The sequence below is a fragment of the Eschscholzia californica genome, unplaced genomic scaffold (assembly GCF_041429995.1).
Source record: "Eschscholzia californica isolate CP2 unplaced genomic scaffold, dmEscCali1.0.p SCAF_3, whole genome shotgun sequence".
Taxonomy (NCBI): Eukaryota; Viridiplantae; Streptophyta; class Magnoliopsida; order Ranunculales; family Papaveraceae; genus Eschscholzia; species Eschscholzia californica.
Window position 1 is genome coordinate 61,925,405 of NW_028238420.1, and position 253,863 is coordinate 62,179,267.

A 253,863-nucleotide genomic window follows, 5' to 3' on the forward strand; every position below is an offset into this window, starting at 1 on the left:
GACAAGTATTGTAAGCATTTTAGAATATGTTGTTAGCACAATGTTAATACAACGAGCAAACTGAAAAATGTTTTCAGTATTGTTATAGTTGTTACCATCAAAATCCAGATTTTGTGTCTTACAAAAATTGTTGGTGTTTTAAGCATTTTAAATTTGTTGTAGAAACAATGTTGATTCAGGGGCCAAACTCGAAAATGTTTGCTCCAAATATTCACTTAGTGATTGTGTTTTTTAACTTAATAATATTTTCGGCAATGATGATTTTTCGGTTGCAGTTCCTTGGTTGATGTTTGCAATTCCTAACTTGCTATCAACATCTTCTTAGATGTTTATGTTTTTGCAATAATGCTTTGAGCACGAAACTATTATTAGCAATAAAGATTTAATTACTTCATTTGTCATCCTTCTCTCTGCAAGTACATTAATGTTCCAAACAATTTCAAATATGTTTTAGTTATACCAAGGGTTTGGTTTCTTTTATTAAGTTGCTCTCTGATAGTTTTTATTTGTTTGAGACATATTTTAAAATGTTACTGTACATTTTCAGAATAATAATCAAATTGTGAAATGTTGACAACATTTATGTTTGTGTCCAAGTTTGCATGCTATATGTTTTTGGAAAATTTCTGAAGCTGATAACAATGTTATAATTGTCCTATGCAAGGAACCATTTGCTGCCGTAAAGCGGAAAGAAAAGGGAGAAATGAGAAGGAAACAGAGGTGGTTGAAGGAGAGAGGAAAAACATCCTTGGGATAAAAAAGTTGTCCAGATTAAATGTACCTTAAAGTCGGGCTAGAAGAAACTTGCACAAAGAAAACGGGCAGAATTGACAACTTTAACGAAGATTGGAAAATTAATGAAAATAATTGTTTTCGTGTCAACAAAACTCAAAATGTTTTGGATTCTTAGAGTGGGATTTCCGCTGTAACTACATGTTTATATAGGTTGGATTTTGTTGTGAGGAAATTTGCAGATGCTTTTGCAATAAGCTTCTTTTGTTTATTGCAAAACCGAAAAAACAAGAGCAAATTTGTTTTCGCTTTGAACAAACTAAGATGTGTCAGAAGTATTTTGATGTGTTGTATTTGTCAATATGATTTGTTCGCTAATAGTGTTCTGTTTTATTTTCTTTTTTTTGTTTGCAAAAAATGGATGTTATCTTCGAACAAAATCGGGAATGTAGATAAAACTGACTAAATAAATCAAACATTTTCGAGTTTGCTCGTTGCATGAACATTGTTTCTAAAACAAATTTAAAATGTTTAAAACATCAATTAATTTTTTTTAAGGCACAAAATCTGGATTTTGGTGGTAACATCAATCAAGTTATGTTGAAGACATTTGGGGTTCTTTTTCAAACATTTATGGTTTTGTTGACGACATTTTGTGTTCAGTTTCAGACATTCAGGCAAATGTTGATGATTTTTAAGTGCTTTACTTGGTAAAAAAAACTTTTGTCTTCGTTTAGCATTTTGGGTGGTTTTGAAAACATTTATAGTTATGTTAAAGACATTTTGGGTTCTGTTTCAAATATTTACTGGTTTGTTGTAGTTATTTTGGGTTTTGTCCCAGACATTCATTGATTTGTTGATGAATTTTGGGTGTTTTAAAGTCTTTGTTCTTAGTTTAGCATTTTGGAGAGTTTTTGAAAACATTTAAAAATATGTTGAAGACATTTTTGGTTTTGTTTCAGACATTCAGGGGAATGTTGATGATTGTTTAGGGTTTTACTTGGTAAAAAAACTTTTGTCATTCGTTTAACATTTTGGGGTTTTTTTTGAAACATTTAAAGTTATGTTGAAAACATATTGGGTTATGATTTAAACATTTGCGGTTTTATTCTTGACATTTTCAAGAATGTCACCTACAATGTTGGACATGTTCATAACATTTTATGATTAAGTTAACAAAAAATTTGTTCTTCAAAATATATGAGATGCAGAGACAATAAACAGTTTGTCTCAAGAACTAAACAAAATATGAAGAAACAATCAATAATGTTATGGACATTCTTCAGGTGCGTTTTTTACATTGTTTGACACTCTTTTGGATGAATAAGAAATTTACAAAATAAGAGTTAGCCATGTAAGGATCCATTCACTATACAACATGAGTTAGAATGTTTGGAACAATATATAAAATTCATAGACAAAAAGAAGAGTTTCTAAGACAAATAAGCAACATATTTGCAAATATCTAATTCATGTTGGAGACATACGGAAGAATGACAATTACAATTGGGTTCGACATGATTCACAAACTAGCTTTTCTTATCATTATTTGAGAAGTAACAGGTACTCTATCCGGTTTCATAGATGAAAATTCTGCAAGCGGAATGAACAAATGATTATATGCAGTAGGAATATTGGAAAATGCTCGAGACATTAAAACGAACGTTATCAACATTTCTAAAAATGTTTAGCATTAGCGAAAAATGTCAAAGACATTCTCATTCAGAATGAATCCCGAATATGAAGAGCAAAAATATAGATTAAACAATTGATAAGTATGCTTTTAACAAAAGAGAAAGTGTTCTCATTATTGAAGAAGTGTCGGTATTTTGAACAACAAAAAATGCTTAACGAAGAACAATCACTTTTGTACCAAGTAAAAAAAAAATATCATCAACAAACCCCTAAATGTTTGAAACATAACCCAAAATGTCTTCAGCTTAACTTTAAATTTTTCCCAAAACCCCTAAAATGCTTAACGAAGAACAAAAGCTTTTTTACCAAGTAAAACACCCAAAAATCAACAACAAAACCCTAAATGTTTGAAACAGAATCCCAAATGTCTTCAACATAACTGTAAATGTCTCCAAAAAAACTCCTAAAATGCTTAGCGAAGAACAATAGCTTTTTACCAAGTAAAACCCCAAAAAATCATCAACAAACTCCTAAATGTTTGAAACAAAACCCCTTAACGAACATCATATTCTAAAATGCTTAAAACACCTGAAAATAGATCTAACTTTGTACTTTTTGGGTTTTGTCCCAGACATTCATGGGTTTGTTGATGAATTTCGAGTGTTTTACTGAGTAAATAAGTATTTGTTCTTGGTTTAGCATTTTGGGGGGTTTTTGGAAACATTTTCAAATATGTTGAAGACATTTTGGGTTATGTTTCAGCCATTCACGGGAATGTTGATGATTGTTTAGGGTTTTACTTGGTAAAAAAACCTTTTTTTATTCGTTTAACATTTTGGGGGTTTTTTGAAACATTTAAAGTTATGTTGCAAACATGTTGGGTTCTAATCTAAACATTTGCGATTTTGTTCCGGACATTTTGAAGAATGTCAACTACAATGTTGGAAACAGACCCCCTTAACGAACAACATATTTTAACATGCTTAAAACACCTGACAATTTGTCTGTTAAACATCAACATCTGCTTAAACGTAATTTCTAGAGAGAGAAACCGAAAAATAGATCTAACTTTGTACTTTTTAGTTTCTTAGAACAAAAATCTGTATAATGGATTTTACCTTGTTAAAGAAATTAGAGAATGTAGAAGTAAAACTCAAAAATCTTATAAGAAGATTGAACATCATTAAATAAAACTTATGATTGTATGATGATGAAGATTAAAGAAGAAGAAGAAGATGAAACATTAAAGAAGATGAAACATTAAAGAAGATGAAGATGAAATCATACCGGTAGTTCAATGGTCGGACTTCGTTTCCGAAGAAACTAATTTCATGTCCGATCACCCAATTCCGGTGAAGGTAGAGAGAGAAAACGATTATGGTCTTTAGCTTCTGGGAAAGTAAAAAAGAATGAAAAAATAAAAAGTAAAAAATCTTGGTTTTTGTAATAAGAAGACTGACCAAATTAATTTGGATGGGAAAGTGGGTGGGATTTTATGGGCATGATTTTGTGTAATAAAGGGTATAGTGGTACTTGTACATAGTGGGTTTTTTTCTCATTAATATTTAAGATTGGGCCTCTTTCTTGTTATTCCTCATATTTTGGGCCTTAGAATAACGGGCCCTTGTTGCTCCAAGTCCAAAATTGGACCCCAACCTACTTGAAGGTTTCTGCTTTAGAATTCTTTAGACCTGTGCGGTTTCAATAAATAGAACTAAAACTAGTCAACTAGAATATTAACAAGGTTCGTGATAAACTGAGTGGGTAAGAATTTTTTTTGTTGAAAATTAGTATACGCAATAAAGGCCAAAAGTTCCAATACATAATTCACAAGGTAAACACTAGAATTCTCATCAAAAAAAAAAAGGTAAACAGTAGAAAGTAATATTTTACATAAAAAAAAATGAGTGAAAAACCCAAAAATCTAGACCCTAATAAGAAAAAAAACCATTCCAAAATAATAATGTCAAAAAAACCCATTTTTTGAACATTTTTCAAAATGTTCACAACATGGCCGCGGCTTTGGGGAATAAACAAAAGTCTCTGGGGAATAAAGATTATGGTAAAAAAAGAATTGACTTCGTGGACATCTTTATTTTTTGTCCGAAAATTTGATTTTTTGTTTTGTGGTCCCTAATCTTCATCTCCACATCTTTCTCTCTCTCATACTCTATCTCTCTCTCTCTTCCTGCTGCTCACTCTTTCTCTCTCTAATTTTTTTTTCCTGAGAAACCCTAATCTGCCATTGTTCTCTCTCTCATAGAAATCGTAATTTATCTCTCTTAAAGCTAATTTAATCAATACCCAAAGACTAAAAACACTCAAGATCTTCAGATTTGCAATAATGTTGTTTTCGATGATGAAGATACAGAAGAACCCGCCTCCATTAATGTTCATTCTAAGAGCTCTGTGAAACCCACATTACTAAATCAAACCAAAACCCTAAATTTAGATTCTTGCAAAGAAAACAAATCAAGAAAAGACCAATCATTCAGTAAAACTTCATATCAAGCATAAATGAATCAACCCATGGACTCAATAATAAGAAATTCCAAACCCCAAAAAACGCAGTAGTAAACAGAGCAGAAGAAGAAAGATAGAGAGAGATGGGTATTGGGTAATAGAAAAGAAGAGAGAACTAGAATAGGTGAAGAACAACAAACATGCCATGGTGAACAGTGGAGTAAGAGCATTTGCCAATGATGGAGCTATGGAGACATGGTTTAGGTTTATCAGCAAGCTTTGATCCATCATCTTTGTAATTGATTCTTTCCCATTTATGTTTTCACCGCCTTCTTCTTCTTCGTTAGGATTGATACAATTAGAAGATTCTTTATAAACAGATATTTTCTCCGCCGTTCTTAAATCTTGATGCTTTATTGCAATAACCAGAAGGAGCAACAAAAGTAGCGTCTTAAAGAGAGAGAGAATGGGAGTAGCGGGTTTTTGCAGGCATTTAAATTTAAATGAAAGAGAGAGAGAGAGGGTGGATTAGGGTTTCTCTGGTGCAGATTGTGTTGCCCTAGATACCCAGATGACTGACAATGATAATAAGGTAGAATGTCTTTTGTCATGATAGCTAACCAGGTAATTTATGTGGCTTGATTTCTTGAAGAACAATTCATAGGTCAAAAATAAATCTATTACTAAACTCATTCTATTTGATACTATAAAGATGATTTCTTTTATTCTAATTATGGAGAATTTGTATATTAGATTTAACATAACCAGTTTTGTGTTGGCCGGAATGGTGTTGGTGGGAAGTTGTGGTGGTGAAGATGATAAGGAAGATGAAGATTAGGGGGCAATGTTTGATCAAGTGAGATTTTGGACTAAAATAAAATATTCCCCCGAGAATAAACAAAAAAACATACACTCCCTAGAGAATTTATTCCCCGGAGATTATTTTTTATTCCCCAAAGCCGCGGCCTCACAACATATGTAATTATGTTGTTAACAAGACAACATATTTTTTTTCATAATTTCATTTTTACCCTTATATGTTGACAACATATATCATTGTGTTGTTATAAAATGTTGACAATATCTATAATAATGTTGTTATAAAATGTTGGCGTCATATATAATTATGTTCTTAACAACATATATAATGTATTAGTCAAAATATTATTTGTTCGTTAACGGATTTGTTAAATACAAAGGATAATATGCATAACATTTTAATTTTTGTAAAGGACAAATAAAAAAATGCTTTAGTCTTTATATTTATGTCGAAAGCAAAACAAAAAATGTCGAAACCATTTATTTTTTCACAAGACAAATCGAAAAATGTTGTAGCAAAAATGTTTGTGTTAGTTTGTCTATGTAAAATGCAAAAGAAAAAAATGCGAAATATTTTGGCAAAACAATGTCTAAGCAAGAACGAATTTGTTCAAAAATTTACAAGTTGTTGAGACAAACTAAGATTTGTTCAGAAATTTACAAAATTGTCGAGAGCAAACCAAGAATTGTTCAGAAATGTTCAAAATTGTTTTTTGACGTTGATTTGGGCGGAAAATTTCATTTTGGAGGGTAAAATTGTATTTTTACCTACTAGGTTTTTTCCTCATTATTATTTAGTATTGGGTCTGATTCTCTTTAATTTCCCCATTTTGGGCGGAAATGGAACATATCATACTTGTAATTGTACTAGATTGATTAGAAATGTTGATGGATGATTTTGTTTTTAAGCATGTAATTGTTTAAGCTTGAGTCTTTTTTGGTAGGGTTATTGAGATGGGTGAAGGACGAGAAATAACCAAATAGAATCTCATCTAGATGGATCTCTTGCCTGATGTCAATCCAAATTGAATAGAATCTTCTTTGTCTGGGATGTATTTTCAACTCTTACATAAGGTCATAAGGAAGATCAACTTTTTAAGATTGCCCAAGGGAGATATTTGCAAAATACTGTCAAGGAGAGGGTGTTTTCGTCTTTAAGATCTACAAGTAGCTTCAAATGCCAAAACGAATGAAACAAGTGAGAAGCTTTTGAAAGATATTAACCATAAGTTTCTCAAAAGGAGAATGTGAGACGTCGTGAGAACTAATCAAACGGCAGATTATTTGTTATTTTATATAAATCCTATCTAGTTGTGGATAGAATTGTAAAAACAGATATTTGTCGATCATGATAATTATTTTAGTTAAATTTGTATGCAAAAAGTAAAATTAAATAGTGTCAACCGAAAACTAATTTATCTTACGAAAGAACATATTCACATATATAATCTTGGTTAAGAGCTTGTGTAGTGAATTGCCCAAAATATGAGGAATAACAAGAAAGAGGCCCAATCTTAAATATTAATGAGAAAAAAACCCACTATGTACAAGTACCACTATACCCTTTATTACACAAAATCATGCCCATAAAATCCCACCCACTTTCCCATCCAAATTAATTTGGTCAGTCTTCTTATTACAAAAACCAAGATTTTTTACTTTTTATTTTTTCATTCTTTTTTACTTTCCCAGAAGCTAAAGACCATAATCGTTTTCTCTCTCTACCTTCACCGGAATTGGGTGATCGGACATGAAATTAGTTTCTTCGGAAACGAAGTCCGACCATTGAACTACCGGTATGATTTCATCTTCATCTTCTTTAATGTTTCATCTTCTTTAATGTTTCATCTTCTTCTTCTTCTTTAATCTTCATCATCATACAATCATAAGTTTTATTTAATGATGTTCAATCTTCTTATAAGATTTTTGAGTTTTACTTCTACATTCTCTAATTTCTTTAACAAGGTAAAATCCATTATACAGATTTTTGTTCTAAGAAACTAAAAAGTACAAAGTTAGATCTATTTTTCGGTTTCTCTCTCTAGAAATTACGTTTAAGCAGATGTTGATGTTTAACAGACAAATTGTCAGGTGTTTTAAGCATGTTAAAATATGTTGTTCGTTAAGGGGGTCTGTTTCCAACATTGTAGTTGACATTCTTCAAAATGTCCGGAACAAAATCGCAAATGTTTAGATTAGAACCCAACATGTTTGCAACATAACTTTAAATGTTTCAAAAAACCCCCAAAATGTTAAACGAATAAAAAAAGGTTTTTTTACCAAGTAAAACCCTAAACAATCATCAACATTCCCGTGAATGGCTGAAACATAACCCAAAATGTCTTCAACATATTTGAAAATGTTTCCAAAAACCCCCCAAAATGCTAAACCAAGAACAAATACTTATTTACTCAGTAAAACACTCGAAATTCATCAACAAACCCATGAATGTCTGGGACAAAACCCAAAAAGTACAAAGTTAGATCTATTTTCAGGTGTTTTAAGCATTTTAGAATATGATGTTCGTTAAGGGGTTTTGTTTCAAACATTTAGGAGTTTGTTGATGATTTTTTGGGGTTTTACTTGGTAAAAAGCTATTGTTCTTCGCTAAGCATTTTAGGAGTTTTTTTGGAGACATTTACAGTTATGTTGAAGACATTTGGGATTCTGTTTCAAACATTTAGGGTTTTGTTGTTGATTTTTGGGTGTTTTACTTGGTAAAAAAGCTTTTGTTCTTCGTTAAGCATTTTAGGGGTTTTGGGAAAAATTTAAAGTTAAGCTGAAGACATTTTGGGTTATGTTTCAAACATTTAGGGGTTTGTTGATGATATTTTTTTTTTACTTGGTACAAAAGTGATTGTTCTTCGTTAAGCATTTTTTGTTGTTCAAAATACCGACACTTCTTCAATAATGAGAACACTTTCTCTTTTGTTAAAAGCATACTTATCAATTGTTTAATCTATATTTTTGCTCTTCATATTCGGGATTCATTCTGAATGAGAATGTCTTTGACATTTTTCGCTAATGCTAAACATTTTTAGAAATGTTGATAACGTTCGTTTTAATGTCTCGAGCATTTTCCAATATTCCTACTGCATATAATCATTTGTTCATTCCGCTTGCAGAATTTTCATCTATGAAACCGGATAGAGTACCTGTTACTTCTCAAATAATGATAAGAAAAGCTAGTTTGTGAATCATGTCGAACCCAATTGTAATTGTCATTCTTCCGTATGTCTCCAACATGAATTAGATATTTGCAAATATGTTGCTTATTTGTCTTAGAAACTCTTCTTTTTGTCTATGAATTTTATATATTGTTCCAAACATTCTAACTCATGTTGTATAGTGAATGGATCCTTACATGGCTAACTCTTATTTTGTAAATTTCTTATTCATCCAAAAGAGTGTCAAACAATGTAAAAAACGCACCTGAAGAATGTCCATAACATTATTGATTGTTTCTTCATATTTTGTTTAGTTCTTGAGACAAACTGTTTATTGTCTCTGCATCTCATATATTTTGAAGAACAAATTTTTTGTTAACTTAATCATAAAATGTTATGAACATGTCCAACATTGTAGGTGACATTCTTGAAAATGTCAAGAATAAAACCGCAAATGTTTAAATCATAACCCAATATGTTTTCAACATAACTTTAAATGTTTCAAAAAAAACCCCAAAATGTTAAACGAATGACAAAAGTTTTTTTACCAAGTAAAACCCTAAACAATCATCAACATTCCCCTGAATGTCTGAAACAAAACCAAAAATGTCTTCAACATATTTTTAAATGTTTTCAAAAACTCTCCAAAATGCTAAACTAAGAACAAAGACTTTAAAACACCCAAAATTCATCAACAAATCAATGAATGTCTGGGACAAAACCCAAAATAACTACAACAAACCAGTAAATATTTGAAACAGAACCCAAAATGTCTTTAACATAACTATAAATGTTTTCAAAACCACCCAAAATGCTAAACGAAGACAAAAGTTTTTTTTACCAAGTAAAGCACTTAAAAATCATCAACATTTGCCTGAATGTCTGAAACTGAACACAAAATGTCGTCAACAAAACCATAAATGTTTGAAAAAGAACCCCAAATGTCTTCAACATAACTTGATTGATGTTACCACCAAAATCCAGATTTTGTGCCTTAAAAAAAATTAATTGATGTTTTAAACATTTTAAATTTGTTTTAGAAACAATGTTCATGCAACGAGCAAACTCGAAAATGTTTGATTTATTTAGTCAGTTTTATCTACATTCCCGATTTTGTTCGAAGATAACATCCATTTTTTGCAAACAAAAAAAAGAAAATAAAACAGAACACTATTAGCGAACAAATCATATTGACAAATACAACACATCAAAATACTTCTGACACATCTTAGTTTGTTCAAAGCGAAAACAAATTTGCTCTTGTTTTTTCGGTTTTGCAATAAACAAAAGAAGCTTATTGCAAAAGCATCTGCAAATTTCCTCACAACAAAATCCAACCTATATAAACATGTAGTTACAGCGGAAATCCCACTCTAAGAATCCAAAACATTTTGAGTTTTGTTGACACGAAAACAATTATTTTCATTAATTTTCCAATCTTCGTTAAAGTTGTCAATTCTGCCCGTTTTCTTTGTGCAAGTTTCTTCTAGCCCGACTTTAAGGTACATTTAATCTGGACAACTTTTTTATCCCAAGGATGTTTTTCCTCTCTCCTTCAACCACCTCTGTTTCCTTCTCATTTCTCCCTTTTCTTTCCGCTTTACGGCAGCAAATGGTTCCTTGCATAGGACAATTATAACATTGTTATCAGCTTCAGAAATTTTCCAAAAACATATAGCATGCAAACTTGGACACAAACATAAATGTTGTCAACATTTCACAATTTGATTATTATTCTGAAAATGTACAGTAACATTTTAAAATATGTCTCAAACAAATAAAAACTATCAGAGAGCAACTTAATAAAAGAAACCAAACCCTTGGTATAACTAAAACATATTTGAAATTGTTTGGAACATTAATGTACTTGCAGAGAGAAGGATGACAAATGAAGTAATTAAATCTTTATTGCTAATAATAGTTTCGTGCTCAAAGCATTATTGCAAAAACATAAACATCTAAGAAGATGTTGATAGCAAGTTAGGAATTGCAAACATCAACCAAGGAACTGCAACCGAAAAATCATCATTGCCGAAAATATTATTAAGTTAAAAAACACAATCACTAAGTGAATATTTGGAGCAAACATTTTCGAGTTTGGCCCCTGAATCAACATTGTTTCTACAACAAATTTAAAATGCTTAAAACACCAACAATTTTTGTAAGACACAAAATCTGGATTTTGATGGTAACAACTATAACAATACTGAAAACATTTTTCAGTTTGCTCGTTGTATTAACATTGTGCTAACAACATATTCTAAAATGCTTACAATACTTGTCAATTTGTCTGTTAAACATCAATATCTACTAAAACGTAATTTCTAGAGAGAGAAACCGAAAAATAGATCTAAGTTTGTACTTTTTCAGTTCTTAAAAATGACGAAATATATAAAATATTTTCTAGTTTGCTAGTTGCATCAACATTGTTTCTACAACAAATTTAAATTGCTTAAAACACCAATCAATTTGTGGAAGGGACAAATCTGAGTTCTGGTGGTAACATCTATAAAAATGAATAAAACATTTGTAAATTTGCTCGATGTATTAAAATCGAACTAAAAACATATTTTAAAATGCTTAAAACAACAACCAATTTGGTTGTTAAAAATCAAAATATGTTAAAAACGTAATATCTAGAGAGAGAAACTTAAAAACAGATCTAAAATTGTACTTTTGTTTTCTTAGAACAAAAATATCATATTAAAGTTAAAAGAATAGATCTAAAAAGATATCAAACATTGAAGAACAAATCATATGCTTAAGTTTGAAGAACAAATCATATGCTTAAATGAAGATGAACAAAACATGGTGTTGATGATAAAGATGAACAAAAATAGATAGAGATTGTTAGCATGAAATGAAGGTGCAATGAAGATGCTTAAATGAAGATGAACAAAACATGGTGTTGGTGATAAAGATGAAAAGAAATAGATAAAAATGGTTAGTATGAAAATAAAGTGAAATGAAGATGAATCTAGAGATAGAAAAGATGGAAGAAAGATGAAGATCAAGAAATACTTTTCTGTGAAGATAAAGTACCTGTAGATGGAAGGGGAGAGATTTAAGGAGAGAGATTGCCGGCGAAATGATCGGGATGCTCAGTCCGGTTATGATTTGTGTGTGATATTTCGCTGCCAAATATGAGAGAGAGAGAGAAGATGGAAGGAAAATAGTTTTGTAGAGAGGGAAACTAAATATATACAGGAAGTTTGAGAGGGAAAAAAAATCCTTAATATATAAAGGGCAAAAGAGGTATTATCTGAAAATATGACTACTTAGAGATGAGTAAATGAGCATTGGGATCAGGAAAAGGGTTTGATCTTTGTTTATTTTAAAAAAATGGGTTTTTCAACTAATATTAATACATAGTGGGCCTGGTTTTGTATTTGAGCCCATTTTTTGGGTTTTTCAATAAAAAATTCATCTAGATATTTACACTGGCCTTTTCATGATTCATACAAGTTTGCCACCTTAACAGTAAACAATCGGTGATGTTCCCAACCGAGTCCAAAATGACATTTTAGAAATATACAGGGGTATCTATGTCAGATCGAAGTTTCGTGTTTCTCAAGGCCCAAGAAATTGAGGCAAGTAGCCAAGTATTGGGTGCTCAAGAAATCGTAAAACGTACCGATTCGTTGATACCGGTTTCTTAATATCCACCTCATCATCCAATACTTTATTTCCACGTCTTATCCAAATTAGTCAACCACCGTTCAAACATAAAAATGAATGTTAATTTACACGGTCAAGATCTGACCGTTAAATCTAATCAAACGGTTAATATCGAATTCTGGAGTATTCTTCTGATCTAGAGAGAGAAAGTTTCCTTAACTATGGTTAGTTTCTTATAAACTCTTTCCTTTCAGTGTCATTTTTCTTTCACTTGAAGAAGATTTTAGAGAGAGAAAAGAGAGGAGAGTAAACATTTGGCTTGATGAACAAAGATGGTTGGATATTACTACGAATTTCAATCGAATCTTAGCCGTTAAATCGGTTTGTTAGGATTGAAATCGTAGATCTCCGATCATATTGCTTGCTTTCTTCAAATATATCAGATAATGGTGTTCTTTTCCTCTTCAATCTCAGTTTTTTGTTTCAACATCTTCATAATTTGGTGAGTTTTTTTTTTCTTATATCTGTCATCAGTTGTGGAATTGATCTTAACCGCTTGATTTGATTCGGTTTTGAAAGAGCTGTGGATTTGAAACTTTCGGATGATTAGTTTAGTTGATGATCAGTTGTGTTTAATTCTTAGTGTTAAATTTGTAAAGATCTTATAATTGTTTCTTGTTCCGTTAGAAATTAGTAAAGGTTTAATATCGTAAAGCAAATTGTTGAACAAAACTAAAGCATTTTAATTGATTTGCACCAGCGACTTTTTTGTTGTTGAAATCACTGAAATCAGTAGATATAAAAACAATTCATGGATGAATGTTTTCTTTCTCTCTCTAAAATTTTGAAGCCATTCATGTAGTGGACTGATGGATGAATGAAATTTGTTCGTTAATGTTTATGCAAGTAATAGATCTTACTTTTATAGATTTGAATTTTCAGATTCATTTGTGGTTATCTTCTTCGTTTTTGTGTTTGATTTATTGGGGTAATACAAGAAAACCTCGTTTTCCCCTTCTCTCTCTAATAAGTTTAATGTTTGTGTTTCGTTTCATCAGGAATTAGATTGCTTTGTCAATGTAATCATCATTCCTCTGGATATTTTTTCCTGTCTTGTTCATCTTGTGCTGTTCTTTTGAATCTCTGATGTGAAGATATGGAACTCAAATTCTAACAAGTTGATGTTAATGATTGTTCAGAAAACTAAAATCATTTTCTTATACATTTTGTGGGCATTTGAGCTCGGTGCCGTCTACTTGAGAGAGAAGGGGAAGCTCTCCTGTGTCGCCATCTTCGCTGATAGCTTCGAAAACCACTGGTTTCCCCCTTCCTTCCATGTCTCCTAATTTGGATAGTCCTGTTCAGACACAGATTGCAGTTGGCCTCTTGAATGGACATGGTGAGTACTATGGGAAAAAGGCTGAGGGGAGACCACCTGCGAAAAGGAGAATCTTTGTGCAAACTGACACGGGTTGTGTCTTGGGGATAGATTTGGATCGACGAGATAATGCCCACACTGTGAAGAGGAGGTTGCAATTGGCTCTCAATGTTCCGACCGATGAGAGTTCATTGACGTTCGGTGATCTAGTTCTGAAGAATGATCTTAGTGCTGTTCGAAATGATTCCCCACTTCTCCTCACTAGAAACCTAATGCATAGAAGTTCATCAACACCTTGCCTATCTCCTACTGGAAAGGATCTTCAACAGAGAGACAGAAGTGGGTTGATCGAGATATTAGGGCGTTCCGGTCGATTTCTTCCAATGAAACAACTAGTTAAGGACATTGTGAAAGCCATTAAGATTGGTGTCGATCCAACTCCCGTTTGTAGTGGGCTTGGTGGTGCATACTACTTCAGGAACAACGTAGGTGAGAATGTTGCGATTGTGAAACCCACGGATGAGGAACCCTTTGCACCAAACAACCCTAAAGGATTTATTGGGAAAGCTCTTGGTCAGCCAGGTCTAAAACCATCTGTAAGGGTCGGTGAGACAGGGTTTAGAGAAGTTGCAGCTTATCTTCTTGACTATGATCACTTCGCTAATGTGCCCCCAACTGCTCTTGTGAAAATCACTCACCCAATATTCAACATCAACAAAGGGGTAAATTGCACCAAGTCTCAAGATAGAACACCCGTTAGCAAGATTGCTTCGTGCCAGCAGTTCATTCGTCATGACTTTGATGCTAGTGATCATGGGACCTCAAGCTTTCCGGTTTCATCTGTTCATAGGATAGGTATATTAGATGTTAGGATCTTCAACACAGACCGGCACGCCGGAAATCTTCTAGTTCGGAAGCTGGATGGATTAGGCCAGTTTGGTCAAGTCGAACTCATTCCAATTGACCATGGCCTTTGTCTGCCGGAGAACTTAGAAGACCCGTACTTCGAGTGGATCCATTGGCCACAAGCATCGATTCCTTTCTTTGAGGATGAGCTTGAGTATATTGCTAATCTTGATCCAGTGAAGGATTCTGAAATGCTCAAAATGGAGCTGCCCATGATTCGAGAAGCATGTATCCGGATTTTGTTTGTCTGCACAATTTTTCTCAAGGAGGCAGCAGCATTTGGTCTATGCCTTGGTGAGATTGGCGAGATGATGAGTAGAGAATATAGGAGTCGAGATGAGGAACCAAGCGAGCTCGAGCTTATATGCATAGAGGCTAAAAGACTTGTCAAAGAGCGGGAGTTACTGGCCCTAGATTTTGAAGCTGTTGATGAAGACGAGTTTCAGTTTGACATAGACGAAGATGAAACAGAGTCTCCACCTACACTGGTGGAAGATTTCATGGCGAAAGATTCATTGCATTATGGTTTTAGAGGCTGGAACCCACTCTCCAAACTAGACGAAGCAATTGAGGAGGAAGAAAGTGAAGGCGAAGAACAAGCAACACCCACATTATCTTCTGCCACTTCAACCAAATCCTTAGCTCCAACTATATCGAATCTTTCAATGTCTTTGAAGAATACTAGTCTGAACAAGAAGCACCCATGGTTCCAAGGAGTGAAACTTGAAAGCTCATTATCTGGTCCAACATCAGGAAACAGAAGTGCAAATGAACAGCTTAATGGCGGTGCAAGTTTCGTAAAGCTAGCCGACATGAACGAGGAAGAATGGGGATTATTCCTCGAGAAATTCCAGGAACTACTTTACCCTGCATTTTGTAGCCGTAAGACTGATGGTATCGGACAGAGGCAGAGGCTCGGCACTTCATGCCAGTTTTGAAAGACTACTACTACTACTACTACTACTACTACTACTACTACGAGAGATAAAACTGTGCTCGTCTGTTAGGTTGTAAAAAGCAAGAAAAGAATAAAGGTTGTTGGTTATGAATGTGGGGAAAGTGATGGGTACTTCATGGTTTTGGTTTTAGGGTTTATCTGTTTGGAGAAAGTACTTGTTAGTTATAGTAGTGTTAGTAAAGGAGGAGGAAGACTGGAGAGGTTGAGTTGGTGTAAATATTTGTTTAGAGTTTGGGTGGTGATTTTGTGTAGAAATCATCAATCTAATGGAGTTAATCTCTTATATGGTTTGATATCTTTTTTTAGCTTCCCTTTGCTTGAACACTTCCCAAGTAATGTAAGTACAATAAGATTGTTATATCACTAATCTTTTAAATCTAAATTTACTAATGCTATATGTCATATTAGAAATAATAGTGTTTGATTTATTTGACATAGGATGTTTAAATGACTTTCTCTGTCGAAATTAAGCTAGTGTTTTTCCTGACGATGATAATTGATTTTAGAGTATCTGAATTGTCTGAATATCGGAGTACTATTTATTTGAAAACGAACTATAAATCTCGACTTGAGAACATATTTATTCTTCAATATAGATGAAATTTGTAGAGTACTATTGAGTTAGGATGCTTTACGATGTCTTCTTCTTTGAAGGACAAAATATTAGTTAATAAAGATGTGATTAACAAACTTTCGGCCCTTAACTTCGATCAAGTCCAGTGAGGGTCGGGTGGCCTCAGCCCCACCCTCCAACCACAGTCGGCTGGGGCGGAGTCCCAACCGACTGCTTCAGTCGCCCCTAACATTAGGGGCGACTGTTGGGGACTTCCAACGGTCTTGTTGGGGATGATCTTCGCCGTTGGAAAAATCTAACGGTCAAGATCTTCTCCTATTTATTTTTTTTCGTTTTTTTAATGTAATTAGTTTAAATTTTTTTTCAACTCAAAAAAACTTCACATTAATAATTAAAATACATTGAACGAAAGTGTCGGTCCCCGAATAATTTTTCAATTTTGGAAAAAAAATATTATTTCGAAAATAGTTCAAACACGTGTTTTGTATATACACAAAACCACACACGTTTCTCGCACACCAACAAAAACGCCACACACGCATTTCCCACATAAACAAATTTTCGGCCTCAAGAGAGCTAGGGTTGGAGCTGAATTTTTGAGGCTCAGTAAAAAATTTTGGGTGAAAAATGATTTTTTCGACTTAAAACAGACTGTCATTGGACTTGCTCTTACTAATTCACCTGTACCAAAGATATTTTTAGTAAGGTCTGAAAAGAAAAAATATTTTGGAGCTGAGGAGGAACAAGAAGACATGACATGTTAAGACAAAGAAAGGAGGTTTTAAGAAACCTTCCAAATAGAAGATAGGGTTTAGTCAGTAAGAGTCATTTTCAATGACTGGGTTACCCCTCATCTTTGTTATAAGCAAACAACAAGATTGCCTATTTTATCCTGTAATAAGCAAGCATGAGTTTTTCTTTTGTAGGAAATTAGTCTATTCTGTCAACCTCAATTGTGTGTGATTTGTGATAGGGATTAAGAATAATGGTACCACATCATGAGGTGGCACCCCTATCAAAACATAATCCACTTGTTTGTTATTTTTATTCACCTACTTATCTTCAAAATAGGGTCAATTAGCACAGTGGACTAACACACATGCAAGATGTACAACCAAAGAACAATAATGTATACTATACTTCTTGTGTCAAGTCTTTAAATTCGCTCCATTGATTTAGCCTATTAATCGTTAATGATCATTTTCTTTTTGGGAGCAACCATGACATTATATTTTGTTTGAATGTCCATAAAGATATGTATACTAACAAGGCTGAGAGGGAAAATAACGTTTCTTTGTTTCTTTGAATCGTATCCATCGACATACCTCTACCAAAATTATTTTGCCATATCTATCGCGCATATTCTCATTTTTCTAATTGTGAGTTATTCTCATTTTAAACTTCTGTCCATGCTCTGAATGCCTACCTATAAGGTTTCTCCCACTGACTAAATCTCCATAGGAGAGAAAAGAATATAAATGTCTCTCTTTTTTTATGAAGTTCTATTTCCTTGCTTTGTTGGGTAGAAAACAATTTGGTGACGGGAACCTAATCCATTATAAAAGGCTGCAAAAAGTTGAAAGAGAGATGAGGGATGGAAGCAAAGGGACCTTGTAACATGACAAAGGGTGAAAATAATACAAAGGTTGGGCCGGGGTATGGGGGGCAGTGTTAGTCTCTCACTATCTCTGACATGCACTACTAACAGGAGTCCACCACTTTATCTCCACTTGGGGTGCAGATTTTAAACCATTGAACACGAGAAATTTTAAGTGCACATCTTATCACTAATCATAACTAAGATAATATTCTTAACTTCATGGTGCAGAAGGGTAGTCTAGTAACTAAGAACAATGACGTGCTTGATGTTTTGCGAGTACAGTGCAAATTTATGGTTGGGGGCCCAAAGTGTGAAAATTTAAAAGCTAATATTCGAACTAAACTAGTTGTTGATGTTATTTGAAGTACATCCATTATTTACCGAACTAATTTGATTAAAAAATATTTGATTAATAAAACATGTCCGGCAACCTGCTAGATGTGATGTGAGGGATTTCCTAGTAGGCATGTTAACTTGAGCACCAGCAGACCAATTGTTGTTTCATTTATTAGTTTACAATTCGTTCTAATCAATTAGATTTGAAGGGACCCTTAAGAGAGGAGGGACTATTGTGGTGGCATTGTATACATCCTTCTGATTAGGAATATATTATCTTGGTTTTCTCTCCACATTATCGATTGATTTTGAATATGCAATTGAAAAAATCAAATTCATACCAATGTTGTTTAAACACCATTAATTCATTTTCATATTTGGTGGACTTACATTTTTAAGGAGGTCTTTAGTTTTTTCTTTTTTTTCGAAAGAGGAGGTCTTTAGCTGTACACGTTGTACAAAATTTTTGTAATCTTTAATTACTTTCCCAACAGAGTGATGGTATATTTTTCACAATGTAGCAGTAAATTCAGCCAGTTCTTTTGTTCAAAAAGCAGAGGTCAAAAGGAAGTACAAAGCATCCTTCCTCGGCTTTACACAATATTTGCTTTGACCAACCGTGTTCATGCCCTTTCTAGTTTTTTCTTGCTTTAAAGATACAATGATGATAGGGGGACTTCCTTGGCATACATCCCTTTACAGTGACAAGGCCATTTTGATCTTTTGATAGTTTCTGTCAGACTGAAAAGACCAAAATAGTCTTGTCTTGTGAGGGGGAGTAAACTTGCGAGTATGCCCCAAGGAATCCCCATTTCATTTTCCTTAAAGATACTAAGAGCCTTAATAGAGTCACTTGGTTGTCAAGTGGTTGGTAGTGTTGGTCAGAGACAGATTCAAGGGGGTGTGAAAGTGTACAATTGCATATCCTCCTGAAAAAAAAAAGAAAAATATCATTATTATTTATATTTTATATCTATATATATATATAATATAGTCAATCATGTGACATATTTTTTTCGTGAAAATTGCGTTTTGACCTGTTTATTCATTTGATAAAATATTCAACACCAAATGATTATTTTTTTTGGATAACATCCTTAATACAAATAGGTGCAGTAGGTCTCATTTATAATTTGCTTTCTTTGTTCTCAAAAGCTTACTTTGTTCTCAAAAGCATGTTTAGCCAAAGAATGAGTTGCACTGTTACTCTCTCGAGGTACTAATTTGAGAACAACGGCGAGTTCTAAGTTCTTCTTCATGATCTCTTCGTATCATGAATCTCGACGAATATTGCCATGACTTTCCAGGGGGAGTGGTTCTAGTTAGGGGTGGGGATCGGGCGGGTTCGGACGGGCTCGGACATAATATAACCGGGCTCGGGCGGATCGGGCACTACATTGTCTAGCCCGCGACTAATTGGCGGGCGGATCGGGCCGGACAGAAACAACAAATTGAAGGCCCGTAGCCCGTCCGAGCCCGAGCGGGCTCCATCGGGCTCGGGCCGGACGGGCTCGGGTGTTTTATAAGAAAAAAATATTTAACTTGTATCTTTAAGAAGCCTCCCATCCTTACATAAAAACTATCAACCCTCTCTGATTCTAACTAACAGATGTGGGGCTAACAATTTTAGTTAACAAACCTTTCTTCCCTTTGGTTAAGTAAAAGACTCCAAACCCTTTGTAATTATAAATACACAATGTGGGACTAATACTTTTTAAATTTTAGATTACTTTGCATCTTTTCCTTCCTTTAAATATAAGTCTCCAATCACCTTTAAGTCTAAATAGACAATGTGGGACTAATGGTGTTTCCCTCTTTTCTTAACTGATACTTTCAAATGCCTTATAAAGCAAACCGAATTGTGGGTTATTGGATCGAAAATGAACAGGCTTTGTACCTTGTGAAATATTCTTCACATCGTCAAATCCTTCCGAATGATCAGTATCATCTCTACTCTTTGCATCCGCATGAATCAACTGTGCCCTATTATTGGCATCACTTGTACCTGAGAACTCGTCCCAACTATAAGCACCGTAGTTTTCTACTAATATATGGACTGACTGTGGCGGAAATCTTCTTCTATGAGACTAAGACATTGTTTCTTGGTAAATCACTTTTGCGGGTTCGGTTTAAGAAATCATGAAGTTCCTGAATGCAGATTCCACAACATTATAAGATAGACCAAATGAATTTTCTGTGTCACTTCGATTATTTTTGACGAAATATTAGTATGCATTCAATACCCATTTCAAAGATTGTAATTAGCTTTCAGATAGTTCACATGAAAGTGTTGTGAACATCATTCTTAATGCTCAACATGTCATTCCACCGTTCCTACCTAAATCTCATGAGTTATTCTTGATTAGACGATCAAAATCTTACACGATGGATATTTAGATTATTTGTATTACCTTATCATATATGATGTAACTTGTCCATATCTTTCACGGATGTGGTCATAAAAAAGATCGACTTTTTTAGTGATATTTAGGGAGTGGAGCATCTGGTGCTTATGTCCAATATATGTAAGTGTGTTGTCGGAAGGTTATTATTCATGGAATCGTGGTCAGATATCATTGAAGTTTCTTTCATCAAAATGCAAGATCAAATTAGTTTCCTCACCTTCGGATTTATCATTTCAGTGACGTCCGAAATATGGGTCCTACATCAAACAAACGCGTATTGAAGATCTATATACTTTTTGTCTTCCATTAAAACATTTAATCTTTTATACCTCATCTTCTTTAGAGGTGCAACAGATTCAGATGATCCATCTTTAATGGATCCATTCTGAAATATAACTCTCTTATTGTTTTGATTGATGCGGAAACTTTTGTTCTCTTTTAATATTGTATCCTGATGCTTAGCTCTTTTCTTGCAAAGGGTAATAAACCGATTCTTCCCTGCATTATCCGTCCATCTATTACCAAATATGTTTTGAGTCTGCACACAAGATTTTCACTATTAGACCCAAACCACAACTTCATCAACAAAAGTGGGTACTTTCTATTTAATCAATCAAGATGACAAGAACAGTATTAGATGATCAAGGAAAGGAATGATCCATCAAAACAAACCCTCTTATTGGGATCAAATCATCACAATTAACAAGTAGTCAAGTTTCATCTAAAGTGCTTAGAGAAAAAAAAATCTTAATAAATTGCAAAAGTGTTAATAGAAGAACACTAGTTAGTACCTCACATAAGAGCATGTCTCCAGAGGAAGATAGTTCTTCCGTCCGTCATGTAATTAGAACATGGGCTTGTGTTTCATGTGTATGATTCATTGTATTTCAAAAGAAAAAGATTGGGATGACCACTTGACTTAGGTCCCCTACAATAAGTATAGTTACTTCTGTTCTATGTATCTCTTTATTGCACTTCCAAAGAAAAAGGTTAGAATGACTGCTTAGACTTAGGTCCTCCCAAATAAGCATGGTTTATGATTTGAATGATGGAGTATGCACATTAAAATACGGAGTAGGCACGTTGATCATGCCTATTAAAATGTATTAAGTATTTATAATGTCTTACAAAATTTTGTTTAGAAAAATCTATCCAAATATTTTTTGTGTTTGAAAAATAAAACACATCAAAGTTAAGAGGAAAAAAACACATGGTCATAGAGACCATTTGATATAGTCAATTACCATTGACCATGTCCCATAGTTAGTGAAGGTCACAAGAAGGCCAAAATCACACAACAAACTTCAAGGAAGCTTCAAATTTTAATCTCACACCTTTGAGTTAGAGATAAAAGAACCAAAGGAAAGGTTATATATAACCTCTTCCTTTGGATTTGAAGATATGCTTTGTTTAGGCACAAACTTTAAGTAAGCTCCATCTATTAAACCCACATTGTTGGGATAAAGGTAAAGAAGCAAGAAGAGAAGTTATATCAACCTCTTCCTTTGCTTCACAAAACAAGGTTTGACAAAAGCCAAAATTTTTAGTAGCTCCAATTCTTTAGTCCCACACCTTTGAATCATATAAATTTCATTAGGTGATATGGGGATGAAAGGGGTGCTTGCTCGGGTAGTATTAGTCGGGCAGCTAGCAGGCGGATCCTCGCGGACGGGTACCGGGCGGATATTTCGGGCCGGGACTCGGATACGAGTGCTTGTCCGAGGCCCGCCCCCTATAGCCCGAGCCATCGGGCTGGGTAAGCCCGGCTCAGGTTGCAATCGGTTTTCGGATGCAAACGGTCCGGGCGGATCGGGCCGGATCTCGGGTTCCCGGACCGTTTTCCCACCCCTAGTTCTAGTGTGTCGAACGTGCTTGTAACGCCGTTCCGCCTCACCTTCAATTTCATAACATGTTAAGCTTAATTGAATTGCTACCTCTAGCCTAGTTGTATACTTGTATTGATGTACATTCTGACTCCACGATGTGTTTGCTAAAAACGTTTCTTTCACAGGCCAATACTTCTCGGTGATTTCTTGCTATACACTTTGTTGCTCCCTAATTTGTCGAGAAAGTGCCATCAAAGTTGATTTTTGTTACATTAATTCACTTTTGGTGGTTTCCATAATTCTGAGGTGCGGGTTGGTTCTCTAGGATTTATTGAGCAAAAAAGAATTTGTTTAAAAATTTACAAAACTATTGAGAACAACCTAAAATTTATTTAGAAACTTTTAAATATATTTTTCATGTTGATTTCCAGGGTATAGTTGTACTTTAAAGAAATGTTGTTTTTTTTTCAAATATTTATTCTAAATTGAATCTGATTTTCTGTTGTCCTCAAATTTTGGATTCTGAAGTTATTCTCACCTTTCAACAATTTGTTTTAGTTGAATGGATTACCAAAGTGAATAAGTAAAAGTCCCATTAACAAGTGTAATTGTCTCTCTCATTTGATTAGTCTGTTTTCAAATTTTTTGTGTTGACATTGAAATCATAAATAATTTTCAAAGGATGTGGAGTTTTTTTTGTTGAAATAAAAGATGCGGAGTTCCATTTTGGTATCCTATTAAATGGAAAGGAATGAAAGAGTAGCCATTTCACATCATTTTGGCTGTCTCTACAAAGTTGGGACATGTTATTTTCTTAATTCATAACATCTTATAGTTTAAGAGTGACAACAACCTAGAGCTATTCATGGAGGATATATCTGTTCGGTCTGAAAGAGATGTCTTTTCAAAAGAGTGTCCTTCGATCAAGGTGATAATGCGCTCAATTTGTCAGTTAGGATAACGATTTTGTGTTGACATTGAAATCATAAATAATTTTCAAAGGATGTGGAGTTTTTTTTTTGTTGAAATAAAAGATGCGGAGTTCCATTTTGGTATCCTATTAAATGGAAAGGAATGAAAGAGTAGCCATTTCACATCATTTTGGCTGTCTCTACAAAGTTGGGACATGTTATTTTCTTAATTCATAACATCTTATAGTTTAAGAGTGACAACAACCTAGAGCTATTCATGGAGGATATATCTGTTCGGTCTGAAAGAGATGTCTTTTCAAAAGAGTGTCCTTCGATCAAGGTGATAATGCGCTCAATTTGTCAGTTAGGATAACGATGACTTTATCCGGAAGATCATCTAGTCCGGTCGAATTAGGGATTGTAATGCTTAGCTAGAAGCCGCTTACGATCGTCGGGTTACTTCGGTGATTTGCAACTAACATAGACCGGATCCTACAACGGGTACACCAAAGAGTGGTGGCTTGATCGGAGAGAGTTGACTAGTGGGAGTTTGCCTATAGATGGATATAATCCAGTTTGATAGGTGCAAAAAGATAGAAAGAACCAGACTCAAAAGGAAAGTCTGGGATGACTAAAAAGGAAGTTATGGGCCGAACAGATCAAGCCCATTAATGGTTTGATCTGGCCGACCACATAAAGGGGATGTTCTGGCCATGGAAAACCCATCAATGGGCTAAGGTGTCCGACCACACTATTAGGGAAAATCTTAACGGGGATCCCTTCCCTTTTGAGATTCCCAGTCAGAAAGGGTTTCTGACAAATTTTATGTTTCTAAGGCTCTTATTGAAACCTAATAGGAATGAGATTCCTATTGGGACTTCTCTATATAAGGGCATTAGAGAACATAAAATGTGTGGATTTTTCTCAAGAGAAAACTGCCTCTTTCTTCTCTTAGACAGCTAAGTGGAGAGAGAGGGTTTTATAGAAAAAGTTCCCAATCTATCTATCTAGTCAAAAGAATGGTTCTTCTTCTCAACCTTCAATTAAGTCCTAGCTTACATTAAAAAGGGAGATCAAGTCACTTATTCGGATGTCTCAAGTGGAGGAGTGAGAATTGGAGCTCTCATCTTCGAGATAAAGGCATTGAAATCTAGTTCGTGGGAAAGCGAATAAGGTATTCTACTTTCAGTTTCTAGTTCATTGTTAGTTCTTGCATGCGATCCTGGTAGCTAGTGTTAAACATATGATGTTTGAGATTCCGCTTACAACACTAGTTAGATGGTTAAGTCAGTCTTAGAGACATACAAATCCCTACAATTCAACCTCCCCAAAAAATGGTCACACTTTCGACTATAGTGGTAGACAATACCCAGTGGATACTTTGTCTAAGTTGAATTCGGCAATTATCGTGTTTATCACATTTTTGATGTATCAATGTCATTACTATAACTATCGTAGGTCGTAATCAATTTTATAACAATAAGAAATTAAATAAAGAACAATGATTGAAATTTTACTATCCAAATTTAAATACCAGAAACAACGGTTAGGGAAGAGACAGGGTCATTTAACATCTCTTACTCCTACGTATTAATGTAATTTCCTTGGAAGTTTAAAATATTACTCCATAAAACTTTTACTAAATCAAAATTATTTAAACAAAATAAGAAAATCCATAAAAGATCATTTGAGAACAAAAGGTGATTTTGTAATCAGTATTAATAGGAGATTTTCTTCCAATTATTTACAATTTAAAAAGCTTCCACAAAAAATACTCCAGTCCATAGATGTCATTCTCAAAATTTTGTTGATCTATTATTTATCAAACATTTTCTTATTTTTACCTTTTTTTTGTTGAAGGGAATACATTAACATAAAAGAGTCTTTTACAGTAAACTAAGAGGAAAAACATAAATACAGTAAGTAACGTAATACATCAAAATATCAGAACTGAAGAGGTGCGTTGTATAACTTCTGTTTGTAGAGCAGTCTTCATTTTGTAGCTTGCAAGGCTGACAGCTCTTCTTGAGTAGGATACCATATTTAATCTTGAGAGTCCGTCTGGTAGCTATAAAGATGAAGCTCGTATCTAACTTCTTGTAACACTTAAGATGGATTAAACATACACCCAAAATTTCCGGAAGAAACGAGGGTGTCTGCAAGATGGAATAATAGGATGATTCCGGGATATCCCGCCAGTATTCTCCATATACAGAGACCATATCCGATCGAATTCTACAATGTAGAAACAGTTCAGACACCTGGTAAATGGGATCGCCGTCATAGCCCGAGTATGAAAACCCTGCTAATCCGACAAAAGGTCGCAATAAAATTGCGTAAAGAGGTGGAAGTGAACATGTTACAGAACTTCGAATCAGAGTTAAATCTATAATATCACCATAGACACATGAACTCAACAAAAATTGAGCTGAAAGATAAGTAACATAACCTGCGCGACTAAGATGGAGATAAAAATACAAGGAAGAGTGCAGACCGGGATCGAAAGAACAGTTTAGATATATGCTTATTATTACTGGTCCGATTGAAAGGCGTAGGTGGCTAGCAAATGAACGATACATGTACCTAAACTGATATCGGTTAAAGATTGGTGAAACTAGCAAGGATGGTCGATCAAATTGATCGTAAGTAGTTCGACCGAAAGTAGAACACATGACTATTTGATTAAGCATATATCTGATAGACAGCTGAAGTGGATTGGCATGTGTCGAAAGAATTAGGCGAGTAAAGAGATTAAGCCTAGGTTTGTTTAATAATGATGAGAGTGAAGTATAATATGACGTCAACTTCAACATATTGATTATAGGTGAAAGCGGGAATACTCTAAGATGGGTATACTTTAAGATGGGAATAGATAGCTAACGATTAATAACATGCAAGATGATATTAAGTGAAAATATCTAAAGGAAAATTAGTACCAAGATTAGGGTTAATATAAACGTCCCTCCTATCTTCGATCTAGTACTTGTTATGATCGAGAGTCAAAGCAAAGTGGTATACTTCCCTGGGTTGATTGCGCTAAATACCTTCGCCTATCCCGAGATCCCTGTCTTTTGCTTGTTGTCCGATTTTTTAGATAGTTAATGTACTAGAGAGAGAGATTTGATAGTGTTTACTTTTGAATGAAAAACTCCAGTTTTTGAGCGTTTGAGATTAGCTGATCATTAAATTTCCTGGGTTGATCTTTATGTGTAGTGGTTGGCGGTTTAGATCTGGAATTGCATGTGAAAATGGATGGTGGGATGGTTGTGGATTTGCAGGGAAGAGTGGTGGTTTAGGTTTTTGGTTTTGGGGGAAAAAGGAGGGGGAGAGTCTCTCTCTCCTAAAAAACACCCCAGCACCACCTAAGGATAAGTTGATAAGTGTTTCTTATTTTTACCTCGCCCTTCAATATTAGTTACACGTTTAAAATCAATTTTTCATAATGCTTCATACAATGGCTACAGGCTTACACGGCTACACCTAGTATTATGCAATAGAAAGTGTTAATTCAAACGTAAAACCTGTGGAGTTAATTTGTGTTAGGAATAAGAGGCGGAGCTGCTAACTAGTATTATGTAAATTAGAAATTTGTAGATAGGTCAAACTGTCTGTAGCTGCACAATCTTATTGATATTTAGAAATTACTTTGTAAGATAAAATTAGCAGTGGTGGATCAATTACTCCATTACCCTATCTTTGTATCACATGATAGGGGACAATTGATAGTTTGATATATTGTGTCTGATTAGTGTGAAAAGAGTTGTAAGTCCAAGAGGAAAAGAAGAACCAAACAGTGCCCTCATGTTGTTGGTTTGTGAAAAATAAATAAATACAAAAGCAACTAGTGGGACTTGAACTTATGCCAAATTGCCAATGAGGTGAATGGTTGACCATTTTACCAATTAACGCATGCGTTCCATGAGATGGTTACTGTTATTCTTTAAGTTGGTTGGGGTCCCGCCTACTAATAGTTCCGCCACTACTTATCTTTCGTGCGCATATTCTTTCATAGTTGAAGCTTGTAGTATCTTAGGAACTCAATTTTTCTATAAATTCACCTTAGATCAATTGTTAGTTCACATAATTTACAAGTATCCGGTTGGATTATGAACTCCATGTCTTCCCCATTCATATCTCTTTTCTCCTTCTGCATTCTTTTCCTCCATTATGAATATCTCTTCTTCGCATCGGCTGCCGTCCCGTATCAAGCTGCACCAGCATTATACGTGTTTGGTGACTCTCTGGTCGACAGTGGCAACAACAATTTTCTACAGACAGAAGCCAAAGCAAATTATACGCCATATGGGGTAGATTTTTTTCCTACCGGAACCGCCAGTGGAAGATTCACCAATGGCTACACCGTCGTAGATTTCATTGGTATGTATAATATAATCTTGAGTTCTTGACTTCAATTGGTGAAGGTAGAAGAAAGGTGTTAATACTTTGTTTGGGTTCTTTTGTTTACAGCTAAATGGCTCGGACTACCATATGCACCAGCATATTTGAGGCTATCGAATGAAGACAAGGGCAGAATAACAACAGGAGTGAATTATGCATCAGGAGCAGGCGGCATTCTTTCTGAAACAGGATCTGCATTAGTAAGAAACTACGTACCAATCAACTAAACATATAAACTATATATACATGGGATCTCGTAGTTTGTTTGTTTCTTTTCTTTTTGTTTGATTGATAACACGAAGTTGTTTGTACAGGGAGAGGTATTAAGCATGGAAGAACAGATAAACTACTTCAACAAAACAGTGAAAGAGGATTTACCAAGATTGTTCAAGAACTCAGACGAGCTTTCCGGTTACTTGGCTAAATCCATTTTTGTGATTTCGATCAGTAGCAATGACTATATAAACAACTATCTTCAACCTGCATATTACAACAGTAGCAAAACAAGCACTCCTCAGCAATTTGGTGATCTTTTATTACTTACTCTAAAACAACATTTGACGGTACGTGTTAAGTTTGTCGTCATCCAACTCAAAATCAATTGACCTATACATTATATTCTTGGTTGCTAGTTACCCCTTTTCCCAGGTGGGACTATACTGAGAGTATGTAATATCTATAACTGCGAAGAGGTGTTAACTTCTTGACTGAACACCGAGAGAGAGAGAGAGAGAGAGAGAGAGAGAGAGAGAGAGAGAGAGAGAGAGAGAGAGAGAGAGAGAGAGAGAGAGAGAGAGAGAGAGAGAGAGAGAGAGAGAGAGAGAGAGAGAGAGAGAGAGAGAGAGAGAGAGAGAGAGAGAGAGAGAGAGAGAGAGAGAGAGAGAGAGAGAGAGAGAGAGAGAGAGAGAGAGAGAGAGAGAGAGAGAGAGAGAGAGAGAGAGAGAGAGAGAGAGAGAGAGAGAGAGAGAGAGAGAGAGAGAGAGAGAGAGAGAGAGAGAGAGAGGAGAGAGAGAGAGAGAGAGAGAGGAGAGAGAGAGAGAGAGAGAGAGAGAGAGAGAGAGAGAGAGAGAGAGAGAGAGAGAGAGAGAGAGAGAGAGAGAGAGAGAGAGAGAGAGAGAGAGAGAGACTAATGGAGAGAGAGGCACGAGTAGAAGCGAGAGATAGTTTAATTTCTCTTGATATTTCATGTAAAAGTGAGTACATGTATTTATAAGTAATACATAAAATCAAACGTATAGTTATCAGAGATAAATGCACATTTCTTTTCCTTGATCTTAATTTGTTTCGTAATTGTTTTTATTGTTTGCAGAATTTGTATAACTTAGGTGCGAGAAAATTTGTAGTGTTCAATATCGGCCCACTCGGGTGTTTGCCTGCTGTAGTTAACAGTGTGATTCCAAAAGTAAACACTACATGTGTAGAAGATGTCAATGCTTTGGTTAGCATTTACAATATGGGATTTCCCAGTATGATACAAGAGCTTAGCTCCAACTTACAAGGCTCAACCTTTGTGCGGGGAGAAATCTACAATGATAGCTATAACGAGAACCAAAACCCTCCTAAATATGGTAAATATACCGACTAGTAAACGCTAGTTCAAGATTTTTTCTTACTTTTCCCATAATACTAATGTACTTACGAATTTTTCTCTCAATATAGGATATATTGGAGGAAATACACCATGCTGTCCCGTTGGAGGCAATGGAACGACGCAATGCCTTCCAAACCAAGCACCATGCATCGACAGAAATGACCGTCTTTATTACGATGCATTTCATCCAATGCAACGGGTAAACTATGAAGTAGCAAATGGATGTTTCATAAGCTCTTCGCCTTGTGTTCCTATTAATATCCAACAACTAGCACAGAAGTAGCAATAGCAATATATTGCAATCTTCCTAAATAAGTACAATTCAAATCTTATTTGAGTGCACCAACTTATCAATAATAACCAATGGAATAATTCTACTATTCATATTATGAATATTTGATTTATGGTGGATGACCACCCCACTTTGTAACTCCCACTACCATAAGTTCTCCACCGTTGTTTGTATTCAACACGTTATCAGCACGAATTGCTCTATAATCGAACGGAAGAAGAAGTTATCCACCTCCTTTATTCAAATATAAAAAATTAAACGATTGGTAAGTTTGTTCAATTGTAATTGGTAAGTTACAAGGTATTTGGATTTTTCTTTATTGTTATTCGAACTTTCTTACTATTCTTATTTATCTCTAACCATTGATTTTATGTTTGTTGAGATACAATAAACTATATCAAAAATATATGAGAATTACATAGATGATAATGTCTAAAGGGTTAATATTGCAAACTCATATGTATGTAAATCCAATTCATTATATGGTAAGGTCAAGGTAAATTATTCCTCCAAAGTAAATTAATATTATTCTCATAACTCATTTTTAGTTTTATATGCAAGTGTATATTTAATAAATGTTAAGAATGATGGATTATCTCATATTTAACCACCAGATTTTGGTGACAATCAAATTGAAACATCTATATGTATATGAGATTATCAAACCTGAAGTTTGGTATATATATTTCTTCAAATCTAGAAAATTCAAAAAAAATTACCAGAGTAAATAACTCTAAGGATGAAAAGGTATATCCCCTATGAGTTGGTTAATTATCACCAAAAAGAGAAAAATAAATTTATCTATGCATTCCTGAAGAATGACAAAGATTGATAATTTCAGTATCGAAATTATTTTCCATCGATTGTTAAGAGATTACAATTGAAGTTGTTGTAAGGAAAACATGAACTAGGTTCATATTTCTAAATGGAGTTGCAAAATTTGAAATATCACTTTACTATATCAAGATATAGTCTGATCAAATTTGAAAGAGTTCTTCATCGTGTAAGGCGACCAATTTTTGTGAAAAAACGGAAAAAAATATCACAATCTTGGTTGCACTTATATTGCAAAATTTTCTCATCACATATTAAGCGAAAACCCGGAATATCTATTCAAGTGATGGTGATATTTGTTTTTCGCCTCTTTGGACGGTGATGATTCCACTTGCAAATTACACTTGAAGTTGTAACCCAAAAAGAAAGTGATGAATTTTAATAGAAAAAAAATCACATGAAGATGATATATCTCACATGTAATCAATCACACCTGAAGTTGTGATATTAGAACAAATTGCTCGCACCTGAAGTTGTGATTAGATAACAATTTTAGTTCTACAGATCATAGGATATGAAAATAGAAATCAAAATTTGTCTGATAAAATTGATTATTCTTTCGTCTTTGTGACATCTTCGAAGTATGTGCTCACAATGAAGGATATATGTCCTTATAGTTTGAAGGTATATCCTTCTGAAGGAATGTTCTTCGACCAAGATGGCAATGCGTATGATTTGGCTCATAGGATATTGATGACTTTATTGGAAGATCAATCAATCCGGTTCAATTAGGAGTCGAATGCTTAGCTAGAAGCCGCTTACGATTGTCGGATCACTTCGGTCATCCGCGGCTAACATAGACCGGATCCTACGACGGATTACACATAAGAATTGATAACTTGAACAGTGAGAATAGACTGATGGGAATTTGTAAATAGATGGATATGATCCAGTCTAAAAGATAGAAAGAATCGGGCTCGAAAGAGAAGTCCGAAAAGGTAAAAACGCACTTTTAAGGGGCAACCAGGGATTCCCTTAAGGGGAGATCCCTGACCAGCCTAATTAAAGGGGTAGGCCGGACAGAGCAAGCCCATTAATGGCTGCTCTGGCCGACCATACCATAGGGAAACCCTAATTAGGGTTTTCTCATACTAAAGATTCCCGGTTAGTTTAAACACTAACATGTGCTTATCTTTTCTGAAGGGACTTTTAGGATTCCTTGTTTGAGTAGGACTCTACTAAGATAATGCCTATATAAAGCCCCATTATGAGTTCAGAAAAGGTGTGGAATTTTCTCAGAAGAAAATCATCTCTCTCACACATCTTAGAGAGAAGAAGATTTTAGAGAAAAAGTTCCAATTCTTTCTATCAAGTCTAGAAGAAGCAGTTCTTCATTTCAACCTTCAAGAAGGTCCTAGCTGACTTAGAGAAAAAGTTCTAATTCTTTATATAATGTAATATGTTTGGGTTGAATCGATGCACGAACTTGAAATTTATGTTACTATCAATCAGTATGAGTTGTTTCGTTTTATTTGTGTGGTTTGCTCGATATGTCTCTTTTGTTTTGGTTTTCTGAATTATAAACAGGTACATCAGTAAAAGCTGCAATATTTTGCAGCTGGATTCCACAGCTTTTGAATTTTTTTTTCAAAACAGACATTTATAACGGCCTTTCTCATCAAAGCCGTTACAAAAAAACACATTTCTAACGGCTACTTTCAAATGGAGCTGTTACAAGGGGAAGCATGTATAACGGTTTTAGTCAAAACAGCCGTTACAAATGAGTCTTCTCATTTGGCGCCATCAGATTCCCGCCACTTTTGTGAGCTCTTTTATAACGGCTGAAACACAACAAGCCGTTATAAAAAAAGTTATTGTAACGGCCTTTAGCCGTTGCAACTGTATTTGCAACGGGACTTTTTATAACGGCTTTTTTTTATATGACGGCTTTGGCCGTTATAATTGGGACGTGTTTTTGTAGTGTTTAAATTAACCAAATAATGAATTGCAGTAATACTCTCTCTGTACAAATTTCGAGATGGTGGTTTCTAAGTTCTTCATACCATGGATCTCGGCAATTAACGCTCTGACTTTTCGAGGGAGTGGTGCAAGTGTGTCGAACATGCTGGTAACACCGTTTTTACATCACCTTCAATTTCACATCATGTTAATCTTAATTGAATTGCTAGCTCTAGCCCGAGATGTATTGATCTACATTCTGAGTCCATGGATGTGTCAACTGAAAATGTTTTTGCTTCACATGCCAATACTTTTCCTCGGTGATTTCTTACTATACATGTTGTTGCTCTCTGATTTGCCAAGAAGGCGGCATCAACATTGATTTTTATTACATTCAGTTTTAGTGGTTTCCATGATTTTGAGATGCTGGTTGGGTCTCTGGGATTTATTGAGCAAAAACGAATTTGCTTAAAAATTTGCAAAATTGTCAAGAGCAAATTAAGAATTGTTCAGAAATTTTCAAAAATATTTTTCATATTGATTTCAGGAGTAAAGTTGTACTTTTACGAATTGGATTCGTTTTCCGATATTATTCCAAATGGGAAGGCGAAGGAGTAACAATTTCACATCATTTTGGCTGCCTCTTCAAAGTTGGGACTGTTAGAATAATACATATAATAGTTAGGGGTTGTTTAGTAATTTGCCCTTTAAGGGCCTTTTAGTCTTTTATCATTAGTATATGTATCTTAAGTTGTAAACCTAATTCAATGAATGAGATTCATAGCCTCCACAATGTTTCTCCTCTTCCTTCTTCTCTATGATTATTGTTATTGATTTTAACAGAGACATGTTATTTTCCTACATTCATAACATCTTTTAGTTTAAGAGTCGCAGTAACTAAGAACTATTCAACCTCCCTTGAAAAGGGTTCCACTCTCGGCTCTAGTCTAGTGGTACCAATTGGTACTTAGATTATCAAAGTTGAACTTTTTATCTATATAACGTTAAAGACTAGTATCGTTACACGTTTCTCGACTAATCGCTCAAATTTTACTATCCAATTTTGAATAAGAAAGAACGGTTATTGAAGAGACAGGGTCATTTAGGCTTTAGCATCTCCTACTTCTACATGTTTATTGTAATTTCTTTAGAAGTTTAAAAATATTAAATATTATAAAATTTCGACTAAATCAAAATTATTTAAACAAAATAAGAAATCCATAAAAGATAATTTGAGAATAAATGGTGATTTTCCTAATCAGTTTTAATAGGAGATTCTCTTCCCATTCAAATACAATTTCAAAGACTTCCAAGAAAAAAAGGTACTCCACTAAACTTCCATAGGTTTCATTGTCAAAATTTTGTTGATCTATCATTAAATCAAACATACTCTTTTAAACCATAATGAAAAAAGTCTAAAGCCCGACACATATGAAACTATGAAAGAGGGTTAAAGTCGGACATATGTAATTTAAGCAACGTATAAAGTAAGTAATATAATAAATTTGTCAGACCCTTATGTTGTTGGTTAGTAAAAAAAAAGATAAAATAAATACAAAAGCAACTAGTGGGACTTGAACCTATGCAGATGAGGTGAATGGTTGACCATCTTAAGGACGCATGCATTTGATGAGATGGTTACTTTAGTCGGTTGGGGTCCGCCTAGTAATAGCTCGTCGCTCAATTTGTGTATAAATTCACCTAGATCAACTGTTAGTTCACGCAATAATACAATATACAAGTGATGGCTTGGATTATGAATTCCATCTCATCCCCATTCATGTCTCTTCTCTCTTTCTGCATTCTTTGCCTCCAGTATGAACATCTCTTCTTCGCATCGGCTGCCGCCCCATATCAAGCTGCACCAGCATCATACGTGTTTGGTGACTCTCTCTCGTCGACAGTGGCGACAACAATTTTCTACAGACAGAAGCCAAAGCAAATTATCCGCCATATGGGGTAGATTTTTCCCCGGCGGAACCGCCAGTGGAAGATTCACCAATGGCTACACCATCGTAGATTTCATTGGTATATATAATATAAGCTTGACTTCAATTCGTAAAGATATGTTGAAGAAAGAAGGTGTTAATACTTTGTTTGGGTTCTTTTGTTTGCAACTAAATGGCTAGGAATACCATATGTACCAGCATATTTGAGTTTATCGAATGAAGACAAGGGCAGAACCTTCTTTAGTAGGCCACCAACAATAACATCAGCCTAGTATTTAGGCCTTCTAAGTTAGTGCCAAGATAAGAAGGGAAGAAGTAAGTCGCCTGCAGTCTTTTGTGAGGAACATACTTATAGTTTTGCTATCTTTTTGTTGGAAAGTTGGTTACATTTAGAAAGTTGATCATTTTGTGAAGAGCATCAGGTTTTATCAAGACTTGTTAAATAACGTGATCATTTTGTGAAGAACAGTAGGTTTGAAAAGTTGATAACTTTTGAAAGTTGTGTTAGGTAGGTCCATCTAAAAGGTACTATGTTAAGGCTTGTTAGGTTTGTATAACATGCACCTTTGGAAATATAAAAGTTGGTTATGTTTTGAATGTCTAGTTTTTTTGTTGTTGAAACATTTTGAATGTTAGTTGCTACAAATATCTACTCTTTAACTTCTAACTTTATTGAATATTGACTTGCTACATACTTCAAAGTTTCACATTGTTAAACTTGTTACACAACTCTTCAAGAGTAGTGGTGATCACAATTTGAGTTTGGGAATGGTTACTTTACTTCTCGCGTATTTTCTTATTCATTGGACAATCTTTCTTCCAGTGATTTGGATCTCCACAACCATAGCAATCCAATACTCGATGTTGTTTCACACGTTGAGTTTGATATTCAAGCATGACTTCATCTAGCCACTGAAAACATTCACATTTGAGGTATTGGCATTTCAAATATTTTCTGTCGGGGTTTCTTGAAGTATTTGCCACCATCACTTTTCGAATGCCATCATAATTTCTCTTCGTACATGCCGAGTAAAGAAAGGGGCAATTTAAAGCTACACGAGTCTTCATCTCACAAACTTGACACAAGACTTCTTGTAAACGAACATAACTTATAACTTTTGAGATAACACCCCACTGTAAATATATTAATTAGAGAAGGACAGGGACGGAACTAAAAGTAGTAGTCAAGGGGGGCCGAACCAAAAGCTTTATAAAAATTGAAAAATCTAAGACTACCAGTGCTTGAACCTAGGTATCCCACGTCCACAACTCCCACCTCTACCATCTCACCCACACTACATATGTGTTATGACTATGACTTGAACTTTATTTATGTGATAAACCAAAGAGCAATCAGCATTTATAAATCAAGTTACAACAAGTCAAGGGGGGCCATGGTCCCCTTTGGCCTGCATGTAGATCCGTCCCTGGAGAAGGACCCCTAACTGAAAATAGAAGAGAACAAAGTGTACCCAGTTGATGAACTAGACTTAGCTCCTCCTCCCATCGTTTTGGCAAAAATGCACTCACTTCCTTGGTTCAACCATCACAAAACCTTAGCATCACTTGGTTGAATCTCTTGCTTTTTATGGAGCTTTAGGGTTCCAACCGTTGGTGCTTCGAGGGTTTTTTTGGGGATGAAATTTCAACAGCTATTTTGAATGGTCATTTCACAACCGCTGATCACGAGAGAGAGTGTTCACCGTTAGCTAAGATGGGGGAGGGGGTATTATTGTCATGAATCACGCATGTGTTTCACACGCCAACCATTTAATGAGAAAATGACGGAAAAATGCCAATTAAAGGTTAAGACATGAACACTTTTGATTTTGGGGGTGAAGTCCTAATATCACTAAATAAATGTGGGTCCATGTCAAATTAACCATTTTTATTTTCTTCTTAAATACTAGTATAATATTTTGTCCATAGAACACAAAAAGTCTTCTTAAAATTTTATTTATTGGAACATGATACGTCAATAATATAGGAACGCCCTGAACTTTCATTCTAAAATAATACTTTGTACATAAAAATGAAAGCCTACTTAAATTTTTATTTTCTTTATCGTTTTGTATTTAAATAAGTTTGAGATAAAGAGAGAGACAAAGAGAAGAGAAGAGAAAGAGTGAGTGTGTGAAAGAGAATGGTGGTGTTTGGTGAAGCTAAAGAGAAAGTGAAGAAGAAAAATAAACAATTAACATTTAAAGTTTAGCTCTTAAAATAATATAATGTTCGTTGTAATCTCAATCATTAGTTTGGACGGATTAGATTTAAAATAATATAACTTTTATTCTAACAAAAGTTCCGAATTTTCAAAGTTTTAATAAAATAGTTTTTGAACTTAATGATCAACGACTTTAATGTTTCTGACCATTACAAGTTTCAAGACTTTCAAGTTTCTGAACCTTTAAAGTTTTGAACAGTTATGTGCCAGAACACTTAAAAGTTCTGATATCTTTGAAAGTCCGGAACAAAAAAGATCTAGTGAAAAAGTCTTAGCGAAAAACAGGCCCTTAGAGCTATTCAACCTCCCTAAAAAAGCGTTATACTTTCGGCTCTACTGGTGGACAATACCCAGTGGACACTTGTTTAAGTTGAATTTACTAATTTATGAATAAATTTATCTCCAAAAGTTCCTGGCCCAGATCTTTGATTAAAAGTTCATAATTTTTCATAAAAATGAATAACATGTTCTTTTCTTAAAATAAGATCTGAACCAATAACACAAATCTTTAAAGTTTTTAAATAAAAGTCTAAACCAATAACACGGAACTTCGAAGCTCTTAAAGAAAAATCGAAACCAATAACATTAAACTTCAAAGGTCTTATGAACTTTGAAGATTTGATAAAAGTTCTGAAAAAATAACCCCCACTAAAAGATCATTTGAGAACAAATTAAAAGTGATTTTGTAATTAGTATTAATAGGAGATTCTCTTCACATTCTTTTATAATTTCAAAAACTTCCACAAAAAATACTCCACTAAACGTTCATAGTTTTCTTTCTCAAAATTTTGTTGATCTATCATTAATCAAACATTTTCTTTTACCTCGCCCTTCAATATTAGTTACATGTTTAAAATCAATTTTTGATAATGCCTCATACAATGGCGGCTACACGCCTATACATAGTATTATGCAAAAGAAAGTGTTATTTTAAATGTAAAAACTGTGGTGTTAATTTGTTTTAAGAATAAGAGGCGGAACTTGAAATTGGTGCAGGCCCAGACTAAATAATTAAAGTCGATAAAAAGCTATTTTTATGTTAAGAGCGCACGATAAAGGTCTTCAATCCTCATGTACTATCATGTTTAACTCATTTTATATAAATTCATCGGCTAACTAGTATTATGTGAATTAGAAATTTGTAGATAGGTCAAACTGTGTGTAATTGCAGAATCCTGTTTATATTTAGAAATTACTTTGTTAGATAAAATTAGCAGTGGTGGATCAATTACTCCATTACCCTATCTTTGATGGGACAACTGATAGTTTGATATATTGTGCACAAGAGAAAAAAATATATATATAGTTTGAAGGACTGTGATTCTTGTTCAACAAAAAAAAGGACTGTGATTCTCTTTTGGAAACAGAACCAAACAGGCCCGTATGTTGTTGGCTAGTAAAAAGGGAAATAAAATAGGGTCAAGTCCATTTTGGCCCCCTAAAGATGAACATCTCATCAAAATGGTCCCCCAAAGATGACCAGCTTTCAATTTAGCCCTCTTTTTCATTTTTCCGTCATCTTGACTTGTCTTTTTCTACCAAAATCGCCACTAAACCATATATTGTCAGCCGATATTTTTTCTTATCCCATTAATGCTAATTATTACTTTTTCTCCCTTCACTTGCAACCACTCTCCATTAGAACACCAAAACTTCGTCGAAACTCTAAACCACTATTTAAATCAAAAACCTCCATTAAACCGATATTACAGAATTCTTATAATCAATCCTAATCATGTTTGATTTAGTGGAGAGAAGTGAAAGAATCCATTATCGAAAAATATGAAAGAAAATAACGATGATATCAGTATGGAGTGTAGAGAGATAAAAGGAAGAGAGAGGGAGATAGAAAGATAATTTCATAACATAACTTCTATTCATAATCATGTAATTTTCACTGATTTCTTCAATTAATCTAACATGAAAGCTCAAAAACTATTTAACTTCAAGCTAATTGAATACAAAAAACCAATAAAACTTCTAAAGAACAACAAAATCATGACTAACAGTCCAACCAATCCAAAAACAACATCATAACTAAGAGGGCATTCTTTAACTCTCCGATGAGCAAGAGCAGAAGCTCGATAAGAAGGTTTAACTGCGAAATTTGTTGTTTTTTCTCGACCTTGTTCTTCACTATTTCCAATCTTCTCGGTAGAATTCTCTTCATTACTCAACGGATTGTGATTTAATTTCTCATCGGAGTTTGTATAGTTAGTAGAACTAATAGATGATGAATCCTCTTTGCTCTCGTCAGTCGTTTAATATCTTCGTCGTAGTTTAGAGTTTTGGCGTTTTGTCTTCTTCCAAGAGAGAGAAGATTGTTCAGAACTAACATATTCTAAAAGGAGCTTCATTAGATGATCAAAATTTTCAGTAGAAATTGAGCCCGTCAATAAAACTAGAGAGAAACAGTAGAAATTGAGACCTCTTGGTCTTTGAAGCATCATTTGGCGGAATCAACCACCAAGAACTTATTAGAAGCCAAAGCCTATTTGTTACCCTAATCATTGTTAGTAGGTTTATTATAAAATTTTTATAATATTGGTTTAATTGAGGTTGGGTTTAATGGAGGTTTTGGAGTTTTAATTTAAAGTTGTTGTATGTGAAGAGAAAGAAAGTAACTATTAGCCTTGGGATTACAAAAAGTCGGCTGACAAGATATGGTTTAGGGGCAATTTAGGTTGAAAAAGACAGCTCAGTAACTTCTAACAGAATAGATGATGGAAAAATGAAAAAGTGGGCCAAATTTGAAGCTGGTCATCTTTAGGGGGTCATTTTGATGATTTGGTCATCTGTATAGGGTCCAAATACAAAAGCAACTAGTGGGACTTGAACTTATGCCAATGAGGTGAATGGTTGACCATCTTACCCAAGCAGGCGTTCCATGAGACGGTTACTGTAGTTTATTTGTTAGTTGGTTGGGGTCCAGCCTACTGTTTTTCTTTTGGGCGCATACTATTTCATGGTCGAGGCTTGTACTAGTATTTTAGGAACTCAATTTTTCTATAAATTCACCATAGATCAATTGTTAGTTCACACAATTTACAAATAATGGCTTGGATTATGAATTCCATCTCTTCCCCATTCATATCTCTTCTCTCCTTCTGCATTCTTTCCCTCCATTATGAATATCTCTTCTTCGCATCGGCTGCCGTCCCATATCAAGCTGCACCAGCATTATACGTGTTTGGTGACTCTCTCGTCGACAGTGGCAACAACAATTTTCTACAGACATCAGCCAAAGCAAATTATACGCCATATGGGGTAGATTTTTTCCCTAGCGGAACCGCCAGTGGAAGATTTACCAATGTCTACACCATCGTAGATTTCATTGGTATATATAATATAAGCTCGACTTCAATTCGTAAAGATATATAGAAGAAAGAAGGTGTAAATACTTTGTTTGGGTTCTTTTGTTTGCAGCTAAATGGCTCGGCCTACCATATGCACCAGCATATTTGAGTCTACTGAATGAAGACAAGGGCAGAATAACTACGCCATATGGGGTAGATATTTTCCCTAGCGGAACCGCCAGTGGAAGATTCACCAATGGCTACACCATCGTAGATTTCATTGGTATATATGTATAATCTAATCTTGACTTCAATCGGTAAAGGTAGAAGAAAGAAGGTGTAAATACTTTGTTTGGGTTCTTTTGTTTGCAGCTAAATGGCTCGGACTACCATATGCACCAGCATATTTGAGTCTATCGAATGAAGACAAGGGCAGAATAACAACAGGAGTGAATTATGCATCAGGAGCAGGCGGCATTCTTTCTGAAACAGGATCTGCATTAGTAAGAAACTACGTACCAATCAACTAAACATATAAACTATATACATGGGCTCTCGTAGTTTGTTTGTTTCTTTTCTTTTTGTTTGATTGATAACACGAAGTTGTGTGTACAGGGAGAGGTATTAAGCATGGGAGAACAGACAAACTACTTCAACAAAACAGTGAAAGAGGATTTACCAAGATTGTTCAAGAACTCAGACGAGCTTTCCGCTTACTTGGCTAAATCCATTTTTGTGATTTCGATCGGTAGCAATGACTATATAAACAACTATCTTCAACCTGCATATTACAACAGTAGCAAAACAAGCACTCCTCAGCAGTTTGGTGATCTTTTATTACTTACTCTAAGACAACATTTGACGGTACGTGTTATAAGTAATACATTAAATCAACGTAGTTATCAGAGATACAGTATCTGTAACAATATTTATCTAACTAGATCGATATTGGGCGAGCATGTGGGCAACGAAGATGGATCCGTTGGTCCGTGGATCCGGGTGGATCCTAATAATAACGGGGGTATATAAACATTGATAAATGCACATTTCTTTTCCTTGATCTTAATTCGTTTCCTGATTGTTTTTATTGTTTGCAGAATTTGTTTAACTTAGGTGCGAGAAAATTTGTAGTGTTCAATATCGGCCCACTCGGGTGTTTGCCTGCTGTAGTTAACAGTGTGATTCCAAAAGTAAACACTACATGTGTAGAAGACGTCAACGCTTTGGTTAGCATTTACAATATGGGATTTCCCAGTATGATACAAGAGCTCAGCTCCAACTTACAAGGCTCAACCTTTGTGCGGGGAGAAATCTACAATGATAGCTATAACAAGAACCAAAACCCTCCTAAATATGGTAAATATACCGTTTCTCATCACCTTACTTGACAAGTAAATGCTAGTTCAAGATATCTTCTTAATTTTCCCATAATACTAATGTACTTACGAATTTTTCTCTCAATATAGGATATATTGGAGGAAATACACCATGCTGTCCCGTTGGAGGGAATGGAACGACGCAGTGCATTCCAAACCAAGCACCATGCATCGACAGAAATGACCGTCTTTATTACGATGCATTTCATCCAATGCAGCGGGTAAACTATGAAGTAGCAAATGGATGTTTCATAAGCTCCTCACCTTGTGTTCCTTTTAATATCCAACAACTAGCACAGCAATAGCAATAGCAATATATTGCAATCTTACTAAATAAGTACAATTCAAATCTTATTTGGGTGTACCAACTTTTCAATATTAATCAATGGAATGATTCTACTATTCATAGCATATTTGATCCTAACTTTATAAAAGCTATTGATATTCAGACTAAAGGACATGATTCAACGTATCGACAACTAGTTGTAACCCAAGCGCACGTACATCCGGTAGAAATTGTATGAATTTCATTTCGAATATCAAAACTATTCCTGGAGTAAATTTATGTTTACGAAAATGTTGTTCCTCTAGTCTACCGGTGAAACAACGTATTGGTAAATATATTGATAACTCCCTGGATTGTCACTCATGTAATAATGTGGAAATGGTGGAACACGCCCTCACTGCAAAGAAGTGAGCAATTAGCGACGTCTCTTTGGAAACTGTCGCCATCCCTTGTTTGTCGACGACTTTGGAGAAAAGTAGAAAACCGTCGTTGATGTCTTTATTAGCCGACATTTTTTGTTTAAGCGTAAGTGGTACGGGGATAACCATTGTTATTATAAATTTTTCTCCCATCTAGCTAGGGCAAAAAAGACCTCTCTCTCTCTCTCTCTCCTCCACACTCTTCACGGTCTATCATTAGTCAAACATTTTCTTCTTTTACCTAGCCCTTCAATATCAGTTACATGTTTAAAATCAATTTTTCATCATGCCGTGGCTACGCCTAGTATTATGCAATAGAAAGTCCTATTTCAAACATCAAAGTAGTGGCATTAATTTGAGTTAGGATGGATTTTCCTTTCCTTTTGGGCGCGTGGTCTTTCATGGTTGAATGGGCCTAGGTAGAGATCATTTAACCAGATCTCTTGTGAAATATCCTTCCAAAGTTCACTCTAAATTCTCTATGTTACCTAAGAACAATTTTAGAAAATTTCCCCATTTCTTCTCCATTTACTTGTTAAAAATCTTTTGTTTCTATTAAAGACAAGAATTACAATGAAATTTATGATTTGAGGCTAGTAATATTTAAGAACTCAATTTTTGCATAAATTCACCTAAATCAACATTTAATTCACACAATTTACAAGTAATGGCTTGGATTCTGAACTCCATCTCTTCTCCATTCAAATCTCTTCTCTCTTTCTGCATTCTTTTCCTCCATTATGAATATCTCTTCTTCGCAACGGCTGCCGCCCCAAATCAAGCTGCCCCAGCACTATATGTGTTTGGTGACTCTCTTGTCGACAGTGGCAACAACAATTTTCTACAAACAAAAGCAAAAGCAAATTATAAGCCATATGGAATAGATTTTCCTGGCGGAACCGCCAGTGGAAGATTCACCAATGGCTACACCATCGTTGATTTCATTGGTATGTATAATCTACTCTTGACTTCAATTGATAAAGGTAGAAGAAAGATGGTGTTAATACCTTGTTTGGGTTCTTTTGTTTGCAGCTAAATGGCTTGGAATACCATATGCACCAGCATATTTGAGTCTATCGAATGAAGACAAGGGCAGAATAACAACAGGAGTGAATTATGCTTCCGGAGCAGGCGGCATTCTTTCTGAAACAGGATCTGCAGTAGTAAGAAACTACCAATCAACTAAACATATATACTACACGGCTCTGATGGTTTGTTTGTTTCTTTTCTTTTAGTTTGATTGATAACACGAAGTTGTTTGTGCAGGGAGACATATTAAGTATGGAAGAACAGATAAACTACTTCGACAAAACAGTGAAAGAGGATTTACCGAGATTGTTCAAGAACTCAGATGAGCTTTCCCGTTACTTGGCTAAATCCATTTTTGTGATTTCGATCGGTAGCAATGACTATATAAACAACTATCTTCAACCTGCATATTACAACAGTAGCAAAACAAGCACTCCTAAGCAATTTGGTGATCATTTATTACTCACTCTAAAACAACATTTAACGGTACGTAATATCTATAACGAGACTAAGTTTTATCATATATAAGCATTGATCACTGCACATTTCTTTTCGTTGATCTTTGTTTCCTAATTGGTTTTATTGTTTGCAGAATTTGTATAACTTAGGTGCGAGAAAATTTTTAGTCTTCAATATCGGACCAATCGGGTGTTTGCCTGCTATAGTTAACAGTGTGATTCCAAAAGTAGAAACTCCATGTGTAGAAAACATCAATGCTTTGATTAACATTTACAATATGGGATTTCCGAGTATGATACAAGAGCTTAGCTCCAGCTTACAAGGCTCAACCTTTGTACGGGGAGAAATCTACAAAGATAGCTATGACAAGAACCAAAACCCTCCTAAATTTGGTAAATTATACCATTTCTCATTACCTTAATTAGCTAGTAAATGCTAGTTCAAGATTTCTTCTTAATTTTCCCATAATACTGATGTACTTATGAAGTTTTCTCCCAATTTAGGGTATACTGGAGGAAATACACCATGCTGTGTCGTTGGAGGCAATGGAACAACGCAGTGCCTTCCAAACCAGGCACCATGCATCGACAGAAATAAGCGTCTTTATTACGATGCATTTCATCCAATGCAGCGGGTAAACTACGAAGTAGCAAGTGGTTGTTTCAAAGGCTCCTCGCCTTGTGTTCCTATTAATATCCAACAACTAGCACAGAAATAGCAATAACAATATATTCCAATCCAAAACCAACTCGTTTTTTGTTTTGCACGCCTAACATATGCTTTATTTTTGTTTAATGAGTACTTCTTTGTAACCATTCTTAATATTTATCATAATCTATCAGCAGTGAATTTTCTCATTTGAGTTGTAATTGATCCATAATACCTGGTTCCCATTTCGTAGAGAATCCCTTGAGTCCTTGACCAACTGACCATGTAGTCGAAAAATGAGGCTGCCGCGAATTCTGCGAAAGACTTAGTGAGACAGAGAGAGCGAGACACAATGAGCGAGAGAGCGAGACACAATGAGCGAGAGAGCGACAGAGAAGCAGTGATAGCGAGAGACATGAAGTGGTAGAGAGAGCGCGATAGAGAGAGGGAGAAACAATGAGGGAAACAGAGGGAGAAAACGAGAGATAGGTAAATGATGATGGTGGTGGCCAGATTTGGTGTCAAAGGAGAGATGATCGAGAAAGATTTGAAAAAAAATAATTTAAAGTTGTCGGCAATGACAGTTTACTGGCGATCCTTTCACGAGTGGAGAAGAAATTGTCAACAATTTTCTTATTTCCCCGAAGCGTCGGCCAAAAATTATAATGATAAGTTGATAACAAGAAAAAATATCCTGTAAATTTAAGATATGCAAACACTTACCCTGAATTAGATGCTGAGCCAGTGCTGATGTCATGTTGTAAAAAACACCGATATAAGAGTTCATCAAAAAGCAAATCAACTTCTTTGAGTAATATCTTGGGATAGTGAACTCACATCCCCACGGAACCCTCTGTTAAAAATGAATGATTAGAAAGCATTGGCAGAAGTAACTTTTTCGAAGTGGTAAGAATATGCTCTGCAATAGAATATGAAGTGAAGCAGATGCAGAAAAGTTGAATGACGTTAATTAAACAGGATTTACACCATTAGATGAAACTATATAAGAGAACTCTTCAGTGCTCACGGAACATCTTCCACTTCTATCTTTCAATATTGTTGAACCCAACTATCTCAGAGGGTATCCTTATACTGACAACTGGATCTCGTTAAGAATCAGCTTCCAAGCATGTTGGGTCTTTTGAATCCTTGAAGTAAAAATACACGCCTGGGAGAGAATTCTTAAGATCTGTGAATTGTGATCCACTTAGAAAAGAGCTAACTAGAACTCAGAGTGATGGAATTTGAATGACCACAAGTCAGCTTCTCAGTCAAAATGGAGCTAACCACATCTTTTACGAAGGCATAAAAACATTCTCTGCAAGAAGTGGGCATTAATTTTGACATTCGAAGCTGCTGTTGTGTTTGATCAACATGCCTGCATATAGACTTGGAGAAGGAACGGACATTGGACTTTGTGTGTTCCAACCCACATGCAGCCAAGATGGTATGAGTGGAAAGCCTGGCAATTTCCTTGAATCCATCCACACCTGCAGAAGCGACGACATTAATGATACTCAGTTCATGGTCTTGATAATCAAGTATGAAACCTAAATGACATTAACAGTCCTTTTAATAATTTTTGCTGGGTTTAATACGGATACAGGATACTTGTATAAAATACCCAAATACTTGTAAGATGGCCGCAATCACTCATGGGTATAATTTCAGATTGAGTTGTGGGGTTTATGCCACACATACAAGAGAACACAATTTAATATATTGAGTAAGAAAAGACTTGCGTTTCCAACAAGATTTGGTGTACATCTTTTATAAAACGACTTGTCCATCGATACTTGCTCAAATCTTTGGCACTTCTGTTTTTAGATTTGGTGTACATCTTTTATGTAATTGCACAAAATCATGTTAGTTCAATAAGAACCCCACTCTTCAATCAAGTGATTTGTGTATAATTTGACAATGGTTGATCTAATGGTAAAAAATTGGAAACAAAAAAAAATGACCGAACACTAAGACACAAATATATATATATATATATATGCACACCTGTTCCTTCATTATATCTTTTTTGGGATTTTTAGTGGCACGACCTCGTACCAGATTCAGATAACGTACTCGAAACAGTGTCCATGTTACATTTTTCTTAGATACGAAAAGGTAGACTAATGCAGTCAAAATGGGTAAAATTAAGAGAAGTTTCCTCAAGTACTTCGTCTTCATCAACACAGTCTAAACTCTAAAACAGATCTCAAACTCTGCTCATTGATATATAGTTATATCCGGAAAACACTATTTCTTCGAGGAAAGAACCAACCAGCCCATTGTTTAGTCACAATTGGCTCTAACAAAATGATAGGAACCACAAGTCACTAGCTCATTATTTATCAAAATAACTTACTTAACTTGTGACTTCCTACTCGACATTTCGAAAATGCTGCCATAGGGTAGTGATAAAAAGCAGAAAGTTGGAAACAATGAGAGCTCAATACAACTGAACAAAATCACAGTTCTACTTCGCTCATTTCTATTAGTTAAATCTTAACACTATCAATTTACAAGACAAAGACAAAACACAAGCCATAGCACAAACTAGGCAGTGAACATTTTAAATGTATTATAAAACTGAGGTAGCAACACAGGAAGTAATCATTTTCACTTCAGTCCAGCATTAACAAAAGTTCTAGCTTAAGGAGAAACAGTCTTCCTTCTATTTATGCTTTATTTTCAAAGATAATATACAAGATCCCCGCTTGTTATGTAGAACAAGGTGATGCAGAGAAATTTTTTAGGCAACAAGTTCAAAGATGTTCATAAATGAACATGGGAGTTGGCCTATTCCATTTGGTAAATAAGTTTTAGCATGTAGAGGCAGATATAACATATAAAAATCACAATTGGTAGTTAGAACTGGTTGAAGTTATTCATCTGCGACTTATGAGAAAAGAAATGAGATCTAAAATTAGGAAAATGAGACATACCTAACTGTTTCTTTCTGCTTAGTAGTTTTAGATTTAACTTAACCAACGATTGAACTTCACTCTTGGCACCACCATCATTTTTAGTGACAATATTAGCAGAACTTTTGCCCAGTCTACTTTTTTCCTTTGAACTCTCTGACTTGCAATCATAATTATTATCTAGCCCATCTTTTCCTTTTGAAGACTCTGACTTGCAACCAGATCTTCTCACGAGTGGCGCACTGCAAGGAACTGAAGCATCTAACCTATCTCGTTCATTAATTACACTTCCATGGTTGAACTGCAATGTTATATTTTTGACATTTTCATGACAAACATTTATTGGAAGTGATGTGTGAACCTGCCTAGGAGAAAAGTCACAGAACCCTGACGAATGAGCAGTGGTCAGGTCCCTCTTCTTCCCCTTGAAACTCTTTCCTATTGCATCTCTCGAACTAGAAAGGTTCTCTGTCTCAGTAATCTGAGATGAATGCTTTCCATGTGCTATCCCGATAAACTGAGATCCGTTATTTTCTGATGTGAACCCCCAATTATTCTTATGTGGAAGCGATTTATTTTTTGATGCAGGAGAGTTTGTGAAACTAACATTTGTTTCTATTGGAGCATTCTTCTTTATTCTCAAGTGATTAGAGGCCTGATGCGTACTGCTTTTGCTATCACGAGCATGTTTGACTGATTTCGCAATATCCAACATCTTCCATGCTCTATCAGTATCATATCTTTTCTCTTTTGATGACTCTCCAGTAGGAGTGCCATCGGTGGTATTCCGTGGTTCACTTTTCTTGTCATGAATCACTTCTCCACTGCTAGACTTCTTATTTTTGCTACCAGAATCGGCCACATCAGAGGAGAAGCACATTGATCCACTCCGCAAAGCATTCCAGTTTTCACGTAAAGATCGTATATGGGCTTGCACATCACGACATCGACGTAAGGTCCTCCCAGTCGGGTTATTCACTCTGGTTCCAGTTGTTCTATCGTCGACAATAGTAGAAGGAGGTGGCAATGGGCAACGACGCAAAGATGTTCTTCCAAGTGGTCTGTTAAACTGCATAGGATTTGATTCCTGTACAATTTCCACAATTGAAACACTTGAGCCGATCATCTGAGTTGTATCAGAGACTGGGGGATCTTGATCTTGACAATCGTTATCAAGATGGCTGTTGCTATGATCATCTTTTGAAACGGTACAATCATGGCAGAACCAATCTCCTTCAGGGATTGACTCCAAGCCTACACAATAAGTATGAGCAGCAGAATCACAAAGATCACAAAGTAGTAGGAGACTCTCATCCAAGGAACTATGGCATTCAATACAACTCACTTTGGCGTAAGGATCGGAAGGCCCAGAGGTCACATTACCGAAAGGATGCCAAACCTGCAAATACGTCCAACCAACTAAATAGCAAGCTTGAAAAGTAAAAACTAAGTAAAAGAAAGCCAGTATTTGGAGCTATTTATACAGGTACTTATATTACCTAGAGCAAGCCATTGTTCGAATAAAATACCCTAAAGAGCTGCAACGATAGCTATAATGGTATTTTCTTTATAAGTAATTGTTAGAAGTTACTTAACATAGATACCGTATTAGCTATGTAACACAGGCACCAGTTTGTAGCTATTCCTAAACCGGCAAAAGGTATAGAATACTGCAAACTACAATCCAGGTGCCAACACTCACATATACAATTTTAAACAAAAGCTTGTATACAACATGCATACATTATTAATATTTTTTTCCCTCCAAGCCTAGAGATTTCAGGAATAGAGAGCACTAGACTCATGAGCTTTATGTGGTCAAGTTAGACAGCTTAGAGTTTGCTGAGTCGCAAATAAGTTTTCATGCAATTGGACCTATAAGCTTAAATTACGCAATGCCGACAAACCAACATCAACAATAGCAAGTTTGCTTGCACAACAGTATAGGATCATAAAAATGCCAATATTCTAAATTCTACCCTTTGTGCTGATTTTACCTATACAGTTTTTGCCCTAATTTTGTATTTATCAAGTACTAAACATATGTATAGAACAACAAACTTAATCTAATAATATAAGTAAAGAAATTTCAGAGAAAGAGAAGTCGAACCTGATCACGAATAGGAACATTAACAAGGCGTTCATTAATAAAAACTCCATCTTTAGGTGGTCTACGAATAGTACTAAACCTCTGTTTACACATAGGGCAACGAGATTCAACTTTAGCCCATTCCATTATACAAACGAAACAGAAATAATGATCACAGCTATCAATTAAACCCCTAATTGCTTTCCCTTCTTCATTGATACAAATCCCACAAATTTTATCCATTATTACTTCTTCCTCGTTTTCATCTACAATTTTCTCTTTCCCTTTTGTGGAAACAATTTCTGATTCAATTTGCAATTTTAGTCGTTTGTTTGGAGATGATGAAGAAAAATCGATGAAATCTCTGTTTTCTGAATCGTTCATCTCCATGTGTTCTCGTTTCGTTTATTTGGATTTGGGAATTTTGTTATTCTGATACTATGGGAACTGACGAGATCCATGACTACACGAGTGGTTCATAACCGGCCGTACCGTCTACAAATTGGGCCTTTTCGTATCACCCGCAGCATGGGCCCGTTAAAGGTCCGCAGCATGTCAGACGCGCCACAAGGCACAAATCTGCTCGGCATGGGCATAAAACGGGCGACGCGGTGACGTGGCCAGACGACGAAATCTCGCCACACCCTGCGCTATCGCAACAACACTTACGCGTATGTGGTGTCGCTGGGTTGGACCGTGGCGGACATTGCACCCATCCAATTTTTTGCAAGTTTACAGACGGGGTTAATAAATGGGTTGTGTTGCTTTCGTGTCAACGGCCCGGTCCTGAACCACCACAGATCAATGAATATCGTCATTGAGTTTGCAGATGGTCTCACAGTGTATATACCCAAAGGCTATCCTTGAAACCCCTTAAAGAACTATTGACTCTGACTAAAGTGATCCCCTAGTTTATGATCGTATTCTTTCTTGTACTCTTATATTCTGGTTCTCAACGAAGGAGTTCTCACCACCACCTTCATCTCCCTTTTCTTTATTAAAGAGTATCCTCTACCGACCACAATGGGGAAACCCCCTATCGATACATTGATTTGTCATATAATAAAAGGTGAAAATTTATTTCAGAATCCAGATTCAAGAATTACTGATGTTACTTCCATCTTGACATAAACCCTATTATTATAGGGTTTTGATCCTAATCATGATACAACTCATAAAAAAATCTTTAAGTGTTAGTGAGCTTGAACTTACATATACAACTCAGACTCCGTAACCTCATGATAGTGATCTAAGACTAATACATATTGAGCTTGAAAAAAAGGTCACTTTTGCATTACAAAATAGACTTAGTTAATTAACTACTATTTTTATTTTTAAACTTTTCGTTTTTTTGTTGAAATATTTTTTATTTTTCTTTAGTTTGGTAATAAATTTGTTATTTTCTTTAAAGTTAAAACCCATTATTTCATATCTTAAATGAGGATTTTTTTTTGTTGAACTTTAAATGAGGATGACTCATTACTACATGTTTTACAATTTATAAGAATAGAAATGGAATCAAAATAAAAGAAGGATGTTGACTTATAAACACATGCACATAGATCCAAGATCTAGTCTCTTATTATATAAACCTAATTGTTAAAACAACCTCATTGTAATTTCTAGGGTACCCATTTCTCTTAAGATCCATCTTCTTATTTAAAAAGGCACCTACCACCATCTCTCATTCACCAATCACAAATCTCATTTTATTTTCTTCAAGCCATGTCAACTCTTAACTCATCTAGTGAAATTAGGACCTCCCATATCTTAGTTTTCCCTTTTCCCGCTCAAGGTCACATATTACCCCTCTTAGATCTCACTCATCAACTCGCAATTCGAGGATTAACAATCACAATACTCATTACACCTAAAAATCTTCCCATTCTTCATCATCTTCTTTCCTTACACCCCTCAATTCAAACCCTAATTCTTCCTTTCCCAACCAATACTTCTTCCCTTATACCCACAGGTATAGAGAATATGAAAGATCTCCCACCCACTTATTTCAAGGCTATGATGCGGGCTTTGAGTGAACTTTATTATCCTATCCTTAATTGGTTCAAATCTAATCCTTCTCCTCCAATGGCTATAATTTCCGATTTTCTTCTTGGGTGGACTCAGAAACTCAGCTGTCAACTCGGTATTAAGCGGATCGTTTTTAGTCCAGATGGGGCTCTTACTTTATCTATCCTTAGTTCTTTGTGGCAAGCTTTATCCAATAAATCAGATGCCGTTGATCTCTATATTGATAATCCCCACAAACTTATTTCGTTTCCGCGTGTTCCCAATTGTCCGATTTGCCCCTGGTGGCATCTCCCTGCTGCTTACCGACTCTATAGAAAAGGAGACCCAATTTCGGAATTTGTCAAAGACGATATGCTTGCTAACCTAGCGAGCTGGGGAATGGTATTTAACTCGTTTAACAATTTAGAAAGAGTATATTTAGAACACATGAAAAATGTCATGGGTCATAAGCGGGTCTGGGGTGTGGGCCCGTTGCTTCCTCCTCCTCGTTCATTTGGCCCCATAGAGAATGGTGGGTCTAACTCGTCTGAATCTCGTGATACCTTATCATGGCTCGACACGTGCGAGGATCATTCAGTGGTGTATGTTTGTTTTGGCAGTCAAGCTGTACTGAATAATAAACAAATGGAAGAGTTGGCTTCCGGGTTGGAACTGAGTCGTGCCCGATTCATTTGGGTCGTTAAGGAAGCACCTATAGGACAGGTGTCCGAAGATTACGGGGTGGTTCCTCCTGGTTTTGAAGATCGTGTGAAGGGAAAAGGTTTAATAATTAGGGGTTGGGCTCCGCAAAAGGAGATCCTAAAGCACCGATCCATTGGCCTGTTCTTGACTCACTGTGGGTGGAACTCGGTAATGGAATCCCTAGTTGCTGGAGTTCCGATGCTGACATGGCCAATGGGGTCTGACCAATTTTTTAATGCGACTCTCTTAGTTGACTATATGGGTGTTGCAATTAGAGCTTGTGAAGGTGAGAATTCTGTACCAAATCCAGCTGAGTTAGCCCGAGTTGTAACAAACTCACTGAGTGAGAGCAACTCAGAGAGAGTTAGAGCGATTCAACTCAGTAAGGCCGCCTTAGTTGCTGTACAAGAAGGTGGAAGCTCGTTCGAGGATTTGGATGGTCTGGCAGACTCTTTGTTTGGCTTGACGATATGAATAGAGAAAGTGTATCTGTATAACTAAATTGTGTACAACAAAATTTATAACAGACTATTGCCAGTTATTCTGAAGAAAAAAAATACCTATTCCAACAAATTTATATAAGCATATAAATCTAGATACAACATTAGATAAATAAACCCAAAATGTCAAACTAAGTGTGCCACTATACCCTTACCTTCGTAGATTTGAAGATGGTAAGGATACGTGAAAAATGAGAATCGTGAATGGATATGCTGGGAGTTAGAGCGATTCAACTCAGTAAGGCCGCCTTAGTTGCTGTACAAGAAGGTGGAAGCTCGTTCGAGGATTTGGATGGTCTGGCAGACTCTTTGTTTGGCTTGACGATATGAATAGAGAAAGTGTATCTGTATAACTAAATTGTGTACAACAAAATTTATAACAGACTATTGCCAGTTATTCTGAAGAAAAAAAATACCTATTCCAACAAATTTATATAAGCATATAAATCTAGATACAACATTAGATAAATAAACCCAAAATGTCAAACTAAGTGTGCCACTATACCCTTACCTTCGTAGATTTGAAGATGGTAAGGATACGTGAAAAATGAGAATCGTGAATGGATATGCTACTACTTCTCCAAACGACAACGATCCAGGAATATATCAGTTGAAGTCACTCGGTTTGCCAATCTTTATATTCTGTTCATTTAAGAAGCCTATAATGGCGTTCTTTTGCCAGCTCTTGAAGCTTCTGCATTTCAACAATCAGAATCAAACGTGGGTCAATAATCAGATATAATCACGACCAACTCAACTCAACTGATCGATAATCAAGAACTAACAAGGCCTCCCATAATCTAGAAAAAAACTTCAGTATAAAAGTATTTTATAGGACGAAAGACGGGTTAGTTTTTTATTGTGCAACTTACTTCTGATCTAGATGAGCCAGAACTTCACCACCAGGGAAAGCTGATGTAGTAGTTTCATATGAAACCTTGATTGCTTGTTTCCACATTCCACCGACACCACCTACCTCCTTTCGCTCTTTGTTTTGGTTTGGATCTTCCATCGGCAAGGAATATCCAGATAGCAAATGTCCCACCCAAATACCATCTTTCCTGCAAAAATTGAGGAAGGAGTTGGGCATATAAGCGAGAAGAAATAATTCTAAAATATCTAAGCTTATCGAGTTCTGCGACCTTGAAAACAATCAATTATGTGTATAACATTTCAATTGAACCCATCAAATTTATGATCGACCTTTATCTAAATGTGATTCGTTCAACGACTTACAGAACAATATCCATGTGTCTAGGTACATAATGTCCCCCTCCTATCCCAAGAAGCACCTTCTTTTTGTCATTATTCCTGCATCATTAAACAAAATTAAGATGCACAAACGGAAGAAATCAGCTAATTGAATAGTAACATTTACATACATGAAGCCGGCTTAGGGGCTCAGACCATTAACCAACTACATTAACCTTATACTTTATGGTGCTATCTTAATTACAGTAGCAAATTTTGAAGTACCCTAACAATAAGCCAGGTTCACATGAAGTTTACTCTTGTCGGTGAGGTACAGATTTCGACAATGACAATTACGAAAGCCCACTGATTGTACAAGGATATAAGTATATGAGCACGGAGTAGTATTAGTATGAACCACAGACATGATGTGAAGAATTTAACAATACCTGCTCCAGTTGCCAATGTCACCACCACCTCCAAGCCCAAGTCCTTCCCAAACTAACTTCAAGTATCAAACACAACTCGTTAGTTTAGGGCTAGAATACAAAGCAGAAAACAGTACTTAATCACCAATTTACAAGGCCAGGGAAAGTTCAATACCTACATGCGCATGTGATTAATATCGCTACTCAATATCAACCACTGTTTTATTTGGACTATCTAATATAATATATATATATATATATATATATATATATATATATCAATTCCTATTTAGGATAAACTATATATATATATATATATATATATATATATATATATATATATATCAATTCCTATTTAGGATAAACTTAATTTAGAGGAGCATTACTCTCTTTTCAATCTTTCTTCAATATGTGGAAGTTCCAGAAATCGGACACTCTGAAGGGCGTTCTTCAACAAGTTACTCCGTACGCAGTTTGGTGGAGTATTTGGTTAGAAAAAAAATATACGCCCTTTTTGCAATGTTGAATACTTGAATGTAGTCCTGAGTCCTTATGTTCATTAAGGCGTTGATTTACTCATGGGGAATGCCCACAAGATATTTGAAATTTTTATTGTCTTTTTGTTGAACTCTGGGAGAATAGGGTTGCTAATACGTAGTTCTCCCACGAATTTGGTGGATGCTTATCTTTCCTTTTGTGCTTTCATAAGCACTTTTTTTTTTGTTGAAATACTTTCATTAGCACTTGGTTAATATGTTACTTTTCTACTTTAAAAAAATCTTTTTGAACATGTCTTTGAACACGGGTTCCGAAAATGAATGGGTATCCAGTGCTAATAAGTTAGCCTGGTAGAATGGAACATGCACATGCACGACGAGGAGCAAGTGTCTCACCCGTAAGTAGTGCTACGAATCAAGTTGAAGGCTGACAAGGGAGAGGACAAACAAATATGTACTGAGGAATTATTTGCATATGATAAGGTTTAATTATATGTTATACAAATGACGCTGATAGGACATGAGGCGTGATGAAAATGACTTTTTATGTTTAAAATTTTATGTAAAGCCTTCACATAGCCCACAAAACAATTATAATAGCTACTCACTTGAGCAATGGCCTGAGCAGCATCCTGCCTCTTCCAATACTCTTCTGTACTACCTGGCAACAAAATGAAAAAGAAAATAAATATATCAAGCAAACCTTGTTTCTCTATATCAGTTCCTCATAGTGCACTCAATGCACGGGATACAAAATGCCAACAAGTCTAAGTATTGCAATGGTATTGAAGACATGGAAACTCAATCTAATTTGCTATCCTTGCCAAATGAAGGAAAATAATGACTAAAACTAGCTAAAACAGCACAATAAGAACAATATGACTAGCCAAATGATAAGGCAAAAAATTGTGTGCATGACATGCACTTATTAAGCTTAATGCATAATTAAGCTATGGCAATGAACTGTTCGATAGCATTTCCAATTACCACAAATTTTCGATCACTCTGCACTATGAAGTATGAAGGCAATAGTAGAATAAAGCTACCCAAATAAAACAACGTAGTCCTGCGAACATGGTTGGTGAGAGTGAGGAATAACTTACCGATCTCTACAAACATGGTTGGTGAGTTGATCTCGGGTCCATGATGGGTAGCCTCCAGAGTAATCTATAGAGAAGCAAATGACATCAAAGAGTACATACATATATAACCAAAAACACATAGATATACACATGCTGTTGTTTAAATAAACAATGGCACCATTAAGTAATTGGTTCATATGATACGAAGAGAATTTAATACAGGACGGAAGATTATGTTGGTGCAGCCCAACCCCTTCTAGGAGTAGGCCGGACTCCTTGCTAACCTTGATTCACTTAGAAATTTTGTAACGTGCAACGACACTTCCTGTGGGGTTGATAATTACCTGTTCTTTGTTTCATTCCTAGTCTCTTATTCGAGTTACCTCATTTTTAACTAATAGTGCCAAGTCTAATCAACTAATCGATTATAAACAAGTTTATTGAATACATGGGTAAACCACGAACTACAAATGATACCTCAAATTCAGGAACAAGATTATGATCTTGAGCTATTTTCTTCAAAAGCCTCAACCATGCTGCAATTCGAGGATTAGGTGGTGCTGCCCATCCAGGTTTTCCACCTGCAGTAGAGACCTCATCTTCGCGCAAATGTGGTATACCTTGCAAGATAAAAAAAAATTTATCAGTATATCGAGAAACCCACTTTGGTTGGATGATAACATCTGTATCCTTTCCATTTCGGAAGCCAAAGTTTGAAACACTGTCCCAAATGAACTGTACCTTCGGGCATGTGATAAAATTGGAACGGTACCTAGAAGACTAACATGGCCCATGCGCCCAATGATGAAACACAAATGAACCAATTCAGATGAGTCAGACATCACAGACTAAAAAGCAAACAATCTGGAATCTGACTCGAGTCAATTCAGACCCGGAGTCAGATTTCAGACCTGAGTTCGAAAAAAAAAAAATCTAATATCTCTTTAAAATTGGGAATTGAATAGTAGAGGTGAAATAGAAATACCAATGGGATGAACAGTTAGGGCAGGACGATTAGAAACGGCAGTATGCTTGCTAAGGAAAATGACATCGTCAACTACTTCTCCGGTCACTTGTTCCCACCTTTTATCCAAATGATCTTCCGCTACAATGCTGTTATCATGTTTCAATAATCTCACTTCCCCATTTACATAACTCGGAATTTCCTCCTATTAACCCCAACCCACCCCAAAAATTCATCAATTAGATCATATTATTAGAGAATTTTGTGGAAGAGAATGAAAAAAAAGAGGAGGGGAATGATTCTGTTATTAGTGCAAACCTGTAAAGGGGGGCCAGGGTGCCAACCGGGCATGGCTAAAAGAGCAGAGGCAGGGCCTATGGATGCTGGATCGATCGTCGTTGCTACAATCAGTGTCACCATCTCTCTACTACTACTTTCTCTCTCTAGACTCTGTAGGCGTGGTGGTAGGGGAGGGGATAGTAGTTGTTTTAAGGAAGAACATAAATTGGTTATGCGGGTAAAGCCAGAGAAAACCGCGAGCCAACAATCTCACTGGATGGATACTGTGGGCGACCCCTAGCTCCTAGGTAGACTATTCTCTCCCCCTAAATGTCTCGACATTTATCACGTCGTTTTGGGTACGCGTCCGAATAGAATTTAGATGGAGCTCACTAAATCTTAACGAAACATGTACTCCGGACCCCTTTAACAAAAAAAAATATGTACTCCGGACAAAATCCAGCCGAGATAAATGCCGACATGGCATCACGGTTGTTCTCCAAAGTACAACATGAGGTGTGTCAAATGCACCCCCATTTTTTGTTAACGAAGTTTCTGTATTTCACTTTTCTCATAAACTTTCTTTTTGTAGGAGACGTTTTTAACACTTCCGGAGTGCTCTAACCCAATTTTGTGGGAACTAAATTGATTTATAAGCTAAAAGTCTTGCTCAATGACAACCCAAAATTAGTCATCAACCTATAGGATCTTCGACCATCTTAAAATGAAATGTTGAGATGAAGATCTCCGCCATTGATTATGATTTTAGTGATTGTTGGTTTTGATTTTTCGCCTTGTAAATCATCGTTGTTGTTACAAACCCGAGCATGTTTCACTTTGATCTAAAATGTGTCGTGGATATCAGATTGCTTTGCCGAAAGTATCTAAAAAGTTCGATTTGGCCGACCGAACACCAAAATTTCGAAATCCTCACAACATAAACTTGTAACATCAAAATTTATTACAAAATCGACATACAAACATTCCAAAAGCACGAGGAATACCAAATTAAGAAAATAAAGAGGTAACAATTTTGGGTTTCACTAGATAGACTTGTTCTTTCTTTCGACTTCGCCTTGTACCAGTAGTTCTTCCTCACTTCAATGTCAATATCGGTCACTCGAACATTCAGTTGAATAATTATTAGAAGGTTTTATGTGTCTTTAACATTAGAAAAATTATAAAGAGACTTCAAAATCATACTTACTTCAGACTTCAATACAAATCAACCATTCATCCAAAGTAAATTAATCGTAAAGAAAAACAGAAAAGATAAAAGAGAATTGACTCCAAAATATCAATAAAAAAAGATTATTGATTGGTTTTTAACCTTTTCTAACATTGCTCTTCACAATAAATGCTGAATGATCCCTATAAGACCTCCCCTTTCTAAAGTATAGCTTAAACATTTATAAATTGTGATCCTGTTTATGTGCAAACCATATGACCACATGTATGTTCATTGACTTTGACGTATCCTAGTATATAATTATATCTACTACTGTGTGGACTGTTCCATTTTCTAACACATTACTATAGTCTAGATTAATTATGCACCTAAATAAGCAACCAAGGCAATAAAAACAATCACAATTTCATCTAATTTTCAATTTAATAGGTCGCTTGCTACACTTAAAATATCCACCAATTAAAATGTCAATGAAATTTTATATGAATTGCACGTACAACCCAACCCATGGGTGAGCGTGAAATGGGTGTTTCGTCCGGTTACATGTGTGAAGAATGCATAGAAAATGCCTAAACACGGGTTCATGGAACAAAATCACAAACTAGTCATCGCCCACTTGGTTAATCCTATACTATAATTAATGTATAATCATATATTATTATAATTCGAGTAGTTTCTTAGAATGCTAATTAAACAAGATTCTTGGCTAAAAACAAATGTTGTGTGAAGGCTATTTTAGTTTATACACGTATGCTAGCATATATTTTAATGGATGGACAAATTCATATAACTCAAGTTAATTAGGTGTGCCAAACTGCAAATTGAGAAAAACAAATAAGAAATAGTCCAAGAAGATCAAAACAAAATAATTATAATTTTCAACTTTTTCATTTTTTTGTCCTTCTTTTCTTTTTAAATATAGAAATTGCTTCAACAAGTTGGCATATAAAAAGACATCTTACAAAGACTTTCATGGTCTCCTAATAACTTTCAAAGTCTTCCAAACATGTACAAACTATCTACTATCTAGACAGAGAGAGAGAGAGAGAACATTGATAATAATGCTATGCTATGAAGCAACTTCTATAACGCGTTGTTTCTTACAACAATATGATAATGACCCTACTACTTCATTTTCTATCATTCTTTTACTACTCTTACAGCTACTAATATTACTACCACTTTCCATCACATTATTACTACTCTTAAAAATGTTGACCCCGAATAACCTAACCATTTGACACGGTTCGGCCCGTTTAACAAGTCGTTCTACACCCAAACTTAGATTTGGTCCGGTAGTTGCGTTTCTCTGCTTCCAATCGATGTAAAGTTGGTTATCTGACCCTGTCGATCTTTGAAAATTTACAACATCTCCTGCTTTTAGATTTTTCTCCTTTACAAACCGACTCCACCCTTTAGTAAGTACATAACTTTGACTACTATTCCAGTAAGAATATCTAAATCTCCAAACTTTACCTTCATTATCTTCGAAATTCAATAAAACACCCTTCGAAACTGACCCGATTCCCAGAGGAAAATGTTTTTCTGCATGTTGTTTCGGTATAACTAACCGATTTAATTTACCAACATCACTAGGTGTTACAGCCTTTTCGAACAAATATCCGCGGGCTTTCATTAGTAAAACGGGTTCTAACCCGGAACCGCTTAAGCCCAAATATCTACCTTCCATAGCTTTTGAACTATTTTGATTTCTCCTACTATGATCTAACTCATCACTATATGTATGCTTTCTAAGCATATCAACAATTTCAGCTTTGGATCTAGAATTCAAGAAAATGTTTTCGACTTGATAATCGTCTTGTCCAACAGATAACTTAAAATTTGTAACAGCATCACTACCACGAAATCTTCGAACGGCGATATCGTAAGCTTTAGCAGCTTCTTCTTCTTCATTGAAAGTACCAAGCCAAACTCTTTGATGTTTTTCATAAATTTGAGCACCCCAACGACCATTTGGTTGAGGAACAACTCCTTTGTATTGAGATGAAGGAAGTTTTCTAGATTCTGTTTCTATGCCATTTTCTAAATCAATAACAACACTACTTGTTCCACTACCCATTCTCCATAACTTTGTCACAGGCTTAGAATTATTCTTGGTTTCTATTGAAATGGAATCAGTAGTACTTATTGTACCTTCATCTATGCAACAACTATCCATGTTTTGTGATGGTTTAGGGAGATGAGAAAGATGTAGTTAGAGAAAGAAGAGAGAAAGAGAGATATAGAGGAATAAGAAATGGATACTGGATTGAAGTGTTTATTGATTTGAGAATAATATATAGGGAGGAAAGCAAGTTGAGTTGAGTAAGAACAAGCTATGATTAAATAATTTTTGTAGGGAGATATGGGTATGATATTTGGTGTGGGTGTACTGGTATAAGAATGGCCAGTGGGTCAAGTTGATGTTGTGGGAGTACTGGTATAGGTGTGGGTCAAGAGTAGATATAGAAATCTAAAGAGAGGATGGTGGGAAGAAGATTCATGGAAAATGAATGGGAAGTGGGTCATGCAATAGAAGTATACATATGTCATATTTAACCCGAAACAACTGGTCGATTCCAACCCGAATGCTGATGTGGGCGGCTAAAATAGGCCAAATGTCGTAGAAAAATATATCCTCTTCATCTAAGAAGATGTTTGGCCAATCCTGACGGACACGTCAACTTTTTGGCCTGAGATCTATCACTTTGTCCGTCCAAATAACATTTTATGCAATACTTGTACTATTGTATATTGTACATATTGCTATTTTTTTGTGGAAAAAGCCCACACCAAAAAGCAAGTTGATAGAAGATTCACATGAGTTTTAATGGCATTTTCTTTACTGTTTGTTTTCTATTCATTGTCCTTGGGGATAGTACTAGTAGGTTCATCCCCCCCTTGAGCTTTGGAGTCTGACTAATTCAACATCAGCATGGTCTCTTATCCTCTTTCTCTGTCCGACTAGACTTCTCCAAATAAGGTAATTCATTTTGGCCCCCTAAAGATAACCAACTCATCAAAATGACCCCATCAAGATGACTAACTTCTAGAATGGTTTTTCTTTTCGATTTTTTCATTAGTCAAATTAAACAGTTGACCGTTCCTTTCACTTTTTTATAGTTCCTTTCCAAATGAATCCCCAACTCTTTTCTAGTAAGATAAGGTGTCACAAGCAACCGACACACCACGTCACGACAACCTTTCATCAGAAATACTAATTGAAAAAAACTTATTTTTCTTTTTTCTTTTGCCGTCACCACTACCACCACCACCTTTCCGATCTGCAATCTCCATACTTTTTCCTTCTTCTATCTCTTTCTATAGACTAGGTCAATGAACTTTCCCCTTCCTTTTCGCCTTCATTGCAGTAGAAAATTTGTTGTAATGGAGATCCAGCCGTTTTCATAAAAGTAGCGGATATGTTGCGTGAAGAAGACGAAGAGGTCGTAGCAACAACATGTTTTTTGCGATGAATATGAAGAAGACCAAGAGGGTCTCTTCGTCTTTACAATGACGTCGAATCTTTTGCTACAGAGAAGACAACAACAAATTTGTTGCGATGAAGATGAAGGAGGAACCTCACCTTCATCTTTAACGCCTAGTTTAGAGAGGGAACAAGAAAAGGAGGGGGGGGGGAGTAAAGAATTGTTGGTAACCATCCGAAAATGGTGATAGTGGTGGTGGGAAGAGAAGAGAGAGAGAAAAGAAAGAAGATATATGTTTTCCTAATAAAGGGTCGCCGACGAGTGGCTCACCTATGCCTTCTCCAACTAGAAAAGAGTTTGAAATTAATTTTGAAAAGAAAGAGAAAACAGGAAAGAAAAGGTCAATCGTTGAACTAGACTAACAAAAACAAAAAATTAGATCATTTTTGAAGCTTGACATTTTACGAGGTTATTTTTGTGATATAGTCATTGGTAGTGAGGCAAAATGTAATTAACCCTAGTATGAATTGTGGGCATTATTATTTTTTTTTCTTTTTGAATATTCAACGTAGATACATTGATAAGATGTGATAAGAACGATAACTGCTGAATTACTACTGATTTAAAGTCCGACAAAATTAAGTGGTCTAAAGCCGACCAAAACGAAATGGCCTAAAGCCCACAGAAACTACTTTAGTTATACCCAAGTTGAATATTCCTGAATTTGCATTTGTATGACATCGGACATGAGACTTCCGCATGGCAGAGCAGATGCACTGACTAACGGGACTACCATTTTGATCCTTCTCCCTTCATAGTAACTCACACACTCGCACCGTGAATTATTTGGAAAGAGAAAATGAAGCATAACTAGCTTTTTGTGTTGCCCACAGTATATGAAACAAGAAACCAGTCCATGAACACTTATCCACATCATACAAGTTGTCTTAAAATTACTGGCCCCAAGTTTATTGTTATTTAAGAAATTAGGGTTTTCTATATAATAGATTCTAAGAAGTATTAAGAAAAATACGAAGTCAATGGGAGTGAGGCCATAATTAGAATTATATTTAACAACTAATATTTTCTCTTATAATTTTTTTGCTTTTAAGTATTTAGAATCTAGAAGAATTTGGTGCAAGGCCATAATTTGGGACCTTTTAGGTTTTGTTGTTATGTCATACTTTCCTCTACTGGCATATTTTGATTCGATCCTGAGCATGAAATTCCAACAATTTAATTTGGAGATCAAGTTTTACACAAAAACATATATATTATCATAAATATTGATTGCATTATAAAATTATAGTACAATAATATTTTTTTTATGTTTGCATAACCAATTTTAGTTCACTTATCAATTATTTTCTTAGAAGTAAAATAAATCTAAATTACGAAATTTCATCAACTAATATTTTCTTCTCTAGTCTATAATTGCATATGTATGAAACCAAAACAGATTTTTAGACTATAATATGTAACAACAATATTAAATACTAATAACAATACATTGAGGTGTTTGGTCGACCACAAATTAAAAAGAAAAATAACTATTTTAAACCAAATGTGCATGTTAAGAATGAACATGTTTAAAGAAAAGGTAAGAATAACCATATATAACGTACTAGACTACTAGTAAGCAAATTGATTTTTAATATCACGTTGCCAACCTGATAAACTATGGGATTCATTTATCAATTCTTTGTCTGGGTCACTATTATTTTGGTTGTTCTCGAATTATCGAGTAATTACACGTTATAAAGCACACATACAAATTTGCAATGGATGACCTAAATGCAACTTTTTCGAGTATACCCACTTCCTATGGAGAATAGAAGTAAAAGTGTGGGTACATGGCGATTCAAACTTGGGTTGCAAGAGCTTAGGGCACCAGCTAGTTAGACTAGTCACACCAACTTCACTTAATGTTTTTTATACTTAACCAACTAAAAAGATTTGATTTGTCCATACTCAACATAAATTGGGTGGTTGATTGGTTCCAACATAAAATATAATAGTATTAAAAATGAAGGATTGAACCCACTTGAATTGTTGCAAAGGTGGCATCCACATAAAGTGAGTCATGTCTTTTGGACGGGTCTAGGGCAACTTGCATGCAACAACCCCATGTCATCTTTACCCTTATATATTAGTAGTATATATTCCTCCTATCTGTATATATTTGTATACATCATTTATTCCTTTTGAGGTAGGGTTTTGATTATTTTAACTCACTTCTTCCGCCACAAGTCACATCTTTCTCTTTTTTGTTTCACATATCTTATAATTACTCAAATAGATAGATCATTTCAACAAAAAAATAAATAGATAGAGTCCATCTTAACCGAAAGTGTAACTAGTCTTCTAGACGGTTTATTATTAATCTAGATTCTAAGTTGGCACGCAGATACACTACAACTCATATTTTTGATTTGATTAATCGAATTTTTATAAATGTTTACTACTGAAAGATTTAAAATCATGTGGTTTACATAAACGAATATGAGACTAAAACAATCTTTTTTGAAGCGACAAATGGAAGAAGCTTCAACTCAACTTTTGGTATTTTGAGAGTTTTCTCGAAATATTCGAACTACTCCACCGTTCCAACATTAGTAATTCAATTCGGAAGACATAACCATAAAACCTCTATAGGAGTATGTGACGGAAGATTAGTTGTGCTAGTGCTTACATACTCTATCTTCCTTGGTCCTTACTCGAACAATCAACATCTTGATATATTACCTAGGAAGGTGGGTTGTGGATTGGTGCATTTTTGTTCGATTTTTGAAATTATAGATTATTTCCATTTTTGAAAGTAAACTCTCTGAACTCCCCCATTAATTACACGACTAATGCCCTTCAAACACGCTTTTGTGAGCCCGAAGTAGACATGCGCGCTAGGAAACAAATTTACCTACAAGTTAAAGAAGCATATATTCATGTAAAAGTCTATTTGGGTCCTATCAAAATCACAAGTTGTTGATGATGAAAGGAAATAATTGAGTTCCCCAGTCAACTTTGTTAAAGTTTTGAGCTATATATATAAAGACTGACATTGAACTCTTTGTCCAGAGCTATATGACTTAATTGACTACCGACTGACAAATGGTCACACGAGATACATTAGAACACAAAATAAATTACTAATCTAAACAATCATAGTTAATTATATTGATCTTCTACAGAGTAATTTGAGGTGTAAAGTAAACTCCCACTCTACAAATAAGTGCATTAAGACGCTTAAAACATAAGAAATTATTAACATGAACAAAAAAAAAATTTGTGCAATTGTGTATTCAAAGAACTCTATACGAGCTTCTAGTCTATACATCTCAAGATTTAGTTTAAATTAAAGTCCCTAAAAAATATAGCGAACAAGAAGAGTTCCTATAAAATACATTCTGAGGAAAAATTATAAAACTGACAGGTTATAGCCCTGTTTAGTCTTCAGATGGATCTGGCCGTGAATTGAGTGACAATAATTTGAGAATACTTATTAGTCACATTTATACTAATCCAACCAACTAAAAAGATTTGACTTGTCCATACTCAACATAAATTAAATTGGGTGGTTGATTGGTTGCAACATAAAATATACTAAATATAGTATTAAAAATGAAGCATTGAACCCCACTTGAACTGTTGCAGATGTGGTATCCACATAAAGTGAGTCCTGTCCTTTTGGACGGGTCTAGGGCAACTTGAGGGAGGCGTTGGAGACACTATCAATATAACCACCTGTGAGATTTAGGGTTTCTCCTCTTGAACTCAACAGCAATCGATTAAACATCTCGCACAAAATCAAACACAATACTTATATTCGTCTGAGTTATAAGAAATATCAATTATAATTGAAGCATGTGCACACCAATTCTTTAATACAAACTAATATAGAGTAATAAACCTTAGTAATGTTATTTGTCTATGTTGCCTAGTGGAGATTTCTTATAACAATATTGCAAATGCAAGTGGAACTTTTAATTGTTTCCATAAAAAAGCTCAAATCCTTCCTGATCTTCACCAATTATTTGGTAAGTGGACAATTATCTATGGTTCATTCAAATATACTAGTCAACGGAGTTAGCTATTTGGAAAAATATATTTTCATTTGAGCCATCCGTTAAATGTAATCCAACGACCCATTTTTTAAAAAAAATTAGTGACATTGTAATATAATTGGACTAGTATGCAGCAAGTTTCTCAGAACTCAGCATTTTATCAATTTTGTTTTTTCGAGGTTTTTTTCATTTCTTTCTGAACTTATATAAACTAACTCTTCTAATCTTTTCTCTATTCTATTACTGTATGACAATTCTCTAGTTTAACATCATGGGAGATTAATTTTCATATAAGACAGGTGGAGTTTGAAGTTTTGACAAGGTCCCGAAACCTCAAGACTGAATTTGCAAAAACTGAGATGGTCGACACGACCACGCCATGACCCAGCAACAATACGCACATATATATGCCTTTGTTATGGGGGCGGGGCGTTGTTTGACTCTTGCAATCAGGTCACGACATGACACGTTTCATCGCCGTGCCAAACAAGTTTATGGCTGTCTGATCTGGCCATGAATCTTTGACGGGTCAATACAACACGACCCGTTGTGTACCACTAAATAGGCAACTGTGGGCTGTCGTCTACCTATAGGCAATATGGGAGTGTTTTTAGCATATATGAAAATGTGCAGTTTGGCCCAATATGGACGGGCTTTGAGCTTTCACGGTGTATAAGTCCTCTTGGTCATGCAAAATCACCTGGGAGATTTTATAGGCAAAATTTGTTAAAGACAAGTTTGCGAAAGACAATTTCTAAAATGGTTGAAGCCAATGTCTGTATGGAGGCATGCTTTCGTTAATGTTTGACTTAACGGTACAATTGACACCGTTAGGTCGTCGCCGGCCGGAAATCTCCGGCCCTCGACCTCCATAAGAAAAAAATTTCTTCTTCCTTTTCTTCTGGCAAAAGTCGTCGGTCGCTTCTTCTTCTTCCTTTTTCTCCTCTTCTTTTCTCTTCTCTCTCTACTATCTCTCTAAGCTCTCGGCGAAAGAGTTCCCTTTCGCCGAAGGTTTCGGAAACCAGACCTTTAAAGAAGACAGGAAATAACGCAAATCAATGATGAAGAAGGATAAGGAAGATCGGTAACCCTACCTGACTCGACAACCAAGATCTCGTGTTCATAAGTTCCCAGAAATTTAATTGGCATTAGAAAGGGACCACCACAAATGAAAAAAACGAAAGCTTCTGTTATGAGTAATGAGAACCTTCCCTACTCCATCAATCTTCATTAATATTTATTTAGAATTAAACCTTTTTGGGCATTGCCTGTAAAACTCCCCAAATCACTCTAAATCGTGATGATTTGAATTAAACTATTTTCATGAGGCCATGAATATACGAAACTTCACATTAATCACGACAGAAACTAATGATTTCATCTCAAAAAAAAAAACTTGAAGCAGTCTACGTTACCCAAAACGAAAACCTACTAGCTCTTTGTATTTCAAAGAGATGCACGACCAACTGAGTCAGGAAAATTTTAAAGACGCCGCGCTATTGTATTATTGGTGTCTCTCCATATTGGCGCCCCTCATATTACAGAAAATTAAAAGCATCCCTCTCGAAACAGTCACTCCCACATTTTCTCAACTTAAAATCAGTGGACTTTTGACTGATTTGGTTTCAAACTCAGCTCAAGTCCACTTATTGCAAAGAGGCCAAATACTGCTTAATGTAACTCAAATTGATGGATTCAGAGAAAATTTTGTAACAAATTTCGACTCTAAGTCCCCTGAATTCAACTCCAATTTTACTATAGAACATTGGTGTTGAATTCAACGTACCTTGAACTGAATTTTGTAACAAATTTGACCCATATCCATCTATTTCGACTTTGGAGTTGAATTTGGTGCTTTTAGAGCCGAATTTTGTAATAAAATTCGACAAGTAGTCCACCGATTTGGGAGTCACCTTGTCAAATCAAAGTGGCGTGGGCGCGCTAACAACCCTAATACACGATCCGGAGCCACTTTTAAAACTTCCAATTTCTATACTACTATCCTTTTATCTTATCTATTGGTGTATATGCAAACCTCCCACCTCCACATAAATTAGAAAACACTTCCAAAATACTCCCCAACTCATCATTGTCACATCTTACCTCCTTACCAAACAAAGCACGTCACTCAAAATGTGTGCATGAAATCTCAAAGATTTAGCAGTTTCAAAAAAAAAAAAGATATCATTAATCAATGAATGGTTTCTAAACAAATATTTGTGAAGTTATTACCAAAGAAATAATCAGTGGACGGAGAAATAACAAACAAGAATGGCAACAGTTGCTGCAGTTGGAGGAGGAACATCTTATTATGGGTTTCATTTGAAATCCAAGAAATCAACTTTATCATCTCCATTTTTAGGAAGAAAGCTTGAAATCAAATACCCATTTCAATCAAATCAAGGGAAATTGAATTCAAAATCAAAATCAAAGTTGTTGATTTTATCTTTAGGAACTGAAGTTGTTGTAGATTTTGTTAATAATCTATTTCTTGGTGTGGGTGTTGGACTTCCTTGTACAGTAATGGAGTGTGGTGATATTATCTATAGAAGTACTCTTCCAAGATCTAATGAACTTACTATTACTGCTCCTGGTGTTGTTTTAGCTTTAGGTGCCCTTTCTTATCTTTGGGCTACTCCTGGTGTTGCTCCTGGTTTTTGGGATATGTTTGTTCTTGCTTTTGTTGAGAGACTCTTTAGAACTACTTTTAAGAAGGTATATTTTTCTGTTTTAGATTTTCAAATTGTTGAATTCTGTATTAGTTTGGGCCTTATATAAATTGGGGTTTGTGTTTGTTTGATTTTTGCAGGATGATTTCACATTGGGTAAAAAGTTGGGTGAAGGTGCTTTTGGAGTGGTTTATAAAGTATCTTTGGCTAATAAATCTAATCCTAAGGTATTAACATTTTATGAGATTTTATTTACTATACATTTTAGGTGTTGTATTTCGTTTGGGGTTCTTTGAGTGATGTTATGAACTTATGTAGTAATATAATATTCTTTTTATATAATATTCTTTTTATGGATGACTTCTTCTTATGAGCTAAATGAATAGGAAGTTTGAATAAGGAGGCTTAATTTTTTTTTCGAAGTGTGATATAGTATTTATGGGTTTTTTGCGGGTATTTGAAGGAAGGTGATTTAGTCTTAAAAAAGGCTACTGAATATGGAGCAGTGGAGATATGGATGAACGAGCGAGTACGCCGGGCTTGTTCAAACAGCTGTGCAGATTTCTTGTACGGATTTCTTGAGGTGTTACTCTTTTATGGCTTCTAATTAGGATGAGGATATTGTTATCTTGATAATTCGATGAAAAGTTTTTGTAATAAAGTTTGAGGCCGAAGCTCTGATATATGTTGTTTGTTCTGTTTTTGTGCATTTGAAATCAGAGCTCGTCAAAGAAAGGAGGTGAATATTGGCTTGTATGGCGATTTGAAGGAGAGTCGACTTTGCAAGATCTCATGTTGAGCAAAGAATTTCCTTACAATGTTGGTAATTCTTACTTGTTACAGTTGTAGAATTAGTAGTGCTTCGAAAGTATTCTTGTAACTCGATGAATTCGTTCGTCTTGTCTAGCTTCTTCTTTTGCAACTTAAAACATCACTCCCATTATGCTTCCCGACATATTCTGCGCTTTATATCTAACAAATGTGTAAGCCATCGTTTGTCAAAGGTTGCTAATGGCTTTGAAAGTGCCGCGCTAATCGAACTCTCAGAGCAATCTACATTTAGAGGTTTAAACATGATTGTGTTTTGCCTTCTTGTAACATTTTAAAGATACCATTTGCCAACAAGTAGCATTAGAAAATTAGGTGTGAATAACTAGGTGAATTTGAAGGCAATCTACATTTAGAGGTTTAAACATGATTGTGTTTTAGACGTATTTGTCTTTCTGCAAGCGCTTGCAGGTAATTCGTGTACTAGGAAAATACCGAACCTTTTCAGAACCAAATAGAACAGCAACCACGATTTTTATCTTATCTGCCAAATTTCATGTGTTTAGGCAGATTCTTAGGTTCTTGTACATAATGAACAAGATGAACTTTTCAATAGCTTCAAACTAGACAATATCTTCTTAAATAAACATGCAAGGATCTGAATCAATTTTATGTCAGAAACTCCGACGATTCATAGAGTGAAAGACAACTTGGTTGACGAGTCGAGGGTTCGAGGCACACGCTGAACAATTAAAAAAAACTTGGTCGAGGAGAATGCTTACTATATTGCTTTATGGAAAAAACCTACGAAATAGTGTTAACCCGAATCTCTGCATGTTTTGCTCAGGTAGAAACAATGATTCTTGGCGAGGTTCAAGACTTGCCAAAGGGATTGGGAAGGGAAAATAGAATTATTCAAACTATCATGAGACAGCTTTTGTTTGCTCTTGATGGGCTTCATTCGACAGGAATTGTTCATAGAGATATCAAGCCACAGAATATTATTTTTTCTGAAGGTGAGAGTCGTGATATCATATTCATGACATGATTGCAGTGATGTATCATGAGTCTTGCAGTACAATGTTGTTCATCGAGTTCCTTAGTAGTTTGACTCCCAACTCAAATGTGAACAGGGTCTCGTACATTCAAGATCATTGACCTCGGAGCTGCAGCTGATTTGCGTGTTGGAATCAATTATATTCCAAAGGAGTTCCTTTTAGACCCAAGGTACTGAAATCTCTTTTACTTGATCATCTTGACTATTTCTTTAGTTATGGATTGTTCAAGCCTATGTTCTGCTCACTTTGACACAATATTGAAGGAACATAAAGTGCTATCTCGCATTTTTCAACTCGGGCATAGAACTTAGCCTAAATTTATTCAAAATTTACGCAGTTTTTATATATTATTTCCCATTTCTATTTTCTGATAAGTCTTCTAGACGCCATTTCTTATGAGAGGTGCAGTATCTCTTATTTGGTATAAAGACCGATGATTCTTTTGTTGGTAAGGTATGCTGCACCGGAGCAGTACATTATGAGCACACAAACACCATCCGCACCATCGGCTCCAGTCGCAGCTGCACTCTCACCAGTCCTGTGGCAGGTTTGATATATATCAAGAATTAGCTTTCTTCATCTATTTTTGTGGCTCTCTTCAATTTCTTCTGTTTGTTTACTTTTGTTGTCAACAGCTGAATCTACCCGACCGGTTTGACATCTACAGCACGGGACTCATATTCCTACAAATGGTAAGAAGCTCGGGAACATATTGCTCCTCGGGTTAATTGTGTAGTTGTGATTTTGAGTAGTTAGCTACTCGGCTCAGTCGTAGGCTGATGGTGTAGGCCGAGCCCCTAAGTATTCCTAAATCACTAGTTGACTAAGTTATTCGGTTAGTCATAAAGCCAGTGGACTAGCTGAGTAAGTCGATTTATATTGTTGTTGAAAAGAAAATATTTAGGGTGAGAGAAAAGCGAAAGCAATTTCCATATGACACCTTTTTTTCTCCTTATTTACTTGAAAGTAACTCTGACCTAGTCGGCCCTAGCTTCAATGATATCTAGAGTCCCTTTTCAAGAAACACAACAAGGTTAATCGAGATGAGTTCTTATTTTAATGATAATTTGAATTTTTCCTTTCTAGGCATTTCCATCATTACGAACCGATAGTAGCTTGATACAATTCAACCGTCAACTGAAAAGGTGCGAGTACGACTTGGTTGCATGGAGGAAGACCGTAGAACCTCGTGCGAGCCCAGAACTCCGTAAAGGATTTGAGTTATTGGACTTAGATGGTGGAATAGGATGGGAGCTTTTGACATCGATGGTCCGCTATAAAGCCCGGAAAAGAATAAGTGCCAAAGGAGCTTTAGCTAACCCATATTTTGATAGAGAAGGTCTACTTGCTCTATCTTTCATGCAGAAATTGAGACTTCAACTTTTTCGAACTACTCAACAAGATTATAGTGAAGCTGCAACATGGGTCATTGGGCTTATGGCGAAATCCGGAACAGAGAAAGACGGTGGCTTCACTGAAGCCCAGCTTCAAGAGCTAAGAGTTCGTGTCTAAACCCTTTTTAGAACCCATGTTCATTTAGTCTTCTTACTATAATTTAGACCAACATTTATTGTGAAATTGGATTGTGAGTAATGATTTGTTCACTTGCTTCGATGGTTCTACTCTAATGCAGGAAATAAAGCCGACAAAGAAGGGAAACCCACAAAGGAATGCTCTAGCATCTGCACTTCGGCTCCAGAGAAAGATCGGTAGGACTTTGAACCAAAGCATGGACGAACTCAACCAACAACGGAAGAGCCTGTGGTGGAGCAGGTGGATCCCTAGAGAGGAATGAGCAAGACATCCTTGGTAGGACTTTGAACCAAAGCATGGACGAACTCAACCAACGACGGAATAGCAGGGTAGAGCAGGTGGATCCCTAGAGAGGAATGAGCAAGACATCCTTTATGTAAATTTTTGTGTAGAATTATAATAAGTAACCAAATTCAGTAAAAGTAAAGGTTTATAAAATGTAACTTTGTATATACAACTATGCTCTTTACGGTAAGAAATAACACACCGTTTTACTTTTTGCATTCTAAACTTCAAGTTTTATTTGAATGTTGCAAACCAAGCAACCCAGTGAGAGTCCATTGTGGTTGCCACTATCTGAAGCCAAGTTTTTTACTTTATACTGTATGATCTCTCCTTGATAATTCGAGGGAAACATATCAAAAAAGTGTCACGCCAAGATGAGACATGTATATAGGTGGAAGTTGAATTTTTGCCGAAACAATGTAGATATGATTAAGGACAGGTTGTTCCAGATATGTGTTATTAGATTGATTGAGATGTATTTTGGGGCCATAAGTTTTAGGGAGTCTGTGGGCGTCTATCCTTTTTACTCTTGGTCCGCCTCACTCTTAGCGCCCCTACAGATTGAGACATTACAAGAGCACTCGGACTGGGCCTAATCCGTGCTGGGTTTGGTCAGCACGGACTCAGTCTAGTCCGAGTGCCCTCCAACTGATTCCAAAACCCACGGGAGTGCTAAGAAGAGGAGCGGCCCAAGAGCAAAAAGACAGGGCACCGGAGGCACCCTAAAGCTGTAAAATAGACTTAAAATAGCCATGAAAGAAATTGTAACCACTTTTTGTCTCAAAATCATGCTTCGAAGTCCATACGATAAGTTGTTCTAAATCTAACTATGACATACAGGCCTTCTAAATTAGAATAAAGCTTTTGAGAGTGCAGCGAAGGGCAGCGCTATGATGAGAGTAGAAAGCTTATTGAAAGAAAATCGTTATACACTCCAAGAGAATGCCTTCGGTACCACTAAACTTAAGAATTTGACAGCAACTGTGAACGAGTATTTGGGTAACCTGATTTTAGTGCTATTACATAGAAAAAATTACAAAAATTCGATAATTAACTTATAAATTATTCAATGATTTTTTTATGGCGAAGGCCACAACAATAAACATATTCCCCTACCCTATATGGCTGATTGCTTACATATTGGTAACCACGAAGCAACAGTAGGCCGTTTCAAACCAAAAAAACTGTTGCTAACCTCATCGACGCTTATATATACAGGGCTTTAGCTCTGGCCATTCTATTTCTTTCGCCTTTGATTTCTCCTGCAGAAAGAAAGTGAAATATGTTAGAAGCTTATAAGGATGATATCGACTTCAATATACTTTTCAACTATGAAATCAATACTAGTTTTCTTTATGGGTTTGAAGATTGAAATAAACAAAATCAGATAGGGAGTAGTGAAACCTTTTTCTTAAAGAAGAACAGGAGAAACATCTTATTTGAGAAATCCTGCACATGAGGGATAAATTATTATTATAATCGTTAAGAGATGAGCCGAGGTGTTTGGGGGTAGACTAAGGTAAATAATATTAACCTTAGACATTGAAGTAAATCCAAGATCACAGACAGCTTTCTCAAATCCATCTGGGTCTGCTCCTCCATTGTTAGGATCAAACCTGCTTTTCACTTCCGCTATTAAAAGCCAACCTCTGAAACATGCCAGTATAGCTGCGATTAGTTCAATTAGAAGACAAAAAAGTGAAGATAGAACCGAACAACAAAAATTCAATATAAAAGCATTAGCACGAGATGGCACCTTGTTTTAAGAACTCTCTTTGCCTCTTGAAGGAAACTTGGGAAATTGGTTCCCATTAATGAAAGACAAAATACTGCAACATCCACTGAAGAAGATTCAAGTGGTGTCTACGGTGGGAAATCAAAGAAGATAAATGTGTTAGTGATGATGGATTTGAGTGCATCTAAATTTTTTCAAAATTATTACAAAACATTCAGCATCAAGCTTTGAGGATAAAGTAAAGGTAACATGGAGAATATTAAATCAAAGGTAATAGATTTCTTTTTTACATTATTTGATACTCACCAACATACAGGAATACAAAAAAAAAGGCAAACACATGTCAAACTTGAGCAGGTTACATTCTATGAACAATTTATGACAGGCATACACAGCGCAATGGTGAACCCTTTAAATGGGCTATGCTTCCAAGTAATGTGACAAAGATAGGAGGATGGCCAGGTAAAATGCCACTACAATTACGAAACAAAATTTGCCTCTGAATCCAGTTTGTGCTGCAAACGGAAGTAGCAGTAACACAACTCCTAACATCTAGCAGCGGAACCTACAAAATAGTGACAGTTTACTATAATGTGCTTTTTTCGGTTATGTTATTGAAGTCATGGATTACACTTGATTGGTCCTCAACTATTATCCAGTTCCCACTTGACCGACTTGACAAGCTGTAATCATCCTCCTAGATAGGTTTTACTTCCTGACTAATTATTCGACTCAGCCGACTTGATACCTAACTGAATCCCCACTTAGGTATCATAATATGTTTCTTGTTTAAATTAATTCAATATGAAAAAATAATAATAGTAGTTTGAACAATTACAAATGAGGAAATATGCATCAATTCCTACTTCCTAGCAAACCTTGGCAATTCCATTTTTTTCTTTTTAATCCCAGGGGATAGAATAGAACTATCCGAGAGTTTATGGACTGATGAATGAGGATGTGGTATTTAGACTAGCTCTTTAGTGTAACTGTATGGGATGTGGTAAACGGGTAACGTCTTATTTTAATCCAACATACTAGACTGAGAATGATTTTTATCATGTATGTCGTGATTCAATAAAACATGTATTTATATATATATATATATATTTATATATACCCATGTAGTGAAAACAAAGGGAGAACACTAGAAAGTTACGAAAATCTAGAGCCCTCGTATCAACAATAGTTCAGCTACTAATCAAGAGTTAACTGTCATTAAGTAACAAAGAATTCAAACAGAAATCACCTACATTTGACATGTCACAAGCAATAACCGAAGGGTCATTCGAGACAAGATCAATAGAGAAAACCTTGTTCTTCACATTCTTAGAAAGACGCGCATCCCCTGCAACAAAACGTAATCGTAAATTGGTAATCAACATAAATTTCGATTTAAAAGAAACACTTGGGCAATAATAAGAGTTCATTTAAGTTCTAACCGCAACCAAAATCAGCAACCGCTAAAGAGGGACTACGATCTTTAAGCCATTTGATAATGATGTTAACCGGTTGTTCAGGCCAATGTGACATTTGCTCCTGATATCCCGTGTGATACTATACATACGCAAAATGGGCATAAATTTCATTCCAACATGACAAAAAACTGTTGAATTTGATGAGTGATTGATCTTAAACCATGAAAGCATTTGACTTGGATAGGATAAACAAAGAGCCTACCATATTAAATAAGGATGGGTCTTCTTTGAAATAATCAAGTGCTTCGTTTCCACTGTTTAGATGAAAGAAATATCAACAAATTGAACTTCAAATCCCATTTAAGAGATAGAAAGAAGAGAGAGGAAGAAAAATACCTGCAAGTATAGAGCTTTTCGTTTATCATCCTGAAATGTCCTCCAGCTAACCTAGCTCTCATCTGATTAACAAATTCCAATCAACGAACTTACTAAACTAACCAAAGATTATCGAAATAGTTAGAAAGAGTTTTTAGTGAGAGAAAGAACAATACCTTGTCGAGGAAATTTGATCCTCCACCGCTGATTTTCCTTTGTTTCGAATTATGTTTTGGAGTTGATGAAGATGATTTCTGTTGGATTTGTTGAGAATTGTTGTTTTTGTTCTTCTTCTTCTTCCTTTTGTTTTGGTCATGAGAGGAAGATTTAGGGTTTATATCTTGTGTACCAGTTTGCCTCTTTCGTTTCCCGCTCTTCTCCATTGTTGAAGGTTGAAGATAGACGGAGGTTCAGTTTAGAGTAACAACCATCAAAGAGTGGAAGTTTAATTAGGTCATAGTTCGATCGTTTGTTCCAAGTACTTGTCGAACCCAAGTTAGGCTTAACCTGGTTCGGGTAGGATTTAAATTAGGGTTAATTTTTCCACCCAAGCGGCCAAGCCCCAATAGTAACAAAGACTCTACTCAGACCGCCCACTAAACCCGTCACTCAAACCACCCAGGGGTTTCTCTCTCAGGCGGTTTGAGTAACGGGTTTAGTGGGCGGTTCACGTAGCCTTACTCAAGTTAGGATAATATCGGTAACTGTCGAAATTTAAATCAATGTTGACTCGTTTTCGAAGGAGGGATGTTATGGTCCCACTTCACAAAGAACAAGTTTTCAGTAGGTTCAGTCACACTACTCAAGTTTTCAGTAGGTCCAGTCACCTAAAAAACCTCGACATTTACTGAGTTTGAGCACTCAGTTATGCTCCAACTTTTGAATAATAACTTTTGAATTTTAATACTCCGCATATACACAAGTACAAATAATTTTCAGTCAATCTAATATGAATGGGAATCAAATTTTGGGTTATCTGATTACCTATAAACTTACCTATAGATGCTAAAATGTCTATTGACCAGAATCATTGATTTCATCCTCTGTCTATCACCCAATTGGAGGTGTCCATAAAATTTTCTAGAGCACTAACATTTGCAAAGTAAAATTCGAAGGCAAACCTATTTTTGCTAACTTGGGAGACCCATCTCATAAAAAAAAAAACTTGGGAGACCCATCTTTTGCCACACACAAAATCATTAAGAATTTTCTTGGCAGGCTCTTTCATAATTTACAACTTCCCCAACAAATTCAAAATGGAGTCAAGAAATGTGAGAAAAATCATTACTTCCTATTAGGATTGTAAAGAACAAAATCTAAACTTCATAAACATGCATGCACAAGTTACTGTCTACTTAACTAGTAAAACTTGCTAACCCTTAGCTAATTTCATCACTACTTATACTAACATCTTTAAAAAAGAAACCATTAGTCTCTTACACTCACAAATAATAACCACTAAATGCATGAATAAACATGGCTCAATTCAGACAAGATCGTTTATGGGATCGAAAATTGATATGCTCTTAGTTACAATAAGTTACTAATAAACTTACTAATTAAAGACCAAAATCTTTTAGTTCATTGTATTATCCTAATGAGAATTTCAAGAAAGATAGAGTGATATCAAGAGTCTTAACTAATTAAGAACCTTACTCAAGTCTACTTATCATATGAATTCTGTATTTAAAATCTCTTTCATCTTTCTCTCTCTCTCTCTCTAAAAATGTTTAATATTCCATCAAGCTTCATTAGACAAGGATTTGTTGATTAAGTTTTTTGTTCTTAATTACCCATTAAAGTAAATATTGTTGTGACATTATCCAATAACATGTTGAGACAAGATCCTTCTTAATCCTTGCAAAATCTGATTTTCACTTAACACATCACTCATAATAACTTCAAGCTTAATAAATAAAAGTTTTGTATTGTCATGTGAAAGTTTTGTTCATACATGAATAAGTACTAACTTTTGATCATACAATTTTGAGTTTTAAGTAAAGAAAATATTAGTCTTGTGAGAGAAGTACCCTCTCTCTCTATACCAAATAAAAATGTAGAGAGAGAGAGAGAGAGTAGAAGTAGTAGAACTCAAACCTCAAATACTTCAACTAGGTTTAAACTAAGAGTTATAGACTGTAGAGAGAGCAATCAAAGACAAGATCACGTGGAAGAATGACCTTCATGTACTCATGTACAACAACTAGGATATTTTTTTGTAGTAGTCAAGTTCATAAGGCAGTATGGGGAGAAACTACAAACCATCACTAGTATGACCCATTGTGTTTAAATAGATTATAAGTGGTCTTTGCTTATTAGTTTAATTTCTATTTGTCTCCTAATTCTATCTAAGTGAATCCCCACACTGTTGGGTGTCTCTTTTGCTCACTTCTCAATTTATTCCTTAGCTTATAACATGATTGCTTTGATAATATACTCCTAATTACCATTTAGACACAATATTAAGCCTATTTTTTGGGCTTTCATATGATTTAACAAGAGATCAAATAAACAAATCCATCATACGACTTGAATAAGTGGTCAATGTAGGTGAAGTCCACTTCACTTGACTAGTAATAAAATAGTGATAGAAGTACCCCCTTGGTGACCCCTTGTACTTTTATCATGTGTTTCTCTCCATTCCAAAATGAAGAGTTTGTATCTTACTATTAAAAAACTAGCAAATTTACGTAGATTGGTTGATTTGTAAGACAGACAATCCAGAAAATGAGAAGTACTGCAAACCCCGTCATTTATTTTGGTCTTCGTTTTGGTCGAGACCAGTCATTACTCTGATGATTTAGATCCACGGTTGATGAAACATAGAACAAAATCAAAGAGATAATGTGTATTCTATATGGTGCACTATAGTGTTACATAATCACTCTTTATTAGGTCAAAAAAATGTCAAGCGGACAGCTAATGAAGTATAATACAAAAAAGATCTTGATAAGTCCCCTCACTTGTGTTTAAAGCTAGATATTTAAAGATAGTTTGAATTAATAGTTAGACTAACCTTTTTGTATATTTTTATATGTCTTGAGTGAAGTGAGACTGAAATTGGTGTCCTTAGTGAACTGGGAGAAACACAAGATCAAGCAAATGGAAGCTTTGTGGAGCTTAAATTACTATTTTGCAAGACAAGAAAGTTAAGTAAATTACTTGAACTTTGAACTCAGTCAACAAAGTCACTTCTATATCAAAATTTGGAAAATAATCAACCTATATATTGGCCCCTAATGAATTCTGGATGAGTTTAGGTTGGGTTCATTATACGATTTTGTATGTTTATTTGTGTGGTAACAAAATACTGACGAAAGACAACTTGAAATCAGAGCCAGTAAAAATCCACCTAATTTCATCAATTTGTTCTAATAATGAATATTTTATTTTTATTTGTATGGGATCTAGGTCATGAAAATACTCAATCTTTCAATATATTCTTATACATTCAGTATGTAAATAATCATAGTTTATATAGTTGTCTATAGTTACATTATTGGGACATTTTATCAACATTGTCGGGGGACAAGACCCACCCGTCCAATGAATATTAATTAGAAGGTCCCAAAATTGATTTCTACTTGATATAAAATTGTTGAATCTAATTTGTGAAATATTATTTTCATTTGATTACCTCATTATTTTTATTTGCCGCTGGAAATAATCGAATAATATCAAAATTAGTTAAGATCATTATGCATGTCTATAAATGGTTATTAGTTTTGATAGTGTCTACTCAGTTTTGTAAAGAGTAGGTGTACCTAAAAAAATAGAGAAAAACAATTTAAATAGTGCTACTTTGATAGTCATATAGCACTAATCCATCATTAATTCTTATTAGACAGTCCAGACACTTAATTGTAAGTGATTAGGGTTAAGCTTTAGTTGAGGAAGATGAGGTACTCTTAAAGATAAGATGACTCATCTAAGTGTGTCTTTATCTATGTGTGTATATTAAGGGAATTCCTCTAAATCTTTTATTTAAAAAAATTGTCAAATCTAATAAAGTAATGTGCAACCCATTATTTTGGTGGTTGATGCCCTCTCAAAGAGGATGGATGAGAGAGAGAGAGAAATGAAGAGAGAGAGAGAGAGAGAGAGAGAGAGAGAGAGAGATTGGTTTGTTTTTCTCCTTGTATATAAAAATAATGTTGTTGGGTGAGGTATTTCAAGTGGGTAGGACCAAAAAGTGATGTTGTCTAGTAAGAATAGTGAGGGGACAAGTAACACCCTTGGTGCTCCCTTCTCTTGTTTCTATACTTAATTTTTGTGAACATGGACCACTCCCCACCTCTATAAGAAGACACCAACTCTTCCTTCTTCTCCATAATTCAACACAAACACTCACTGTTGAACAAAAAACCATTAGAAACAAGAAAGAGTCTTATATTTGTGTTATTACCACTACTCAAGAAACAAAAAAAAATGAAGATGATGAACAACTCAACAATGGGAGGATCAAAGAGAAAGATTACAAGAGGACTTGGGGGAGTTCTTAGGGAACAAAGAGGAAGACTTTATATCATAAGAAGATGTGTAGTCATGCTTCTATGTTGGCATGATTGATTTAACTCTATCTCCTAAATGAAGTAGATGAAGATGGATACTTTTCTCATCATCTTATTCATTAATTACTTGGTTGATTAATCTCTTCCAGAGATTAATCAACAGAGTTTTCGAGTGTACATATCGAAGTGAATTTTCGTTAGAGTTAAACAAATTTTGTATTTCTCTCTTCCCCAAATTTATGTAAATTAGAAATTTTAATCAAAAAGTTCGAATTCGATCTCTCTTTGAGAAAACCTTTGTGATCATATTTCTGTTTCATTAATTCTGTTAATTGTTTATTCTTTTGAATCTTTAAACTAATTTTCTTGTTATGTTGCTTTTACTTCTTAAATTCAGAGTTAGAAGAACAAGTAACAAACCATTAATAGATGATGAGCCAAGCCAATAGTACTTTTTCCTTAATTTTCCTTTTTCTTTTTTACTATATTTTTCATCTCCTTTAGTGGGTATCTTTACTTGGTATATTGACTTAGACTCAAACTGGTAATATAAATACAAGTTTGAAACTATTGTTGAGGTGCTTGCCCACTACTTATTTACCTTAAGGGGACTTAAAGTGGTATAAATTTTCAGATTTCAACTAATTAGATCAATCCTATTTAGATACCAGTTAGTATAGTAGATGTATCAACTCTCTCTATGGGATTTCCCAGTGTTGCTCTGAAGTTGAAGGAAAGTTTTTGCACTGTTGGTGTCATTAAAAGGGTCAATGTGAGCAATCTACGGTTAAGTTTGTAGTGGACTCGTCATCTAATTCGAAACCAATTGGCATTAAACGGAGATGATCTAGACATTATAATCTTGGTTATTAGACCACCTTTCTCCCATCGTGAGACTATTTTCACATCTACTTCAAAAAGTGTCGGGTCAAAAACTACTTGTATAGCTAATTACAATACCAACTATAGTCGGATCATGTAATTAGAACATGGGCTTGTGTTTTATGTGTCTGATTCATTGTATTTCAAAAGAAAAAAAATTTGGAATGACTACTTGATTTAGGTACTCCATAATAAGTATAGTTGCTTGTGTTTTATGTGTGTCTATTTATTGTACTTCAAAAGAAAAAGGTTAGAGTGACTGCTTAGACTTAGGTCCTCCCCAATAAGCATGGCTTATGATTTGAATGATGGTACGACATATAGGAACATTTGGACTCCATGTTTACAATATTGGCTGAGACACTAGTTCAGACATAAATTATTTTTAAAATCACAATGAAGATTTGTTTGTTATTACCATAACCCCTGAAGTTTCGAAAACAAAAATTACTAGTGTTCTTTTTCACAAGAAAAGAAAGAAGAAAAAGTTATTGAACAAAATTATATCTACTAAATGAACACTAATGTGAATAGAAATGTCTTTTACTTTCATGATGGTTATTTAGATGTAAGAATCTTGAAGAAAAAAAGAAAAACAGTAGAAAATCTTTTTGGTGATAAGGGAATAATGATTAATATTAATTAGTGGGAAAATAGCATAACATAATCCAACTTTCTTATGTTATTGGGTTTGACTAATCTTTGAATTCAATAAAGAGATGCTTTACTATGTTAGCAGAAAAGCAAAATGATCAAAATGATATATTGATCACGCTTAAATGATCTTCTTGTAAAAAATTAAAATACTGATTAACTTTCGACCTATCAGACCTACTTATAACTTTCGACCTATCAGACCTACCTATATTGTAGTTCCAATCATTTCCTGGAATTGACACAATTGTCTAAGTTTAAAGATTTCTGTTTTACAGAGAGGCCTTCTTTTTTAGCATTTTTAGGCTTCTAGTAAGACTATACCATCTGTACTTTCAATTTTTATTTTTCGTATCTCTCTCAAGGATTTTTTTTTTCATGTTACCAATTTCAATGGACTTTCGTCCGCTCACCGGTTTCAACTGAAAGATAGACCGGTTCTGTAATTCGATATCGTATACTTTCGATATTACTTTTTTTTGTTGTTGTTGTTGTTGTTGTTGAAATTACTTTCGATTGTACTTAGACTTCGTCTAAAAGACCAACTATAACATATCAGGCTTCGTCTCATCCGACAATATAAATACGTGCTAAGGGCCGCCACACGCTAGAGGTCTGGGTGGGGAAAAGTGAGTTGACTCCGCAGGGCCAAAGTTATTGAAGGCCCTGCTGAGTCTTTTTTAATCTTGCAAATTTGTATAATTTTACTTCTTTTCATTTTCCACTGTTGTGTGGGCCTATGGGGGTAGCCCGGCCCTTTTGAAGAGATTAAAGAGAAAAAGAACAAATCTTCCCAAAGTTTTCATGATATGGTCTTAATAACTTAGATTTACTTTAGATCTTCCAAGATTTTTATCATCTACATAATGATGATTAGGGGGAGATCAGACAATGAAATCTCACATGTTATCTTAATCTAACTAATTTGTGTTTGATTAGTTTAAAACATGCTTTGAAGCATGGTAGAGTAAAATGGATAGATAATAATTCAGAAGATTTGCCAAAACTGATAGCATCATAAAATTGTAGCCGATTATGGAAAAAAATACCTTATGGTATCTATTAGTGACAATTTTTTTCACACTAATTTAGTAATATTTATTATACTAATAATTTTGAATTATTGACAAACTTATAGTTATTATTTTGGGGACCCCAAGATGTTAGAACTCACTATTTTGACCCGTCTAACGACTAGATGCTTCCTAATTAGGGGGTTAATAATCTCTTTAACACGCTTGATACCACTTTTTTTTATTTTAGCATCTAATCTTCCAACATCAACCTAAACAAAATTTTGATTCTTGCTACTTCATATTCTTCTAATACATCAAAAATTTGACTCTTCCTTTTGTTGGGTATAGGACCATTGAACCTGATTTTTTTTGGACAAAATATTAATTTTGACCAACAATGTTTGTTTTTTTCTTTGTTCTTTTGTCTTTTTTGGTTTTAGATTGTGATTCAATGAATTACATAACTCAACCCGACATGTATGTGTTCCACATGTATAATTAGGATGATTGAACCTTTTAGTTCAACAAAAAAAAAAAAAAAGGATGATTGAACCTTTCAATAAGAAGACAATAGTAGATAAATTTGTAAAAGCCTGAAATTGATGTAGTGGGGGAAATTTTGTATGACAAAAATCATTTCTTGATATAGTTAATTTATTTCTCTCAAATTAATATATCTTCAACATAGTTTTAATAGTCTTGAACTTTACCATCAATACTAAATTCAGTTCGGAAAACGACCTTACGTCTGACTACTATTCTAGTTGAATTCCGGTCGAGGTATGCGACCGACAGTTAACATTTTCGCTCTCTAAATTTTGTCCAACTAATTACCTCGACTGAAATTCGACCAGAATAGGAGCCGGGCATGGTATGAGAGTTATTTTTGTTTAGAATTGTGGATAATAACACACATCACTACTCTACTAAAATTCGAAAATGTTTTCCTTCTAGAGACTAGAGAGTGTTTGCAAAAAAGAAAAAGAGAGTGAGAAAATGACAAAGTGAGGTGGGTAGGGAGTGAATCCAATTTCTTCTTCTTATCTCTTTAACATTTTGAGTTGTTTCTGCTAGGTAGAGGATATGACCCAAGAGAGTAGACAAGAATGTTGATCGGTCAAATGGCTATCTTATCATACCCACGTGGGTTAAACCCTCTTTCTTCCCACCTAACAAATCACTCTCTATCTTTCCAGCCCTCCACACACTCATGTGTGATTCATTTTTTGTAACAATGGGCCCCTGATGTGGTCTTATTGCCACAATAATGAACACCCTTCAAATAATTGGTGACAAATTACACAAATGGTAAGATTCAAATTCGAATCTCTCGAAGGCGAAAGACACATGACCTGTGACCACTTATATGTCTATCCTGCCAACAAGTCTCAAATATTAATACTAACTTCTCTTCCTCATTTTGATTTGGTACAAGTCCAATTAAGATACTAATGGTGTGTTTGGATGGCGGAATCATGAATCCGCGGATTCACGAGTCCTTGTAATTCATGATTCCACGGATTCATGAATCCAATTATGGTGCGTTTGGTTGCAGGATTCATGAATCCAAATGGTTTCTTTTGGTTTGTTTGGTAACCAATAAGAATTCGTTCATTTAAAATCCTTTGGTTTGTTTGTCTATTATATTTGGATTCTTATAAAATAAGATTCTGATCAAAATAATATCCTTCAAATTCATGAATAATATCCCAAAAACAAAATCTCATCCAAATATTGTCTCTAGGTAACTGAAATTTCATGAAACCTATTTTTTTCCGGTAACTGAAATTTCATAAAAACCTATTTTTTTCACAAAAATTTCAAAAGTAGTTATTTCTTTCTACAAAATAATTATGTTAAAAATATTATTTTTTTCAAAATCATTATTTTTTTTCGAAAATTATTATTTTTTTCAAAATCATTATTTTTTGCAAAAATCATTATTTTTTTCAAAAATTATTTTCAAAAATCATTATTTTTCGAAAAACATTATTTTTCAAAAAACATTATTTTTTTCAAAAATAGTTATTCCTTCTACAAAATAATTATTTGGGTTAATTCCGTTTTGGCCCCCGATTTGTGACCAACTCGCCATTTTGGCCCCTAAAAGTGTCCGGCAGTTCGTTTTGGCCCCAATTTCCTGTTTGGCCCCAACATATTTTTGTAAGCTTCTCCATTATACCCTTATGGCAATTCTAACAGAGAGAGAAGAGGGGTATAATGGAGAAGCTTATAAAAATATGTTGGGGCCAAACAGGAAATTGGGGCCAAAACGAACTGCCGGACACTTATAGGGGCCAAAACGAACTGCCGGACACTTATAGGGGCCAAAACGGCGAGTTGGTCACAAATCGGGGGCCAAAACGGAATTAACCCTAATTATTTTTCAAAAATACTTATTCTTCAAAAATAATGTTTTTTGACAAAAAAAATGAATTTTGAAAAAAAAACGAATTTTGAAAAAAAAATGTTTTTTGAAAAAAAATAATGATTTTCGAAAAAAATAATTTTTTAAAAAAATAATTATTTTTGAAGAAAATAATGATTTTTTAAAAAAATATTTTGTAGAAGGGAAGTAAATTTTTGTTGATTTTAAGTTTGAAATTTAGGTTCATTAATTCAAAATCCTAGCAAATCCTAGGGGGTAGGGTGGGATTTTGGTCCAATACGAATTTTGAAATTAGGATTCATTAGGATTCAAGAGTCCTAGGATTCTTGGTAGCCAAACAGACCAAGGATTCATGATTCTTACTAAATTCCACTTTTGATAGGAATCCTCCAACCAAACACAACATAAGATTTTTGGAATATGTGTTCAAGATTGAGTTCATTATAATCTCGGGTTTCTATGGATTTATATGACAATATTCTCTTTTGTTTAGTTATTGTTATTCATAAATCTTACGGGCTTTTAGAGATTAAAAACACAATAAAATTGTTTTGGTCGGAGTAGGATTTTGTTGTATAAGGTTAGAGGGTGATTTGGACAACAAAACTTCATGTTGCTTGCCAATAACTCTAAAATGGTGGAGGTAGGGTCCCATGCATGACTATACATACATCCACCACCTTGTTTTGGTCCTCTAGGAGACGCAATATGATAAAATTGTTGGGCCTCAGGCCCTATTTGTCCACACAAACAATCTCAAGACAACCCAATCCCCTACCCCTTATAAGGACAGAATGGCCCAGTATTTTCGATAAAGGCGACATGACCCTAAAAAGTATGACTTGGCCAGCAAAGACCCAAGTTGACACATAAAGAGAGAGATAGAGAGACAAATAAAGTGCAGGATTGCCCATTGCCAGCCTAAAAGGCCTCTTCGATGGGCCCTGGAGGAAAGCACCTAGACATAAGAGCTCTAAAAGGAGGATTAGAAAGGGTTATCGACGTACATTTTTGGGTCAGGAACCAATCAATTGAAAATGTTTTCTTTCTTTCGAGCGTGCAACCAAGATGTTTGCTTAGTTTTATGCTTCTCTACTTCAAAGGGCACACAATGGAAGTGGCTCTCATTCTCATTCAATTGGAATCATTTCTCTTTAGTCTTTTCTTTGTTTTATTCCTTGTCTTTTTTAGTGAAAGTTGCTTGGAATTACCAATTCAGCCAATCCTTCTACTTTCGTGTTTCGTAATAGTTGGCGTCAATAATTCTTGTGATACCTTTAGTAGTGGGGAAGGTTTGAGAGGCGCTTGATTTTGTGTTTTTCACTAGCGAAGTTATAGCGACACCATGGGTTTACAAAGCCCACCATAGGTCCGTATGCCGAGGGCAAACTACTCAGGATATCCGCTTTTACAAATACGGACACCATGGGTTTACAAAGTCTCCCCAAATATGGGCCAAGTGATGATCTTCGTAATTTTACTTCCTAAGTTGTAATTGTTGCCTTGTCTGCTTATTGAATTAGCCTTGAATTATTAAACTTAAGTTAATTGAAGGCATTTTTCGGTATAATGGTAATTTTTCAATGTATTTAGGCATAATATTCGATGTACGACCGTACGACCAAACGTTGTCCCACAAAAGAAACGGTCACATATAGTTTTTTTCACAAAAGAATTTCCGTATTGCTCAACTATTTAGTCCAACAGTTTGAGCGGTCAATGGTGGCATGTGTCCGTCCCGCCTGGACAGGAAGACCGCGAACTGTCAGGTGCCCCCAGTAAGGGTCGATCGATTCAGAACAACTCTATTTATTCCTAATTTCCTAATACCGCGTCGAGTTTGAAACCTCTAACCCGACCCATTTACCCGATGGACATAAATATTCCCCACGCCACCTATTCATCAGTAGATATTTCCCTTTGTGTGCATGCGCAGTGAGAAACCGTGTTCCGTCCTTCCAGAGAAAACCTATCTTCATCTGAAAGGAAAGTAGGAAACTAGAAGAATCATCATCATCTAGGTTTCGGAGAAGATTGATCCTCTGCTGCAAAGTCAATTTGAAACCCTAACCCTAATAAAAACTCACCCTTTCATTGATTGATTTATTCGACAACTGTGACCTAGTCTGTTCTAATCGCCATGGGAAACACAGAGAAGCTAATGAACCAGATCATGGAACTCAAATTCACATCAAAGAGTCTCCAACGACAATCACGAAAGTGCGAGAAAGAAGAGAAATCTGAAAAACTCAAAGTTAAAAAAGCGATCGAGAAAGGAAACATGGACGGAGCTCGAATCTACGCTGAAAACGCGATCCGAAAACGTAGCGAACAGATGAATTACCTTCGTCTCGCATCTCGTCTCGATGCTGTTGTTTCTCGTCTTGATACTCAAGCTAAGATGAGTACAATCACAAAATCAATGGGATCTATTGTCAAATCCCTAGAATCATCACTAACTACAGGGAATTTACAAAAGATGTCTGAAACAATGGATCAATTTGAGAAACAGTTTGTGAATATGGAAGTTCAAGCTGAATTCATGGAAAGTTCAATGGCTGGAAGTACTTCTTTGTCTACTCCTGAAGGAGAAGTTAATAGTTTGATGCAACAAGTTGCTGATGATTACGGATTGGAGGTTTCAGTCGGACTTCCACAGCCGGCAGCACATGCAATTCCGGCGAAGGAGACAGAGAAGGTCGACGAAGATGATCTTTCTAGGCGTCTTGCTGAATTGAAGGCTAGAGGGTAAACAATTTCATGATTTCCCCCTTTTCTCCTTTTCTTTAGAAAGGTGAAGTTTTTATTTCTCAAGTTCCATATAATAATAATAATAATGTCTATAAGCATTTTGGAGCTTTCTTTATATGAATATGATCATGAAACTACTACTACTACTATATTTTAGGGTTTGCTTGTTAAGACATTTGACTTTGAAGAAGAATGTATATGAAATTATGAATGTATGATCAAACTTGGTTAAATATTTGGTGCATAAGATTGCTTGAATTGTCGTGTGATAAACTTCGAGTCAATTGCTTTTATGTTTCTCTGGTTCTTACTGTTTGGAAGTTCTTGTTAAGATATGATAAATTTTGATCATCTTGTTGCTCAATATTAGGTCATTTTCAAGCTCTGTTGAATTGTTTGGGTTGGTTTATTAGTTTGTCTCTTGTATGCATGTAGAACAGTGGCAAAATGGGCGTCAAGCTCTGTTGAATTGTTTGGGTTGGTTTATTAGTTTGTCTCTTGTATGCATGTAGAACAGTGGCAAAATGGGCGTCGAATGTTAAATACGTATAGATTATGGCTTGGCGTAATTTGGGAAATCAGCTACTAAGATACCCGAGTCTTTACGAAAATGATCGACATTCATCTTCACTGAAATACTATTTTGTGTATAAGGATAACAATCATATAGATCATGTAGAATGAAGCAGTAGAACTAAGTAGAATAAGATTGAAACTCTAGAAGGGTAACTGGAGTCCAATAAAAAATGGCACTAGAAATGCCATTTTGAACTTCTCTGAGTCCATTTCATAGTGAACGATATAGACACTACACCATTTCTGCATTTGCACATGATATACCTCTTATGAGTTAGAAACCCCTTTTGATTATGTAATCTATCGAAAGGATTTGTTTAAACATTTTAGTGACACAATGTACTGAAGCAGATGAAATGTGAGATCTCATACTAGTCTAGGATGGGTAGTGCAGATCGAGGTTGTGTACTTAAGGTCTCATCTCCCCATTCATGCAGTAGAGCATTTCACGAGGTTCAATTCCAAACACTCGACTACATATTGGAGTAGGTAATTGCCTAAATTCAACTTACGATGGGTTATTACATTTCTTGGTACCTAGTAGTTGTCTTCAAGCGTTTGTCACTGCGAGGATATTTGATACAGGTTACAGTATATGAAATTGGATTTTCGTACATTCAATTGTTGGGACTTATTGTATACTTCCTCTATCTCTCTCCCTCTCTCTCTCTGAAACCTTGTTATCTTACATTAAGATAACATCAGCTGGACTCTGTAGAAGCAAACGTTAACCAGAATAATGACAAAAACGTATTGGTATAGTGCTAAATCAGGAAGGATGGCCCCCATTTTGGGGGAGCAAATTTTTTTTCCCAAGTACCACAATCTTAAATCGTAATTGTGGGTTTTGTCAAATTTTTGAGATAACATGACTTCTTTTTCTTTATCATCTCCTCCAATCTCCGGCCTTTCTCCTTCTGTCTCTATCTGTTCTTGTGAAGGGGAGTGTATTTTCCAAAACGCCGATCCCCAAAATGTCGATCTGGCGTCTCCCCACACCAGTGAAGGTGAGGGTATCTCCTCAAGACGACGATCTGGATCCCCCCCCCTGAAGCAGTAGGTGATCTAGTTTGTGGGGATTCGGCATTATGGTGAACTTTCCTTCCCTTTCGCTGAAACATATAGAGCAAGACAGGAAAGCTACACGGAAGTGGGGGAGGAGAGAGAAGAGAAATCATAGTGATGGTGGTTGGAAAAGAAGATCCGAAAGAAAATGTTAAGAGAAAATATTAAAGGTCGTAGGTAATGTCAGTTTGCCAACGATTTCACCACAGTGGGGGTGAGAGGGGACGCCAGAAAAAACAAAAAAAAAGTTGACCAGAATTTTCCATCCAAAATTTTGAAAGAATTTTCTTATCATCTCCAATGACATTACATTGTCTATTCAGTCTCAGCCCATAAAACATATATTTTTGTTGAGCATAGTTACATGTGACTACTATAGGAAGAGGAAGTAAATCTCTAAATGACATATTTTACTAAGACCAATGTTTCCGGGAAACGAGAATACTTTCTGGAGTAGACAATGAAGCATTTCGTATCGTGCCGAATACAATTCACATCTACCTCCTCTCTTTTTACTCTTGAGCCCTATAAAATTCATATCAAATACTGAGAGAACTTCATTATAGTAATGGAGGTTTTGTCTGGATAGATACTGCTCTATATCAGAATTCAGAATGCTAGTCCTTAATTTCGAAAGCTACACAAACGAACCAGATACACTCCGATCGATAACAAAAACTACCTTCACTGCCTTCAATGTATATGGCAGATTTAAATGAAGAAACAAACAGTTTCATCATAAGGTTAAAGTTACAAAAGTTTGACCCAAAAAGGCTAAAGGAACTCCCGTACCCGTTCAGTAAGAAGTCTTTACGCCCGGCCAAGCAAAAAAAGCTATCTTGTGACCCAAACCTACGTCCAACCATCACATAGTTGAAGGATTCACGTTCTCCATTCAGTCAGAAATCTTTCCCCCTGCCCAACCTAGAAAGCTATCTTGTGATCCGAACTCCTGAAGAACGAAAATAAAACAATCAAGAGCCCATCATATTATAACTTCTACTTAAAGAAAACCCAACAAAAGATAGAGAAGTTGTGGTAACTTACAAGCTGGCTCAGTCGAAAATCTGGGGGTGTATCGAGGTCAATAGCTGAGGGATCAAAGAGACCACAATTTTGAGATGATCCAAGATCTTGCTTAGGATCTTCAGCTTCTATTTGAGCATTATCAGTTTGAATAGATGTTTCCGTTTCTTTGCAAACATTTGGGGGATCAAGAGGACCCAATTTTTGACACTCCTCCAAATCTTTCTTCAAGATTTCTTTACCAATGCGAGAGTAATCAGAAAGGCAGGGTTTTCTTTTCCTCTGATCACATTCCCCATCTGCATCTCCGGTTGAGGACTGACTTTGAAGAAACTCGTCACATAGAGATAAGCCTTCTACCAGTTGTTGTGAATCTATGAGAAATTGGGATTCACCTTCCCACCATTTTGAATCTTCTGCCTCGATGGGGTTATCATGACCTTCCTCAATGTGGTTATCATTATAATCCTCAAGTCGGTTACCATGATATTCTCGAGTCTGGTTACCATGAGTTTCCGCTGTATGTATTCTATTGTCATCTCCTGTCTGGTTAGCATGAGCATTGAGCATTGCCCACTCTGCCAGAACGTCATCATCCAAATCTCCTCTCTCAGAATTCTTCATGTTGCAAAAAGAAACAGAAAATATTTAAATAACATTGTGATCCTACATGTTATAAAGAGGCTATCAATGAACCAAACTGACACAAAGAATACATAATGACTTCATCAGACACTAGCATCCAAAGTGAAAATCATATGATCAGTCAGATAATTCTCACCTGGTCAGAAGTTTCCATGAAAATTAATTCAGTTTCTAATCCAGGGTTAACAACAGGATGATGCTCTTCAGTACGAGGTGGTTCGGGAATCACAGATTTGGGCGTGACAGGGTCTACTTTTGGCGTAATTGTTTCTGTGGTGGTATGAGGAGAATCGTGCTCAATAGCCTTGTCATCTGACTTCGATTGCTGATAAAATATTTTAGAAACAACAAAATCTCCATCATTCTCATCTTCTCCAGTACCGAGGTGATATTGATGCATCACCCAATTAGTTTTTTCAGGTTTTTTAGTCCCCGGCAAACTCATATACAGAACCATTATTTTCTTCTTTCCTCTTTGTACCCCATCCAAGAGCACAGATTTTGTCCTGCCAGTCTTATGCCAACGAACATCTCCCTGATCATCTCCATTAATCTTTCTACGTTTACGAGTTCCAGTATTATAAGCCTTAATGGATCTATGAAAGAAATGGGACACATTCCCGTCTTGTTTAACTCCTAGTAACAAAAGATGCGTCCAAAAAAGTTAATAGGAAAAAATCAACGTTAACGAACAGAAGAAAGAAACTTGCTAAGCTTCTTACTGACCTGGTAAATTCTGAGGATGCGCATAACAGATTCCATCATTTTCATCGACAGTTGGAATAAATTCATCAATAAAAGGATGGGGTTTCACATTCTCATTACCAACCTTCGCAAGCAAATGCCAGATAATCTCTGGATCAGATGGATCAAATTTCACACCTCTAGGTAAGCCGGGCCACTCCTGGGCAATCTGAAAACAAATGGTGCCAAATGTTCTTAAATACGTCGAAATGAGGGAGTTCACTACTACAACTATATACTCACAGTAACTCTAAAACTAAGAAGGCAATGTCAACAAACACAATGTCACATGGTAAAACATAATTGCTTCTCTTACTAGCTAAACTAGTATGGTCCAGACATTCAAAGAGTAGAAGGGTTCTGTTTCGGTTGCATCCTTTAGGTGAAGGACCGTACACAAATCTCTAACTAGTCATGTACTTGGGCATGAAGTGGGTGGTTCTTTCTTTGACAACTATGTAGTGGCTTGTTATTTTTGGCTCAACTATTCTATGAGTTGTGGGACTACTAGGTGATACCAATTCAAGGTATCAGAATCCGGATACAGTTCGCGGAAGAAGCCTAAAACAAGATGACTGCATAACACTATATTTTCTTCACTTTCATTTTTACTTGCAATTAGGTCACTCTAGATCGAAAGTTGATATGTAATACAAAGAAGACAATAACCTAGAGTGGTATATTATGCTCCAAAAAACGCTATGCTTGCGCAAATAAAACATAAACAAGAGTCACATTATACTCAATAAGTTCATCCGACATGGCCAAAAATTACTACAAAAGGAGTTCCCATGCTACAAAGATTCCACAAAAAGGATTAGGGGTCAAGAAGTCATACATCACTATTGTCAATAATATGGTCACAATTGGGACAAGCTCTTGTAGGATTGCTTTTCCATTGAACTCTTTTGGGATCAGATGACTCAGAAGCACTCTTAATTTTTGTTGCAATTCTTCTGCTGTCCACCAACCATGATGGTCTGCATTATTTGTATAATACAAGGATTAGTTAGCAGATATGAGTTGCTCTCTATTCTGCCTGAGATAAATGCAAGATCGTGTACTTTAAACAACAATCAAGATAAATTGCTTCCACCCTATATGTGATGAAGGTCATTGTCAAGACGCAGCTAGTAGTCTGAAACTCTGAAGTTCAAGAATAACTAACTACATGCCTACAATTTTACTCAACAAATCCGTAATCAACACAATTCATGTTATATAAGGTGTATCATTCATGAACTCGCCCTCAGTATAAAAGAAACATTTTTAAGAGGCTTCTTAAAAGAGAAAAAACAAATACAACATGTAGGACACAGGAGGCTTTTTTTCTTAATCTGAGACTCTAATTAACAACAAAAACATATATAAACGAGTAAATGGAGCATCAATGTCAGTTCCCAAAGACAAGACTCCAGAGAAATGCAATCATGCATGTAGAATCTAGGAACGTAAAAACTGCAATTCAGTATCGCAAAAACATACTTCAGCTGCATTTGATCAAAACATGCCCACTTTGATAAGACCCTAACATTTCCCCCAAATTTCCTAACAAGGTTGTGTAGAACTTGACACCGGAAAGTAGATATAATCAAACATCAATCTTATATTTGGTCAATGTGGGATAATAAGATAAGGGTACTTCTACCATGCACCCTTACATGTTAAATCATAAACCTTTTCCACTTTTAACAAGTCAAATTTCGATTTCCTTCAGTGACCGATTCCAAGATTTCTAACTTAAGAATGAAAAGAATTTATGTCTTATCATGTGCAACTTTCAACTAATTCAAAGATTTCAATGTAATCCCTGAAACAACAGTAATGGTGTGTTTGGTTGCAGGATTCCTAAGTAGGATTCCTATCAAAAGTGGAATTTGGTAGGAATCATGAATCTTTGGTCTGTTTGGCTACCAAGAATCCTAGGACTCTTGAATCCTAAGGATTCCTAATTCCAAAATTTGTATTGGACCAAAATCCCACCCTACCCCCTAGGATTTGCTAGGATTTTGGATTAATAAACCTAAATTTCAAACTTAAAATCATCAAAAAAATATTTCCTTCTACAAAATCATTATATTTTTTCAAAATCATTATTTTTTTTCAAAAATCATATTTTTTCTAAAAACGTTTAGAAATACTCAAATAATAATAAATCATAGGATTCTTAGTTGCCAAACAAGCCAAAAAATATTACTTGGATTCATGAATCCGTGGAATCATGAATCCTAAGGACTCATGAATCCACGGATTCATGAATCCGCCATCCAAACACACTATAAATGAACAACATGCCGTTTGCAGATTCACATGTCAAGTCAGCAATAATACTATACCTGTTGAAAGATCTTCTAAAAAAGGATAAAAATAAAACCAGTATCACAAATCAAATAATATCCCTAGAAGTACAAAACTGGTCATGCTTTATATAGAATTAAAATAGATTATTAGGGCATCAAATAGAAAGTTTGTCACTTTGATCAAACAAAATCCCCATATACAGTGAGAGAGATAAAATGGGAAAGTAGAGAGAGAGAGAGAGAGAGAGAGAGAGAGAGAGAAAGAGGTGTGTATATATACCCTGCCATTTTAGGTGATGAAGAAGTTCAATAGGGTTAACAGATCAAAGTTTGAAGATCATGAACACTCTCCTGGTTCAAACTTGTGCTACTCATGAAAAGAGGAAATCTTTAGAAAGAGAGAGAAGAAAGGGATTTGACTCTTTTTTCTTCTCTTCTTTGGTGCTTATAACTTTGAAAAGTAAAGTTCTTTATTTTTTAAATTTGAAAGGGTTGATTACCAAATAACCCCCATAATGTAACCACCTCTCCTAGTTGGTCCTCAAAAAATTGATCCCTTTTTCCGTTAGGGTTAGTTCTTTAGTTAGATTTCTTTTTAACTTTCCTGTTTTACCCAGTCACTACTGAAACATTTATTAGATTTAACTTTTCTATCATATCTCTGTCAATTAATCTTCATATTCCCACTCATGGTTGATGGTTCACCTTCATCTTCTTTTCCCTTGTATCTTCTTCTTCCTCTTTTCGTCATCTGCATTTCTCCTCAATCATTAATCTCTAATACCTTCCGTTATTTAGATTTAGCAAAAAATATCAGTCGCGGGAAAAACCTTAATTTCAGCATCCATTGCTCTGATCTTTAACTTCATTATGTTACGGAATATATCATGCATTTGATCTATAAGACAAGTTGATTTTCAATCGTTGATTCAATGGTAGTGAATTATGTAGTTGAAATCAGACTTATCGAAGACCTTGGAGTGAGATAGAATGAACCAGCCAAGTGCGAACACTACTTCATAAGCTCAGTCACATCATATCCTTTGCCTTGCCGTGGAACTACCAACTTCTAAGTTTCAGTTGATTACTGACAAAAATCTACATAATCAGAAAAGGAATAACAAAAGTAAATAGTCACAATGAACCTAAGAGATTTATATGGTTTAGTTATAAAACCTACTCCACAATGAACAATAACCGTTAAAGACTAGGAAAGCATAACAGGTCTGGCCAAAATTTCGGTAACGGTTCATCGGATCGCTGTTCCGTATAGATATCTGACCCGATTAAGCACAGTCAACGATAAACAGATACTAAATGCGACTAATCTAAACTTTGAATTCAGTCTTTCTATAGATTAATAATTACACAAGTAAAAGAAGATAGACAAACACTATACAAAAAAAAACATGATAAAGCAGGAGCCCTCAAAACCTCGGTGCTTGTTTCAGTTCATTGAGCAAGGAGTCGAGTACAGTTTTTTCTTAATGGCAAAGTAAGCGTCAATCTCTGGTGTACTTTCGTTCGATTATGTACATTCAGGAGAAGGGTTTGAATCATTCTGAAAAAGGGATATGAAGAAGTACGGCTGAAAACTATACATCATTTACAAGCAAGAACTTCTCAATGGGGACTCGGCATATAGGGCATCTCTTACATTTCTCAGAGCAGGAACTGCAAAATGATATAGAAGTATGAGGAGATTGATCTGTTTAAAATGCAGATTCAGGAGACATGTCAGAATATTATAGATGTAGGGTACCTGCATAGAGTGTGATGTTTGCATGGAAGCAGGATTATGTTTATCTCTCTGATGAAGCAAATTCTGCATAGAACCTTCTCCTGAGCATCGACACAATACGCATATGAGATGAAGAACCCAAGGTTGGTGATACAATAGCAGGAGCTAGAGTAAGATTGAAGAAAACTATAGCTTGTTTAATTTTTTCATTTACATATAAACGAGAAAATATTCACAATGGTCGAGTTACTTTCAGTCAAATTGTAAGTTGGAAGTTTTCATTTTGAAGTGATTGGATACCCGAGCGCCATAACTACACTGAATTGGACATGGAAGTTTGGCAAACAGTGTAGTTGATACAACATTATTTGGCAGTTTAAGCTTTAAAGTTGCATATTGCAGGACAAGATAAAGCAAGGTACTGAAATGTTACATTTTGAAGTCTTTCATACTCCTCCTGGCTACATTTTGTGATTTCTACTTGCTCATTCAGAGCTGCTTGTAGTCTCAGAACCTGACATATGAAATCTGTTAGAATTTTAAAATTAATTGAAGTGAGATATCATGGATTATTGGTGATAAAAATGGTATTGAAGAATATGTCTTCTGAAAGTTGAAGAGAGATAATTCCAATCCAAGAATCAGAAAAAAGAACACTTATAATATGGTGAACCTCGTTAGCGAGATCCTTTCTTGGCATTTTCTTTACAACATCAGGAGCATAACCAGAGAAGGTGTTATACCTGCACATATATGAATCATTCGTCAGAATAGAACCACATGGAGAAAGAGCAGTATTCCGACCAAGATTATAATAACTGCAACATCTTCACTAATTGTCAATTGGTTTTGAGTTTGATATCCATAAACTAAATACATTTATATGTTGATCAGTGACTAAAAGCAGTCGTTAAGCTACTCCTGCTTAAAACGGAATGAGCTATAACCGTCCACAGGTCATGTATCTATCCTTGTTCGACAAAAAAGGTGTTCTACTCCTTTTAACAAAATGAGATTTTATGTTTTTCACTTGTACAATTTAACAGTTATTCTTGAAGCTCTTCGTAAGCAAAATAAACAAATGATTCCCCAAGAATCAGTTGAGTGCATAGAAAGAGAATCCTCACCCAGTAGACTTAGAATGGTAAAGTCGAGCTTGTTCTTCTCGACATGATTCATCAATTGACCACCAACCTAGAAACCTGACAATACACATATTACTGCATCTTCTTGGTGAATGTCCAAACGAACTCCTAGCAAGTTTCACATCGTTATACCAATTTTAGAAGTATAAGAAATTTGGAAGATTTACCTTGATCCATGATGCAAGAACCCAAAATAATCGAGAGTTATTGAAGAGATTGTAAAGTATCTTCCCGTACGAGTTCCACTGTGTAGTAAAAGAACCATTTTCTCTACCAATCTCCACATAGTGAATAAGACCCCAGCACCTTGCAAAAATAGCAGTGGAGAGAAAATAACTGGAAGAGGAATGTTTTTGGCATGAGGTGGTGTTCCCTGAAATTTAAAGCCATAAGAATGTTAATACATCTTAAACCTAAATAAAGTCAGGATTTCCAATATAAGAAAAGTGTAGACCCTCAAAGGCCACATACCTCCAATCGCATACAGAGCATGACCTGAAAACTAACAAGTAGAACTTTCACTATATGACCACCAACATCCTGCAGGACACAAATCTTATCCTGATTGTGGTCCATTTCGGAGGAAAGTAGTAAACCACTGCTCCTATCAAATCTAATAGCTGAAGTGGAGGAACTGGCTTCTCTATTGTGAGAGTGCCGGTGAATCGATGGGTTGGACCATTTTGTACAAACAAGAAAGGCAAAGCACTCTGCAATTCTATAGATAGAGATAGAAAATAGTTAAATTCTTAACAGGCAGTCATGAAATGGAAAGGAAACACGCCTGAAAAACTAATGAATAGTACCCGAAATTTATAAATAAGTCCCACCATCCTAAGTCATCTACATCACCTGTAAAATTTCAGGGAAGGATAATGGAGAAGAAAAAATGAATCATAATGCACGCAATGGAATCATATCTTCCAAAACAGAGACAATTAATTATAGCATCACTGCAACACTGAAGACGAAAGTCTTGACATGTTAAGCTCATAGGTTTATTTGAGGAGAGACTTTCAAGTTTCAACTAAAATATAAGCTGACATGACAACAAAGTTTGCTCACTAACCCGTGATTACCGAGTCTCTATGTAGTTGATATAGAGATGTATCCCAGTATATACAACATCAGTTTGATGGGAGACACGGTATGATGGATGTCAAGTGGTATGTTACTTGGCCGACAATAACTCCGATATAGTGGTATATATTGGCTAATCCTCAACATAATCCTCCATCCTGATTCTTATTTCAAAATGAAGAAAAGAAAGCTTAAAAATTTTCCTACAGAGAAACATTACCACACAATTTGAGAAGTGTGAACGTTGTTGCTGCAAGAAAGAAAACCATGGAGATCGCAACCCAGAAGTGCTGAAAAAGATAGACAGCATTTAGCATTAGTGAGCTTTAAACATAAATCAACCGTAACATAAACCACATAGTTCCACCACCTGTTCTCTTAAAGTGCATCAGGCAGCACAATTTGTTTACAGATCGAGCATCACCCATTGATTTGACAAATTTAACTCCCTCTCAACTTTAGCATCACTCATCCTTGATTCTAAGTATCTAGTTGACCATTCACATAACCTGTGAACTATATGAATCGTGGTCAAGCTTGTGCTGGCTCTATCAAGAGGCTGGATCCTAGCTAAGGTAATCCCATGTACGACCCCCTCATCTCCTTTGAAGAGTCTTTTAATTGAATTAATGGACGATTGATTTCTAGCTGAGGGCTAAACGGCCAAAGTTTTGTTAAGTAGAGTGTGTTTTTTTCATTTTCTCTTGATTAAACAAGACGAAAAGAAAGAACACAGAATATGATGAAAATTAAACTATACAGGAAGTGCTCTATTACGGCATGTAAGAGACGAAGGTTCTTGCATTGCAGTTTTTTGTTATCTATGGTTAAACTGAACATATTGAGAAGTAACACCAAGAACCTTTCCCAGATAAAAAAATATATCAACAGCAATTCCTTGCACACAATGATTCTCGTTAAAGGATTTAAAATGCCAAGACAGAAGCATTAAAAAGCGGATTAGTCAAAAAAAAAAATTAAGAGAACTTACAGGAAGTGTCTCCCATATTGCTTCGTCGCTTATGCTTTCCTCGTCTCCTGGCATGAGAGCCCTACACATCCTAAGTAAGAAAGAGAAAACATAGCACCGATTTATAACAATGAACGAAGGGCTTGCAAGAAGTGGGTGTCGGACTGGTATCCCCAAGTAATTAAGTCTTGCAGAACCAACCTCAAATTAGTTTCTAAATTTGCTAGAAAAAATTCCATATGTATCCAAACCCGAGTACTTAACCTTTGCAAACTATGTAGAGAAAGACTTGTTTCTGACATATTTTAGACGTCCTCATTAAAGTGGACAATGTTGACAGTGATAAAGAGGGAGCATTGACACTTTTATCTTTTTTATGTCGTACTGTCCAAGTTTTCTTATTTTTAGGTCACCCTATTGAATTAAGCATCCCATCTCTGTACCCAACTATTTAATATGTTTCTTGGAGTACAGAGCATGGGACAAGTAAATGGATATTTTCTTCCTCCACAACGTCAGGAGTCACCTGCATGCGTTAGAAATGGTACTCCAAACAATCATCAAGTATCTATCTAAAGGAGCTGCTTTTATTTAGCTCAATGAAACCTACATCGTAATGTTTGAAAGTTCATTGACTTCGTGTAATCTTTATACGATGTGAAATAGTTTGGGTACTTAAGAATAAATAAAAGAAATATCACTGTAACAGAAAATGTGATTACGGAACATAGGAATACCTGAAATTGTCAATCAAAATGATCAATTCAAATGCCAACAGAGGAAGAAAGACGATCTTTAGGTTTACAGGTGCAAAACTTTGAACTGTAGAAAACACGAAATCACTTTTACAATGAAAATATTTCATATATCTAATGTTTAAACCTTTACTAGAGCTCTAAAGTGTTGAATGTAATACCGTATATGCTCTCAAGATATATGCAAAGAAGTAGTTCAAAGGCAACAAGCAACGGCACAGCGACGATGGCATGGCAGGGTGCCCACTGTCCAAAAAGGATGTACTTTATAATGAAAGTAGTAAATTTTGATTTCGAATAAAATGTGGAAATGATGTTGAGAGAAGTTTTACATACATGGCGATCAAGTGGTGGTATAGATGATGGAGCTGGGAAGGAGAATCTGCCCCTTGCAACAAGGGTGTGAAACAACCAAAGAGGGGAAAAGATAATCCTGTTTGGATAAGAAGCAAGCATCAAATTAAACCCTCAAATTGTTGTCAAAAATAAAGTAAAATCCTCAAAATAGCAAGTTTATGAGAATACTACTAACCACCATGAAAAAGTGACTAGATGATTGAGCTTGAGCAAGATAAGTAGAGTGAAAGAGAAAAGCAAGACGTGAGCGACAAAACCCTGACCTGATTTACCAACTCTTCTCCAACTCATCCTCGTTTTTACACTTTCCAACCACAAAAATCAGAACAAGAGACAGAATTGATGAATCCAACACATTCTCTTCTCTCTCTCTCTCTCTCTCTCTCTCTCTAAAACTTTAACCTTTCTCTCTCTCTCTATGAAATTATTAAGAACGCCATTAGAACGACAGAGAGAGCGCGGGGTTTGTCTCAGAAATGAACTTAAAGACAGTCTTACCCTTTACTTTTAAGTTTAAATTTAATGAAATATAATGGCTAAAAGTCAAAACAGTTGTTGCCTTTTTTAACATAAATTGAGGGTAACTTTGTCAAAATTGAAAAATGTGGACAGTTTCTCTCCTCTTGTTCTTTGAAGAAGAATTTTCTTGTGTCATAATAAAGGCAGGAGATAGATAGATCCACCTGTAGTGTCGAGTGATGGACCTTTCAAAGGGAAAATGATACATTGCCACATAAAAGTTGCATAAATCCAAAAAAATAACACCCAAGATATGTTAAAATTCTTTACCAAATTTAGGATGAGGCATATCCAAAATTGGAGCATCTTCAATGCAACCTTCAAGCACAATAACAATTTTAAATATCAAAGTGTGAACCTACTTAGAGATATTATATTAGAAAGACTTTGCCACTACCACAATCAATAAAAATTCAAGTATTTATATTTTAACTATAAAATTGATAGAATTTTTAAGGTGATACCTAGAGGCTGGAGAGCTTAAACATGACACTTTAAATTTAGAATGTCATCTTGAATATCTTTATAACAAATGTCGTCAGATCATTTTGAGATTCAAGTTGATTTTGCAATGAGAAGGCCGGTTTATAAAAAAAAAACTCTTGATCCCCTCCCCTCAAAATCCTGAGTTTCAGAGTTTAAGTGTTGTATTAGAGATGACAAAATCAAACTTAGAAACTACGGGTCTCACATAAAATGTATAGATTTTTTATAACTACCTCCAACACAAAAGTCAATTTCCATCACTAGAATGACGTGGCAGTTGTTAATCACATATTATAAACACTATTTTCTAAATCTCCAAAATGACTCGTAATATTTTCTACTAAAATAATTATGTCAAATAACTAAATAAAGTAATTTTCACATGTGGGCAAAAGCTTACCCTTGTTAAGGGACAACAAGATGCAGCTTACGACTCAATAATAAAGTTAGTTATTGAATTAGTATTTCAGAGTCCTGACACCACTATTCATGTCTAGGTTCTTCATAATAGATAATCGTAAGAACATCTTATCCTTTCATAAAACCACGCTACTCAGAACTTCTCCAAAATAAGTGACCAGCAAAATTCAACTTCTCCGAAATAAGTGACCAGCAAAATTCTTATAACTTGAGTGACTTATGTAGTCGTCACTAGTGAGAAACCTCATGTTTGACAAATATCTGAACTATTTACGTGATATTTTTGAGCAAAGTGCAAGGAGAGAAACACCTTTGGCGATGCAAAAGTACAACCCCGTGGAAAGAAGCAACTATCGATGTTCAAAACCCACCAAGAAACAATATGAGAAGATCAACCATAGATTATAGAAAGTAGTCAGATTACCAAATAAGGCGGGCACGCCCCAAACCTATTACAACAAGCAGTTGAAGGTGTCCCGTGCGGCGTGCGTGCCCCACCTTCATGATATTTAACCAGTCATATCAAGGGAGATTTCTCAATAAGAGTTGAGCCTAGGTTCTGATAGATGGTGTTTGATGAAGTATTATGCCAATACTAGATTTACAACTGGTTCATGCTCATACATATGCAACCATTTGACTAGGAACTTTGAGTAATTACGAAAATTCTACGACTGATACACTCTAAAAACCATGACAGCCTCATGCGAAGCTAACTCAATATAGAAGATAACTATTTCGTAGTTTCTATAATTAATATGACAGAGACACATATATATGTAGATATACATATATCTGTATGACTTTCTCTAAGAGTAACGACAAGGACTTACAGACGCAGCCCTCTGTGGCTCTGAGGACAACCAATATGCACTTTGAACAAAATAATACGCTGAAAGACAAGGATATGCCAGAGAAAATATGCATTATCAGACAGTTATAATGAATCAACCGGTCACTGTCAGTATACTATATATCTAGATCAAATCATAACCCAAGGACCGAACAGAAAGGGCTAAAGACGAGAAATACGAAACAGGAAGGTTTAACTTTTGCTTCATTTAATTTGTGCATGTGGCCGTCAACTCACAAAACATATATATAAACAGGCAAAGGTGTGTTCTGATTAGAACATGAAAAGTATCACGACCAGAAACGACATATCAAAGGAGATAGTTTCACCTAATGTGGCAGCCACTTGGAATCCATCATCCATGTACAAGCCACATAAGCTACGGCCGAGTAACGAAGTAGTTATCTCAGAGTAGGTTCTTAATACTGGATGCAAGTGACTTCCTGCCCATCATAAAAATATATATCTTATATGCTCAGTCAAATTCCTTGTAATTTCAGTGATTTATGTAGTCACAAATGAAAATCCTCATCTTTGACAACTATCTGAACTAAAGCAAAGGCAGAGAGAGTAGTACCGTTGATCACATAAGCATTTGTAGTTCAGAAGCAATACGATGCTTAGTCTATTGAGACATTAATACCAAAACATAAGAAACCAGGGATCATTCTCCAACCACCACTGCATGGTGTGCTTCTAATTATCTCATTTAACATGAGCTTTCACCAACCTCGACGAGCTTGATGAACCGAAACAGCCAATAAAATCATTAAATAGTGTCTCCAACCTAGAGTTTTAGGAACATAGAGTCAGATCCCCAGATGACAATGCCAACAAGTCTGCGTTATCCTGAATGTGGACAAATGATCAGAAGCCCTTCCAAGAAAAAAATAAGAAAGATCAATTTGTTCAAGCGTGAACAGTAGCCCTCTAAGGGTTCTCGTCGTAAGAGCGGATTAAATGTGATGGCAACCTTACTGAATGATGTTTAGTACAGTCTCAACTGTACTCGCATGAGACGTATAACCTTCCTGAATTTCAGAAAACATGAAAATGGGCACCTAATCATCATAAAAAGTAACAAGTTGTATAAGTGGTCCTTATTACGTCTTTTAACAGGTTGAAATTACAAAAGCAAGTGATGTCAGAGGCGAGCAAAACTTGCAGTAAACATGACGCTAAAGACATTTCTAGTACATCACATACATCGTTAATAAAACAGAGTTGCAAATTCGTGCAGCTGTTTTTCCTTCAAGGGTAGAATAGTACAACAAGTCTGAGGGAAACCCGTACCCATGAAAAATAAATATGCTACAGAAGTATCTCTTCGTAAGGTAGTAAGGAGAAAGCTAACCCTAAGCTAATATCCCTTACCCACATGCCATGTAGCCAGAGTATCCTCTGCAAAGTTGTGGGACTGACTTAAGGTTGCATTTATTTATTTCCTAACCTATCCTTCACAAGCTTAGGTTCCTTGCAGAACTTGAAAGTATTGGCAATGTGAAACATACAGAGTTTGAGACAAGGAAATAAAGGAAAGCATTTTACATCTCCTAATTACCAGTTCGCAATGTGGAAGGCTAGAGAGAGATATCCATGAGAGACGCAGCAACCACACCAAATATATTAACCACTCCAACCATCTGAACAGAAATGAACAATGGGAGGATGCATGTCTGAATAGCATTTCTCGAAAATTCTAGTAAGCTTTTTACTTCATCCAAATACAAAAAAGTAGGCTTCCAGCTCCAAATCATGAAGCCATCAATGAACTTTGATGGAAATTACCAGATTACTTTAAAAATAAAAGTTCAGAAATGATTTCCCCATAAACTTTAACCAGATAGGTTATTTCACCATTGTCAAGGAGCCATACTCGAAGGCAGAAACTCACTATAGTATAGTAGGCAGTGCCAAACTACCAACAGATCACATTCTCTCTATTTGACATGAACAATTAGAGCTTACGTTTACATAGTTGTTCATGTCCAATCGCAACTTCACTGAGAATGAAAAAGAAGGATATCAAAAGTGATAATAGCCCATACAACAAATTTAGACCCATCTCTCTCTAGACAACCAATATGAGCTTTCATAGTCCACAATGGGTTCCAGATATAGAGAACTTAACATCTTTAATTTTCATCGATTACTAAAAACAAATTCAACATTTTGTTGGAGCTTCATATATAGAAGAAAAACAATTGGTTTCTTCCCTATTAAGTGATTTGAAGATCCGTACAGAGTGTAAAAGAGTTTCCAACAGTTCAATGTCAACAAATTTGAACGAATTCATCATATGGATTGTTCCAAACAAATAAAAAACAGCGGGGCGGAAAGGTTAAACCTTTGTGCCATTTAAATTCTGTTATTATGGCCCTTAAACCACGAAATATATATGTACATATTGACACAAGCAAAAATGTTTTGAATCAGACATGGAAAGTATAACAGGCCGAACTATATATCAAGAGATAATCCTTTCCATTGTGCAAGCAAAATTGGTTGGATTAGCCTCCATTCCAATCTAATGTTGAAGCCAATACGCGTCCATATAGAAGCCTTGTCTAGGTTCCTAGTACTGGATAAATGCAACAGAGTCTAACCAATCATACAAATAAATGTTCGGACTTTTCCATATAAAATGACCTATTGATAAACCAGGGTACATTGCCTAGTAGTCACCCTCGGCGTCACAATTCTACAGACGTGTCGTGCCATCAAAACTCCAGGTTTAACAACAAATAAGAGCACAACAGACGTTGCAGATAAAGTGGATCACAGGAATCTGGTCAATACAACGTTTAACAAATAGTTTTGAAAACAAACGAGTCAAAAAAACAACTGCATTTAAGGGTTTTGGGTCAAAAAGTTTGAAAATGAATAGTGATGACAACCCAGCTTTCAGGAAACAAATCATTTAAGCCGCCAAGTTATATATATATTGATTCATTATGTTCTTGAAAAACCGGTACATTTCCGAGAAGTTACCATTATCATCACAATTCACAGTTATTAATGAAACCTGATAGCAGTTCGAAATCATAGAACTGGAACATTTGTAAACAGAATGTAAATGACTGACGACTCCCGAACGCACACGTACAAAAACAAAACAAAAATGAAACATTTTGACAAGCATTGACAAAGAATCATGACGGAAACTAGTTTCCAAGATATGAATCATCTAAACCGCCAAGTTATATGTTTTCATTCATTACGTCCCTGAAAGACTAGTACATTTCCTAGTAGTTGCCAGCATCGCCACAATTCTAAACATGAAGTCATTCAGTTCAAAATAAACTTTTAACAACAAATAAGAGCAGAACTGATGTTTGCAAATAAAGTGGGTCACTCAAATAAGGTCAATATGGTGTTTTCAAGGTTTACAAATTGTTTTAAAACATAAAGATTACGCAAAACAGATGCATTTAAGGGTTTTGGGTTACAAAGTTTGAAAATGAATTGAAATAACAAACCAGCTTTCAAGAAACGAATTGTTTAAGCCGCCGAGTTATATATATATTGATCCGTTATGTTCTTGAAAACCTAGTACATTTCCGAGCAGTCACCATTATCATCACAATTCAAAGTTATAGATGAAACTGCGAAGAAGTTTGAAATAATAGAATAAAAACAGTTGGAAAAAAGAATGTAAATGTTTAAGAAATCGCGAACACACATCCACAAAAATAAAACAAAAGAAAAACATTTAGACAAGCATTTTCAAAGAACCATGATGATAACTAGTTTCCAAGGCGTGAATCATTTAAGCCACGAAGTTATTTATTTTGATTCATTACGTCGTTGAAAGACTAGTACATTTCCTACTTCCTAGTAGGCGTCATCATCGTCACAATTCTAAACATGATGTCATGCAGTTCAAAATCGACGTTTAACAACAAATAAGAGCAGAACTGACGTCTGCAGATAAAGTTGGTCACTCGGATATGGTAAATACAAGGTTTAACAAATCATTCTAAAACATAAAGATTACGAAAAACAGATGTAATTAAGGGTTTTGAGTTAAAAAGTTTGAAAATGAATTGTGATGACAAACCAGCTTTCAAGAAACGAAGTCTAAGCCGCCAAGATACTTATATTGATTCATTATGTTCTTGAAAACCTGGTACATTTCCTAGAAGTCACCATTATCATCACAATTCACAGTTACAAATGAAACTTCGTAGTAGTTTGAAATAATAGAATGAAAAACAATTGAAAAAAATGTAACTGTTTAAGAAATCGTGAACACACATACACAAAAACAAAACAAAAGAAAAACATTTAGACAAGCACTTTCAAGAATCATGACGATAACTAGTTTCCAAGACATGAATCATTTAAGCCCGAAGTTATTTATTTTGATTCATTACGTCGTTGAAAGACTAGTGCATTTCCTAGTAGGGCGCCATCATCGTCACAGTTCTAAACATGATGTCATGCAGTTCAAAATCGACGTTTAACAACAAATAAGAGCAGAACTGACGTTTGCAGATAAAGTTGGTCACTCGAATTTGGTAAATACAAGGTCTAATTTAAACATAAAGATTACGAAAAATCAATGTAGTTAAGGGTTTGGGTTAAAAAGTTGAAAATGAATTGTGATGACAAACCAGCTTTCAAGAAATGAATCGTTTTAGCCGCCAAGTTATTTATATTGATTCGTTATGTTCTTGAAAAACAGGAACATTTCCGAGAAGTCACCGTTATCACAACAATTCATAAAAATAAATGAAACTCAATAGTAGTTTGAAATCATAGAACTGAAAACATTTATGAAAAGAATGTATTGCATCGAGGACTCCCGAACACACATACAAAAACAAAACAAAAAAGAAACATTGACAAAGAACCGTGACGAAAACTAGTTTCCAAGGCATGAATCATATAAGCTGCCATTTATTTATTTTGATTCATTACGTTGTTGAAGACTAGTACATTATCGCGTAGTCGCCATCATCGTCACAATTCTAAACATGATGTCATAAAAATCAAAATCCACGTTTAACAACAAATAAAAGCAGAACTGACGTTTGCAGATTAAGCGGGTCACTTGAATATGGTCATTTCGAGGTTTAACAAATCGTTTTAAAACACAAAGATTACGAAAAACAGATGCATTTAAGGGTTTTGGGTTAAAAAGTTTGAAAATGAAGTGTGATGACAAACCAGCTTTTAAGAAACGAATCGTTTAAGCCGCCAAGTTATTTATATTGATCTGTTATGTTCTTAAAACCTGGTACATTTTCGAGCAGTCACCATTATCATCACAATTCACAGTTATAAATGAAACTTCGTAGTAGTTTGAAATAATATAATAAAAAACAGTTGGAAAAAAATGTAAATGTTTAAGAAATCGCGAACACACAAACAAAAACGAAACAAAAGAAAAACATTTACACAAGCATTTCCAAGAACCATGACGATAACTAGTTTCCAAGACATGAATCATTTAAGCCGCGAAGTTATTTATTTTGATTCATTACGTTGTTGAAAGACTAGGACATTTCCTAGTAGGCGCCATAATCGTCACAATTCTAAACATGATGTCATGCAGTTCAAAATCGACGTTTAACAACAAATAAGAGCAGAACCGACGTTTGCAGATAAAGTTTGTCACTCGAATATGGTAAATACAAGGTTTAACAAATCATTTAAAACATAAAAATAACGAAAAACCGATGCAGTTAAGGGTTTTGGGTTAAAGAGTTTGAAAATGAATTGTGATGACAAACCAGCTTTCAAGAAACGAATCGTTTAAGCCGCCAAGTTATTTATATTGATTCGTTATGTTCTTGAAAAACAGGTACATTTCCGAGAAGTCACCGTTATCATAACAGTTCATTAAAATCAATGAAACTCAATAGTAGTTTGAAATCATAGAACTGAAAACATTTGTGAAAAGAATGTAATGCATCGAGGACTCCCGAACACACATATACAAAAACAAAACAAAAAAATAAACATTTTGACAAGCATTGACAAAGAACCGTGACGGAAACTAGTTTCCAAGACATGAATCATATAAGCTGCCATTTATTTATTTTGATTCATTACGTCGTTGAAAGACTAGTACATTACCGAGTAGTCGCCATCATCGTCACAATTCTAAACATGATGTCATGAAAATCAAAATCCACGTTTAACAACAAATAAAAGCAGAACTGACGTTTGCAGATTAAGTGGGTCACTTGAATATGGTCATTTCAAGGTTTAACAAATTGTTTTAAAACACAAAGATTACGAAAAACAGATGCATTTAAGGGTTTTGGGTTAAAAAGTTTGAAAATGAAGTGTGATAACAAACCAGCTTTGAAGAAACGAATTGTTTAAGCCGCCAAGTTATATATATATTGATCCATTATGTTCTTGAAAACCTGGTACATTTCCGAGGCCCGAGCAGTCACCATTATCATCACAATTCACAGATATAAATGAAACTTCGTAGTAGTTTGAAATAATAGAATAAAAAACAGTTGGAAAAAAGAATGAAAATATTTAAGAAATTGCAAACACACATACACAAAAACAAAACAAACCAAAACAAAAGAAAAACATTTAGACATGCATTTTCAAAAGAACCATGACGATAACTAGTTTCCAAGACATGAATCATTTAAGCCGCGAAGTTATTTATTTTGATTCATTACGTCGTCGAGAGACTAGTACATTTCCTAGTAGGTGTCATCACTGTCACGATTCTAAACATGATGTCGTGCTGTTCAAAATCGACGTTTAACAACAAATAAGAGCAGAACTGACGTTTGTAGATTAAGTGGGTCACTCTAATACGGTCAATACAAGGTTTAACAAATCATTTTAAAACATACAAGATTACGAAAAACAGATGTAGTTAAGGGTTTTGGGTTAAAAGTTTGAAACTGAATTGTGATGACAAACCAGCTTTCAAGAAACGAATCGTTTAAGCCGCCAAGTTATTTATATTGATTCGTCATGTTCTTGAAAACCTGGTACATTTCCGAGCAGTCACCATTATCATCACAATTCACAGTTGTGAATGAAACTTCGTAGTAGTTTGAAATAATAGAATAAAAAAAAGTTGGAAAAAAGAATGTAAATGTCTAAGAAATCGCGAACACACATACACAAAAACAAAACAAAAGAAAAACATTTAGACAAGCATTTTCAAAGAACCATGACGATAACTAGTTTCCAAGACGTGAATCATTTAAGCCACGAAGTTATTTATTTTGATCCATTACGTCGTTGAAAGACTAGTACATTTCCTAGTAGGCGTCATCATCGTCACAAATCTAACATGCAGTTCAAAATCGACGTTTAACAACAAACAAGAGCAGAACTGACGTTTGCAGATAAAGTTGGTCACTCGAATATGGTAAATACAAGGTTTAACAAATCATTTTAAAACACAAAAATTACGAAAAACAGATGTAGTTAAGGCCTTAAGGGATTTGGGTTAAGAAGTTTGAAAATTAATTGTGATGACAAACCAGCTTTCAAGAAACTAATTGTTTAAGCCGCCAAGTTATTTATATTGATTTGCTATGTTCTTGAAAAACAGGTACATTTCCGAGCAGTCACCATTATCATCACAATTCACAGTTATAAATGAAACTACGTAGTAGTTCGAAATAATAGAACAAAAAACAGTTGGAAAAAAGAACGTAAATGTTTAAGAAATCGCGAACACACATACACAAAAACAAAACAAAAGAAAAACATTTTGAAAAGCATTATCAGAGAACCATGACGATAACTAGTTTCCAAGACATGAATCATTTAAGCCGCGAAGTTATTTATTCTAATTCTTTACGTCGTTGGAAGACTAGTACATTTCCTAGTAGGCGCCGTCATCGTCACAATTCTAAACATGATGTCATGCAGTTCAAAATCGACGTTTAACAACAAATAAGAGCAGAACTGACGTTTGCAGATAAAGTTGGTCACTCGAATATGGTAAATACAAGGTTCAACAAATCATTTTAAAACATAAAGATTACGAAAAACAGATGTAGTTAAGAGTTTTGGGTTAAAAAGTTTAAAAATGAATTGAGATGACAAACCCGGTATGTTCTTGAAAACCGCCAAGTTATTTATATTGATTCGGTATGTTCTTGAAAACCCGGTACATTTCCGAACAGTCACCATTATCATCACAATTCACAGTTATAAATGAAACTTTGTAGTAGTTTGAAATCATAGAATAAACAACTGGAAAAAAGAATGTAAATGTTTAACAAATCTAGAACACAGTTACACAAAAACAAAACAGAAGAAAGGCATTTCGACAAGCATTGTCATAGAACACTCGAACCATGACAAAAACTAGTTTCCAAGATATGAATTATTTAAGCCACCAAGTATTTTGATTCATTTTGTCGTTGAAAGACTAGTACATTTCTAGTAGTTGATGTCATCATCAAAGTTTTAAACATGATATCATGCAGTCCAAATCCGGGTTTAGCAAATAGCTTTTAAAACATTAAGAGTTAGAAAAACATATGCATTAATTGTGTAAAAAGTTTGAAATTGAATCGTGATGGAAAACCTACTTTCAAGACATGAATCATTTTAGCCGCCAAGTAATTAATTTTGATTCATTGTGTCCTTGAAAAACAGCATGTACACAATCAACTAATTGGGGTTCAGATCGTGCATATATGTCAACAAATGCTATAAAAATGAACACTTTACATTCAAAGCATACCTTATCCTAATAGAGTCAGGATCAATCCAGTCAACTAATTAGGGCTCGAATCGTGCATATATATCAGGCTAATTTGAAACAATCTTGAGATTCAAAAGTATATCAATCCAGAGCTAAAATTTAAGAAGATTGGAGAGGATAAACCAGAATGAGGGGATAAATTGAAGCACAAACCTTAATTCCTGCTTCAAGATCGTTTGCATATAGGATCCTTGCTCGGTTACTCCACAACGTGGTCTCCGGGTGGCTGCATAAAAATCAAGAATGAAAATTAGGGTTTCATAAAAGAATAAGAGTTCTTCTTGTCTTTTTGAAAGAAACAAGACACGTACGGAATAACAAGATAAAATTTAGGTTTTATTGAACAGAGACGATCTAGGGTTAAAGAAATATGGTAAAAGAACGGTGATTCGCAATTCTTGAAAGAATCTGACGACGATCGGTTACCAATATCGAACGCTAACCCGAATAGATTTAGGTTCACTGAAATTCATAAGAAAGGTTAGGGCTTAATCAAAGAGTAAATACCGATGCATTAGGGTTTGGTCGAATAATCGATAATTTTAAAGAACGATAAACCCTATAATCAAAGAAGATGAAAAATTATGGTTTAGGAAAGATCGTCGAAGACTTGTTCGTGATCAGAAAGATAAGACAACTGAGTAATCAGAAAGATATAAGACAACGAAGAATTGTGATTTGAGAAAGATCGTAGTAGATTGGTTCGCCATCGACGAAGAATCCTTCCCGCTAAAGCCCACCCGCTAGAGAAAAACGCGGAAACTACGTTTATTCGTCGTCTAATCACGATGATAGAAGGTCATTTAAAATAAATTACTAAACTACGGTGCTGTTTGTTTTTTTATTTGTGTCTGAATCTGAATTTGCTGAACTTAAATTGGCTGAACTGAATTCGCTGAATCTGAATTTGCCGAATTATTTTAGAAGTTAGATGTTTGTTTTTTAAGTCTGAATTATTGGGTCTGAATTAGAATTTTGACATTTATGCCCTCCTTTCTTCTTTTTAACCCAAAACCCTAATTTACCAATCTCTTTATCCTTCTCCTATTTCAGCAAAAAAAAAATCCAAACCCTAATATCTTTCTCTACTTTCCAGCTCTCCCTCTTTCTTCCTCCATCATCCAAAAAAACCCAAAACCCTAATAACTGGTAGGAGCCTCTCTCTCTCTCTCTATCTCTCTCTCTCTCTTTCTCTCTTTCTCTCCCTCTTCACGCACCTCTCAGATGTGGTGGCCGTGGGTGATGGTGGTAGCCGTGATTGGATGTGGTGGTGACATTTCGGTTTGTGGTGGTGGCGCATTGGTTGTGGTGGCGCATTGGTTGTGGTGGCGGTTTGGCCTGTTGTGGTGGTGGCTAGTTCGTGGTGGTGGTAGTGATGGTTGTGTGGTGGTTGTGGTAGTGATGGTTGTGTGGTGGTGGTGGTAGTGATGGTTGTGTGGTGGTGGTGGTGGTTTGTGGTGGTTCTCTGGTGGTTAGTGGTGTTGGTTCGGTGGTGGTGGTTGCTGGCGGTGGTGGTGGTGGTTAGTGGTGGTTAGCAGTTCTGTGGTGGTGGTGGTTTTGTGATGGTTAGTGGTGCTGGTTCTGTCGTGGTGGAGGTGGTGGTGGTGGTGGTTAGTGGTGCTGGTTCTGTTGTGGTGGAGGTGGTGGTGGTGCTGGTTAGTGGTGCTGGTTCTGTTGTGTTGGAGGTGGTGGTGGTGGTGGTGGTGGTGGTGGTGGTGGTGGTGGTGTTGGTGGTGGTGGAAGTGGTGTTGGTGGTGGAAGTTTTTTAATTCAAGGGGTTATTAGTGTAAATTAACACAAATTCAGATTTTGGCATTGGTTTCAGACTTATTTTGAAGTCTGAAAAATGTGGGTCTTTTTTCAGTCAATTCAGACATTTAGTTGATTCAGCTGACATTTCAGATTTTTACAAATAAGAAAAACAAACATCTGAAATCTGAATGGATACCAATTCAGATTTCAGATCTGAAAAAAAAAAACAAAAAACAAACAGCACATACCTCTACTGGAAACACTAAAGAAGGGTTAAAATAGGCACGATATAGCTGAATAGATGAAATTCACTCCTCTTTTCCTTTTGCTACAACAGGTTCACATGGCTCTGTTATACCTTTTGCTACAACAGGTTCACAACAGGTTCACAACAGCTGGTTGTAGCAAAAGGCCGAAAGTCCAAGTCGCAAATAAAATAGGAGAATTCGACTCGACGGTATACCTTCGTAAATGAATCAAAATTTCTTTCTCCAGAAGCATAGTTAAACGAACCAATAGTAACAACTTTTCCAGCTAGATCAACTACTAAACTAGTTAATACCTTATTAAATTGTTCTAGGTTGCTAACATTATCAACATGACTGAGAGATAATGATGGTCATTCTTCCATTAAAGTGAAATAAGATTCATCAGAGTATCTTAATATACATATATCATACCATAAAATTGCTTGTTTAGTGGTTGAACACCTCTTTTTGGTTTCTTTAGTTTATTTATCAACACTGTCTTGGCATAATTGTGATTTAATATCCCCTCTACACTGATAAGATCCATAAACGATGTCCGGGTTGCTGTAGGAAGTTGTTATAATATCCATGATTGATTTTTGTAGTGTTTGTTGATGAAGGTAGAGAAAGAAAGAGATTGTTGAGGTTAGATTTATAGGTACCATTAGCAATGAAGTTATCTCGTGAACATGAATGATAAATATACATGGGCACAATTTGTGCAATTGTTGTAAGGCCATGGAGTTGTGAGGGAATCCAAATGGTTGAGAGATATGAGAAAGAATAGTTGAATATGACTCATTATGTATTTTTTCCTTTTAGCTTGAGGTAAGGAGTATATATATAAATGTAAAGAGTTGAACTAATGAATGAACATTTTGAAACCGGGACCTCAACGTTTAGGTGGGGTTCTTCCAAAAGAAAATTTTAATGTGGTAGGGAGTGTCAGAAGGATTTGCTTAATGGGTCAATGTTAGTGGTATTGAGAAGAATAATGGATCAAAACATTTAAGAATATCATATTTATTTTATAAATTATGTGTAGTAGAGTTGAGGAAGAATTCAACGTGTTGTATCTCGATCTTGATATTCTACATATTTGATAGATATCAAAGAATTTCTTCGATTCAAATATCACATAACGTGTTTTTGTAAAAGGCATTTTTCATCAAGTAACAAAACAATAGTTTGAAATTTTATCTGGTGATTAAATTCTCCGTTGTGTCTTTCAGAAAATCTGGTCAACTTTCTTCAAAATTATATCAAACAACCCTATAAGGTTTTATATTATATTACATAAATTTACATTTTAATTACTTTTATTTAACTAGCCGTGTTTGAAAGAGCTAGGGGGCTTCTAGGTCAATTTTCATGACCTATAACAATCTAATTTATTCTTATATCTACATTATTTTCTTTCCATATCTTGGCTAAAATACTTTGAAACCCCCCAAAAAGGAGATCTAAGGGCATTGTTGACCCAACCAAGAAGGAAGAAGTAGCGAATTGCACAACTTAGTTTTCTATAGTCCAAAGCAACCAACAACCTCCAAATAAAAACTAAGAAAATTATGGTTATCTAGGTTCTAGTTTTGTAATTGACACATCGTTGACACTCACCGCCGCCCCTATTATTGATTTGTCAGACAAAAAATATTCAGTTTGTGCGGAACGGGTAGAATAGCAGAATTGCTACTAAGCATCAAAATCGTCAATGCCATTGTTGGTCTGAGACTCTGAGAGCTATATCATCTTAAACACATAATAACGCAATGTGGATGCATCTGATAACTTCCCTTGTCGAATAGTTGTCTCGCATTATTGGATCCAGACATTCTAAAAATGTCCCATTATTCCAATATTTCCATGTCGGTGATAAATTCCACGTTACTCAAGAGACCCGACATATAAAACAAGTATATAGTGTTTCAACTTGACATAATCATATACTCACATAACTGAGAAGATCTTGAGCTTTGCCATATCTTTGTTTAGACGTTTTGGACACATTTACGGGTCTAACTCATGTTTACATGTCTCATCCCTCTAGTCACATCTTCTGATTAAGTAGACACTCTTTAGTGTAACCCGATGTAGGATCTGGACGAAGTTAGGTGCGAATTACCTAGTAAATTGACGATCGTAGTTGGTGTTTAGCTAAACACACTATGATCCCTAAATCATCTGAACTTCATGATTTTCTTCATCAATTGTCCTAGCCGACAAATTGCTCGCATTGCATCTTTAATCGAAAGACATCTCCTTCAGTAAATACCGAGGCCTTTTGGGTGGGCTCGCAGTGCCTTTGCCAAAAACAAAACCCTGTACCTATGTGAGGTGGAAAAAGCAGGGACAATATCGATAACTGCTAAGACTTTGGGCGTTACAAAGTGGTATCAGAGTCGAGGGCGGCTCTTCGCCGAGGGTGGGGGATTGTATAGTGTCACATCGCTCGCAAGAGTGTCCAGAGAGTGAGCTATAAGTGGGCGCTCAAGTTTAGTAAGGACTGAGGCCTTTTGGGTGGGCTCGCGTTGTCTTCGTCAAGAACAAAATCCTGTAGGTAAAAGTAGGGACAATATTGATAACTGCTAAGGCTCGGGGCGTTACGAAGTGGTAGCAGAGCTGAGGGCGGTCCTACGCTAAGAGTGGGGTACACATTGCTTGTGAGAGTGTGCAGAGACTGGACCATAGGTTTGTGTTCAAACTTAATAAGTACCGATGCGTTTTGGGTGGGCTTGTGGTGCCTTCGCCAAGAACAAAACTCCGCGCATATGTGAGATGGTAAGGGCGGAGACAATATCGATAACTGCTAGGGCTCGAGGCGTTACAATTTTTTGATTCATCAAGAGATACAATTGATCAGAGAAGGTGCTGGTGGTTGGCCAGAGAAGGTGTTGGTGAATTATGTCAACGAAAGTCATTGAAAATAAATCGTCCTCTATTAAAAATAATCAGTTGTTTTTACACCCAATATATTTATCTACATAAGAAATATGTTTGTCCGTATATCGCCCGCCATGAAATTGCCTAACAAAATTTCACTCAAAATTATTCCCTTATAACAATAAGAAAATAGATTAGTCAACTAAAGTTGACGAATTTTTTACAAAGTCCTTGAACCCCGAAAATATTTTTGTTTCTTCAAAACGCTAGCTTTAACTATTATTCCGTTTTTCCAATTTTGGGGCTCCTGTTTTGATCTTGAAACCCATATTATGGAAGCAAGAATCTCATTGATTTTAGTCATAAGTGATTAGATTTTACTATATCTAACTTCTAATTAATTCAAAATTTGATTATAGATCTTATAATTTAATGATGGTAATCTTCAAACACATATTATGGAAACAAAAATCACACTGATTTTAGTCATCATTGATTAGATTTTACTGAATCTAACTTCTAATAATTTTAAAATCTGATTATAAATCTTATGATCTAATGATGGTACTCTTCAAAACCATATTATGGAAACAAAAATCTCATTGATTTTAGTCATAAGTGATTAAATTTTACTGAATCTAACTTCTAATGATTTCAAAATCTGATTATAGATCTTATAATTCAATGATGGTATGCAAAAACATATGTATAAATGATGACATCCATTTTCAAGAACCAACATTCTCATACTAGTAGAACAAGACCTAGAACATCAATAATGGATTTTGATGAGTGCATCCATGGCCCTCCCCAAGGCCCTCTATGTCAAGGTATTGTTCTCTAGTCCTCTGTATGTATGTCCTATCATTCTGTCACATTATATGTTAAAATGGGTAATCTTTAAAATATGATTTTGCAGGTAAATCGACTTGGCCGGAGTTGTTTGGAAAAAAACTATCTGTTGCAATAGATGCGATCCAAAAAGACCGTCCAGATTTAACTGTGTTTGCAATCCCACTGCCTCAGCCTCGCCCTGAGGACTTTTGTTGCAACCGCATAATACTCTTCGTTGAACCAGTTACCCTAATCGTTCGTAAATTCCCAATTATTGGATGAGCGGTCTTTATTGAAGAGCAAAATAAGTGAGATGAAGTGAGCTATGATTAATCTATCATGTAAACTAGACAAACTACTGTTGCCATAATCTTCTTTTTTGCAGTAGTATGTCTTTTGTTAAACTTCATATTCACATATCAATTTAATATTAGCTCACATCAATTTAAGTGATCTATCTTAGAGTATCTTTCTCTGTATTGAATCTATATCTCTAAATTTAAATTTTTTATTGCGTAGAAAGATAAAGTCAGAACTCTAATTTTGATATGAATGTTAAGTTCATGATAGGGCAACACAATCCATTGAGTTTATACGGCAAATTATTACAAATTTGTGTTTATTATTTCGCATGTAAAAATTTTTTTTACCTCGCTTGTACAAGTGGACCTTGATTAAAGTTTAACGCCAGGTCCATGGTCTTGTGTTGAGTTTTTCATTGGAGATGGCTTCTAAAGATAAACTCTAAAAAATCTTATGCGACACTCTAAGTTTTGGAGTTTGAGTGCTGCACTAGAGATGGTGTAATAATGCCTTCACTTTTTTACAACATAAAATTTCCATAATACAAAAAATAAGGGGAGTTGGGTATTGTTGTTAGAGAGCTATAGTACAAAATCAATTTTTTGTATTTTGGTTCCCTATACTAAATCGGTATTAGGAACTACTTTTTTGAGTTTGAAATTAAATAGTGGGATATAGAGGGATTAGAAAGAACAATCACAAAAATATAAAATTTTAACTATATTCTTTTTCTTCTTCTTCATTAAATCCTAAATATTCCAACAACATTACCTGTCTTTTCTTCTCCAGATTCAAATTATACAACAACCATTACCAATAAACAATTAGTTTATTTATTTCACTTTCTTCTTCTATTGGATATTTACATTAATATGTCTCAAGATATATATGATCTTGCTTCCATGAAGGAAGAAGATAATTTTCAGTCGAACCAATAATTATTAACTCAATCAAGCAGTGTTATTATAGATTATTATTTTTTGAGAAAGAGGTAATATATCGATTGTTGTTTCGAGACAACACTCAAAATTTCGAAATTTACATATTAGAAAACATCGACTCCCAAGAAAACAAGAATACTGAAAAAGGTACCCCCTACGAAAATTCTAGTTGGCAAAGCCCATGAATAAATTATTGTCTTGACCTCTACAATTATTTCTTCAACCGAACTGAAACTATAGATGAATATCCCTTTCAAGATGTAAGGAATTCTCAAGATAAATATTTTCGGTTAGATTTTATTACTCTTTCTTCCTTCAACTTTTAAAATTTGTCCAAAAGAGGCAAAATCTTTCGGTTCGTTCAGAAATTTTCCTTAAGAAATTTAACAAAAATCTCCACTCAGGTTACTCAAAAAAGTGAAATATTACTCTTTCGATTAAGTTTCCCTAGCAAATAGTTCACATAATTTTGTGTATGATAAATTCGCAGAGTTTACAACTAATTCAACACCTCATATCTTGTCAATTATATGTTGGTTTATTAATTGCATTAATTCATGTAGTAGAATAATCTTGAAGTACTCCAAGAAAGGGACTTAGTAATTAACGAAGTGAAAATGTAGAAAGTACCAAACATTTTGTGTAGGTCCCGACTTGACGTAATTTCTTGTAACTGACTTTAAGTTATGATACACTGTAAGTATTTCAAATCTAAAACGGATCTATAGAGTGGTGCGCAAAAACCGGAAGACACCATAAAACTTTTGTAATTAGAATCTCTTCACTGATGAATTTAAGCAATGGAGGATGAGGTTCTTATGTTGTTTTATCTTGCGAGAGAAGTCTTGACTATGTCAACCATAAAAGGAAAGGATACGCTCCTAAGGCTAATGTAGTAAGTAGAAGATCAGACCCACTAAACTGTAATTGTCCTTTTCGATTAAGAGTTAAATGCATGGGTGAAGGAATGTGATGTCTGATTTATTCGTCGAACAAACAACAAAACACATATAACCGTTCTATTAATGCGATTGTTTACAATGAAGTCAAACGACTAAGACGGGAGTTACAAGAAGGACATACTGCAATGCAACTATTTTACAAGTTGTACAATAATCACCAGTAATTGGTGAAACACCAAAATTTCGAACGAGGTGTCTGATTTAATCTCCGCACATCCTCAAAGTGTTAATCTTGCATTATGTTTTCCTCTACTTTTCATAATTGATTCTATATATAAGACAAATAGGTTCAAATATACCCTTTTCATGCGATATTTCCTCCCTCAACTGGAAAAACATTTACAGTTGCATGTGCATTCATGTCTAAAGAGACTACAGATCATTATAGATGGGGTTCGGAATGTCTCAAGCAGTTGTATATGCATGGGGACCTTCCGACAGTAATTGTAACTGATAGAGAACTTGCCTTAATGAATACTATCAACGATGTATTTCCCGAGGCTCGTCATCTTCTTAACATCTGGCATATTAACAAGAGCATTCAATCTCGTGCAACTTCATACGGTGGGTTGCACTGTGCTTGCAAAGAGTTCATTCTCGATTGGCAGACAGTTGTTTGGTCAGAGACATTGAAGGAATTTGATATAAAGTTATTTACTTTCAAGCATAATTGGTCTAAGACTCAAACAGATATTAAAATTGTGGAGTATTGCATCGATACCTGGAGCAAGCCCTATATGTAGAAGTTTGTACATTTTTGGACTAATCAGGTAAAACACTTCGACACCACATCCACGAATAGAGATGAAGGTGAACATGGACGACTTAAGTCATTTTAAGCTTATTCAAAAAGGAATTTACGTACTTGTTGGGAGTCGGCACACAATTACTTTTTACTCGAGTGTGTCGGTATCACAGACTTGTCTGAGAAAGATCGAATAACTGCTATGCACCCATGTAATAGATACTTATTCAATAAGTTACGAAACGTGGTTGCACATGTGTACATACTATTTTGGGAGAAATTAAAAAAATTGATAATTTTTTTGTAGAGGGACAAAAATGTTTATGCACGGTTCGAAGTACTATGGGATTGCCATTACTTAGCACTTATTCAGTCGAGCTCATGACAGTAGATATGAGAGGGAGAAATAGATATAGAAAGATGACAGTTTGCATTCATATGTTGGTTAAGGAAATACTATTAGAAATAATGAAATAGGTCTTGTAAATCAACTTATTTAGAATCATTGTCATTAACTCACTGTATTCTTCTTTCCACCTCGCTTAATTAATGGGCACAACTTCGGAAGTCTGTCATAGCTATTAATTACTTTTGTTTTCTTTTCAATTTTTGCAAAATCTTAATTAGTTTTTTCGGCGCCAAAAACTCAAGTTTACATGCATATTAGTGTCAAGGCATCACATGTAGGCGTACTTCATAAGCTTAATTTATGGAGCAATAGAAAAACTACAGCATGTTGAGAACTCCACATATTCAGTTATAGTTCGTGATGCTCTGTCCGGGGCATATCCTGTCCTGAGATATGCATTTGATTAGGATATAAAGAGAGAAAGTAAAACAACTTCTCTCTAGATCCTATGTGGATATCGATAGCAAAAAGACATTTTTCTTCGGTTATATGGTTAGTCTTTTTACAAGATAACATTTACATACTTCAAAGTTGTGTGGTTTCCTAGATGCTTTAAAATTCTTTTGGTGGTAGAAAGACTTGGGAAGTTGGGAAAATAGAGAAATGTACCCGAAAAAATAGGCCGACCAAGTGGAGTAAGCCGTCATGGCACGCTCCCATTGGACGGGCAATGTCGAGAGAAAAATAACCCGTCCAATGGGAGCCGGCTACGTCAACTTTCCACTTGTGGTCAACTCATTTTTGGAGGCGTTTAGTATTGACAGGAAATATGCATTGGTGTTACGGTGTAGTGGTATAGCCAGAGGCTTTTGCCTTTTTGTTCTTTCATTGATTGGTCCCTGCCATAGTATCGTCCCCACTTCCTTGACGTGCTTACCTGACTATCAACTACCATCTACCACCTACGGCCTACCAGCTACAAGCCCCGAGCATATGTTTTGTTGAAGGGTTTTCCAGGGTATATAGTTTTGCCTAAATAAGTTCAAAAAAAGAAAAAGTACTTCCATTAGAAATACCTTTCTTTTTGTTGTCCAAACAGTAATTCTTTTTCTTTCTCAAATAGGAAGAGGATAAAATAGTTACTTGAATTTAGTTGAATGGTTAACTAGGGGATCAAACGTCATATTGGACAATTTGGAGGACCAAAATAGGATCTCACCTTCCCCATTTGGGAATTAACCTTTAAACCCTTCTTCTACCCCACAAAGAATAAAACCCTCGTGGGTGCTTCTAAAGGCACCTGGCCAAAAGGCTGTTAGCATCCAAAAAATTTGTTGACTCGTGTCAACGACTTTTGATCGATTTCTCTATAAGCACCAATTTTTAATGTGAGTGACGTTCACCTTTATTTGCTTATTAAAATTTTCTTGTTATATATCCAACTGCCATTATTCACCAAAACAAAAATTATTTAATCTCAGCCACACATCATCTAACTCTATCAAACTCAAACCACACACCACTTAACTTAACCATGGTTAATTATTTTAAGCCCACCTTATCCTCTCTCGATCTTCCCTCTCCCGAACAAGGGAAACACCTCTCTCTCGCTCTCTAAAAACTTTCTCCTTTTGATCTAAAAGCTTCCGTCAATGGCGACTCCATAGATCTTGCTTTCTCTCTCTAGAATTATCAGCCCATGTAACTGTAGTAGATCGTTTTTTGACTTGACTTTTAGTTGTAGTAGTAGCTGGTGGGGGGGGGGGGGGGGGGGGGAAGAAGCTGGTTTAAATGGTGTATTCATTTCCTGAAGAGGTATTAAACATCGTTTGTTCAATCAGATGAAGATCGAAACTCAATTTATCTAGTGTTTAAATCTTGGTATGTGATTGAGAGATGGTGTAGAAAGAAGATCTTTATTGGAAAACTTATGCTGTTAACCCTAGAAATTTAATTGGAAGGTTTTCTGATGTTCCATCTATTTTTCATCATTTGAGAATTCTTCGTCGGCATCATCTCCCTTATCCGAACCCTCAATCGATAATCTTGACAAGTACATACCTATATGATTATCTTGACCAACATCCTCATCCCCATAATAATTTGCATCATCAATTTCACCATTAGAAGAATTTGACATCTTTGTTCTCTGTGGATTGAAATACTCACGGATTGACCAATCCGTGAGCATGTGAAGAGAAACGGATTAGCCAATCCGTGAGTATGTGAAGAGTAAGGGATTGGCTAATCCGTGACTTAATAGAAATGGGTGGATTGGTCCAGTCCGTTTTAGGGCATCGCTTTTTTGTCCGAAATTCTGGTTGGATTTTGTGAGAGATGGATGGAATGGTTAGGGTTAACTCCACTTTACCGGTGCCAACATAGTTGGACGGTGCTAATAGAGAAAGGAGCGGTTGGGCTTGGTGCTAACAGAGATGGATGCTAACAGCTATTTAGCCTGGTGCCTTTAGAAGCACCCAACCCTCGTTTATCCTCCTTCCTCTTCCAGCAGCGAATCATCACCAGCTCATTTCTCTGGGCAAAACCCTAATCCTTCTTCCGGTGAAATCATTTTCTTTCCCAGTTTCTCTCTCTTCGAGCGAAGATTACTGTCAAGTAAGTCCCTTCTTCTTCACCATTGTTTCGTATTTTATTTTCATTCCCTTCTTCCATGGTTCGATAGTTGTCATCTAGTGAACTCAAAAACATCAATGAAACCCTAAGATTAGAGATTAACAGAAAAAATTGTACTTGTGAAGAAAAATTCTGAATTTTGATTATATATTGATTGTACACATCACTATACAGAAATTTTAAAATTCTGCTCATGTTGTTATGTGTTAGTTTGACCATTTCAAATGCATTTTTTTACATACGAAATAATTCTTCAAGTACGGGATAACTATTTTCATATACGAAAACTAGCAAATAGAAAGTGGGTTACCTGCCATACTACAAGATTTTCCGAACTATGGGTCTTCCATGGGCAAACTAGTGAATTGAAGCTAGTTCGATCTTTAGTTGGTAGAATACACAAAGACAGTATTTACACATTTCCGTAGTGTGCGAATTTATGAAACACGTACAATGGGATTGCTCGTGCGTTAGGCATGTTTTATACTAAAGATTGTACTTCATGAAACTTCTCATTGTATTGTGTTAAAATAAATATAGCTCGTATGATTTCTTAAAATTTCATCTCATAATATCTTACTTCAAGAAATACTATGATCAATAGTTTATGAATTTTGATATAGATCATTTTCATAATTTTTTTTATTTTGTTTATATCTTGAAATGTCACTGATTTAATTAAAAGTAAGATTAAATTGTTGAAGTGTGAAGGATTGGGATGGCGTCCATAGGTGCTGTGGTTAGCAACCTGCTTCTTCCGCAGCAACAACAACAGCTCTCACCGAGGAGGTTAAGTTTGAAAACTCACCCGCAAACTCGATGCTCATATGCTCACAAGCCGCTTGTTTCTTTTACTATTGTAATTATCTTCAACTCAACTTTTAATTCAGACCGCTTTCTACCGTTGGATGATGTCTTTGCTATACATAAAAAGTTCGAAATTGGATATGCTCTTACTGAACTTTTCTTGTGCGTCTTTTCTTGTTGAAGGATAGAAGAAGATCTGTAATGAGAGCTTATAATAAAGGCGTAGAAGGAAGAATCATGGACGAGGACAAGGAAGATGGTCCTAGTCTTATGGACGACGAGGAGAGAAGGGAATGGAGAAGGAAGATAAGAGAGGTGATTGATAACAACCCCAATGTGAAGGAGGAAGAAGATCCCGAAGAAAAGAAAAGGAAGATGCAAAAGCTTCTTGCTGACTACCCTCTTGTTGTCGACGAAGAAGATCCAGAATGGCCTGAAGATGCAGATGGGTGGGGATTCAACTTGGGTCAGTTCTTTGACAAGATTACGATCAAGAATAACAAGAAGGATGCTGATGATGAAGGTTACGACAGCGACAAAGAGATAGTATGGCAAGATGACAACTACATTCGCCCAATCAAAGAGATAACAACTAAAGAATGGGAAGAAATTGCATTTAAAGATATTAGTCCTCTGGTTGTTTTCGTACATAATCGATATAAAAGGTAAAATTTCTTCCTTTTCATCATTCATCACCTTCCTTTTTTTTTCTTTCATTTGGTTGTTAGTAAATTTTGTAGTGTCTATTTCCACATGTCCCATCATTTAGAGACTAGAGTTCACTTGGTAGATGCTCCATTCAACATTAAATTGGCCTTTGAATCACAGGGGTCTTTCTTTTGTTGCTTGTCATGCTACCATTATTAGTTGCTCTTTCTATGAGAACAAATTTGGTGAAGTTACAGGTCTTTCGACCATGTTGTAATCCACCTCTCTTGACCAGTTTTCCCCACTGTAATATCCATAATGGCTACTAAATGCATATACTATTTGAGCTACCTCAGTTTTGTATGATCAGAGTCTGTTTCTTTTGACGCTTTGTTTAAATTGAGCTACCTCTGTGTTTCATGATTGTCTTCAGACCCAAGGAAAACGAAAAGGTACGGGAAGAATTGGAGAAAGTAGCACACATTTTTTGGAATTGTGGACTTCCTTCACCACGGGTAATAACACCCATCCATCATATTCTTATGTTCCTATGTTTTTGTTAATCATAGTATTTCTACTTCGCTGACATTACAAAATTTTACTGAACAGTGTGTTGCAGTTGATGCCGTAGTTGAGCTTGATCTGGTCTCTGCGCTAAAAGTTTCTGTGTACCCCGAAGTTATCTTCATCAAAGCAGGAAAAATATTATATCGTGAGAAAGGTATACACTTGATAAACCGGCAATATGTATGTGATTTCTTCACCAAGAACACATTTGCCTTAACTTGATAATTTTGAAATGTTTATGTAGAGATGAGGACTGCAGACGAGTTGTCAAAGATAATGGCGTTCTTCTACTATGGAGCGGTTAAGCCGACATGGTTGGAACAAGTAGTTGTCGACGACCAAGAATTGATCCCTTCAGTTCCAAGCGATAACACTGGCCAACAATGAGAAATCGATGTATTCAATTATTCTGTAACAATATAAAGATAGAAAACAATGTACTTTGAGAGATTCATTAATAGAAAGGGCGTTGTTTTTTGTATGCAGTATCATTTATACGAGAATGACTTTCATCTCTGGCAGAATAAGCATTGGGGGATGAACACACAAAATTTATTTGGTTTGAATCGTAAATCAAATAATCTAATAAATTTAATGATTAAAAAAAAATAAAATAGTTTTTTTTTTTTTTTTTTTTTTTTTCTGTTGAGGGAGTGAATATTTAGTTATTTGGGATGTTTTTACACGAAGATGGACACGGTGGATTTTCTATCTTGTTAGGTTTATCTTCCGCCGGGTATCGTGGGGATTGTAATGAAAACCACGTGTCACCCCTCTCCCTACAAACCAACATAAATTAGGGTTTTTAATTCTCAGCTTCAGTTTCGGCAACACAAAACTCCACTTCTAGAGAGAGAATTAGAGACAAAAGCTATAGAGAGATAGAGAGAGAGATTCTTCAACTTCCATCAATGGCAGATCAGGTAAACGAAGCTGATACAAGTAAGGTTAATGGGACGAAATCGTCTTTGGTCGGTGATAATCAAGACCAGGTGAAAGTTTCACCACCGCCACCACCACAGCCACCACTACCTCATGATCAGAATGAGGAAGAAGCTATCGTCGGAAAGGTACGTTCAGTTAAAGATGAGTTAAAGAATTTAGGCGAAGTTACTGAAATTGAAGTTTCAGGCAATGCTATATCTGTTAATGTTGACGTCCAAGGTGATACTGATAAAACTACCCTGAATACTAAAGATTTAGGTAAGAGGAGGTCTTTAACTCCTTCTAAGGTTGAAGTTAGAGAGAGAAACAGTAGAGAGAAGAAGAAGAAGAAGAATAACGGGTTGGAAAATGGGGAACAAGTGAGTGCTAAAGTTATTGATCATTTGACTGTAAAAGTTGGAACTTTGAGAGAAGAGGAAGAAAACAAAGTAATGGGTAATCATGAATTTTCCGTGGGAGATCTTGTTTGGGGTAAAATAAAGAATCAACCTTGGTGGCCTGGGCAGATTTATAATCACTCAGATGCATCAGAATCTGCTATAAAGTATCGTTCTGATGAGAAATCATTATTGCTAGTTGCTTACTTTGGGGATCGAAGTTATGCTTGGTGCCACCCATCTCAATTAAAGCCCTTTCAAGAGAAGAATTTTGAGGAAATGTTAATGCAAAGTAAATCAAGAAAGTTTCTTGATGCTGTCGACGAAGCAGTTGATGAGATTGGTAGGAATGTCGTATCAGTAATGACTTGTTCTTGTGTTCAAATGGAAACTCAGGTTGGAGCTCTTAAACCCTTATTAGCATTAAATCCTGGAATTCGACAAGGAGTAGCTGTACCTAGTTGTGTCATTGATGATTTTTCGATAACCCATTTCGAACCTAGTAAATTTCTTGAAGTTCTTAGATATTTCGCTTTTGCTATTTCTCCAATTAGTACGCTTGAACTTAAGGTTTTCCAGCAACAGGTAATCGCGTTTAAACGTTCTATGGGGTGTGGACAAATGTCCATCAACCAGCTAATCCCTGAAGATAATACGGAAAATGCGAAGATGAAAAATACTGACTTTAATGACGAAACAGGGGACTTGGATTCAGATGCACCTAAAGAAGATTGGATTTCATCTCCACAAATTTGTGGATATGGGAACAGGTCTATGGGGAATACTTTGAAAGAAATATCGGACGACAAGTTATACTATAGGATAAAAGAGAGAACCATGACTGATATTTTGGGAGATAATGTAGATGTTGAGCCCGAGAAGTGTGAGAGGGATGTTGCTGAAGAAGGAACTGTCGGCAAAAGAATGTTAGCCTCGAGGAAGACGAGGGGAAGGAAAAAAAGGAAGAGGAATGAGGGTGAAACAGAGAATTGTGTACCTGATCAAGATGATCTAAGCCGCGAAGATGCAGAACAATGGGCTTCCTCTAAGAAGGAAAGGAAGAGGAAAACTGATCAAATGGAAGAGAAAGAAGAAACTAATAACAGTTCAGATGCTGATTTTCATGATAGAGAAGAAAATATGGGTAAATCTTTATCAAGGGAACGGAAGAAAAGTAAGTATTTATCTCCACCATACATTGATCTCAGCAAAGGACACAAAAGTTGGATCATGCCATGTGATGATTCAGCTATTGAAACACCAAATGTTCCGAAAGATTCTCGGGTAGGGAAGACTATGAGAAAGGCCATAGATCAACTCTCTAAGTCTCCTCCAATTGTTAAGTGTAGTGTCATAGCATCGAACGAGAAATTGTCAGAGGAGTCTCTTAAGTATCCATCATCGACACAGGAGAAAAAGATTGTTCTTAAACTAGCAACTGAGGAGATATACAACGAATTCATCGTGACAGCTCTAGATATTATGTATTTGAATGGAAACCGTTCTTCTCGCTGGGTGAAGGATTTCCTTTCCATATATAGAGGTTCCCTTTATATTGAGGGGTCGAACTACAAAAGGTTTAAAGACTTTATGACTGATCAGTCTGACACATTGATCGAGTTCTCAGAAAACACGCCTCCCACACTAGAAACAATCGACCACAGGACTTGCCAGCCAGCTTCCGTTGATAACAAATCGGAAGCAAAAAGAACAAAAGGGGACGAAGGTGAGAAAATGTTGAATAGTTCTGTGCTGTGCAGGAAAAATCGGGGACTAGTCGGGAGTCGGGACTAGGTGCATTTGATCATGTAAGTTATATATCAATTTCGAATTTTTATTTATAACATTATGTTACACACTTCCTTGATGCTTTAGCATTTTTATTCTCCAGGTACACTCAAAGAAGAGGAACTACTTGTTGCAAGCGAAATTTAACGATGTTGTGTATATTCAATACAATAGGAAGCTGGAAGTTCGATTCCGTAGGAAGAAGAATGCAAGTGGCACCATAGAGATGATGGTCTTGATCCAATTGTCCTGAAGGATGTCGAAGAAAATGATGAATGGGTTATTCCAAATGATGAAGAACTTCAAAATTTCGTCAACATGGGTGATTCTCTGACATGGTAACAAGTTCGAGAGGCTCAAGGAGTGACTAATCTACGGGGACCAAGAACTAGGAGCCAAGGGGCTTTTGGATCAAACACATGTCTGTCTTATACACTTGTTGATGAGGAGGATGATGAAGAAGCTGACTTGAAGTTGAAGGATCACGATTTTTAGATGTTATGAGTTATAACGTGTTTTATTACTTATTAGTGGACTATGCTTTAGGAACTGTGTGTTTTGGTTTGTTTTCCTTTGGTTAGAGACATGTAAAGACTTGGAATGTTAGTTTTGTTAGACATGTTAAAATTTTAACCGTTTTTGTTATTTGGTACATTTTAAGATTTAAGAATGATATTTCTTTATTGTTGTCAGTGAATCACCCAGGTCTTTCGTTTGATCCTAGTCATGCGCTACTACTATGAGTTTTCCCACTGTAATATCCATAGCTGCTACTAAATGCATTATGCATACACTCTATTTGAGCTACCTCATTTTGGATGATGAGTGTATTTGTTATGATGCCTTGTTTGAATTGATCATTGTTTATAAGGTGTTTTCTTTGTGTTTCATGATTGTTTTCAGACCCAAGGAAAACGAAAAAGGTACGGGAAGAATTGGAGAAAGTAGCACACATTTTTTTGGAACCGCGGACTTCCTTCACCACGTGTGATAATACCCATCCATCGTATTCTTATGTTCCTATGTTTTTGTTAATCATAGTATTTCTTCTTCGCTGACATTACAAAATTTACTGAACAGTGTGTTGCAGTTGATCCCATAATTGAGCTTGATCTGGTTTCTGCGCTAAAAGTTTCTGTGTACCCCGAAGTTATCTTCATCAAAGCAGGAAAAATATTATATCGTGAGAAAGGTATACACTTGATAAACCGACTATATGTATATAATTTGTGTGAGAGGCAGTTTAAAATAGGAGAGGCAGTTTTCAAAATAGGTATAGGCAGTTTCCTCTCAAATTGGCATCAATTGATGGTTTCTAAAAAAATAAGCAGTTTCCTCTCAATTGGCATCAATTGGTGAGGTCGGTTCCACCGACTCCAATTTTTGGGAAACCTTTGGATGTATATATATGGGGTTTGAGAGCCTATTGAAAACACACCAACACAAGCAACAACAACTCTTCTTTAGAGAGAGCTAAAGAGAGAGAGCAAGTGAGAGAGAAATTTTTTGTTCATAGTTTTGAGCGGTGTTAAATTTCTCGGTCGTCGAAGATTTAGTATAGAAGGTTCATTCTATACGGTACCATCTTGGGACGAACTTGCGGGTTGTGTTAGTCGTCTTCATCTATCCTTCAATAAAGATTTCTTGTTCGCCCGAGGACGTAGGCTTTAAAGCCGAACCTCGTTAAATTCTGTTCGCATATTCGATTTTGACTTAGCTTTTCGATTAATCTTCATAATCGGATCAATTTCTAGGATAGGTTCGATAGCTTCCGCGACTTTCAGTTATAACAATTGGTACCAGAGCCTTGTTGAGATTGAACGAAGAGAAGATGGGATCGAGAAGTGGTACGGTCAAAGCAGGGAAATATGAGATAGAGAAGTTCAATGGGAAAAACGATTTTTCTTATTGGCGGATGCAGATGAAGAATCTGTTAATCTCGCAGAAATTACACAAGACGTTGACAGGAAAGAAATCAGGAGATATGTCAGATGAGGATTGGGAAGAGTTAGACCTCGAAGCACGGGCTACCATTATGTTGTGTCTTGAGAGGGACGTGGCGTTCCTAGTAGACGAAGAAACAACGGCGGCGGGTGTATGGTTAAAACTAGAAAGCAGTTTCATGACGAAAACTTTAACGAATCGGGTCTACTTAAAATCCAAATTATTCACATGTAGAATGGAAGAGGGTTCTTCTATTCAGGAATATGTGAATAGGTTTGACAGGATTATCTCAGATTTGAAGGATATTGATGTTAAGGTTGAGGATGAGGACCAAGCCCTCATATTGTTACTTTCATTGCCTAAATCCTATGAGAACCTTGTTCAAACTTTGATGCTTGTTGGTGATAGTCTAAGCATGGAAGAGACGAGAAATTCGCTATTAGCGGATGACCTTCGTAAGGTTGCTACTAGCAGTATGGCGTCGGGTGGAGTAGACAAGGATCAAGCACAAGGGTTGTTTGTAACGAGGGGGAGGAGTAATGAAAGGGGAAAGGGAAAGGGCGGGAAATCTAGATCCAAATCTAGAGGCTCTTTCAAGAAAACGTGCTTTAGTTGTGGTGAGCTTGGCCACTTTAAAGCGGCTTGTCCAAAGAGAAAGTTGAAGCAAAAGAACGAAGGCTACAAGGAGAAACAAGAGATGCAAGAGGCGGGATATGTGTCAGAAGAGGCGGACGAATGTTTCTCGGTGACAGAGGTGTCTGAGAAGATCTTCGATAAGTGGATGCTTGATTCAGGGGCGTCACACCATATGTGTCCAAATAGGGAGTTGTTTACTACCTATAGGAGTATAGATGGTGGTACAGTCATACTGGGTGATGATAGTATATGTAAAACTGTGGGACTCGGAACAATACGGATCAAGATGCACGATGGAGTGGTGAGAACATTGACGGACGTAAGACACATACCCGATTTGCGGAAAAATCTAATTTCCCTTGGTGTGTTGGAGCGGAACGGCTGTAAGATAATTATAGAGAATGGCTCCATAAGAGTCGTTAAGGGTTCTTTGGTGGTAATGAGAGGTACTCGTTACGGTAATTTATACAAACTTTTGGGGACAACAATTACGGGAGATGTAGCAGTAGGAATCAGTGGAAGGGATCCAACGGCTAGTACGAGGCTTTGGCATATGCGCCTTGGGCATATGTCAGAAAAGGGTCTATCTTTGATGTGCGGGAAAGGCTTGTTGAAGGACATGAAGAAGCCTTGCATGGAGTTTTGTGAGCATTGTGTGTTCGGGAAGGCACACAGGGTGACGTTCTCTACAAGCAAGCACAGGAGCAAAGAGGTATTAGACTACGTACACACCGATGTCTGGGGACCGGCAAAGTTACCTTCCAAGGGTGGTTCCAGGTATTTTGTTACATTCGTTGATGATCATTCGAGATTTGTCTGGCTTTATTTTCTGAAGCATAAGAATGAGGTATTCAACACATTCCTGGTGTGGAAAGCAATGGTTGAGAACAAAACTGGTCGAAAGCTGAAGACGTTAAGGTCGGATAATGGGACCGAGTACACGGATGGGGCATTCAAGGAGTTTTGTAATCAGGAAGGCATTGTGAGGCACTGGACAGTAGTAAACACACCTCAGCAGAATGGAGTCGCAGAGAGATTGAACCGTACACTACTTGAGAAGGCTAGATGTATGCGCTCCAATTCGGGACTAGGCGTAGAATGGTGGGCAGAATCTGTTGCTACAGCTTGTTATATTGTGAACAGGTCTCCACATTCTTCTTTAGATGGCGGCATACCTTACGAGGTGTGGTCAGGTGAACATGCAGATTACGGGAGACTTAAGGTTTTCGGTTGTACGGCCTATTACCATGTTAAAGGTAACAAACTTGACAATAGAGCAAAGAAGGCAATTTTCTTAGGATATGCTACAGGAGTCAAGGGTTATCGGCTATGGTGTACGGAAGACAAGAAGTTTGTAATCAGCAGAGATGTGGTGTTTGATGAGTCATCTATTGTAGCTATGGCGAAAGCTACGGTGCCTAGTTGTGGTGATGTTGGGTCTACTAAAGCTCAAGTAGTGGAAGTAGAAGCCGAAGACCAACGGGTTTCTAGGAATCATGATCAGGTGGAGCATCAGGATAATACTCAGGATGAGAAAATTGATGAACCCGGTCATGAGGAGGTTCAAGGGGAAGGTACACAAGTTTTACAACAACAACAGCAGGATGTTTCGGTACACACTAGGCCGAAACGGTTATATAAGCCGGTACAGAGGTTAGGGTCAGACAAACCTCTTAGGCATTATGGGCAGGCAAATCTTGTTGAATATGCACTCTCGGTGGAAGACGACGAGCCGGTCACCTTCAAACAAGCTATTACCGCGGAGGATAGAGAGAGTTGGTTGGTTGCTATGCAAGAAGAGATGGAGTCTCTTCACAAGAACCAGACGTGGGAGGTTGTCCCATTGCCCGAAGGTAAGTCTGTTATTGGTTGTAAATGGGTGTACAAGAAGAAAGAGGATTCTTCCCAGATCAAGGGTACAAGGTATAAGGCAAGACTAGTGGCCAAGGGTTATGCACAGAAAGAAGGGGTCGACTACAATGAGATCTTCTCACCAGTAGTGAAACATACTTCTATTCGGGTGCTATTGAGTATTGTTGCTCATAGTGATCTTGAGCTGGAACAACTCGATGTTAAAACCGCCTTCTTGCACGGTGATTTGGAAGAAGAAATTTATATGGCTCAACCTGAGGGATACAAGGTTGAGGGTAAAGAAAATCAAGTATGTCGTTTGAGGAAGTCTCTTTACGGATTGAAACAATCCCCTCGCCAATGGTACAAACGATTTGATTTTTTCATGCTAAAGCATGGTTTTCGCAGAAGTGACTATGATTGTTGTGTATACATCAAGAAGCTTCGCGAAGGTGACTTTATTTATCTCCTTTTGTATGTGGATGACATGCTTATTGCTTCTCGAAGCATGGTGGAGATAGATAAGTTGAAATCTCAACTCAGTCAAGAGTTTGAGATGAAAGACATGGGCGCTGCAAAGAAGATACTGGGAATGGAGATTAAAAGAGAGCGGTCAAGTAAGAAACTGTACTTGAATCAGAAAGGTTACATCGAACGAGTAGTTTCTCGATTCGGGATGCAGAATGCGAAGGCGGTGTCAACACCTTTGGCACCACACTTCAGGCTCTCGGGAAGACAATCTCCCACTACTGCGGTGGAAAAGGATCATATGGATCGTATACCGTATGCTAGTGCAGTTGGCAGTTTGATGTACGCTATGGTGTGTACTCGTCCAGATATTTCACAAGCGGTCAGTGTGGTTAGTAGGTTTATGGCAAACCCGGGGAAGACACATTGGGAAGCTGTGAAGTGGGTCTTGAGGTACTTGAAGGGTACTGTTGATACGGGTTTGTGCTTTGGTGGAGACACATGTCAGGTAAGCGGTTATGTTGACTCGGATTATGCTGGCGATCTAGATAGAAGACGATCTACTACTGGTTATGTATTTAAGGTACATGGTGCTCCAGTTAGTTGGCGATCGATGTTACAATCTACAGTTGCGTTATCTACTACGGAGGCAGAGTATATGGCTATGGCCGAGGGTGTGAAGGAAGCATTGTGGTTGTGGAGTCTTCTGGATGATCTAGGGATTAAGCAAGAGTGCGTGGATGTATGGTGTGATAGTCAAAGTGCGATCCACTTGGCGAAGAATCAGGTTCACCATGCTCGCACTAAGCATATCGATGTCAGGTATCACTTTGTACGAGATGTCATAGAGGAAGGTGATGTTTCTCTCATGAAGGTACACACAGATGAGAATCCCGCGGACATGTTGACTAAAGTGGTGACATGTAGCAAGTTTCAGCATTGTCTGGAATTGCTACAAATCGGCTCGTGTTAAGTTGCCCGAAAGGGCGCAATGGCGACAAGGTAAACTTTATGTGAAGGGTTGGTAGAACTACGGTAGGCTTGATCCTATAAAAGGGTACGTAGGCAGCCATGGTCATATGGTGCAGTCGGATGAAGTTACAAGAAGTAGATATATCTTACAAGGAGTATCCTGGTGTTCGTCCAAAATTTGAAGTATATCAAATTGTGTACGAGGTGGAGAATTGTGAGAGGCAGTTTAAAATAGGAGAGGCAGTTTTCAAAATAGGTATAGGCAGTTTCCTCTCAAATTGGCATCAATTGATGGTTTCTAAAAAAATAAGCAGTTTCCTCTCAATTGGCATCAATTGGTGAGGTCGGTTCCACCGACTCCAATTTTTGGGAAACCTTTGGATGTATATATATGGGGTTTGAGAGCCTATTGAAAACACACCAACACAAGCAACAACAACTCTTCTTTAGAGAGAGCTAAAGAGAGAGAGCAAGTGAGAGAGAAATTTTTTGTTCATAGTTTTGAGCGGTGTTAAATTTCTCGGTCGTCGAAGATTTAGTATAGAAGGTTCATTCTATACGGTACCATCTTGGGACGAACTTGCGGGTTGTGTTAGTCGTCTTCATCTATCCTTCAATAAAGATTTCTTGTTCGCCCGAGGACGTAGGCTTTAAAGCCGAACCTCGTTAAATTCTGTTCGCATATTCGATTTTGACTTAGCTTTTCGATTAATCTTCATAATCGGATCAATTTCTAGGATAGGTTCGATAGCTTCCGCGACTTTCAGTTATAACAATTTCTTCACCAAAAACACATTTGCCTTAACTTGATAATTTGAAATGTTTATGTAGAGATGAAGACTGCAGACGAGTTGTCAAAGATAATGGCGTTCTTCTACTATGCAGCGGTTAAGCCGACATGGTTGGAACAAGTAGTTGTCAACGGCCAAGAATTGATCCCTTCTGTTCCAAGCGATAACTCGGGTCAACAATATAAAGATAGAAAACAATGTAATTTGAGAGATTCACTAATAGAAAGGGTGTTGTGTTTGTATGCAATATCATTTATAGGTTTATCTGAAGACTTGCTTCTTCTAGTGGATTGGAATACAAATTTAAATGAAAATAAATAGTCGAATGTGGAATTCATAGTGGATTAAAGAAAGAAGCTTATAGTAAAAGTAGGCATAACCCTGCTCCTGTGGTTGGGGGTTCTAAGGCCATGGTTGGCACAAAGGAACAGTGTACGATTATTGCATTTCAAAATGGTGCCTTGTACACTAAAATGACTTTCATCTCTGTCAGAATAAGCATTGAACGAATGCGCACGCAATTTTTTTTCGGTTAGAATCGTAAATCAAATAGTCTAAGTGTTGAATTAATCTGTTGAACAAAAAAGAAGACTCAATTAATCTCCTTCGAACTAAATAGTGAGTGAATATTTAGTAAATTGGGTGTATTGCAAGGACTATGGGGAGTCCATAAATGTTAAAAGCTCCTCGTTCCATCACAAACTCCCCTTCAAATTTGTCTTCAGTGAGAAGCCTTTTATAAAATTTGGGTTTAGGGAATTATCTTCGAGCATAGTCTAAAGGTACCTCTAAGAGCCCTGTCCTTTTGCTCCCATCCCTCTCTTGGCACTTTCCTGAGCCTCAGACTAAGTAGTCCGAGACCTACGGATTGAGAAGTCTGAGGTCCTCGGACTGGCTTGAGTCCGTGCTCTTCAAACCCAACACAAACTACGGCTACGCCCAGTCCGAGTGCCCCTCGGAGTGCCCCATTCCGTGGGGGAGCAAAGAGGGAAGCTGGCCAAGAGTAATTTTGGGGGCGTTCTCCCTAGAGGTGCTCAAAAGGCCGGGACGGTCCGGCCCGGGACCGGCCCGTTCCGTACAGGCCCGGACCGGCCTGGGCCGTACGGAAAACGGGCCAGGTCAACCCGGGTTCTGTCCCGGGCTGGGCCTCTATTTTGGGCCCGCCCCGGAAAAGCTCGGATTGAACCCGGCAACTTGTTTTTTTTTTCTTTTTTCTATTTTTCTTTCTTTCTTTAAATATTTCTATTCCTCCTAATCATTTATATCCTATTTAGAAAATATAACAAACTTAAGTTGGAGAAGAAATTGTTGATATGCTTTAAAAAATCTTATCTAAAAATAAATTTAGGTAAGTTGTTGAGTTAGAAAGAAATATTTATATTTATGTTAAGGATTCATATCCTTATGTAAGTTTAGAAAATCTTTTCCTTTTTAAGTTAGAGAATATAAAAAGAATATAGGTATGTTTCATTAAAGGCCAGTGCTTTGGGGAAAGCTAAATAGTTTCCGGGGTGTGAAATTTTAAAGGGAATATGTAGAATTTTAGATATTTTCCGGGAAAATAAATTTTAAGGGGAAATAAAAAACACTCCACCTCACCTCACTCTCTCTCCACCTCAACAGACCGGGACTCCGGCGAAGGGAAACCCCTTCGCCGGAGTTTCTAGAGAGAGAGAGTGATTTTTTTTTTTTTTTTTTTTTTATTAATGGTCGCCGGCCGACGACCTAATCGGAGAAGATAGAGGTGAGGTGGAGAGAGAGTGAGGTAAGGTGGAGAGAGAGAGAGAGCTGAGGTGGAGAAGTATTTTGCTTTCCCCCTAAATAAAATTGTCAAACAAAATTGACCAATTTTTGACCAATTCTTCACACCCTGGAAACTATTTAGCTTTCCCCAAAGCGCTGGCCTTCATTAAACCATTTTTGTGTAAGTTTTGGAAAATATTTTCTTTTCGAATAAGAGAAGTAATTTTTAGTAAATACTATAAATTTTTTAAGTAAATTCCATTTTGTTTTAATTTACTTTAGGTAAGTTCGATTTTTTTAATTAAATAGTCATTACTTTAATACTACGTGATAAGTTTTATTTTCTTTTAAGTAAGTTTTATTACAAATATTTTTATATTTGTAATATTACTTTTTAATTTACTTTTAGGATTAGTTAAGTTTTAATTGAGTTTCATATTAAAAAATAGGAAAAAAAAAAAAAAAAACAGATTAGCCTGGTTAAACCCGGGTTTGGCCCGGCCCGGATAGGCCTGGCCTGGGTCAAGTCACGGTCCCGGGCTGGGCCATAGGTTTAGCCAACCCGAGACCGGCCCGCCCGTCCCGGGGCTATTCTAACCCGGGTTGCTTGGGCCCGGCCCGCAACCCGGTCTGGACCGTTCTATTCCAGCCCGTCCCGTCCCGGCCCGGCCTTTTGAGCGCCACTAGATTTCTCCCTTGTATTAACCCTATGAGCTCTTACAGTAACTTGTATCATTACCCAAATTGAAGATCAACAATGGGGTTCTCACTGATTTGTAAAGCTCCATCATCATCATCTACCCTCGTCTCAAATTTACCTCACTCATCATCACATTCCTCCTTCTCCTCCTCTAACATCAACAATGTTGGCCGCCATCCCTGTTCCACAAGACTCTCTTTTTCTAGTAGATCATCTTCCTCCTCCTCTAATCCCATCAAATTACACACCAAAAAAACACCAACAATAGCAACACTAGCATCTCAAGAGATGGACAATTCTACTTCTTCATCATCATCATCATCTATCTCACACCAGAAACTCTCTTTCCCAATCATGGTACTAATTATTCTACTTCATTTTGTTTCTATTTCGTTTTAACATGTATTTTTCAGTTTAAAAAATTGTAACTTTGGATGTGGGTAGGTGAATGGGTGTACAGGGAAGATGGGGAGGGCTATCATTGAAGCAGGAATTTCTGCAGGGCTTCAGGTGGTTCCTGCTTCATTTGGTAGTCAATCAGAGGATGGACAAATCATTAGTGTTGATGGTAAACAAGATATTCTTGTTCATGGTCCTTCTGATAGAGAAACAGTTCTTGCCTCCTTGTTTAACCAATACCCAGACATGATTGTTATTGATTTTACTGTTCCTGATGCTGTCAATGGTATATTACTTCTTCTTCTTTTTAGTTCTTATATAATCATATAGTAGATTAGTAGATTAAATTATGTAGCTTAAGCATGAATTTCGAATTTCACAGTGGCTAGAAAGACTCCTATGTGCACTTTCTGAAAAAATGACTGCAGTGGTTTCCTAAAGAAGAATTCCGTTAGTACATCGCCGCGTAACTGTGGCGTTATATTTTCCGTCAAGACTTATTTTATGCTTCAAGTCTATATTTTGTAAGGCATATAGTGTTCGAAGAAGTTTTTCCCTAAAAAAGTAATAAGTTTTTTTCACTTCAAAGAATGTGCTTTATAATGGATATTACATAACTAAACATGTAGCTGTTTTCTCTCAAACTGGTCCCTAATCTATAACAAATCGTCTGTGCTGACATGGTTCATTTGGTTAAGCAAATTGACGCGATCCAAGTCATCCAACTAATATATTTGTTCGTCAGACTCTTGTTAGCCACTATCCTTTTCATGTTTATCTGTCTTGCACCCAAATCGTATGGGAAAATTGTGTGACATTTGTTTCTTATCACCCATAATAAAGTTATATACTTATATCATTGCAAGGATAAAGATATTTAGGTTTATAACGTTGTCTTCTGTTGCTAGGTTTAAAGTTGTTTTCTTTGATTTTTAGCTAATGCGGAGCTTTATAGCAAAGTTGGAGTTCCGTTTGTAATGGGAACTACCGGTGGAGATAGAGAGAAGCTGTACAAGACCGTGGAAGACTCAAAAGTTAATGCTGTGATTTCACCACAGATGGGAAAGCAGGTGGTTTAACCTTCGGTTTTCTTTTGTCACAATTTCAATGTCTTTTTGATGTGTGTACATGATTTTCATTGAGATGCTAAATATTTGGGTAGGTTGTTGCATTTATTGCAGCCATGGAGATCATGGCAGAACAGTTTCCTGGGGCTTTCTCTGGCTACACTTTACAGGTATGAACGCTGTCACTGTTTTTTTCTAATACCCTCCACCCCATTTTAGGTCCTCCTATAGAATGCTAATAACACAATGTAGAAATTGTTATATTCGTTTATCGGTTTTCATTAGGGTATTTTTCTATACACAGAATTTTCTTAATAACAGAAATAAAAATTATCATGCTGTGAAATGCACTTTCATGGTGGCATCCTTCAGATTCTTTCAGCGCTTCTCTTTTTTTTCTTTTTCTTTAGTAGAACTTATCCATATTATTGGATTTCGAACTTGTTCATTTCGTCTATTAAAACTTGAAGGAAACAAGGCAAAATTATTATCTGTTGATTTTGTAGTATTTAGTACTTAAACTATGGCTAAATTGGTTGATGTTGGTATTCTTGACTACCATTAGAAAGTATACGGAAACATCAACTATGCGCCTTTTTACAGGCGATGGAATCTCATCAAGCGAGCAAGTTGGATACTTCTGGAACAGCCAAGGATGTCATCTCATGCTTCAACAAACTTGGCGTTTCTTTTGACTTTGATCAGGTTTGAATGTTTGATAATGTTAGTGCTTGGTTCAGTTTATCAGATACACGCAACAGTGCTTGAAAGTTGAAATTCCTGTTTCTGAATTCGACTACTATAGTAGAAGTCTAGCGATTTTGTTGTCTTTTGGGTTGAAGGTTTTAGCTAGCGCTGAAATCTGTACCTTTTTTTTGAACAAAGGCAAATAATATTATTGATAAAGAAAAGGATTGCAAAGAGTTAGAATGTAAGTTACGAATTGGTAAAAATTGCCTCCTAATTGGGAGTACAATCTCTAAATGATAGTGAAAGATGCCAATTCTTCCTCCTAACCCAAAAGAAAACTAGAGATAAATTGAAGTTAGAACATTTTCTCTATTGATCCTCTTGTTAGAACAGCTATTAGTATAGCTGCAGTTTGTTAATATTGTTTACCGCTCGTAGTATTGTTTTTTTTTGCAAGAACCAAGAGAAATTTACTAGTTTAATGTACCAGGAGAGTCCGAAGTGGTGATAATTTATGATTCTTGACTATTAACAGATACAGAAAGTACGAGACCCTAAAGAGCAACTAGAGATGGTCGGTGTGCCAGAGGAGCATCTACTCGGACATGCATTTCATATGTATCATCTTACGTCACCGGATCAAACGTACGTAACTTACACCACCTTGGAAGTGCATTTAAATGACATGAATTGGGCCGAAAATCCGATTTCTTGTTCAGCTTGATTAAAAGGACAACTCAATATTTTTTAAGGCTCGGGATCCCTGTGTAAACCACACAAACCTATGCGAACTATGTGCAAACCTTAGTCTGTGCGAACGCGTTCAACACTCAGATAGGAAGCTGAAGCCTAAAAACAAAATTTATGGATCTTTTCTAGTTTTCTGACAAAAAACTTTGGCCTAGGAAGTTTTTATCAAATTTTCCCATTAAAATACTTTAACGTGTAATAAAAGCAGCATGATATATACAGGGTATCGTTCGAGTTTCAACATAATGTGTGTGGGAGGTCAATATATGCAGAGGGTACTATAGATGCTGCAATTTTCCTAGCAATGAAGGTGGGAAACGCCATGCCATCTCTCTTCCTCCTTCAACACTTCTTCCTTTAATTACTCTAGGTTCTAGTGTTCGTCGAAAACAACGAGAGCTTATTATTATTTGTTTCCTTGAGCAGGTGAAATCGAAGGAGGAGAAGCGTATCTACAATATGATTGACGTTTTACGGGAGGGTAACATGCGATAATGATACATTCACCTACGACTTGCTCGCTCTATTTGTTGTAACATTAGGGTTTGATTCTGTTGAGTGAGAGGAGGTAGAAGGCCTTTTTTTCAATTGTTAGCAGTGATTTGATTAGGTTCGGAACTTTTCCATGGCATGTTTTTTTTGTAGGGAAAACACATCATGTACTTTATGAAATAGCAATTTTAAGTATAATCCATTCAGCAAATCAGCAATTACACAGTCTTTTAATTTATCCATTTTTTTTGGAGATGATGTTAACTTTTCGAAAATGTTTGACCTAGTGGTTAAGACTACTGGCTGAAGTTTCTCGGTAAAAATTTCATTGTGCAGTACAAAATGAGGGGTGGTTTCATTTCATATAAATTCTAGGATGATAAGATCGTAGTTTGCTACGATTTTGTTGGTCTATGGCATGGAGATGAATTTTGTTGGCCTATGGCCTATATGGGGTTCGGAATTGATAATGGTGATAAATGGCTACCTAATAGGTATTAATAATATTTGATTAGATGAGTTCGATTAAAATAAGACTTTATTGGTTGAATTTATGGACTAAGATAAGATTTTATTGGTGTTGAGTTTAGGTAGAGAAAATGACATTCTCTCTTAATTGATAATAACTTTACTAATTAAGTTTACTTGTTAAACCCTTTTTTCTTTCTGAAAACTGGTTAATCATCTGTAATTGGCTTCATCAAGAGATTGATTGTTCTTCATGGAAGCATTTCCTTTATCAGAGATCTCGCTTCATTCATCAAAAACAGATTGTTGGCTTCTCATTCATGGCAAAGTATATATGTTATAAGCCTATTATTATTTTCAATTCCTACCCATTTACTTATTAGATGATGATGATCTAAAATCTTGGGTGTTTAATGTCTGTTTGTTAATGAAATTAGGTTTATGATGTGACCATGTTTTTGGAAGAACACCCAGGTGGAGAAGCTGCTTTATTGGAGGCAGCAGGTACTTACATATTTTTCAATCTAATGCAATTAAAATTTTTGTTAGATATCTATATGATCTCTTCTGTGAATCAGACTGGCAACACCTATAGGTATCTATATGATCTATAAAAGAGACTTCGCCGGATTCCAGTCTAGTATGTCAACGGAGAGACCGGTGCCGCTTGTGGGCACGAGGTGTTACAGGTGGTATTAGAACTGAGGATGACTAAACAATTAGGAGGGTGGAGACCTGGAGGGTCAGGGTCTAGTAGTCTTCCCATCCCTTGGGAGGGAGTGTCTAGAGTCTAGGTACGAACTCAAGCTTAGTAAGTAACGAGACCAATTTCTTACTTGTGATCTTCGATAATCAATGAGCAAAACTTCAAATTTTAATATATATAGCTTAATTATGTTTTATAGTTTTAACATTGTATTTGTCGAACGTTGTAATAATTTTACCTTGAGGCTTCATTTTGTAATGAAATTTAAGCAAATGGAGATGCTACAACTGCCTTCGAAGATGTGGGTCATAGTTCAGCAGCAACCAGCATGATGAGTAGTTACATGATCGGCGTTCTAGCAGGTAATACTATTGACGATTCCAACAACAACAAACAGAGGTCTGAGATCCTAAAAGGAAAAGAAAGCTCTGCTGCATCAAATGCTATACATGAAAAAAGGCCTTCATCCTCTGCATCGAATACGTCATTTGGATACCTTCTTCCTTTCGTGATGTTCGTTCTCGCCTTTGTAGCTTGGTATTTTTTCTTTAATACCAAGCCATAAATTTGTGCTAATTCTTATGGATTGTTATTCAATTGTGAAAGACATTAAGACAAGTATAAGTGTGAATTTCAATTTTCAAACAATATTGTAGTAATGAACAAGTACGCATTTTGGGGAAAGAAGCACACATCTAGGAACTATGAACTCCTCTACCAGGAGGTGTGTCTGTATTTATTTTTTCCAACGGGCCTAGTATGGACTTTGGGCCATACACCTAGAATTTATGAACAAACAATAACCAACTTTATCACCAGTCTCCATATTTATAAACTCTTCAACAACTAAAATGCATGGAGACACAAGAACTAAGAAAAAAAAAATTAGGTTTTGCTGGTTGACCGACCATCTTGTCCAGATTCTACTCCATACCTACCCCCTGGCGGTCCTCAGCGAGAGCAAGAGCAACTCCTCAGGCAGCTGCCCCGACTCCATAATCACCGAAGTATCTCCGACCCGGTATGTAGCAAGTCAGTCGGAAACTCTATGCATTTTCCTACACAATAACACAAATGCGTGATTGAGCATTCTTGAAAGCGCTTCATCAGCTCCCTAATTTTTTTTTATTTACATTATACTTCTGTAGCATACCTTCATTGTGGTTTTGTTTCTTCAATCTTGCCCTAGACTGAATCATAACCAGTTTGTCATCAGCATTAAAGCATTTCTTTCAGTACTCATGCCCCATCAACCAGCAGTGAAGTAAGCACATCAAGTTGTCTGCTAGCATCATGAACTGACATGCCTAGCTCTTGGTCAAATCTGTAATCACAATTTTCTTTTTGTTATGTTTTCCTTCTTTTGCTTTTTGGTACCTCTACCCATCTTGTTATATTTGTGTCTATTAGTAGAGCAAGTTAAATTTGGGAGTCTCAACCCTACTCATTGCTTCCAACCTGGGAAGCCCGGGTTGCGGAGCCCCTACCTCCCAATATGGTAGGGGTCCCAAACGGTCATATTCTTTTTTAATTGATTCTTTTTTTTTTTTATATCTCTTTATTGTTTTGCATTTTTTTTGTTTTTTCATTTTTTTTCTCATTTTTTTGTTTATCCTTTTTAAAAAAAAAATTCATTTAGATTTTAGATCCTCATGTATGGAGTCCGACATTAGAACTGAAAAAATTCAAGACTCTCGAAATTGAGAGCCCGAACTCCTAAGTAGGAGTTGCTTGTATAGGCTCCCGTTATAACTTCTCCCACAAAGAACAAAAGAATCTCTTCCCACGACATTGCTCTTTCCTAACGGCTGCCCTAGTTTACTGATCCATTTTTTCTAAAAAAGTTCAAGATGACAATGTTTTTTCGGGTAACACAAAAGATGCATGGTTAGGATTTAAGAACTTAGGAAAATCTCTTTTTTTGGCAAAATATTGCTTAAGATCATCTTCGTGTAATATCAACTTTAGTCGGGTGGTAATATGTATATATTTCCACTCGAAAGAAAAAATTACGAATCCTAGTGCATAAAAGTTGAATAAACAATACAATCTACAACCTCGTCAAAAGATTAAACATTCATATAATCCTTGTAACATCTGGAGACTCCACGAACTCATCCAAAAATCCCACATTCGGACTTGGTAAGTTTGAGCACAAACATATAATAGAGCCTCAAGACAGCTTCACCATGCCATGTGGGACTATTACAATAGAGTTTAAAAAGGAAGTATTCATAAGATAGAAGATATTCTATTCCAATAACCAAGTATACCAAGTATACCTTGATCATGCACATACACACTCTCAAAACTACAAAACTCAAAAAAATAAGCTCAAAATATCTACATGGTCATCAATTTGCTCATCATCATCACTAGACATTCTTGTGAGGACTTGCAGCATGATCTTTTGTCTTACATCACCAAAGGACTGACAATGTTTCATAACCAACACCACCATATTTCGTCATCACACTACAAAACAAACCAAAACCCTAACCCTAACTTCATGCATGTTCTTGGTAGTAAACTGAATCCAAAAGCAACAACCATAATATATATCATCCCACTCCTTTTTCCTATTTAGGTTTATATCTTAGGTTTCTCTCCCCACGAAAAAGATCTTATGTGTTTTCTTAGTAAACAAAAACAAAAACAAAAACCCAAACCCAAACCCAAAAACAAACAAATTTGATAAGATCACCCCACCAACCAATTCAATCTCTTTCTCTCTTTCTCAATATAGGTTTGCTAATTTGTTATATAATCAAAGAGATCTATGTTCAATAATATTCATATTAGTAGTATTAATAGTAGTACTAGAAGTAGTAGTTCTTTGTCTCTTAATACTCCCAGAAGAAGATTCATCACCTGTTGTTCTTTCCATGACAGCTTTTAAAGCTTCTTGAATTGAATTAAGTGAGTACTGTTGTTGTTGTTGATCACTAGCACTACTACTACTAATATTGTTTGATTCTTGAATATCATTTTCGTCGTTGTCACCAGTAATGAATAAGACATTCTTAACACGCCCACCGAGTGTTGTGATTTCAGCTTTTAGTGTTCGTAAACGAAGAGCTTTAAGGGTTTTGATTAGATCTGGTAAAAGATCAGATCTATCTTCACAACATAATGAAGCTTTAATTATGAACTTTCCATCTTCATCCGATGCATCAACTGTTAATTCGTCGATTTCGGTTGGTACTGGACTTGCTTCTGCTATTTGTGATGTCTGTCTTTTTAGTTCTTTCACATGTTGAATTACTTCTGCTAGTAATGAAGCTTTGTCCGTCTACACAAAAAACACAAACAAATATCAAAATATTGAAGTACATCATTAACCTAATTTCACAAGTTTTACCTCAACTGTAGATGCATAGATAATTCTCAAATTTGGGATTATTTGGACTAAACATATATATATATATATATATATATATATATATATATATATATATAAGAGTTCCCCAATCATATACCTTTTCTTTACTTGTCCAACCATATACCTTTTTTTTACTTGTCCAACCATATACCTTAAGGTCATATTATGAGACAATATCTTACTTTTGTTTAACGAAAATTATTGGAATTCTGTACAATCAGACGAGGGGAGTTCACATTCACTTGTTAAACTTGTTTTTTTTTTTTGTTAAGAACACTTGTTAAACTTGTTAACAAGTGGAAAAAATACAACTTGAACTTTTAAAAACAGAAAGAACTAATGACCTAGCACATGATGATAGGACATAAAAACTCATATACACGAGCTAATATTTGTTTATTATCGTGCCACCATCCACTTTTTTTTTTTGATGAAGTGCCACCATCCACTTAAAATACCGATCTGAAATCAGATCAAACAGTAAGACAATGGCTGAAAAAAACCCCATAGATAAGCAAATGAAATTACCACTTTTTAATCTCATTAGGGTATCTGCCAGATAGTTATCCTAATATTAGTGGAACATACTACCACTTTTGTTGGTTTGTTTAGTAACCCAAAAAAGGAAAATTAGAGATTAATAAAATGAACATAATAATGCCTAGAGAGAGTGAAGTACTACTAGTCATTTGGGTTAAAAAGAAGAGTAAGTGGGTTTAATTAGAGAGTTTGGGGAATAGGAGATTCTTCTCTAATACTAGGGAATTAGGGATGGATAGAGATAATAAAAGGGAGAAACTGACAAGAATGTATTTTTGTCTCTCATTCTTGATCCCCCTTTCTTTATTACTAGTTTTCACTATTTCACCCGGCAAACAATTTATTTGTAAGCTTTTTACTTGCTCTTATGTTTCCTCTTTATCATATCATCACCCTGACTTAGCCACCACCCACTTATTCTCTTTCTATTCATTCTTCTTGGAACCACCACTTAACCACCACCACCACCATATACTACTACTCTTCCAACTTTTAACAACACCACCACCTTCACTTTTAGAGAGAGAAAGTGAAACAAATAGTACTACTTGCTTGGCCTACTACTCTTCCCCATAACTAAATTCTATAACTAGAACTAATATGCTAGTATAACTTCCCATAATTCTACTATGCACAATTATGAATAAAACCCTAGAAAAATACTACTAAATAAATATTGATTAGTATTAGACAATGGGTTATGGGTGTTTAATACTAGTACTAAAAATTAAAAATGAAAAGGGGGGATTTGAATTTTTCTAGGGTTTTTAATGATCTAAGTAAGTGTTAGTAGTTGTTTATACTACTAGTGTAGTAATTATATTAACTTACCTTGGTGGTGCTAGGTAACAAGCTGCGTAATTTAGCAAGATGATTATTGATTCTCTCTCTACGTCTTCTCTCAGCTTCACTATGACTTTTTGAAGCAGCTAGAGCTTTTGCATCCATTATTTCTTGAGCTGTCATTTTACCCATCTCTGCTTGAAGATTACTAAATGGATGAGATGAACTTGGTTGATGATGTCCTAATTGATGATCTGATATGATTCTTAAATGATGATGATTATGGTGATCAGAAGATGATGATTGACCTTGATGATGATTGTCATAAGCAAACTGAAGATGATGAGATGAGCTTGTTGGTCTTCTATTGAACAAAGCGGCCGCCCCATACGATGACACTGCCGGAAGTGGTGGTGGTGGTGGTGGAGGAGCTAGTTGATGATGATGATGATTAAATGGGTTGTTATTATCATCTCGAATGGGGTTTAATGTCGAAAACTGAATCGGATTAAAAGAGTGAACTTGTGGGAAAGACCATGGTAGAATAGGGGTTCCTCCTATGTCATGATGAGATGGAAAAACCAATCCTCCACCACTTTCTCCACCACCACCACCATAATCAATTTCATTATTGAACTGTTGTTGATGTTGAAGTTGTTGAAGAAACAATTGGTCTTGGTACCCATGTAGTATATTAGTTTGATGATCATCATGAATACTTTGAGAACACTCCCCTTGAGGATCATCTTCTTCTTTCTTCCCACACATATCTTTCTCTTTCAATCCCAAATTGATGACAAGTTGCAAATTTTTGTACTACGGTTATAGAATAAAAATGGGGTCTAGAGTTATTGAAATACAATTCTACTTTCTTCCACACACAAAAGAAGAAGAAGAAGAAGACCTAGATGTGATGGTAGTATGTGTGGTTGTGGTTTTTCTCTCACTACCCTCTCTCTCTCTCTCTCTCTCTCTCTCTCTCTCTCTCTCTCTCTCTCTCTCAATATATAGATACTATTTTTTTTCTTCCTTTTCCTATGGTAAGAAAGCTAGCTAGTAGTAGAAGAAGACTTGGGGGGGGTTGGGGTTGGACTAATTTTTCTTGGTTGCTCTCTCCAAAAGTCTTTTGTGGACACTCTTTTATATTCTTTACCAACACTTGCTTAAGCTTTCTTTTTTTCCTTTTTGTTTCCTTTTTGGGTTTTCTTTCCTTGATCTTTACTGATCATCTGATTTTCTTCTCTTTTTCTTTCTCTCACTCTCTCTCTAAATTTCTCTTTTGTCCATTATGTTGTAAGTATGCTCATGACTCATGTTTGTAGTAGTTAGTGGCTACTACTACTACTAGTTCTCACTCTAACCTTTCCTTACTTCTTACGGCTTACTTTTCTCTCTCTATATATACACTCTATGGGTGTTTGGTGTTGATTATGTTTGTTTAAGGTGTGAGCTCAACAAATGTTATTATTATAGTTTTCTCTTTTTCTCCTATGTTTTTTTCTTGGGGGTGGGGGTTTCTTTCTTATGAGATGAAAAAGAGTATGATTGCATTCTCTGAGGAATGACAGCTAGTAGCTAGTATGAGTTATTAGTAGTGAGAGAAAGAGAAAATGATGATCAAAGTAGGGGAAGGAAGGGGTTTAGAGAGAGAGAGAGAGAAAGATTAGGAGTAGTAGTAGTAGTACTTCATCACTTAAAACACACGCAGAGTGTGGGATTGTATTTTGTCGACCGACCGACCGACGACCACTACTAAGCTAGAGAGACTGACTGAGTTGTTATGATAAAAAGGTTTTCTTTTCTTTTCTTTCTTTCTTTCTCTCTTTCTAGAGAGAGAAAGAGAGAAAGAGAGAAAGAGAGAAAGAGAGAAAGAGAAAGAGAAAGAGAAAAAGAGAGAGAAAGAGAAGAAGACCTCTCGGTCAAGCCCCCACGTTCTTCAACACAGACAAAAACAGACCTCCTCAGCTATTTCCACGCCACCCTTTCTGCTTCTCCCCAAAACCACGACGTAATCATTGTGTCTTGGAACACACTCCTCTTTCACTTTCTCTCTCTACTCTTTACTTACTGCTACCACCTTGGTTTCAGTTACATAATTTCATTCCTTTTCTTTGTCTTTCTTTGTTACTACTTCTTTTTTCATGTACTACTATATAAAATAAAGTTCAGATACTAGCTAGTATTGGGTAATACTTATCAACTTTATACAGGAGAAAGAGAGTATAAATATGCAGATTTGGTTTCTCTAGGTTTTATTGATCATGTATTTACAGTTTAACCTAATACAGATTTTTAGGTAACAGATTCACAAAACATAAATATACTCAACTGCATAATCTTGTGGAGAAGGAAGATATATATATATATATATATATATGGATCATTTGCCCATGTAACATATTGATATCTTTGTTAGTGAAGTTTGTTGATATCTAGCTAATAGGTAACTAATAGAGAGAACTTAAATATTCTATTATTGGTCGCTAAAGCATCATTTGTTCACGTAAGACTATTCTGACACGTCTGTTCACACTTGTTCTTTTGCAAGCGACATGGAACATGTCTGATTGTTGAGATTGTCATATGTTGATCCAATTGTGATAAAGTGTTAAACTTACAGGCATTACTAATAATTTCTTTGCTTGTCAAGTCATTAGTGTCTCCAGCTTGCTTCACCAGCTTAGTTTGTTTCGATTCTATCTATCTGACAAGAAAATTACCAGAGAGTGGAAACTCACAAAAACCCCCTAAGTTCTTTTCTAATTTTCTTTATCGCTTTCTAAAGATTCATTCTTGTTAACCAGAGGTAATTTCATCTTTTCACACTAGTTGAAAGGGTGTGAAAAGACAAAATTGCCTCTTGTCCTATTCAAGACATCACACAAAGATGTACACGATGATACACTCGTATCACTATTGTTTCTCTAAATCATTACAGTATTTCACATGATGTATAAGTTATATAACTCTCGTAGTCTCATTACATCAAATGACCTGAATCCACTAATGGTGTGTTTGGTTGGAGGATTCCTGAGTAGGATTCCTATCAAAAGTGGAATTTGGTAGGAATCATGAATCATTGGTCTGTTTGGCTACCAAGAATCCTAGGACTCTTGAATCCTTAGGATTCCTAATTCCAAAATTTGTATTGGACCAAAATCCCACCCTACCCCCTAGGATTTGTTAGGATTTTAGATTAATAAACTTATATTTCAAACTTAAAATCAACAAAAAAATATTTCCTTCTACAAAATCATTATTTTTAAGATTATTGTTTTCTTGAAAAATCATATTTTTTTCTAAAGACGTTTAAAAATACTCAAATAATAATAAATCATAGGATTCTTAGTTGCCAAACAAGCCAAAAAATATTACTTGGATTCATGAATCCGTGGAATCATGAATCCGCGGATTCATGATTCCACCATCCAAACACACCATAAGATAACATACAAAATTTATAAATCTCTACAAAACACATCATGGATATTTCAAACCAGAAATTGGGTCGAACCCCAAATTCATGTAAGAAGATACATGTCAAACATTTATTAAAGAGGCATGATAACAAGCCATAATAATCATCAATCGGAATTACTTCATCTAAACATATAAATCAATAAATTACATAAGACAAATTTTGGCGAGTACACTACCACATCAATACTCGTCTACTAATTCTTGTATTTTAAAAGATACAACAACATTTGTTTATAAGGCGTAGACGGTAGATGTCTCAACTATTGTAACTTAGTTCGCGAATATGATGACACATTTTCTTTTGGCTCATCCTATCTTTTTGTATGTTTTAGAATAGAAACTTCCAAAGATAAAAAAAACACATATGGACACAGACCATATATGTACCAATCTAGTAGTATACGATAGGCCCATAATGACAAGGGGACCTCTACCATCAAACATAGCTCTAAACTTATCAGTCTATAAGAAAGATAATAGCCTGGGTCAAAGTATATTTTGAAATATGGAACCAAATTAAGCTAGGTTTAGCCAATGTTTTACTTACCTCCATAGGTCACTAACTACATATTGGTAGGCAACCAAATTATAACATAACAGAAAAGGTGTGATTGCATTAATACCCAACCATGAGCTGATGAGCATAGATGCTTGTGTGCAGTTTTACTTTTCAATAGGTTAACCCCACAAGCCAATCTTAATTCTAACAAGGGAATTTGACATTAGTTTTAGGCTAATTTACTTGTTTAACAAATATCATGGACTGCGTGTACCTATAATCTCACGAATTTGTCAACTTTTTTTTTTTGTTATTGCAAAATTTATCAACTTACGAATCTACCAATTTTTCATGTTACGAATAATGAAACCTGTTAATATACATGTTCCTATAATACTAAAAAAAAAATAAAAAAAAATTATGTCCGATAACTCTTCCGACTGATCCTTGGTTGTGGTCGAACATACTACCAGGGTTGTTATAATAAACTTGGTTAGTGGAAGGTTCAATTTACCAAGGCTCTCTTTTTTTGTTCAAAATCCTTTTTGCCTTCTCAACATCATTATATTTTACCCAAGTTATGTAGAAAATTTGCCCCATTCATTTTGTCAGTCAACATCATTATATTGTATGAGAGATTCAGAATTTAGTGCTAATAGCACATACTCCATACTTTATGCGCCTTACATTACTGTCCCCTAACTGTCTCTTGATTTCAATTTGTGACAGGGATTAAGAAATCAAACAAATGGTTTTAAAGCAAAATATATATATATATATATATATATATATTTAACTAGGGATTATGAAAATATTATATCGTTAACACACAAGTGAAAAGCTTGATACATTATTAGGCTTATAATCAAGAATAGATTAGTTCAACTCCTTTTAGCCTTTATGGTAAGAATTGGGATGTCTTGACCAGACTATAGGCCTAATGTAATTTCCCTTAGTTCGCTCTTATTTTGGTGTCTTGGTTGGTTAACCATCTAGGTTTCTACTACGGTTGTGTGTTTGATCTTCTCATCAATAAATCTATTTTACCTTCTCTAAAAGAAAATGGAGGATTAGTTTAACTTATGTGCTAAGTCTTACGTCTCCTCTCGAATGTACTTCCATGTGCCACTATTTACTGTTCGGCTCTCCACTTACCCGGTAGATTGAATATTATCCAGCTGTTCGAGACATCAAGAATTATCTCCATGATGGGGAGATCTGGAAGAATGTTTATGGAATAGCTAGCCAACCTTGAATTGTGGTATTTTCTTTCCCACAACGTGTATATATATACACACACAATAATTTGCAACGAGTCCTTGTCCAAGTCCTTCAAAAAATTTACAAAGTATATAAGCTTTCAAGAATCTTATCTATACGAATTAGTTTCCAAAGAGTCTTAACATTTTAACGACTACACCTTACTAATTCTCTTAAATGCATCATTTTGGTACAAGTTTAGTTGGGGTGAGCTTCTAAAAGAGTTTCACAGACTGAAAATTCAGTGATAATTCATACTTATTGTTATTTAAAAAAAAAATACTATATTATATTATGAATCATGCTAAAAAGTGCACTAAAATTACTTGCATGTTATTCACTAAAGACTCCTAAGAAAACAATAAAAGGGAAACACATGTATGCTAAAAAAACTATGTGAAGATAGCCCAAAAATAGATGAAAGACTTTAGCTCCACAGTTAATTGTTTGAAAGAGCAATCAATGTCTATGATGACCGCTAGATGTATTTTTCATGCATTGTCCACCATATTGCGAAAGAAATAATTTCTTTTTGTTAGTCGACAAGAGTCATATAATTGACAAATAGTAAAGAGACGAGACAAATCTATATATATATATATATATATCGAGATATACGAATTGAATAAACAGTATAACAATCTGATTTGAAGACATCTAAAACTCTTAAAAAGCTGTATATCAATTCTTAAAATTTATGAGGCTTGAAGCTCATCTAATCTACATTTATTTCATTTATACAAGTGAATCCAAGATTTTTACTTGTAGAAGGAGTATTCTCGGCTTTCTATACAAATGTTTTTTCTTATAATAGTTCTGCAAATGTTATTTTAATATTGTGGATGTTAATGTGGCATGGGATTTGACACATGAGGAATCCATGTGTTAGTTGTGATGGCCATGGTGGCACTCTAGTGGTCTTACATCAATTATGTAGTAGGGCATGGAAATCTTAGAATACTAGAGTTTTGGAAGAATGTTTGTATGTAGAGAGTGGTCACACACACGCATGGATTGGATGCCATGGTCCCCCCACCACCACCACATTCCCCCCTCTCTCTTTCTCCTCATCTCTCTCTCTCTCTCTCTCTAACTTTTCTAATCTTTTTTATGTTCAATCTCCTTTTTTGTCTACTAACATTTGTTTATTGTTATTCAAAGATTTGATGATGGTGCCACTAACACATAAAGACACACCTATTTAAGTGTTGGTTTCATGATGATGTCACATCCACTCTATCATGACGTCTTTCCTTCAAACAGTAGTTTACACTCTTTTTACACCTTTTCCTTGTATTTTCATCATGGCATTTGACTTTGGTACTTCATGTCCTTGGATCGACACACAATGGAGGACAATTCCGAAAAAAAAAAATCAGAAGGTTTTGTGCATGATGATTAGAGAGGAGAGGATTTGAAAGTTCATGCTCAGACGCTCCTATTTTGATTTTTCTTAGAGAAGTTCCTACTGAAGCTCGAAAACATGGTTCATTTTTGTAGACCGGTAGGACTTGAGATGTTAACTTTAGAATTAGACTCAATAACCCGGCCTCCTCCGTGGGCGTATTGCTTGACATAGGGTTTTGTTAAGCAAATTCAGAAGAGAAATGTTAAATACACTTACCATTTCTACCTGCCACACTCACATCTCCATTGACTCCAACAAAGATTACCTCACATGTGAGTGTGTATAACAAAAATGGCGAGAGCATTTAAAATTTCTCAATTCGGAAAGGTACCCAAGCCCCCGCCCATGAAAATGTAACTGGCGGTACAGGTGCTGCACGCTTCGAACTTTGAGCTACTGCATTAGCCTATGGATCCTGGTGTATTGGCCATTGGGCGGGCTTCCGCCCCTCGCCAAGAGGCACTCCTTTAGCAAAAAAAAAAATGGGAGAGGGGCCTCTATAACTCCACTATTTCGAGCCCAATAATATCATCTAAGTATATAGTGGGCTATTGGTTACCTTGGCTTCACTTCTCTATTAGAGAAGACATGATGGCCGTGTTTGGATGTAGGAATCCCAAAATAAGATCTTGATGAAAATTAGACTTCGGTAGGAATCAAACTTCCTAGGTTTGTTTGGTACTTCTCATTTCTTTCTTCAATCACAATTTGTGTGCCACACTTTTCTTCTTTAGCATATAATAGATTTCGGATAAGGAAAATGACCTAAAGTCTCGTCTATAATTTCATCAATTCCGCTCTTCATAGCCATTTCTAACAAGCCAGACTCGCTGGAGAACTTTTCAATTTTCGGTGTACTCAGTGCTTGCGAGACCTGTTCACAAATAGAAGATCATATGTATTTATATATGAGATGCGTAATAGAGGCGTAATATGCTTTTACCTATACTTATGATTTGGACAGATATATGTCTGAGATCATAACACACTAGGACACTATCACTGGACGATTGAGACGAGTCTTAATTTGTTGTCTACTCCAAGGCTGTGTGTCTCGTGTGTTTTAACATATCGAGGGGCAGTTCATCGGGATATCCATAGTTGAATATTCACTAGAAGATATATAATATAGTTACATATGTTTGAATTCATAGTCTTTGGAGATTGTCATGTGTTTCTACCTCTTGTCTTTTATTTTCAAATAACCTAAAGATAATTTTTAAAATTTGCTTGCCCAAACAAACCCAAATGGGCCAATAGTGGGATAACGTGGTCCGCTAGGTCGGGATTTCAACCCAAGTCAACCTAGTCTTGGGGAACAACAGAAATTTCCGATGAAAAATCATGTAAAATTCAGTTGATAGAAGTGTAAAAGACGCAAAGGAAATAAAGAAAAATAATCCGCCAACTTGGAGAAAATGCAGGTGATTGTCAAACTATTAGAGAAATTGAAACTCAGTCAAACCTTTAAACAAATTAATAACATTGACATTATCTCCCCATCCAAACTGAGTTGACCACATCCAATTTTCTCGAATCAATCTAGAAATTTTTTTATTTTTTTGTTGTTGGGAAGAATCAATCTAGAAGTGATTCTAGAACATTAATACATCTCCATTAATATTCAATATGAATTGAGTAAAATGTTTGTTCCTGTAAGTATGTGATCAAGATGATGTAAACATTAATACTGTGTCCGATTCAAATATATAGGTTAACCTTCTAAAAGAAAACAAAGTTACGCACTTATGCTAGCTACAAGAAGGCTGTCTCATTAAGTTCCTAAGGTTTGTGTGTGAGGAGTATAAAAATTGGTCAAAGAATGTGAACAAAAATGAACAGGGAATTGACCAAATCTGCTAGTATTAGCTTCTATGTCACTTTCAATGTGACTTATGATTTGTTTGACTATCTATTCATTTGACTTGTCATATGTAGTTTTAACTTAAACCTACCCACTCCCAAGTCCTATCCTATATATACATCCAATCTCTTGAGCAAATTTCAAAGAGCTCTTTTTCATTGAATTTCCATTCTTTGAAGAAGAAGAAGCTAAGGTTAAAAAACCATGGTCCGCCTCCTAATAGCCACTTCGATCGGAATCCATGGTGGTGGGATTGGTTCTGCCGCTGGTAACCTTTATCAATCCGTCCCTTTGGCAATTGGCTTATTTGTATCAATAACGGCACTTGTAGCTCTTTGTGCCAAACATACTATAAGGAGACAAGTTTCAAACAACGAAATAAATCATTCAAAAGTTACACCAAGATCATCAACAATGAATCCTAAGCAGTTTCTCGCGACTATAAGTAATAAGGCAATTCCATTTATTTATAAGAAAAAAACAGGTGATGATATCTATGAAATAGTCGAAAAGGATGGAGGAGGATTGTGGCAAAAGGGCATAATTATGGGAGAAAAATGTCAACCACCGGACTTTTCAGGCGTAATATACTATGATATGGACGGCAAACAACTTTCCGAGATACCACCAAGGTCTCCTCGAGCTAGTCCTCTAGTAACCAGCTTTTCGTTTCCCGTTGTAAAATAAGATGAAATTTTTAGGGTGCAATTTTTATTCTTCTACTTTTTGGGTGAAATGTTGTAAGTCCAAATTTTTGTGAATATTTCAAAATTGAATCCACCATATTTGGAACTTCTATTAATGTTTTGAACTTCTTATAGTTTTAGGCACTAGAATAAGATTGTCCAACGCCAAACTAGTACTTTATTACGAGAGCCTGTTCTGTTTTGGGACAGATTAGCTTTGTAGCCAAACATGGCATATACGAAAAATAAATGGTTCGAGTAATGAGATAATGAGTTTTAGGTCATCATCTTCTGCCCCCCGTGGACTACTTAGAAGTAATTTTGCTCAACTTTTGTAGTAATTGTGGGTAGTAGGATTTGAGTGAATATCTTGCTCATTTTTTGTACCTAGGTTAAGTTCAAAACAACCATGGTCATCCAATATGGAAACAAAATTTAAGTTGTCTTTCCTCAAAGAGGCTAAATTTTGAGAACAAACCTACTTTCACATAACAAACGGCAGTCTTTGAACTTATTCTGGTCTTAATCTGTCTTTGAACTTATTCTGGTCTTAATCTGCTAGACCTTATTCCGTTCTTACTCTGCTCGGATCTGAATTTCTCTAAATCCTGTCGAGACATATACCTAGGATAAGATTCCATCCCCATAAGTATGACATACATTTTCTACCACAAATAAGGTTAATTTGCCCCCCCAAATTTCAACTGATATTAGATTATTTGAGGAGTCATATAGTACTCTTCATGAATTGTAAATTTTTTTTCATATCTCATTAAAGCAAGATTCTATTCACTAATCTTCATATTAAACCATTCGAATTGCTTAATTTCAAATCCGTTCATGACCAAATCCACCCAATAAAACGATCTCTCACAATCTCATTGTCATTTTCATTACCACCCAATACCTATTAGACTTGATCAAATTTGAAAGGCCGCTTATGTTAATGGGGACTAATTCTACCTGATTAGAAAAAACCCTTAATTAATTATAAAATTTCATCTTAAATTCAAACATGTCAACAAAAACCAAAAACATGATATAGTTTAACTGCAAAAAAAGAAGACAAGATTAACATCATCATCATCATTAAGCTCTTAATTATGAATTAACTAAACTAATTAAGCACCCGGGGCAGCATCTTTAACCTTACTTTGCAAATACCCACTATACTCTATTGCATAATCCTTCACATGACTTGCTGTATCAGCAATCCTGCTCCGAGCATAATCAACCCGATCCGAACCCGGTGGGTGTCGCCCATTAAAGTACTTATACATCCATGCTACCCCTGCTAAAACGGATACACCAAACCCGCATACCGATAAGAACCCGGCAATCGCTACGAATAAAACCGTACCCGCTGGGATCCATATTGGACTTGATAGGATAATCAATGGAGTGAAGAAGATTAATCCCATAATTGTTGCTGTTAGTGTTAATCCAGTTAGGATTAGTAAGATCCCACCTGAAACTACTAGGGTTAGTAACCCAACAAGCTGGGTTGAATTTAATGGTGCATGATCTTGGATTTTTTTAAGAAATGTGGGTCGTCCACCACCACCACCAGTACCTGGCGTTGTACCACCACCGCCGGCGGTTGCACCACCGGCAGGTCTTGTTGCTGAAGCTCTTTGGTTTTGACGATCTGGCATTTTTAATGTCTGGTTCTTTGATGTGGGTATGTAAATTTTCTTGTATTGATTTTGTAGAGAGGGAGAGAGACAGAGAGGGTGGGGGATTATAAGTTGAGTTGATGGATTTATGGAGGAGGGGAATAATAGACAGATGTGATGAAAGAAGATTTGGATGGCATGCAAAGAAACAGATGGCAGAATGCGAGTAAGTAGGAGGATGCAATTTTGAGTATGGAATTGTTTTATGACTCCTAGGTTTGCTCATCAGGAGAAATGACTTTGTCTTCTTTAGGGTTGGTTACTCTCTCATTCCTTCTTTAAGTGCTCGTAGAAGATGTAAATCCCATTCATTTTGTAATTTTTGCCCCACTCAAACATGACTTACCCATGCTCAAGCTCTGTCCGATTAAAAAGGTGGGCAATACGTGGACAACTGTTTTTTATATGGACAATTATTTTCAGGTCCGGTGTCAGTGAATTATGCTGGACTTAGTTGACTTTGATTTAATAAGGAGACAACTCTATAAAGTCTTAAAAACTAACAATTACTAATTTGTGGACCATTACCAAAATAATAGTTCAAAACTGAAAACCTAAGTTGTCTTCTCCTTCATCATCTTCTTCTTCTTCTTCTTCTTCCTAGTCTTATTATTATTCTTGTACTGCTACTAAAAGTAAACTATAGTTTCTACTACTTCTTTTTGTTTTTTTTATCAAACCCTAGATGAATGAAGAAGATAAAACTCATCAATCTCCACTTTCCTTGTTTTTTTTAGTAAACTATAGTTTCTATCACTTCTCTTTGTTTTTTAGTGAACTATAGTTTCTACTACTTCCCTTTGTTTTTTATCAAACCTACATTGATGAGGTAAAACTCTAACTTTTTCAATTTTATTTTGTATTTTCGTTTGGGTAGTTTGAAAGAATACAAAACGATTTCAAGGCAAAAAATCGAAGTGAAGAAGAAATTCCCCAGAATTTCGTAGGAAATCCACGAAAATATGCTAGATTTTCGTGGCAAGTTTCCTTCTGTCTTGCAAAATTTTCATAGGAAATCAACGAAATTGGCAAGTCCGATTTTTTTTTTACAAAAACTCAGAAATTAAGATTTCCCGTGTTTAGTCGATTTTCCACGAAGCACGAGCAACTCTACTTGTTTGTAAAAAAAATCTAAGGTTTTGAAATTTCTGATTTCTAGGTTTTGAAATTTTTGATTTCTAGGTTTTAAAAGTTTAAGGGGTTTTAGGGTTTTTAGATAGAGTTAATTCCTATATGGCCCCCTACTTTGTGACCAGCTTCCTTTATGGCCCCCAAATTTCTGTAAATTCAAATATGGCCCCCTATTTTCATGGAAATGTCATACCTACCCTTCACATTAATATATTTTCAAAATAAAATTAAAAACAAAAACCTAAATTCCACCTCACTTCCCTCTCCACCACTCATCTCTCTCCACGTCACCTCTCTCCAACTCACCTCTCTCTCTCTCTCCAAGTCAGCACTCAAAATTAAAAAAAAAAAAAAAAAATTTTTTTTTTCACTCACCTCTCTCTCTCTCTCTCCAATCAGCACTCTCATGAAGGTCGCCGGCCGGAAAATTTTCCGGCCGGCGACCTTCAAACTTAAAAAAAAAAAATTTTTTTTTTTTTTTTCACTCACCTCTCTCTCTCTCTCCAATCAGCACTCTCATGAAGGTCGCCGGCCGGAAAATTTTCCGGCCGGCGACCATCAAACTTAAAAAAAAAAAAATTTTTTTTTTTTTTTCACTCACCTCTCTCTCTCTCTCTCCAATCAGCACTCTCATGAAGGTCGCCGGCCGGCGACCTTCATACTTAAAAAAAAAAAAAATTTTTTTTTTTTTTCACTAATCTCTCTCTCTCTCTCAACATTCCGGCGAAGGGGGTTTCCCTTCGCCGGAATTTTTAGAGAGAGAGAGAGAGATTAGTGAAAAAATTTTTTTTTTTTTTTTAAGTATGAAGGTTGCCGGCCGGAAATTTTCCGGCCGGCGACCTTCATGAGAGTGCTGATTGGAGAGAGAGAGAGAGAGTGCTGATTGGAGAGAGAGAGGTGAGTGAAAAAAAAAATAATTTTTTTTTTTTTTTTAAGTTTGAGTGCTGACTTGGAGAGAGAGAGAGAGAGGTGAGTTGGAGAGAGGTGACGTGGAGAGAGATGAGTGGTGGAGAGGGAAGTGAGGTGGAATTTAGGTTTTTGTTTTTAATTTTATTTTGAAAATATATTAATGTGAAGGGTAGTTATGACATTTCCATGAAAATAGGGGGCCATATTTGAATTTACAGAAATTTGGGGGCCATAAAGGAAGCTGGTCACAAAGTAGGGGGCCATATAGGAATTAACTCTTTTAGATATGATCTTTCTGGTTAGGAATATCCTTCACCAATTCCCTTCCCTTTGTTTGATGTCATAATCTTCTCCAAAAAAATTCTCTCTCTAGAATTTTGGGTTGATGATGAAGATGAAGTAGTAGAAGAAGACCAAACTTACTTAGGGTTTATAGGAAAAGTGGGAGGTGTTAAAATAATAAATCTAATTCTAAGAGGGTTTGAGTGAAAATAATAGAGAGTTGTCCCCTTAGAAACTGGTGTCAATATAAAAAAAAATTAATTATTTTGATTGTCAACATAAGATAGCTGTTCATATAAGAAAAACGGTTGTCCACGTATTGACCACCAATTAAAATTAGGAGAATGTTACTTTTTTTTACTTACACAAAGGTTCTGATTTAATTTGTGACTTAATGATTCATATTTTCTGAAGATGAAAGAATTCGAAGTTTGACTAAGATCTAGACTGCTCTATTACTACTTAAGTGAATCGTTATGTCACAAATCAAGTCAAAACTTTTTGTAGACTAAAAATTTTCTTTTAGTTTATTCAATGTGTCAAACCAATCAAACATTTCAAACTCATAGTCTGGCTAAAAGGCCTGGATTGATCACAAACATTATATCTATTAGATGAAAGGTCTAGATTTTGTGTAACTTTTGAGTCTGAGTTGATTTAAGATCTATTCGACTCGTCAAATTCAAAAGATAGATGATAGATGAGTCATATCATTCATCTCATCGAGTTTTTAAGTTTAAAACAACGAATGGCAAGTCTTGAGCCGACTCTTTCAGACAATTCACAATTTCGAGTGCCCATTGCCTACGACCCTTACCGACATTCCAAAACATGTATCAAGCTATCTTTCAAACCATAATCTCTTCTTCTCTTTCATTAGAATCCCAAATTTCTCTCTTTTTTTTTTTTAACGTCTTGAGCTGCCTCTGTCTTTTTTTCCTTTTTCTAGGTCATGGTCATTAGACCAAGTCAAACATTATTGGTTGGGCTCTATGAAAGAAGTGGTGCCGATAAAAATAACCCTATACAACCCGTATACAACGAAACCTACTGCCTTGTGGAGAAAGAAATAAAAACCTTGTGCCATAAAAACACAGACCGACCGAGAAGAAGAAGCAAAAGAAGACGAGAAGAGAGAGAGAGAAAGAAACCCTAGAGAGAGAAAATATGGAGGACTTCTCAAAGCCAACAATCGCACATGAAATTGGAGGGATCAACGACGCTCTTCGTTTTGGTTTACAAGGCGTTAAGAGTGATATCGTCGGAGTTCATCCTCTTCAATCCGCATTTGAATCGGTAATTTATCTCACTTCTTTCTTTCACTTCAATTTCTTAGTCAGTTTTCTCCAATGGTGTTCTAAATCTGTTATTTTCCTTTGGGTATTCATCTTACCAGACAGCTACGACTCAAACCCAGATGAAAAGGAAGATCCTTGAGAGCACTTATGGATCCGCTTTTCCTTTAAAGATGGATCTTGATTCACGAATGCTATCCAGGTATTTCAAAATTTGAACTTGATTTAACTTCATTGACTGATCTCTGACTTGTTCGAAATTAGGGTTTTTCAGTTTAGGTATATGTTAATTAATTGAAAATTAGGGCACCGGGAAAGGCCACTGAGCGTATGTCACTTTAGTGAAATTAGTAGATGGAAGTATTATCCTAGAATCTACGTCGACTTTTTAGGCTAATTAGGTTAAGTGAGATTTTTAGTAAAATTACGCCTTTTTCTCATCTTTCAGTGAAAGTTTTGTACTTAGATTTAGGAGGTTTAAATCTAGACATCTACTGAGTAATTATGTTTGGGTTTATAGGTAATTGTGGAGTTAGGAAAAATTCTAATGATCTGAAATTTGATGGTATCTTCTCATTTGCAAATGCAAATTAGGAGAAAACCGGAAAATGTTCACGCATTCGCATATCGCTTACAAATGTTTGAGGGAAGTGAAAGCTTTCATACTTCATTGTCTTGTTTATCGTAAGAGAGTTTTTTTGGTCCAAAATTTTATCTACCTATGATATCTGAGTTATAACACTATGGAGAATATTGTACTCTTAGGGTCATTAATTATGTTGGCTTCGGGTTAGTACTGGATGTGAGCAAATAGCTAAAGTACGGTCTTATGAGAAAATGATATTCGAGAATTGTGATAGTTGTGAAGTGTTCCTGTGCCCACTTTGATGCCCTAGTTGTTGTATGTTTCATAGGCTATGTGCCAACATCTTATTTCTTTATCATCAGTTCCTTTGCCGTATCATGTCTGCAGGTACCAAAGGCCCCCAGGTGCAGTGCCATCTTCGATGTTAGGCCTAGAAGCTCTTACTGGTAGCTTAGATGACTTCGATTTCAATGATTTCCACTGCCTCAATGGTAATGTAGTTTCTTTCTCATCCCTCGACAGTCGTGAGTAACACTACTTCTAAAATTAGAACTGAAATGGAAATCTATTTCGGTATTATTATCATCAGCCAAAGATTTGACTATTGGGTTCGCGTTGGCCCTCGTCTTCTTGATTACTAAGTGAAGAACTTACATGCATCACAACATCGAATTACATTATTATATTCTTATGATCGAATCAAATAAATCCGTCTAATTTCAGAAGCAAAGTGATCTAATTGCACAATTGAAATGTGAGTTATTAGAACTGACCGGTAAATATGATTCTGACTGTGCTCTTTGTTCATGTTTGGTTTTGCAGACCCACGTGAATCTGAGACTTATCGACCATTAGATATGCATCATGGTATGGAAGTTCGCCTTGGGATCTCTAAGGGACCAATCCCCCCCAGTTTCATGTGATGATGATCTCTAGATGCAACTTTGGGATGAAGAGAAAATTCTACTTTTCAATTACAAATATTATGGTTAATGTCCGACTGTTGCTCTAACTTTAAACTGGGTGTTCCTTTGTCATATACATTTTATGGTCATTTGTGTTCATTTGTCTTATAACATTCCAACTCTAGCTTGTGGATCTTCTCATATGGTTACACCTCTAGCTTGGGCATCCAAAATATTGTTGGTGACGGAAAGATTAAGGTGAGTCAAAATTGGCTTAGGGGAGAACTGTACCTTCAGTCTAAAAATCATCTTGAATATATTTCTTCATCTTCACCTTCGACTTCTCCACCTACTTTCGAAATTATGGTGGTTCAGGGTCGAAGGTGTTAAAAGTCACTTTTTGAATATTTCTTTAAATATCCAGAAAGTACTGGAGTTCTTTAATAAGCCATTCATTGGATGGAAAAATCAAATTTTTTTGGTGGTAACATGGGAGAATATGATTGTTTCTTAAAAAAAAAAGAACTGGTTACTCATAGTGGATCTCTATCAGTTACAACTTTCATTCCAAATGCTTTATAGTACAAAGATTATTGGTGGAGAACTCATGAAACCTACCGCACTCTCACTCAACATAAAATACACAACCTACCAAATTAAGAACTAAATTATGATTGAGAACCAAGCCGTTTCCGATCTGAATATACAAGTTTAGTCGGCACACTTTGATACCTTGGAGAAACAGCAGCCAAAATTACGATGCCGCTGAGTAGAGCCAGAGAAAGTCCTAAGCCATTGACCACCATTGACTCCAATGAGTGTTTTGAGACATTTCTTCGTGTTTGTAAAAATGTTAGTTTTTCTAGTAGACCTGTTTCTGCTGTGCCAATGGCTAACCCATATGTATATAGTCCGAGGAAGATGTGCCATGGCAAAACTTTTATCCTTGTCGTTCGTACTTCTCCCCTATGCCAGAAGCTCAAAAACCCCACCAACCACTGCACAAAGACACATCAAATTGATTATCAGTCCATATTTTTATAGTTGGGGAACTTTTGAAGGTCAATCTTGTGATATTATATAGGTGAAATCATAGCAAGTATTTTTTATCAGCTGTGAACATTCTTATCTCTGTCCTAATGATATATGATCATAGTAGACAAATGAACAACTCAAAACATGGACAGGAATATCAAGTATCATAGATCTTATATATATATATATACTTCGATACAACAACCAAAATGTGTTGCTTGCAGGAAATGTAAACAAGAAACCAAAGTGAAACACAGGATGTTTCTTCATCGTGCAGCCCCTGGAAACGCGCCCTCAAGATATACAAAATGCAGTAGGCCTACGGACGGGATCTCACTAGTTTCGCTCCAACTTCATGAGGTGTCAATGGCTTTGTTGTAACAAAACCATAGAGCTGCCGTAAAGAACTATTAGGACTACTAACTCCTACATGAAAACTAGGAGGTTCCATCTGGCTGTTCACTGTGATTGAAACGTGTGATCAAGAGATGCAAAAAATCCAACTAGTCCTCGGGTTGAGTCTCAATGGATTTTATCTACCATTCATTACGTCCAAGTTTTAAGCAAATTAGGGAGATGCTGTGACAGAAAAAGTGAGACCTATTGAATGAAATGTGCCACCAAGAAAAAAAAAAGGCAACAGGCCTGGAGTTGAATCTTATCGGGTTTTACCCATGGATTCATTACGTTCTAGTAGTTTTGCTGTAACAGATATACGGAGGAAACTGTCAAGAGCTATTGCATCCCATGCGAAATACAAGAGTTTCATCAGGCGAACCTTTCTGATTGAAATGTGTCATCCAGATATGCGAAAAAGTGAAGGGCCACCAGGTAGAATCTCATCTGAGTCTTCACTTCGAATTCATTACGTCCTAGATATGCTGCGATGATAGAACTACGGGTACCTATTGTTTCCCAAGTGAAAGCTAGGAGGTTAGAAATGGCATGGGTTTCACCCAGCCCCCAGGATCCATTAGGTCCTAATCATATTGTTCTAACAAGAATGGGGTGATGATGTTAAAGTAGAATTACCCGCTGCAGAAACACCTTGTGAGAATAGTCTCAGATGGACAAATGAAAGCCTTTTGATGACCAAAAATACAATATCTAAGATTTCTCCACCGCCTCATCTACAGCTTAACACACATAACACCACATTAGGAGCCAGTGATAAACCCCTCAACGATCGACTCCCCGATGGTCAACACCTATATCTAATTAGGATTAACATTGCTCACATCTTTATAGGTTCTACTTAGTAAAAGAACTAATCATAGGAATGTGGGTAGCATACAGTCAAGTTAAATAAAGATGCAATTTCAAATGAAGAAGGGATAAAGTGAGGCAAAAATTTCAAACCTGAGCACCAAACAAGAAGACACAGATCAATCCCATCCAGGAATGCAAGCTATAGAAATTACCCAAAAATCCATCTTCTCCATGAAATTTTGTCCAAATTCCGAAAATGCCACTGGTAAGAGCAACTCCTTGAAGACATAGATGGACAGATTTCTTCAAATTTCTTGATCCTGGCAACCATCTATGCACCAATATTGCTGCAATCACCACAATTTCATTATCAAATTCCCCTTACCATTTCAAATGATCTCTCTTTTTATCTCTAATTTCTCTAATTGTACCTTCACTACTGATGAGTATAAACCCAACCACCATTAAAAGGGGATGAAGTACCTGCAAAAAAAACAACATTTTTAGCTCATATGAAAGCAGATTTTGTGTGGGTAGCAGGCATTAGAGAGAGAGAGAGAGAGAGAGAGAGAGAGAGAGAGAGAGAGAGAGAGAGTACAGAGTAGTTATCATCATTATGTGGGGAGGTGGATGAATGAGGAAGGAAGCTTGATTTGAAGGAGAGAACCCAGGTAAGAACAAGTAGTGCAACAATAAAACCTGAGATTCTTGCTAATAGAAGAAGAGGGAAGAGTGAGAAAGGTGTGTGAGTGTTGTTTGTACCCTTGTTTCTCTCCATTATCATCAAAAACACTCTCTCACTGGGGAGTCAGTGAAATGAAAGCTAGAGAGAGATAGTGTGAGTATTATTTAAAGGCCTTCTTTTTTAGGAACTTGGGATTCAGCTCATTATTGAAGAGGTGTGTCCCTCTGCTTTAATTTCATTCTATTATTAGGTAGTGAAATAGTACACTGTACAGTATCAGGCCAGTAGGACTAGGCCCAGTCCCAGGGGATGCCCTCACTCTTAGAGCTTAGATCCTGTTTTTGTACTCTTAGTTTGACCTCTCTCTTAGCGCCCCATGGATTGGAGCAGTTCAAGGTTACTCGATTTAGACCTAATTCGCGATGGGTTTGAACAATACGGACTAGACTCAGTTTGAGTGCCTTCGGATTGTTTTGTTTGTGAGCCTCGCACAAATTTCCAAGAGAGTAATAAGCCAAGAGCAAAAAGATGGGGCGCTTATAGAGGCACCCTGCTCTATCCATTCTCATCCAAAATATGGAATAATTTACAATTATTTTAATTTCAACAAATTGGGTTGAAAGCTCAAGTGGTAAGTGCCAATCCCATCCTATTGCATTTGTAAAATTATTTCTGTTCTATAGGTTAAGTCACTCTTGGCATTTGTGACGGTTCCTTTACCCTGTTATACCGTTAGATCACGAGGACTCTCATGAGGTCAATTTGTTGGCAAAGATTATGCAGAATAGATCATCCTCTTCCACCTATGCAGTTGCTCGTTCGAAAAAAACCCATCTATGGCTTTTACAAATTGAGATTTATGCATTTCCAACTGTGTTTTTGGTCAGATCAGGTCTCAAATGGCAGAGCTGACCTGAATCCACTTCTTCACTCGTCTATGAGCTACGACAAAGTTCTAGATGTCTAGGAGGCTCGTGCTAACCTCCCAATAATCTCTTTGGTTAGAGTTGGACTTAAGTGGCAGAGTTAGAAAGCGCGCATACAAGACTTTGACACGTCTCATCCGAATCAATCTATTGAATTTTATTTGACTCAAGAGACTTCTATCTATTCTATGTCCTATAAGCGTGCTTTCTGACATATATAAGCATGCAGTTCGTTGTGGGCTATCGACATTGACAGAAAGAATTGGGTCAGCTGGCATTGGATTTCTCTCGCAAGACATCATGAACTAAGATATAGGCTATAAGGATGCAAGGGTATAACTAATACTTCCTACTATTTCGATCTATACCTACTCTAACAAAATCTAATTTGTTAGTAATACGAATTAGCAGTTATGAAATAAAGATCAATGGACATTACTCGTCAAACAAGATTTTTTCAAAATATTTGTAGCGTCGAAATTTTTTGCGGGAGTAGTTATTCATTTCCGAGGGGTTTTTACAAAATAATTGGAACATGCATTAGTGACGGTTAACAAACCGTCGCGAACTGACTTAAAAGAGTTGTATCCGCACTTTTACCAACACTACTTGGTATTGTAAACAGTTTTATGATATCGTCGAAAATAACAATATTATTTTCTGGGACGCTGTTGATAAGATTCTGTATTACTAAGGTTTTACAAAAATCGGAAAACTCCATAGCTTAAAGATATCATTTTTGTAGCGGAGTTGTGGTCGCAAAAGAACTTCTCTACTGAAATGAGTAGTTGATGAAGATGATGGGTTGGTTTTTACCATTTATCATGATGGGTTGCCTCACCTTAAACATTTTATAATTTTTAAAAGGTGAAGATAATCTTTAAAAAAAATTATATGCACAATGTCAACCAAACTGTTGAGACATTACTCAAAACTAATAGTCGATTGATTAGACTAAATATTATTCTATTCGATATGAAATTTTCCTTTGTAAAGACTACATTTAGTCACTCTTCACCGGCCCTTTTATGTAATGACGTAGAAAACGTGTGTGACTGTTGGGTATTGCGAGCTGATATCATATTGAGTTTTTACTAAAGCCAAGGGGCACCGGACGTATAAAATATCTCAACGTGGATAGAAGTAGTTTACTTTTTAACTTTGTGATTTGAGACTTGGGAGAAGCTTTTTCTATATATTTCTCTAAAAGGCATGCTGTATATCTAGCTCCAGCTGCATAATGACAACCATTGCCGGAGCGCCTAATTGCGGAACCAAATCCAACAACGAAGACGACGACATCGTCGAAATCACTCTTGACATTTGCGACGATGACACTATCGCTTTCCATGTTACATCGTCACATCAAGAGGTTGCTACTCGGTTGGCAAAGACTATGCAGAATAGATCATCATCTTCTACCTCTCTTCCCAAAAGAACCAAACCTCGCTCTGCCTATACCCCCAGGGGGCTCAGATTCGTCACCGACACGAAAAGTGACAGTAGTTGGCTCGCTGTCGAGAAAAGATTTGATGATTTGACTTCAAGAACTGACGGGCTTCTTCACCGTAATCTATTCGGGGAATGCATAGGTAATCGGTTTTTTCGCTCCTCAAATTTGAAAATATTTTATTTTCTTTTATGTTACTATAAAAGTATAAATTTAATTGCAGGGATGGACAAACAATCGGAGAAATTCACAGTCGTGTTAGTCGATGCACTCCGTAGGAGGAGACATGTATCAGAATCCTCCAAATTCATAAACAAGGCGGAATTGAGAGAATACTTGGATCAAATCTCTGATCAAAGTTTCGACTCTAGGCTTCAGATTTTCTTCGACATGTAATTTAATTATACTCGAAACACTTAATCATTTCAACTAATCTTAAGAAAGTTAAATTACTTTCATGGCCAGAATACTAATTAGTTAGAGATAAATTGAAATGTTGCAGGGTGGACAAAGATGGAGATGGGAGAATAACAGAAGAAGAAGTCAAAGAGGTCAAACTTAAAACAGTAGTGATAGAGCAACCCAAATCCTAGGTATATTTGGGAGGGATATTCATAAGTTAGTTAAAGAATAAGTTAGTTAAGAAAGTAGTTAGAGAAAGTAGTTAGAATTCTGTTATTGTTTGTTATGTAACAAACTAATCTCTCTTCCCTCTCTCTCTCTCTCTCTCTCTAACTTCTATTTATACATATATCTCAATTGTAATTCAACAACAAGATAATAAGAGATTTCACATTATAATCTTCATCTTCTTCTTTCTAACATGGTATCAAGAGCCAATCAAGTAATTTCTTTTTCGATTTTCTTCTTCAATTTTTCTTCTTCTTCTTCGAAATTTCTTTAGTTTGATTCTTTATTTCCTTTATTTCTTTCATAAGTTTAGTTTGATCCTTTATTTCCTATCTGTTTCAACTTTTTCTGCTTCAATTTCTCTTTCATGGCTACTTCTTCAAACACTTCTACTCCTCATTCTTCGACATCTTCATCTTCTTCTTTTCATCTTCCTTCTCCTTCTACTGTTAATCAATTTGTTTCTAACAAATTATCATCCACAAATTATATCTTCTGGAAGTCTCAATTTCTTCCATTATTACGTTCATATGATGTTCTTGGCATTGTTGATGGCACATCATCTTGTCCAGACAAATTCATTCACACTCATCCCTCTGATCCACCAATTCTCAATCCTGATTACACAAATTGGCATAAACAAGATCAAATGATCCTCAGCTGGCTTCTTTCTTCTCTCACTGAAGAGACTCATAGTCAAGTTCTCGATCTTACAACATCTCATTATGTCTGGTCTGAACTTGAAAGATCATATTCCTCTCACTCTAAAGCTCGGGTGTCAAATCTCAAGAATGATCTTCAAAATTTGAAGAAAGGTTCTGATTCTATTCAATCTTACTTCAATAAAGCTAAATCAATTGCTTTACAATTACGACAAGCCTCTAAACCAATTGATGATGATGATCTTTGTGATATAATTCTTCGAGGATTGACTTCTGATTTTGGTTCTTTTCGAGCAGCTTTCTCTCTTAAATCTAATTCTGTCTCTATCAATGAGTTACTTGGTCTTCTTCTCATTGAAGAAAATAGATTACAACATGAAAATTCCTTTAATCTTGCAAATTCATCTATTAATCTAGCTCATACATCTTCTTTTAGAGGTTTTCACAGAGGTTCTTCACCTTATAGAGGTCGAGGTCGATCTGATATGCGCTTTCATGGCAGAATACCTATAAGAGGTAGATCTTCATCCTCCTCTTCTCCTGTTCTATGTAAAATTTGTGGCAAAACTGGTCACACTGCCTACTATTGTTACAATAAGAATAATTCTGCCTTTCAACCTAAATCAGGAACTTCTTCCACTGATCATCAATCCTATCTCACTGAATTTGATGATTCCACTTATTTTCCTTCTGATTATTCCTATTTTCCTAATGAAGGCTATTCTTCTTCTTCTTATACTGAACCTGAATTCTATTATCATTCACCATCTCCTGATATTCATCATACCTATGAAAATGAAACCTATTTTCCTGAAATTCACAACACCTATTCTTCTACAACTCCTTCTATTCCTTCCAACTCATCTAATTCAACATCAACAACTTGGAATCCAGACTCAGGTGCTACTCATCATGTGACTTCTGATCTTTCTAATCTTAATATTCAATCTGAATTCAAAGGCAAAGGACATGTGAAGATTGGAAATGGTACAGGTTTGTCTATCTCTCATTCTGGTTCTACTTATGCTTCTTCAAATTCTAATACATTTCTTTTGCAAAATATATTACATGTTCCTTCTATTACCAAAAATCTCTTGTCTGTTCATAAATTTGCAAAGGATAATAATTGTTACTTTCAATTCTATCCTAACTTTTCAACATTAAGGATCTACAAACTGATCGAGAATTGGTCAATGGTCCCTGTGAGGATGGCTTGTATCATCTCAACCTTTCTTCTTTTCAAAACTCATGTTGAAAATATATTCTCTCTTAAGATTAAGAATGTTCAATCAGATTGGGGAGGTGAATTTCGCAATGTGTCTAAGTATCTTGAGGCTAATGGCATTGGTCATCGTATCTCTTGTCCTTATGATCATGCTCAAAATGGCTTGATTGAAAGAAAACATAGACATATTGTGGAAACTGGTCTTGCTTTATTAGCTCATGCTAATCTTCCTTTACATTTTTGGGATTTTGCTTTTGAAACAGCAGTTTACCTCATTAATCGATTACCCACCCCTATTCTCCATGATAGCTCTCCACTAGAGGTCCTATTTCACACACAACCTGATTATACTTATCTCAAAGTCTTTGGTTGTGGTTGCTATCCTTGTCTCAGACCATATAACAAGCATAAGCTTGATTTCAGAAGCTCTTGCCATATTTTTATTGGTTACAACCCCAAACACAAAGGTTACAGATGCTTAAACCCAAAAACACATCAAATCATCATCTCTTCCAATGTTGTTTTTGATGAATCATTATTTCCTTATGCTTCTCTTACTCAATCTTCTATTTCATCTTCTCCTTCTTCTGTTTCCTTTATTCCTCTTCCTTCATTGCCAATATCTTCTGCTCCCATTATACCTTCTGCTCCATCTAATCCTATTCCACCTTCTGTTCCATCTGCTCCCATTATACCTTCTGCCCCATCTAATCCTATTCCACCTTCTGTTCCATCTGCTCCCATTATACCTTCTGCTCCATCTAATCCTATTCCATCTGCTTCTATTCCTTCTTCCACTCTAATTACAAATTCTCATCCTATGGTCACAAGAGGCAAAGATGGAATTCACAAACCCAAGGTTTATACTACTTCTATTTCAGATGACTCTTCTGAAATTACTCCTACCACTTATATTCAAGCATCTAAAGATTCTAAGTGGAGAATGGCTATGTCAGAAGAGATAAATGCTCTTATTCAAACTGGGACTTGGTCTCTTGTTCCTTCTACATCACAAATGAACATAATTGGATGTAAGTGGGTATTTCGAATCAAAAAGAATGCAGATGGGTCTATTTCAAGATATAAGGCTAGACTTGTTGCTAGAGGATTCAATCAAGTTGAGGGAATTGATTATGAAGATACTTTCAGTCCAGTTATTAAGCCAGTTTCTATTAGAATCATTCTCTCTCTTGCTGTCTCTAAAGGTTGGGTTCTTAGGCAGTTGGATATAAAGAATGCTTTCCTTAATGGCTATCTTAAAGAAGAGGTCTATATGTGTCAACCACCTGGTTTCATTGATTCTGATCATCCTAATCATGTTTGTAAACTCCAAAGATCACTCTATGGGCTGAAGCAAGCTCCTCGAGCTTGGTTTGAAAGACTAAGTTCTTTTCTTCTAAGTAAAGGTTTTTCAGCATCTCAAACAGACACATCCTTATTCTATCATGTTGATTCTTCTCATTCTATTTATATTCTCATCTATGTTGATGATATTATAATAACAGGAAGTGATCCCTCTTTTGTGCAATCTACCATTAGCATCTTATCAACTGAGTTTGCTATCTCTGATCTTGGTGCTCTTAATTACTTTCTTGGTATTGAGGTTTTAGCTTCTTCTAATGGTCTTCTATTATCTCAAAAGCAATATATCACAAACTTATTGCTCAAAACTAAGATGAATGAAGCAAAATCAGTATCCACTCCAATGGCAACAAATTGTTTGCTTAAGAAGGATGTTGGTGATCCATTAAATGATTCAGACATTAAGCTCTATAGAAGTACAGTAGGTGCTCTTCAATATGTCACCATTACAAGACCAGACATCTCTTTCTCAGTAAATAAGGTTTGTCAATTTCTTCAAAATCCAACTCAAGATCATTGGTGTGCTGTTAAGAGAATTCTGAGATATCTAAAGAATACTATTGATCATACCTTTACAATCACTAAATCATCACTCTCCCTCACTGGGTTCTCTGATAATAATCTTCAAGCATTCTCTGATGCTGATTGGGATGGCTGTCCAGATGACAGGAAGTCCACTAGAGGAATTTTAGTTTTCATGGGTTCTAATCTAATTTCATGGTGTTCTAAAAAGCAAAACACAGTGGCAAGGTCAAGTACTGAGGCTGAATACAAAGCTATTGCTGATGCAACTTCTGAACTCATTTGGGTTCAATCTTTGTTTCAAGAATTACAAATCACCTCAACCTCATGTCCCATTCTTTGGTGTGATAATTTAGGTGCTACTCAACCTCATGTCCCATTCTTTGGTGTGATAATTTAGGTGCTACCTATTTAACAGCTAATCCTATCTTTCACAATCGAATGAAGCATGTGGAAATTGCTTATCACTTTGTTAGGGACATGGTCAAGCATCACAAACTTCAAGTTCGACATATTTCAACCCATGATTAGCTGGCAGATATCCTTACTAAACCTTTGTCTACCTCTCGGTTCATTGCTCTTCGATCCAAACTCAACATTGTTTCTCCTATTTTGAGTTTGCAGGGGGCTGTTAAGGATATTCATAAGTTAGTTAAAGAATAAGTTAGTTAAGAAAGTAGTTAGAGAAAGTAGTTAGAATTCTATTATTGTTTGTTATGTAACAAACTAATCTCTCTTCCCACTCTCTCTCTCTCTCTCTAACTTCTATTTATACATATATCTCAATTGTAATTCAACAACAAGATAATAAGAGATTTCACATTATAATCTTCATCTTCTTCTTTCTAACAAGTACCACCATTAATTTAGTTATTATGATTTTATCTTTTCACTTCTACATAAAATTTTAAATCTAAGTTTGTATCTACGTTTATTTTTAATCTATTTTACATATTTCGGCATAATAGTTTTTGAATAAGAGTTCTTGATTAACTCATAGGATTTTGTTTGAAAGTAACTTATTTTTTTTACTGAACATTATATTAAATTAAGTTTTTAAGATTTAAAACACTATTACTAGGTCAAACCAAACATCCGAAATAACTTACTGGAAACACTTTTTTTAACTGCAAATAAAAAACTCTTGAAATAAGCTACATGATTACCCTACTAGGCAAGCGGGCCTAAGATAAAAAATTCTTTTATGCAGATCATAAGTGTCAGCGCCTCGGCCAACAAACTCACCAAGGTTGAGAGTTACTCTGAAGAGTATGCTGCTTTAATTATGGAAGAGTTTGATCCGGATAACTTTGGATATATCATGGTACGTAATTAACTAATAATTAATACGGTGGATCAAAACAATCCCACATGATCAACAAATGGAAGTCCCATGACTAAATACAATATTTAAGATGAGGCAAGTTTAAACTAAAAGAAGTCTAGTGACCAAGTACAAAATATCACGGACTTCTCACTTTTTTTTTTGGTACTGATTTGGATGACCACAAATTTAACACTGCATAAGTATGTAAAATTCCACAGAAGTATAGGTTCTCCCTCAAAACATCATTCATTGATTCCAATTGATTGATTTATTAATGAAAAAGTGATACAGATTCATGATCTGGAAATGCTGCTAGTGGAAGCATCTAATGATGGTTCATCCATAAGATCAGGGAGAGAGAATATTAGCAGCAGATCATGTTCAAGTGAAATGCTAAACCCATCAGGAGAGGAGGCAGGAGGTAACAACTACTGGTGGAGGAGCTCCTACAAGAGGTATCTTAGATTGATTACATTGAGATCAAGCATCACACCAGTTAATAATATAGTCAAGGTACGTGTTAAATTAAGATTTCAAGAATAATAAGTGGGAGATTGGTTAATGGGTTTAACTATTAATAGCTAGATGGTTTTGTGTTCAATTAAGATTTCCGAAATGGTGTATACAAATGATTTTCATGGTCTCTCAAACGATATCCAAACATTAAAATATTTTCCTAAACATATCGAATTACAAGATTTCGAGATAGTTTTTCTAACCTTTTCCATTGTACTTTCTGGCATATTACTAACAAAAATGATTACTGCGGCCATCCTGACTGCCTAGCACAATGCCTGTCCTACGCGGCTAATAGGAAAGGAGCAATATCGTCATTCCACACCTAAAAAATGACGATTTTGCCCTTGTCTTATACGAGGTAGTATGGTTGGCGGTGAGCTTGGACAGTAGATGCATCATCCCCTGTCTTACAAAAGTTTTTTTTAATTTTGTTTTGTTTTACTATTTTAGCTCTTTTGTGCAATGTAATGTACTCATGTATAATTACGTGTTGAAGGTGGGCATGTATCCTGGAAATGTATTGGCATTGTACATGACAAAACCTCTAGGTTTCAAATACAAGAGCGGTCAATACATGTTTATAAATTGCTCTGACGTCTCTCGCTTCGAATGGTTAGTAAATCATCATTATTTAACTGCAATAGATCTAATAATGTTATACTAATTTTATATTCATATGTTTATGTATATAATTGCAGGCGCCCATTTTACATAACTTCGGCACCGGGGGATGCCTATTTGAGTGTCCACATTCAAATTCTAGGCGACTGGACACGACAACTCTATACTGTATTCTCTCGAGTGAGTGCACGCCTTCATTCTTTTCTCCGATATATATAAATAATATACTATATGAATACAATAAAAATGTATTTTGAATTTACATTTCCAATAGATAATTCAAACTTTCATATAATGAGCAGGTTTGTCGGCCTCCTATGGAGGCTGATTTGATGGGAGGACGAAACGCAAGGTACCAATAGCAACAAAATCCGTTTTTGCAGGGTTTCTAGCCCAGGTGCATAGGCGTCCCTCATTTTGGTCTTGGGCCTCCCTCACTCTTAGCGTTCATGCGGATTGGGGCAGTCTGAGGGCACTCGGACCGGGCCTAATCCGCAATGGGATTGAACAACACGGGTTCAAGATAGTCTGAGTGCCCTCGAACTGTCCCAATCCTCGGGCTTCAGACCGCTCAGTCGTAAACCCACAGGGAGTGCTACGAGATGGATGGGCTAATAGTATAAGGATGGCGCACCTTTAGAGGCACCCTTCTATCCATTCAATTCCTTGCTTTGTTTTTCTTCCCTTATCAATACATTGTCTTATTTTTCACTCCAACTTGAATCTTAATAGGAAGTTACCCGGCTTTATGTATTTTAAATGTTTAACAATCTGTATCAAAATACAGTTTTCCCCGAGTTTCGATAGATGGTCCATATGAAGCATCCACACAGGATTATAAGAAACATGAGGTAGTATTGTTGGTGGGGATAGGGATTGACATAGCTCCAATGATCAGCGTTGTTAAAGACATTGTCAACAACATTAGGGCCACGGAAGGAGAAGTTGATGAGGCTTTCGAAGGATCATCCACCCGTAGTAATCCTACTGAAAGTAATAGTAAGAAGAAAGGGTTCAAGACAAAGCGAGCATACTTTTATTGGGTAACAGAAGAACAAGGATCGTTCGAATGGTTTAAAGGGGTTATGGATGAGGTAGCAGAAATGGACCAGAAGGATGTGATCGAGCTCCACAACTACTGCACTAGCGTACACGAAGAAGGTGATGCTAGGTCTGTCTTCATCTCATTGGTTCAACGTCTCAATCATGCGAAGAATTGTGTTGACATTGTTTCGGGTACTCGGGTTATGTCTCATTTTGCTAAGCCCAACTGGCACGACGTGTACCAGAGGATTGCTCTCAACCACGAAAACTCCCATGTCGGTGAGTTTTTATTTTTATTTTTTCTTGCAGTGCTTCAAAACTTGACTTCACTTGCACATTTTTTAGATTCAAATCATTCGATGTTACAGCCCGAGTGAACCCATCATTATAGTTCACTTATATACTCATTTTTTTATACAAATTTTAATTGACCTAGGGGTATTTTGTTGTGGGCCACAAACATTGGCGAAAGAGTTGGGTCAGCTGGCGCTGGATTTCTCTGGCAAGACATCAACCAAGTTTGATTTCCATAGAAATCACTTCTGAGTAAGCAGTGAATTAAGAGTGTCTAATATTGATGTATAAAGAGCCTTCATTAAAGTTTGACACCAGACTCCAAATTATCAGTTATGCAAATATTAGCAGTTCCTTATATTATTTTGAGTAATGATAGAAGAGGTTTCAAGTCAAAACCTTCACCAGACTTACAGGAAATCAACGATCTTCATTTTCGAGTCAATTCACTTTTGCTCTCCTGATAGATTCTTTCACTCTTGAAAGACGGTTGATTCTTATTTTGGTCTGAAGTATGTCCACTTTCTTAGCCTCTTTTATTATTTTTCTACTATTTTTGTGTTTGCGAACCATCTCTATCCTTCAACCCAAAATTCATAAAATGTAGTGTGTATATGATCGGTACCATGTACATCATATAATGTCACTTAAATGAACACTATCTCGTTATTGGTGTTTGTTTTGTATCACTTCTAAGTGTTATTGAAAATGAGAGTTTTGACCTAATGTTAAGTACGGTGAGCATTCTGTGCTTATTCATTAAGTGCATAATTGTAGTTGAAAAAGAATTAAAAGTTTAAGAGATGGTCTTAGGTCAAGGAGTGATGAAGGAGAAGAGTCTCCCCTGAAAGCCATAAGAAAGTTTTATTTATCAATGATTTAAGGTGTTAGTATAAAGTTAAGATCACAGTGGTTTATTAAATTGATCTAAGTAATTTGAATTTGTCAATCACCCAAGCTTTCGCAATCCAATACCTTAACAAATTTCTATTGAATTTGACTCATCTAATAGGGCATTGTCACGCGCGCATAGACATTGTTTTGTTGAGGATACATGATCAGTGTTTATGTTTTGTTTGAGTGATTTAGTTCGATCAATAAATAAATATTAATAAGTTGGTCCACGGTAGGTCAAGCTGAGACTATAAGACCAAAATTCCCCCACACCAAGTAAACACTCTATTAAAGTGAATTTCGAAAATAGAAAAGAAAACCTATAAATACAGAAAATGACATGTGATCCTGCTAAATATCACATCTAGAGTGGTCTCAGCCTAGTCTTTCTTTTTTGACAAAGTTCATCCCAGTCTCTGTACATCTCTACTTTGTATAGTTTTTCTAGCCCTAACGGTTTACAGGAACACACAGATAGAGTGGTCCATTACCTCCTAAAAACACTCCAAAACTTCTTAATTACACTATTTGGCCTGGTGGTCCTAGTTCTTCAAGCTCCCCTCCCCCTCTCTACTCTACTCTTTTCTCTCTCTCTATCGTTCTCGTATAATCGCATTGTCTTCCTTCTCTATATTATGGACCCGAAAACGTCATTTTCTTCCATAAATTGAGATGTATGAAGCTCTCTTAGTGAAAAGTGCTACAACTAAGTTTTACAACAAGTCTACTTGAACCCTCTTCATAAACCCCCGCTTTAGACTGTACGTAAGAGAAACTCTTGTTTGTCTCTCTTCTCACATGTTCAATCATGTGGAGTGTGGTTCAAGTAGCAGTTCATGGAGGCGGTTTGAGTAGAGTTTTGTATTTTTCAGGAAATTGGGTCGGAGGCCCAATTTCATGTTTTTTTTTTGTCAAAAAGACAAGTTATCTTTTTGTCCTTTTAGGCCCCATATATAATTTGGAAATAGGCTTGAAGGACAATTCTAAAAGCACTCCCATTTTTAATGTCGAAATTGCCCTTAGAATCTTAGCTTGCGAAGCTTTGCAAACTGGTTTGCACTGCTTTGCAATCTGATTTACAGAGCTTTGCAAACTGGTTTGCACTGCTTTGCAATCTGGTTTATAGAGCTTTGCAAACTGGTTTGCAGAGCTTTGCAATCCTGTTTGCATTGCTTTGCAATCTGGTTTGCCTTGCAATGACTTTGCACACACTTTGCAATCTGATTTGCAGAGCTTTGCAAACTAGTTTGCACTACTTTACAATTTGATTTGTCTTGCAAAGCTTTGCAAACTGGTTTGCACTCTCGTTTGCAATAAGGTCAGTTTCGTCTTTTTCCTATATTAGATTATTTACAAAAATGCCATAGGGAGCTGAAGTCTACAAAAAGTTGATAAATCCTCTTTAACCAAAACTCAAATTTTTTAGGGAGTTTCTTGGGGATTTGTTAGGGATGGGATATAGGTGCAAATAAAATTTGCCACAGGTTTGCCCTCTCTATTAGCGCCATGTCTGAGCCACGAGGGCACACGGACTGGGCCTAATCCGTGATGGGTTTGATTAGTCCGAATTCAAGCCAGTCTGGGATCTCAGATTGTTCTGTATGAGTGTTCGGACTGCTTAGTTTTAACTTTGAAGCCCACGGGCAGTGCTAATAGAAGGGTGGGCCCAAGACAAAATTTAGGGGCACCAATAGACCCTCTGTTTTTTTTTTGCTTTTGTCGCTTTCAACCGATACCCTGTCTTCTCCTTTCCATATAGGTTCTCATTCTTCTTCACGCGAAAGAAAAAAAAACAAATCCAGTTTAGGTTATTTTTTGAATTTAGGTTTCTCTCTAGCTCTATACCTGTGCTGTAAATCAAACACAAATATGACCTATCGGCCTTAACCAAGAGGGATATGTCGTGCCCTAGGGACGCCCCGAAAACGGAGTTACAAATGGCAGCACATTTCACCCTCCCTCCCATTATATGGTTATTCCAAGAACAAGCAGATGAAAGTATAATTTGATTAAAAGAATCTACCAGTTCCAAAGGAAAGAAGAAAGAAAAAAAAAGGACAAACCCAAGTTTGTTTTCCAATCATGCATTTACATGCATATCTCTCTCTCTCTCTCTCTCTTTCATGTAAAATGGTCCCCTTTTAACAACCCTAACCCTAGCCACCCCTAACTAATCACTCATTCTAGTAGTAGTCTCTTTGCCACAATATGAACCAAAATCCCTAACCCCTTTTCCTTGAGCAATTAAGTTTTCTGATCTCTTTTTACTTGTCCCTTGAGAAGTGTGCATGTATTGGTTTTGTTCTTACATCCCTTCTTACTCTTTTTTTTTTTTTCCCTTTTGTATAAACATTAACAAAGACCTTCTTTAATTCTTCTCTTCTTTTTGTATTTTTCAACCACTTCTCTGTTTGTAGAAATTAAGACATACCCTAATTCTATCTGTCTCCCAAAATATTCTTGGTTTTCAATCCTCTTTCCTCAATATGGGATTCTAACAACAAGAACCCACTATCTATTTGTGTTCACAGTCATGGGTTTTTGTTTCTTTCTTTCTTCTTCTTGATTATCTATCTTTTATATTTCAATTTTAATGGAGCTCTTTCTCTCAGTCCAATAGTTGAAAATCTCTCTCTCTCTCACTAAGCTATGAAGAAACCCATCTCCAAGAAGCAATCTCTATACATTCTTTTTCTTCCACTCCTCTTGTTTAATGTTGTTCATTGTGCAGGTGAAACAGAGACTTCTACTTTAGCTCCAATGGAGAAAACAGAGAAAGAAGCTCTGTATTCAGCTATTCAAGGATTTCTTGGGAAGTGGTGGAATGGCTCAAACCTTTACCCAGATCCTTGTGGTTGGACTCCTATACAGGTTCTTAATACTTACTACTCAAACAAAAAAAAAAATGAAATTCTTTCTTTATTTCTATATCTAATTATTTGGAGTATTAAGTTTTTACGACTGATTAACTAACTTGGGTTATTTATATTTCTAACTAGCACATTATATAGTTTTCTTAAGATCAATACATCTAATTGTTTCTAGGGAGTTGATTGTGATTTCTTCGACGGATTATGGTATGTTACGACATTAAGTATGGGGCCTATCCACGAGAACTACCCAACTTGCACCGGAAATCCAGAGTTCAGATGGCAACTCTTTGAGCTCAAGAACTTGAAGAAACTCTCTATCATTTCTTGTTTTCGATCACTTGAAAAGTATTCTCAAATGAATATTCCAACTCGAGACTGGCAAAAACTAGCTGGAACCTTAGAATCATTAGAATTTCGATCAAACCCAGGTCTTATCGGGAAAATTCCACTAAGTTTTGGTAGTTTAACAAAACTTCAATCTCTTGTTCTCCTTGAAAATGGACTAACGGGAGAAATACCGACTAGTCTTGGAAACTTAATTAGTTTAAAGAGGTTAGTTCTTGCTGGAAACAGATTTACAGGTGAAATTCCAATTAGTTTAGGTGGTTTGAATGAGCTCTTAATCTTGGATTCAAGTAGGAATTTGCTAACAGGATCTTTGCCAATAACATTTGGTGGATTGACTTCACTTCTCAAGCTTGATTTGAGCAACAATTTCTTGAGTGGAAAGCTGCCAAATGAGATTGAAAACCTAAAGAATCTCACTATACTAGACTTGAGAAACAACAAATTTTCAGGTGGGTTGACAAAGTCACTTCAAGAAATGGTTCCTTTACAAGATATGGCATTATCTAACAACCCAATTGGTGGAAATATAATGGATTTAAAGTGGGAAAATCTACAAAACTTGGTGAATTTAGATCTCTCTAAAATGGGTTTGTCAGGAGAAGTTCCTGAATCAATTATAAAGCTTAAAAGATTGAGGTATTTGGGTCTGAATGACAATAATCTATCAGGAAATCTATCTCCAAAACTAGCAACTTTACCTTCTTTAACTGCACTTTACTTGAGTGGAAATAATCTAACAGGGGAACTTAACTTCTCTGAATGGTTCTATGAGAAAATGGGCAGGCGTTTTAGTGCTTCGAGTAACCCAAATCTTTGTTATCCGGTTAAATTGATTTCAATAGGATTTGTTCCTTTTGGGGTGAAGTCATGTCAAGAGGAAGTTTCTCTTTTCAATAATAATTCGAAAACTAACTTGGATAGTCATGAAAATTCAAGTAAAGATAGTTCAAGTTATTTGAGTTCTTCTTCAATGGGTTGTTCAATTTGTGGAGTTAGTGATTGGTTTTGGAGGGATATGAGAGTTAAAGAGGTGGTAGTTCTTCTACTTGTATCGAACTTTGTCTTATAGATTTTTTTTTATGGAGGTAAGTGTTTTGTGGTTAAAAAGTGTAACATATGACACAAATGTGCGTGTGCACGTTTAACTTGTTATATTAGTATCCTAACATGAAATAAGTTGAAGTACCTTTGATTTTGATTTGAATGTTCATTTTTTTCTCTATGTTTGAAGCTCACTAGATGGGAAAACCCGAAAAACTAATCCAACGTGCAAGTCACAACTATCCCAACGGTTATGTCTGCAAGGACCTCCAACTTTTTCTTTTGATAACATCAAGGGAGTTTTGGAAGTTGAATGGATGATGCCGGTGGGTTTTGCTGAGCTCTTTTTTGAATTTGTAGTTTTAACGCCTTGGTACTTCCACGAGGAGTCGAGGATTACGTTCTTTTTCTGTGTCACATTCTCTTGAAGTGCCCCGGTCAGGGTTTGATTGACATACATTATTTTCCCGAAAGTTTTCTCGAATCTTTGTGTATGAGACTCTCTAGACCTTGTCCAAGATCACTTGTGAGGGGTTTCCCATGCTTGATAGCTTGTGTTCTATTTTTGGTATCATTCTTTCCCAAAATTCACTAGCTTTGATGCCAATTTTGATGTAAGCTCGTTCGCAGAGCTTCAACAGAACTTTAGTACCGTTGAAATAAACTAACTTCGATTAGAATTCATGAATATTCGAAATTGAACTGAACTGTTTGTTAATGCAGGAAAATAAAGATAAACATTAGCTTTTCTCTCTAAAACTAAATAAAATCGATAGAAACGTAAGGAATTACATCTATATTTAAAGATAACTCATTCTAGTCAGACTCCGCTACTTCTAATGCTTGCTAAACAAGTAATCTAAAGGACTAAGTAACTTGATCAAAATAGAAAACTAATGACAATAGAAAACAAAACAAACTTAACATAACATAGGAACCTTAGCAACTAAAATAAAGAGGAAATCCTAATTCAAAGAGGTATTTCGTATCTGAGAGATACGGGTCGCCTGCTAGAAGAAGCTTCCTGAAACCCGATTCACATCCGAGGATGATCTCAATTTAATATATAGATCATCCCTTCTACAAATGGCCCATTTATCATCTGCTACAAATTTCTTCTTGTACTTTTTTTTTTTTTGTTGAACAAATTTCTTCTTGTACTAGCTCTGTAGCTCAAACAAATATACCAAGTACTCTAGAGAGGAGCTTTCTTTGCGGAGTTAGGGGAGGATGAAAACATGAGTGATATTTTTGCCCAACCCCTAGACCAAAAGAGTCCTGATTAGCTTAGGTGGATCGTGGATGGGCATGATGTAAAGAGAGAAATAGATCTTTTTAAATCCGGCAGAGTAACATTTTTGGATGAAAAACAAACATTCTAAAAATACATATATAGTTTGGCGTCCACCAAATTTTTTATTTTTCCACCCTTCCTTTCACTTCTTTATACCCCCACTGTCGCATCTTGCACCATATATATTGCATGTTACCTCTTCATTTACTCACTTCATTTATTCAAGTTTGAAACTTCTTTTCTTTCTCTCTCGCTCTCATGGCTTTTCCTTTCTCTCTTCGTAACCATATTTTATATTTTGTTATCTTCATTCTAATCCTGTTACCAGTATGTTACAATTGCACAAGATTAAGTTGCATGGTGACTATCAACCACGACGAACCTAATTCGTCTCGTTCAAATCATGACACAATGAGAGTTCATAGAGGAATGCTTGATAAGTCTTCGACGAATTTGGGTGATGGCCATCGCTCGAAAAAGCTTGATGTCGTTTGGAACAATAAAGGAGGCCGGGTTTTCAATTTCTTTCCCAGGGGAACTCCAATTCCTCCTTCTGGTCCTTCTAATAGGCATAATTCTTCACCTCATGATTGATATCAATAGCTCATACAGCTTTTAAGTTTTTTTTTCGACATGGCGAACGGAAGTGATTGTTGCTAAATTATGTGTGGTTCATGATAAAGCAAATAGTCCAAGGTGATCTCCTAATGTGTCTAAAATTCTGCATAATGTAATTAGGTCTACAAAATTAGGAGATTGTTTTGAGTTACTTATAAATATCGAAGATTCCTCTTGTATTACCTAGTGAGTAGTATATAGAAATCTTAAGAAACTAAGCATCTAAATCGTATGAGAGAGTTTTACATATGTTATTTACTATGACAGAGATATTTGTGATAAAGTTGTAATCGATAAATTCTACAATTATTGTGAATAACATATATAATAGTGTTATATATTAGCTTCGTTGTCTTAGATGTGGTCATTAGACCATACTACAAAATCTCATCGAGTTCAGTTTTGTTCTTATTCTTTAATCACGATATATGAATTTAATATTCGATACAAAAGCAAATAACTTCGCATCGGCAGAAGGGATTGAACTAAGTTAGTTACCGACATATTATCTAAAAAAACTCAAGTAAAACATTCATAAAATCGATGGAAGTGAGATTGCTTAAACTTTTTATGCCCGAAAATAATCTACCCTCCAAGATTAGTCTTTGACTTGGTTTGTTTGAGCTACAATGAGCTTGAGCACAGTATAGTTTCCGCTCTATTTACATATGATTTCTAATACACCGAAAACATGATAGTTTAATATTCTCAGGTTCATCGTATAAGTATGTCAATATCTACGACTATTAGCTAGGGTAGTTCATGAAAACTCAAGCTCATTAAATTAAATCATTCTTCGATTATTTAAGGAGACATGCACATAACTCTTTTCAGATGAACTATTAAGATGTACTCCACAATTAGTTAACTTGTGAAGATCCCTTAAGTTGAATTACAAATGAGTGTTCCATTTTGGGTTGTTAATAGTCCACTAGTTTATGTGTCATTTGGTTTATCCATTAAGTATGGTCATGGGGGTTTGGTAAATAGTCCAATCCAAAGTCACTAGGAAATAAAACTTTTTTCTGTTTAAAAAGTTTGTTTCGATTGCTTGGTGGAGAGTTGTTTCAAAGGTACAAACGTACAAGTCTCCGTAATATTTTCTTGATAAAGTGTAGCTAATTAATACAAATCTACGGGCTTTTCCACTTCGATTCGAGAGGGAAACTTTCTCTGATCTAGGGTGTTTCTTTCGACAAAAAGAAGAGAGGATCGGAGAGAAGAGAGATATGGGAGGGAAGAGATGGGTAAATGTGGATCATACTTTTGTTAAGGTTAAATGTGTAAGGAAAATAGTAGGGGGTCTAACTCAAATACATTTTGTGAAAATTCACATAATATACCTATTTCTTTAAATTCACCAAATGACCCGTTTCTTTTCAAATTTACATGAAATGACCCCATGTTTTCATGAGATTTCACAAACTAGCTTTTTTTTTTTTTTTTTTCTGTTGAAAATTTCACAAACTAGCTTAGTATTTCTTGGAATATCACCCTTTGAATTTAGTGGAATTTCACAAAATCCCTCCTAAACTTGTCTTCCTGGAATCTATCCATTTATGCTGTTAAAGTGTTCCTTTAAACCTTAATCAATGGAGTTTCTATTGGCGGGGGACTCCATTAATGGAGATTTTGATAAGGAACTTGGCGGTGGTAGTGATGGTGAAGATGGTGGTGGACTGGTGGTTGGTGAGGTGAGGTGAAGATAAAAATGAATTTAAAGATATGCTTTAGGTCCCTAGAATTTTTTTTTTCATACTAAAATAGTCAAACTTTGTTCATCAATTTTATAAAAAGTTATCGTATGTGTTTGAAACTCGTTGTATATCCATATAGGTTGCTAACTTTAATTTGGTTTATTTTGGCAGCAAAAACATATGTAATTTTTTAGCTTTAAAGTAGAAAGTAAATAAAATTAGTTTGGTTAAGTTAAATCTTTCGAACTCATTCCATGTCTTTGTTTTGTGGTTTTTTCTTTTTTCCAGAATGCTCTTAAGAAAACTATGATAACATCAAAGTCTTCCACTATATTTCATCCGTAATCCTGGAGCGGCCCAAGACGGGTATCTACTTTCCATGGTTATCACATTAACTTCGATGTCATCTATCATGCGATTTGATTTCTATAATATATTTCTATTGGAGTCAAATGAGTTAAAAACAAATCAAATACTATATTTCAAAACCCATAAAGTTCAAATATTTCATCACATACAAAAGTGGACCACTTTCTCTATCTCATCATTAAAAATTTCTTTTGAAATAGAGATATATAAAGATTAAAAATACTACCGTTAGGGTCAGATCTCCTGACACATTTTGACCGTTACAAACATCTTTCAAGGATTTCAAAATCCTCTCTTCCCCCCACTTTACTGTTTCCCGTCCATTTCTCATACAAAAAAATCAACGGTTCAGATTCCCCTAAAATCACTCCCTTAGATCACTCTCCTTCTTCATTTCTCCTGATCTTCTCCTCTCTACCTAAAACAGTACTACTTCTCTCTCTTCTTCTTCTTCTTCACATACCCACCACCGCAATCCCACTTTTCCGGCAAAAAAATTACCTTTCCGGGAAAGATTTCGAAAAATCCGTCCACTGTTTTGAGTTTATTCATCTGGGTTTATACAAGAAATTGCAGATAATGATTTAACAGACAGACACAAGTTCTTTACTTTCTCTCTCTCTCTCTAGAATTTTATAATGCCGGTTTCAACTCGTTCACAGGTTTTTGGTGTTCAAGATGATTCAAGTACAGTACACAGAACAAGATCTTACTCTGATCAAGAACAAGAAAACCCTAGAGTAGATCCATCTCCCTTCCATAACCCACACCATGGATTGAAAGAAAAGATGAAAGCTTTAACCCTTTTATACGAAAAACAGAAACGAGCTTCCTCTGTTCTAAAAAACCCATCTTTGATAATGAAAGAGAAAGAAGAAGATCACCATCAACGATTATCAACTCATCCCACTACGGAAGTACTACTTGGTTCTGGTAAAAAGGAAGAGAAAACAACAAAACCCAGACCAGTAATGAGAGAGAATGTGAACAAATTGCCTAATTCAACTATAACAAGAACCCTAGTTTTACCTCCATGTGTTACAGAAGTACCAGAAGATTCAAAGGAAAATGCAATTGGATTTGACAAGATTTTGGGGTTTTCTTGCCCTACTAAAAAGGGAACAGCAGCCATTAATCCAGCAGTAGCAAGAAAACTATCAATGGGAGGACAAATAGAGACTAAAACAGAGAAAGAAAATTCATCAAGTGTGGGTAGTAGAATTCTTGTTTTTGTTAGGCTTAGACCCATGGCTAAAAAAGAAAAGGAAGCTGGATCAAGAAGCTGTGTTCGAATTGTGAATCGACGAGACATTTATCTAACTGAGTTCGCATCGGAAAATGATTATCTCCGGTTGAAACGGCTTCGAGGACGTCACTTCACTTTCGATGCTTCATTTCCCGATTCTACTACTCAACCTGAAGTTTACTCCACTACGTGAGTTCTTAAGTTTTTCATTTTTTTAGTGAATCTACTCTGTTTTGTCGAATGAATTTAACAACGGGTAAGTACTCATTTGAATTCTCAGAACGGCGGAACTCGTGGAAGGGGTTTTACAGGGAAGAAATGGGTCAGTTTTCTGCTATGGAGCAACAGGAGCTGGAAAAACTTACACAATGCTGGGAACAACGGAGAACCCAGGTGTGATGGTATTGGCAATTAAGGACTTGTTTGCAAAGATTCGACAGAGGAGCTGTGATGGGAATCATGTAGTTCATCTCTCTTATCTAGAGGTCTATAACGAAATGGTTCGAGATCTTCTTTCTCCTGGGAGGCCTCTGGTTCTAAGAGAAGATAAACAGGTCAACAAAAAACAAACCCATGAATGAATGTTTTTTTTAATGTCTGACTTAATTTATGCTCGAATCATGAACTGAGTAGTTAACATGGTTCGGTGTATTTCAGGGGATTGTGGCATCGGGTCTTACTCAATACAGAGCTTATTCGACAGACGAAGTAATACTATGCTTTGTTTTATACTACTATTTTGTTGATTGAAATGAGGAAGTTATCGGTAAGGAGAAACTCAAGCTTTCCTTTGTTGATATGTGTAGGTGATGGCGCTGCTTCAACAAGGAAATCAGAATCGAACGACAGAACCCACTCGGGCCAATGAGACCTCCTCGCGCTCTCATGCAATTCTTCAGGTTCTTTCAAGCTCCCTTTAATATAATAGGAGTAATAGGTTCAGGATAAGAAAACAACATATAGTTCTAGGCTTTTACATTGTCGATATGCTTTATGACTATATCTCTGAGCCAATTAACTTGATTAAATGAAGTTAGTATCGGTTTTGGACTATCGAGTTGATATCTTGCCTTTTCTCCTTACTAATCATCGTTCTTCAATATATAAAATTTGATCTTGCAGGTTGTGGCAGAATATCGAGTGAGAGATGCCTCAATGAATGTTGTTAGTAGAGTAGGAAAGCTATCATTGATTGATCTAGCTGGGTCAGAGAGAGCTCTTGCTACTGATCAGAGAACACTGAGGTCTCTTGAAGGAGCCAACATTAACCGTTCCCTCCTTGCATTGAGTAGCTGCATCAATGCCCTTGTAGAGGGCAAAAAACACATTCCTTATCGAAACTCTAAGCTTACTCAACTTCTGAAGGACTCTCTCGGTGGATCATGTAACACTGTCATGATTGCTAATATAAGCCCAAGTAATCTTACTTTTGGTGAGACCCAAAATACTCTCCATTGGGCTGATCGAGCCAAGGAGATCCGCACAAAGGTTTGTTACTTCAACTTTCCTTTGTTCGTTTGTTTCACTTCTTCTCTGTTATGCTAAGATGAATTTACCTCGGATGCTTATCTGTTATTGCAGGTGTGTCAAGCGAATGAAGAACCCTTGCAAGTTCCGCAAAGTGAGACCGATCAAGCGAAACTTTTGCTAGAATTGCAGAAAGAGAATCGTGATCTTCGGGTGCAATTAGCACGCCAGCAACAGAAGTTGTTGAGTGTTCAAGCACAGTCTTTGGCAGCAAATTCCTCTCCGACTCCCTCATCTGTTACCTCTATCATAACTCCACCTCCTTCAGCTCAAGTAACTGAGAAAAGAAAAACAAGGTCTTCTTCTATATTAGCAGGCACTTGCTTCAACACGCCACAATCAAAGAAAAGAGGAGCGGAAGAGACTACCCGAGAGCTTAAGCAGACAGTGAAAAAGTTAGAGGCAGAGATAGAAAAGATGAAAATGGAACACTTATTGCAGCTAAAACAAAAGGATGATTTTATTCGCGAGCTTTCGAAGAAATGCGCAAAAACATCAGAAGGAGGAGATGAGCCAAAGAGAATAATCACACGGACAAGCTTACGGCCCACAAAGACAGAATTGAAACCGAGTCAGCGGTTAACACGAGCAAGTGCACGACCAAAAGAATCAGGAGGAGGTGAATTGAAGAGTCCGAATCACCGGTTTCATTCACCAGCACCTACAGCAAAGAAGAGGAGTATTTGGGATATAACAACTGCTAACAGCCCTTCAATTATGACCTTAAATGGCAAAAAAACAAGAAGCCATGTTGCCGCTGAACCAGCACCAGCCCCTTCTATGCTTCTACAGGTACTGTGATTTCTACAATCTCCTGATATTTATTTATCTTTGAATTGTTTTAAAATAGCTCGATTCAGTCTCTGAGTGTGCTAGGATATCTAGATGAAAATTGAAACAGTTCACTTAACCTCAACCGATTCATCTCTTGACTTATCTAACTAAACAGTTTTGACGTTGAAGTAGTTTCTGAACTAGGAAAACGATGCGTTTAATGCTTAGTCCTGTTCACACCATTACTTTCAGCCTGAGCTTAAGACTGCCTCAAAGAAGCACCAACATTTGAACTGAGGCAATTCCCCACCATATATGAGTTTATATGCAACCTTCTTCTTCAATTTATATCAGGCAACCTTCACAATGACATTCAGATATTTTCCCGAGGAACAATCTGATGGACACTTGATGTGTCTGAGATCTGAACTTGTATGTGTTTATGTATATACATGAGTTTCTTCTGCAACTGATGCAGCTTGCATATCCATGTTTCTGGTTTGTGTTAATGTTCGGACCACATGTCATCAATTGCATCATTCAGCCAGGATTTGCTCGAGATAGAGGAGCCAAGTGATGGAAAAACTAACAAGACAAACAAAGCTTAATGGCGTAACAGCAGGAATAGAAGAGGAAGCAAGGAGATGCTTCTTTCCTCTCCAGATTCTCTCTACTCGAGCTGATGAACGGAGATGAATGCCGACTACACCACCAAATTTGGCAATACTAACAAGTGTTCTCTTAATCTTTACTGTGTATGTCTTCGAAAAGAAATGCCCCACCTTGGGTACAAAATATTATGTGTTACTCAATGTTAAGTTATTCTTTCAAAGTTCATTGTTTACAATTTTCTTCTAGTGTGCTTGAATGAAAGGTAGGATTAAATAACTCAATACCTCTTTTTCTTTTTATGATTGTCATCTACCAATTGGGTCCTCCAAACTTTTAAATCTTTGAATTGGTAACACTACGCTTACATCATTCACGCACGCCTGCAGTCTTTAGGACATGTTCCATCAGGACTCTTTCTTATCAACAACATAGATACTGCAAGAACATGCAGGGGGGCACTGCTTGAGCTGTTGTTGGATGCCTAAGACTCTCAGTTCTATGATTTAGATGGGAGCTAGAGAAATGATAAGAAAGTCAAAAGAAATATACATTTGCTGGGAGTAATAGTCAAAGAGAAATTTTTAAATAGAAAAATTAGCTATGGAAGTCCGAGTTGCCATTATTCTACAATCTCGTTTCTCTCACTACCCAGCATATTCGAGAACTTGTAAAACCTACCAACCTTGATTGGATGGTAACATTTATATCTCCCTACTAGGAAGACTAAGGTTTGAGTCTTATTGTGTCCCAAAAACTGTCGGGTGATAGATCAATTTAACCGAATATAGTATATACAGGCTTCCAGTAATAAATCTTAAGATCAGACAACTCAACTCAGATGGAATACAGTCAGTGGATAATCAAGATAGAACTCTAACTCATCCGACAAAAAAGAAAGCATTCAAGACAGGAGGATGAATGTTTTTACAGAGAAGAACAACTCAAATGGACGAGCAAATGATCATGGAATTCATCTTACTACACAGAGATATAACGATCCAGTCACAAAGATGAACGGGAAAGCTTCACACAAAGGTTTAATAATTAACTATTCGACTTCTTACATCTATTGCACTTCACATCAACATTGATAATTTTAAGGTTTTTGACTTCTACATAATGTTCCATCAATTCAAATTACTACTTCTAACATCCTATAAATCATTTAGTTTTCAGATAGGGAAAGGATTGAAACCTGAATGAACCATAACTTCTAAAGGTTGGAAGAGTGGCTGAGGAAGATGATCCCATTCATACCAATCCCAACCTTCACACTTGTTCGGCTCCATGTTTTGTGGAACCTGATCTTCGTCCTTCAACATTGCATGCATGAACACTGTCACGTAATGTGATGGCTTTTGGTTTGGTGCTCCGGCTGAAGCTGAAATAATGTTGTTAGTAACCGTTAAGAACTTCATATTTGTAATGTCTAGTCCTGTTTCTTCCTTCGTCTCTCTCGCTGCACAATCCTCAAAGCTTTCTCCTACAACCAAATACAATATTAAATCATGAACAAGTTACCACTAAAACTGCATTTAACTCGCACGCTTCACAAACGTGAAATAAGATTTACCCAAATTAGGGAAAAGATAATCATTAATACTTCTTAAAGAATACCCATTTTACAATCAATATTCCATATTTTTATTTTGAAAAGGCAAAAACTGAGCCAGCTACTGAATCACCAAGTTAATAGGGGTATGGGTTCTGCTAGACTCGGTCTAGTCTAGCTGAGTAACTCGCTTAACCCCGAGCTCAGGAGTATGGGGAAGAATCAACTCGTACTATCACCAACCCGACCCCAAGCTGATCGCCCAAGTTACAAGGCCGAGTTTCACTGCTTGGATTGTAAATACAGCAATTTACAACTTTACAACTTATGCTGTAAATGTAACAATTTACTGCGTAGAAGCAACATTATGTTATTCAGCAATGTGATGACGACGATCAAGGAACAAGATGGAAGTAAACAATCACGCAAACATAAGAGATTTGCATGGTTTGGTTGGTGAGACCTGCTTCATGGCGAGAAATGACACGATGTTTTTCACTATAAATGATGAACAAGATTATGGAGATTTTTCTTAAAAGGCTTTAGTATTTGTAGTGCACTAAAATCCTAGCCCTCGGCGGCCTCTAACTCTCTCCCTGAAACGAACCCGACAATAGGAAACACCCTTACATTGATAGCAACCCCTAATAAGATTAAGGCAAACATAATGGGGCATTGCCAACTGGATTAGACATCAACCCTTATTCAAGACAATTTCAACAAACAACTTTAAAAGCATCTTTGTTAGTAAACCTAGACAGAGAAAAAGAGAGAGAGAGAAAGAGAGAGAGAGAGAGAGAGAAGAAGAACCAAATTCAAGGTGACCACCAGGAAGGGCAAAGGTGGAGTGACCAATGGAAGAGAGTCTCTTCCCAAGGAGGAGAAGTGTGTTTGACTTTATCACAAACACCACCACCGCTACTCTCGGCACTCCTCCTCCGCTACAACTGCTGTTCTTAATGTTCTCCATTGAGAAATGATTTGTTATTCTTGATCTTTCACTTTCACTTGTCTGATTTGATCCTTCTTGGTCTGGTAGCTCCCCTTTCTTCTATTACTTCTCTTTTTGGTACTGATGATCAACAAACGAGGATTTCATCAAAAAAAAAAAAACAAACGAGGAGAGCGAATGGTTGGTTTTCTCCCCAAGAAAATTGCTTTGGACATTGATTAGTGGACGAAAGTTCCATTCTTATTCGACTAAAAACTTTCCAATCACATTCTTCTTTGACTTTAGTGTAAAATATTGAATAGTTTTTTTTTATTGTCAGCGTGTCCCGAACCCTTCACATCTAAAGTGGTAGACTTAACCTCTAATCGAGCTACAGTCTCGGAAACCATAATTTTGGCGTGCCACACCCTGCCAAATCCGTGACGGGTTAACACGACACTGATCGTGACGTGTCGTGTTGACTCACCTCCTAAACAGGTTGTATCGATCCATTTCCAAGTTGACACGGCCCATTAGCCACTACAGTTGAGAAAGATAACGTCATTACCTAGAATAGCAATCTCAGATGAAAGCAACTTGATGAAAATGTTATTTGGCACCAAAAATAGGGCCACCACAGACCGAAAGCTGATGTGACCGGTTCCCATTAATTAGGCCTTGTAGAGCGAGAAATAGTATGCCCAATGAGTGCAGGTTACATCAGTCTACGGCCTATGATCAGCCCCATTTTCGAGTCAAAAACACTTCTCTTCGAACATTATCAGTACATTATATCCATTGACATGTTTCAAGACATTTCTCGACTTAGGAGTCTCAAAATGTTAGTAGACATTTTATAGTGTTTTGAGAAACATAGACAGAGAAATTGTGCTCCTTTGACTCAAAGCTCCTATTTGACCTTCTCGCCTGTATGGAAATTTTCCTCTCAATTATTGTTATATCGATTCAGTAGAACAAACTTCAAATTTCTGAAAATAGTACACCTATAATGCTATGTAAATCTAGATGATCTTTTCGGAATCTAATATTTCTCAATCTCTACATTGTAATCTTTGATTTTTGGTTCATAATGTGTAGCTTCAAGAATTACATTGAATTGACTCCTTACAACATGGCAGATTAAATTTGAATGGGTTATATGCTTTCTAGCAAGCCGCTATGGTGAAATCGGAAGACACGCTGCTTTTAGGAAACAGTGCTAAAGCATCTTGGTTCGAGTCCGAGTGGCGGATTTTGTTTCCAGATGAGAAGGTTTTTCATAAGCCAAGCTAAATTTAGTACCAGAGGGTAAATGCTTAAAGTTTCAGCCATATGGGACTAAAGCCAATATGAAAAAACTAATACCAAGCACATATTCTTCTAGTAGAATGCTAGAAGCGTCAGGAATGATAAGTATTTAAGCATCAGATACTACATTCATATCAAGTGTTAGTCCATTTCATTTTATTCTATTCTTTCAAATACTAACCTATGATTTCATGCAACTTGATTAACATGGGATTATTCTGTTTAGATGTCTTCATCTTTTGAAAATTATTATAAATAGATGTGTTTCTCATGAACAAAAAATCATTCCGAGTACAACAACCTAAAATCTACTTACAGAGTTTGGGTTTAGAAAAACTAATGGCATCTGTGAAAGCTGAAAAACCGATTGGTTCTCAAATGTTTGGGCATGTCAAAAAAGAGCCTGCAAAGACGGGTACGGCTGCTACGAAAGCTCCGGCTTCTAAACCGGCCCCTAAAAAGGCGGAGCAGAAGCCCAAAGAGCCCAAGAAGAAGGTACCCATATACATATACACATACATATTTATATAGTCAAAATAGTTACCTAAGGTGACACTAGCAGGTAGGGATGTTAACGGATGCTTAATAAATCGGATAATGCAGTATACGAATCTATATTCAAATGCAGGTCGGATACAGACATTCAGCTATCCGTTGACAAACCTACTTACAGGTGTTATCTGAACTTACTAAGATTTTCATGGATTAATTGCAGGCAAAGGGTGGCAAACCAGCAGCTAAGAAGATGTGAATGAATGGATGTATGTGGGAGCCTATGAAACTGAGGGGATTAGGGTTTTAGTTTATATAACTAATTGTGTTACCACGCATGTTGGATCCATGAGCTTGTTATGCTTACCATGTAAAATAACAAAGATGTATTTCCCTTCCTAATAATAAATACAAGTATCTTTAAATATTACATAGTTGGTCTCTGTCCTTTTCACCAAAAGTTTCTACATAGAGCAAGAAACAAGATGATAGAAATTGAGGACTCCGATTCGAATTGAGAGGAGAAATGTACAAAAAACAAACTTCATCAATTTCCCTTTGGATAAAATATAATTAACATTACTAGTGTAATAGAACCACAACAATAAATTCTTATAATAAACACAGGTCAGTTTCTGTTTTACCACAAAAACGAGAAAAACGTCTCTAACATGATCACCACCACAATGTGATCATCTTAAGACAAACATAACCATTGGGATGTGTTCACTGTTGTAATCCCCAATAGAACCATGAACATCAATACATCACTACCGTAAGCTACTGCCTTAAACAAATACTCTGTTTGAGATAAGGAAATCTTCTACAGGTTGTCTGTCCGTCATCACATTGTGACAAAAACTATTGATAGCTTTTCGCTTATCATTGTGACAAAACCCTCTCCAGTGCCCACTCCACCACTTGGCACCCGTTTGCGAATTATTTACCAAAATTAGGTAAAGCTAATATGAATGCAATATACCATTATTCAGAGCGAGCGCTTCTTCTGTTTTCGGTTCAAGTTACTTTCTCCTCTTAATATGCATGTTGTAATAGGTCCCATTATGTTGAAATTAGGAGTGATTCTGTGGTAAAAAGTGGCAACCTGTGGTACCTCCTACCATAATTAGTTTTGGGCACAGGAGATTTGTTAATAGCACACACCTTTTCCCCATCCACATGAATTGCCTCTGAACTTCTCAAAAAACCCGAAAAATATACGAGTTTGCTTTTTAGGAGTAAGATACACTTCTTCAAATTTAAATGGAATTCATTCTCTTGAAGGATGAGTGACAAAACCTTGAAGTGTTCAAGATGTTTTGCATCTATCTTGTTGAAAATAGAATAACATCAAAGTAAACAACAAATTTTTCCATTAATATAGGAGAACATAAGCAACGAAATTTGCTTTTATATCTTCAAGCCAACGATCTCCTAGATTTTTAGACGGTGCACAAAAGCTAGGTGCTGCATGGATGAGGATGACAATGTAACAACTAATGCATAAATGAAGTAAAGAAGTATAAAATAAGTGCTACGTCAACTCACTAGTAGACCACCTACTTGACCTATATTTTCGAGTGCTTTCGTATTCAACAAGTTGAAGCGAAGGTGGGAAGAATAAAAGAATCAAACATGAAAATTTGTATGCATATTGTCTTTCATGCTTAATAAGCTAGAGAAGAAGATGGGAAGAACAAAAGAATAAAAGAATAAAATGAGGAAACTACTACTAGCCAATAATAAACCACAACTCATTTCTTTTTATTCTATGTCTTTTTGTATACTTGGGTTGACACTAACATAGTGAATAAGGGAGTATTGAAGTTTACTTAGGCGAAAGCAAATATTAAAGAGAAAATGTTGACAGATTTATTATTGTTGTATGTTGTAACTTTTGTTTTTCATTCGGTTATTTTTTGTTTTTCTTAGTGCATTTGCAGCATCTTGATAGGGTCTTTACCTCTCATCACTTAATATAACTTAGTACAAATTACTTAGTAATCATACATAGATACCAAATTTGATGCTCTCCGAGTCTAGTCTATGTACAATAGGAAACATTTGAATAGAATGGAGCAAGGTGTTGATTCGCCATTAAAAATTCGAAAGAGGCGTATCAATTCTAGCTATAGATTACTAAGGCGATTCTCGACCATAAATGAAGGTGCTATAGCAACTGCACAAGATATGTCAAAGAAATGATTTTCCTCTAATGTGTTAGTATAAGAGTCTTTTTGGGTGGGAATACAAATAATTGATATCTTTCTTATCTGCATAGTGGTGGGAATCAAGTTGGTCTAATCACATATGTACTTTGTGTGTTTTTTTCGATCAACAATAACCCATTTAAGATAGGTTTCCGTTTCTTGCATCACCTAAATTTACTTCACCTAATCAATATGATTTAACGATAAAAAGTACAACATAAAGGATTTTTGATATATTCTTAAATTGGATTTTGTCTAACATTTAATGATTCGTGATAACTTATCGGTAGTTGAGGATGTTACCAACAACCGCCGCCTAAACTCCGGTCATGATATTCCGGTCTAAATGACTTCAAGTTGCCAAAGAATAGTATAAGTGAAAAGATATTATTTATCTTTTCTTCTTCAATGTTTTTGTGAATGCAATTATGCAAGTGTGAAGGATAATACATTATGCCTTATCAAATATCGATTTGTCAAACATATATACCATATACGATTCCATTTTGTCACCCATAAATAATATGAACATGACTTTGTATTGAAACACAAATCACACAAGCCTTTGTTTGCTTTCACTTTAAGCTCTGAAAAACTCTGTAAACTTAAGAGTTAAAGAGAAGATGGTTAAGTTCTCTAAGCAATTCGAAGGTCAACTAGTACCTGAATGGAAAGAAGCCTTTGTTGATTACTCATTACTCAAAAAGAACCTCAAAAAAATCCATCTTATTAGTAACAAAGACCAAGATCATGGATCATTATCCAATGCCTTCTTCTCTCCTCTCAAGAAGTTCTCTTTATTTGGTCATCAACATAAAGAACATGGAGTCATTCAAGTAATTGAACTTCTCTCCAACTTTTATCGGAATGCTTAAATATTGTCTCGAAGTTTTTGTTAAATTTAATTTCCTTATCAGGTTCATAAGAAGCTTGCGTCTTCGGCGAGTAAGAGTGACTTATATGAGACTGAATTACTTGAGCAATTCGCCGACACAGATGCTGCCAAGGAGTTTTTCGCACAGTTAGACGTTCAACTCAACAAAGTGAATCAGTTTTACAAAGGAAAGGAGAAGGAATTTATGGAGAGAGGGGAGTCATTAAATAAGCAAATGGAAATTCTCGTCGATCTAAAAAATTCACTTAAACGACAAAGAGAACTAACCACTTTGAATCATGACTTGAAGGAGGACGCTTCCATTTCCTGCACCATTTCCTCTGGTATATCATTTCTTCCTTAGCTATCATATCTCTGGGTTTCCTTTATATGTCTTTTAAAATCGTTTTGTGCTCGGCTGAACTTTCACTAAAACTTTTTTCGATATTTTAAAGATGAGAGATCCCTCAGAGATGTAATAGATCAACTTCAAGACTACCCAACATGCGGGTTTGAGGGAAAAGAAGCCCAAACTTCAGACTCACCAAAAGCTGATAATGAGATTGCAGCTTCAATTAAGATCAAAAGAGATGAAAGTAAGATGAGAACACTTTCGGGTCGTGATATGTTCAATCGCCAAGGGAAAAATGTTAGGATAAACATTCCCTTATCAACACCAACTCAAACCCTTTCGGCTTTAAGTGACTTGGTAAGAGAAGATTTGGTTAGCCCTTCGCGAAAATGTAGTTCCGGTCGGCGAAGTAAACTACAAATCAACAAAACCAAACTCCACCATGCAGATAAGATTATTAGAGGAGCTTTTATTGAGCTATATAAAGGATTGAGTTACCTCAAAACTTATAGGTATCATTTTAATACTCGAAAGTTACTTGATTTGTATATGCCTGTCGATTAATATATGACAAAATAGATGTTTGATGGAAATTTAGATTCTTATGTGCTTTCATTATGTTACAGGAACTTGAACATGCTTGCTTTTGTGAAGATACTAAAGAAATTTGACAAAGTAAGTGTTGTCTACTCTGTTTTCTTCCCTCTTTCTTTTTCCCTCTCTCAGCCTTGTTCTTGTGGTGTTTTCCTGTTAGGTTACAGAGAAACAAGCTTTACCCATTTATCTCAAAGTTGTAGAGAGTTCTTATTTTAACATCTCAAATAAGGTAAAGATATCTAAGTTCCTCCTATGAAAAAAGTAGCTAGTCTCTAATGTTTTCTTTTTTTATGTGGTGTGTGACTTATGAGCATGAATAGTACACTCCAACTTTCAGTCTTCCTAGTGTTGTTGATATTGTCGGGTGAAAAATGTCGAATCAAATATCGAAACATAAGGCAACCCATTTTAGCACCATAAGAAGAACTAATTCCCTCCACATCTTTCAAATTTTGGTAATGACAGGTAGTTAAGTTAGCAGATGAAGTTGAAGAGCTTTTCAGGAAACAATTCACGGATGATGACCGAGGAAAGGCAATGAAATACCTAAAACCTCGTCATCGTAAAGAATCCCATTCTGTTACCTTCTTCATTGGTAAGAAATTCCGATTTTCTTACAAGTTTCCTAACCTCAAAAGATCAGAATTCTAACTTTTTTATACATGCATACATATATATATATATATATACACGTGATAATTTTGTTTTCTTTTTCCATAATATCTGATTTTATTTTCAGGGCTCTTCACCGGATGTTTCGTTGCACTCTTTGTTGGATATGTCATCATGGCGCACATTGCCGGGATGTATACGCAGCAATCCGATACTATATACATGGAAACTGTCTATCCTATTATAAGGTTTGTAACTCTTGATCTTCACTTTCTTTTACTAACTTATATAAACATTCTTGTGTTCATAAAAGTACTAGTTTTACTTGGCTTGTTTTTCTTATAATTCGACTCTTTTGTTTGCAGCATGTTCGGCCTAATATTTTTGCACTTCTTTCTGTATGGGTGCGACATTTTTATGTGGAGAAGAACTCGAATAAACTATAACTTCATCTTCGAATTGGCTCCTACCAAAGATCTTAAATATAGAGATGTGTTCTTGATTTGTACAACATCAATGACTGCAGTAGTTGGGATCATGTTTGTTCATTTATTCCTCATTGCCAAAGGGTATTCATCTAATTCAATTCGAGCTATTCCTGGCATTCTTCTTCTGGTAATTCCTCAATCATTATACGAAAAAAGATCGTATTCTTTTTCCAAGATTCGCATAGAAATACTAAAGTCTAAAGCTTTTTCATGGGTACGCAGCTTTTTTTACTAGTGCTGATTTGCCCATTCAACATTGTCTACCGATCAAGCCGTTATCGTTTCCTTCAAGCGATAAGAAATATCGTATTGACACCCCTTTACAAGGTATATATTGAAGTTTTGCCGAAATCTTTTAACTCGACAGGTTATTTGGAAGGCCGAAACACCAATGAAAAACATTATGAGTTTGAGTATGATTTTACCCGATGTTACTGATTTTGATCCTAAAATGCTTAACTTCATTTTTTCGTAGGTTGCAATGCTTGACTTTTTTATGGCAGATCAACTTTGTAGTCAAGTACCGACCCTTCGAAGCCTTGAGTATATCACTTGTTACTACATAACCGGGAGCTATAAAACTCAAGATTATGGATTTTGTATGAGGACCAAGCATTATAAAGATCTCGCTTATGCCGTTTCATTTCTTCCTTATTGTTGGAGGGCAATGCAGGTTCATAAATTCTAAAGATACCCTTTCTCGATTCATTTTCTTCAATATGTGAACAAAAAAAATTGTGTCTGCTATTGCCTTTCGGAATTCAGTGTGCTAGGAGATGGTTCGACGAGGGAGAAATGGGTCATTTGATCAACTTAGGCAAGTACGTTTCGGCATTGTGCGCAGCTGGTGCCAAAGTTGCTTACGAAAAAGAAAAGAGCAGCGTTCGGCTAGCAATTGTCGTTATTATGTCGAGTAGTGCCACAATTTATCAATTGTATTGGGACTTTGTAAAAGATTGGGGTTTACTTCAGTCTAATTCTAGAAATCCATGGTTAAGAAATGAACTACTGCTTCGACGAAAAATCATTTACTATTTCTCTATGGTAAGTTAATAAAATGTTTATCTTCTATTAACTTCTTTTGTTCTTAACTAGATCTGTTTTATTTATCTCTTCCTTTATTTCTTATAGGGTTTGAATCTCATTCTTAGACTAGCTTGGTTACAAACTGTTCTTCATTACAACTTTGGGAGTCTTGATTACAGAGTAATGGCTCTATTTTTTGCTGTACTTGAAGTTATTCGACGAGGGCAATGGAATTTTTACAGGTAAAAGTTTGTTCCTTACAATCATATTGTTAATATTAAATTTACTGTGGTGTTTGTTTCTTTTCCGTCTCTGAATTTGACTCATCTGAATCTCAATCGTCTGACAAGAATGATAGTGAAATCAACTCAAATTTGTCATTCAGGCGAGTCAGACAAAAACAAACATTCAAAAACCTGACTCTAGTCAATTCATACTTCGAGTCCGATTTCAAATATGACTTTGATAAAAACAATCACTAGAGCATCATTTATTTAGTCATCTTTTAGTTGGTTTACTTAGTCTTGGATTTGGATGTTGGCAGGTTGGAGAATGAGCATCTGAATAATGCAGGCAAGTTTAGAGCTGTCAAATCGGTACCATTACCATTCCATGAAGTGGATAATCAGGATTGATGCCAATATACCACTACAAAAGAACAACTTGATGTAAAAGATGTCGTTCCAAATGTTGTTTATGTTTTATCGGTGTTGTCCTCTCCAAGACAAAGGAAAAAACAATATTATACAAAATAATTGATTCCTTTTTCTGGGTTATTCATGATAGGAACAAAAGAATCGTCTATGTTTTTTACTAATTTCGGAAACGTAATATGTATTCGTGTCTCGAACCTGAGACCTAGAGGGTTGAAACCTATATATACTGGCGTTGTATACTTGAGTACTCTCATCTTGGGTACTCGCAGTCACTTAAATGTGGATCATACGTAATACTCTAGGTTAATATCTTTTATGTAATGGGTGATTGGAAAGTAAAAGAATTGCAATTATGAACAAACGATTAAAAAAAACTAGTGTCGGATACCAATACAAATACCAGTGTACTTGTTACATGAGAACTTATGATTGATTTTCGTTCATCTTGGTTATTAGCTAGTTAAATTTCTCCCATGAACATGAATCCTTGCTTTTTTGAATGTTGTAACTTGTACGTCGATTATTGCTTCACTATGTAAAACAAAGCTTACTACATAAAAACAAATAGCATCGTATTGCATTTCAAGAGCTTTAGCGCACAATGAGTAGTAGAACAAGAACAGCTAGTACAGTCCCCACCCACCTTCGAGACGGTCCTCCCTGCTTCATTCCTCCATTCTGTAATATGAAGAAAAAGAATAAGAATCGGTCAAGAAAACTTTCATTGAGATGGATTAGTAACCATATACCAAAATGAACAGAATTATATATAAACATGAAATTTGATGAAAGCTCAAAAATGAGAGGCACATTGAGAATAGTCTCACAAGGACAAAGGGAAGTCTTGTGACTAATTGCCAATAGTTTTTTAATTGGATTGCGACAAACTAAATAGAATTACCAGATCAGGTGATGGTGCAGGGGCAGCTTCTTCTTCTGAGCTTGCATCTGGTGGTGCTGGTGGACTCACCAATTTCGCTGCGGGTGCTGGTGCCGGTGCATGATGGTGGTGCTTTTTCTTATGCTTCTGCTTCTTTTTCTTCTTGCTTTTTGTTGGAGCAGGTGCTGGAGTAGGTGTGGGTACCACTACTGGTGCTGGTGCTGGTGACTCTTTTGATGGTGAAGGAGTTGGTGCTTCCTTTGCTGGTGCGGGTGCTGGTGTTGGTGGCACCTTTACGGGTGCGGGTGTTGGTGCTTCCGGCACCTTAACGGGTGCAGGTGCCGGTGCTTCCGGCACCTTAACAGGTGCAGGTGCAAGTACAGGTGGTACAGATGGCGTCACAACTGGTGCAGGTGATATCTTTGGTGGTGCCGGAGGCAATGCTGGTGGTTTAGACGGAACCAAGGGAGGTTGAGCTTTCACGGGCGGCAAGATCGGAGGACTAATTGGGCTTGAAAGTGGTAATGGTGTCTGTGAAGGAATGCTAATTGTAGGAGCTATTGCTGCAGCGGTTTTCGGTGGCTTTGCGGCTACAATGGATGGTGTAGAAAGCGAAGCTGCCACCGGTGTTTGCCCACGGGCAATGTATGTAGGAAATAAGAGGCAAATCAAGATAAAAACCCAACTATTAGAACCCATATTTTTCTTGAGGTGGTAATGGGTATGAAAGAAGAAGATATGACTTATATTCATTTTATATTAGCAAATAATTGAAGGGGAATTAGAAATCAAGGAAAAGAAAAGGGTTTGGTGTGGTGAGAAGGAGGGAAGTAGTTTTCATGCCAGGTTAGAGACGTTTTTCCTACTATTTTGAAATACACCAAATGTCTCATTTTGATACTATATGGGACTAATTGAAGATTAGAACAAAATTAGATGAATTTTGAAGTTGACATGGTAACACCCATTTTAACATGAAAATTTCCTATGGAAAGTTCTAATGACAATTCATCTGTTTTTTGGGGTGTATCGAGTAAAACCAATTTGATAAGTTACAATGTCGAATACGATATACTATTATTTGCTTCTTGCTTAAAACTTCGATATCTTTTCTATTTTATTAAATTGATGGATAATTTTGAGCTACTTTATACATGCTATTTTACTTTGTTTATTTTTTAAAATTTTTTGAGAAGGATGTTGAGTCTGAAACCACCCATTGGAATGGTTAAGCCCTACGAATTGATGTAATCATTTGATTGAACTTTTGAGTTTAGATTAGAGTTAGAATTTGTCCAAATCTTATTCTGAGTTGATACATTGAAGTTCGATAAGCGATTTTTAACATTGGTACGATACTAAAGTTGAATGTGAACTAAAATTTTGTAGCCTTCAGACTAGCATTCGATAGCATATTATAGCTTATCGATACTGGGCAGGTACATAACAATGCATGTGCAGAGATTGTTGTTGGAGTTCCACACCAAGAAATTAACAGAAAAAGCATTTGAAAAATGAAAAAGAAATAAATAAAGTTGTTAAGTTAACCACCATCTCTCACATGCAAAATGAACAATAATCTCAAAGCACAAAAGCTAAATGTATGTTATAATGCTCTCAATCTTATTAAGCTATTTCAATGTTTCCACAATTTGGTGATGCCACGTGGCACTAAACCCTGCCCAATAAAATTATGGCACCACCCACCTCATAAACCCATTCTTATATAAATTCATATTGTTTTTCTTGTCTTGTGGGCACTCCCACCTTGGTGAGTTGATTTGGATTTTGAATTTCCATCATCAATTTTGCTTCCTCACCTTGTAATACCCTCAAACCCAAGAAAAATTACAAGTCTATATTATTTATTGGGTATGGTAGGTCAAATATCAATCATGGTATCATGGAGTATGAATTGATCCCAAAACTTGGTATGTGGATATAGTGAGAGTGAAATCAATTCTACTATGTACAAGGTTGAGACCTAGAGGGTAGAAATAGTATCTACACATGAATATACATGTAGGAGCTCTCAAGAAAAATTCAAGTATATTCAAGAAATAGCCAATAATGAAGTTTATAAGATAGTATCGTGCGTCTTTTTTTGTTTATGTCATCAATAAAAGACTTACTGGTCGTTGAATAAACATTACACGCCTTGAGTAGTTGAGTTGATAGGTTTTACTTTTATATGGCTTTGGCAGTCAAAACAAGAGTTATCTGATAAATTGACATCAACCTCCCACTAGCTAGCTACATTACTCATTCCATGGATAAATTCTTTAGTACAATAAAGACAAATTAAAATTTTAATCAACTTAAAAGAGAAAATAAAAAAGTAAACTAATAAAATTAATTTAAAATAAATGAAACAATATAGGAAAAGTCCAAATTAAAAGGCATAAAGAAATGAGTTTTTGAATATTTCCTCACTTTTATTAATATACAAGTTCAAACAACCATACATTATAATGTACAACCCATTATTAGATTAAAACCCTAAAAAAAGTACTAAAAATCTAAAAGAGAAATAAAAATATGAAAAGGTCAAAGAGAAAAAGTCAAACAAATTGACATAAGTTAGTCATTTGAAGAAACGTTAACGGTCAAGATGTGATGATGATGATGATGATGATGATAAAGATGACCCATTGATGAATAAGAATGAATACAAACCGTGGGATTAGATTAGATTAGATTAGATAGGATGGAATTATGAAAGAACAAGACCAAGAAAATCAGAAGCAGATTTAGCCATAATAGTAGCAAATTCATTAAAACTAATAACACCATCACCATCTTCATCAGCTTCTCTCATCATCTCTGTTAATTCTCTATATGTTAATGGTTGACCCATTTTAGCCATTGATCCTGCTAATTCAGCTGCTGTTATATACCCATTTCCATCTCTATCAAAAGACCTAAATACTTGTAATAATTGTTCTTGATTTATCAATACTTCTTCATTCATATCAGGCATTATTGCTGATACTAATTCATCAAATTCAACTGACCCATTACCATTAGCATCCATATTTGATAACATAACATGAATTTGATCACCTGTTGGTTTTAACCCTAATGATCTTAATAATGCTGCTAGTTCAAGTTGTGTTAGGCTTCCATCTGAATCCATATCAAATCTTGAAAATATATCTCTTAATTGTTGAAGTTGTTCTGATTCAAGACCTCCTCCGACCATTATTCAATACTAGTCAAAGATCAATTTTGATCAGAAAAAATTGATGAGAAAGAATTGGGGATTTTTTTTTTATTTTCTCTGTAGAAAGAAAGAGGTGTTAATTAGGGTTTGTTATAGATGGAATGGAAGGATGGTGGTATTTGTTATAGAGAGAGAGAGAGAAAGCGCGTCGTGGGTGGAACTTTATGGATTTGAAATATAGGAAGGGAAGGGAAGGGGGGGGACAAAAATTAAAAAGAGAAAGGAAGACAAAAATCCAGAAGGGATGGTTTTTATTCATGAATGAATTTGTTGGATTGTGAGAATGAATGTTGAATGAAGATGGAAAGTTCAAGGAACCCTGTATGAACGGCACAATGGTAGGGCACTGTTTGTTTTTTCAAACAATGCTTGGTTGGACTTGGAGGCCTACTTTAGCCCCAATTGGTTGTATGGATAATAGGAAAAGAAGTGACATATATTTAGGGCGTTGTATTGAAGGGCTCCTCTTTTTTGCTCTTGATCCGAATACTTTGAGCACCTTCACAGACTAGAACAGTCTGGGGGCAATCGGACTTGGCCTAGTTCATATAGGGGTTGAACAATACGAACTCAGGCCAATTCAAATACCCTCGGACTGCCTTGTCTGTGGGGCTCGGGTTACTCAATCTGAAACCATCGAGAGTGTCAAGAGAAGCATAGGCTAAGAATAAAAAGGAGGGACGCCTATAAACGCACCCCTCTTATTGTCATACCGTCAAGTGAGAGGTCAAGGCCTAGTGTGGATGTCAAAGCACACCGGCAATCTGTCTCTATCAATTATAATAAGTTAACAAGGTAGCTAATAAGTGATAAAAGTAAGTGGTTTTACTAGGTTTTTTTCTACTGATTTGCATATTCTTTTTGTCTATGGGGTTTTGAGTTTGAGTCTAGGTGAAAGTAGTCCACGTGCGATGACGTTAGGAAGTAAAAACACAAACAAATCGATTCTTTGTTCAAAACAAAATTAATCCCTAAATCGGCGGCCAATACAAAAAATGACATCCTCAATCGACCATTTCTGCTCAAATAACTTGTACAGTATAAAAATAAAAGAAAAGGTATATAGAAGCCCATTTTCTAGATTGTCTTGGTTAAAATGACTATTCAAAATTTTCTTCGACTTAGACGCTAGATACTCTTACAATATTCTTCAGTCCTAATACAACCCATTGCAACCCAATGAAATCCAAATTCAAACTTACTGCAACTCAATGCAACCTATCCAACCTCACTATAATTCTTCGGGCCAAGGAAAAGTATCGACATTAGCTACCAACTGTAGTCAACTGGATCAAAGATTAATCGTGACCCTGATCCTATAACGGATAAATCCTTGATCCAGACACTAATGGTGGTACTTTTCCTTGGTCCCTAACCCTAAATATTCCAAAAAGAATAATGGATTTTTTGGAAGGAAGAAAAGTCGGGGACAAGAAATTTCTCTTATAAAAAAATCCAAATGCAGGCACCTAGATCAGTTTGTGTTTTTTCAGTCAACTAACTATTAAGGGAGTTCTTGACAGGAACATGCCAGCAGAGAAAGAGGTTTGAATTAGAGAAGTGTTGTTAGATTTTCCACTCACCTTCCTGGAGTGTGAGGGTAGTAGGTATGCTTGAATACAATCACTCTGTCTCTTGAACTTATTATTAAAAACTTTTGAATCCATTAGTACAAGTTTAAAAGTTGATTAGAAATCCTCGAAAAAAAACACCTACAAACTTAGCCGAGATTTAATCTTCATCGATGTAAATATGTCGTCGCTGAAATGTCGTGGAACGTCATATTAAAAAGGGTTTTCGTAAGGAAAAATCCTCTATGAACTTTCTAATGATTTCATGTAACGTTGATCATACACTTACAAATGATTTCAATATTTCTAAGAGAAACTTAACTAGCAAACTGTAATATGTTAATGCAATTTGGCATTTATAGATCACCACCCACTAAATCTTGTTTGAATATCCATCTCAAACTTGTCCAGACAAGATCAAAGAAGTTCAAGTTGAAGTTGGAGGGCAAGAAGTCTCTTCAGTACCTTTTAGTAATTCTCCATTGTTGGTTTCCTTCTTCTTGGATGCCTTCGATCCAATTTCTACGTCGTGAGGAGATGCGCAACGACTACATTTCCTACGCAACCACCAAATACAATCTGCGAAGCTGAAACCCGATGGAGATGTTGTTGTTCTGCTAACAAAGACACGACTCAATAAACACGATAAAACTGCGAGAACAATAATCACAGCCATTACAGCAAAAAATGGTCCAATCGAGCCTGAACTCTTCCAAGCACCACCATTTGATGGTGATGATGATGATGATGCTGCTTGTGGATAGAGGACTGGTTGTTGTTGTTGTTGCTCCTGCTGATCGGGTAAAGTTGTTGCCATTTCTCCGCGCTCACAGCTAACGAGCTCGAAAGAAGGGTTTAAGCAAGGAAGTATAGGCTCCATAAAACATAAATAAATAGGTATGCAAAGTGGATGTAAACATGAAAAATAAAGCGAAAGCATTGATTTTTAAATCATAAAGGTATTCATCTGTCTAATTAAATTAAAAATGGCAGTATGATCTAATCAGAAATCAGACTTTCCATAAAGAGATTCCCTGACAAAAAAGTTAAACCCATGAGGTTGGTTCAATCCTTCTTCTCTTTCGTTTTCTCTTCTTTTTTGCAAGTAATTTTCTTTTTAACCAACTAACCTCTAGTCTGTCCTTCGGTGAGTTCTACCTCAACCACCATTTCTGAGCAGCAGATAAAGGAGTTTTCAAGTATGGGGTGTAACTGTTGATGAGAGGGTTAACAGTTCGACCAATCTTCGCCCACGTGCTCTGATGGTAACTCGAGGTTGCAGGAGCACGGTACATGAACTTCAACACCTGAAAGTTATTTGAAATGAAAAACAAGGGGTTACTATTAATATTATTATTTGTACCATTTCGAATTAATTACAGGAACATAGATACTGAAATTGAAAGCTAGAAACTAGATCTCAAAGAGTTCAAGCCTAAAAAGCAGTGAAAAGGGATAAGCTAAGATTTGATTCCTAGTACTATGTTAATCAGCCCCACGTGTAAGGTCGGAATGGCTAAAAGCACATCAACAAAAGTTGATATTACATGGTAACTAACTTTCTCACTTTCTTTCTGTCAGGTAGCAAAATTATTAAGAATGTTAGATACGAATCTGAAACTCCAAGTGAAACTAGGACTTCGACACAGTCACACACATGGGATCTGCATTCTTCATCTATGGAAGAAGGGCCACTAGGTAGGCCTCCTGTGGTAACAGATGATAGAAAGGCAATTTTGAACTCTTTTTCTTTTTCTAGATAAAAAGGTTACCCCGCATATTATGGAATTACATGATCGGTCGATCCAGATAGAGGATAGAAATGTAACACACCTGCCAGTACATGAACGTTTGTATGATGTTGCGTTGCCACCTGAATCCACAAAATTAAATGGGTTATGAATTCCTGTTGAAGATATCAAGATGGATACCAAGAGAAGCAACCAGTTAACTCACGAGAATAGCGAGATAATGAGCAGGAATCCGACTCCGATCTCCGCGTGAGAAGTCAGTATGCCAAGAGTAGTTGAATTGGTTTCCACCCACAAACAAGGCTCGTCCAAGTACTTTCTGTTCATAAAATGCATTATTGACACCTTTTAGAGAATTATCCCTTCATATTGATCGTCACTGATACTATCAAGAGAAAGCAACAACAACATTTGGTAAAAAGAATATAGGTGTCGCTGCAATTATTTTACCTATACAAGGAAGAATGACTAAAATTGCGCCTTAGGAACTTCGCCACATGTTCAAGTGATCGACACAGCACGGGAATTAAAGCAACTGCAATGAATTACAACAAACCATTTACTACATGAGATGGGAAAAGATGAATCCAAAGGACAAAAGCGCTCGCAAATATGAACGGACAAGTGGTGCTTACATTTCATGCCAAGGTTGGAGCTGACAAAGGTAAGGCAGTAGACGAAGTAGATAAAATCCTTGGTTACAAGTACTGACTGCAACCATAGTTGAACAGCTTGTAGATTCCATGCCCTAGGTTTCTGAAGTACGAGTGGTCAGTGCAAGAAGATAAAGATAGACTAAAATCTAACACAAAGGAAGAGTTTTGGTTCGTTATATGAAATATACATTCTAAGCTTTCTATAATATCATTACCCCATAAAGTGAGTACAGAGAGTACAGCGAAGAACATGAGCTTCCCATGAAGGCCAATCGGTATGCTTTATTAGAAAGATTTCTAGGTGTGAGAGGAAGCACTGCAAGCACTGCGACGATAAAAACCTGCATGATGCCAAGAATATTGAAGTGATACTTGGGAAGTGGAAAAGACAAATGTTTGAAGAAAAACAAATGAACAGAACTTAAGTCATAGTTTCGCTTCTAACTCTGTATAAGAGGCAAGTGCTGATATTGGCAGATGCTGAACAAAAGAAATTGTTTCATGTACTAAAAATTCAGAAGTAATTGGGCTGATGCTATTTGCTCATCAGTACCTACATGATACGGTGTACTATTGTAGAACTACGGACAAGGACATTCTGTTCTAGAGTTTGGCATGCCAACTACTATTACCATTATAAGTTCCACGTCCATCATAATTCATATATAGAGTTTTGATTACTGACTAGATATTATTGATAAACCTAAGTGGTTAAGTAAGAGAGATTATGATTCTAAACTTCAACTATCAAATATTTTCTGCAAACATCACGATACATATATTAGCTCACCGGATTGCCAGTTGGAACACTAACTCTGCATACTTCGAGATACCCCCAATCCATTTTTACAGATGTGTTGATCTAATTTTGGAGGATAAACGGGGCAGATTTTATTTTGCACCCTAATTGGCTTGTTTTAGGTTTGGGCACTCTCTCAGTTTACTGTTTCAAAAAAAAAACCTGGCATACGTTCTTGTGCAAAATACAAAGACACATACTACAATATTTACCATAATATGATAAATTAGTCAAATGCAGTCCAATATAACCACCAAGAAACAGATCATGGCAATGTACAAAACTTAGAAGTTAAGTTTTTAAATGTACCCAAGCATTGGTAGCAAATTGAATTGTCGGCCAATTGAAGCGGAGAGAACCAGGATTAGCAGTTGGTGTTGTGGATGTCCCAAATGTCCTAGAATTTGACCCTATTACAAATTTCAGTTTAATAAAATCAGATAGTGAAGATGAACATTAAACCCAGAGTAAAGTAAACAGATTCAACAAATCATAGTATTGGACTTGACAAAAGATCAACTTCATTTACCAGTGCTTTCTGACGGTGCTTGTTCAGTTGCGGGTCGTGTTGGTGTCGTCGTCGATGATATTGTTGACGATTGAGTAGAACTCCCAGACGACATCGATTCAACCACAAAATCAGGATCCTGTTCGTACATATTATATGTAATTTAACATTCAAATTGATCATATAAGTGCAAAATCTTCTAAAAGAGACACTTTGTAGTAAAATTAAGACTTTGAGAACATAATAAGATCTTATTACACTTTCTTTAATCAATAAGATGGTACTTCTAGCTATAGATGTCCTAGGGTAAGATCAAAACTAAACTCAAATTCATAATTTCCATACTGAAAATCAGTTCTTAATCTAATGATTAAAAAATGCTTAATTTCATCAGACCCAAGTCAAATAATCTTAATTAAAACCCATCAGAAATGTTAAACCATCAGAATTCAGATCCAAAAAAAATGAAATTTAACCAAGTAAGCAAATAAAAGTTTCAAATTTTCTATAGGGGAGTTGGTAAAACTGATTTGGGATAAGGGAACTGACGATGTAACGTTGGTAGAATTTGCGTTTGTAGTGATCAACGACATCGGAACGAGAAGACATGTGAGGAGGGATTAGGATATTTGACCAGTAATCACTCCATCTTGAGTCATTCTCATACTCGTATGAAGCTGCTCCGATCTTCTTTAAACGTTGTGGATCTTCCCCCATTTTTACTTTCTCTGTCTATTTGTCGCTCTCTTTCTCTCTCTAAGGTTCCTATTGGTCTCTGGTTAAATCACTTTCTTCTCTCTCTCTAAAATCTCCGCTTCAACGATGACTCTGGAACTATGATTTGCTATTATCAAGAAAGTTTGTTAATTCTCTACTTAAACCAAGCAGGAATATGGAGGATATTTTTTTTGGCATGAATTACTCAAACCCCCCACTTGATAATTCGTTTACTGAAACCCCCAAGATGGGACCGATTAAAGGCTTATAGTGATACGTAAGCCGGGTTGGGACCGTCAATAAACAGTTTAGTCTATGTTTGGTGCAGGAGTTATAGCATTAAGAGGATCCTTATCTAGCACGAGAGGTCTGAAAACGACACACCTTTGGTGTACCACTCATGTGCCCATAGTAAACGCAAGGTAGCCAAGTGAACTGCTGAAAACATCTAAATAGTAAGCCCACCCCAAAGGCGCGCACTTCTCGTCAGATAAGGTCGATGATAAGGCCTTTATCAGCATCCATGGCGATGCTGAATAAAAATGTCTTGCACATACAATGGTTGGGTAAAGAGATGCAATGGGTTCCAGTGATTCACCCTTGCAACCCACTGCATCATTCAAGATGGTTAACAAGACAACTTTAGGAGCTTTCTCTACGGTCTGGCCGAGGGCTCAGACCTGCGTAACTCATTAACAACATCAATACATAAATTTTTTTCAATAAAAAATAACAACCTTATTTCGGACCCTGAAGAATTGATTTCTCAATTGCCCTCTTTTATATACAAAAATATCTGAGAAATTTTTTTTTAGATTACACCAGAAAAACACAATCAAATATTGATAGATGAAACTCTAACTTTAACCTAAAAAAAAAAGGAAGTCCCAAGGGGTTGCAAGTCTAACGTGTCAAGAACGTTGGTTACTCTTCGCTTTCTGCAACACTTCCTTTAGAACCGAAGCGATTCTGTGAGACATATGAAGTTCCATAAACCTTTCTTTAACCTTCTGGTAACCTTTCTTCCCCATTGTTAATCTCCTCTCTACATGAGTCGCAAGCTTCACGATGTTGTTTGCAAGAGGAGTCACACCTTCTTTCCCAACAGGATGCAACAAACCTGTTGAGCCATTTACTACTATTTCCGTGGTGCCTCCTGCCGCCGTTCCCTGAGAAAAACAAGGCATTTGTTTCTGTTCAACTAAACTGATCATTTACAGGAGATATTTGCATAAGCAAGTACTTTGCTTTCAAATGTTCATTTATTATATACATATTTCTGATATAGTTGATTGATACATCCATGATATATAATGCTAATAAGACCGCCCAAATATCCTATAGTTGGGCTATCTCTTGAGCTAAATCATGAACGGTATGCTATTCCAGATGAATTTAGACAACAGGGAAAGCAAAGGACGAGGCATATCTCAGAAACTTGATAATTGTGAAATGCTTCTATTGATGTCTCGTTATGAAGGTAGGATGTATATGGGATAAATAAGTTCCTGGTTCACACTTAAGGGTTCTAATGTTTGTTTCAACTTTCAACTATTTAGAGCTGGTCCTTGTGCTCTTATGTGGGCAAAAGCCAGATTGCAGAATCGTTTGTGCATAATAGTTCGTAAAGACCATGGTGGGGATATAAAGAATGTTGAAAAGAGCATTTTGTTAAATGAATGTGCATATTTCAAAGCAAAGTTAGTTCCACGGCTCAAGGTTGAGACTTGATAGTACAATAAGATGAGAAAGAAAAAGAGCTTACCAATACTGGCACCTGAAAAGCCATTGCTTCAATGGTTATCCTCCCAAAGCATTCACCCCTGGCCTACAAGGTCAGAGAAAAAATTTGCTTAAGCAATTAACTTCAATTTTTATCTTCCAAAGGCAACGACAATGGAAAATAGATGATAAGCTTAACAATAAAACTGCAACCAAGCTAGCTGCACAAGTAGAGTACTGAGAGAAGAGAATTACAATGAAAAGGACGATTCTTATCAGGAGCAACGCGAGAAGAGGAAGAGTTAAAGGAATGTGCCATTCTTGACCATTAGTATAATGGGAACTTATTGGCTCATAAGAGTAGCCTAATTGACTCAAATCTCCTAGTTTTTGACAGATTCATTTATGTACCATATGCAGCTTTTGGTTAAGGAACATGTTTAAAGAAGTGGTAGCAGAAGCTGAATCATCGGAACGAATGTTGGATAACTAAAAAGTGATGAGAAATTCAAAAGTTGAAACAAAACCGTACATTGTCAACAAAGAGTGGCAAGAACAAAAAAGGTATTGAATCAAGAAACATACTTAAAGAGTTTCTTATGTGACGCAGTGAAAGGATTCGTAAAGCTGGCAAGTACCTGAGAGTTCTGTACAAGCACATCAATAGCAGCTAAGTAAGGAGCTACAGTGAGGGTCTTATTGACGAAGTGCACACGATCCTGAATTCCCTTTTCTGTTACAAACTTCCGCAGTTCCATTTCAAACTTAGTCTGTGCATTCATGTCACTTCCGACTACTACAGCATGCATCAATGGAACCTGTAGCTTCCGCTCCTTAATTATTTGAAGACTTTCATGAAAGGCGCGGAGAAATAAATCCTGCCCTTTTCCACGTGAAACGCCTGCAGATATCGAAAGTTCAATGTTCGAAAGGCATAAATGCAGCATATATGTTTAAAAGGTATAAATGCCCGGGAAGACGAATTAAATCTTGAAACAGTGCCTTTGGCTTGAAGATGCTGAAGACAAGGACAATTTCATGGAAACTTTTCTTTCTTTTAAACAATGACAAGAAATTTTTAGTTACTCGCGCAATGATGTGAGCCATTTCAAAGGAGCAGAACAGAGGACTTTTTACAGAAAAAAAAAGAGAGAGAGAGAAGGAAAGTTCATGGAGTTGTAGAATACATTCAAACTATCCTTTTTGTGAAAGAAGATGGCTTTTTGTTTTGGCCTCTGACTAATCAATTAAAGCTTTCAGAAAAACTGGAGACTAAATTAGCAGATAAACTATTACTATGTTTTGGTTCAGAGTTGTAAAGGAGTACTGTTGATAATAGCAAAGACAATATCTTCGTTTCGCACTCCAAGGTTCTCCCTCACATGCTCACGGAGAACCCTTTTAGCCACACTATCTTCAGCTACATCCATTAACTCTTTGCTATTCCCAAGATGCACAACATATGTTTGAGGCATCCTAATCCTGCACAGGAAATGACACGCCAAGTTGAACACCAAAAGAATATTTAATACTATAAGTGAAGGGGCCATAAGTAACAGTGTAGTAGAAATTTTTTGATGTTATGGAACATGGATATTCATTTTTAGTTTTTTTCATGTCAAATACTCCGAAACTCAGATAACTCCTCTTGGGTACTCAGATAGTCTTGTCAGATTATCGCGGTCACTTCAACAGCTATAATGTGAAATTTAGTATGTACATCTTGTGTGCAGGGCATCATCCCTAATTTGGAATGTTTCTAACTCCCGTATTTTTAGATCCAGATCCTAAATCTTTGTATTCATACCTTGTGAAGTTCTGCCATCACATTCATTCATGATAAATGACGAGTACTGAAGAAACAGTATAACAAAAAATTATTTTCAAAGAGCTTGTTTCATGTCAAGCACTTGGATATGATGTCATTTTAGCAAACTATATGTAAGTAAGATTTTCTTAAGGATGTAAAGGACATACCCTAAACGCTCTCGAGTCCTATTTTTCCAATAATTTGCCGTTGTATGTGAATCAATCATGGCACCAGCAACAACAGGCAGGTGCTTAACATACTCCAGTTTGAAATAATGCCCTCGCATCTCATGAATCCACCACAAAACCTTTGGAAGAACTTGGGAAACACGTTCCTTAAGCACAGCATCTAGCCACTTCCCAGCAACAGCAGTGTTTAGAACAACCAAATCAGCCTTAAGTGCTATATCAGCAGCTTCTTCACCCCTTCCCGGAAGGACCTAGTAAAGTAAGCCATAATTAGGAGGTGATACGAGAACATATCAACCAGAGTAGAATCATTAAAATGCAACTTAACATCTAAAGTTTCCTGGGTCGTGAACAAAATGACATCAAAACAAGTAAACAGCCCCTTACTGAGTTGTGAACGAAATGACATCAAAACAAGTAAATAACCCCTTACAGGGCCGTGAACGAAATAAAATCAAAACAAGTAGAATCATCAAAATGCAACTTAACATCTATAGTTTCCTGGGTCTTAAACGAAATGACATTAAAACAAGTATACAACCCCCTTATTACTACTCTAAAGAAATGAAAAATTATTGTACCTGAACTCCCCGATCCAACATCTTATGTTCTAAACTGTATATCACATCATCTTCTTCTGTTGGTTTTTGGTTTGTAACCCAAACAACTTTAGCACCAACATTTCTCAGCAAAAATGCTAGTTCCATCAGTAGCAATGGTCCACCTTCACAGCAAGGAATTCATTTCACAAAACTTTTCTGAAATTTCAATACTTTTACACAATGTGTAACTAATTTAGGTTTGAAACTAACATAGGCAGAGTAATTTCTTCTAAATCATCTTAAATCCGAGTACAAAAATGATTTCTTGTACCAAATTACAACATTCTGAATCAATTCATCAAGAAATAAGACTGTGAATAGATTACTAGCTTGATTTCGAGTGAAAGAACAAAGAGTTAGAAGAGATCTAGAGACTATACCAGATAAAGAAAGTTCATGAGAAACCAAAAGAACGAGCTTCGACTTCATAAAATCAAGCGGATTTTTAGGGCTTTCGATCTGTCTGGTGGAGTGAATCTGAGTATCACCAGTCCGTTCATAGTGACGATGATGATCACAAGAATCAAACGCAGGTCTAACGATGAACACGATTAAAGTGGAGATTGAGAATACAAAAAGTAGCATCAAAAGCCATCTCCATCTCTTCTGAGAAGTACTCCACACGACTGAATGTTTTGCCATTTTTGTCTTTTGGGAGGGTTAAAGTTGTGATCTACTAGCAGATTTGGGCATTTTTAGGGTTTGATTTCTGGTCGATCAAGGTGTTCTAGGGTTACGAATTTCAGGGAAGCATCAAATTGGAGTGTGACTGTGGAGTCGGAAAGAGCCTACCTGAGGTGTGTGATAAAAACGTAAATGACAAACGTTTTTTTCCAACTGATTTTTGTTTGGTTGCTTTAAAGGGGCGACTCCACTTTAGTCCAGAAAGAATTTATAATTACAGAAAAAACCCATTTCGAAATGGTTGTTGAGTCTGAATTTTTTTTTTTTCAGAAATCGACTACGACCTCGTTAGTCGTTACCAAACATTAATTGATACATCGTGAAGATGTGATAAGCACGATAACCGCCTAAGTTAAACCATTAATGAAAGAGACCTGAAGTTCAACAACATGGAAGGGGCCTAAAGCCCAACAACATGAAAGAGACCTAAAGCCCGACAACATGAGAGAGGCCTAAAGATGACAGAAAAGGTGGCAACCGTTCTGGAAGGCCTAGTCGTGGCTACGACTCAATAATGTTCCTACATAATTAGTAGATGTTTAGCAGACCAGCATAGTTTGCTCTGTCATACCGCATTTAAAACATGGTTGATTTTTCATTTCAATAGGTTCTTTCGTTACCTTCTTTTCCTTGGTTTATCAATTATACCGACATGAATCTGTTATTGGTATTATTTGTCGACCGGCATCAGCCTAGCCACGACCAATGTCTGTTGTCTTTATTGTGATCGTCACCACGACCATGTACATTAGAATTTTATCGTGATAGCTTACACGACCACAACTGTCTTTCAGTAGAGACAAATGTAGTATAAGTTTCAGAAAAATTGGTATATTCAGTTGGACGGCCTTTTTGGTTTTTCATCAAAAGTTCATTATTTTCTTCTGCCACGAACATACTTGAACTTTTGACAATATACTTGAATTGAACGGGATATCATCTATAACTAGAGACTATTCGTGCTACTGACGTCTTAGTAAATAAATAAACTAAAGAAGAGACATAAAAAGATAGGAAAACTAATAACTCTATTTCATTTAGAAACTCAAGTTATATTAATTGTTTCCTCATATTGCCTATATCCCTGAAGAGAAAATTACAACCCATAAGTCATTGATGTAACAATTCTATTTCTTCGAAAATCAAGTTGTTGAAGTTCAGATTCAGAATCACAAATTCCAAGAGCTAAAAGGAGAGGGAACAAAAAGAATGAGACAGCCATTATTGGTGCAGTCTCATAAACCCGAGGAGAAACATGACAAAACTACAGTATCGGATTTCATGGAAATAAATAGCAGATTATTTCTTGAATCTTGTTCAACTAAATTTATTGACCAGCTTTGAGTTTCTTCTTGATATGATCTCAGCTGCCAAACTCTTCCCATGTTCCGTCTGAAACTTGCCTGCGACGAATATAAGAACAAGGTCAACACTCAACAGTAACCAGCAGCAGAAAAAAAGGTTTCATATTTTTTCACGAAGAAAAAGAGCAGGCAAGAACACATGTAACACTTCAAGAGTTCAAGACGGGAGATGCGTCTACTTACCTGCTGTGGACAGAAAAAATTCGTCTAGAACCCTCCCGTGTTCTGCCAAAATAACAAGTGACGATCTATTGTCAAGCACAAAATAAACCAAGTGAAAAAACATAGGATGCCAATGATGATAACTTGGTTGCTACGTGAGAAGAAGTCCGAATCAAGGAAAAGAAAGAATCAAAGAAAAGAAAAACACTTTGTATTTTGAGGATTACGGGCATTAACATTCTTGTACAAGAAATTACTTACCCATTTCATACTCCAAGGCTTGGAGAATCATTTCAACCTAATTCAGAACACATATTAGTTAGACGGCTCACAGCCTGAAAAAATGACAAGTAATGCCAAAATCTGTTATATTCAACATGAAAATTCAAACTGAGACGCCCATCACGTATAATTGTAGAACTACTAATCGGATTGGAAAAGGATTTTCTGAAATATAAACTAGATGACTCAGTTGCATATGAGATAGCATATTATAGCATATTGCCCTTGTGTGTCAGAACTCAGAACCACGTGTTCCACCAGACCTCAAGGGCAACTATTCGGCATTTCAAAAAAGAAAGCGGTACAAAACTTGTGTGCCATATGTCCCATACATAATTAATTGAAGATTGTACAAGTTAATACCTTGTCAAAATCTTTCACGAGATTGGCCTCTATGCTAGCATTATTCTCATACTCAGTCCAGAGTTCTTGTATCTCTTCAGCTGCATTCCAGAATTCCATCATAAAATAAGTACCAAGAACATGATAAAGTAAATAATACTACTGAAGTTATCAAGATATAAATCCCACACAATACCTCTCGCTCCTCCGCCAAGAACTTCGCACATTTCATTTAGAGCTGCTTGCTCACGCCTGCTTTTCTCTTCTTTAGGGATACCGTCTGAGGGTGTTATATCTCCAACAATAGCTAATAAGAACCAATGGTGCATCTCAGTTTTAATCACCACGACTAAGACTGGGAGCTTTTTTGTGAGGTTTGAGAAAATAATTTTCTCTAAGGGTCTGTTTGGCAGAATTTTGGGAAAACAGAAGGAAAATCTTTCCCTAAGGCCCTGTTTGGTTTGGAAAAAAGCGAAAAAGTTAAGTTTTCTTCTCCCTCTCTTTGCTTTATTTTCCAATTTCTTTTATTTAATGTCCATGAGTAATTAATTCTCTATCTAGGGTTTTAGATGAAGTTTCAATAATTATTCTAATGATTAATTTATTACAGTTTTTATTATTTTAACGATAATATCTTCCGGGTTTTTAGACCATCCATGGACTGAAAATCTGAGTTATACAAAGAACAATCGAATTAGACCAAATTAAATTGTCGTTAGAACTGATTATATGGATGAATTCAGAAAACCTAGACTCTCTCCCATTTGACTTCTCCCCATTTGAGTTTCACCTTTTTAATCGTTTTAATATTTTATTTATTTATTTTCAAAACCAAAACCAAAATCAATTTCAAAAATCTTATTACTTCCTAGTTTTAGAATAAATTTCACTTAGTCTCTGAGGAACGAACCGGTCTTACCGGAAATTATTACAACTTGACACCTGTGCACTTGCGGGTGTAGACCTATTTAGGGTAACCTTTTAGGCCCATCAAGTTTTTGGCGCCGCTGCCGGGGATCGATCCACGAAGATAGGAAGGTAATAAGAATATCGAGAAAGTCTAGCCCACCGGTCTAGGTGTCAACCACTAACTCAGACTAAAATGAAAGGATGATAATTGGGATTTTGATTGATTTATAATAAATAAACAAATAAAACGATCTAATCTAAAAGTGAGAGGTGAGAGAGATTCGGGAAGAATCGAGTAAGAATGGAATGAGAGGGATACTTCGATCCACAGAATTGATAGTGACTAGTACTAATAATCTATAAGCATGAAAAGTTAGTTAACTTCACCAATTTACTTGGATTGGTCAACGAACTCTTGGTTTAACTCAGATTCCAGTCCATGAACGGTCTAAAAACCCGGAAGATTTTATCATTAAAAGCAATAAAACTCTTTGTCACATCAAAACATGTTTCACGAGTATCCGACTACAAAGCTAGCTAGACATGGCGATACAATTAATAAACGGGAATAAAACAAAGAAAGACACGAGTTAAGGTGAGAATCTCCCTATTCCGATGAGGCGCGAGACTAAGATCGACGGGAAATATAAGTGTTCAAGTGCTGTCGATCTCCCTGTAACAGAATGCAGGGGTCCCCTTAACAGTGTATAATAGGTGTCCTCTCAGCAGAACTTGACCTCCCCTTAACAGAGTGTCATCTTCTTCCTCTCAAACCAAATCCACCATGAAAGCTTTAAACTAAGCTTTCTCTCTCTATAAAATCAACACCAAAACCAAATCAAAGATCAAGAGAAGCAAGACAACAGAGTTCCAAGTGAAAGCCCTATGATTTCCGGCCAAAATTATGGCCGGAAATATAACAAACAAATCCGACCGAGAGTAAGGATTTCCGGCCAAGTTGAAGATTCGTCCCGTGCCGGCTGTTCTGGTTAGCAGTCCCGTCCTCGATTAAGTCCCGAACTAATCCCGTGCCGGCCGATGATAACCCGAGCTGTTGCTGTTCTTGTAAACCCTAGCTGTTGTTCTGCCGAGAAGGAAGCCGGAATGCTGATCCGAGTTTGCTGTTGAAGACTCCAAAATCCGAGCTGCTTCTCTCTCCCGTGTGCTCTTTCCGGCTCCTTTTTCTCTATCTTCGAGTAGCTTTAATGCCGGCCAAAGCTTTGGCCGGCAGCTCTCCTTCCTTCTCTCCCTCTAAACTCCTCTCAACCCTAATTTCTAATTGTAGAAGATGACCCATTCAGCTCCTTTCTTCCTTTTGTTTTTGGTCCTAAGACATCCAAGAGGGCTGCCGATAGAATTTTCCTAGTTTCTTCTTCTTTTAAAGTTCTTGGGCCTGGACTTGGAGTTTGGGCTTTTAAGAACCAAAGGTGTGCCTCCATAATTTTCTCTACATCCTATAATTTCCAGCAAAGACCAAAATACTCTTCGACTTCTCTCTTCCATAACTTCTCAGTCCGTACTCTGATTCAACTTCCGTTTTCACCGTCGGACTCACCATTGACTCCACTTTCCATCTAACCTCTGAATTTCACAAAATGACCAAAATACCCCTGACGCTCCTTCCTTCCGGTCTTTTCCACATGAGATAAAAAAGTGATAAATGCTCCGTTTTATTCCGAATGAAGCGTCAAACTCCAAATAAGGTACCTACCAAGAAAAATTTATAAATAGTTAGAAATAAAACACGAAAAGAACTAACTCATCGAAGTTAAGCGATCCAAATGTGACATTTTAACGCCACATCAAACATCCCCAAACTTAGAATTTGCTAGTCCTCGAGCAAACAAACTCAAAGTAAAATCCTAACTCACTTTCGGAGGAATCCCGATTGCATTTAGCGTATGCAATAAGCCGTTAAACCCCTAGGTTACCCCTAAAGGACGAGTGTCGTCTCGTGAGGGTTTCCAGTGAATATACCCACAAAATTCCAGATTTCAAAGACATAAAAGAGTTCAACATCGATGTAAATAAGATAATGACAATTAATGACACACTCAAGCATGCTAAACAAGCGAATCAAAATAGATAAACGCATATAAATGTTAAAAGTCTCCTCACTAGTAATCTCATCCTAAAATGTAAGCGTCCAATCATAATGAGCATCATCTAAGTCTAAAGTTGCAAAACCTCGATTCCTATCTTAGTACATTTCGCCTCGACTTTAGCCTCACGGTTATACACTCTTAAACATGAAATCACTCAAAAATAGATAATACGGTTCACTCTAATGTGTGAGCATGGAATAAGGAGAAACTCAACACATACAAAACAAATGAGGATAACAAGTTTTAGAACGAAATGATCTCTAAAGAATGGAAATAACCACTAAAATGGAATGGGGAAGCTCACTCACCCTTCTCACCCAATCTACCCCCTAACAATGTTTCCTAAAGGTCAACGGATACAAGTAATGAGATGGAAGTGATGAGATCCCGAGAATGTCGACGTCTTCAATAAGACGAACGCTCAAACAACTTCTAAACTTAGCTTTTTGCTTTGAACACTTTATTTCCCACAACACTTACACATCAAAAGCATAAAATAACACATAAAATTTTTTCTTTTTCTTTTTTTTTTCACTTTTTTTTTTTTTCATAACAAACAAATACTAACACTAGTATTCTCAACAAACAACTTTTTCTTCTTTCGCACTTTGCTTTCACATTCTTCTTTCTATAACATGCCTTCATTCTCGGGAGTAAGATGATGAATAGATGGTGGAGTATCCGTTTCCCTAAAGTTGACACTATTATCGGGTTTCATGGACTACAAGAGTAAGGTCGCTATCCTGATGTCACTCCTAGTGGCTAAGAAAGTTGAGATCATGAGATCTTCTAAGCTCTTTTAAAAGTTGCGAGGTTGAGTAGCTCTTCACTCTACTCGGAGTTAGCTCAGAAGAGATCACTCAAAACAATAAGAAAGGCTCAGATATCTCACATAGGTTTAAGTCTCCACTAATGACTAGTATAGGTCCCTCAGAAATGTTTCTTCTTCCTTAGGATGCTACTCATATGATCAGAAAACAAACACTAAAGGACTTAACATTCATGAAAAAGACTAAGAACATGCATAAGATTCACCAAAACTGAAACACATGCATCAACATACTTAAGCATACCACTAATGTCATATCAAATCTACCCAAATTTTTTCAAATTTGGTCAAATTTATCGAACCCTCTTGTCTTTTGAAACCCCATGGTCATGGCTAGAAGTCATACCCCATCCCCAAACTTAAAATTAACATTGTCCTCAATGTTTCAACCGTATACTCACCAAAAGATAAGACATATTAATTTAAAGAGAAGAATGGAAAGATATTACCATAGCCGGAGGAGATAAAAGATACTACTACCGAGACTCGTGTATGAACAGGTTCCAAGTTGATGTCGAGCTCGTCGCCATCCCCAAACTTGGAACAAACTATGCCTCAGAAGCTAAACAAGTAAGAAATGCTCCTATGATCAACAAGAGATATGAAAATGAAGCACATAAGATCATGACCATAAAAATGACCACTAACGCGGGTAAACACGATTGCATTGAGCTATGCAATTAGCCGTTGATTCTCTTGCTTTCGCAAGAGCACGAGTTCTGTCTCGTGGAGGGTTTCCAGAGATGATACCCACAAACATCAAGACCCATCTCAATCAGTCAAAGATCATACAATAAGAGACGGAAATTTTGGGGGTCAACCCAAAGAAAGCTATATGCTGGTGCTAATCGTCTCACAAAAAGATAAAGGATATGAAGTGCACATGAGACGATAGAAGAAAACAAGCCATCCCCAAACTTAGTGGGTGCACACTCCACTAAGTAGGTATAAATAGAAGGAACGACAACAAAGAAATCATCAAAAGGATCGACATACATGTGAAGAGTCAAAATATCAGTCGAAGGCAAAAAATCATCTGGAAGCTTAGTGGACAGAATATCCACTATGTCCATAGACGTCTTTGGAGAGACGTCTGAAATGTCCCAAAAGGGATCAACAACCGAGTTTGAGATCATGTGGAAAGTCGAACTAGACTCTAAGGGTAAGGCAATATGATCGGGGACCAAGTCAAGGTCCATGGTTTCCTTAGGTAAATAGTCTGACAAACTATCCAACATGTCTCTAACTACTACGTCATCAATATCCTCAAAGACATCTGGAGCCTCGCAGTCAGTTATAATATCAGGCCTTCCTAGCATTGCATCTAAGACTGACTCCTTACAAGTGTCAAAAATTGGATAGTTCGGAATCGTGTCATCCTCAAACTTGCTCGTAGAGCCATCATCCTGAACATCAAAGTCTGGTATAGTCCTATCATAATGAGACGATAAAAGTTGAGGTAAAGACGAAACAAGGTCATCAATATATTCGGGCTCTTGGGTCCTCTCAGTAGATTCATCGACATTTAACTTAGTACTAGGGTTAGACGTATTACCCTCGTCATCGTACCTAGTACCCTCTTGAGTTTGGGGTGGTGAAACCCCTTCCTCGTCGACAAATGACTGTGACTCGAGCGTCTCTATCTTTTGAGTTAAGGACTCAACCCTCTGCTTCGTTTGAGTAGCAAATTGTGACATCATCTCAATAAGACGACTCTCAGACTCTGATCGAGATCTATCTTCAAGAGTCTCCTCATAACAAGGCTCACCAGTGTAATAAAATGAAGACTCTTGGTAATAACTCCCTCCGTATATACTAGGATCATACCTGCCTCTAAAGTCATTGGTCTCAGAATAGTGTGGACTATAAGGTCTCTTATACATATTTGGTGTCGGACGATATCCATCACTAATCTGACCATCTCTATACATCTGTCGGTATTCTGCTAGTGTCATACGAGATCGATCAGGTTCAGATGGTCTATTCCTCTCACTAATCGGATCATCTCTACACATTCGTTGATAATCTCCGAAGGTCATACCAGGTCGATTAGGCTCAATTGACCTATTCCCCTCATTAACCCGTCGGTGTTCTCCTAGGGTCATACCACGTTGGTTAAGCTCAGCTCTACGCAACTGTTGGTATTCTCTTAAGGTCATATCAGGTCGGGTAATGATGGAACTCTTCAGCTCAAGGTCATCATCATCATCATGGAATGACCAACCGTTAGAATAACGTGCCATGATCTCACAATGTTCAAGGAACAACACACAAGCTATAAATGTAAACTACCAACCAATTACACACAAGTAGAAAGAAAGAGATAGAATACGATACTAGCGAATGCTCCTCTCGTTTCGTTCTTCCTTCTGATTCCTTTCTTTTCCTTCGCTCCTATGTTCTTTTTTTTTCGGCTTTTTCCTTAGAGTAGTTCCTGAAAACAAGAAAGAGTCAGAAACTACGAAAATAAACAAAAACGTCTAAGTTAACAAATAACATTAAACTAATGAACAAAACGAACAAACAATATCCAAACTACTAAACCTATCCCCGGCAGCGGCGCCAAAAACTTGATGGGCCTAAAAAGTTACCCTAAAAGGTCACCACCCGCAAGTATACGGGCGTCAAGTAATAACCCGGTAAGACCGGGATCGATCCACGAAGATAGGAAGGTAATAAGAATATCGAGAAAGTCTAGCCCACCGGTCTAGGTGTCAACCACTAACTCAGACTAAAATGAAAGGATGATAATTGGGATTTTGATTGATTTATAATAAATAAACAAATAAAACGATCTAATCTAAAAGTGAGAGGTGAGAGAGATTCGGGAAGAATCGAGTAAGAATGGAATGAGAGGGATACTTCGATCCACAGAATTGATAGTGACTAGTACTAATAATCTATAAGCATGAAAAGTTAGTTAACTTCACCAATTTACTTGGATTGGTCAACGAACTCTTGGTTTAACTCAGATTCCAGTCCATGAACGGTCTAAAAACCCGGAAGATTTTATCATTAAAAGCAATAAAACTCTTTGTCACATCAAAACATGTTTCACGAGTATCCGACTACAAAGCTAGCTAGACATGGCGATACAATTAATAAACGGGAATAAAACAAAGAAAGACACGAGTTAAGGTGAGAATCTCCCTATTCCGATGAGGCGCGAGACTAAGATCGACGGGAAATATAAGCGTTCAAGTGCTGTCGATCTCCCTGTAACAGAATGCAGGGGTCCCCTTAACAGTGTATAATAGGTGTCCTCTCAGCAGAACTTGACCTCCCCTTAACAGAGTGTCATCTTCTTCCTCTCAAACCAAATCCACCATGAAAGCTTTAAACTAAGCTTTCTCTCTCTATAAAATCAACACCAAAACCAAATCAAAGATCAAGAGAAGCAAGACAACAGAGTTCCAAGTGAAAGCCCTATGATTTCCGGCCAAAATTATGGCCGGAAATATAACAAACAAATCCGACCGAGAGTAAGGATTTCCGGCCAAGTTGAAGATTCGTCCCGTGCCGGCTGTTCTGGTTAGCAGTCCCGTCCTCGATTAAGTCCCGAACTAATCCCGTGCCGGCCGATGATAACCCGAGCTGTTGCTGTTCTTGTAAACCCTAGCTGTTGTTCTGCCGAGAAGGAAGCCGGAATGCTGATCCGAGTTTGCTGTTGAAGACTCCAAAATCCGAGCTGCTTCTCTCTCCCGTGTGCTCTTTCCGGCTCCTTTTTCTCTATCTTCGAGTAGCTTTAATGCCGGCCAAAGCTTTGGCCGGCAGCTCTCCTTCCTTCTCTCCTCTAAACTCCTCTCAACCCTAATTTCTAATTGTAGAAGATGACCCATTCAGCTCCTTTCTTCCTTTTGTTTTTGGTCCTAAGACATCCAAGAGGGCTGCCGATAGAATTTTCCTAGTTTCTTCTTCTTTTAAAGTTCTTGGGCCTGGACTTGGAGTTTGGGCTTTTAAGAACCAAAGGTGTGCCTCCATAATTTTCTCTACATCCTATAATTTCCAGCAAAGACCAAAATACTCTTCGACTTCTCTCTTCCATAACTTCTCAGTCCGTACTCTGATTCAACTTCCGTTTTCACCGTCGGACTCATCATTGACTCCACTTTCCATCTAACCTCTGAATTTCACAAAATGACCAAAATACCCCTGACGCTCTTTCCTTCCGGTCTCTTCCACATGAGATAAAAAAGTGATAAATGCTCCGTTTTATTCCGAATGAAGCGTCAAACTCCAAATAAGGTACCTACCAAGAAAAATTTATAAATAGTTAGAAATAAAACACGAAAAGAACTAACTCATCGAAGTTAAGCGATCCAAATGTGACATTTTAACGCCACATCAAGGTTAATGTTAAATCATTAAATTGGGTAGAAGACTCAATTTCTAATTGGCCTTGTCAAGAAACATGTAACCAAAAAAATTAGGCTTGGGAATCTATGCAATTATGTTAAACTTCTGCAATTCTCTGCAAACTATGTGTACACCTTATATTCTATGTGCGAACTACAAACCTTACTCCATGAAAACCTTATGTTAGGATTTCAAACCTAAAATTGGTCTAGGGAATTTTGGTTATCTTTCCCAGTGAACTTGGCATAACCAAACCAAGTAACCAACAACTATATTGCAGAAAGAATGGCTTGATAATCATAAATAACAACTACATGCATATTTGCTATACTTGCGCTTTGTTACCAATATCAGTTACCTAGATATCCTATCTCTATTTCAACAAAAAAAAAAGATATCCTATCTCTTTCCTTTGATTTTGATACAGGGACTTGAGTAAACTAATGTCATCAAAGGTTGTTCGCCCATTTTTTCCCAATTGATTCTTCAATGTTGTCTTCAATACTTGTATGTTTTATTGAGTTATGATTACAATTTACATGTATAGTCATAGACTCGTACAAAAGTAAAATAGCACAGATATTTATGAAAAAATAAAGAAAATCAAAGTATAAACTCTTGTGTTATGAGAAGGCAGCACGTCTAGTATCAAGCCAAGGCGCTCCTGTAGCGCGTCAAGCAGCCTAGCATAAAATAATAAAATTCGCAAAGGACAGGCAGTCAAACCTCTATGAATTCTTGCAACAAAGCAACATAAACCTTTTGTATCTCTCTCTCTCCTTCTCTCTCATCTTTTTTAATAAGCCTATGACTCTGTTATTAATCTAAATTATGGTTTCCACATACCAAATGAGTTTTCTTATGTGTAACCATTTGCATTTTAAAAGAAGCAATAATGCGTCTAAACTCTTAAAGGTGTGCCTTTCATACATGGATAGAAAATAACTAGAAAGAAGAATACCTTCTGCAATATCATGAACAATGGCGATTTTAATACACCTGTGGAATCGAAGTATAAAATGTGAAATCACATACAGGAAATCAAGGAGTTAATGGGAACAAGATAAAGATAAGCTATGAGGAGAGTATATTGTTATTAATTATTAATTAATATTAGAAGCTAAAACAAGTATAAGAGGACGAGAACGACTGATGAGCTGAAGTTACATCTATCATGGATTCATTGGAATTGGAGGAGATGGGCACAAGTTAGTTGTCACTTTTCCTTTCGTTCCTCTCGCTCATTTATAGCGATATTCATACTCACTACCGGAAGATTATGAAATTGGAGGAGATGGGCACGTGCCCCCACTGGACCCTATGGGTCCTCCCCTGTATACACTTTCATCCTTGGATGTAACCTCCTATTAGAATTCTAGATGTTAAGATATTTCAATTCTCTATTACAAAGAATACTGAAGGCTGGTTTTGAACCATGTAGTACAAATCTTCACCAACTCAGCATGCTTACTTCTTCAAACGAGTCTACCAAGAATTACGAGTCTTTAAAACTCTGTTCTTAGTTGAAATTGAGTTAAGAAAAAAAGCAAAAAAAAAAGATACAAGATAGAGAGGAATATCTATAGGTAACATGTGTACTTCATTGAGAAAGATAGCTTGTATACTTCGTGTGTTTATTCCAAGTCTTCTGAACCTTAGTTGAAAATTCCATAAACCATATGGTATAGGAACGTGAGATACCTTAATTAGTAGCATTGATGAGATTTACAGCTTTAATATCTCTTAAGACACAAACCTTATTCTTGCAAAATCTCATGCACTGGAAACTCTATTACAAGTAGTATGCTCTTACATTTGGCGAGTAGTTTAATTGCACATCTAAATATCGAATTATCCTTAGCCACAAATATTTTCGGGTACTTGTATGGAAGACATTAAGTTGGTCCGATGTTCTAAATGAAGTCTTGAATCCCTATATACAATAAAGCATGTCATTCCAAACTTCTTTTATAGTACAAGGCTTTAAAATAGGAACAATCTCACCTTTCCCTGTTTACACCAGGTAGGTCTCCAGCAATTAAGGCCATCAATGACATACGGTACATGTGATCAGCGATAGATTCAGGACCCTTGATCCCATGGTTGACCCATCCCTTCCTTTTGGTTGTCTGGAAAGGAAAAAATATACTTCTTCTAAACGAATGACAGAAGTTACTACGATTCTCCTTTATGATCATTATAATCTTGAAATTGTGACTAATAATTTTACACATAAAATTGAAGAAAGTAAGATATGTTCAAGCTGTTATTTGTTCAATCAATTCGTTTGATGCCTTGATGGTCTACCCACACAAAATCAAGATCATAAAGGTGAGTAAATGGCGATCTCTAGTCTCTAATACATAAATAAAATTCTTATGAGATATGTTCATTTCGAACGTCCATTACATTTCATTCCATCCCTTTACTATCTTTTTTGTGTATTTGTCAAAATACTTTCAAGGGAGCATAAAATCCGTAACGCCTCAAACCCGAGACCTCGAGGCAGAAGCGAAGTTCGTGATAACTCCAGCCAAGGGTTTTTGGCCTCCATCTACTATCATATTTAGTAAAATATGCAAAACCTAGATAACTCTCAGCCTGTCCCAACCAGAGTAAAATTGGTGCTAGTAAAACAGGATTTTTTTTTTTTAAGTTATGATTCATTCAAAATTCAGATTAACCAAAGCATTTAGCTTGATTAAGGGATTCTTTAAATTACATCTAAAATTTGCCACATGCAAGCTAAAGTGAGGAATTTGCAAGAATCAAAATTCAAGTAGAATTGAAACCAAACATTACAAAATTAGGAATTACTGAAATAAGGAAAATAAATATTGAAATGAATCAGAAAAGTTTGAATAAAAGAACCATTAGATTAGATAAGTAAGTACCTTTAGACGATGACAGAGGGTAAGAAAATCAATGGTGGGGGAAGAAGGTGATGAAATTGATGATGATTCGTTTGAACCCAAAGTTGATTTTCTCGATTGAAATTCATCTCTAGCATTAGAAGAGGATAAAGAAGGATTTACAGAACCTGGGTAATTTCGGTCATGAGAACGAACAATGAGTGATTGAGGAGTTTCGTTTAGGAGATGAAGCTTGAATGGGCTACGAGAGAGGGAAATTGATTGAGAATGAGTAGGGAAAGAGAGAGAAAGAGAAGACGGTGTAGAAGAGAGAAATGGGTTGGTCGCCATTGTTGAGGATTCCATCAAAAATCAAATGAAGGGAGAGCTTTCTGGGAGTTTTAATAAAGAATAAATTATGATTTTGATTTTCTAATGAGGAAAGGAATTAGGGGACTGATCGATTTTACGAGGGGAGGTACTGTAAGTAACACCCCATTTTTTTTTATGGCCGCGGCTTTGGGGAATAAAGAACAATCTCCGGGGAATAAATTCTAATTCGTGTCTTTTTGCACATTCTCGGGGAAATATTTTATTTTAGTCCAAAATCTCACTTGTTCAAACATTGCCCCTAATCTTCATCTTCTTTATCATGTTCACGAACACAACTTTCCACCACCACCATTCCAACCACCATTGTCACCTCTTATCTTTCCTCTATAACTCACCATTACCCTCTCTCTCTCCCTCCCTCTCTCTCTCCCTGTCTCTCTCCCTCTCTCTTTCTCTCTCTACAAAAATTATTGATATGCCTGAGTGACGGTTTAAAGAAAAAATTTCACTTCACCTAATCTTTTCCATTACCTACGATATAAGAACAGGGTCAGAAGGGTTCACAGCACAAACTAGAGAAATTAGGGAGAGAATGAAGTTTAAGTTAGCAATGGAAAGTTCAGTAGGAGGAAGAATGAAATTGGTTCACAAAGATTCGAAATATCAGCACAAGGACATGGATGTATGGGTACGTCAGCTTCCTATGATCCTCCCAAACCAGAAATCAATCTCATTCATCATGCTATTAACAATGGCATCACTTTCCTTGGTAGTTGGTACCTCAAACATTTACGGTCCTTTCACTAATGAAACCCTAATTGGTAAAGCCTTTGATGTTCGATTTCACGATGGCAAGGCAAAGATGTTCTTGGAGACCCAGAGTACTCAGATCTTTTTGTGAAGCTAGTTTGAAGAGACTTCAAATTGATTCAATTGATCTTTATTATTAGCACCTGGTTGATATCAAAGTTCCAATTGAAATTACAGTGCATTTTAATAACCCCTCTTATTCTAATTTTGTTCTTTTAGGGTTTTTAGATTATAGAATGTTGAGTTAGTAAGTGCCCTATCATCTTCTGAAAATGATTGAGAATATGGGAAAATGATGATCCTAACAAAATGAAGATCCTAACAAAATGAAGATCTTGGGTTTTAATCCTGAGAAGTTGGTTTGTTTAATTGTTAAGATTGGGGTTCCATCTAGAAAAATACTAGGAAGATGAAGTCAATAACAAGGGCAATAGGAGAGAAAGATAGAGAGAAGATGAAGATTAGGGAGCAATGTTTGATCAAGTCAATTTTTGGGTTAAAGAAAAAATATGTCATTAAGTCAATATTTATTTACTAAATCTTTATTCCCCTGAGAATTTTTTTTATTCCCCAAAGCCGCGGCCTATTTTTATATAACAAATATGGTGGAAATAACAAAATTCTAGGTCAGTTTTGTTTAGATAAAATACTAGTGGGTTTAAAACCCTATTCTTTTTCTCTTCACTTTTGAAGAAAACCTATAGAAAAGAAAGAGGGTGCAGCCGCTCCTTAGTGAAGGGAGGAGGAATAAAGAAGAAAAGTGATGGAGATAGATTTCTCTAGTGAGAGAACAAGGCATGGTTGTGGTCTTAAAGTAATCTAAGACGAAAAGAGGTAGATTTCTTATCTCCTAATTTTTTTGTAGGCACTTTCAATTTATTCTATGATAGGTTTAGTATCGTTAAGCACATTAAAGAACGATTAAAAGGTTTAAACATTAGTTTTATCTAGAATTCCATAAAACATCTATAGAGGATAGTATTTCGGTCTAGATTAAACTTAAATCTGGTATTGATACATGATGAATCTCGACGTGATTCTTATATGGTTGGAAAGGTGTGTTCGTCTACTTTCTATTAGTTCAAACGGTTTATTAATCCGAGTTTCGAGTGAGGAGTTATGACTGTTTTCGTACAAGGTATCAGAACAGTCTCTACTGTACGTAGGTCTATATTAAAATAGAATCTGGTATTGATATATGATGAATCTCGTCGTGATTCTTATATGATTGGAAAGGTGTATTTGTCTACTTTCTATTAGTTCAAACGGTTTATTAATACGAGTTTCGAGTAAGGAGTAATGGCTGTTTTCGTACAAGGTGGCAGAATAGTCTCTAATTGACAAATTTATTGAGATAATTCACATGGTTTCTGTTCTTTAGGCAATGTATCTTCTAGGTAAATACCTTCTAGTGGTGAGTCTATGATTGTCAACTATTATTGTTATTTATTTGTTTGAGGTTGCGAGCCACGTGAGGATCTACTGTGTGCATCATCCCTTCTAACTTGTCATGTGTTGTTGGCTTGAATTGTGTTGGTGAACTTGTGTTGTCATTCTTGATAAGGTTAATGTTTGTTGTGTATTAGTCTGAGATACATGAACAAGGGTTTGATGATTGTGTCTTTTGACATAATATGTTTGTCGACGTATATGTCAAGTTTGGTGCTATAGAGGTTTACCTTAGTTAAAGGCATGATATTTTATATCTGCTAGAAAAATGAGGAAAGATTGTTGCATTATCAAGGTTAGTATTAGATTAAAATACGAGAACCTGAAAACCTAATAATTAATCAAATGACATAAATTATTAGTTTCGAGAGGGATTGGATAAATCTGATATATTATGTTATTATTCACCGTTAAATTTAAGATAATGTCAATAATGAATATGAATGCAATGCTTCCTTGATTGGGGATTGAGCTTACCTACCCGAAATTTAGGTTTGAGGAAATCTACTGCAGTTGGGTTTTAACCCAGCTATTTTGTTTTTCAGGTATTGATTGTGCACTCATGGTAGGTGCTGCTCGTGGATCCAGTTTAAAGGTCTTAAATCTTCGATTTCAAGGCGGTTAGCTTGAGATTTGGGATTTGGGGCGCTACAGGTACCCAACAAAATGAGAATCAACACAACACTCTCTTTAGCTCAACAAGAAAAAACACAACACTCTTTAAAAAGGGCCAACTAGGAGGAGGAGAAAAAAAGAATCAGTCCAAAAAAATGAGGTTTTGACGCGAAATTGTTACTTTATAGAAGCCAATGGTAAAAAAAAGTGTTCCTTGTACATCCAAAGCTTTTGGTAGCGTCCGTCCCACGGATATAGGGAATGATGCTAAACGACACCCTTACATAACGACCTTTTGGGCTAGCGCGAACGCGAATCCTCCAATCTGGGTGTGCTCATATGCCCAAATGATTTCAAATTGACTTACCCTTGTTTTCATTTAGTCCCTCACTTAACCGCCTTTTGTCTAAATTTCATACTTGAATATGTCATTAATTTGGAATGGGATTCGACTAAATATTGGCTCTTAATTTAAGACTCTGATTGAGACGAATGTAACCGTGCTCCATGTTTGAGTTTGACGAGTCAGACGAGTCAAAATCGGTTACAACGCCAACATCTTTTCCTCTTTCTGGAGTGGGCTTTTCGCAAACGAGAGTGACAGAGAGAAATGAACATTACAGGGGAAAAAAGAAAAAAGTAATAATCAGGAGAAAAATACTCGATGGTGGTGGTCAACGATAACGATTGTCAAACATGATGATGGTGAAGAAGATGAACAAGATAAGCCAAAAAATAACTTTCGTAAGTCCTTAAAATAGTCAATCTTATAACTTCAATAACCTAACATCTTAGAAGAAGTAACAATTTTGTTCCTCTCAAAATTAAATCATCAACAAAAACTCTTTTCCCTCCAATGGAACCCTCGATTGAGGGTTTCTTCTCTCTCTCTCTACTATGTTAAGAGATGATAGTAGAGAGGGAGAGAAGAGTGTTAGGGTAGAGAAACCATGAGAGAGAGAGAGAGAGAATGAGAGAAAGGAAAGAAGAGAGAAGAAGAAAATGAGAAGGGGAAATGGTAGTGGTGTCGTTCCTCTGGTTTTAATCGATAAGTCGATTATCTCTGTCTTGGCTTGTTTTAGACAGAGTTTCCTTTTTCTAACTTATAGAGAGATAGACTATAAACGAATAATGGTTTATCAGTATTCCTTCTTTCGGATTAACTGAATTAGATGTTTAATGTAGTCGAGGCGAGAATAAGTTCTCTTTCCTTAAGACATTTTACACCCTCGTAACAGTACCAAACGTTAGGGTGTATGCCTTCGGGATACAACGACTTTCCTTTCAGAATCTTAAGATGGTACTTCTATATTCTGAAAGCGGACGAACCTTCGTAGGTATTATGAGCTCTTGGACTAATGTGGATGATCTTCTAGACGCCTTAAGTATTCCGACACACAGAACACTAATGGTTAGAAGAGAAGAGAATGAATTACTTCCCAATAAGTGTTCCGACGTACAAAACATTAATTGTTAAAAGATAAGAGAAGAAGAGAATGAATTTCTTCCCAATAATTGTTCCGACATACAAAACACTAATCGTTAGAAGAAAAGAGAAGAAGAGAATAAATTTGTTGTGAAGAATGAAGTGGGTTTGGATGGTTTATATAGGAACCGAATGGATGCATTTGTCTTTTGGATTCAAAAGACATAACCCTTCAAAATCGCAGACTTAACTGAAAAATGAGAGTCGGTGCAATCTGGACCCTCGGATCTTGCTTGAAAATGCAGAGCAAATGTCATCCGTTAGATGGAGAGTGATTGTCCCGAATTCGTGCCCAACAGAGGATCAAGATGGTCGTTGGATGGGGATCTAAAGAGATCCCGCCTACTGCCCGACGCGGAGCAAGCGCAGGCCGTTGGATCTCGCTGATCCAACGCACCTAGCGTGATCCCGACACGGTCCCGCTACTCAAAATCCGTGGCCGTCAGATCTCGCGAATTTCCGCGGACAGAACGCCAGCCGTCCAGATTTGGACGTGCGGGCTTTGCTCAAACGGTCCCCAATCTGACTTGTCTTTTTTGACGATTTAGTCCCTATTTCAACCGATCATCGTCCAAACTTTAACCTTGAATTTATCATTCATCCAGAACCGGATTTGAGTGATTTTTGGCTCTAAATTGAAGAGTTCGACGAGACGAACACAATGGTGCATTCTGTTTCTAAGTTTGACGAGTCGGATCGAGCCAAAATCGGCTACGATTCCAACAGCAGACAACCATCATTTAAAAAATCAAAAGGAACACTTATTTGATTTTTTAAATGATGGTTGTCTGCTATAAAATCGATCGACCTCAGCCGATCAAATGGATTACCCCAAGAAGAAAGTTACAAAAGATAAGGACGGGAAAGAATTTTGAAGAAAGAAAGGAAAAGATGAGTCAAAAAAAGGGAGGAACCAAATACAAGTTGGTCATATTTAAGACCATTTTGGGGAGTTGATCATCTTTAGGGGGGGTTAAATGGATTACCCGAAAAAGAAATAAAAGATGAGGGTACAGACTTTTATATAGTAGTATGTATTATTGTGAGGGTACGTGGCTGAATTTGGTAAGGCACGGACTCATATAATACAGAGAGAAAACCGTACGTCAATTATATGTTGATTGTCCACCATTCGGATCTCTCTCTCTTTCTCTCTATTTCTTCGGTTTGTTGAGAGAGAAAGATAAGCCGTTAAGGCCGGGTAATCAAAATCAGATCTGGTTAACCTATCCGACTATTAGATCTCCTCTCTTATTTTCGATCTGTTTTATCTTGAACTCTATATTATTTGTGATTAGAAACAAATCAATCAAAAGTTCATTCTGTGTTTGTGGTTGATGTGTTTCCGGGTGCAGCGGTTTACCGATCTCTTCCTGAACTGGGTTAATATTATAATGGAGTTTGATGAGGATCTTTGCCCCCTAATAAATGAAGTCAACAATTACAGGAATCGGTCGATAAACCTCTGCATCCGGCACTCAACTTCTCTCTCTCTCTCTCACTGCACTTTTTTTAATCTCATAATATATTTATCATCAATTTGATCTCTCTTTTACTGGCTTATTGTGGAAATTTTTCAGGTTTCTTTTAACCAATATTAAGTCATGTCTCCTATTTTCTGCAAGAGGTCTCTCTTTCTGCAATAGATTTTAGTAGCTATTTTTGAGTTTACCGGATCTAAAGATTATGAACGGTTTTGGACTCGGACTAATGTGAGAGATCCCACACTCAGACTCGTACCCGTTTGAAAGATCCTGAACTCGTCCTAGCCTAAGAGATTTCAAGTTTGTATCCTCCGTATGAGACGGTTTGAGTGAAGTCTCGGACTCGTACCCGTCTGAGAGGTCGCATACTCTCATTCTCGCATACTGAGAAGGTCTACCGGCCTCGTAGCGGTCCCGAGAGGTCTCAGACTAGTATCAGTCTGGGAACCCCTCAAGCGGACACCATAGGCAAAGTTTCCGAGTATAGTTCTAGAGCCTAGCTAGGCCTCGGATCAGACAATGTGAGAATATGCTTACTCTCCTCTTGATCTAAATGGTATGAGAGTAGTAGTGCACTGTGCACCTACATATTTTTCACTAAAATTCGACTGACCAGTATGATATAGACACCCATTCTTTGGCCTTTTGTCGAGAACCCTAGATATGTCACTGTGAAAAGGAATCACTTTATTGATAGGGTATCAATTAATTTTATGTAAAAATAACAAACGTGTTATCTTTTACTATAAATGAGAAAATTCCCCCTTTCTTCATTTAGAATCCTAGGAAAAGAAAATTGTGATCTTCCTTCGCAGAAGCTATATTTGTAGATTAGGGTTTCAAACACAATCTAACTATTTTAACTTCTTCAAATATTTTCATATACCACAGAATGATATAGACACCCATTCTTTGGCCTTTGTCGAGAACCCTAGATATGTCGAAAATCACATACTTTAATGAAGATTGTCTGATCAAACTACTAATCAATCCATTAGAAACAATTTTATATTCACAGAATACTAGAAAAGGATCTGTATATGATGGAAAATCCGTCGGACCAATAACTGACTCACTAATTTTCACATCTTCCTTCAAAACAGGTTTCTTATCAACTTCTTCCGAAACAACAAACACCTCATCTTGTGAAGTAGACTCTTCCGTGATCACAATAATGTCAGTTTTTGTTTCTTGAGTAACTGTATTGACATCACATTCCATACGAATATCCATGTCTGAAATAGGTTCACTAATTTCATCTACAACTGAAGACGCATTAGAATTAGATATTACCTCAGAATTTGTTGTAAGAGTACTTGTGCTTGTTTTGTATCTAGTAACAGGTTGGTTGTGGGCAAATCCTTCAACACGTTCCCTATTACAATATCCATTAACAACATGGTTGAGGGCGAATCCCTTAACACAGTCACTGTTAACGTATCCATTAACAACTTGGTTGTGGGAAATCCCTCAACACTTCCCCTGTTAATGGTTGACTGCCTAAGGTTTGCATTGACATTCACATAGTCGTAAAGCCTCTCCACGAGTTGGTCTAATCGAAGATGTATTCTGTCTATTACTAACCATGCAGCTTAATACTCCGATCAACGTCGAAGGTTGTGTTTCTAGCCTTGTCTTCTGCCATTAAGCCAGGAGAAACCTTGCTCTTGATGCCAACTGACGCAGCGAAAAATTCCGAAAAAAATTAGATCTTCATCTAAAACTTTTAAAACCTAGAAAAAGCCTTTAGATCTCCGTATTAAAGACTATAGGACCGAAACTATAAGAAGTAGTACTAAAATACTGAATTTTATTGATTGAATTGCATGAATAAAAATAACTCCTAGGTCCCCTTATATAGCTTTAGGGTTTCCATAACCTAGTCAAACTCAAATAACAACTTTAAAATAAATAAAATACTAAAATCTAAGTTTCCTAAAAATATAAAATTGCTAAAACTAAAAATTCTCTACTAACCTAAATATTATATTGTTAAAATAACTAAATTTAAATATATCTAAAGATCTTGAATAATTTCCCAAAATTCTCCCTGTATCATTATCATTGGGTGACGTTAAGTGGGTGCGGGCATGGGTAGGTGATGCACCCGAAAAGGTTGCACACCCAAGCGGAGGTATCAAGTAGTAATCCGGCAAAGCCGGGATCGATCCAAGGATAGGAAGGCAATTTGGATATCGAAGGGTCTTATCCCTCGGTCTAGATAATAAAAGCTAACTTAGACTAAAAGGAGAAAACAAAGACAAATGGGGGGCTTTATAATGAAATGAGCAACAAAGAAGAAAGCAAGTAAAACAAACTAAATTATCAATGTAAACGGGCGAGAGAGATTTGAGAGAAGAGTCGAAGGAACAAGAGTCGGGAAGCAACAAAAGTCGGGAGACAAATAAGTGAGCGAGGTGTCGAAGTCCGGGAATCCATGATAATAAACCTATAACTATGTACGGTCCAATCGAATGGATTGATGTAAATCTAGTCTCGATTCCTAAGGTGGACGTTCATAAGCACTACGTATGTCCGGAGATAATACTTAGTCAAACAAACTTCCTAAACGATTAAAACCGAATCATCGAAAATGTCATCTAGTCGCCTAACTATGTGAAGTGCATGACAAGATACATGAAATTTGAATCTAGACTACGATCGATATCGATCACTTTGCCTAATCGATTAACTATGCGAAGTACTTGATAAGACTCATGAAAAACGATTGAAACAAGTAATCAAAATAAGAGAACATCAATTTATTATCAAAACATTAAATCATCACTTAAATAATCACAAATTCATCACATTTCATCCATATAATCGATACACTAAAGTTAGCTAACATGGTGATTGAATAAGAAATGGAAAGAAAATGGTGAGAGAATCCCCCTTTTTCGGTGATGGTTCGAGGCTAAGATCGTCGGAAAATAAGAGTTTTTAGTTGCAGCCGATCTCCCCTTAGCAATTTCTGGGTTCCCCATAGCGACCACCATCATCTTCTCCATTTAGAACACAACCTCCATTAAAGCTAACCCTAGCTTTCTCTCTCTAGAAATTTCTTGCTCAAAATCAAATCAAACCACATGGGAAGCAAGCCAAGGATGAGGGGAACAAAAGCCCTAAGGTTTCCGGTCAAGAAAGTGACCGGAAAGTATAGAAAAAACCGGCCAAAGAAATGAAGATTCCGGCCAAGAACCATGAAGGTCCGGCCAGCAACTCCCGTGCACGTTCCTGCCGTCCCGAGCTGGTAGCTGCTGTCCCGAGCATGTCCGACCTGCAGCCGCGTCCGTGAGAGATGTCCGAGTTGCAGCCCGAGCTCGCGGTTTGCAGCTGCTGCTGCTTCCTCGCTGTCCTGCGCGTGCTGCTGCTGCTGGAAGCTTCCTCCCGAGCTCGGGAAGCTTCCCGAGCAGCAGCTCTGTCCCGTGTAGCAGCTCCCGTGCTAGCAGCTCCCGTGCTAGCAGCTCCCGTGCAGCCCTTGTTCCGGCCAAGCTTAGGCCGGCCTAGGTGATGGCCGGCCTAGCTTGGCCGGCTCCCTCTTCTTCTCTCTTGCTCTCTTTCAAACCAAACTCTTGTCTTGAAGAACACCCAAAACCCTAGTTTCCTCCTTGCCTCTTTTTCTCTCTCTTGCTTGGGGAAGAAGATGAATAGTGCCTCTCCCTTTCTCTAACTTGTGTATACCCAAACCCTAGACTTAGTCAAGTTTGACTAAGTCTTGGGCTATTTTGACTTAGACTTCTTTAAGAGGTGCTCATAGAAATCTTCCTTGCTTTCTCTTCTTTGGGCTCTTGGTTATGGGTTGGGCTTTGGCTCTCATCTAGAAATCAAGGGACTCGCCTTCAAGGAAAGACTTTGGCTTCTTTCTTTTGTAACTTCCCCGTCCGAACTCCGAATTGAATTCCGTTTTCACCGTCGAACTCGTCATTGACTTCACTTGTTGTTTGACTTCTGACTTTGACCAAAATGACCAAAATACCCCTGGTGCTCTTTTCTTCCATTTTGCCGCATAAGATGAAAATGTGATAATTCGCTCTCTTTATTCCGAATTACACGCCAAACCACAAATAAACTACCTAGCAATAAAAACACATAAATAATTAGAAATAAAACTCGAAAAGAACTAACTCATCAAAGTTAAGTGACCTAAATGTGGCATTTTCACGCCACATCAGTAGGTGCGCGGGTAGAAGTTTTAATTTTTAGTATGTGGCCCTCATTTATTTAGCTATATTAGGACTACACCCCCAACCAAAATACCACTTGGAGCTTCACAACCACCTATTTCTCAAGTATCTTCTTCCTCTCAACCATCAACTTCACAACTTGTAGTATCTTCTTCTTCTTTTGGAATAAGTGATGCTTCAAATATTAAAATTTTCACTATAAAATCCAGATTTTTCTTTAGTTTGTGGATCTGTTGAATCTAAGCAAATGGGTTTTGGTTTCAATCTAGAGTTCACCAATTTCTTGTTTTTGCTCTTCTTCATTGTCAACTTGGGTTCTGTTTTTTGCTCTGAATCTTGGTTAGTTGTTGAAGGACAATCTGTAAACCGATTTAACATGGATGAATTTCTTCCTCGGTTTCTTTTTCTTTGATTGCTTCTCCTTCTTCTTCGATTTCTTCTACTTAATTATATTCTAGATTTCAATTCTTCTCTAGCAAAATCTTCTAAGATTTCATCTTTTCTTCGAAACTCATGTCTAAGAAATGGATACCAACTCCTTAAAACATGACTAAAAGATTCAAGATCAGATTTTTGTGAGAAACAATTATAAAACATAGACTTTTGAAACCAATTACGCAATTTTTGGGTACAACTACTACTAGTTATTCTTACATTCTTTTTTGGGTTCTGTTTAGTGGATATTATAACTTGAACTTGATCCATACAAGTAATTTTTGAGTACAACTACCTCGAACTGGTAAAGACACGATCCACCCTATCATCGGAGTACAAGTGACACATCGACTAGAGTCACTCGCTGATTGGCTCTAGCTTGGGGAGAGTATGACCCAATCTATAGCTGAACCTCAGACTTATGAGACAAAGAACGTAACAAGGGTGAACCAACCGGAGTCACTTGTGGATTGAATACAACTTTGGCCTCTGGCTAGGGGTGAGCATGACCCAGTCTATGGGTGAACCTCGGAGTTAGTGGTTTGACATGTAACTAGGGTGATTCAACCGATCGTGCGATAGGAAGGTATTGGCTCGGGATAAACTATGTGAATGGACAAAGTATTTTGTTGGGGATGTAGTCCTAATATAGCTAAATAAATGGGGGTCATATACTAAAAATTATAACGGGGGTATTTTGGTCAGAGATCGAGCATGTGATTCGCACGACCACTACTTCACGGCTATTTGAACGGAAAATGAGCTTGGGGGTTAACGCCTAAACGAAAATGTTTTTAGGGGTGTCCCCCTAATATAGCTAAATTAATGGGGGTCATTCTCTAAAAAACCCAAAAAAATGAAAATAAAGAGGAAATTCAAATCAATATAACAATGAATCAAAATCATGAAACTTCCATGAAGATTTCTTCGATGCTGACCTTGAGAATTTCTGCTTGATTCTTTTCTTGCCTAAGACCCTTAATCCATACAAACAAAAGATCTACAGATTAATAAAATAGAATTTTCGTCAATTGATTGATTCAGATTATCAAGTTTTGGTTATGAATGAATGGATTTGAAGATGCAAACCCCAAAACAGTGAGAGTTCGATTAGGGTAAAATGAAATAGACTCAGAGGGATCAAAGAAGTTACCAGAGATTATCAAGTTTTGGTTATGAATGAATGGATTTGAAGATGCAAACCCTGAAACAGTGAGACTTCGATTAGGGTAAAATGAAATAGACTCAGAGAGATCAAAGAAGTTACTAGAGAATAGAGAGAGACTTGTGTTTGGTTCTGTGTGTGTGCGTGCGTGAAATTGAAGAGAGAGAGAGAGATCGACAATGATTTAGGAAGCGATGAAGATGACGGAAATCTCGAAGATAACAAAAATGTCGGTTTAGACGGTCTGATAATCCCTCTCTCTTCTCTTTAAGTCCGGAGATGAAGAAATGAAAAAGTTGAAGCGATTGGAGTTTTACCTGGAAAACAAAAGTTGAAACCAGGAAGAGGAAAGAGCAAATCTCATCTGTTTGGTAAGTGTCCCAGTCATAGAAGAGGATTGAGATTCATTAATTTTGGGGTCTCAGTCAACACTAATCCTGTTCTATTTTGTTATATAGATATTGTTTGAGGTGTGTTTTGCGTTAGATCAAGGCCAACCCAAAATGGGACGAGTACTTCGATTTTTTTTAACTTTATAAAAATGTTATCTAATTTTCCTAGCTTAAGCCTTGGGTTTATTATAAACAACATTTGTATTAGATATCGAGTTATACTAGAAAAATTAGTTGCAAAGAAATGATTTTAGTTGATTTTTTTTTTTGTTGAAGTTGATTTAGTTACATGGTACAAGTGAACAAAATCATAGAGTTTATATAGTGACACCTTATTACAATTGCTATATGTACGGCCTAATATTGCGTATCAAAATTTTCAATGTCATGATCATTTAAAGTAGAGTTTTTTTACTTTGTGACCAGCTTCCTTTTCGACTCCTTTGTAAATTTAAAATTGGCCCCTTTTTTTTAACACTGTAAATTAACTTTAAATGTTACTTTTATTGTTTTCATAATTGCCCTTCTTGTAAAAGTAATAATTTTAATTCAAAATTGACCCCCTTTTGATATGGGATCATGAGAAACTTAAATGCTAAGAATCTTGAGTTGATAGTATATCATAATACAATTGCAGTTTTATCTTCCCACACAATACAACATGAATTATATTTAAAACTTAAGAAGCACAGAGAGACAAGGAGATGGTGAGAGATGCAACCGCTGATGTGAAGAGTGCTCGACTCTCGCGTTCTCGTTCTCGTTCTCGGTTGGGAGAGCGGCTTGACGGGATAACTCGTGAGATGAAGCATGACGATCAGAGGGTTTGAGGTTATAGTGGTTAGAATTTTGTTTGTTGTTTAGGACAAAAGAAATGGAGAAGAGAAGGGGAAAAAAATAAAATTAAAATGTTTTGGGTTTTTTGAGAAGACAGATATTGGAGAAAGAAGAACAAGGCAGTCCGGCTTAAGTTTGTAATGCTGTGTGGGTTGCTAAGTGGGGGGCGATTGGGCTATACCGTTTGGTGCAGCGACTCTAAATGATGGGCGGTGAGAAACTGCTACCGCCTACTACGCCCACGTAAGACACTGACTGGTCAGAAAAAAGAAAGTAGAATAAGATTTTCAAATCCTAATTAGATTGCCCTAGGGGGGGTTTTGTGACAGATCATCTATTTAAGATTAGGGGACCTTTTCATCCAACGGGTTCAACTCAAGAGGTAGAAAGAAACCCTTGTTTCCATCTCTCCTGTCAAGATGAAGAAGACGAGAGCTTTTTCCATTCCTGTTGAATTTGGTCTCAACACCAACAACAAATTCAAGAAGAAGAAGAAGAAGAAAATCAGAGGAGGAGGAGGTAATAATATTATTATTTCAGACCCTTCTTCTACTAATAATAATAATAATAATAGTAAAAGTGGTGGTATTGTTATTGATGGAGATCTAGTAGTACATGAGATATTAACCAGATTACCAGTTAAATCACTTATTCGTTTCAAATCTGTCTGTAAACCATGGAATATTATCCATAAAGATCCAAACTTTATTGATTTACACCTTAACCGATCAAAATTACTAAACCCTAGTCTTTTTATCATCCCTTCTAAAGTCCCTCCCACGTACACATATACCCTAATAGCAGGGTATGCCCTTGATCGAGGTCCTTTAAATCAATTGTTCATGACAGCTAATTTGACTGATGGAGGAGGAGGAGCATTTATTAACACTGTAAGGGATTCTTCTTACCGTCGATTTGATACAATCTCAAACCCTGTTAATGGTTTGATTTGCTTCATTGACTCTCAGAAACGCAACACTGCTCGAATATACAATATCAGTACCCGAAAACGATCACCATGGATTAAGAATTTATTGAAGAAAGGTGAGAAACCTTTGAATGGATCCATGTATCAGTTTGGATTTGATCCTGCCACTAATCAACACAAATTAGTTTGTCTCCGCCGTCTGTCATCTCCAAAGACTGTTAATTATTTTCGTCTTGTTTGTGATGTTTTGACCGTTGGTGGTGAAGGTGTTCCCGGTAGAGATGATAATACACAACTTAATGAATGGAGAAGAATAGATGAAGTTCCACCACAATCAGTAGATATTCCTTCTGTTTATGTCAATGGTTCAATATATTGGAGCACTAAAGAACTTAACAATGGTGGAAAATCTTGGAAAGCAGAAAATCGTCCCGTATTTATAGTTGCATTTGATGTTGGAAGTGAGAAGTTTAGAACTATTCAAGTCCCTGATTTTATTCTTGATCAACCTAGGGAAAATTGTGAATATGGACTTTCACATGAAAATATTGGTTTATTAGAAGTAGACGGACGTCTAGCTCTTCAAATAAAAATGAACAGTCATTACATAACGTTATGGATATTTAATGATGAAAAGATAGAGAATATGACAACAACTAGCCTACAAAATTGGACACAAGTGACGATGAAGTTACCTTTTAGTTGGGAGAAAGGTAGATTTGTTCATCTTCATTCAGTACTTGATAAGATAATCTTAACAATCCAATCAAAGTACTCTATTTTTGATAGAGTAAAACCGGAGAAATATGTCTCTTTTTATTCTTACAATCGGAAGAAGAATATCTTTGAAGAGTTAGAAATTAGTGGAATCCCAACTGATATATGCTCTATATGGCTACTTACAAAGTTTCATGAAAGCCTTTTATCTGTTCCATATGAGCAATATTCCACATCCCATCATGAAATTATAGGAGGCAAGGTTCCAAGAAAGAGTTTAAGAAGAAGAAGAAACGTATATTGATTAGAAAGAAATATATTGAGCTCATTTTGAAATTGGAGGAATCCTTTATTGGCCCCCATTCCAAATTTTTATTCTGCTCTTCTATTTATAACCTCGCGCAAAGTACTTTGCATGTTCCAAACTTAGATTCCTTTGAAGTTAGAAAAAAAAAAAGACTTAGTTGTTCTTCTTACGCTTATTTTTGCTATTAAATTATATAGTTTTGATGTTTGCTATTAAGTTTTATAGTTGTGGGACATTCTAGTGATCGTATTGCTCCAAAATCATGTTATTCGCTTTCTTTATTTGGATTCTAGAGGAGTCTTTGAAAATTTTGTAATCATTAACGATTGAGACCAAATCAGTAAGTTGAGCTTCGATTTACATCAACATTATCATGAATTACCACTACCAAACCCATGATGTGATCCAAGTCAGTGAAATTGCCAACAGGAATAGCTCCCAATTTAGATACATTGCCTCTCTGTCAATGATAGGCTAATTATGCTTATTCCTACGAGAATTTCCAATCACAAATTGAATTCTGGTCGAATTTGCTCCTATTAGAAGATTGTCAGTGACAAATGGAATTGGGGTTGATTTGCTCCTATAAAAAGATGTAGTGACAAATGAAATTGGGGTCGAATTTGCTCACCCAAAAGTTATTTTTTCTCTTTTTTACTATTTTTATGTTTATCTGAAATCTAACTAGAAGGTCGAATTGACTTTAATTTTTCAGACGGTCTGTTTTTGGCTTACTTGTAACGTTTGAATCATTTATTCGACCAATTGAGTATGATTTACTCCATTTAGTTCATACGAAGACAACAAGAAAAGGGAAAAAAAAAAAAAACAATCACCATGGCATGCTTCTCAATCTTCAGTCCACATGAAGTTTAGAGAAAGCGACATGCTAGGGGGATGTGTGTATATAACAAATCACCACCCACCAAACTCTTACGGCACCTAAATGGGTTCCAAACAAATATTATATGCAAATACATATGTAGTTATTTCCCCCAAGTCCGGAAAGATTTGTGCATATAACAAAAATGTCGTGCATATAAAATTCATGTTGTTTTGAAATAGTAAAGTTCAGTAGGAAATATACCGGGTTCTGAATTATTAAGTAACCATGATATTGTTCTTAGTGCATATTATGAATCATCCGTGGAGGATTTATAGTAGCTTGTGTGACTTGAATGGTTGATCAATTTATAGTAGCTTCATATGAAAGAAATACTGAACCCTTTTTATTTTTTGAAGAAAAAAAAAATGAAATACTGAACCGTCGTGGGTGCATTAACATTTTTCTTCCAAAATTCACCCATGGAGGACATATAGTAGCTTGACTAGCTTCTGCGACTTAAATGGTTGATCAATTTTGATCCATCAGTAAAATGATTTGGAAGCAAAATCTTTTTTCTCTAAAGCTCGGTATCGGAGCTGAATAGGAAAGAGATAATGTACAGATCATGATGCAACCAAATGGACTAATCTGACGGTTTGCTTTATCTCGGGTGGGCTTCAAGCAACCTTTTAGAAGGTCCCTAGCTCCCTGATCTGATGTGCAAAGATTGAGCCCTCTCTGGATCTCTTTCTGGCACGCTAAATAATGCGACAGACCGCGTTCTTCACGCGAGTTTTCTTCTAGTCAAATGGTCCAAAAGACAACATACATTTGCAAGACAGAAGCCTCTTGGCTTCAACGGTGACAAATTGTTCCAAGATGAACAAACACGTCCTTAATATGTCCCACTTATTTGGTTCCCATAAAGAACTCAAATCAACTCCAATGTCGAGTCCGTCTTTGTATTGTCACTTAGGAAAGACAATCTTCATTTGACACTTAAGAAAGACCCAGTATAGTACATAACAATAACTGTTGTTGAGTTAGTCATACTTTAGTTTTATCACACATTACGTTAGTGGTTCAAATCACATCCTCTCCATATATTTCATTTTTCTTTTTGATTCAAACAAGACTATCAATACACACCCAATGATAACTATAAATCCTAAAACACTAGCTGTTTTGTTTCCCATTTTTTCGATTTAGCCAAGAGGATCACTAATAATATGATTTTATTTGTTTCAAACAAGACTCTCAATATAACCACCAAGATAACTATGAACCCTGAAAATCAGTCCCTCTCAATATACCCAGGTTCTGATAATGGAAGCTCAGGAAACTGAGGTTCATGGAAACTCAAATTGAAGCAGAAAACTACAGACCAACGGAAGCCCAGGAAACTGAGGTTCATGAAAACTCAAATTCAAGCAGAAAACTACAGACCCAAAATCAAAGGTTTGAATAAGATGAAGCTTTTAGTCCTCCTCCTCTTGTGTTTTCTCCCATTCCTCCCACTCTTATATTTTTTGTACATTTCTCTCGCACTTCAATTGATCGACGGTTTCTTCGTAAAGACGTCTTTTCTTGTTCTCGCCATATATATGATATGATAACCTTTACAAAACAGAACAAATTCAACAAGTTAACTTAATATTTGACGGAAAAAATGAAGAATTTATATTACTCCCTCCGTCCCAAATTAAGAGTCCACTATTCCTTTTTGGGATGTCCCAAATTAAGAGTCTCATTCCTAATATATCATATAAAATCCCTTACTTTTCCATGAATACCCTTTCTTTAATATTTTCATATATGGTGCATTAATTAAGCTAGTTAAGACATTTGACACTTTCCAATACAAAAATTGGTTTTTCCAATAAACAAATTCTTTCTTTTAGATTAATCTAGTTACTTTAAATGACTAATGGTCAAATTTGATTGATAATCCATGAATTACATTAACAAAAGTTATCAAATAAATAAGGGTAAACTTGGAAGAACAAAAACTATGAAAATAAGTTGGATTACCAATATGGGACTCTTAATTTGGGACGGAGGGAGTACTAATTACCTATAAGTGTCCCACCGCAAGCCCACAAATATCTCTAGGGCCTCAAGCTTAATGGGCTTTCGCACAGCCCAGGTAAAATTAGTCATTCCATATAAGTTTCCCTTAAATATTAAAGGCCTGGTAAGTTCTTATAAGGCCCAACTAGTTAGTTTATACGGACAATCTCCTAAAGTTCTAAAGAAAATGTTATTACCACTTACCATATCTACAAGCTTAATGGTCTCTCACATATACCGAGGTAATTACTAAAAAGGTCAAAATAATATTGAAAATGAGTAGAAAAGCACTAAACATTTGAAAATTATTATTCAGGTCAAAAAGTGTGCAAATACTAAAATACCCTTTTTTGTCATTTTGTGTAACTAAATTCTTTTATTTTTCTTTAAATTTTAAATCGATATAACTTTTGTTTGAGATGTCAGATTTCTATAAAAATTATATATTTAGAAATGATTTTTCATTAGCTTTCTAACAAGATCCACTTTCAATATTTTTTTTTTCAAAAAAAAAACCCAGAAAAAAACGGCGTTTTTTCCCTTTACGTTTTTCTGCAAACGTGTTTGCAACGATCTGTTATGCAAACGTGTTTGCAACGATCTGTTATGCAAACGTGTTTGCAAAAATCTGTTATGCAAACATGTATTTGCATTTGCGATATTGCAAACATGTGTTTGCATTTGCGATATTGCAAACTGAGTTTGCATTTGCGACAATGCAAACTGAGTTTGGATTTGCGACGTTGCAAACTCAGTTTGCACGCGTTTACATCTTCACAAATTGCTTAAAGCCAACTTTTAGTTTCTACCTAAGAACTTTCCTTGCTTTACTAGTATTGATCTCTCCCTGTATATACGAAATTTTTCATTATATTCATTAAATAAATAGTTTACATTTACAACAGATAATTGAACATTTACTCTAAAGATCAATAGATCAGGTCATACCGAATTCAAATTGACATGCCCACATATATCTACATATTAATAGATTCTCTGATAAGCAACGCATATGGTATCATAGAAGATGATAGCTGTTATCAAATATAAAAAACAACACAGGCAAATATTAGACTTAAATAAGAAGTTGAGATAACAAGGCATCATCCTGGAGCACGTCAGTGCTTGCATCAAAATCTCCACCTCCTTGACTTTCAGAAGCAGGATGACCGGTGCTCATAGGAACTATGTTCTTCTCTTGTTTCACCTTCCATCCATCAACTCTTTCTTTCCAAGCTACATTGCCAAATCCTTGTCCACTGAATTCCCTTACCGGATCCACAACTCTAACATTAGCTGCAAAAGTGATAAACCATCACAAGCTCGTATCAGCAATATACAAATTGAGAAGACACTACAAATTTGTGAGAATTTTTATTCTTGGAATTAAAATGTCATAAGTTTACTGTTCAGGTTACAAATTAGTAACAATATGCCTTACTTTAATTTTTTGTTTAACATGGCATATGCATCGAGTTCCCTTAATACAAGAGCGATCTGTTTTGAGGGGAAGTACCTACTACTAAGATAGCACTGTCGGTGTACCAGTAAATAGGGTGCTTCCGTCCAAACTCCAACTCAAGCTTGTGCAGTAGAACAACTGCACAACAACAATATCAAAACACAAGTTAAGTGAAACTTCAAACACTATATTTGAACTATAAGTGTTGAGCCCCACGGTGGGCGACTACATATTTTTTTTAAGCAAATGCCATTCTGATTATATGTTCAGTTGATATCATTGAAAGTAATGCTTCCACCTCTTCAATGTTTATGGTTTTATGCATATATCACTTCTAAGCTTCTTCTAGGATGATCATAACTTATTTTTGGTTGATCATTTTTCTGTATCTTGCATGATTATCTAAACAGACATAATTGTATGACCTTAATATACAATGGTTTCAGGGCAACTGTTCCATATGGTAAGCGTAGTACAACTTCAAGGAGACCCTGGCAATAGACAGTGGACGGGTCCGTTGGGGTTTCTTCTAGATCCAAAAAGAATGTGTTGAAGTCTATCTAAAAGTCATTTACATTGGGGTATAAATAGATATGATCCAACACAAGTGAATCTCTAAGATCGAGCCTCAACAGTGAAGTATGAATATGACAAACGAGACTTGAAATATATATAAGTGTGATACAAATGCTTGCGGATTGCATAATTTATATAGAAATTATCCAACATGTCATCCTTTTACGAAGACGAAAACGACATTCAGTCACGAAGCCACAAAATGATCTATAACCCATCATACTTGTGTGAAGTATTTCACATTATATGCGCTTTTATCCAATACATCTTATAAATTATAAATAGCAGTTTAATTTGTTAGCTAGAAATCTATAAGCATTCTGTACATGTTTAGAATGTATTCATACCACTACAACTCAATGTACATCTTATTAAATGAAAAGCACCCACTTTACTATAAAAGAAACCCTAATTTGTTTTAACAGGGTTTGCTCTAGAAAAGAAACGGAACAAACAAAAATGGAAATGAAGAAGGAAAACTAACCACTGTCGTCAATGAGAAGAAGTTTAATGAGGAGATCGTGATCAGCCCTAGCTCTTGTTGGTGCTACTGCCATTTTTTCACTTCCTTCTTCTTCTCGTTAACAAGGGGGAACTGTTCCCTTTACTCTCTTTCTCTCTCTAACAACTATCCGCTTTCTCTTTCTCTCTCTCTCTAAAACTAAAATCGAGGATGGTCGGTGACCGTAGAAATTGGAAGGATAGAATAATCAAAAGGAGATTTGTCGAACAAGAAGAAGAAAAATCGAAGAAGGTGATTCAGAGAACAATAAGAAGAATCAAATGGGAAACATTGAAGAAGAAGATAGTAGAGAAGAAAAACCCTAAAAATCATCCCGATTTTTAGAGAGAAATATAGTTTTAATTTGTAAGGGTATTTTGGGAACCAAAATAATAAAAAATGACCTCATTAACAATTATCCATATTATTTCAAACCTTATGTGTCACTACCAGTAATATTATGACACATTTTGGTTAATATAAAAAAATGATGGTTTTTTTAGTTATTATGATAATTTTCTGAACTCAAATGGCCATTTTCCCTATACCATATCCAAACGGTTAAATAAACGGGTCGGTAAACCCGTCGTCCCATTAGAAGTGAGTTTGGCCGAAAACCCATTGGTTCAGACCAAATTGCCACCTCTACGAAAAGATACCTTTTTTTTTTTGAGAAATCAATTACGACCTATGTTAGTAGTTACAAGGCATCGATACATCATTAAGATGTGATAAACACGATAACCACCTAAGTTATTAAAGAAGCTTAAAACTCGACAACATCTACTTCATTTAGTGCCTAAATTACAAAAATGGTGAGTGCATTTAAAATTTCCTAAACTGTAATGGTTTAATGGACGTAGTTGGAAAGGAGTGCCCATCAACAAAAGGGTACGACTCATTTACTGGCAAGATCAATTAGAAGGTTGTGTTGATTTAAAAAAAGGGATAGAAGAAGCATGGGAGGTGGGAATTTTCGCCCTATAGCCAACTCGAGGTGTCTGTCTATAGCTTTTCTGAAGGAAGGATAATTATAAAACTCAAAATTTAGGAATAATAAGAAATTAGACCCAAATCTGAATAATATTGTAAAAATAACTCATTTTGTCAAAATACAATTTTACCAAAACATTTTTGAAAATTTCTGAACAAATCACAGTTTGCTCTCAACAATTTTGTATTTGCTCTCAACAATTTTGTAGATGTATGAACAAATTTGTTTTTGTTCAGAAATTGTTTTCTAAAAATAATTTACATTTGTTCTTTTCATTTGCCAAACATATTGACTGACACTTACATTTTATAACAAGTCACGACAATTATATACGTTGTTAAGAATATAATGATATATATCATAAACATTTTATAACAAGTCACGATAATTATATATGTTGTTAAGAGCATAATGATATATGTCGTAAACATTATATAACAAGTCACGACAATTATATATGTTTTCAACATTTTATAACTAGTCATGACGTTATTGTATATGCTGTCAACACAGTAGGGTAAGAATGAGATTATAGAAAAATAGAGTTGTCTTGTTAAGAACATAATTATATCGTTAAAAAAAAACATAATTATATATGTTGTCAACAGTTTCAAAAGTGTCGCCAACAGTTTGAAAATTGAATTTTTTTTAAACTATTATTCCCGAGTGGATTTTTTTTTCGTATTTAGGCCCAAATTTTGGGCTTTTCTTACATAGTTTCTTTTCTTAAACAGTAACACATTTAATTTTGTGAAGGCAATAGTTTTCCAAGATTTCCACCACAAAAATTCAAATATTTATAGGCTCTTATTACATATACCAACCCAAATTCATGGACTTTTTCTCTTTTTCTCCTAAACACGACCATACACGCCCGAGGCTTTGGTTAGTTGGGAAACAGTTGGCAAGAAATTCATTTTCAAACCATATTCATCCAAAAAAAAAATATAAGGAGCATCAAAGTTGGAGTTGATTTGAACCCATGTTTGAATATTTAATTCATGTGTATGAGAATAATGAATCGTATGAAAATAAGAGGTTACCAACATACGTCCGGAGCATTACAAGTTTATGATAAGTTTTTATTTGGCGTAATTTTGTTTACAAATCAAGGTTATTATGTAACCTTCTTTTCAACTATAACAGTAATATCTTTGTACTGGTCGATGATGTTTATTGATTAATTAGAGAGGTTTTCTGATAATTATATGTATTTCATATTAATTTGTTTACTTATACACAAGAAAAAAATCAACCAAAGATAAAAGACTGATCAAAATTAATGTAAAATCAGCCGATCTTTTAGCAAACCAAATAGCATTATTGTTCATTTTAACAAGTCAACTAGAGACCTCATGAAACTTAACAAAATTTACGAATTAAGGGGAAGTAAGGGTTGTCTAAAAATCCCTAGAAATAGAAAAGAATAATACTAAAATAGACCAATTCCCGTCTTACATAATACTAATCATAGAAAATAGTTGACTCGAAAATTGAGTCTGTTCGTATAGAGTAGGTTTTGACTTATAGCCTCTTCTAGCAATATTACTCAAAGAATAATGCACGCTGATCATCTGATCATCCCTTATGAAAATAAACAAAGAGTATTTTATTTCAAAAGAATTGTCCAAATCTTCGTAGTGTCTAACACAAATAAAATTATTGCAATGTCACACTCTTTTTCGATAGAAGCAATGATACACATTGTTAACCAGAGCAAATTGTTCTTCAACTAATTTGTGACCTATATAATTTTGTGGAAATGGTAAGATTGGAACTCAGGTCGTTCTAGTGGAGAGATATATATTTGACCACTTAACCAACATGAGCTTTATACTCGACCAATTGACCATGTGTACATATATACGATACTTCAACCCATAACCTTACATATATTTACGCGTAATATACCTTAAAATGTTGCTTTGTGACGTTAGCTAAAAGGTTCTTCAAATGGTCGCGAATTAAAAGAAACTGTACAACCAACTCATATATGTCAACAACTTATAGCTCAGTTGATAGTGCACATACTCAGAAACTGGACTTTTGTGTTCAATATCTTCTTTTTTCTTGATTTACCACATAAGTTCTCAGTTTCATGTGTTTCTTCAAGATTTTCGATCAAAATTACAATATTCAATTCAAAAACTCTGTCGATTTTTGTGCAGTATTTCTACTTCCCTTTTCTTGCAAACCAACAATAAATTTCTCTTATTTTTTCCGGCCTGTGTGATTTTTACCATAACTGGAACGAAACTATGCGTTCCATTTTGTAAAACAATGTCGGTCACGATCGCTCATGGCCCATAAGGAGATCAAAGTTATGAATGGATAAAATTTGATGAATCAAGAATGTTAGGGAAGGAGGATACCTTTGAGCTTATGAGGGGAAACAACTCATGGACTGGAAAAATCTATGTTGATAGTTATTTACTAGTATATTGAAAGAGTTGTTTAGTTCATTAAAAAAAAAAAAAGGAGTTGTTTAGAAACAGAAAAGTGAAAATAAGAAATTAAAATCGCTAGAAGGAGGGGTCGAACCTCCGACCTTGTGGTTAACAGCCACACGCTCTAACCAACTGAGCTATTCCAGCTTTGTTGTTAGGCTTCTAATCAGAAAATGTGAAAGAGTATAATAATTGCCCCTCACTCTATTTTTTTTTTGAACACCCCTCACTCTATCTTGATAACTTGATACTTATTATATTTAGAGCACTTGTGATGGAAGACGCAAGAAAACCTCTAAATTTCTTGTGTAAGTCTCATTTGAAATTATGTTTTATAGTTTATTTGGATATTTACCTTCAACTTCGCAATATTATATTATTTATTTGATATGAATAGTTGAAGTGAATTCTCCGAAGAGAAAATGGATTATGAGAGTGTGTGACTTGAACTATTGATTAGCCCGTGCAGATATATGATTTTATCCGCCAAAAAAAAGTGATAATCCGTACATAACAAAGACAACGCCATTTGCCAGAGTCGGGCAAGACGATGAGGACACATTGTGGTCGCTATTTCCATCACAGGCAATCCCTCCATTCAACATTACCATCACAGGAAAAAATTACTCGAATGACTATTCATCTATTGTATTTGCATTCAAATAGGGGCCAGGAAGGCTCTATGGAAAAATGGTGGTTCAATTCGATCTTGTTTAACGAGGAATTAAAACACGGGTGCGGGCTAAGTAAATCAAAGGTTACATTGAAAACTTTTTTATATGTCAAATTCAATTTGTTTTTTTTTTTTGTTGAACTAAATTCAATTTGATTGACTAAGTAAAGATGGATGCAAAAAAAAAAAGTAGAGATGGATGCAGAAAAAAAGTTGGATGATAGTTTAATATAGTAACCATTTCTTTTTTATGCAAAGACCGATGTCTCTTTCTACATGTAATATTACAGAATTAAAATATACAGTTATACATCATATATCATTTGATTTGAATAAACAGCAAAAAGAAAAATATGTTTCTGACAACTATGAACTGGTCTAAAAACACTCATACAACAACTTAAATGCCTTAGAAACTTCACTAAAGATCATTACTCGTACCTTTATTGATATAATCAATAAATAATAATTTTCCATTTTTACCGAATATTGATTTTGTGATCTCCAAATTAAGAGTGAAATGTCGGGGCAAGTTCCACGTGTAAAGATCGATTTGCCAATCTTACTCATAATGAACAAAAGGAAATTAAGGAGGAATTAGAGTAAGTGGCGTGGACGAAAATTTGGGGGTCCGGTGCGAAAATAATTTTGGGGCCTTTCTCCAAAGATATCAAAACGTAATTTTCTTTTTCACACATTATACATTTAGTAATTATCCTAAATAAACTAAGTTCGATAAGATTTTTTTTTTTTAACTCAGATGAATCTAAGTTGTGTATTTTTTTTCCTCTCAAATACTTATATGCAAAAACCATACACATTTGACAACACTCCTTCCATGAAAGAATATAACAATAAATATTCAACTTCATAAACATACAAACTAAAGTAAAGTAATAGTTAATCCATAACTTAATACCATAACTAAAAGTTGTTGTATTTTTTGTGAAGAAAATAGTTGTTGTTAGAAATAGTTTGAGATAATAATGAGTTGTTGACTATTGAG

At 36.1% G+C, this 253,863-nt stretch overlaps 31 protein-coding genes and 4 pseudogenes across 60 annotated transcripts; 19 read left to right on the top strand and 16 right to left on the bottom strand.

The window, feature by feature from the left end:
* Positions 1-12,703: 12,703 nt before the first annotated feature.
* Positions 12,704-16,066, top strand: LOC147552925 (phosphatidylinositol 4-kinase gamma 7 pseudogene; annotated as a pseudogene). 2 transcript variants are annotated; one of them, XR_015236993.1, is made up of 2 exons: positions 12,704-12,936; positions 13,493-16,066. The product of XR_015236993.1 is annotated as a phosphatidylinositol 4-kinase gamma 7 pseudogene, transcript variant X1 (transcript). The 2 variants fall into 2 exon arrangements; XR_015236994.1 differs by having other exon boundaries at positions 13,634-16,066.
* An 11,279-nt stretch (positions 16,067-27,345) lies between these two features.
* LOC147552926 (GDSL esterase/lipase 7-like) lies at positions 27,346-29,978 on the top strand. The gene is made up of 5 exons (XM_086668834.1): positions 27,346-27,705; positions 27,796-27,926; positions 28,041-28,289; positions 29,036-29,294; positions 29,386-29,978. The coding sequence occupies exons 1-5, from the start codon at positions 27,435-27,437 to the stop codon at positions 29,598-29,600; spliced, it is 1,125 nt and encodes a 374-aa protein (XP_086524960.1). The 5' UTR covers positions 27,346-27,434; the 3' UTR covers positions 29,601-29,978.
* Positions 29,979-39,506: 9,528 nt separating this feature from the next.
* LOC147552927 (GDSL esterase/lipase 7-like) lies at positions 39,507-41,598 on the top strand. 2 transcript variants are annotated; one of them, XM_086664775.1, is made up of 6 exons: positions 39,507-39,852; positions 39,942-40,094; positions 40,184-40,314; positions 40,427-40,675; positions 40,909-41,167; positions 41,278-41,598. In XM_086664775.1, exons 1-6 carry the CDS (start codon positions 39,570-39,572, stop codon positions 41,490-41,492), a joined length of 1,290 nt encoding a protein of 429 aa, XP_086520901.1. In that variant the 5' UTR covers positions 39,507-39,569; the 3' UTR covers positions 41,493-41,598. The 2 variants fall into 2 exon arrangements, with proteins under 2 accessions (XP_086520901.1, XP_086520902.1); XM_086664776.1 differs by lacking the exon at positions 39,942-40,094 and having other exon boundaries at positions 39,560-39,852.
* Positions 41,599-42,390: 792 nt separating this feature from the next.
* On the bottom strand, positions 42,391-49,822 carry LOC147552928 (uncharacterized). Of its 16 annotated transcripts, none has more exons than XM_086664765.1 (9): positions 49,057-49,822; positions 46,968-48,345; positions 45,407-45,518; positions 45,016-45,196; positions 44,752-44,881; positions 44,264-44,342; positions 43,223-43,324; positions 42,900-43,035; positions 42,391-42,733 (listed from the first exon to the last, which is right to left on the bottom strand). In XM_086664765.1, the coding sequence occupies exons 1-4, from the start codon at positions 49,423-49,425 to the stop codon at positions 45,145-45,147; spliced, it is 1,911 nt and encodes a 636-aa protein (XP_086520891.1). In that variant the 5' UTR covers positions 49,426-49,822; the 3' UTR covers positions 42,391-42,733; positions 42,900-43,035; positions 43,223-43,324; positions 44,264-44,342; positions 44,752-44,881; positions 45,016-45,144. The 16 variants fall into 16 exon arrangements, with proteins under 16 accessions (XP_086520891.1, XP_086520887.1, XP_086520899.1 ...); XM_086664761.1 differs by having other exon boundaries at positions 42,900-43,047; XM_086664773.1 differs by having other exon boundaries at positions 45,016-45,217.
* LOC147552929 (GDSL esterase/lipase 7-like) lies at positions 42,560-44,100 on the top strand. Its single transcript, XM_086668665.1, has 5 exons — positions 42,560-42,839; positions 42,925-43,055; positions 43,159-43,407; positions 43,514-43,772; positions 43,884-44,100. Exons 1-5 carry the CDS (start codon positions 42,560-42,562, stop codon positions 44,096-44,098), a joined length of 1,134 nt encoding a protein of 377 aa, XP_086524791.1. The 3' UTR covers positions 44,099-44,100.
* Positions 49,823-50,536: 714 nt separating the features above from the next.
* Positions 50,537-52,317, top strand: LOC147552930 (UDP-glycosyltransferase 89B2 pseudogene; annotated as a pseudogene). Its single transcript, XR_015236549.1, has one exon. The product of XR_015236549.1 is annotated as a UDP-glycosyltransferase 89B2 pseudogene (transcript).
* A 300-nt stretch (positions 52,318-52,617) lies between these two features.
* Positions 52,618-57,034, bottom strand: GEK1 (D-aminoacyl-tRNA deacylase). Its single transcript, XM_086664777.1, has 9 exons — positions 56,725-57,034; positions 56,428-56,611; positions 55,920-56,062; positions 55,464-55,527; positions 54,969-55,021; positions 53,885-53,940; positions 53,481-53,555; positions 53,117-53,305; positions 52,618-52,938 (listed from the first exon to the last, which is right to left on the bottom strand). The coding sequence occupies exons 1-9, from the start codon at positions 56,824-56,826 to the stop codon at positions 52,851-52,853; spliced, it is 954 nt and encodes a 317-aa protein (XP_086520903.1). The 5' UTR covers positions 56,827-57,034; the 3' UTR covers positions 52,618-52,850.
* A 1,706-nt stretch (positions 57,035-58,740) lies between these two features.
* LOC147552932 (AP2/ERF and B3 domain-containing transcription factor RAV1-like) lies at positions 58,741-61,480 on the bottom strand. The gene has a single exon (XM_086671874.1). The coding sequence runs from the start codon at positions 60,051-60,053 to the stop codon at positions 58,944-58,946; it is 1,110 nt and encodes a 369-aa protein (XP_086528000.1). The 5' UTR covers positions 60,054-61,480; the 3' UTR covers positions 58,741-58,943.
* A 5,672-nt stretch (positions 61,481-67,152) lies between these two features.
* STN7 (Serine/Threonine kinase domain protein) lies at positions 67,153-71,901 on the top strand. The gene is made up of 10 exons (XM_086666354.1): positions 67,153-68,078; positions 68,173-68,259; positions 68,496-68,615; positions 68,753-68,851; positions 69,648-69,816; positions 69,934-70,027; positions 70,312-70,405; positions 70,494-70,550; positions 70,945-71,358; positions 71,492-71,901. The coding sequence occupies exons 1-10, from the start codon at positions 67,635-67,637 to the stop codon at positions 71,651-71,653; spliced, it is 1,740 nt and encodes a 579-aa protein (XP_086522480.1). The 5' UTR covers positions 67,153-67,634; the 3' UTR covers positions 71,654-71,901.
* A 745-nt stretch (positions 71,902-72,646) lies between these two features.
* LOC147552934 (S-adenosyl-L-methionine-dependent methyltransferases superfamily protein) lies at positions 72,647-76,577 on the bottom strand. Its single transcript, XM_086666355.1, has 9 exons — positions 75,381-76,577; positions 75,226-75,287; positions 75,092-75,143; positions 74,854-74,968; positions 74,665-74,759; positions 73,433-73,539; positions 73,211-73,325; positions 73,081-73,125; positions 72,647-72,938 (listed from the first exon to the last, which is right to left on the bottom strand). Exons 1-9 carry the CDS (start codon positions 75,585-75,587, stop codon positions 72,873-72,875), a joined length of 864 nt encoding a protein of 287 aa, XP_086522481.1. The 5' UTR covers positions 75,588-76,577; the 3' UTR covers positions 72,647-72,872.
* A 2,942-nt stretch (positions 76,578-79,519) lies between these two features.
* Positions 79,520-80,009, top strand: LOC147552935 (small polypeptide DEVIL 4-like). Its single transcript, XM_086666356.1, has one exon. It carries the CDS (start codon positions 79,633-79,635, stop codon positions 79,771-79,773), a length of 141 nt encoding a protein of 46 aa, XP_086522482.1. The 5' UTR covers positions 79,520-79,632; the 3' UTR covers positions 79,774-80,009.
* Positions 80,010-85,822: 5,813 nt separating this feature from the next.
* On the top strand, positions 85,823-87,680 carry LOC147552936 (ESCRT-related protein CHMP1B). Its single transcript, XM_086665880.1, has one exon. It carries the CDS (start codon positions 86,797-86,799, stop codon positions 87,406-87,408), a length of 612 nt encoding a protein of 203 aa, XP_086522006.1. The 5' UTR covers positions 85,823-86,796; the 3' UTR covers positions 87,409-87,680.
* Positions 87,681-89,623: 1,943 nt separating this feature from the next.
* SOG1 (NAC (No Apical Meristem) domain transcriptional regulator superfamily protein) lies at positions 89,624-94,232 on the bottom strand. 2 transcript variants are annotated; one of them, XM_086665878.1, is made up of 7 exons: positions 94,044-94,218; positions 92,302-92,443; positions 91,446-91,632; positions 90,856-91,355; positions 90,096-90,692; positions 89,918-90,000; positions 89,624-89,882 (listed from the first exon to the last, which is right to left on the bottom strand). In XM_086665878.1, the coding sequence occupies exons 1-6, from the start codon at positions 94,049-94,051 to the stop codon at positions 89,944-89,946; spliced, it is 1,491 nt and encodes a 496-aa protein (XP_086522004.1). In that variant the 5' UTR covers positions 94,052-94,218; the 3' UTR covers positions 89,624-89,882; positions 89,918-89,943. The 2 variants fall into 2 exon arrangements, with proteins under 2 accessions (XP_086522004.1, XP_086522003.1); XM_086665877.1 differs by having other exon boundaries at positions 89,624-90,000; positions 94,044-94,232.
* Positions 94,233-95,092: 860 nt separating this feature from the next.
* LOC147552938 (uncharacterized) lies at positions 95,093-111,627 on the bottom strand. The gene is made up of 19 exons (XM_086665881.1): positions 111,196-111,627; positions 110,956-111,028; positions 102,667-102,938; positions 102,419-102,532; positions 100,795-100,954; positions 99,987-100,648; positions 99,791-99,887; positions 99,616-99,700; positions 99,437-99,521; positions 98,721-98,790; positions 97,950-98,019; positions 97,456-97,501; positions 97,121-97,367; positions 96,817-97,022; positions 96,632-96,706; positions 96,178-96,247; positions 95,938-96,018; positions 95,526-95,605; positions 95,093-95,437 (listed from the first exon to the last, which is right to left on the bottom strand). Exons 6-19 carry the CDS (start codon positions 100,100-100,102, stop codon positions 95,359-95,361), a joined length of 1,407 nt encoding a protein of 468 aa, XP_086522007.1. The 5' UTR covers positions 100,103-100,648; positions 100,795-100,954; positions 102,419-102,532; positions 102,667-102,938; positions 110,956-111,028; positions 111,196-111,627; the 3' UTR covers positions 95,093-95,358.
* Positions 111,628-122,298: 10,671 nt separating this feature from the next.
* MRL7-L (Thioredoxin superfamily protein) lies at positions 122,299-124,956 on the top strand. 2 transcript variants are annotated; one of them, XM_086666223.1, is made up of 6 exons: positions 122,299-122,435; positions 123,158-123,312; positions 123,444-123,925; positions 124,342-124,423; positions 124,518-124,629; positions 124,720-124,956. In XM_086666223.1, the coding sequence occupies exons 2-6, from the start codon at positions 123,172-123,174 to the stop codon at positions 124,860-124,862; spliced, it is 960 nt and encodes a 319-aa protein (XP_086522349.1). In that variant the 5' UTR covers positions 122,299-122,435; positions 123,158-123,171; the 3' UTR covers positions 124,863-124,956. The 2 variants fall into 2 exon arrangements, with proteins under 2 accessions (XP_086522349.1, XP_086522350.1); XM_086666224.1 differs by having other exon boundaries at positions 122,305-122,435; positions 123,165-123,312.
* A 167-nt stretch (positions 124,957-125,123) lies between these two features.
* LOC147552940 (PWWP domain-containing protein 3-like) lies at positions 125,124-128,277 on the top strand. Its single transcript, XM_086666225.1, has 2 exons — positions 125,124-127,605; positions 127,689-128,277. Exon 1 carries the CDS (start codon positions 125,387-125,389, stop codon positions 127,589-127,591), a length of 2,205 nt encoding a protein of 734 aa, XP_086522351.1. The 5' UTR covers positions 125,124-125,386; the 3' UTR covers positions 127,592-127,605; positions 127,689-128,277.
* Positions 128,278-135,135: 6,858 nt separating this feature from the next.
* LOC147552941 (4-hydroxy-tetrahydrodipicolinate reductase 1, chloroplastic-like) lies at positions 135,136-140,299 on the top strand. Its single transcript, XM_086666226.1, has 9 exons — positions 135,136-135,264; positions 136,678-137,047; positions 137,135-137,375; positions 138,026-138,159; positions 138,252-138,326; positions 138,760-138,861; positions 139,382-139,491; positions 139,819-139,906; positions 140,023-140,299. The coding sequence occupies exons 2-9, from the start codon at positions 136,748-136,750 to the stop codon at positions 140,089-140,091; spliced, it is 1,119 nt and encodes a 372-aa protein (XP_086522352.1). The 5' UTR covers positions 135,136-135,264; positions 136,678-136,747; the 3' UTR covers positions 140,092-140,299.
* Positions 140,300-140,620: 321 nt separating this feature from the next.
* Positions 140,621-141,946, top strand: LOC147552942 (uncharacterized). The gene is made up of 3 exons (XM_086666227.1): positions 140,621-140,884; positions 140,994-141,060; positions 141,532-141,946. Exons 1-3 carry the CDS (start codon positions 140,810-140,812, stop codon positions 141,825-141,827), a joined length of 438 nt encoding a protein of 145 aa, XP_086522353.1. The 5' UTR covers positions 140,621-140,809; the 3' UTR covers positions 141,828-141,946.
* A 1,532-nt stretch (positions 141,947-143,478) lies between these two features.
* LOC147552943 (transcription factor bHLH30-like) lies at positions 143,479-147,513 on the bottom strand. 3 transcript variants are annotated; one of them, XM_086671383.1, is made up of 3 exons: positions 146,615-147,457; positions 146,016-146,386; positions 143,479-144,554 (listed from the first exon to the last, which is right to left on the bottom strand). In XM_086671383.1, exons 1-3 carry the CDS (start codon positions 146,733-146,735, stop codon positions 144,030-144,032), a joined length of 1,017 nt encoding a protein of 338 aa, XP_086527509.1. In that variant the 5' UTR covers positions 146,736-147,457; the 3' UTR covers positions 143,479-144,029. The 3 variants fall into 3 exon arrangements, with proteins under 3 accessions (XP_086527509.1, XP_086527508.1, XP_086527507.1); XM_086671382.1 differs by having other exon boundaries at positions 146,016-146,389; positions 146,615-147,086; XM_086671381.1 differs by having other exon boundaries at positions 146,016-147,513.
* An 8,618-nt stretch (positions 147,514-156,131) lies between these two features.
* Positions 156,132-157,013, bottom strand: LOC147552944 (Oleosin family protein). The gene has a single exon (XM_086672506.1). It carries the CDS (start codon positions 156,817-156,819, stop codon positions 156,286-156,288), a length of 534 nt encoding a protein of 177 aa, XP_086528632.1. The 5' UTR covers positions 156,820-157,013; the 3' UTR covers positions 156,132-156,285.
* A 3,059-nt stretch (positions 157,014-160,072) lies between these two features.
* On the top strand, positions 160,073-162,149 carry LOC147552945 (cyclin-B1-2-like). Its single transcript, XM_086667054.1, has 4 exons — positions 160,073-160,458; positions 160,559-160,659; positions 161,431-161,534; positions 161,866-162,149. Exons 1-4 carry the CDS (start codon positions 160,330-160,332, stop codon positions 161,964-161,966), a joined length of 435 nt encoding a protein of 144 aa, XP_086523180.1. The 5' UTR covers positions 160,073-160,329; the 3' UTR covers positions 161,967-162,149.
* A 302-nt stretch (positions 162,150-162,451) lies between these two features.
* LOC147552946 (Cytochrome b561/ferric reductase transmembrane protein family) lies at positions 162,452-165,108 on the bottom strand. 2 transcript variants are annotated; one of them, XM_086667052.1, is made up of 4 exons: positions 164,791-165,108; positions 164,624-164,675; positions 164,343-164,539; positions 162,452-162,946 (listed from the first exon to the last, which is right to left on the bottom strand). In XM_086667052.1, exons 1-4 carry the CDS (start codon positions 164,974-164,976, stop codon positions 162,617-162,619), a joined length of 765 nt encoding a protein of 254 aa, XP_086523178.1. In that variant the 5' UTR covers positions 164,977-165,108; the 3' UTR covers positions 162,452-162,616. The 2 variants fall into 2 exon arrangements, with proteins under 2 accessions (XP_086523178.1, XP_086523179.1); XM_086667053.1 differs by having other exon boundaries at positions 164,405-164,539; positions 164,791-165,079.
* A 1,865-nt stretch (positions 165,109-166,973) lies between these two features.
* Positions 166,974-176,131, top strand: LOC147552947 (respiratory burst oxidase homolog protein C-like). The gene is made up of 10 exons (XM_086667574.1): positions 166,974-167,395; positions 167,477-167,645; positions 167,756-167,804; positions 172,865-172,978; positions 173,273-173,494; positions 173,997-174,112; positions 174,199-174,301; positions 174,424-174,494; positions 174,909-175,444; positions 175,602-176,131. The coding sequence occupies exons 1-8, from the start codon at positions 167,044-167,046 to the stop codon at positions 174,481-174,483; spliced, it is 1,185 nt and encodes a 394-aa protein (XP_086523700.1). The 5' UTR covers positions 166,974-167,043; the 3' UTR covers positions 174,484-174,494; positions 174,909-175,444; positions 175,602-176,131.
* Positions 175,012-175,542, top strand: LOC147552948 (respiratory burst oxidase homolog protein A pseudogene; annotated as a pseudogene).
* A 2,291-nt stretch (positions 176,132-178,422) lies between the features above and the next one.
* Positions 178,423-180,770, top strand: LOC147552949 (piriformospora indica-insensitive protein 2-like). 2 transcript variants are annotated; one of them, XM_086671825.1, is made up of 3 exons: positions 178,423-178,643; positions 179,085-179,224; positions 179,399-180,770. In XM_086671825.1, the coding sequence occupies exons 2-3, from the start codon at positions 179,114-179,116 to the stop codon at positions 180,641-180,643; spliced, it is 1,356 nt and encodes a 451-aa protein (XP_086527951.1). In that variant the 5' UTR covers positions 178,423-178,643; positions 179,085-179,113; the 3' UTR covers positions 180,644-180,770. The 2 variants fall into 2 exon arrangements, with proteins under 2 accessions (XP_086527951.1, XP_086527950.1); XM_086671824.1 differs by lacking the exon at positions 178,423-178,643 and having other exon boundaries at positions 178,655-179,224.
* A 3,650-nt stretch (positions 180,771-184,420) lies between these two features.
* Positions 184,421-189,033, top strand: LOC147552950 (ATP binding microtubule motor family protein). 2 transcript variants are annotated; one of them, XM_086666581.1, is made up of 7 exons: positions 184,421-186,028; positions 186,120-186,393; positions 186,497-186,547; positions 186,646-186,738; positions 186,962-187,327; positions 187,421-188,158; positions 188,685-189,033. In XM_086666581.1, the coding sequence occupies exons 1-7, from the start codon at positions 185,232-185,234 to the stop codon at positions 188,715-188,717; spliced, it is 2,352 nt and encodes a 783-aa protein (XP_086522707.1). In that variant the 5' UTR covers positions 184,421-185,231; the 3' UTR covers positions 188,718-189,033. The 2 variants fall into 2 exon arrangements, with proteins under 2 accessions (XP_086522707.1, XP_086522706.1); XM_086666580.1 differs by having other exon boundaries at positions 184,684-186,028; positions 188,619-189,033.
* A 640-nt stretch (positions 189,034-189,673) lies between these two features.
* LOC147552951 (nudix hydrolase 1-like) lies at positions 189,674-191,410 on the bottom strand. The gene is made up of 2 exons (XM_086666582.1): positions 191,115-191,410; positions 189,674-190,235 (listed from the first exon to the last, which is right to left on the bottom strand). Exons 1-2 carry the CDS (start codon positions 191,272-191,274, stop codon positions 189,925-189,927), a joined length of 471 nt encoding a protein of 156 aa, XP_086522708.1. The 5' UTR covers positions 191,275-191,410; the 3' UTR covers positions 189,674-189,924.
* A 4,120-nt stretch (positions 191,411-195,530) lies between these two features.
* On the top strand, positions 195,531-199,970 carry LOC147552952 (phosphate transporter PHO1 homolog 1-like). 2 transcript variants are annotated; one of them, XM_086670079.1, is made up of 13 exons: positions 195,531-196,081; positions 196,163-196,463; positions 196,575-196,983; positions 197,098-197,146; positions 197,226-197,297; positions 197,534-197,663; positions 197,808-197,928; positions 198,046-198,295; positions 198,391-198,495; positions 198,644-198,841; positions 198,934-199,212; positions 199,300-199,436; positions 199,739-199,970. In XM_086670079.1, the coding sequence occupies exons 1-13, from the start codon at positions 195,869-195,871 to the stop codon at positions 199,827-199,829; spliced, it is 2,355 nt and encodes a 784-aa protein (XP_086526205.1). In that variant the 5' UTR covers positions 195,531-195,868; the 3' UTR covers positions 199,830-199,970. The 2 variants fall into 2 exon arrangements, with proteins under 2 accessions (XP_086526205.1, XP_086526206.1); XM_086670080.1 differs by having other exon boundaries at positions 195,531-195,621.
* A 244-nt stretch (positions 199,971-200,214) lies between these two features.
* On the bottom strand, positions 200,215-201,621 carry LOC147552953 (uncharacterized). The gene is made up of 2 exons (XM_086670081.1): positions 200,752-201,621; positions 200,215-200,528 (listed from the first exon to the last, which is right to left on the bottom strand). The coding sequence occupies exons 1-2, from the start codon at positions 201,481-201,483 to the stop codon at positions 200,442-200,444; spliced, it is 819 nt and encodes a 272-aa protein (XP_086526207.1). The 5' UTR covers positions 201,484-201,621; the 3' UTR covers positions 200,215-200,441.
* A 1,523-nt stretch (positions 201,622-203,144) lies between these two features.
* Positions 203,145-204,306, bottom strand: LOC147552954 (putative calcium-binding protein CML16 pseudogene; annotated as a pseudogene). Its single transcript, XR_015237559.1, has one exon. The product of XR_015237559.1 is annotated as a putative calcium-binding protein CML16 pseudogene (transcript).
* A 2,131-nt stretch (positions 204,307-206,437) lies between these two features.
* Positions 206,438-210,199, bottom strand: LOC147552955 (uncharacterized). Its single transcript, XM_086668772.1, has 9 exons — positions 209,788-210,199; positions 209,260-209,377; positions 209,040-209,140; positions 208,147-208,272; positions 207,911-208,031; positions 207,726-207,810; positions 207,481-207,594; positions 207,358-207,397; positions 206,438-206,831 (listed from the first exon to the last, which is right to left on the bottom strand). The coding sequence occupies exons 1-9, from the start codon at positions 209,953-209,955 to the stop codon at positions 206,679-206,681; spliced, it is 1,026 nt and encodes a 341-aa protein (XP_086524898.1). The 5' UTR covers positions 209,956-210,199; the 3' UTR covers positions 206,438-206,678.
* A 497-nt stretch (positions 210,200-210,696) lies between these two features.
* LOC147552956 (uncharacterized) lies at positions 210,697-215,160 on the bottom strand. Its single transcript, XM_086669207.1, has 7 exons — positions 214,658-215,160; positions 214,257-214,399; positions 213,655-213,926; positions 213,005-213,159; positions 212,316-212,578; positions 211,721-211,783; positions 210,697-211,124 (listed from the first exon to the last, which is right to left on the bottom strand). The coding sequence occupies exons 1-7, from the start codon at positions 214,917-214,919 to the stop codon at positions 210,867-210,869; spliced, it is 1,416 nt and encodes a 471-aa protein (XP_086525333.1). The 5' UTR covers positions 214,920-215,160; the 3' UTR covers positions 210,697-210,866.
* Positions 215,161-215,976: 816 nt separating this feature from the next.
* LOC147552957 (uncharacterized) lies at positions 215,977-228,683 on the bottom strand. Of its 2 annotated transcripts, none has more exons than XR_015238341.1 (8): positions 228,205-228,683; positions 227,315-227,439; positions 226,272-226,309; positions 217,308-217,418; positions 217,133-217,212; positions 216,749-216,822; positions 216,509-216,550; positions 215,977-216,364 (listed from the first exon to the last, which is right to left on the bottom strand). XR_015238341.1 is itself a non-coding variant. In XM_086671216.1 (8 exons), the coding sequence occupies exons 1-8, from the start codon at positions 228,526-228,528 to the stop codon at positions 216,279-216,281; spliced, it is 843 nt and encodes a 280-aa protein (XP_086527342.1). In that variant the 5' UTR covers positions 228,529-228,683; the 3' UTR covers positions 215,977-216,278. The 2 variants fall into 2 exon arrangements, 1 of the variants encoding a protein (XP_086527342.1); XM_086671216.1 differs by having other exon boundaries at positions 216,749-216,785.
* Positions 228,684-241,460: 12,777 nt separating this feature from the next.
* LOC147552958 (F-box protein At4g19940-like) lies at positions 241,461-243,510 on the top strand. The gene has a single exon (XM_086672006.1). It carries the CDS (start codon positions 241,775-241,777, stop codon positions 243,302-243,304), a length of 1,530 nt encoding a protein of 509 aa, XP_086528132.1. The 5' UTR covers positions 241,461-241,774; the 3' UTR covers positions 243,305-243,510.
* A 3,547-nt stretch (positions 243,511-247,057) lies between these two features.
* On the bottom strand, positions 247,058-249,117 carry LOC147552959 (putative cellulose synthase A catalytic subunit 10 [UDP-forming]). The gene is made up of 3 exons (XM_086669750.1): positions 248,726-249,117; positions 247,720-247,803; positions 247,058-247,499 (listed from the first exon to the last, which is right to left on the bottom strand). Exons 1-3 carry the CDS (start codon positions 248,796-248,798, stop codon positions 247,279-247,281), a joined length of 378 nt encoding a protein of 125 aa, XP_086525876.1. The 5' UTR covers positions 248,799-249,117; the 3' UTR covers positions 247,058-247,278.
* Positions 249,118-253,863: the final 4,746 nt, after the last annotated feature.

Excerpts from the sequence above, each read along its gene's own strand:
- LOC147552926 (XM_086668834.1), top strand. The coding sequence starts at position 27,435 with ATGAACTCCATGTCTTCCCCATTCATATCTCTTTTCTCCTTCTGCATT. Across the intron at positions 27,706-27,795 it reads CACCGTCGTAGATTTCATTG|CTAAATGGCTCGGACTACCA; the intron begins GTATGTATAATA and ends TTTTGTTTACAG. Across the intron at positions 27,927-28,040 it reads CTGAAACAGGATCTGCATTA|GGAGAGGTATTAAGCATGGA; the intron begins GTAAGAAACTAC and ends TTGTTTGTACAG.
- LOC147552927 (XM_086664775.1), top strand. The coding sequence starts at position 39,570 with ATGGCTTGGATTATGAATTCCATCTCTTCCCCATTCATATCTCTTCTC. Across the intron at positions 39,853-39,941 it reads CACCATCGTAGATTTCATTG|CTAAATGGCTCGGCCTACCA; the intron begins GTATATATAATA and ends TTTTGTTTGCAG. Across the intron at positions 41,168-41,277 it reads CCAAAACCCTCCTAAATATG|GATATATTGGAGGAAATACA; the intron begins GTAAATATACCG and ends CTCTCAATATAG.
- LOC147552929 (XM_086668665.1), top strand. The coding sequence starts at position 42,560 with ATGGCTTGGATTCTGAACTCCATCTCTTCTCCATTCAAATCTCTTCTC. Across the intron at positions 42,840-42,924 it reads CACCATCGTTGATTTCATTG|CTAAATGGCTTGGAATACCA; the intron begins GTATGTATAATC and ends TTTTGTTTGCAG. Across the intron at positions 43,056-43,158 it reads CTGAAACAGGATCTGCAGTA|GGAGACATATTAAGTATGGA; the intron begins GTAAGAAACTAC and ends TTGTTTGTGCAG.
- LOC147552928 (XM_086664759.1), bottom strand. The coding sequence starts at position 49,425 with ATGGAGATGAACGATTCAGAAAACAGAGATTTCATCGATTTTTCTTCA. Across the intron at positions 48,346-49,056 it reads ATGTTCCTATTCGTGATCAG|GTTTGGCATCCTTTCGGTAA; the intron begins GTTCGACTTCTC and ends ACGTATTTGCAG. Across the intron at positions 45,519-46,967 it reads AAGCAGAAAGAAACAGTTAG|GTGTGGATGGATTCAAGGAA; the intron begins GTATGTCTCATT and ends TCGCTTCTGCAG.
- GEK1 (XM_086664777.1), bottom strand. The coding sequence starts at position 56,826 with ATGGTGACACTGATTGTAGCAACGACGATCGATCCAGCATCCATAGGC. Across the intron at positions 56,612-56,724 it reads ACCCTGGCCCCCCTTTACAG|GAGGAAATTCCGAGTTATGT; the intron begins GTTTGCACTAAT and ends TGGGGTTAATAG. Across the intron at positions 52,939-53,116 it reads CTGGCTCATCTAGATCAGAA|AAGCTTCAAGAGCTGGCAAA; the intron begins GTAAGTTGCACA and ends GTTGAAATGCAG.
- LOC147552932 (XM_086671874.1), bottom strand. The coding sequence starts at position 60,053 with ATGGATAGTTGTTGCATAGATGAAGGTACAATAAGTACTACTGATTCC.
- STN7 (XM_086666354.1), top strand. The coding sequence starts at position 67,635 with ATGGCAACAGTTGCTGCAGTTGGAGGAGGAACATCTTATTATGGGTTT. Across the intron at positions 68,079-68,172 it reads TTAGAACTACTTTTAAGAAG|GATGATTTCACATTGGGTAA; the intron begins GTATATTTTTCT and ends TGATTTTTGCAG. Across the intron at positions 69,817-69,933 it reads GAATATTATTTTTTCTGAAG|GGTCTCGTACATTCAAGATC; the intron begins GTGAGAGTCGTG and ends AAATGTGAACAG.
- LOC147552934 (XM_086666355.1), bottom strand. The coding sequence starts at position 75,587 with ATGGAGAAGAGCGGGAAACGAAAGAGGCAAACTGGTACACAAGATATA. Across the intron at positions 75,144-75,225 it reads GAAAAGCTCTATACTTGCAG|TGGAAACGAAGCACTTGATT; the intron begins GTATTTTTCTTC and ends TCATCTAAACAG. Across the intron at positions 72,939-73,080 it reads TGTTCTTCTTTAAGAAAAAG|GAGAAATCAAAGGCGAAAGA; the intron begins GTTTCACTACTC and ends TTCTTTCTGCAG.
- LOC147552935 (XM_086666356.1), top strand. The coding sequence starts at position 79,633 with ATGAAGATGATGAACAACTCAACAATGGGAGGATCAAAGAGAAAGATT.
- LOC147552936 (XM_086665880.1), top strand. The coding sequence starts at position 86,797 with ATGGGAAACACAGAGAAGCTAATGAACCAGATCATGGAACTCAAATTC.
- SOG1 (XM_086665877.1), bottom strand. Across the intron at positions 91,633-92,301 it reads ATATTATTGACAATAGTGAT|ATTGCCCAGGAGTGGCCCGG; the intron begins GTATGACTTCTT and ends ATTTGTTTTCAG. Across the intron at positions 90,693-90,855 it reads TCATGGAAACTTCTGACCAG|AATTCTGAGAGAGGAGATTT; the intron begins GTGAGAATTATC and ends TGCAACATGAAG.
- LOC147552938 (XM_086665881.1), bottom strand. The coding sequence starts at position 100,102 with ATGAGTTGGAGAAGAGTTGGTAAATCAGGTCAGGGTTTTGTCGCTCAC. Across the intron at positions 99,522-99,615 it reads ATATCTTGAGAGCATATACG|TTCAAAGTTTTGCACCTGTA; the intron begins GTATTACATTCA and ends TGTTTTCTACAG. Across the intron at positions 97,023-97,120 it reads TGCTCTGTATGCGATTGGAG|GGAACACCACCTCATGCCAA; the intron begins GTATGTGGCCTT and ends TTTAAATTTCAG.
- MRL7-L (XM_086666223.1), top strand. The coding sequence starts at position 123,172 with ATGGCGTCCATAGGTGCTGTGGTTAGCAACCTGCTTCTTCCGCAGCAA. Across the intron at positions 123,313-123,443 it reads CGCTTGTTTCTTTTACTATT|GATAGAAGAAGATCTGTAAT; the intron begins GTAATTATCTTC and ends TTCTTGTTGAAG. Across the intron at positions 123,926-124,341 it reads GTACATAATCGATATAAAAG|ACCCAAGGAAAACGAAAAGG; the intron begins GTAAAATTTCTT and ends GATTGTCTTCAG.
- LOC147552940 (XM_086666225.1), top strand. The coding sequence starts at position 125,387 with ATGGCAGATCAGGTAAACGAAGCTGATACAAGTAAGGTTAATGGGACG.
- LOC147552941 (XM_086666226.1), top strand. The coding sequence starts at position 136,748 with ATGGGGTTCTCACTGATTTGTAAAGCTCCATCATCATCATCTACCCTC. Across the intron at positions 138,862-139,381 it reads TTTCTTTTGACTTTGATCAG|ATACAGAAAGTACGAGACCC; the intron begins GTTTGAATGTTT and ends GACTATTAACAG. Across the intron at positions 139,492-139,818 it reads CTTACGTCACCGGATCAAAC|GGTATCGTTCGAGTTTCAAC; the intron begins GTACGTAACTTA and ends TGATATATACAG.
- LOC147552942 (XM_086666227.1), top strand. The coding sequence starts at position 140,810 with ATGGAAGCATTTCCTTTATCAGAGATCTCGCTTCATTCATCAAAAACA. Across the intron at positions 140,885-140,993 it reads GGCTTCTCATTCATGGCAAA|GTTTATGATGTGACCATGTT; the intron begins GTATATATGTTA and ends TAATGAAATTAG. Across the intron at positions 141,061-141,531 it reads TGCTTTATTGGAGGCAGCAG|CAAATGGAGATGCTACAACT; the intron begins GTACTTACATAT and ends ATGAAATTTAAG.
- LOC147552943 (XM_086671381.1), bottom strand. The coding sequence starts at position 146,735 with ATGTGTGGGAAGAAAGAAGAAGATGATCCTCAAGGGGAGTGTTCTCAA. Across the intron at positions 144,555-146,015 it reads TGTTACCTAGCACCACCAAG|ACGGACAAAGCTTCATTACT; the intron begins GTAAGTTAATAT and ends TTTTTTGTGTAG.
- LOC147552944 (XM_086672506.1), bottom strand. The coding sequence starts at position 156,819 with ATGCCAGATCGTCAAAACCAAAGAGCTTCAGCAACAAGACCTGCCGGT.
- LOC147552945 (XM_086667054.1), top strand. The coding sequence starts at position 160,330 with ATGGAGGACTTCTCAAAGCCAACAATCGCACATGAAATTGGAGGGATC. Across the intron at positions 160,459-160,558 it reads TTCAATCCGCATTTGAATCG|ACAGCTACGACTCAAACCCA; the intron begins GTAATTTATCTC and ends TCATCTTACCAG. Across the intron at positions 161,535-161,865 it reads TGATTTCCACTGCCTCAATG|ACCCACGTGAATCTGAGACT; the intron begins GTAATGTAGTTT and ends TTGGTTTTGCAG.
- LOC147552946 (XM_086667052.1), bottom strand. The coding sequence starts at position 164,976 with ATGATAATGGAGAGAAACAAGGGTACAAACAACACTCACACACCTTTC. Across the intron at positions 164,676-164,790 it reads ATAATGATGATAACTACTCT|GTACTTCATCCCCTTTTAAT; the intron begins GTACTCTCTCTC and ends TTTTTTTTGCAG. Across the intron at positions 164,540-164,623 it reads TATACTCATCAGTAGTGAAG|CAATATTGGTGCATAGATGG; the intron begins GTACAATTAGAG and ends TGGTGATTGCAG.
- LOC147552947 (XM_086667574.1), top strand. The coding sequence starts at position 167,044 with ATGACAACCATTGCCGGAGCGCCTAATTGCGGAACCAAATCCAACAAC. Across the intron at positions 173,495-173,996 it reads CAGTTAATAATATAGTCAAG|GTGGGCATGTATCCTGGAAA; the intron begins GTACGTGTTAAA and ends TACGTGTTGAAG. Across the intron at positions 174,113-174,198 it reads GACGTCTCTCGCTTCGAATG|GCGCCCATTTTACATAACTT; the intron begins GTTAGTAAATCA and ends ATATAATTGCAG.
- LOC147552949 (XM_086671824.1), top strand. The coding sequence starts at position 179,003 with ATGAAGAAACCCATCTCCAAGAAGCAATCTCTATACATTCTTTTTCTT. Across the intron at positions 179,225-179,398 it reads GTGGTTGGACTCCTATACAG|GGAGTTGATTGTGATTTCTT; the intron begins GTTCTTAATACT and ends AATTGTTTCTAG.
- LOC147552950 (XM_086666580.1), top strand. The coding sequence starts at position 185,232 with ATGCCGGTTTCAACTCGTTCACAGGTTTTTGGTGTTCAAGATGATTCA. Across the intron at positions 186,029-186,119 it reads CCTGAAGTTTACTCCACTAC|AACGGCGGAACTCGTGGAAG; the intron begins GTGAGTTCTTAA and ends TTGAATTCTCAG. Across the intron at positions 186,548-186,645 it reads GAGCTTATTCGACAGACGAA|GTGATGGCGCTGCTTCAACA; the intron begins GTAATACTATGC and ends TGATATGTGTAG.
- LOC147552951 (XM_086666582.1), bottom strand. The coding sequence starts at position 191,274 with ATGGAGAACATTAAGAACAGCAGTTGTAGCGGAGGAGGAGTGCCGAGA. Across the intron at positions 190,236-191,114 it reads TGGTGGTCACCTTGAATTTG|GAGAAAGCTTTGAGGATTGT; the intron begins GTTCTTCTTCTC and ends ATTTGGTTGTAG.
- LOC147552952 (XM_086670079.1), top strand. The coding sequence starts at position 195,869 with ATGGTTAAGTTCTCTAAGCAATTCGAAGGTCAACTAGTACCTGAATGG. Across the intron at positions 197,929-198,045 it reads ACTGTCTATCCTATTATAAG|CATGTTCGGCCTAATATTTT; the intron begins GTTTGTAACTCT and ends TTTTGTTTGCAG. Across the intron at positions 198,842-198,933 it reads ATTGTTGGAGGGCAATGCAG|TGTGCTAGGAGATGGTTCGA; the intron begins GTTCATAAATTC and ends TTCGGAATTCAG.
- LOC147552953 (XM_086670081.1), bottom strand. The coding sequence starts at position 201,483 with ATGAATATAAGTCATATCTTCTTCTTTCATACCCATTACCACCTCAAG. Across the intron at positions 200,529-200,751 it reads CTGCACCATCACCTGATCTG|AATGGAGGAATGAAGCAGGG; the intron begins GTAATTCTATTT and ends TTCATATTACAG.
- LOC147552955 (XM_086668772.1), bottom strand. The coding sequence starts at position 209,955 with ATGGGGGAAGATCCACAACGTTTAAAGAAGATCGGAGCAGCTTCATAC. Across the intron at positions 208,032-208,146 it reads CTCTGTACTCACTTTATGGG|AAACCTAGGGCATGGAATCT; the intron begins GTAATGATATTA and ends CTCGTACTTCAG. Across the intron at positions 206,832-207,357 it reads AAACGTTCATGTACTGGCAG|GTGTTGAAGTTCATGTACCG; the intron begins GTGTGTTACATT and ends AATAACTTTCAG.
- LOC147552956 (XM_086669207.1), bottom strand. The coding sequence starts at position 214,919 with ATGGCAAAACATTCAGTCGTGTGGAGTACTTCTCAGAAGAGATGGAGA. Across the intron at positions 213,160-213,654 it reads AGGACTCGAGAGCGTTTAGG|GATTAGGATGCCTCAAACAT; the intron begins GTATGTCCTTTA and ends TTTCCTGTGCAG. Across the intron at positions 211,784-212,315 it reads TGCTTGTACAGAACTCTCAG|GCCAGGGGTGAATGCTTTGG; the intron begins GTACTTGCCAGC and ends CTGACCTTGTAG.
- LOC147552957 (XM_086671216.1), bottom strand. The coding sequence starts at position 228,528 with ATGGAATCCTCAACAATGGCGACCAACCCATTTCTCTCTTCTACACCG. Across the intron at positions 217,419-226,271 it reads TGTTCATGATATTGCAGAAG|CTATTGTTGGAGATATAACA; the intron begins GTATTCTTCTTT and ends GGTTCTTATTAG. Across the intron at positions 217,213-217,307 it reads TCTTGGCGGAGGAGCGAGAG|CTGAAGAGATACAAGAACTC; the intron begins GTATTGTGTGGG and ends TCTGGAATGCAG.
- LOC147552958 (XM_086672006.1), top strand. The coding sequence starts at position 241,775 with ATGAAGAAGACGAGAGCTTTTTCCATTCCTGTTGAATTTGGTCTCAAC.
- LOC147552959 (XM_086669750.1), bottom strand. The coding sequence starts at position 248,798 with ATGGCAGTAGCACCAACAAGAGCTAGGGCTGATCACGATCTCCTCATT. Across the intron at positions 247,804-248,725 it reads TCTTCTCATTGACGACAGTG|TTGTTCTACTGCACAAGCTT; the intron begins GTTAGTTTTCCT and ends GTTGTTGTGCAG. Across the intron at positions 247,500-247,719 it reads CAGTGCTATCTTAGTAGTAG|CTAATGTTAGAGTTGTGGAT; the intron begins GTACTTCCCCTC and ends TCACTTTTGCAG.